This window comes from Sarcophilus harrisii, chromosome 5 (genome assembly GCF_902635505.1).
Source record: "Sarcophilus harrisii chromosome 5, mSarHar1.11, whole genome shotgun sequence".
Classification (NCBI taxonomy): Eukaryota; Metazoa; Chordata; class Mammalia; order Dasyuromorphia; family Dasyuridae; genus Sarcophilus; species Sarcophilus harrisii.
In genome coordinates, this window is record NC_045430.1 from 243,885,795 (window position 1) to 244,135,310 (window position 249,516).

General features: G+C 36.3%; 2 protein-coding genes across 4 annotated transcripts; one reads left to right on the forward strand and one right to left on the reverse strand.

Annotated features, from left to right (window-relative positions):
- Positions 1–53,742: 53,742 nt before the first annotated feature.
- On the forward strand, positions 53,743–224,506 carry AKAP9 (A-kinase anchoring protein 9). Of its 3 annotated transcripts, XM_031939998.1 has the most exons (51): positions 53,743–53,951; positions 88,214–88,465; positions 99,964–100,008; positions 104,162–104,212; positions 104,573–104,743; positions 108,798–108,953; positions 111,462–111,659; positions 114,702–116,847; positions 116,959–117,128; positions 119,060–119,273; positions 120,410–120,489; positions 122,451–122,598; positions 127,420–127,517; positions 130,397–130,514; positions 130,887–131,085; positions 134,690–134,783; positions 136,669–136,761; positions 140,257–140,610; positions 142,091–142,315; positions 143,443–143,583; positions 143,959–144,056; positions 146,290–146,495; positions 154,418–154,644; positions 165,221–165,383; positions 169,958–170,170; positions 171,221–171,259; positions 172,393–172,625; positions 173,985–174,104; positions 181,398–181,574; positions 184,952–185,053; positions 187,806–187,958; positions 188,492–188,671; positions 192,285–193,022; positions 197,152–197,655; positions 198,261–198,324; positions 199,237–199,358; positions 200,273–200,464; positions 200,704–200,892; positions 201,221–201,365; positions 203,952–204,171; positions 206,041–206,191; positions 207,807–208,475; positions 208,759–208,973; positions 209,359–209,467; positions 210,311–210,493; positions 213,869–214,069; positions 218,653–218,885; positions 220,838–220,923; positions 221,802–221,952; positions 222,619–222,758; positions 223,973–224,506. In XM_031939998.1, the coding sequence occupies exons 1-51, from the start codon at positions 53,904–53,906 to the stop codon at positions 224,014–224,016; spliced, it is 11,268 nt and encodes a 3,755-aa protein (XP_031795858.1). In that variant the 5' UTR covers positions 53,743–53,903; the 3' UTR covers positions 224,017–224,506. The 3 variants fall into 3 exon arrangements, with proteins under 3 accessions (XP_031795858.1, XP_031795857.1, XP_031795859.1); XM_031939997.1 differs by lacking the exon at positions 171,221–171,259 and having other exon boundaries at positions 114,702–117,128; XM_031939999.1 differs by lacking the exons at positions 104,162–104,212; positions 171,221–171,259 and having other exon boundaries at positions 114,702–117,128.
- A 447-nt stretch (positions 224,507–224,953) lies between these two features.
- LOC100916047 (lanosterol 14-alpha demethylase) lies at positions 224,954–242,561 on the reverse strand. The gene is made up of 10 exons (XM_031940000.1): positions 242,158–242,561; positions 240,871–240,969; positions 239,658–239,834; positions 238,984–239,110; positions 237,361–237,535; positions 234,276–234,395; positions 233,685–233,880; positions 232,629–232,724; positions 231,103–231,271; positions 224,954–226,539 (listed from the first exon to the last, which is right to left on the reverse strand). Exons 1-10 carry the CDS (start codon positions 242,398–242,400, stop codon positions 226,361–226,363), a joined length of 1,581 nt encoding a protein of 526 aa, XP_031795860.1. The 5' UTR covers positions 242,401–242,561; the 3' UTR covers positions 224,954–226,360.
- Positions 242,562–249,516: the final 6,955 nt, after the last annotated feature.

Consider the following 249,516-nt stretch of genomic DNA (forward strand, 5'->3'; position numbering starts at 1 on the left):
TAACATCCTCAGATATAAAATGAGTTTTAGACTAGAAGGTCTCTAAGACCTTCAAGCTCCAGTTCTATGATCCTACAAATGTTTTTTATTTTTGTTTTAGTATCCCAAAACCTGGGGCCATACCTGTCATGAAGAAAATATTTCAGTCTGATACTTAATTCCCTCATCTATAAAATGGGTATAATATTTGTATATCATAATATTTCATAGGGTACTTATAAAGCACAGTGGATTTGGACTCTAAGAATCTGGCTTCAACTCTCAGCTCACTCAGTTGCTAGATGTGTGACAGTGGTGAATGACTTAAACTCTCTGGACCTCGGTTTCCTTCTCTGTAAAATGAGGACAATGATCTAAGGATCTTTCAGCTCACAAATTTCCAGCTCTAAAAAAATATAATCCTAATTGAATTATCATCATCTAGTCCCTTATATATAATTGATCCACCAGATGGCAGTATAAGCTAACTTTTCTAGGTCAACCCTTGGCAAAGCACAATTTCAAATCTATTTCCTTCCAGATACATCAAAAAGATTTAATTAAATTATATCAGATGTATAGTAGGCACTGGATAAGTGCTCCTTCGATTGACCAATCAATCAATAGATCAATTAATAAGAATCATGAAGCATCTACTTTGTTCCAGGCATTAGAGCTTGATATTGGAGATAGAGGATAATGAATGAAAAGATCCCTACTTGATATGATCTTTCCTTCTAAAGACAGGAAAAAGATTGGAGAAACACGTATAAAAATATTACAGTATAAATAAAAAGTATATACACATATGGATGGATGTACATATGTGTGTGTGTGTATATATATATATATATATATGTATATATATATATATATATATATATATATATATATATATATATATACATACACAAAAGTTAGATGGAGGATACTAACAATCAGGGATCTCTGGGAGGGTTTTTGGAAAAAGAAGGAGCCCGAGTCACATTTTAAGGAAGGAGAGGGATTCCTTGAGATAGAGGTAAGAGACAAATGTATTCTAGATATGAGATTAAGCCAGCACAAGGATCCAGAAATAAGAGATAATTTGATGAACAAAGAAAGCCAGTTAGAATAATTCACAGAGCTTTAAAGGGAGAGAAATTTCCAAAAAGGCTGGAAAGGTGGTTTGGAGCCAGGTTATGTAGGCTAGCTTTCGAAAACACAACTATCCTTGACTGTGTTGTTTAAATAACAGCTTTGAATCCTATCCAATAAAAGTGTAAAATGTGGGATACCTTGTATTAATCAAAGAATATGAAATTTAAAACCCAAGGTGATGAAAAAAATTCGATTTTTTTTCTTCAAGGAATCACTACCCTAATGCAATCAATTCTGTCTAATCTGAACATCATCAAGTGACAGCTGTATTCCAGTAGAAAACAGTGAAGACATAAATCCTTCTTTGGGGGCAGGTAGCTGATAATGTGCCACACATGGGGTCAGAAATATTAATCTTCCCGAGTTCAAATCTGAACTCAGAGACCTGCTAACCATGTGATCCTGGGCAAATCATTTAACCCTGTTTGTCTCTGTTTCCACGTCTGTAAAATGAACTGGTAAAAGAAATGGAAAATCACTCCAGTATCTTTGCTACAAATAGGATCATGAAGATTCCAACAGAATTGAAATAATTCAACAACAACAAAAAGTCCTTCTTTCCAGGAGAAATGCAATTTGGAAAACTACCATCATCTATCTTTCTGACTCCCAAATAGTATTACGGAAGTCAGATCATCCCATTTAAAAAAAATTTTTTTTCCAGGCAAAACAGGAAGAGAATAAGCATTTATATAGCACCCGCTATATGCTAGGCACAGGGTTATATGTTTTACATATGTTATCTCATTTGATCCTTTCAACAACTTTGGAGGTAGGTGATGTTATTATCTCCATTTCACAATTGAGGAAACTGAGGCAAATCAGGTAAAGTGACCCAGTGCTAAATATACTGAACCACCTAGCTACCTGATATGAAAAAGGCATAAAGATGCATTTCTCATAAATTACTTTCTGGGAATACACCAGCAATCTTCTTGACGGGCAAGCAGGTCACTGTGGATAAAGAGTACACTTGTCACAACATGCTATGAGAAGTCTTGTGGATCAAGAGTCAGCGGTTCAAATCTGGCACATACTGACTCTAGTCCCTCTCCTCTGGATTGATGCATCACATTGCAGGAACCCCTTCATCCTGCAAGATCATTTAAGCCTAGTACCTCATGGGACATTAGGATCCTCTGCCCATGAAGTCAAGGAGAGGAAAGGAAAAGAGAGGGGAAGGAAAGGAAAGGGAAAGGAGGGGAGAGGAGGAAAAAAGGGGGGAGGGAAAAGGAGGGGAAGGGAGGGGAGAACCTTCCACCCCTCCTTTTTCAGCTTCTTTTTCTGTGTTTTCTTCTCCTTTTTTGGATTGTAAACTGCTTGAGGATAGGGGCAGAATTTTTTTTTTCTTTGCCCTTATATTCTTAGTCTGTACTAAATCTGGCACATAAATAGGTGCTTAACAAATGTTTATTGCTCGCTCTCGGGCAAGTCCCTTTCTCTTTCTAAGCCTCGGTTTGCTCACCTGTAAAATGAAGGATTTGAAATAGTAACTCAAACACCCTTGTAGCTCTAAATCAATTATCCTATGATTCTAAGTACCAAGCTACTAGCAAATGGTTCTTGTTTGAGAACGTAAGCGCCTTACTGGAAGGAACTATTTCATTTTTTGTATTTTTATTCCCAGGGTCTGGAACCCAATAAATGTTTAAGTAAACCACTTGGGATTTTTGTTGTTGCTTTAAACCTGCTTATTATTTGATTGGGGAAACAGGAAAAGAAGGAAAGGAAAGGAGAGGGTTAAAACGTCTCAGGCCCTTATCCCTAGGCAAGGGTAGCAGAAGGCGGGGAACAGAAGGGGTTCAAACTCTTTCCCACCACCACCCAACCCGGCAAATGATGCAGGACCCAGACCCAGCCCGAGGCTGGGGAGAACGGTTTAGTTTATCCCGCCCTGGGGCAGGTTAGCAATCCAGGCTGGAGCCGGCTGGGTACTATAGGGAAAGTTGCCTCGTAGCCAAGGTCACGGCCACGGCGTCTAAGCCACTGCAATGACGTGCACTTCGGCAGTGTCCAGGCCCTTTGGAGCCCTCGCACACCTCCGCAAACGTCTTCGCAGGTGAACGTCCAAAGCAGGAAGTTTAGAAAAGACCAAGATGAACAACCGCTCTTTGCGGCTCCGGCCCCTTCCCCGGGCCTGCGGACGTATCCGGGCCAAGTCCAGCAGATGGCAGCAGGAGACCGCGGGAGGATGCGGCAGACAGCACCCCCCCCCCCCCCCCAGATGCCTCCGCCCCTACCAGTGATTTTGCGGCATGGGCCGGTAGGACCACCACCCTAACCCTCCGCCCCGCCCGCTCACCCTCAGCAGCAGCCCCGTAAGGGCAATAGTGACCAGGATAATAGCTGGCGTTAGAGTCCCTTAAGCGTCTCAAAGCGCTTGGAGACCACCGGCTCTGCGCTTCGCGATTTATCCGACGCTGCGCCTATGCATAGGACCGGCTGCGGTGCCCACAATTGTTCTACACCCCAGAGGGGGCTGGGGAGAGATGGAGAGGGAGGGAAAGACTGACGCGGACATAAACAAAGAAAATGCTCCTCCCTTGGTTGTCCTAAGCGCACGCACGCACGCAAGCAAGGATGTATATAGAGGATAATAACCCCACGTGGTATCGATGTCTATTTGGTACCGTAATTTTTTTTTGTAATACCTTTTCTTTTTTATTATTATTATTATAGTTTTTATTATATTACTATAGCATATATATATATATATATATATATATATATATATATATATATGCATGGGGAGTTTAACAGCACTGACAATTGCAAAACCTTTTGTTCCCACTACCTTAATATTATTTTGTTTGCATTCAACAGCCCCCACAGTACAATTTTGTGTACGCATGAAAACCCCCAAACAGATCAACTCAGAGGTTAACACCGGAGAACGTGGGAATGATCAGAGCCCACTGGCTGGTACTTTGCAATTCTGTAAAATCAGCTCGATAAACAATAGGTAAGCAACTGGTAGAGGGAGCGTTCCATTTGCCAAAAAAACTGATGTATCCTGCAACCTTTAATCACGTGAGGCTTTTGGATTGGGATACTCTGAGTCTTTGTAGATGTTTCCTGATTTCAGAAATTAATTTGTTTCTGAGGCGTATTATACGTTTGTTTGTTTGTTTGTTTTGACGTGTTGGTGGATTAGGATGTTTAAATAATAATAATAACAACAACAGCAACTTGGAAGTAATCAAAGGAAACAAGCCTCAGTATGGCAGTCTGTGGACCTGCTGGCAGCGTTCATTGTGTCGACTGCTGTTGTCTCCAACTCTTTTCTCCAACAAAAGGCTTCTCAGGCTTTGGGAGTGGTGAAACAGTGAGCTCTGACTGCCACTGGATGGTGTCTGGTCTCACTCACTATGCTGCATTCAAATCGCTGGAGGAGTTCAGAACAGCCATCTCTTCCTTTGTGTGGAGAAAGACAATGACCTTAAAAATGTGATTAACACCTGGATTAAAGATGAAGAAAAAAAGAAAATGGGGGGGGGGGGGACGGTATGGAGAGAGGATGTTTAGAGCCAGCACTGAGAATAAAGTCTCGGAATTCAGGGCTGGATTAGTTCAATCACTCATTGAACATTAAGTAAATGCCTACGAAGTGCCAGGAACTGTGTTAAGTGACAGGAATTAATTGCCAGTAAAGAATCATTATCCCTGTTATCCTCCCCAATGTGGATGTCTTAAAAAAAGAATTTTTAAAAAATATTTTTGTTCCTCATCACCTTCATTTCCAAGTCACCTTCATTTTACCATTTCCCCAAATCTCAAGATCCTAGCAAGTCCTCCCCAACCTAGAGAGTCAGCCTTTGTTAATAAAGAAAGGGAGAATAAAGCAGCTCAGTAAAAACGACCAAATGTATCAGTCTGACAGTATATGCAATGTTCCATACTAGTAGACCCCTCTTCTGCAAAGAAGGGAAAGAGGTACATTTCCTCTTCTCTTCTTTGGGGACAAAACTTAATTGTTATCATTAAATAGAATTCTGTTTCAATTTTATTATTGTTTTTCCACTTATCTTATCATAGTGTCTTCATAGACACTATTTTCCTCCTTTTTCATTTTGTTCCAGTTCATTTATTTGTAATGCTGTTTCTGCTCTATTCCATTCAATTTTCATTCCATGGAACTGCGTTGCCAGAAGACAGCTACTAGCTCAGATTCTAAGGTACTCTTCACCAAATTGCCTCCTCTACCATTGCCTCTCACTTATTAATCTGTAATATAATAAAACACCTATAAGAAGGTTTCCAGAAGATCAGATAAAGGCTCCATGAAGGATTTATGGAAGGACATGGACAACAGTCATGAAAGCTGAGAAGACATGGTAGATTACAAGCTGCTCTAGTGGAGGAACTTATTACTCACACTACTGAAATCCTAAGATCCCGGGTTTTGAAATATTATCATCTAGAAAGAGTAAACCAGAGTGAGAGGACAACATGAGACACTGAATACTAGGGAGGGAGGAGAGGAGGACATGAAAAACAAATTTTAGTTTTTAGTTCATAATTTTACCCTTTCCCAGAAGACCCAAAGATCTATGCTTGAAAATTGAAAATTGTCATCTGAAGCCAGAAAACAAAAGAAAAAAATTCAAAATCATTTTGAAAGACTTCATATACATACTTATCAAGTATCTTTTCAAGATTTAAAATTAAATTTTATTGAAGCATTTATACACTTCAACAACAATACTATATGAGGATATATTCTGATGGAAGTGGCTATCTTCGACAATGAGAAGATTCAATTCAGTTCCAATTGCTCAATGATAAACAGAATCAGCTACACCCAGAGAAAGAACACTGGGAAATGAATGTGAACTACTTGCATTTTTGTTTTTCTTCCCAGGGTTATTTTTACCTTCTGAATCCGATTTTCCTTGTGCAACAAGAGAATGTATGGATCTGTACACATATATTGTATTTAAGATATACTTTAACATGTTTAACATGTATGAGACTGCCTGCCATCGAGAGGAGGGGATGGAGGGAGGGAAGGGAAAAGTTGGAGTAGAAGTGAGTGCAAGGGACAATGTTGAAAAATTACCCATGCATATGTTCTGTCAATAAAAAGTTATAATAAAAAAATTTTTATTGAAGCATAAATACTCACTTGGGATACAGAAAAATTCATGCAAGAGAAATCCCTGAAAAAGTACTCTCTTATTAATTTCTTAGAGCTCAACAAAATCCAGAGAGGTTTGAGATTCTTCCTGCTATTGCTTTTTTTTTTTTTTTTTTTGACCAGTATTACTGAAGCAAAGTATTCTTCAAAATATCCTGTTGCTTCTTTTTTTTTTTCTTTTCTGGATGCAAATGGGTTCCCCCCCCCCTTATTTTTTTTAAATATTTATTTAATTGATATTTTTCCCAGTTACATTCAAAACATTTTTTTTATATATTTGTTTTTAAGATTTTTTAGTTCCAGTTTCCCTCCCTTATCCCCACCTACAATTAAGAAACCACATGTGAAGTCAGGCAAAACATTTCCACAAAAGTCAAGTTGTGAAAGAAAACATAGCTCTCCCACACTAATGAAAATAAACTCTCAAGAAAAATTAAGTTAAAAATAAAGAGATATAGAGAGGGAAACAGAGAATGCTTCCATCTGTATTCCATCTCTATCAGTTCCTTCTCTGGATATGGATAGAATTTTTCATCATAAGTCTTTCAGAGTAGTTGTGGATGATTGAACTACTGAGAATAACAAAGTCATTTACAGCTGGTTATCCCAGAACATTGCTATTCTTTTGTATACAGTCTATATCATTTAGCATTAATAATCAGATTGAGTAAGAATGAGAATCTATGACCTGAAAGCTAGTTTTATTTATGTATATATGTACATATGTGTGTATATATGTACATATATATACATATATACACATAGATAGATATAGAATGATATAGATTTACTAAGTAAGTGCTTGTTGGGTGCCAGGCACTATCCAAAGCCCTGGAAATACAGGTAAAAACAGAAATAAAAACTGTTCTTGTACTCAAGAAGCTTGCATTCTAATAGGGGAAGGAAACACACACACAAAAAAAAAGAGAGCTGAAAAAGAATGGGAGGAAGGAAAGGAATGAAGATACCCTGGATCAAAAGCACAGTTAGAAATAGAATTCCATCATGATCATATTCTACATATTGTTCAGCCATCCCCAGTACTGAGCAGTACCTTCTCAAGGATTTCTCTTGCATTAATTTTTCTGTGTCCCAAGTAAGTATTTATGCTTCAATAAAATTAAGTTTTAAATCTTGAAAAAATACTTAATGAGTATGTATATGAAGTCTTTCAAAATAATTTTCCTCAGAATTGAATTCATCATTTTTTTTGAAAGACAGTATTTAATAATAGGAAGAGCTAACATTTATATAGAATCTACGTACCATGAATTTGTGCTAAGTGCTTTGTAATTATTATCTCATTTAATTCTCAAGACAATTATAAGAAATAGTTCCAATTATTGTTCCTACTTTACAGGTGAGGAATCTGAGGCAAACAGGTCACATAGCTAGCAAGTATATAACTATATTAATATATGACAAGATTTAAATTCTGGTCTTCCTGATTCCAGATCTAATATTCTTTTCACCAGGTCTTGGTTACTTCTAAATGGGAATTATAAAGAGTACAGATATTCCTTAGCAGCTTTCACTAAAATCATGCTTTAGGTTGCAAAGGAATCTAAAAGAAATGGAAAAAAGAAAACTATAATAGTAAAAACATCTTTTGTAGACCATAATGCAATGAGATAGTAGAGTTCATTATTTCTTGTAGCACAGTAGTCTTCCATCATGATCACATTCCACATACTGTTCAGCCATCCCTCAGTTGATGGATATCCTCTCAACTTCCAGTTCTTTTCTTTTCCTTTTTCCCTATCATCTTTTGAAACAGACCTAGTGGTGGTATTGCTGAGTCAAAGAATATGGGCAATTATTAACTGGGGATAATTTCCAATTCATCTCCAAAATAGTTGGATCGAGCAGCAACCCTGAAGTCAGGAGCACCTGAGTTCAAATTTGGCTTTAGACACAACTTCCTAGCTGTGTGACCCTGGACAAGTTACTTAACCCAATTGCCTCAGCAAAAAAAAAAAAAAAAAAAAAAAAAAAAAAAAAAAATTGTTGGATCAATTCACAGTTCCGCCAACCATGAATTAGTGTCTCAATTTTCCCACATCCCCTTCAACATTTTTTTCGGATAAAGAAATCAAAACAATTTAGAGTCCTATGAAAAATGCTCCAAATGCCTATTTATTTAAAAATGCAAATTAAATTAAATGTCTTTTTAAAGACATACAGAAAATAGGAAGTGAAGGCAGGTAACAGGAAATAACAGGAGCACAAATCTGAAACATTAGTATCAGAAATGTTAAAGCTCAGAATGATCTGAGTTTGACGAGGAAAGCTAAGGATTAGATAAGGTATTTTTCTTTAGTTAGATTAGAGTTAAGAGAAGTATCAAAATGGCAAGTCCACTGCTAAAGATGGAGAGGAGAAGGGTGATAAAAGACAAGTTATGAAATAAAGAACTTCTCAGTTTTTATTTTGTTTCAATTTCTTCTGCCAAGGAAGAGTGGGCATTGACATGGAAAGGACAGCACAATATCCAAGATATGTTGGGAAATTGATGCTTTTGATGAGGTCATCACAGTCCAGCTGAACTGCATTTTAATGGAAGTAAAAGACATAGCACATGTGACTGGTGAACTTTGAAAGATCACGTAGAATAAATGAGAGAAATAGCACAGAATTGCAGAGGAACCAATGTCTCATCTTCAAAAAAAGGAAAAAGAGAAGATTGTGCATTTTAGACACCTGAGATTTTTTACTATAATTCTTGGCAAAATTCAAGAAAGAATTATTCAAATGATGAACACCTAGAAATTGAAATGCTTATCCCAGAGACAGCATGCCCCCATCAAGAATAGATTGTGCCAGACTAAATTAATTTCTTTTTTAATGGGATGACTACATTTTTCCTAGAAATTTGGGGCATGATGTAACAAAGTAAAGAGGATGAGGGGAAAGAGGGAAAAGAATTCACTTCTTAAAATTAAACCTGGAACAGAGGAAGTTCATAAGAACAGAAAAGCAAATGGACTCGGTGTCTCAGCCTTCTAGAACCAGGAATGATTCCACAATGTTAAAGATAACAACATCCCTATCTCTATTAGGAGCATCCCCTTTCATTGAGGGAAAGACATTGTTACAGAATATCACAGACAACAGGCTCTCAACTCACACAGACAACAGTGTTCTTTCAGTTCTGATTATTCCTCATCTGGTCTTTTGGAATAGTCTGCTAATTTTCTCCTTGCCTCTGGCCTACTCACTCCAGTCCATCCTCCACACAGCTGCCAAAATTCTATTTCTATGACATTTGACCATGTCACAGGCTTCCCAGAGGTTCCTTAATACCATGGACTAAAATATACCCCTTCCCCATTTGACATTTCCTACCCTCCATTCTCTGGCTCCATTCCCCCTTCTCAGTTTTATTACGTATTGCTTCCTTTCATTCTCTCTATGTTCTAGCCAAACCCGCCTAGTAACTATTCCAGAAAGTTAATATTCCATCTCCGGTCCCTGGTTTTATACAGGATACTCAATGGCCTGAAATATATACCCTTCTCACCTGTGACTCCTGGAACCACTAACTTCCTTGTAGGCTTAGCTCAAGAGCCACCTCTTAGCCAGAGCCAATCCTGACCCTTCAGTTATGGATTCTCTTCCCTCACCCCCTTCCAGATTTATTTTTCTTTAAATGTTATATATTCAATATATTTTATTTATTTACTTATTTTTGTACATATTGTTTCCAAAAGAATGTAGGTCCAAGAAATGCTTATTCAATCAAGGGCTTACTATGTAATGAGCATTCTGTTTTCAGGCCCCAAAGAGCTCCATTTTCCTGCTTCCCCCAGGTTTTTTGTTTTTGTTTTACCTACATCTAGTAGCCTTGTGCTGGCCACCATGTTTCAATCTTGGTCCCTCAATGAAGTGGGAAGATTCTGCTACAGACAGGGGTGGAATGGAAGAAACCCTACTCAAATAGTCCAGCATGACCCTAATTATGTCCCAGTCCTCACTCCAATCTGACAGAGTAGGTATGCCTGGTAACTAGGAAAAGTGATTTCTTAAACACCCTAGCCATGAAACCCTAGTTCTGAAATTAGAGGACTTGGTTTCAAATCCTACTTCTGGTGCTTATGGAACACTTAACTTCCCTAGGATTCAGTTTCCCCCCTTATAAAATGAAGGCATTGGAGTAAATAGCTCTTGAGGTCTCTTCCAGATTTAGACCAATAATTCTTTGACCCTAATTGTTGAGCCACAGTTCTCTTTTATTATCCTGACTTAGTTTCCCTAATTATCTTGACTCAGTTTCCCTAATTGTCCTGACTCAGTTTCCCTAAATTGTCCCTGAATTGTTCTGCTTCCATTGTTCTGCTCGATTCTGCAAAACCACCCCCTCCCTCTTAATCATCAGAATATTTGATAAGGATAAAAGATCTTATATGTTAGAATATCAGAATGCCTCTCCCCATCCCAATCTATCAGAATATCAGATACCGTCTTATCAAGATGCCTCTCCAGTGCCTCCCCCCATTATGTCATCTCTGGTGCCTTCCCCCCCACCCTGTCAGAGTCCCATTCCCATTCTTAGCACCCTGACTCCACTCCTGCTTCAATCTACCCCCTGTATCTGAGTATATATATATATATATATATATATATATATATGTCATTGAGAACTCACATTGTTCGCTGGATTCTCATCTATTGTCTCATTCAGCCCTGGGACCAAACCATGGATCCATTTGGTCCCAGTAAATCTCTCCCTTTCAAATAAAATATTAAATATTCTCTAATCTCCATCCTGCCTCAGTTTCTCCAGCATTACACTAATTAGGATGTTATAGATTCCAGAAATCTTCATAGGAATACATTCTATTTAGTTTCATCATCTCATTCCAATTCATTCTATAAATCCTAGTTCCTAAACCCTTTCTGCTGTGGCCATGGTCCCAGTTTTTTGTTCCCTCATGGGGATACTTTGGCTTCACATCTCTGCTGAGGCAGGTTACTATCCAGGTAAAGCCCAGACTGAGAAAAATATCCTCAAAAAGCCATGACTAGCCCCTATCCCTCCCATGAAAAGACAGCACTAGACCAAAGATTTCTCTCTTGAAAATTGAAGTGAGACTAGAGAACCTAGTGATCGACATGGCTGAAAGCCACAGTTAAACTGTGTTCATTAATGCTTAATGTCCTCATCATTCCACCTTCTGCTAGGTTGTCAAAAGATTCACATGCTGAGTGAAAAAGGCAATAAAAAGCTTGTCCCCTAGTAAGAATTATTCACAGGAAAGGGAGTGTTTTGTACACATCAAACTGACTAGAATAATTAAATGTGGCTCAATGTGGGCTGAGAACAATTATAGAAAGACTATTTACATTATTCATTGCAGGTAAAATTGTAAACAGAATTTTTTGGAAAATCTGTCACAGCAAAAGTTACAAAAACAACCATACTTTTTGATTCAATAATTCCATTTTTGGTAAAGAGGGATCAAAAAGAAGCAAGTATGAAAAAGCAAGCAGGAAAATTTTATTAACAGTTTCTCCAATAAAGTATCATATCTGAAATATATAGAGTAATGGTTCTCAAAGTGTAGTCCAGAGAATTCTGGGGCTGTCTGGAACCTTTTCAGAAGGTCCCCAAATTCAAAATTACTATTTCTACTATAGTAAATATCTATAAACATAACCCACATAAACAAAAACACTTTGGACAGATCTTCAACAATTTTTAATAGTCTATAGATACTGAAAACAAAAGTTTGAGAGCCACTGATATGGAGAACTTGATCAAATTTAGAAAAAATGAGTCATTACCCCATTGATAAATGATCAACAAATAGGAATAGGTAGTTTTTCAATGAAGAATTCAAAACTGTATGCAATTATGTGAAAAAATGCTTTAAACCATTATTGATTAGAGAAATGCAAATCAAAACAATTTTTTGCTATAATCTCACATCTATCAGATTGGCTAAAATGTGAAAAGAGAAAAATGACAAATGTGGGATGTGGCATGTGGAAAAATTGGGATCTAATGCTGGAGCTATAAACTGATCTATTTTGTAGAGCAATCTGGAATTACGCCCAAAGAGTTATTAAACTGTCTCTATTTTTTGACCCAGCAAAACTACCATTAGGTCTGTTTCCCAAGATGATCAGGGGAAAAGGAAAGGAAATATATTTTCTAAAATATTTAGTAGCAGCTGTCTTTGTGGTGGCCAAAATCTTGAAATTAAGAGGATGCCCATTAGTTGGGGATAGGATCCAACATCCCCAAAAGAATCCTCATCAGTTGAGGAATGACCAAACAAGCTGTGGTAAAATGATTGTGATGGAATATTACCAAAATGATGAACAGGTTGATTTTAGAAAAACATGGAAAGATTTGCATGAAATAAAGAGTTAAATGAGCAGAACCAAGAGAATACTGTGTACAGTAATAGTAATATTGTTCAAACAAAGACTAAACTATTCTGAGTATTATAAATATTCCAATGAACTGCAAAGGACTGATGAAGGAAGATTCTATCCACCTCCAGAGTAACAACTGGTAAATAGAAATAGGAAATAGAAATGTGCATAGTATGATTTTACATATATATGTATGTATAGTTTGTGTAGGGATATAGATATAGATAGATATATGCACACATACATGTGTATATTTGTGTTAAATTATGGCCTTTAATACAAGGTGGAGAGGAAAGGAAATGGTTTGGAATTTTAAATGTAACCAAAAAAAATTTAAATTTTTAAAAGGAGAAGCAAGCAAAGATAAAGTTAATTGTTCAAAATTGCTCATGGTTACAATATATGCAGCTCTAAAAAGCTGAAAACATCCTAAATGACAAATAATAGGTGATAAAATAATGTAATGAGAGGCAGGACATTACAGTGATACACCACTGCCCTCAGAGGCAAGAAAAACAGGAGTCAAGTCTAATCCCTGGGCAATTCACAACCTCTCAGTTCTGTCAATAATGCTCAGAGACTAAGTTGCTAATTTTCTTTGTTAGCAGAAATTCCTTTACAGAGGTTCCATGTGCAGACTGAATGACGGGTGAGATAAAATCAAAAATGACTGTGTCAGAATGCTATAATGCACAGTTAAGACCAACAAGCATAAAGAATCCAAAGAAATAAAGAAGTTTGTAAAATTATGTAAACTGAAGAGTACAACAGTGCATACTAATTATGACGAGATGAGGAAATGAATGGGAATGAATAGACCAAGAATCCTAATGAGAATTTGGAAGGACTAAAAAAAACTGCTATACTTTATTCATTGAAATCAATTCATTTAAATGTAAAGATTTACTATGCAACTTTAGTTGGTTGAATTGATGTTCAATGTGAATTTTTAATAAAATTGCTTATATTTTTAAGGCAGGAAAGGCAAATTTAGAGTAAAAACAATTCAGATAAAGTCCACAAAGAAATCCACTGAAATGGGGGCCCAGATTAACAAAAGGATGCAGATTCAAAAGCATCTTTGAGGTCAGTACACAGGGAGTTCATCAGGCTGGGGTTAACAGAGCTCATAATCATTGAGGTTTTCTTGCTTGAATAGTAATCTTCAGCCTACTCTGGCTTTTAACTCTATCTGCCTATGCTTTCTGATTTCTACTGCAGCCTTGAAAAGAAAGACTCACACTTTAGGATTAGGTTTTGTTCTGTTTTGTTTTTAGCACATTTGCATGCTCCTGGAAAAGAACCCTCTGCTCACATATTTGAAATATTACAAGGGATGTTGTCAGCCATACTGAGTGTCTATAAAAGCCTATTAAAATGGGTAGTTGAATTGACTTTTCTCCTGCCCCTTTTTTCCAAATGAAAGCCGGTTTATTGCCCCTCTCTGCGCTCTCTCTCTTCCTCTCTATCAGTCTCTCTCATACAAACATTCTCAGTTGGCTTTGAACAACAGATGAGTTGTCCTTGATCATTGTTGTTACTTAGAAGCTGGAGTGAATAAATGAATGACCCAACATCTCTTCCTCACCATCTCTTTTCTTTCCCTTCATAGAATAATGCACACCCCATGGTCTCTCTTTGTTCTCTTTCTGCCACAACTCACAGTTCAGTTATTTTTAACTCAAGCCAAATCTTTCTCACACATATCCTCCTTAATCCTTTTTCTTTGTTATTTGCATATGATATTTAATAAATGTTTATCTGAATTATTTTTACTCTAAACTGAATCAAATATAATCCAGATGTCTAGAACATAAAATGTTTATAGAGAAACACTGTGAAATAAGGTTAGAAAGGTAATCTGGAACCCCTTTGCAGGGGACTTTGAATTCTGTACTAGGGAATATATATTTTATCTTATAGGCAAAAGGATTTGTGATTTTTGAGCCAGAGAATGATGATAACTTTGTGCTTTAGAAAAATTATTTTATGTTTTCCATAACTTCACATGTGCTTTCTTAATGGGGGCTGGCACTGGGGTAAAGAAAAAATCAGCAACTCAAAAGTTTCAAAAACGAATATAAAAATGTTTTAAATGTTAACTGGAGAAAATATTAAATAAATATATATTTGAAAAGCAAAAAAAAATATTTTAGTGTTTTTAATATAGGTTGAAATAGGGAATGTCTGGAGGCCGATTAGGAGGCTTAGCCCAAATAAGAAGAAACCCTGACCCTGGTAGTGTTTATATGATTGTTTTTTAAAAAGGAGACATAAGTGAATTGTTGATGCATAACAACTAATTGAATGAAAGAGATGAGGGAAAAGGAAGAGTCCAAGATTGCTAAGGTTCTAGTGAAAAAAATTCTAAAGAAGTATGACAGAAGCTAGCTATATAAACCAATATTTCATACCCTGTAGTAAAATAAATTCAAAATAGGTACATGATTTATGCCTAAAAGGTGATAGTACAAGTAAATTAGAAATTATCTATTGATGTATAAGTAGGAGAAGAAGAGTTCATAACTAAACTAAAAATAGAAAGGTTCATAATAGGTCATATGGATAATTTTGATTACATAAAATTTAAGTTTCTGTACAAACAAAACCAATGCTGCAAAAATTAAAAGAAAAATAGGAAACAGAAAAAAAAAATCTTTGTAGCAAATTTCTCTGATAAAGGTCTCATTTCTCAAATACATAGGAAACTTAGTCAAATATATAAAAATAAGAGCCATTACCCAGCTGATAAATGTTCAAATGAATATAAACAAAAAATTTTCAGAAGAATCAAAGCCATCAATAGCCATATGAAAAAAAAATGCTCTAAAACAGTGATAGGGGTCACTAAACCATACCTAAGAATTCCTGCAGGCTACCTATTTTCTCAGAAAAACAACATATTAACATATATTTTATGGTATTTTTATTTACTTTGCTAAATATTTCCCAATTATATTTTAATCTAACTAAAATTACATCTTATCTGTAGGCCATGTATTTGACACCCCTGCTTTAACTATTAATCATTAGCAAAACACAAATTTTAAAACTCTGAGGTTCCACCTCACATCCATCAAATTGTATAAGATAACAAAAAAAGAAAAATGAGAAATGCTGGAGAGTCTGTGGAAAAAGAGATATACTAAGACACTATTGGTGGAGCTGTCGACTAGTCCAACCATTCTACAAAGGAATTTGGAACTATACTCAAAAAGGTATTAACCTGTGCATGTCCTTTTACCTAGCAATATTGCTATTAAGTCAATACTTCATAAAGATCAAAGAAAGAGGAAAATGAATCATATACAGAAAATATTTATAGCAGCTCTTTTTTAGGAGTAAGGAAATGGAAAATGAGGAGATACTTATCAGTTGGGGAACAGTTGAATGAGTAACAGTATATAAATATGATGGAATATTATTGTGCTTTAAGAAATGATGAAGGCGGGGCAGCTAGGTGATGCAGTGGATGGAGCACCAACCCTGAAGTCAGGAGGATCTGAGTTCAAATTTGATCTCAGACACTTAATACTTCCTAACTGTGTGACCCTAGGCAATTCATTTAACCCCAATTGCCTTAGCAAAAAAAGAAAAAGAAAAAGAAAAAGAAAAAAAAAATTATGACAGGGATGATTTCAGAAAAACCTAGGAAGACCTGTATGAACTGATGCAAAGTAAAGTGAGCAGAACCAAGAGAACAATTTATACAACAGTATTGTAAAGATCATCAACTTTGAAAAATTTAATAGGTGATCAAGACAATGACCAACCACACTTTCAAATGATTTGTGATGAAATATGACGTACACATCTAGATAAAGAGCTGATGGTCTCAGAGTAAAAATCAAAGCATATTTTCTTCTCTGTTCTTTCTTCATTCCTTCCTCCCTTCCTTTTTTTCTTTGTTTTTTGACATAGCTAGCTTGGGAATTTGTTTTCTATGACTACAGGTATTTATAATGAGTTTCATTTTTCATGCCTTATCAATGGATGGCAAAAGGGAAAGGAAAGGGAAAGAAATAAGAAATGAATAGAAAATACAATATTTTAAAGCAAAAAAAAAAAATTCCAACCACTATACATCTAACTTTTTAGAGCAGAGGCTGCAAATTGGAAATAATATGTACCATATTGATCAATGATAGTCTATCTCAAAATAAAGACGACACCCTTTAAAATCTCTTTAAGTGAAATCTCTTTGGATAAAAACAAAACAAAAATAAACAGAAAAATATCAGTTGTAGCTTGGACATGGATGTTTTATAAATCAGATTAAGTAGAAATCATAAGCTATGTTTGGACCAGTATTCTGTGAAGCAATCCTGGGCAGACATGAAACTGAAAATGTACCCCACCCTCCAGTGTCAGAGGAGACAATTTCTTTGCTTTTTCAGCACAATCAAAGAGCAAAGACCCCTCAAGTTGTTTACTGCCCCATCCAAAAGAATAAAAGACTTTTAACCTGAGGAGAATATATTGTTTATGAATTCCCCAGAGGATAAGGGTTCAATAAACTATGGCTGTCTCTGTACACACAATGTAGCAGAACAAAGAAGTCATAATTATTGTTCATCTGAATGAACAATGATTTCACTGCCAGGATCCACCCTCAGAAAAATACTTTAAAGCTCTAATACTTATAACATCAAGGATCAGCTCTTTAATATTTGAAAGATACAGTTAATAATAGTGGTTAGCATTTACATAGTGCTTTTAAGTTTGCAAAACTTGATGTGTTTAATACACATAATGTATTTATAGTGAGAATTTATATACATTATCTTGTTTGATCCTTCCTCACAAAAAATACTGGGAGGTTCCATTATTATCCCCTTTTTATAAATAAAGGAACTGAGGCACACAAGATTGAGCTATTTGCCCAAGGTCATATAACTAGCACATGTATGAAAGAAGATTTAAAGTCAGTCGTCCTTACTCCAAGTCCAGTGCACTAACCACTAGACCACCTCAATGTCCAATAGGAAAAAAGAATAGATTTGGAAGGAAGGAGGCAGCAGGACATATCAAAGGACAGAAAAATATAGATCCAAGATAGATGGTGATCTCCAATGAGACAGATCTTATTAACTGTGATATCATTTACAATGATATATGTATATTTACAAAAGTTAATTAATAGCAAAACTGTTTAGTCTTTTCAGGGGATGTTCCAAATAGGAATGGGGCCTCTGACCTCTAATTTGAGTACATATGAACTCAAATTAAATTAAAGATCTGGAAGCAGCTAGAAGTTATTCTATTTAAATGTCTTAAGGAAAAATTAAAACAATCATCAATTTTTCCATGCTACAGTTCTCTGCATGCTCTGCAATGCATCAGAGAAAATGATTATTAATATGAGAGCTCATATATTTCTTGTATGTGTGCTCTGCAATGCACCAGAGAAAATGATTATTAATGTGACCTCATGCATTTCTTGTATTTAAGTTAACCATCATGAGGGCACTAAATTATCTGCATTATTTAAACCCTTACTTAAATTTCTTCTCTCCACATATCACTCCTTCAGACTAAATTATTCACTTCATCAAACTCCCTAACCCGTGGAAACAGATCTGTTTTCCAGCTAAAGTCCTGTTGTGAAAGAGACTACCAGGGCAACCAGCAAAGCTACGGTCCTTTTCCTGTTAATTAAAAGATAAAGAAGAAGATTCATCATGTCAAAAAATAGATATGTGAAGCTCAAAATCTGTCAGACTATTTGTTATACAGCTCCAGGATCCAGAAAACAAAGACACTCTGATTCTTCAGAGGGTATGTATGCATTATTGCAATCTGGTGAGGTGATGGGGTTTCAGTACATTTGTATGACAGTCACCATTTTAATACCTCTGGGGGACAAAAGGAGCTGAATTCCAGGACACAGTGGAGGGAAAACACTAGCAAAGGAGGATTGTACACATGTGTGACTGTGCCCACGTTGTGAGAATGCACAAAAGCTTTAAACAGGGCTGATTTTTTTTTCTCCCACATAGTATTCATCAGAATTTTCCCAAGGAAATTCAGAACTATATTTTTTAATAAACTGGGTGGCTAGTAAATTATTTTAGATTACCAGATTCATAGTGGCCTATTTAATATGTTCTGAAAGTACATACATAATAGATTGGTCATGATATAGGGCCTTCTGCACAACTATCTATATAAAAACGTGATATTTGACTCATTTACAGGATTTAAGAAAGATCTTAGTTTATATTGAAGTTAATGAATTTAATATTTCCTTTTTATTTTATTTCTTTATTTGATAGTAATGACTCAGTTATTAATAAACCCCAACACACATCAGAAACATTAAGTATTTTTATATTGTAATGAAAATTCAGCACCCCAGTTAACCAAGTATGACAATTCTCTCCAAGACAGTACAAAATACATTAGCTACCATATGTGACTAGTGGAGACAATTAGGGGAAGAAGTACTATTTTAATTTAAATCCTAAAGAGAAGTTCACTCTCTACATTGTTCTAATGCTTTGGACTATGTAGACACAGCCTCTGCACCATCTTGACAAGACCATGGAGCTTTGACATTTTAAAGCTTAGGAGATGTCAAAGTCTTTAACAGCTTGTCAAGGACGGGGCAGATTAGTTGCCAAGGCTGAAAATGTTTTGTGCTTCTATTATTGATTGATTATCAACAAAGAAAAGGCCATTCAGTGCTTTGCAACAACTAAAAGGAAGAAAAAGAATGAATCATGGATAGGAAAGGCAGGAGCAATCTTCGTCAATAAACATTTATTAAGCCCTGCCATGTACCAGACCTGCCATGTAGACATGGGTACAGCTGTTAACTAGAAGGGTCTTTATCTTCTAAAACAAAGTTTTAAAATATAGTACAGAAAAAGATACAGAGCAGGACCACAGGATCCAGGTTATTACCAGGTTATTTCTAAGTTTATTGACAAACAATATGGTTCAGTAGAAAGAATGATACACTTGGCGAGTTACAAGATCTGAATTGGAACCCCAAGTCTACATTTGTTGTGTGTGTCTGTAGGCAAATCACTTCCCAGTTTTCTTACCTATAAATGCAAGAGATGAACTGGATAGCCTATAAGGGATCTTCCAATCTGAAATTCTATGAACCTATGAAAATTACTGATTGCTAGTTTCTGTTTCAAGGCCAAGAAAAGCAGTTGAATCCTTCTCAAATGCTACAAAGAATGATCAGATTTTCACTTCTACTGTTATTAAAGTTATTTTCCTAATAATGCTAATCACAACTTTATAATTTATTTTTATTTTTTATTGAATCTGAAATTTATCCAAGTGGGAATTTGCTCTTTGATGAATATTGGGCATTTGTTTTGGAGCTTATAGTCTTATAAAGATGGCAGAGGTATAGAGATAAGTGACTTGCTCAGCATGGTAAACACCATTATGTGGCAGAGATGGAACTTGACCCAGGTCTTCTTGACTCTGAGACCAGCTCTCTAGCCATTATACCCATTGCTGCTTCTCAAATAATCATAAAATAGAAGAATACTCTCAGGATAATAAGTACAGGAAATTTGTAATGACTGTCCAAACAACCAAATTCCTAATTAGTCTATTTTTGCCTAACCTTAATGATACCAGGAAAATATTGCAAAGCAATTAGCTCTTACACATGAATTGATAAAAATTAATAACAGCTTCTATTACAACCTAAATGATATTTAGAAATTTGCCACCACAAGATATACATAGTAGATTAACAATAATAATAATAATAATAATAGCTAACATTTATATAGTACTTTGAGTTTTGTAAAGAGTTTTACATGTTATTTTATCATCACAAGTCTGAGAAGTAGATATCATTATCTCCATTTTACAGATGAAGAAATTGAGGCTGAGTAGAGATAAGAAATTTGCCCAAGTTCATAATTAGTAGTATATGAGGCTGAATTGGAACTCATATCTTTCTCAGTCTTATTGCAGAATTCTATCCATTATGCCAATTAAGTGCCTCAGACAAGTTTGGGGAAGAGTGCTGGATTTGGAGTTCCAGTCATTCAGTCAATCAATAGCATTTTTTATTGTGTGACAGTCACCTTGCTAACAGTTGATGATACAAAGAAAGACAAAAACACAGAGTTTTCCTAAGGACCTCATAGTCTAATGGAAGTGACAATGTGCAAAAAAACTACATATCAATGATATACACATGTGATTATGACTGTATATAATATATGTATGTATGTGCATATATATGTATTATAAATAAAAAGTAATTGTTCAAGGAACTAGGGTAGGGATAAACTAGGAATGGTCTCATTCAGAAGATAGGATTTGAACATAATCTTGAAGGAAGAAAGTGAAATTTTGAGTTGGAGGTAAAGAAAGAAAGCATTCTGGGTATGGTGGACAGCCAGGATAAATGCACAGAGGTGAGGGAGAGGTAAGGTGAAATGTCATGTGAGAAGCAGCAAGAAAGCTGGTATACTTAGATCATAGAAGGAATACTTCAAAGGTGGTCAAAGGTAAGGAGACTAGAAAGACTAGAAAGGTAGGAAGAGATCAGTTTAGGAAAGATTTTAAAAGCCCCAAAGAAGAATTTCTATTCGATTCTTCACAATCTAATCTTGGAGCCACTGGAATTCATCAAATAAAGAGATAACATGGTAAGACCTAAATCTGTAGGGCAATCACATTAACTGCTGAGTGGAATGGAGAGAGACTTGAAACAGGAAGACCAGGTAGGGGCAACTGGAGTTGTCCTGGTATAAGGAAATAAGGACCTGAACCACGGTGTTCTTGTTGTGAGCAGAGAGGAGATAAATTAGAGAGATGTAAAAGTAGACACTCCAAAACTTGGCAACAAATTGAATTTGGAGGTTGAGAACAAATGAAGAGTTGAGGATAATCCTGAATTTGTGAGCCTGGATGAATGAGAAGATGATGGTTCCTTTTAGCAATAGAGAAGTCAGAAAGACAAAATGGTTGGGAAAGAAGGAGCAGAGATTATGACTTCTGTTTTGGACAACTTGAGTTAAAAATGTCTATGGATGTCTATCCAATTTGAGTTTCCCAAATTGATGGTTGGTAAGATAGGACTAGAGCTCAGTAGTGAGATTAACACTAGAGATACACTATACCCATGGCTATATATTCTCACAATACACTATGAGTGTATGGGGAATGTGGGATCTACCTCAAAGGGATAGTGAAGCACATGAATAGAAAACAATGTGGCAAAGGGATAGTTTCCAATTTCTGGTCCTGGAAATCTTTTTCTTCCTTTGTAGAGTACCCCATGGAGTTTGCTGGAAAATATGGAGTTAGTAATGGGCAAGATATACCACTGCTCAGCCAAGTCAAACAGGTTGCTCACCTAAAAAGCTAGTTCCTCACTAGAATTGGCTATTGCTAGACTGGTTTGAACATGTTGCTTTGCCAGTAGGCACAGCTGCTGCTAGATGGGGCCAAGTTGTCTACTTAGCCACTGTTGCTGAGCCAGCTCTAGTTGTTGCTACTACTCCTGCTATTCAGCTTAGATCTCTAATGTGGTTCCTGCTAGGACTTCCAGTTCTTCAAAAATTCACAGGATCAGCTGGCACTTCTGTCTTGATATACTCCTTTACCTCTCCCATTCTCAGGACAAGCTCAAAAATAGCCCTTTCTTGATGAAATTCAATTATTTCAATTTCATTGAATTTCAGTTATTATGAAATTCAATCTTCATGTCAAGAATCTGAATTATATATATAAATAAATATATGTATATATTCAGAATTATGAAATTCAATCTTCATATCAAGAATCTTGAATTTCATAATAAAAAGACTTGAGTTCAAATCTCATCTTTCACATCCAGTAGCTGAGTGACTCTGGGCAAGCCACTTAGCTTTTCTGTGACCTTTTCTTCCTCTTTATAATAGCCATTATGATACTTGAAATACAATCATATTGGACAACCCCTTTAAGGATCTAATACATGCATTGCCCTGTGCTAAAATCCACAATTTGATTCTTCTCTTTCAAAACTTATCATCTACTATTTCTGAGGTGCCTGTCATGTGCTTCCAATGCATGCAAGAACCTCAAACTCCCATAGCTTAATACTATTTCTTTCTTCCTTTTCATTTCTTCTGGCTTCACATTTACTCAGTACTGACCATCTTTAAGACATGCCAGGTTTTAATATACCGATCCCCTTTTCCCAAGGATGATGGCATTGCACATAATAATTCAGGGATTTAAAGAGAATTGATTTTACATCCCCCAGACAACCCAGCCTCCCAGTACAAATTCAGAAATCAATCTTCTCAGCTCTGGAATAATGCATTTTGCGTGTTCTCCAGATGCCGCTGCCATGGTGACAGAGTTGCCAGCAGCATTCTCTCCTGCCTCATTGTAAGGAACTGCTTGGCTTCTCTTTCAAGCAGAAGAACTGAAAGAAAAAGCTGGGGCAAAGATAAAAATGAAGTGCTCTTGAGTCACTCCCTCTCCTGTGTATCCATGGTGCCGGCCCTGCTAAAAATCCAGCCATATCTGTCCTGATATCCAGTCATTTCTCTCATGCTGAAATTATGTGCCTTTTCCTAGTCTTAAAAAACAATTGCTGAATTCATTTGCACTTTGTGGTTAGATAGAATCAGGGAAATGATCATTCTGGGGATATTTTATTAGCTATTTTAACAACTATTTGCTATGCAATCAATTATATCATACAAGATGATTAGATTCAGTTAATATGGCCAAAGACTCAAGATCCATTAATATTTTATCTAAGTCAATTACTTTTAATATAATTATTATCAATGGGAAATACTTCATAGTAATTTACCTGTCAGCCACATCTTGTAAATAATTCTGACACCAGACTGTAGTGAAATATCTCAATAACCTGGTTCTCTCAACTTCCCTATTTCTATTTAGGTCACCATCATTGTTCCAGTTACAAAAACTAGAAATCTCAGAGTCATTATCCACTGTTCCCTTTTCTTTTTCTCTTCCCCCTACTTTATCTCCCAACTCTAAGCATTTTCTGTAACTTCCCTCTTCTCCCCCCACCACCCACTATAACTGAAACTCTCTTCCTCCTTATCTCTGCCTGTTGGCATCCTAGACTTCTTCCAGCTCTCAACTAAAACCTATCTTTGCAAGAAGTCCTTCCTAGTCCTCTTTAATCATAACACCTTTCCTCTGAGACTATCTCTTAATTTTCCTTTATATATACTTGTCTGTAGATAACTATTTCCTATTTATATTCCCACTGCTTAATACAGTACTTTGTAAACAGTAAGATCTTAATAAATGCTTTATTCATACATCTGTTAGACTGTGTACTTCCTGAAGATGGGGACTACTGTTTTTTTAGTCAAGTGTCTGGGACATAGTAAGTGCTCAATGATTGCTTGTTGACCATCTCACCATCTCTCAGCCTGTCCCTATATCTATTTATTTAGCAATTTCTATGAATTCTGTCTCGATGAAACAATGAACATGTTTACTTCCTTAAGAGTTCTTGCATAATCACTCACATAATTCCAGTCACTTCCTGTCTGGCTATTGTTATAGCTTCTGGACTCCACTGCCTATTCTTTCCTTTCTCCAGGTCATCCTTCAAAATGTTGCCAAAAATAATCCTTAGTCAGTTAATGGTTTCTGAAGTAATATTCATGTTGGATGAATGAAGCTACAATTTGGGAAAGACACCAATAACTTGGAGCTTATACAGAGTTGGTCAAACAAATATTGAGGGGCTTTAAGCCTGTCATATAAGTGCTTAAGGCACAGAGATACCATATATACTGTAGAATGTAGATAGAGAGCTGTCACAGAGACACTTTATATACTGTAACGTACAGAAAGAGAGCTGGCACAGAGACATTGTATACACTGTAGTATAGAAATAGAGAACTGGCATAGAGACATTGCATATACTGTAATATATAGAGAGATGGAGAGACACCATGTAGTATATAAAGAGCTGTCACAGAGACATTGGGTACATTTTAATATATAGAAAGCTGTCCCAGAGACACTATATGCACTGTAGAATATATAGAAAGCTGTCACAGAGACACTGTATATACTGTAGTATATAAATAGAGAACTGGAATAGAGACATTGTATACACTATAGTATATAGAGAGCTGTCCCAGAGACACTATATGCACTATAGTATATAGAGAGCTGTCACAAAGATACTTCTATACTGTAATATAGAGAGGGCTGTCACAGAGACACTGTATACACTGTAGTATATAAATAGGGAACTGGAATAGAGACATTGTATACACTATAGTATATAGAGAGCTGTCACAAAGATACTTCTATACTGTAATATAGAGAGAGCTGTCACAGAGACACTGTATACACTGTAGTATATAAATAGAGAACTGGAATAGAGACATTGTATACACTGTAATATATAGAGAGCTGTCACAGAGACACTATATGCACTATAGTATATAGAGAGCTGTCACAAAGATACTGTCTATACTGTAATATAGAGAGAGCTGTCACAGAGACACTGTATACACTGTAGTATATAAATAGAGAACTGGAATAGAGACATTGTATACACTATAATATATAGAGAGCTGGAGAGACACCATCTAGTATATAAAGAACTGTCACAGAGACACTATATGCACTATAGTATATAGAGAGCTGTCACAAAGATACTTCTATACTGTAATATAGAGAGGGCTGTCACAGAGACACTGTATACACTGTAGTATATAAATAGGGAACTGGAATAGAGACATTGTATACACTATACTATATAGAGAGCTGTCACAAAGATACTGTCTATACTGTAATATAGAGAGAGCTGTCACAGAGACACTGTATACACTGTAGTATATAAATAGAGAACTGGAATAGAGACATTGTATACACTATAATATATAGAGAGCTGGAGAGACACCATCTAGTATATAAAGAACTGTCACAGAGACACTATATGCACTATAGTATATAGAGAGCTGTCACAAAGATACTTCTATACTGTAATATAGAGAGAGCTGGCACAGAGATACTGCATACACTGTAGTATATAAATAGGGAACTGGAATAGAGACATTGTATACACTATAGTATATAGAGAGCTGTCACAAAGATACTTCTATACTGTAATAGAGAGAGAGCTGGCACAGAGATACTGTATACACTGTAGTATATAAATAGGGAATTGGAATAGAGACATTGTATACACTATAGTATATAGAGAGCTGTCACAAACATACTTCTATACTGTAATATAGAGAGAGCTGTCACAGAGACACTGTATATACTGTAGTATATAAATAGAAAACTGGAATAAAGACATTGTATATACACTATAATATAAAGAGAGCTGGCACAGAGACACCACGTAGTGTATAAAGAGCTGTCACAGAGACACTGTATACACTGTAGTATATAAATAGAGAACTGGAATAGAGACATTGTATATACATTATAATATATAGAGAGCTGGCACAGAGACACTATATATACTGTAATATATAGAGAACTGTCACAGAGACACTGTATGCACTGTAGTATACAAATAGAAAACTGGCATAGAGATATTATTTATACTGTAGTATATAGAAAGCTGTCAGGATGATTTCAAGTCTTGACTGACCAACACTGTTTATGTGACCTTAGATAAATCACTTAATTTCTCTATGTAGAGAAGTTGATACTTTACATGTGTGGAGTGAATTTCTCCACTAGCTCTTAACTCGTAGGAAATCACAGTTCTGGAACAAAATTTTTTAAATATGCCTGATATTATGCTAGGCATGAGTGATATAAAGAGAAAAATTATATACCTTCCCTGGTCTCCAAGCATTTATATTCTATCAGAACTAACAATATGTACACATACTATTGCTACATATTAAAAATATATCCAAAGTAAATATAATTACCCTTTACTCATACCAACAGACATTTTCTTAACAGAGTGTATCCTTATCCCTCAAGGTTCATTAATATTTTATCAAGGTCAATTACTTTAAAATACAATCAGTTACAATGGGAGACACTGCAGATAATTTCAGCAAATTCCCTGTCAGCCATACCTTGCAAATTAATTCTGAGACCAGACCATAGTGAAACATCTCCATCTAAAAACTAATATGATGATTTTGATAGGAGAAATGTTGATAGAGGATACATAATAATAGATTAAAACTTCACTTACATCATATCTTAGTTACAGGACATTGGGCTTGAGTTAGGAAATGCTGAGTTCAAATCCTACCTTGGACATTTGTCAGCTGAATGACTCTAAATAAGTTACTCTGCCTCAGTTTCCTCATCTATAAAATAAGAGAGTTGGAATAAATGGCTTTTAAGATTCCTTCTAGCTCTGCAGTTATGATTGTATGAAATGGAATGTTCTAGAGCAGTGGTCTCAGGATCAAAGTTCATATTTGTTGCAAGTTAATGCCATTTGTCAATTTTCACTGCTACTAGTTCAATATTTGTTTTTCTTTGTAATGATTTGTTAAACTGATATATTCCTCTGAACAAAAGGACAAAGGACTGGAAACAGCCCTGAGGCTCAGGGAAGTTTAAGGTCCAGTTTTTTGGTTTTGTGTTTTTTTTATTTTAGAGAGGCAACTGGGGTTAAATGACTTGCCCAACATTATGAAGCTAGTAAACGTCTGAGGTCCAATATGAATTCAGGTCCTCTTGACTCCAGAGCCAGTGTCCTAATCACTGTACCAACTAGTTGCCCCTGAATTCTACATTATTAAAAACAAAATCTTCATGTGCTGATTTTTTGTTGTTGTTGGTTAGTCTAAGAGAGAATGTGCTTACAAACGTCCCTAACTAGATAAACAGAATAAAGCTGATTCACAGCATTCATGCATGGCCTTCCTTCTAGAAGTTCCATAAATACATGGTAGTTAAACTAGAGGAGTGGATCTAATGTCAAAAGAATTGGGTGTGAATACTGCCTGGGACAGTAAATAGTAGTATAATCATAAAAAAGAGGAGCAGAATCTTTTAATGCACTATTTTCTTTACTTCTCAAATGAGATAATGAATGAATTAATGAAAGAAAAAAGTTTTTACAAAGCACTTACCATATGCAAAAACTGTGTTCAGGACATAAGCATTAGAGATAAAAAAGAAAAAGCAAAATAGAATCTGCTTTCAATACTTTATCATAAACCTTGAATGCCTTCCTCAGAAAGTGGTTATGGTGAAAACATTTTGTGCTTTAACTGACATATAAATATGAGTGTATATACATGTTATATTTGTATGTATATGTATGCATATATATGTTGTATATTTTATATTATATATCTTAATTATAATAATAGTACATATATACTGTCATTGTAATTATAACATATAATTATATTTAATATCTTTATAAATGCTACTTTATTCTGGTCCGAAAGTAGAAAAAAAAGAGAGGAATGATCCATTGTCAAAATATTTATAGCATATCAAGATGCCAAAAACAATGGATTTGTCATCAGAAGACATGAATTGAAATTCTATCTTTGGCAATTAGTACTTTTGTGGCCTTCAGTAAATCACCTAATCTCTCCAGGCCTTAATTTATTAAATTATAAAATGAGAATTGGAGTAATCCTAATCCTACAATCTCCTCCTTTTTCTCTTCCCCTTTTCTAATATTCCCAGTGAGAAAGCAAGGAAGATTGTATAGAAAAGATCATAATTTGAGGAGTATTAGTCTTTCTAAGAGGCAGTTTAGGTAGTACCATAGTGCAGAGAGTGCTGGCCCTGGAGTCAAGCAGACACTTCTTCCTGAATTCAAATCCAGCCTCAGACACTTCCTAACTGCATGATCCTGGGAAAGTCACTTAACCCTGTTGCTTCAATTACCTCGTCTGGAAAAACAAGCTAGAGAAACAAATGGCAAATTGCTTCAGTAACTTTGCCAAGAAAAATCCCAAATGGGGTCACAAAGAGTCATAGATGACTGAACAGTTGATCTATAATCTATTAGATTCCTTGAGAGCAGGTATGTGTCACATTTTTGTAATACAAATACAGAGTTTTACACATAGAATAAATTTTTCATGAAATGAAAATTAATTGAGATATAAATCAGACTGATTTAGTAAGGTAACACTAGACTAGTTCACTGCCTTGGAAAACCAGAGCAGAATTAGAGAAAACTGACATTTGTCACCTTACATGTTAGTCCTAAAATAATGGCACACTTGCGATCTCTGATGCCTACTGGCTGGTGACCTATCTTCTCTATAACTCCACTTTCTAATTTGTAAAATGAGAATAAATAATACTTGTGATATTCATATCAATCGGTTTTTTGAGGGAAATTGTATAAACCATCTAATGATAGAAAAAGGGATACAATAAAAACAGCATAACTTAAAATCACAATATCTGAGTAAGATTCTCAATTCTGTTGTCTACCAACTGTGTGACCTTGAGCAAGCAATTAACTTCATTGACACTCAGCTTTCTCATCTACCAAATGAGGAAATTAGATTCATGGTTTCTAAGGTCTCTTTATTCTAGATCTCTGATCTTATACTTGATTTGTAATTTTGAAACTATTTATGAATATGAATATGAATAATATGAATGGAACCCAGCACAACTTATTCTGCTGAACTATCTTTGGTTTATAGTTATATTCCTACATACTTTCCTGAGAGCAGAGTTTAATTTCAAATTCAAAGACTGAGATAGCCATCTCCTATATTGTTTTTCTTTCCTCAATAAAATAATCAATTTAAATAAGAGCAGGGGCTCCAAATTATTTTTGCATCATGGATTATCTTGGTCAGTCTGGTGAAACTTATGGACCCTGTTTCTTAGTGATATTAAATGTATAACATATAATACATAGGATTAAAAAATGAATTCTGCCACATAGTTATTTTTAAAACATTTCTTTAAAAACATTCTATTAAAAATAGAATAAAAACTTTAAAAACTCATTATCCCCAGGTTAAGAACCTCAGATTCAGAGATATCCTTCTTTGTCAGTTTACTCAAAACATTCTTCTATTTCTGCAGCAATGACCACTTCAAATCTCTTCTCAACTTCAATACATTTTCTAATTTTTTTGCATTAACTTCATAGGGAAAAATCTTCACTTTCTTCACTTTTAGAAAGATCATTAAAGTATTACAGCTAAATCTGGATGACTTTCATTAAGAGTTCACATTACCTGAATTTTCATGGCATATTTTCATTGGGCTAGAATAAATTACCATATTTTGTGTATAATTAACCTCAAATAATGCAAATTCAAAGAATGCTACTACATTTGAGAATTCATTATTCATAGTGACATAGTAGTTTTGCAACTTTTTGCAAATTCAGACTCTGTCTTCAATTTTTTCACTTATTCATTTTGATGTTGTTCACTCATGTCCAATTCTTCATGATTCCACCTGGGACTTTCTTGGCAAAGATACTAGAGAGTTTTGCAATTTTTCTTCTCTACCTCAATTTACAGATGAGAAAATTGAGGCAACTAGGGTTCAGTGACAGAGTGAAGCAATTATTTAAGTGTCTGAGGCCAGATTTGAACTCAGGAAAATAAAGCTTCCTGATTGGCGCTCTCTCCACTATAGAGTACCTTGTGCTACTTCTAAGTTGTAACAGGCTTAATACTTCAGGGTACCAGATACAAGAATCTAATATGCTACCAGTCAACAGTAAATCAAGAAATATTTACTTATTTATTACAAACTTATTATGTAACAGGCATAATACTAAACCCTAGAGATATAAAGAAAGGCAAGAAGCAGTACAATTAGCTTATAGTTCAAAGGTTTTTAAATATAGTAGCAAATGTTACAAAAGAAACTCAAATATTTCATGAAAAAATAGAATCAATCTTGATTATGTAATATAACCTGCAATCAAAACGTGACCTAAAAATGCTACTTTACTGCTTCACCTGCTGTTTAGAATAATGTGTATCCCTAGACAAGCAGATAGAAGTGCCAAAGCCTTATGACCCAAGCAGGATACCATAATTATTTCTTGTCTTTCTGTTTTTTAAATCCTCAAAACACTACTCACTCTTTTATTTATATAACTTAGAAAACATATTACTTAAATTCTTTGTAGTCTATGAATTCTTTGACTAAGTTTACTTGTCATAGAGATTATTGAGCATTTTATGACTAGTTTCCAATTAGCTTCCTATAATTGATATACACACACACACACACACACACACACACACACATATATAGTACTTACTATGTTATTGTACATTAAGGATTATAAAGATGAGATTGCACACAACAAAAATAGGATGATTAAATTTTTTTATAGAGTTGTCACTGGGATGACAAATATCTTTTTGTTATTGTTGTTAATTCATTTTTCAATCATGTCGTACTCTTTATGATCCCATTTGGAGTCTCTTACTAGAGATACTGGAATGGATTGCCATTTTCTTCTCCAGTTCCTTTTACAAATAAGGAAATTGAGAAAGTGTTCCTGGCTCTAGGCCCAAAATTCTACCCACTGCATCATCTTTAGTCTCTTACTAAGGAGACTTGGTGAGTACTTGCTTGCTTTAGTAATCTCTTTAGCTAAACCTTCAGTGTGGTAGTCACTCTAATATCTCTTCTCTCCCCCGCTTTCCTTGAGAGCCTCCTAAACACTGAGCTAGTTCTAATGCATGTGTCAACCTGGTCTACAGAGCCATTATGCTGATCTTATTGTTGTATGCCTGTAAAACCTAGAGAGTATTCCAGTGCCGTTCCAGGAAACTGAATCGCTTCCATTTGAATTGTCTTAGGAAGATCCTATCACCTGGCAGGATAAAATACCAGACACCGAGGTTCTTTCTCAGACTAAACTGCCAAGCTTTCCAACTCTCCTGCAGAGAGCACAACTCCGCTGGGCTGGCCACATTGTTCAAATACCAAAAGTACACTTGTTAAAAAGACTATTTTATGGAGAATTCACACAGGGTAAGCACTCACAGAGTTATCAGAAAAAGCAATACAAAGACACCCTCAAGGAATCTCTTAAGAACTTTAGAATTAATTATATGACATGGGAGACACTGGCATAGGACCACCAACATGGTGCGCCCCCATCAGAGAAGGTGTTGTGCTCTATGAGCAAAAGAGAATTAAATTAGCTCAGAAGAAACATAAAATGCACAAAGTTAGAGAAGCCACCCCAGATGTTCATAGAAACTATTTGTGTCCTACCTGTGGCAGAACATTGTCTGATCAGCCACAGTCGGACACATTAACTTGACTCTAATATAGTGATATCATTTTGGTCCTTTTCGAAAACAAAGAGCCACAACCATCAACTAACCAATCAATCTCCTTAGCAAATGATATCATCAATATGTCAGTTGTGCTGTCATCTCATCTCTGAGAGCATTTACTACTTCAGTATAAGTTCCAATTCTTCCACTTCTCATCCTATGTAATTTTTGTCTTTTACAAGATTTATCTAAAATGCCAGAAGCTTTCCACTAGTTGTTGTAGTATTTCAGAAATAACAAGATAACATTCTGGCTGTCCATCTGCCGTTCCAATTCTCACTCTACATTGCACATATGTTATAACTAGTTGCTACCAATAACTTCACTCAGTTCACTATGGAGAATTCTTCTTTGTACTTTTATAATGAGATCAGGGTGTGAAGTAATAGTGGCAAGAGCAGGTAATATCTGCTGGTTTGCTTGGCTTCATTCAAGTGTTCACTAACATCTCACCTTTTGGAAAAAGCCTTTCCCAATCGTTTTTAATACTACTGCCTTCCTGCTGTTGATTATCTCCAATAGACTCTGTTTGCACATATTTGTTTGCATATTGTCTCTCCCATTTTGATAGCGAACTCCTTGAAATCAGGGACTACTTTTTGCCTTTCTTTGTATCCCCAGCACTTAGCACAATACTTAGCGTATAGTCGGTGCTTAATAAATGCTCCCTGACAAAATCTGAGATCCAAATAATCAAGGCCAATATAAAAATCTAAATAAGATGTTGAGGATCCTTTTCTGAGACTCTATGCATAATTTATGGATGTTGGGATGGGGTAGAGTCTGTCTTAAACCCCACTGAAGTATAGTGCATTGTCCCAGACAAGAAAATTCTCTTTGGTGAATAATTTGAATCTTTCTAGGCTACACAATTTCTTCCCTTTGTCAAAAAGGAAAAGTAGAATTTCTTCTCTTTACCTATTTTTGGAATTTTTAAATTGAAATAAAGCAGTATCTTATAATTGACTGTGTTCTTTTTTCCTTGTTGCTTTTCCATATTTTTAACAGTACTCAAGCAGATATCCCAGTCCTTTTTTTTTTTTTTTTTTTTTTTTTTTGGTTGCTGGCAGCTAATTATATGGAAGTTATGTAATGGAGTTACATTTGCTAATTTTCTGTGCCAATGCTGCTTTCATAGATCAACTGATAAGGGATCATGTGTAAATTATATTCCTCAGCAAATATCCTTGGTGAGGGATCCTTTTCTATTTGAAGAACATACCCCTTTGGAAGACTTTAGCCTTCCTTGTGAATAAGTGAATTATAATATGAATAAGTAATTTTTAAAATGTCCATTTTAAGTCTTAGGTCTCTTAGAGTTAATTGTTCCTACTGGAAATGTATAGTATATTTATATCTATATCTATATATGAAGATACATATGTATATTTAGAGTTTATAAGGAAAATTAGAGAAAAATTAGGAGAATTGTAATAATGTAGTTTGAGAAAATTTAGAATTCATCTGGGAGAAGCCAAAAGCATATCTTGTTGTAATTCTCTACTCTTAAGTAGAGAATAGAAAGAAATTATTTGAAATCATAACAATGAGACCTTAATTGGCTTTAGGAAATATTACCAGATAAAGGTAGCCTAATCCCAGAAGAATTGGTCAGTGGTTTGGTGATGATGAAAGAAGAGAAATGAATCACTGACTGCAAGTCATTGAAATATGAGAAATGATGATATTGGAGATGATGATGGAGAAATAAGAGGAGGCAATAAAGAAGAGGCTTTGAATTATAAGACAGGTGAGAAGTTCACCTGAATTAGAGGTTGTGTCTACACACAAAAACTAAAGTGATGAGCTGTTACAATTAGTTGAATATTTCAGCTATAGAGATTATTTTATTTTTGAGATGAGTTATCCAGATAATTGCCTAAATTCTCCGTCTAATGTTGCATGGATAAATTCAACCTATATGACATATCAAAAGGGGAAAAAATCCAAAATGGAAAAGAGGTAAAATTGGAATAAGCTCCATGAATTTATTATTTGGATTCCTTATTCCTCTAGCATTTATGCTGCAAATGTATATGAAAGTTTAATTAGATCTAGACACGTAGAAGAAAGATTATCCCAAGAAATTAAATAGGAAAGCATTTAGTATTTCTATCAGTTGAACTCTCAGTTGAGGAAAAATCACCCCAAACCCAATAATATTGGTAATGGAATACATTATCAGAGTTTTGTGTTTGATGCAATCAGCCTAAAGGTTTCTAAAAGCTATTTTTAAAAGATTCTTTTAGTTGATGCAAACCATTGAATTTCATTAACATGTACCTTGACATGCCTTATTCCTTAATTATTCAGAGACAGGATACAAAACCTAAAAAAGATGTTCCTACCCCAGGCAAGGATAAGTTTTGTGAAGTGGTTATTCATACTTTATGTATCTGAAGGAAATGTACAGGACATTTTTTGATAACACATTTATACAAATCTGTTGTATTATTTAATATTGCTTGAGTTTTTTCTTTTTTTTGAGACCTGTCAAGGCCAAGACCTTTTTACAGAGAAAATGGAAATCAAGCATAGCCTGGGAACATGATGATATGAAAATTTTTACAGTGGTGTTTATTATTCTAAAGAATAGGACTGAGGTAAAAGAGGCAGGGAGTGGAAAAACTTGAACCATTTTCTCCTTTATCTACAAAATAAGTGAATGTTCCTTATGGAATAAAATCTCCTTGATCAATGAAGTTTTTTAAAATTATATTAAAATGTTCTGCTTTATTATTATTATTCATTAAATGTTAATTAAACAGAATTGATGTTCTGAACAAAACTTTAAGGTGGTCAGAAAGAAGAAAAATTTCACAGTTGCATTGGTATCTAATTAACTGAGCATGCCATGAAGAAATCAACAAAATGTCTATATTCAATATAAAGACTAGAGACATTTTGGGCAACATAATGTTGAAGCTGATATTATTAATGTCAATGCAGCCAAATCTAACAAATACATTCTTAATTTCATGCTGTTCTCTGATTTTATATTCTGCATTAGTAATCTTTGCTGTACTTTCTATCAGGGAAATGGCACTGGACCCTGTGTTATTTATTTTTAGAGAAAAATTTATTCTTTTGCTACTAAGAAGGTACATTGAACACCAGAGTACCACTTACTATGTTCCTGAAGATTTCAATATCCTTCTTCATTCTGGGTTTCAAGTAAAGAATTGTACTAACCCAATAAGTTCCAAAGGAAGTTCAAGAAGTTTATTGTTGTCACTAATATTCTAAAATGAAATTTTCAGCTAATAACTATAAATGCTCTTGTGAATGGTGTTTTTATTTCAACAGGTTCCCTTGTGGTTCCTAAGTTATATCTGTCTATAAGTAACTATAACTACTATTATTATTACCACCATCATTATTAATACCACACACACACACACACACACACACAAAATATTTTTGCATGTTTTCATATTGTTGTATTCTTCCTGTTCTTTGTGATAAAATCTAATTCAGATTTTTATTTTTTGAGAAGACTTTGAATGGTTTGCAACTATGTTGTCCATATCTTATATCCAGTTATAGAAGAGATCATTTGAAGACAGCCACATATAACCTTTAAAATTTAATAAGTAAATATATATCAAATAGATATCTTAACTAAGATTATCACATAGGTTACCACAAGTCTTTTTTCTTCACCATACATTAATTTTCTTTTCTTTTCAAACTTCCAACAGTAGCCAGATCAAATAAATATATATCCACATCTATCCATATATCCATAACTGCTTGGTAATTATTCCCTTTCCTCTTTTGTTCTCCATTTGATCATTCATTTATGCATTTGCATATATGTTTTCCCTTTCAAACCTAGCCTTACTTAGCAGGTATACTGTCTCCAATTCTGTTTTCTTTGCTTTACATTATTGTTTCATGTATCTCTATATTTCTTTAAATTCCTCATCTTTGTAATTTTAAGAGCATTATGATATTCCATTACAACAGTTAATTCAGATATCCAGATATCCATCCACTGTTGGAGAGTTTGGTCATCTGTATTCTTTACAATGACTAATAATGCTTATATACATATATATATATATGTATATATATATATATACACACATAAAGATATACATAATACATGCATGTCTATTTGACAAATTACCAATTAAATTAGACTCGGGAGGTTTGAACTCCAGGCTGATAGACATGCAGTACTGATGTTGTTTATAAAACTGCTTCCTTATTTATGCTAAGGATCCAGAGCTATATCTGCTTAATTGCAAAATAGTTTTTATTCCAAACATTCCTTAGTGTGTTCTGGCTTTTTATAATGCGTTCCTTAGTATTTTATCTTCCTTGCTTTAGTGTATTAACTTACTCATATATCATGGAAGAACAGACACATGTGTGCCAATATTTACAGATGCACATTTGCATTTTATGTTTCCCTTAATATTGTAAAATTTTGCATTTATGAACATTCATAGACATATGAACAAACATAAATTTGCTTGTTGACACAGCATATTATACAGCTTCTATTAAAAGCTCACAGCACTTAATTCCCCTTTCCCCTGATATCCAACCCAGGAATATCAAGTTACAAAGGACATCCTTCACATTTTAAAAATTAGCTCTGTTGACTATCCTGTGTATCCCTGAAGATCACAATATGCTGATCTGGAATATTGTTCAAAATGTGTTTTTGGACAATCTCTCTTTTTTAAAATGTATCTTTTTGCCTTTATTATTTTACTTTTCATTATTTGTATTTATCTGAATTTAATTTTCATTCATGAGGTAGTTTTTGATTTTTTTCATTCTTTGAGCTTATTTGAATATAATTTTGTTTCATAGCTTCCATTCTTACAGAAAGTTTTTATTTCAGATTGTTTTATTTTTAGCCTAATTGGAATTTTAAATTACAATGGTTAATTAAAATGCCACTGATATTGAATATGATATCTTGAGGTTGTAGTTGTCAGGAGTCACATTCAAATCTGACTCCATTCTCTCCAACCCAATCCAGGTTGCCAATTTATCATGTCTTTAAACTGACTCTCTTGCTTTCACATGTATATAGGTTCTGGGCTACCTATGTAATGGAATGGCTTCTGCTCCAGAAAGAAATACAAAAAAAATCTTTCTCATTTCTGCTACTCTGGTTGCTTGTCGAACTTATGCTTTTGCCCATACTTAGATCACCAAACCCTGTACTAATCTTAAGCCTTTCTTAAATTGCTGTCTTCCATATGTTCTTTGGTTCATCTAGTTCCAACTTGAACAACTTTGAACAATTCCTTTGTTCTAAGAGGCTGTTAATACAGGAACAATTTGGTTCTTTTTAGTGAATCACTTGACAAGTATCCACTAAGCTTACAACTAGTACTATACAGAATAAAATGAGGTACCAGAAATTATCCTAGTCCCTGATATTGTTTATTTCCAGTTGAGAAAATGACCTTTAAAAGAAATTGTAAGAAATGACAGCTAATGAAGGTTAAGAATTTATCACAGGGGATTCTTAACTTTGAGTTCATGAACTTTTTGCAAAAATATTTTGATAATTGTATTTCAATATAAATTTTCCTTTGTAATCTTACATAGTTTATTTTATGGCATTTAAAAGCATTCTATTAAGGGGTCCACAGGCTTCACAAACTGCCAAAGGGCACCATCTCTCTCTCTCTCTCTCTCTCTCTCTCTCTCTCTCTCTCTCTCTCTCTGCTTCTCTCTCTGTCTCTGTCTCTCTTTGTCTCTGCCTCTATCTCTCTTTGTCTTTCTGGTTCAATCTCTCTCTCTGGCTCTCTCTTTGTCTCTATGTCTCTGACTCTCTCTGTCTCTCTCTCTGTCTCTCTCTCTGTCTCTCTGTCTCTCTCTGTCTCTCTCCCTCTCTCCCTCTCTCTGGCTCTCTGGCTCTCTCTCTTTCTGGGTCTCTTTGTCTCTCTGTCTGGCTCTCTGGCTCTTTCTCTCTCTTTGTCTCTCTGTCTCTATCTCTCTGTTGCTATCTCTTTCTCTCTCTCTCTCTCTGTCTCTGTCTCTCTCTGTGTCTCTCTTAAACACACACACACACACACACACACACACACACACACACAAATTTAAAACACCTGATGTAAAAAAGGAGGAGAGAGAGATTATGTGAGCTAGGCCATCATAAGTGAAGTATTTAGAGAAAAGATAGATAGAGAATAGAATAGAAATAAGTGTATGCTAGAAGAGAAAAAAGCAAGAAATAAAGGCCAAAAAATGCCATAGTCTTTTGAGGGATTAGAATGCAGAATTCCTTTTGAGGAATGATGAGAAATAAGTTTCCACGATAGAGCTGGTTTCAGAGATTGCAGAAAGCTTTAGAAAGAAAAGGCAAGGCCTTTTCACCTAAAATGTAAGAACAGGAAACAAAGCTGAATTACTTATGTATTTTCCCCAGCATCCAACAGAGTGTGTTGCATAGAATACAAGCAACAAATAATTGCTGACTGAATATATGCCAAATGTTCAGATGAGGGAGGAGGTGGCTTTTTTATAGGTGTGACATAGTGAAAGTGGAGTTGATGAAGGACTAGAGGTGGAAAGATTAGCTAATAGGTTACTACAGTAATTCACATATGAGATAATAAGGCAGAAGTGGTATGGGCTTGTCAAAAGAATACTGAACATGGAATAAAGAAGCAAATCATAAATATGCATTTATTAAGTTACTCTTGTGTACCAGGCACTGTGCTAAGCATTCAAAATGTAAAGATATTAATGAAGTCACCCTTGCCCTATAAGTGGTAAGAGATGGAATGTCATGTTCTGGAAAGAACAAGCGGACCAGTTTGGTTGTAATATGGGGTACATGAAGATGAGTCATGTGTCATTAAGTATTATATAGTAAAGTAGTCTCAAGCTAGGCTATGGAGGGCTCTAAATGCCAAGGAGAGGAAAGAAGAAGACAGTGGAACTTTTTGAGCAGGGGAATGATGTGATAAGAATAAAGCTTTGTCAGTTTTATGGGAGATGGGGACAAAAAGCAGGGAGGTCACTCCCAAGTCTGTTGTAAAGATCAAAGTAAAATATAATAAGAATTGAACTAAGGTGATACTGAGTAAATAGAGAGAAAGGATTGGATAGATACACAAGATATTGTGGGAGGCAGAATCAACTGGGTTCAAAGCTAGTACCTGACATTTATAGTCCATGTGACTACAAGTAAGTCACTTGACTTATAACTTATGTCCTCATCTATAATTTGGGAATAGTAACTTGAGCCCTTAACTTTACAATGTCATTTTGAGCCTCAAGAGAATAATACATGCAAAGCCCTTTGCAAGCATGAAAGCACTATAGAAATGTTATCATAAGGTGCTAGATTAGCATGATAGCTGTGGAATGAATTTGTTTTCTGGAAGGAGGAAACAATAAAACTTAGTGAGTTGATTCTGAGAGGTAGAAGGTTTTGTCTCCAGTATAATGGGCTAGGCTGAGTCAGTGGCTGGGGCCAAGACTCAGAATTAAGTTTGGCTAAATTTAGAGGGAAATGCACTTGGAAAGATGGGGGAAGGATCAATATCATTCATCATACACAATGGCAGAACTTATATCCTTAACCTTATATTCTTAGTCTGGAGTCTGTGAACTTATTCTTAAGACTATTTGGATAACTCTATTTCAATATAGTTCAATGCAGTAATTCTGTGTGTTTCATTTTATGCAAACATCATTCTGAGAATAGATTCATAGATTTCTTCAGGGATCTATGATTTAAAAAAAAGGGCTAAGAATTCCCGGTTTCACTCTTCTACCTGAAGGTAATATATCTTGGGGTTGGTAGACAAGAGTCTGAGGCCTCACTTGTAGATTCAACAGGCTTAGGAAGCAGGGAAGAATTTATCAAGAAAGGCAAACCTGGGAGGAGGGGGAGAAATCTTGGTCAGAAGTCAGCACCATGGATGGCTCCAAAGGAAGCTTGTTGTTCTAACACCTTTTATAAGTGAGGCAAACTGGATCCTTTTCTCTGGAGGCAGGCTGCAAGTTCTTGGCTGGTTGTCTGCTGTGTTTTAACAGACTAGGTCTGTCATATAGAGTCTGTTTTAGTCTATTATATACAGCCTACACTTTTGGATTTTCTTCCCTCTTCTGTTTGAACAGCATTTTAGAGATTCCATTTAGAAATAAAATCATATTCCTCACAACAGCTTGTGAAGTAAGTTGTGAAGATAGTTCACTTCCCATTTGCCTCATCTACCATGTCACACCCTCCTTTGCCTAGGAGAGTAAGAATTTGGTGGCTATGAATTGGGCCGGAAGAACTATAAGACTTCTACCCTTCCAATATTAAAATTGCCAAAATTCCAACACCAATTGTTGTTATCACTTTGATAAATTCATATGTCTTATTTTACTGAAGTTACTTCATTACTTCATTAATCAAGATTGTTTATGAACCTGATCATATGTAATAGGATCATATTACACAAAATATGTTGTCCCTGAAGTTCAAAGTGATTCACTCTTCTTCTTTGCCCTTCTGTCCCAAGCAATAGCTATTCTACAACCATTAGTTGAGAAGAAAATTTTCTCATTATCTGGATTTCTGGAAGAGAAAAGTCTAATTATATAGACCCTTATGAATCTCCACTTTCTTTGATGGTTGGAGATCTTTGTGGAATAATCCTGCATGATGTTGCCAGTAGGCTAGAAATCTATGATGAGTTTTGGTCCCTCCTCCCTTCCCCACTGCCATAGAGATATTTGTATGAAACACAGTCAGCTAAAGCCTTAATATAGCATCACATAACATCTTACCAAAATGCTCAATGGAATTTTCTGGCTGATTAATCTCCAAAACTTCTTCAGGCCTATACCCCTCTCTGTGTGGTCAATAGTTCGCTTTTCCTATGACTAATATATTTTTCCACCTTCCTATTATCCTATTATCCTAATCCCAGACTGTGGGTTTACAGTATGAAAAAACTTGGACATTAATACTATCCCTCACACATACTAGTTTCATGACCATGGACAAATTCCATGAGCTCTCTGTACTGCAGTTTCTGAGGTATGAATAAAAAAGCACTGAGTAAAGGACACATAGTGTGCTAGACACTATTCTATGTACTGAGAAAGAAACACAAAAAGAAATCTAAATTCTACCTTCAAGAAGTGCCCAAATTTAAGGGAATAGTGTCTAAGGAAAAGTCCATTTAGAAAGCCATTTGGAATTTAAGTGAAGTCACAGGAGAGTTGTTTGAATGTTCTTACTCAAAAGAATCTCTAATATCATCAATCCTTCCAATGAAACAGATGATAATTCATCTATGCTTGACCATCTAATATGGTTCTTATTTCTCAATATACTAGAGGTCTTCCTTGCTTGCTCCTAACATCAAGAGGATATGAGTGAAGTATTCTGTCATCTCTCACTCTTGTAATGTGTGACCAGACCATTTTAAATTCTTATCACATAATTTCTTGATGGTGTCTTTTACTTCTGTTCTTCTTTAAGCTCCTTGTTGGTCATATGTTGTAATCTGCTCACACCAACCAAAAGCTCTCTCCATTACCCTCTTCCTGAGATGCATTTCTAATTCTTCAGAAACTGTTGGATTCCATGCTTCTCTGTCATATGACAATACCAGTAAAATGCTGGTATTGAAAAAGATGGTATTTGCCTTCAAGTTAAGCCTAGAATCATTAAAGGGAATTTGCAATTTCTTGAAGGCAATCCATTCTGCTTTCCTTTTATCGTTCAACTCTAGGCTCAACTTACTGATCATTTATTACAAAAGTGTAAAGTTCATGGCTCATGGACCCTCAAAACTCTCAGTACTGCCCAAATCAGATGAAAATGTAGTTGGGGAAAGTCTAAGAAAATAGATAAAAATACAGTATAACATAAATAATGTTAATTTGTGATTTTCTAAGTCAATATAAGATGATTTGTTCCTTGCTTTCAAGGGGCTAGTTATTGAAAAAAGCTACATGCAAATAAGGAGCCACTAGGTGGTGCCATGGTGCATTAAGCACTGGGCCCAGAGTTCAAATGCAGATTCAGATACTTACTATCTGTGTGACCCTGTGAAAGTCACTTCATCCTTTGCCTCAGTTTCTCCATCTGTAAAATGAATTGGAAAAAGAAAATGGCAAAATACTCTGGTATCTCTGTCAAAAAAAATCCAAATTGGGGTACAAGAGTGGGACATAACTGAAAAATGACATAACAACAGGAAAACAACTATGTTTAAACAAGATAAAGATAGAATCAATTGGAGATAATCAACAAAAAGAAGGAATTAGGAGAAGGGACTGGCATTAAAGGGGGCAGTATAGGCTTCTTGTTTAAGGCAGGGTTTTATCTGGGAAGACAGAGATTTAGAGGAAGATTATTCCAGGAATGAGGGTGAGGGAAGGGGAGGACAGCCAGCGAAAATGTCCAGAGGAGGGAGCTGGGCTGTCATGTGTGAGAAACACCAAGGTAGCCAGGGCCACCGGGATACAGAGAGTGAGGAGGTAGGAGGGAAAAGTAAAGTGGAAGAAGACAGGAAATGTATTCAAATTATGGAGAACTTTGATAACCAAAAAAGATTTATATGTGATTCTGAAGGTGATAGGGTTATTGAATAGGAGGTGACATGGTTCCTGCACTTTAGGAAGATCATTTTGATAAATGAGTAAGGTCAGACTTGAGGGAGACTAACCAAAAAGCTGTTGCAATAGTCCAGTCATGAAATAATGAAAGTACAGGTACAGGGAATAGTCCAACTGAAGGTGCAACTGTTGCAGGAAAGAGTTCATCCCCTTAAGAATACCACTCATACTCTGGAAAAAATAGAGGAAAGGTGGGCCCTGGGAGAGGGGCACCATGGTGATGGCATTGGGGTTGCCCTAACCAGAAGACGATTGTGAGCAAGAGCAAAGCATTCCAAGGCATTTACAGTTTCTGAATCACTATGAGGAGGAAGCACAAACTCCTTCCCCAACCTGGCTTCGGCAAAGTCCTGGATGTTCTGCCCTAGTAATATGACTCATGATAAGAGGATTTGATAAGTTCAGGAATATGGGATGACAGTTTCTTAGAAATTCTGTCATCATAAGGGCCTTGAAGTATTCAAAAAGAGTGACTGAGGAATAGGAGGAGAGAGATGATAGACCAAATGCCAAAGACAATGAGATAGATAAGAGAGTATTGTAGATGAAAGTGACAAGAACCTTGGACCCTGAAATTTCTCTCTCTGAGAAGTCCTCTGTCCTACCTCTCCCACTACTTTCCTCCTTTCATACCTATTCTTTGCTTCCAAAAGTCAGGAATGGAACATGGTGGATAAAGCACTGAACTTGCTTTCTCTGATGCACTTCAATCTCTATCTCTCTTATGTTCTATTTCAAAGAAATCACTGTTTGGGTCTGTTATCTCAGAATATATCATACTATCTATCTCCTTACCTTTAATGTCAAGATTTCTAGAGAGAGAAGTTTATTCTTGCTGCCTTCTCTTTTTCATTGTGCATTCACTCTTCCTTCCTTCACTTTGACTATTGACCTTACTGGCTCCCTTTCATGTCAAAACTAATATCTCCCCTTCTACCATGAATCTTTCCTATCTCTTATTAATTCCATTGCCTTCCTTTAGTTAATTAATTTATATTTATCCTATATTTAACTTGCTTTGTATATATTTCTTTGCAGGTTGCCTCTCTCATTAGCTGCTTTGGGGCAGAAAATTTCTTTTGCCTCTTTTTGTATCCCCAGTGCTTAGCATAGTGCCTGGTACAGAGTAGACACTTAATATTAAATTTACTGGTTGAATATTTTTTACATCTAACATTACTGAATCTGCTGTTTCCAAAGTCACTAATGATTTCTTTACTGTCAAATTTGATGGCTTTTTTTTTTCATTCTAATCTTCCTCAACTTTTTCTTTAACACTTGAAACTCTTGATTGCCTCTTCCTTTTGGATAATTCCTTCTCCCTTCAATTCACTTCAATAAACATTAAATGCCTACTATGTACAAGATCTTGGAGATATTAAAAATGTCCATTTCCTCGAGGAATTTATATTCTAGTGAGTGATAAAAACAGGCAAATAGATAAGGAAATACAAGATAATTTGAGAAAGATGTGTTTAGGTAAACATAGAAGATAGCATCTAGTGGAGATCCTCATTGGAACCTAAGGATTCTAAGAGGCAACAGTGTGGAGGAAGTCCATTCTAGGAATGAGACAATGCAAATGAAAGGTCACTGGACAAGCAGATGGAATATCAGGTTTGGGGAACAAGTGGGTCAACTTAGCTAGAATTTAGAGTACATGCAGGGATTAATGTGAAATAAATCTGGAAAAGAAGACTGGAGTCAGATTCTTTTTTTTTTTTTTTTCTTTCTTTTGGAGTCAGATTCTAAAGGGTTTTAAAATGATGAACTGAAAAGTTTTCAAATATTTGGGGAGCTGTCATTTGGAAGGAGCATTAGATTTATTCTGTTTGTCCCCAAAGAACAAACCCAGGTACAATGAGACTGCAAAGAAGCAAATTTAGGCTTGATTTCAGGAAGATTTTTCTAACTATTAAAACTGTCCCAACATGCTATGGGTTGCATCAGGAAGTGATGAATTTTCCTCCCTGAAGGTCACAAGCAAAGGCTAACTGACCAATTGTTAACAAGTCAAGTCAACAAACATTTATTGAACACTTATTATAGAGCACACTTTGCTAAATTGGATATACTGGTTGGGCATGTTACATGGGGGATTCCTTATGAGTGCAGATTAGCCAGAGTGCTCTTCTAATCCTGTCATTCTAAATTTGTATTAATATAGTACTACTAAAGCTTCTTAATCAAAGTAATGCTATAGGAAGATCATTTTGGTTACTATATAAGAAATGGCTTGAAAAGGGGAGAGCCTAGGAACAGGAAGACAAATTGCCAAACTATTACAATGGAGACGATGAGGGCCTAAACAAGGGCCATGTAAGTCAAGAAAAAGAGACAAAAAAGAGATTTTGAAGTAGAACTGGCCAAACTTGGTAACTTAATTAATATGGGGGGGAAAGAAAGGAATGAATCAGGGATAGACTCTGGTTTTGAAAATGTGGATTACTGGTAGATTGGTAGTATCCTAAATAGAAATAGGAAAGTATGGAGAATGGCCTCATTTAGGGGAAAGGTCATGAATTCTGTTTTAGAGCTGCTGAGTTTGGGATGCCAATAGGACATCCCATTGGAAATGTTGAAGAGGCAGCTGGTGACGCAGGGCTCGAACTCTGGAGAATCATTAGGGGTAGATTTGGGAATCATCTTCATAGAGATGATAATTGGACCCATGGGAGCTGATGAGATCACCCAGAGAGCATAGGAAAAAAAAAAAAGAAAATGCTCCTAAAGGGAACCTCATGACCTTTTTTGTACTTGATGCTATTTTATTTTCTTTGAATTGTATTAAAATTTTCAACATCCACTATTATAAGATTTTGAGTTCCAAGTTTTTCTCTTTTCCTCCCTCCTCTCTCTCTTCCCCAAGACAGCAAACAATCTGATATAGGTTATTCATGGACAATCATATTAAACACATTCCCACATTGGTTATATTGTGAAAGAAGAATCAAAACTAAAGGAAAAAATCATGAGAGAGAAAAAAGAAAAACAAGTGAAAATAATGTGCTTTGATCTGCATTCAGGCTTCATAGTTCTTTTTTTGGATGTGGATAGTGTTTTCTATCATGAATCTTTTGAAATTATCTTGGATCACTGTACTGCTAAAAAAAAAATAAGTCTATCATAATTTATCACTGTACAATGTTGTTAATATGTACAGTGTTCTTCTAGTTCTGCTCACTTCACTTAGCATCAGTTCATATAAGTCTTTCCAGTTTTTTCTGAACTCTGCCTGTTCATTATTTCTTATAGTACAATAGTATTCCATTACATTCATATATCAAAATTTGTTCAGCCACCCCCCAATTGAGAGGCATCCTCTTAATTTCAAATTCTTTGCCACCACAAAAAGGACTGCTACAAATATTTTTGTACATGTGGGATCCATGATTAAGATACAGATCACTTGGTTCTCCTCCTACCACTCTGCCTGATTCTTTTTTGGAATCTTTGCTATCTTCTCATGTGTGTACCAAGGTTTTGTCTCTGTCTCTCTTCACTTCTTTCTCTCTGTCCCTTGGTGTTCTCAAACAATTTCTGTAGCTTCAATGATCACATTAGAGAGGTAACAAAAAAAATTGCTACCATCTGGTTGGTGCCTTTTGCATCTTAAATACTGAATATAAATATTTGTTGAAGAATATGTGGGAGGAGAATAGTGAAACCAGCTGTCTAGGGCAATGATAGTAAGTTTTCTAGACTGAGAGATTGGTAGAATAGTGACACCATTAAAATAAAAAAAGATAGTCAAATTAGGAAGTAGAGTCATTCAAGGGGACAAGTTCAGAACTTAGAAATGGGCCATTTTCTTTTTTTAGTTTATCACATCATTTAAATTTTTTTATTTTCTTTTTTTAAGCTTTTTATTTTAAAATATGTATATAGTCTTCAATATTAACCTTTGCAAAACCTTATTTTCCAAATTTTTTTCTCCCTCCCTTCCCTTCCACTTCTCTCTTAAACTGCAAGTAATCCAGTATATATTAAACATATGCAATTCTTCTATACATATTTCTACAATTATCATGCTGAGCAAGAAAAAAATCAGATCAAAAAGGGAAAAAAATGAGAAAGAAAACACAAAGCAAGTGAACAACAACAAAAAGAATGAAAATACTATATTGTGATTCACGCTCAGTCCCCACAGTCTCTCTCTGGGTGCAGATGGCTCTTTCCATCATAGGACTATTAACGGGCCTATATTATCTCATTGTTGCAAAGAACCAAATCCATCCAAATTATTATATAATATTCTTATTATTGTGTACCATGTTCTCTTAGTTCTACTCACTTCACTTAGCATCAGTTCATGTAAGTCTCTCCAGGCCTCTCTGAAATCCTCCTGCTGGTCGTTTCTTACAGAACAATAATATTCCATAACATTCATATACCAGAACTTATTCAGCCATTCTCCAACTGATGGGCAGTCACTCCGTTTCCAGTTCCTTGCCACTACAAAAAGGGCTGCCACAAATATTTTTGCACTTGTGGATCCTTTTCTCTTTTTTATGATCTTTTTGTGATATAGGCCCAGTAGTAACTCCTTCATTTTCAAATGAGAAAAGTGAAGATCAGAGTTTTTCTTTTTCTCTAAGGTAACTGGGGTTAAGTGACTTGCTCAGATACACACAGCTAGGAAAGAAGTATTAACTATCTTAGGTCAGATTTGAATTCAGTTCCTCCTGACTTCAGGGTTTGTGTTCTATCCACCACACCATCTAGCTAATCCAAGTTCAAAGTTTTTCAATGATTTTCCCAGTATCACATAAATAATAAGGGGGTTGAAATAGTATTTGAATCCAAATCCAGTAACTTTTCTGTTTTGTGGATAGTTGCAGGACGATAAAAAGGAAGAAATGTTTGCAGTAGGTTGGAAATAATCCATGAGAGGTTGCAATGGCATAAAGTCAAGCAGAAAAGTACAAATCTGGGCTACTACTTTTTATACTTGGAAATCATTAGAAACTATCAGATCTAAACCACTCTACTCTAACAAGAACTTAATTAAGCATCTGTTATATTTTGGATAGAAAGACAAATAAAAAAGAATTTATATTCTACTGAGGGAAATAGCAAAGAGCAGAAGACTCAAGTCGGGGAGAGTCAAATACAATTTTATGTACTTGTCCATTTTATAAACTGAATAACATGTTCAGAGGCACAAGATTTTCAATGTTGTACACCTTGCTCTTTATTATGCTAATCAACATGTTGACAAGCATTAAGAATAATGCAATTCAACTCTATGATTATTTTGTTCCATCGTACATATTTATCAAGAAATGAGGAAAATAGGTGTATTCTTTGTTGGGTGCATAATTAGATGTTATTTAGTCGTGTCCAACTCTCTATTACCCCATTTGGAGTTTTCTTGGCAAAGATAAACTCTAGTTTGCCATTTCTCTCTCCAGCTCATTTTATACATGAGGAAACTAAAGCAAGCAGGGGAGGTTACTTACCTGGGTCACATAGCTAATAAGTATCTGAGTCCAGATTTGAACTCAGAAAAATAAGACTTCCTGAAACTCTATCCACTTCTCCATCTAGTTGCCCCAATTAATTAGATAGCATTTTCAACCAGTATTCAGACTGTATTATTTAGCATTTTTATCACTCACTTCTATAATGGAATAACGAGGTTGCTGGGTTTTTTCTTTTGTTTTTTGGTGTGCCAATGGGCCCACCCACAGAATGGCTGGTACCTTGTAATCCTGGATTAACAGTTTAAAAAATTCAATAAATTTTAGAAGTACTTATGATGACGTTGCATTAAGCTAATTCATTCACTCCAGCAAGAACAATTTACAACATGGACTTGTGAAGTTCATAGGAAGAAGTTTTCAGTGCAAACAATCTGGATGTTTAAAGAAATTACTAGATAAATGATCCAACAAAAGAGGGCTGTGGCTTAAAATAAAATCAACTAGGATATGTAAACTGAATTTAGAAGGTAGGAACCTCAAGATAATCTTGTTAAACATTCCTTTGGCCTTTAGTTGAAAGCTGTCAAATCTAATGGTCTGCAAACTTGAATGAAATATGGAGAACTTGGGATGGATCCAGGGAGAAGGTTCTATTTGGCTCCAAGAGACAAATTCTAAAGGGGCAGAAGTTACACCGAGGCAGCATTGCAATATATTATTATATTATTTTTGAGGGGAGAAGGCAATCTGGATTAGGTGACTTGCCCAGGGTCACATAGTTAATAAGTATCTGAGGCCAGGTTTCTGACTCCAAAGTCAGTGCTTTATCCACCTACTTGTCCCAGAATTACACTATTATAAAAGAAAGCAATTCAAATTATATGAAAGCTTAATGGGCTACCATAAAGGGGAGTGGGGCCTGCTTTCTTCCTCCTCTCCACACCCACCCCAATATCTCCCATCAGTAGTCATTAACTAGATGATTACTTGAGGAATCAATAAGAATTTTTCAACTGTTTACTCTATGCCATGCACTGTGCTAAGTGTAGAAGTTTCCAAAAAAAGGCAAAAAACAGAATCTGTTCACAGTATGTTTAGAGGGAATTTCTTGGATGATTTGTTGCCAGTTCTATCAACTAAATGATATAGTTTGGAATATAGGTATAGGTTGGTCTAAAAGATCTTGGAAGTGTCTTTCAGTTCTAAGAGACTATAATTCTAGGACTTGAAGTTGTGATAACTGAATAACATAGAGATGGTGATCATAAAGACTCTGAAGAAAAATAGCATATAGTTCTATATTTAACAGGATGTGTAATTTTATTGATAAGAGAGTTCCATCAATGTAAGTTGATCTATATCAAAACCCTCCCTACCTTAATAGCTAATTTCATGAATTGTGACAAAATAATTTACTTGTTGACCCACCTTTGGGTAATAAACCTCTCCAGACTCACCTAAAATGCAGGTAGTTAATTGTAAAGTCATGCTCTAATGTCTTTATTAAGATATTGAAGTGATCTTGGAGACATTTGTATGTAATTTATTTTATATACCATAACTTGACATTATCCAACTAAAAAATACAACATACAACTAGGAGGTTCCTTTTTAAAGTCACTTTAAAAATTTTATTGTCCAAACAAAAAATAATAGCTAATATGTATATAGCACTGGAAAGATGCAGAACACTTTATATGTACTGTCTCATTTGATTCTCATAACAATTCCTCCCTTGCAAGGTAAGCACTATTATTACCCCATTGCCTCAGTTCCTTCTCTGTAAAATGAGCTAAAGAAGGAAATAGCAAACCATTCCTGCATCTTTGCCAAGAAAACCCCAAATGGGATCATGAAGAGTCAGACATGACTGAAAAACAGCTGATTAAAAAAATTAAATTTAAAAAATTTTAAATAAAAAGAAAAAAATCCAAGGTTTAAAGTGGTTAAGGGACTTGCCTAGAGTCACACAGCCAACATGAGGTTAAACAGTACTTGAACTTAGATCTTTCTCCCTCCAGGCCCAGATCTCTATGTACTATGTCACAGGACTTCAAACAAAACACTAACTTTGCTGAGAATAAAATAGAGGACTCCCCATCTTCAGTGATGTACGATCAGGTTGATATGGAAGAAAACATAAATCTATTAAGATATTAAGTTAATTTTTTTAAAAAGATTTTTACAATTTGAACAGAGAATTATGGAAAAGTATTGTCTTATAGTTGGAATCTACAACACAAGTAAATTTCACTAGAAAAACATTTTCAGAGTGAGGGAGCAGAAAGAGATGGAGAGAACTCAATTGAAAGTCAGGAGATCTGGATTCTAGGCTTGGCTCTGCACCAACTAGCAATGTGACTATAATCTTTCTGGGTCAGTTTTCTCATCTGTAAAAAGAGAAGGTTGGGTTAGATGATCTTTAAGGGCCCTTTCAATTATAAACATCTACCATTCTACTATTTGAATGTCACATGTCCCTGAACTGGTGTTTCAATGATGGAACAAAAAAAATTGAATAATTTAAAACTGAAGATCAAAAAACTCCTCCCAGGCTAGGCTTGTTTTTCCTGTGTGGAGAGATTTAGCTGGTTTACTCCCCTAATAAAAAAGAATTTAAAAAAACAACAACATAAAACCACCTTATCCCTGTTCAAATTAAGAGCAACTGACACACTCACATACTGGATTCTGAAAGTTGCAAAAACACAGAAACACATATCAAATCAGGGGTGTTGTTCATTCTTTCCTTTGATGTCATCTTGATTTCCTCAGCACACACACCCCTTTTCCAGATTGCTAACCTTTCAATCCTTCTCCTTAGATGCCTTAGACTACACTTATCCTAAGTTCAGGGCAAGAAAGGACCCTTTAAGGTAACCCTTGGGATCCTTGTCATTTTTTAACGACATTTCTCCAAGATTGAGTTATTGTTCAACTCCAGAATTTGAGAGACAGAGAGAGAGAGACAGAGAGACAGAGAGAGACAGAGCTAGAGAGAGAGAGAGAGACAGAGAGAGAGAGAGAGAGAGAGAGAGAGAGAGAGAGAGAGAGAGAGAGAGAGAGAGAGAGAGAGAGAGAGAGAGAGAGAGAGAGAGAGAGAGAGAGAGAAGTAGGGAGGAAAAGAGGGAGAAAGGGAGAGAGGGAGAGACAGACACAAAGAGACAGACACAGAGTCAGAGAAAGACACAGAGACAGAGAGACAGAGAGACAGAGACAGAAAAGAGAGAGTGTATGAATGTGAGTGGTGTGGATGAAAGGGAAAAGAAGAATAGTAATGGGAGGGAATTGGAAGATGGGGAGAATGAAATTAGAGGAGGGATGAGGTGAGGTGAAGGTCCAGTTAATTCAATCTTAACTAACCTTTATAGATAATTGATTATTTTCATGGTAGCGTCTTAAGGATCCTAGAGAATAAACACAGATGAGTAATTCCATCTCTGTCCTTAAAAAGCTTACAATTCTATTAGAAACTGGATAGGTTGGTTCCTGTCTCACTCAGAAGACCTCAGGGCTTAACCCAGTTAGTAAACTGAAGCTTGGGGTACAGGGAACTTCCTCAAATCTCAGCATTAAGGTGAGGCATAGGGGTGTGCCCACAGGGGACCAAGTCACTTTCATTCACCCAGTTTCTTCAAGAGTAAAATGAAAAAAATTTTAAGGTCTTTTCCAGTCTTTTCTCATGACCTTTGGGTCATCCCCTTCACTAATCAAATCTCCACAAACACTCTTCCCTCCCAAGGTCATGGGCAAAGAGCTGATTGGAATCCCTTTCTTCCCCAGGGAGATTTAGAATCAAAGAATTATATCATTTAGCAACCTCATACTATGTACAAGGCACTGTTCAGAATTTTGGGAATAAAAAGATAAAATCAAGACGTTCCTATCTTTCAGGAATTCAAATTCTACTGGGGCAATTCAACAGGCACATAAAGAAAAATAATACAAAGTAGGGAGTCAAGAAATTAGCACAACCAGATAAAGTGGTATAGGATAATGTGGGGTGATTAACTGGGGAGAATTAAGGAGGAGATGGCACAGAGAAAAAAGTTGAGAAGTTAATGTATCCCAGACATAGGAGACAGACTGTGCTGAGAGTTTTCCAGAACAAATTCAATCTTTTTGAAATTTCGCCCATTCTTCTGACCCTCAGGTGAGCCCTCTTACTTCAAATTAGCTTCAAATCTCCCCCTCACCCAGGTCCCCTAGTATCCCCTTTCCCTCTACCTTGCATTAGTTATTTAATGATATACGGAATAGGAATTCCAGCTGCAATGGAAAGATTTTGAGCCAGGGAACAGGGATCTCAATTCTGCCATAACTACCCGTGTAACCTGGGATAGACCAGCTAACTACCTTAAGCTTGTTTCTTTATCTATTAAAAAAAAAAAAAATCCAGCTCTTAATTAATAATCTAATATTGCACTGCCTGCTCTTAATAATAACAAAGCAGCTAACATGTATATAGCACTTACTATGTGTCAGGCACTATCCTAAGTGCTTTATAAATATTATTTCATTTGATCCTCACAACAATTCCTGGGGGGCAGATGCTATTACTATTAATCCCATTTTACAACTGAGGAAACTGAGGAAGGCAGAGGCTAAGTAAAGATACTAATGATAATGGCTAACATTTACATAATGCTTATTATGAGCCAGGCACTGTGCTAAGTGCTAACACTCATTATCTCATTTTATCCTCTGGACAACGCTGAGAGGGAAGTGCTATTATTAACCTCATAGAAGATAAGCTGTTTTGAAAACTGAAGTAGAACTTAGAGATCAAGTCTTTTAGGGGTTCTTAACCTGGGATCCACGAATTTTTTTTTAAAAACGATTTCAGTATATATACAATTGGTAATTCAATATAAGGATTTCAAGTCAATTGGTTTTCTGTTTAATGCTACGTATTTTATTTTGTGTATTTAAAAATTCTGGGGAGTTCACAGGCTTCACCAGCCAGCCAAAGGATTCCGGGACACAAAAACGTTTAAGAAACCCTGCTTTATCCAATCCCCTTCATTTTACAAGTGAGGAAACTGAGGTCCTGAAAGTTAAAGCATTCGATAGGATCTCAGATTAGGAGCTAGAAGGCACCTTAGAAAGACCTAGAGGGTCATTCCTTTTACAGGTGAAACAAGCCCCCTTTGTCACAGTGAGTACCGGAGACTGAATTTGAATCCGGCCCCTCCCTTCCCTAAGCCCAGCACTTGTATCCAGTCCTCCACACTGGCTCTCAGGGCTCTACGTCCAAATCCAGTCCATTCTTGGTCCCTTGTTTGAACAAAGCCAAAGAACAAGTGTGCAACAGGGCCAGGACAGAACCTTGCTCTCCAGGCAGTGAGTGCCCTTTAAACTATTAGACAGTATTCTTGGTTTCGAATCTTAATCCTCCCTGCTCCTCATGTGCTAAAGAACTTCTGAGAATCAATGCACGTCTCTGGCCTCAGTTTCCCCGTCTGTGAAATTGGGGGCGCGGTCGCAGCGACAGGACCCCCTCCAAGCTGTAGATTACGACCCATCTCTACTACCTCTCGCTGGACCATAAGTCCCATAGGAACACCTGGCCTGACTTGCCCAGTCCGTACCCCTGGGGTTTAGCCCCCGGCCAGGCACCACGTGGTTTCTTAACCTGGGCTGCCAGCCTTGACTGAACTGGCAGGTGGGCGAGCGGCAGGAGGCGGGGCCTGAAGCGCGGCGGGGGGCAGGGGGCGGGGTCTTAAACGTGGCGGGGGGCTCAGGGGGCGGGGCTCCCGGCGCACCTGCAGGAGTCCGGGTCAGCGGCGGCTGCGCCGACGTCCCCTTCTCTCTCCACCCCCCGCCCCCCCCACCCCGCCCGCGGCCTGTCTGTTTACGTGGAGACGAAGATGGCGGCTGCGCCGGGAGCAGTCCTCCTGTGAGCCGGCTACGGGAGCTAGCGCGGGGCCCGTGGGGAGCGCGGCCGGGACCTCCGCCTCAATCGGGCCCTTCCCCTTCCTCTTTCCCCCCCTCCCTTGCTCCCCAGCGCGAGCCATGGAGGACGAGGAGCGACAGAAGAAGCTGGAGGCCGGCAGAGCCAAGGTAAGCCCGGCCCGGCCCAGCCCGGCCTGGGGAGGGCGGGGAAGGGAAAGCCCAAAGCGAGGCCGGGGCCCGGCCGGGGCCCGGCCCCTCCGGTGGGGTGGGGAGAGGCGCGAGGAGGCGCTGCCTTCGCCGCGGGGGTCCCTGCCCCGCCCCTTCTCGGGCTGCCGACCCCGCCCGGGATTCCTCCGGCGGCGGACCCCGGCCGGGGTGCTCTCCCCAAGACTGGCTTTTGTCTCCTCCGCGGCAATCAGCCTTTGCGGACTTCTCCCCATTTCCCACCTTGGGGAAGGGCTGTCTTTTGTCTCCTCCCTCGCCCCCCTCCAGGTTGGTGTCTTTTGTCTTTTCCCTCTTTCTCTCCTACACGCCCCCCAGCACACACACACGCACGCACGCACACGTAGCTAATGTTCAGGTTTTGACAGGTGGACTCTCTTTCACCGCTCCGCAGTCGCAGGAAGAGCCCCCACCCCGGGTTTGAGAGGAGCCCGTTGGCGCCTCTGCACCAGCGGGGTCGGCTTGTGACAGCTGTCCTGGGACAGCCCTGCACAGCTATGTCCTGAATGTGCCACAAGTGCCAGCTGTGAAGTGCTGCGAGGGAAGGGGTGTGTTTGGGAGAGAGGGGTGAAGTCTCCGCTCTCTGGGCGTTTGAAGTTCTTTGTGGTGGGAAGGGGGCTTGGTCTTTTGTGGAGCTTACAGATTTGACAGGAATGGAGGCATCTGTGAGAATCACTAAGCATGTTCCACACTTCCAGGATGGACTTGGCCCAACAATAATATATCTGGGGCAAAACTTAGGAATTTTATTTATTTTTTTAGCATCATTTCAAATTGCTTTTCAAAATGGTTGGATTAGATCACAATTTCACCTTACAAGATTGATTATTTTTATCTTTTATGCTTGTGATACTTTAGGTATATATTGTATCTACTGTCTTAAGAAGAATCTTTGACTTAGTATTTTAAGTTTGCAAAGCATTTTTTATTTTCACTTTCCTACGGGGTGGGTGCTATTGTTGTTGCAATTTTACATAAAAGGAAACCCCACTCAGAACTTGTGACCTGTTAATGTTCCTACAATTAGTATTTGAAACAAAATTTCCAGTGAGTTATTAATATAAGATTTACAGTAAACATTATTTGGAGAGGTGGCTTGTAGTGTAGAATATGAGACCTAGGTAGGTATGAATCCTGCCTTTGTAGTAGGAGTTAGCAGCAATTCATTAGGGATGATAATGCCTTCCTTATGAGGTTGTAATCAAATTATTCTATGTAATGTTTTTAAAAGTACTACATAAATATCAGCTATTGTAGATAAGATGCAAATTATAATAATGAATCTCTTTTTTAAAATTTCTGCGTGAATTTATTGCTCTAAAATGCCCTTGGGTTTTTTGGATCATGTTCAAGCTGTTTTTATAACTATATATAATTTTAGTACTTTAATATTTAAAGGATTTAAACTCTCACACTAAAGATAATTACTACTACTTCGGTACTTGAAGGATTCATGATATGGGTATACCAACCAATGATTCAGATTAAAACCTTTCTTCATCTTAGTCTGCTGTGGCCTACCAAAATAGTCAGCACTTGGCAGTCCAATCTGCTGAGGCTGTTGTGTTTTCAAACTTGGCTAGGCTGGTCCTCAGATAAGGAACCACGTCCATACTTTTTAGTCTTTTCTGGGTCTTGCCAAATCTGGTGGCATAGTTTTCAAGATTACAGTGTGGGCTGCGAATAAGATTTCTCTCAAATTTTGCCCCCTCCCAAGTGATTTCAATAAAGGAGTCAAATTTGATCTGTAGACAAATTTGTGTTAACTGTTAAAGTTTTAGTGAGCACAGTTTTAATTGAATCTTTACATTAGTACAGCAGGACTTACTTTTCTTAGTCAAGTCTTGAGTGACTGAATTTACTGAGCTAGATCAGTTACAGCTTTTTGTAAGTGATGGGAGAGAAGGGAGCATGCTTTGAAACCTCTTGATTGCTTCTTGAATCTATGTGTCCTGAGAACCTAAACTTACTTTCTGAGGCTTATATACAAGTAAAGAGAGCAAAGAGGCTACATCTTCACAAAAGCCAATAAAAGAGGAAGTGGCTTAGTGAAAGATTTGATTGAGAGCCAGGGACACAGTCAAGGACATCCTTAATATCTTTGTGACCTTGGAGATAGTTTTTTTATCCTCTTTTATTTGAAGTTCCCTTATCTGTAAAATTAGGAAGGGTGTTGAATTCTTTGACCTAGGACCATTTATAGTTCTAAATCTTTGATCATATGATCTGACTTTATGAAAAAGCTGGTTTGACTTTTATCTAGAATTTTGTCTACCTTCGATCCAGATGTCATTCTTTAATTGAAAATTAAAATCATTCTAAAAGAACATAGCTTATTGTTTGGGTAATGATGCAATGTTTTATTTTTCTCACAAGGAGCAGAGGCTTACAGCACTATAAAGATCATCTAGTCCACCCCTTAAGCCCCCAAAGTAAAGAAACAGAGGTGAGAGAGAAGTTAAGGCCCAGGATCACCCTGGAGCAGGGAGGAAACTTAAACCCAGGATTCTCACAAAACTAAAGTTCTAAATCTTTAGGCTTTTAAAAAAAAAATCATCTTTGAAAATTCTCCTTGAGAAAGAGGGACAGAACCCTGATTCTTCCTATCTGATCCTATTTAAAGAAGCAACAGGTATGATGTGGCAGAAATACTATGGCTTTCCATGGGGTTGAAAGGGACTAGTATTTATAGTAGCAGATCTCTTAGGTATCTTGCTAACTATAGATGACTGCCTGTGGGAAAATTTAGTCACTTTAAGCTTTAGGTTTCTTTTCTATAAAATGCAGATAATAATATTTCTGCTGTCCTCCTACCATCAACGCCCCTATTATTAGGATTTCACCTTTAACCTTTAAATATTGACTTAATGTGGAATTGAGTCCTTTTTTAAAAAAAAAAAATTGTGAACTACATTTGAGAAAGATTTTTGAAAAGTAATTTTCTGATATTAATGGAACTTAGGTTGAAAAGAGCAAAAAATGTACCTTATTTCCTAAAATCAGTTATTATAATTGGGCTTTGTGACTAAAGCCCTAGTAATAAAACAATTGTCATTACCCTCCAGGGGCATACAATTAGAATCACATTTTATTTCTTAAAATATATTTATCTTATTTTTATTGATATCTTTTGATTTTATGTTCATTTCTAAATATATTTTTATAGTGTTAAATAATCATTTGAAATAATTATTTTAAAAGAAAGAAAAAAAAGACAGTTCTGCAAAACCAATAATCCCTCTTAATTCTAATGCATTCCCTCTGTTGATTATTTCCCATTTTGCTTCTAACTAGCTTATTTGTAAATATTTTTGCATGTTACATGTTATTTCCCCCATTAGATTGTGACTCCCCGAGGGCCTGTCTTTTGGCTTTCTTTGTATCTCCAGTGCTTGGCACAGTGCCTGGAACAGAGTGGCCATTTAATAAATGTTTATTGACTGACATACAGTATATGCAATATTCCATACCAAGAGTTCTCTATCTCTGCAATGAAGGAATAGTATATTTTCTCAATTATTATCTTTTCCTTCCCCTCCATTATGTTGTCTTTATATTGTACATTTATATGCAAGTGTCTTCTCTCCCTTTACTGTCTTGAAGAATGTAAGTTCCTTAAGGTCAGGAATGGTTTCATTTTCTTTTAATATCTCTTGCATAGTGCTCTAGTAAGTATTTAATAATGGTTTATTGATTGATTTTCCAAGGACTTGTTTGGTCCTTATATTACATAATATTCAGTTTCTTGGGTTTTTTTCCCATTTATGTTATTTATTACTTTTTGGTTCTGCTTTCTTATGTTTGTTCATATTAATCTTCAAATTCTTCTCTGAATTCTTTGTATTCATCCTTTATTAAAATAATATCCATTACTTTCATGTGTTTAGACATTCTTGAAATAATGGGCATCTACTTTGAATCTAGGTCTTTGACAGCAAAAAGAGGGTATTTGACCTCCCTGGGAAATATGCCAAGCTATAGGATCCTTGGTCAAAGAGTATGGACATTTTAGTCACTTAATTTTATCGCAGAATGCTTTCTAAAATAGTTGGATTAGTTCAGGTTACAGCAATAGTGTCTGATATTAACTTCTCTGTTATCTTTGCCAATTTGCTGGTTGTGAGGTAAAACTGATATGAAGTAATTTTTCATATGGTGGTTGTAGTTCCTTTGAGAACTACTCATATCTTTTGACTACTTATTTATTGGGGAATAGCTCTTGATTTTATATATATATGTTTTAATTCTATATACAAGATGTTCCAAAAGTCTTTGGCAGTTTTAAACTATTAAAGCTTAAATATATGTTTCCTTATCAGAGATTTTTGATGCACAAAAATTTTTTTCCTAGTCAGTGCTTTTCTTTCTCATTGGATGATTTCATTCATATAAAAGCTTTCTGATTTCATGTAATCAAAATTATCCATTTTATCTTTTGTGGTTTCCTCATTATTTTTTGTTGTTGTTAAGCATTTTCCCATGTCATATTTATGAAAAGTAACTTGGCTCATTATCTTCTACTTTTTAGTGATGTGACATCTCATGTTCAGATCAAGTATACATTTTGAGGTTATTATGATATATAATGTCCATGTCTGATTCTTGCTTAATAAATATCTTCTACTGATCTGCTTACCTTAAAAAATAATAATAATAATAAAAATTAAAAAAAAGTTGATACCAAATAGTTTGTGATTTTTGCTTTATAATAGAATTTGAGATTTGGAAGTAGTATTTCCATTTTCATCTCTCTCTCTCTCTTTCTCTCTCTCTCTCTCTCTCTCTCTCTCTCAACTTTTTCCCTCACTGTGCAATGTCAACATTAGCCATGCTTTTGGGATGTTTTTAATAGGAAACCAAGTAGTTAGATTTTACTAAAATTATTAGGTATTGAATTAGAATCAGCCTCTGAATCAACAAAGCCATTCCTATGAAACAAAACATGAATTTTAGTGTGTGGCTTTGTGAGCACTCATTATAACAGCACAAAGGCTTTTTCACCTGCTTTGTTCCAAATGGTCAAGATTACTAGGAGGATTTGTACTAGAGAGGAACCCTGTAAGTGTAATGAATATTTAGCATTAAAGAATTTACATAGCAAAGTTTTTTTGTATGTAACAAAAACATTAAATCCTTTCATACACCCTTTCATACACATCTATATCTTATTAACATCAAATAACTCATACAAGGGAAAAGCTATGTTTGGGGATTATATCTCCATTGACTTCTAGAGATGTAAAACATTATTATATTATACATACTTATGACTTGTGATACCATTGCTAGGTGGAAACTCCTTTCACTAGTGCAGATCATCCCGTCTATAATAAATAGTCATAGATAGTTGACTGTGGTACAGAGTTTAACTGATTTGCCCATAATCACTCAGCTAGTATGTCAGATGCTAAACTTAAATCCAGATCTTCCTTACTTCAAGTATGTACTATACACTACATGGACTTTTCTGTTATTAACAGAATTAAATTTTTTTCTAGAACTATGCTAGCAATATTCTTGATGATATGATACATGTTGGTGAGAAAGGTAAAACAAAACTGCCCTTGTAGAATTAAATGGTTAATTCCATTGCCCTTCAAAACTGTTGCATCTTTTTCCTAGTAAAAATATTTATAACTTTTTATATAAAGAAAACATAGTATTTGTGAGCATAAGAAAGTAAATGTCAGTTATGTTAAGATTAGTAGTAAACTATTGCTGATGCATTCATCTCTGTACTTAATAAAGTTTTGTTAATTCTCCAGTGGAATCCCACAAACCACAGCAGTGCACTAATGTATAATTTTTTTTTATAACTGACAGTACCTTTTTTAAAGAAAAAAAAAAACAGTACAGTAATATTAAAACTAAACCAACATTTTTTTGGTAGCCTTATGCTTTTTCACTTGAATAGTAAAACTGTTAGTCTTTTTTCACTATATTCAGCAATAAACAACATAGTTTTGCCTGTAAATGTTGTGTTACATTAGTACTGCGTGGAAAGCAGTGGAAAAAGTTATTGTTAATTAAACCATAGTCCCACAAATTCTCAACTATTGAATCGATGAGTATAGAAAAAATTGTAACTATCCAAAATTACTGTACCTTGGAAATTAAAACTACATTATTTTCTTGTAAAGAAACTAGCTTTTTTTTTTTAAACTATTCTATTTTTTCAGCATTGTTTTCTGCTTCTTTACAAGTAATGAATCTTACTTGGTTCTTGAATTAGAATCAATTCAATATCTTCACAAGATAAAAATGTGTACAATTTAAAACTATTCTTCATGGCTTTGGGGCTTTGTTGGAAAATTATGTAAATCTCAATGAAACTAAATATAGGAACAAAATCAAAGGAAAGGCTGAAAGATGGAATGTTTAAAACTTGTCATAAGTTATGTAAAATATGTTACAATTAAATTTACAATTACAATTTACAATACATTTACAATTTACAATTACAGTTACAATTTAATCTTTTCTGAGACTTCATTTATTTCTCTGCACAATGAGGGAATTAAATCAGATGATCTTCCAACTGTAGATCTGTCATCCCATATTCCAATAAGGATAGAATTATTAATAAGGAAGGTGCCTGTATATATTAACAATCCAAGTGAAAGTGAAAGTTGAATGATAGAGCATTCAAAATAGGAAGTGAAAAGAGAATTTGGTAATATATTCAAATAATTTGAAGATGAAAGAATCACAGGTTTAAAAAAATACATTATTCCATGAAGTAAAACCTCACTTTTTTTAAAAGTTAAAGAGCTAGAACTTAATTCTACAAAATGTTTTATATGTTAAAACATTCTTTTTTTGTTAGCCTTTATCTGAATGTCAATAGAAATAAATGTAATTACATTAAAAAAGGTTGTTTCTTTTTGTTTTTGTTTTTTTGTTTTTTTTGGTAAGGCAAATTAGAATTAAGTGATTTGCCTAGGGTCACACAGCTAGGAAATGTTAAGTGTCTGAGGTCAAATTTGAACTCAGGTGCTCCTCACTTCAGGGCCATAGCTCTATCCAGTGCACCATTTAGCTGCCCTCATCTAGTTATATTTTATCTCAAAATGGGCAATCTGTGAAAAACTCAATTATTCTTGTCATAAAACAACTGTAAGAAATTTCCTTGTTCATTTACTTGACTTACATAAGACAGTTCTACTGAAATTCAATTTAAATTTTCATATCATTAAAATACCTTATGAGAAGTTAATTTTATTTAAACTTTATTTAGTTTCTGTTAACAGTGAAATTTTCATTTTAGTGTAGTGGAATAAACACTGAACTTAAGGTAGGATAGTAGACCTCAATTTTGAGTTTTGCATTTGCTACTTATTAACTGCATAACTGTGAGCAAATCCGTTATCTTTCTAAGTCTCAGCTTTCTTATTTAGAATATGGAGATAATTGTACTACATATTTCACAGTCACTGTGAGGAGAGTGCTTCATAAACTGTGGAGTGTTATAGCATTAAGCCATCATTATTAACAAACTTTGTAGAATCGTGCAGATCCTTTCATTTTTCTGCGTATCAGGTTCTACATTTATAAAATAAGTTAAAGATTGGATTGAAATTCTCTTCCAGCTCTGAAAGTCTGTAATTATAAAATGCTACATTAATTGTCAAATACAGAGAACCCTAAAATGGGTTTTAGGATTTGAATTCTACTGGAGGAATTTTATTTGGTTTTATGATCATAGACTAGGAACCCTTCAGTAGGACCAGTGGCTTTTGGTCCTACCCATACTAGGAAAAAAAAAATCTCCAATGTGACACATCTGATAAGTGATTTTCTTTAGCCTTAACAAGTATGTTAGAGCATATGAGAATTCTTAAGTATTAAAAAAAACTTATGATTATAGATAATCTTAACATTCCTTGATCATTGGAGGTTCCCCCCTTTGGTTACTACCACAAATTTCAGAATCTTTTAGAGAAATCAAATCAATAAACATTCATTAAGCGCCTTTGCCAGGCACTGTGCTAAGTTCTGTAAATAGAAAGAAAGACAAAACAGCCCTTACTCTTAAGGAATTAACATTCTAATGAGAGACTACGTGCAATTAATTACTTATGTACAAATAAGATATATTCAGAATAATAATCTCAGAGGGAAGGCACATCATTAAGGGGGACCAGGAAGCAACTGTTGCAGAAGGAAACCAGGGAAACAAAGGAGGTGGTGATGAGGGAAAACCTTCTAGTATCATGGTCAGCCAGTTCAAATGAACAAAATCCAGATTATTTTGTCTGAGAAATGGCAAGAAAACTAGTGTCTTTAGATAATAGAGTATATTGAGAGGAATAAAGTGTAAAAAGATTGTAAGGTAGGAAGGACCAGGTTATGAAGGTCTTTAAAACTGAAATAGGATTTGATATTTGATCCTAGAAATAATTAGAAGACACTGAAAGTTTTGCTCAGATCTGCACCCAAGAAAGATTCCTTTGATAGTTGAGTGGAGTATAGATGGAAGACAAGCAAAACACTTACACTAAACCAGGTATATCAGCAGAAAGAAGAGAGTTTATAGAGAGATGCTGTGAAGGTATAATTGTCAGGACTTGCCAACAGATTGGACATGATAAGGTGAAAGAGGATAAGGTGAAAGAGTGAGAAGTCAAGGATAGATTATGAGCCTGAGTAATATAGAATAATGGAATCCTCAGTCGTAATAGAAAAATTAAGAAAAAGAGAGCATTTGGCAAGAAAGATATGGATTTCAATTTGGAAATGTTGATTTTAAGATGTCTCCAAGATAAACAGTTTGAGATATCAAATTGTCAGTTGGACATGTAAAACTAGAGATTAGGAGAGAGGTTATGTTAGATAAATAAATTTGAGTATCAAATGAATAGAGATGATAATTGATTTCATGGAAGCTGATTATATTAACAAGGGAAATAGCATAGAAGGAGAAGAGAAGAGGACCTAGAACAGAACCTTGGGGCTCTACTGGATGAGGATCCAGCAAAGGAGGCTGAGAAGGAGCTGTGAGACAGGTAGGAGGCCCAAGAGAGAGGAGTGTTCTAAAAATCTGGAGAGAAGAGAATATGAAGGAAAAGAGGATAATCAGCAGTTGGCACAGGCAGCAGAGAGGTCAAAAAGAATGATTGAGAAAAGGCCATTAGATTGGGCAGATGTGAGATTACTGACTACTTTTTGAGAAAGCAGTTTCAGTTGAATGATATGGTCAGAAGCAAGAAGTCAGAGAGTTAAAAAGCAATAGATATATTAATTAATGTAGCTTTTGGTAGCTTATTAGATTCTTGACAAAACAATTTCTGTGTTACAGATTTTGCTGAGGTATTTTAATATCACAAACAATAACAGGTAATGAATGGGACAATAGATTCTGCATGAGTAGTATTATTTGATAAGTGATATCCCACCTTGTCAAGAACTTTAATCTGCATTGTGAACTCATTAGTGTGTTCATTAGATAGATCAGCATAATTTTTTTTTTCACAGTTTAATAGCTAAAAAGGTTACTTTTTAAAATTTTAATAGGTTTTTATTTACAAGTTATATGCATGGATAATTTTACAGCATTGACAATTGCCAAACCTTTTGTTCCAATTTTTCCCCTCCTACTCCCCCCTCCCCCTAGATGGCAGGATGACCAATACATGTTAAATATATTAAAGTATAAATTAAATACAAAATAAGTATACATATCCGAACCGTCATTTTGCTGTATAAAAAGAATCAGACTCCGAAATATTGTATAATTAGCCTGTGAAGGAAATTAAAAATGCAGGTGGGCATAAATAGAGGAATTGGGAATTCCATGTAATGGTTCTTAGCCATCTCCCAGAGTTCTTTTGCTGGGTGTAGCTGGTTCAGTTCATTACTGCTCCATTAGAACTGATTTGGTTGATCTCATTGCTGAGGATGGCCAGGTCCATCAGAATTGATCATCATATAGTATTGTTGTTGAAGTATATAATGATCTCCTGGTCCTACTCATTTCACTCAGCATCAGGTCCTATAAGTCTCTCCAGGCCTTTCTGAAAGCCTCCTGTTGGTCTAGATCAGCATTATTACTGATTCATATAAAGGCAAAAAAGGTTCAGTTGGTTAGTTACATTTCACTATATCAAGCTTCTAAATGGTTATTTCTTTTTATCATTTAATCTAACTTGCTTGGTACAGTATGTTAATGAATCACAGTTTGTAGAATTTGAGCCTACCTCACCTTGTCACTTAAAATATTGTAGTTAACTGCTTTACACAAATGTTGCTATCAAGTATCTGTCCAACATGTATTAATTATTTAATATAAATGAGCACTGTTAGAAAACAATTTGTGAACAAATACAAACAACAGTGCATCTGTGCTCAATTTTGATCGGTTTACTACTTTTTATTGTTTTAGTTTTAGCTAAAATTTCCTCCTTTTCCAAGTTACCTTCTCTGATTCCCCCTCAATGCTTGTACCTTCTCTCTGAGATTACTTCCAATTTACCCAGTATATATCTTAAATGTACATAACTTTTGCATTAAATTATAAACTCCTTAATGACAGGGACCATTTTTGTCCTCTTGGTACCCCAGAGCTTAGTAGAGTGCCTGGAACATAAGAAACTTAATAAATTATTGTTGGTTGTTGATTTATGGTATGCCTCTCCAACTTTGGTGTTTTAGTGATTGAGGTATCCAATGTAAGAAGAGCAAAAAGTTCAGGATTCAAAATCTTGCTCAAGAGAAATGTCTGTATTAATGTTCCTGCAGATGAGTTTGGTTTTGTAGATAGACTTGTCATTGTACAATTTAGGAGTGTTCTAGCAATAGCTTTACTTAGATTTACAGTGATAGCTTTAAGTGCATTGGGAAAATCCTTTGTTTATCCACGAATTTTGCAGATTTCCTTGTAATAAATAGCATAGTGCACAAATAGATCTTTTAAACTAAAATATTTTGGTGTTTGCTAAATTAAATTTCTGCATTTGATTTATCTAAAAATGGATTTGGCAACAAATTTTAAATGAATCTCTAATTTTTGACTTCATAACCTTAAGAGAACATTCACTTTCCATTTGAAACAGTAGATAGAGATTTTTATAATATAGTTTTAAAAACCTGGAAGTAAAGTAATTTAAAATGTATGAGCCTTCGTTAAGGTAAAACATCTGGAATTAATTGAATGACATTTGAAAAGGAATAGGTCAGGAGGAATACCTGTTAATATTCATGGTTTGGTAGGAAAATGCAATGTGACTGTTAATGAATATAATAGCCTATGTTCAGATAAAGAAACTTTTGCTATCCATAGTTAATATGTTCTGCTCAAATTTTGGCTAATATATAAACTCATTAAAACAAATCTATGTTTTGTTAAGTACTCCAAAACTGCAGAAGACCATGAAGCAGGAGATAAGGGTGTGCAGTACTTTTTGAAGATTATTGAAGTTTGGTCAGATTAGGCCTCTTCCACCAAATAACAGAGGAGGCACATAGAAACTGTTAAAAATGGCTCATGAGTTTCTAAGTAACTTAAAGAAATTCTGCTGATACCTGTGTTCATCTTTCTCTAGCTCATTCTGTTGCCTTATTCGAGATGTGTCTGGAGTTATCTTTGATTTGATGCAATTGTTTTTTATTCCAGAACATTTATTATTCCAGAACATTAAATAAAATGAGCATTTACATATACAGAGGAGAACAGAAAAAGAAAATTATAAATGAAAAAAGCAAAAATTTTTGGTGTACTGTTCCCCCACCCTCCCAAATTTAAAAAAAAAAAAGGAGAAAAATAAAAATTCTATAACATCTGTCAAACAAAACATATCCCTATATTAGTTCTGTCTCGATAAGGTTTTTTCATTTTGTACCCTGAATTCAGGGCTTCTGTCAGTAAATGGTACTTTTCATCAGTCCTTTGTAATCATTTCATTGAACACAGTTCTTAAGTCTTTTTAAATTGTTGGGTTTTTTTTTCCCTTTTGAAATGTTACTATAAAAATTATTCTTGCAGTTTTACTCACTTTATTCCATTACTTCATACAAGTCTTCCCAGGTTTCTCTGAAAACATACCTTTCATCATTTCTTGTGTAGTTATATTCCAGTGAATATACCACAAATTGTTTAGGCATTTCCTATTTGAGAGTCATTAGTCAGCAAATATTTGTGACATATCTACATTGTGCAAAGAACTGAGGATACAAAGAAAGGCAAGACAGCCTCTGCTTTCTAGAAGCTTATAGTTTCATGGGGAAGACATAGGCAAACATCTATATACAGGATAAACTCAAAATAATCAACAAAAGAGAAAACACAAGAATTAAGGGAAATCAGGAAAAACTTCTTGTAGAAAGTAAGATTTTACCTGAGACAAAGAAAAGCCAGAGAAGCCAGGAAGCAGTGATGAGAAAGGAGAGTATTTCAGACATAAGGGACAGCTAGCCAGTAAAAATTGTTAGTTTTTAGTTTTTTATTCTAACAGAGCTTCTCTTTGATCTCGTGTGACTTAGTCTTAGTAGTAGTAGTGTTACTGAATCAAAGGGAGAAAACACACAGCACAGAGTTTAGTAACTTTTGGAACATTGTTTCAAATTGCTTTCTGGAAAAGCTGGTATAATTCACAGCTATTTCAATAGAGTATTAGTGTTCCTGTTTTCCCTAAACCACTTCAACAATTGTAACTTTCCATTTTAATTATCTTTGCCTGTCTACTCATTGTGAAATGAAATTTCAGACCTGTTTTAATTTGCTTTTTTTTTCTTTTTAATCTGTTAGTGATTTGGGACCTTTTTTCATCAGGATTTTGATTGCTTGGATTTCTTCCTTTGAGAATAACCTGTAAATATCATTTGATCATTTATCTATTGAGGAATGGCTCTTGTTCTTATATATTTTGATCAATTATTTATTTATCTTGGATAGCAAATCTCTATCAGAGAAAAATCAATTTACTTATGTTCTTATTTAACTTTCAAAATAATTCTATAAATGGAAAATGAATGGATGCCCAGCAATTGGAGAATGGTTGAGTAAATTGTGGCATATGAATGTTATGGAATATTATTGTTCTGTAAGAAATGACCAGCAGGTGAATACAGAGAGGCTTGGAGAGACTTACATGAACGGATGCTGAGTGAAATGAGCACAACAAGGAGATCATTATATACCTCAACAACGATACTGTATGAGGATGTATTCTGATGGAAGTAGATTTCTTCGACAAAGAGAAGATCTAACTTAATTTCAATTGATCAAAGATGGACAGAAGCAGCTACACTCAAAGAAAGAACACTGGGAAATGAATGTAAACTGCTTGCATTTTTATTGTTCTTCCCGGGTTATTTATACCTTCTAAATCCTATTCTCCCTGAGCAACAAGAGAAGTGTTCAGTTCTGCACACATATATTGTATCCAAGATCTACTGTAACCTATTTAACATGTATAGGACTGCTTGACATCTGGGGGAGAGGGTAGAGGGAGGGAGGGGAAAAATCGGAACAGAAGTGAGTGCAAGTTGTAAGTGAGTGCAATGTTGTAAAAAATTACCCTGGCATGGGTTCTGTCAATAAAAAGTTATTTTAAAAAAAATTAATTAATTAAAAAATAAATAAAATAATCCTATAAAATAGGTGCTAATATTATCTGTACTTTACAGATGAAATTAGAGATTGTGTCAAAAGCTAGCATCTGAGGCAGTATTTGAACTCTGTTCTTCCTAAATTCAAAACCAGTATTCTTTCCAGAATGCCATGTAGCTTGCCTTAACTGTTCAACCTTCTAATTTAACTACATTGTTTAACTACAAAAACTTTTTAAGTTTTACTTATATAATCACAATTATCCCATTTTATTTTCTGTGATCCTCTGTCATTTGTTTGCTCATGAATTCTTTATCTATAGTTGGGAAAAAATATTTTTTTCCTAACACTTCAAATTTGTCAATGACATTTTTATATTGCAGTTGATTTGGAACTTGTGTATGTGATATGAAGTATTAGTCTAAATCTAATATCTGTTAGATCACTTTTGAATTATCCCAGAGGTTTCTGTCAAATAGTGACTCACTACTTTAGTGTAGGATACTAAATTCTTTTTTTTTTCTTTCTTTTTTTTTTTTTTTTTTTTGAGTCGGAATTAAGTGACTCTTGCCCAGAGTCAGACAGTTAAGTGTCTCATACTGGATTTGAACTTAGGTCCTCCCTACTCCAGGGTTGGTGCTCTATGGCTACTAAATTCTTGTCATTCTCTTATTATGTATCCACTCTGTTCCAATGTTGGCAGTCCCATTTCTTAATTCTTACCAAATAGTTTTGATGATTATTGCTTTGTAATATAGTTTGACATCTGAGATCACTTGGTATATCTGAAAAAAGGTTACAGTTCACTTTTGCCTTCCTGTGTATAAATGAGTCCTATTGTTTAGTGCTCAGATCACATGGTGGGATTGGTTTCATACATTGCTGCTCATCTCTTAAAATCTAATGTAACTGAGACTTTATGTGTGACTAGCAAAGTGAATTCTTTGTCTTGAGTGTGTCCATCTACAATCCTAGTAGTTTGTAGTATGGATTAGATTGTTTATTGTTCCTGGAGATCTCAAACCAATTTTCTTCAAAGGCTTGTATTGTGTGTGTGAACTTGAAAAAGGTAAAAGGAAAAGGATCTGTGTTTACAAAAATTCTTTATAACAGCTCTTATTATGATGGCAGAGGAATGCCCATCAGTTGGGGAATAACTGAACAAGTTGTGATATATGATTGTGATGAAAAACTATTATGCTATAAGAAATAATGAGCAACATGGTTTCAGAGAAACTTGGTTAGACTTAGATGAGCTGTTGCAAAGAGAAATAAGCAGAACCAGGAGAGCATTGTACACTGTACAATGTTAGTAGTTTTTAGTTTTGTGCAATGATCAACAATGATAGATTTATCTCTTCACAGCAGTACAATGATCATTGACAGTTCCAATGGACTCATGATGAAAAAAGCTATCCATCTCCATAGAGAGAAAATTGATAAACTGAGTGCATATTAAAGTCTTTCTTTATCTTTGTTGCTTTTTTTCCCCTTTCACAATATGATTAATGTGGAAATAAGTTTTTCTTGACTTCATATAATGGTTACTTAGATTTCTTGCCTTCTCAGTGGCAAGGGGAGGATAAAAGAGATGGGACTTGTAACTGAAAATAAAAAGGTTTTAAAATAAAATAAAATTTTACATTATTTAAAATGCTCTTTTCTGAACCCTGTTTTGACACAACACATGCTTAAACTTCTGTCATTGAAATTCTAGTCATATAATTCAATTTTCATTTTACCCTTTTTAGCCTTATTTTAAAATTTAAGTTTCTTCTCATAATTTTATAATTTCTAACCATTCCTCGCATTTAACTATAACCTTTTGGTTTTCCTTAATTCCCACTTTTTAAAAAACCTTTCTTTAAACATGGAACATCCACCTACCTGTCAAAATTATCTGAAGTCTTATTGTTATAAAGTTCTTTAGATTCCACCTTCACCTTTGAGGAAATTAGGGAATGAGGGGTTACTAAGAAGCATCTGAAAAGTACTTTGAAATTTATATTTGATCCTCACAGCAATCCTGTGAAGTAGGCAGTATAAATATTATCTCCATTTGTTACAAGTGATGAAACTGATACTTGGAACAGTTAAGTGGCATATTATAAGAATAGTAGGCAAGAGAGCTAGCACTCAAACCCTGTCCTTTATGCAACATTGCCTTCTATCCTGTCATCTCCTAGGACATTAGTCTTAAAAGCAAACATCCAAATATAAGGTCACCTATCCACCAAAAGCTTCCATAGGATGCCCGGGCGGAGAACCACCTTGAATGAGCTTCAAGACTAAGAAGCCTGCACAGTAGCCTCTGCATTTAGTTGCTGCCACTTACCTTGTCACTGTGCATGGATCAGACGTACATTTGTCATCAAACATTTCCCTCTCCCCTGTGCACACAGGCACCTTTTTTTTTTTTTTTTTTTTTTTGGAGGACAAGGGATAGTAGAAATTCAATAATTTTTTAAGATTGTTCAATTCTCTTCAAACTGCTCTGTGTCTTAGAGAACAAAAAAGTTACTGAAGGCAACTTCACCGTACAGAATCTTTAACGGTCTAAGGTCCAAGTAATTAATACACTTATAACAAGTGTCCCCTATAAAATGCTGCTTTCTTCTCCCTCTTCACTAACCATGATACAAAGGGGCTGAAAGAACTATTGCTAAGTAATGATAATGAATGTGTATATTTGTACATTTGTGACTATAAGTGAAAAAACTGTATTGCAATTACTTTTCATTGTGAGAATGTTTTCAACCAGCATCAATTATAATATAGAAGGTACAATGATAGAGTCTGAGCCTAGCAGGCCTCAAGGAGCCCACAGCTTATATGCCATTATCTGTTTCCTCCTCCTGTGTTTCTTCAGCTGCTGCCACAACCACAGCCCTTACCGTCTGTCACCTTTGCTTCTGTCTCTTCAGCAACCACATCTTCTGTCACCCATCTGAATTGAGGCGACTTTTTCTGCCTCCTTTGTTTTTCTTTAGTATCTGCTGGATCACCACCAGAGCCTCTGTTAAACCCTTTGTCACTTTCACTGCTGTATCTGATGACACTACAATTTTGAGAAGAGTAGCATTTATTTTCTTTACTGTGACCTTCAAGTCCTCTTCATGCCTGACTTCTACATAACATGAATATGTATTTATCAAAAACACATATGCAACATATTTCAGTCAAAGAGGATTCAATAAAGTGAAATATCCATAGAGTACTGATAATTATCTTTCAGAGAAATATTGTAGTACAGAAGAACTTGCCCACACAATATCTCATCTGATGGCCTATTTATGGACAAACTATACCTTAGTTTTCTACTGAACACACTTCAGGTAACTTCAAGATAATGACTGGAAGTATGAATTCATTGGTGTAGGGAATTCCTGGGTGAGGAACTCCTTCCACCAGTGCCGTTGGCACCACTTAATAGTCTCACCTGCGTTGACACTGAGAGGTTAAGGGAACTGTCCAGGGTTACATCCGCTAACATGTGACAGGCGGAATTTGAACTCAACAGCTTTTTGTAAAATCTTATGGAGAAGGATGGTCAAAGATTATGGTGGATATTGTCTCATAAGGCATTAAGAAACAGTGGAAAAAACAGATGTTTACAAAAATCCTGGTGAGAAATTCAACTAAAGAAGGTAAATCAGAAATTTAAAGATAGTCTTATAATAAGAGAACACTTAAATAGAATAAAATGGAAAAGATCTGTAAAAAAAAATTGATAAAATCTTTTTCTTCATCAATGATGGTGACATATTTGTACTCTTGGTATCACATTCTCTTTATTTTTTACATAAGGAAATAGAGGCAGTCTATCTGAAAGAGGGAAAGTTAATTGTTGAAGGAAAATGTTTGTATCTTAATAAGACAAGATGAATTGGATAAGATTGAATTGAATAGAATTTTCTGTAACCCCCTAGTGATAGAGAAGTGCATGTCAATGATCCTACTGCAACACATTACAAATGAGTAATTATGCATGAAAAGCATTATTAAAAATGTCACTCATATGATTGTTGGAGGGGATGCGGGAAAACTGGGACATTGATGCATTGTTGGTGGACTTGTGAACGAATCCAACCATTCTGGAGAGCAGTTTGGAACTATGCTCAAAAAGTTATCAAACTGTGCATACCCTTTGATCCAGCAGTGTTACTACTGGGCTTATATTCCAAAGAGATATTAAAGAAGGGAAAGGGACCTGTATGTGCACGAATGTTTGTGGCAGCCCTCTTTGTAGCGGCTAGAAACTGGAAACTGAGTGGATGCCCATCAGTTGGAGAATGGCTGAATAAATTGTGGTATATGAATATTATGGAATATTATTGTTCTGTAAGAAATGACCAACAGGATGATTTCAGAAAGGCCTGGAGAGACTTACACGAACTGATGCTGAGTGAAATGAGCAGGACCAGGAGATCATTATATACTTCAACAACAATACTATATGATGACCAGTTCTGATGGACCTGGCCATCCTCAGCAATGAGATCAACCAAATCATTTCCAATGGAGCAGTAATGAACTGAACCAGCTATGCCCAGAGAAAGAACTCTGGGAGATGACTAAAAACCATTACATTGAATTCCCAATCCCTATATTTATGCCCACCTGCATTTTTGATTTCCTTCACAAGCTAATTGTACAATATTTCAGAGTCTGATTCTTTTTGTACAGCAAAATAACGGTTTGGTCATGTATACTTATTGTGTATCTAATTTATATTTTAATATATTTAACATCTACTGCTCATCCTGCCATCTGGGGGAGGGGGTAAGGGGTGAAAAATTGGAACAAGAGGTTTGGCAATTGTTAATGCTGTAAAGTTACCCATACATATAACCTGTAAATAAAAGGCAATTAAATTTAAAAAAAAATGTCACTCATAGAGCAACAGTCTTAGAATTAGGAGGACCTGAATTCAAATTCAGCCTCAGATATGTAACACTACCTGTGTGATCCTGGGCAAGTCATTTAACCCTACTTGCCTTGCTGCCAAAAAAAAAAAAAAAAAAAAAGACTGTCACCCAGCAGTAAACAAAACATCTATTAAGCACCTACTGTGTGCCAGGCTCTGTGCCATCCTCTAATGAAGTAAAAGAAATGGCTCAGCTCTCAGGGAGTGTGCATTCCCACAGGGGAGATTTGACTAGGAAAAGGGCCAGTCAGCCAGGGTCCTCCAGTGTTTGTTATCTCTCAGCAGTGTATTGGGGCTGCCTGAGGCATGTTCAAGATAGGCAGTCATCAAACACTTATTAGCTGCTTCCTCTATGCTTTGCCCTGGGCAAATATGAATTAGTGATCAGCTTGAATGGAAGGCTTGTACTATTGGGATATTGGACTAAGAGATTCTCTGGCTTTAGGACTGGGGGATAAGGACACTACAACTTAATTGTAGTCTTGTGCTAAAACACCCTTTCCCGTCTCCTTAATTCAGTTTAATTCATCTTGGTTCAACATGCATTTATTAATTAATCAGGGAATATTTATTAAATTCTTACTGTGTACCAGGCACTCTGCTAGGTGCTGATAATCTAAAGCCAGAAACAGAACAGTCCATGCATTTAAAGATGCATTAAAGATGTACTTACATTTGACCAGAGGGAAAAACTGTTTACAGAGTCATTAATGCAAACTATATAAAATATAAGTACAAGGTAATTTTTGGAAGGAAGGATAAAACCTAACAACGGGGAGGATTAGGAAAGGCTTCTTTCAGGCAGGGGCACTTGAGCCTCCCTAGAGTTAGAGTTCGTTCCTAAGAAGGAGAATTGAGTAAGAGAGTTTTCTAGGCACAGGCAAAGCCACAGAGAAACTACATTGTCATTTAAGTGAAAAGCTCTAAGATGATTAGATTGTCTGGAACATAGAGAGTATGAGGAGGAGTATTGTGGAAGGGACCTTACAAGGTTGTTAGGAGAAAAAAAAACTTGACCCAACCTGAAAACATTCTGTTCATGTTCAACACTCTGATTATTATTTAACTTAAAAAGATGTAGAAAATGACTACTTTATAAATGTGAGTTTTGAATTGAGCAAAATAAATGGATAAGATTACTAAAAATTTCCATTATTTAGATTATCTTAATTTTTCTGCTCCACTTAGAAGCAGAAACTGTGAGTAAACTTTGATAGACAGGTGGGTATGGATGCAGTATCTTCCAACTGCAAATCTTGTAACTATTTCTGGGATTGCATATGTTAGTATTTTTATAATTGGCTTCTACATGAGAAACACAGATGTCAGTAATCTGGAATATTATTACGTTTTTGAACAAGGGAAAATGTTTTTATATGGACACAATTATTTCAAGAATCTTGTTTTAGTATTAAATATTTACCAATTTAATTTAATTTCTGTTTTTATTTAGTTCTGCTAGCTTATAATTTTTCAAGTAAAAGGCAGTAAGTGAATAAAATGATAGAATTTCATATATTTGTATGTGTGTTATATTTTCCTTGTAAGCTTCAAGAAGGAACCTAAATTTTATCAACTCTTTGAATCTCCACTATTAGAACATTGTTCTGTGCATAATAGGCTCTTATCAATGAAATAAAATTGCTGCCATTTTTTCAAATCTATGGGAATTCTGGTTTTTATTTTAGCCAGCCATCATTTGTGGTTTCCTATTAGGATTCTTCTTCCTTCTTCTTCCTTCTTCCTTCTTCTTTCTTCTTCTTCTTTCTTCTTCTTTCTTCTTCCTTAACTCATTTAATAGGCTAATCAAAATTTACTTTTAACACTCACCAGTGCTTTTCATATTTTTTTAGGATTGTCCACTTTTTCAGCATTGTATAATTTAACATAATTTATTTTAGGATACTTTTCAGGGGCAGCTGTACTATTAGTGGAACAAATACTAGTTTTTTAATCAGAGGACCTAAAATTATCTGTATGATCTTAAGCAGATTACTTAATCTTTCTAAGTTCAGAAAGGTGGACTAAATGACCTCTAAAATTATTTCCCATTAAAATTAAATCCCATGATTTATTTTTTTTTTCCTTTGGAAGGCTTTAGGAACTTTTGATTTGTTTTGTTTTGTTTCTTGCAGAAGCAATTGGGCAGTTGTGGTTAAGTGACTTGCCCAGAGCTACACAGCTAGTTGAGTGTCTGAGGCCACATTTGAACCCAGATCCTCCTGATTTTAGGGCTGGTGCTCTGTCCATTGTGCCACCTAGCTGCCCCAACTATTGCTCACTTTTGACTGATTTTCTGTGAAAGATAAATTTATATTGACTTAAAACATTTAACAATGTAAAAATAATTAGTCATCTCAGAGCAGTATATTTTGGAGCCTCCTAAACATGTTCAATAATTACTCAAAAGAGTACACAGGAAAAGCAAAGTGAGTGAAGAATACCTATTGCCCAGAGATTGACATGTATTTTAATTGACAACCGGTAGAGTTTGTTCATCGGTTCATATCTTTTAGACACTGCAAATGGAAAATGAAATTAGCCCATAATTGAACAAAAGAAATAGGTGTAGATGAATGGTGTTTGGGAAATTGAACAATATTTAATGACCCCCCCCCAGTCTTCTCCCTGAATTAAAGACCCATCTCTTTAATTGTAGTATTTTTCCAATGATGAAGAGTGACTTGTAGTAGAATACCACAGTCATTTGAGAATGAAGCCTAGGATCACCAAGTGGCAGTGGAGAAGTACGCATGGGCTTTCTTAAACATATAAATGAGGAATTACATAAAAGTGCTGAAGTTGCTATCTGAGAAAGGGGTATGAAAGGAAAAAGACTGGTCATGTAAAATAATAGAGAATAGATGGAAAAGCTGTGCATACTTACTTGATTGAGGCCCTCAGCTTATCAGATAATCCACCCCCACTGTGGAGATTTAGGGAGGACAGGCATGATAAGTTGCATTCTGCATCATTGATGGTAATATCTACATTGTTAAGATTAGAGATTTATTTAAGTATTAATCATTCAAGTATTAAAATTATTTCTTAGTTTTCCTTTGTATTAATAGACTTGATATATATTGGTTATTTTTCCTTGATACCATGAGAATACATTTATAAAACAAAGCAGAAGGCAGTCCATCTACACCTCTTCTTCCTATGTGATTCCATGTTCTCCTGACATTGTATGGATGCCTGAGGAACACATGGCATGGGTGTATTCATCAATTTTTCCCTTAGTCTTACTATATGACTGGCCTACCTCTTTATGTCTGATCTTACCGAAGGTATCCTTTTTGATTCTTCTCCAATGTATAGGTTACAGTGCCCCATACATTCTATTCATTGCTTTTAGGGTTCCCCATAACATTTTTGGAGACTGTTATATTACATAAATCAAAGCAGTATATCACCAGAATAATGTTAATAATGTTTTTTTCCTTTAATTCCCTTGAAATTCTTGCCCTTTTATTCTTCCAGATGAATTTTGTTATTACTTTTTCTAGCTCTATTAAGTAATTTCTTGGCAATTTGATTGGTATAGTACTAAGTAGGTTAATTTAGATAGAATTCTAGTTTTTATTATATTAGCTTAGCCTAAGCATAAGCACTTGATATTCTTTCAATTGATGAAATCTAACTTTATTTGTGTGAGAAGTGTTTGTAATTGTCTCCATATAGTTCCTGGCCTTGTCTTGGCAGGTAGATTCCCAAATATTATTTACAGTTATTTTAAATGGGATTTCTCTTTCTAATTGCTGTTGGACTTTGTTGATAACATATATAAATGCTGATGGTTTTTGTGAGTTTATTTTATATCCTGTAGCTTTGCTAAAGTTGTTAATTTTTTTAGTAGTTTTTTAATTGAATCTCTAGGATTCTCTAAGGATTTACCATCATATCATCTGCAAAAAATAATAATTTTGTTTCCTCATTACCTACTCTAATTTCTTCAGTTTCTTTTTTTCCCTTCTTATTGCTAAAGCTAACATTTCTAGTATGATATTAAATAGTAGTGGTGATAATGGGTAACCTTGTTTCACCCCTGATTTTATTGGGAATGCTTCTAGTTTATCCCCATTACACATGATGCTTGCTGATGGCTTTAAATAGATGCTGTTGATCATTTTAAGGAAAATTCCATCTATTACTATACTTTCTAGTGTTTTTAATAGGAATGGATATTGTATTTTGTAAAGTGCTTTTTCTGCATCTGTTGAGCTAATCACATGATTGCCATTAATTTGGTTATTGACATGATCAAGTGTAGTGTTCTCTTTAAAATGTAATGTTCTCTTTTAAGGTTTTCTTGGGGTCTCTGGAGGCAGCCTTCGTTTCAGTTCAGAGTAATCACAAGTGCAGCCAGGTGTTAAAGTCCAAATCCTTTATTGTCTCCTTCAAAGTCTTGTCTCCTTTCCTGGGGCCAGGTTTAGGTCTGAGGCCTATCTCTCTTCTTAGTTCCAAGAGCTTGAGCTCCGCCTGCCTTCTCTGGCTTCTGAATGGACCCCAATTAAAAGTAGCTAAGCCTCCTAGCTTATATGCTTTACACTGAGTATAAACCAATCATTATATCACTAGGAAACCATTATTTGTTGTAGGATTAAATCAATGCTAAATTAGATTTAACCATTGTCTCCTCAATTCCACTAAGTACCTTGTTTCGAGTTCTGGCCCATAACAATCATAACAATGCTGATAGTTTTCCTGATGTTGAATTCCTGCATTCCTAGTATAAATCCCATTTGATCATAATGTTTTATCCCAGTGATAAATTGCTGTAACCTCTTTGCAATATTTTATTTAAGAATTTTGCATCAATATTCATTAAAGAAATTGATCTGTAATTTTCTTTCTCTGATTATACCCTTCCTGGTTTAGGTATCAGCCCCATATCTGTGTCATAAAAGGAATTAGGTAGCTCTCCTTCTTCCCCTATTTTTCCATATAGTTTATGTAGTATTGGAATTAATTGTTCTTTAAATGTTTGGTAGAGTTAACTTGTAAATCCATCCGGCCCTGGAGATTTTTTTTACTAATTAAATAGTTTTCTTACTTTCAATTTTATTAATTTCTCTTTTAATTTTCAGGATTTCTAATTTGGTATTTAATTAGGGGTTTTTAATTTGTTCTTTTTGTATCTTTTTTATTTGCATGCCCAATTCATTAATCTTCTCTTTCTCTATTTTATTCATGGTAAACATTTAGAGATATATAAAATATCCCCTAAGAACTGCTTTGGCTGCATCCCATAAGTTTTGGTATGTTGTCTCATTATTATCATTCTTGGATGAAATAATCGATTATTTCTATGATTTATTATTTCAGTCACTCATTCTTTATGATTAGATTATTTCATTTCCAATGGGATGTTTGTCTGTCTTTTCCTGGTCCTTTATTGAATGTAATTTACTGCATCATGACTGAAAAGAATGCATTTATTATTTCTGTCTGCATTTGATTGTAAGGTTTTTATGCCCTAAGACATGGTCAATTTTTGTGTAAGTGCCATGTCACACTAAGAAAAAAAGTATATTCCTTTCTGTCCCCATTCTGTTTTCTCCAAAGGACTACTATAACAAATCTTTCTAAAATTCTATTCACCTCCCTAACTTTTTTCTTATTTATTTTGTGGTTAGATTTAGCTAGTTTTGATAGTGAGATTGAAATTCTCCATTAGTATAGTTTTGTTTCTTCTTCTTGATGCATATAGGTTTAGTGTTGACATTATTTATTTATTATTTAGATTTATTATCTATGGTATCCTTTACCAGGATGTAGTTTCCTTCCTTTTCTCTTAATTTGATCTATTTTTGATTTTGCTTGATCTGAGATCAGGATTACCTCTGTTTTTTTACTTCAACTGAAGCATAATAGATTTGGTTTCAGCCTTTTATCTTCACACTGTATGTTATCTCTCTGTTTCAGATGTGTTTCTTACAAACAGTATATTGTAGGATTCTGGCTTTTAATCCACTCTACTATCCACTTCCAATTTATGGGAATTCCATTCACATACATAATTAAAATTACTAACTTATTTTCCACCTTCCTATTTTTCCCCAAGTTATAATTTTCTCTCTCCTTTCCCCCTTTCCCTCTTCACCAGTGTTTTGCTTCTTAGCACCACCTCCCTCAGTCTGCCCTTTCTTTTTTCAGCCCTCCCCCCCTTTCTTGTCCCTTTCTCCTTCTACTTCTGCCCTCCCTTCTATTGGATTCCTCCTTTCCTTTCCCCTTTCCCCTCCTACTTACCCTAAATTTATAGGGTAAAACTAGTTTCTATACCAAATTAAGTATATATGATATTCCCTCTTTGAGCCAAATGCAAGGTTCATATAATGCTCATCTCACTCACTTCTTTCCCTCAATACTAATGGGTCTTTTGTGCCTCTTTATATGGCATGATTTATCTCATTTTATCTCTCCTATCCTCTTCTTCCAGTACAATTCCTTTTCCATTTCTAATTTCTTTTTTATATTATTACATTAAAGTTAATTTATACCTATACCCATTAAGTATACCCTTTCTAATTGCCATGACAAAGATACAGTTCTTATCATGTATTATCTTCCTATGTAGGGATGTAAACATTTTAACCTTTAAAAAATATAGGGTTTTTCCTTCCCTTTTTACCTTCTTAGGTTTCTCTTGAGTCTTGTATTTGGAGATCAAATTTTCTGTTCAGCTGTAGTCTTTTTATCAAAAATAATTGAAAATTTTGTATTTCATTGAATGTCCATTTTTTCACCTGAAAGATAATGCTTAGTTTTGCTGGGTAGTTGCTTCTTGTTATAGTTCAAGCTCTTTTGCTCTCTTGAGTATCATATTCTCTCAGCCCTTCCATCCTTTAAAGTGGAAACTGTTAGGTCCTGGGTAATCTTAATTGTGGCTCCTAGATATTTGTATTTTTTTTCCTGGCTGCTTCTGCAATATTTTCTCCTTGATTTAATAATTCTGGAATTTAGTTAAATAGTTGGAGTTTTCCTTTTGGGTTTCTTTCAGGAGGTGATCGTTGGATTTCAATGACTATTTTACCCTCTGTTCTAAGGATATCAGAGCAGTTGTCTTTGAAAGCTGTTTTCCAGGCTTTTTCCCCCCCATCAAATTCATAGATTGTCTCTTCTGGATCTCTTTTCCTTTTTTCCAGGTCTATTGTTTTTCCCATGAGGTGTTTTTTCCTTCTATTCTTTTTGGGGGGAGTGCGGGGGATTGTTTGATTCTTGATGTCTCATTGAGTCTTTCCCTTCCATTTGTCCAATTCTAATTTTTAATGAATTATTTTCTTCAGTTGGCTTTTTTACTTCCTTTTGCATTTGGCCTATTGTACTTTTAAAGGAATTGTTCAATGGATTTTTTTTTCATTTTGCCTATTTTGTTTTTTAAGAAGTTGTTCTCTTTTTCCATTTCACCAATTCGATTTTTCAAGTTTTTTTTTTTCTGTTTCGCCAAATTTACTGTTTAAGAAGTTGTTTTCTTCAGTTTCTGTATTTCCTTTTCTAAGTTGTTGACTTTTTTCCTCAATCTTTTATACTATTTATGTAAAGCACTCATTTCTTTTCCCCATTTTTCTTCTCTCTCTTTTAAGATCCTTTTTGAACTGTTCCAAGAGAGTTTTTTTGATCTGGACACCAGTTCATATCCCCCTTTGAAGTTTCACTGAGGGCAATTTGCCTTTGCTGTCCTCTTCTGGGTTTGTGTTCTGTTGTTCTCTCTCTCCACGGTAGCTATCTAAGGTCAGGGCTCTTTTTACTTTTTATTAATTTTTTAAAAACTGAGCTGTGCTCCTTGGGCAGAGAGTAAATTGTCCCAAATTCTTTTGAAGGAGTACAGGGGTCTTGGCTGGGGCTGGTGGTATTGCAGATTTTACCACTGTACTGTATGGATCTAGCCACATCTCACTTGTTATGCGAGGGGGGGGGGGGGGGTTGGAGGCTCACAGTTTGCTTTTTGTAGTTTCATTGGAGGTCTCACAGCTGGTCTGCTGATCAACTGGCCTTCTAAATAAGGACACAGTAGTCAACACTGTGTTTTGGCTAAGAGCTTCCCACTCAATTACCTATGTCAGGCCTCCCCTCACTAGGCCTCCCTATGCTGTGTTCCTTCTGCCCAAGGAGACAGACCTTTCCCGAAGTCCTTACAAGGTATTTTAAGTTGAAAAAATATTACACTCCAAATGTTTGTGGGATCAGGGGAGACTGTTTCTATTTGTTAAAAAGTCTCAGGTGCCTAAGTGAATATTGTAGGTCTTTCATGACCTTTTTAACTAGTATGAAGAATTCTCCTTAAAAGGGTGGAATCCTATCTATATCTAAATTGATCTATCAGGAACTTTGTAATAGGATGACCTAATTGTAACTGATGCCTGATGAGTTCAGACAGGATTTTGAATCAGTAGGTCAAATAAGAACATAAACATTTTTATTTAGAAGGTGTTAATGCAGATCTAGAACCCAGCTAGCTATATACCCCTTTAAGTAGTCTAGGAAGTAAACAGTTATACTCCTTGTTTAAAAATAGTTGTGTCAACTAAGCTGAAGGAGTCATCCAACTTATCTTAATCTTTCTGTCTCCTCTTCACTTCCAATTCAGTTAGCTTTTTCACTAATGTATTTGCTTTAACTACTTCAGTCTGAATGGTACTCTGGGGTGGGACTGGCATTCCCTGCTCTTATGATTTTATTGGTGTCTTCTTCATTAGGAACCAGCCCCACCTCACCTCCTTTGGCTCTGAGCTCAGAAACTAAGCAGGGTAAAGCAGATTATACTGCCTAATATTTTTCCAGTATGTCAATTTGGGACTGACACTATAGATGCTTTCATTTCCATAATTGGAACTGCTTACTGCTCTTCTTTCAGGATTCCTAATCACATTTCCAATGTGTGAACAAAGGGACCCAGTCAGTGAAGTAATTGATAAGGTCTTCATGAGACTTCAAAATATAAAACAATTTTATTTTCATAATCAAAATTAGAGAAATCCCATTTTTGTCCATTAATCTACTATAAGACCTATCTGCCTAGCCCTTGTGACTTAAAATATTGCCTTAGCTAGAATTTCAGCTAAACAAAGATTTACTCCTTTGTGCTGCATTGCTCTTTCACCCACACCTTTCTTCTGGCTGCTTCCCAACAACCCCTCTCACCCAAGACCTCAACTATTTGGCTATCTCTGACTTCCCCTTCTTGACAGGTTTTTGCTTGGATTCTATTCTCTCTGCTGTTCCCCTGTCCTTTAGCAGATCTCTGGTGCAAGTTATCTCCTCCCAGGGAACTGCTGTAGGGTAGCCAGCACCTTAACTCACACTTTTAATAGCTTTCAGCCAATTTTAACCTTTTTTAAAAAAATATTCCTACCTGACTGGCCCATCTTTCATGAAAAGGTCATTTCAGTTGACTAAGGAGACAACTTTTCCTTGATCTGTTTGAATGGGCCTCTTTTCCACTCCATATATTTTTCGACAGGAATTGGTAGCCATTTGGTTCCACCTTTCTCTAACACCTGAATTTAGCATCTGTCTTTAAGACTTATAGGATTCAAAGAGGCACTTTTGCCATTTTCTCATTTATCTGAGGTGACTAGGCAGGATTATGCACTTTAATCAGGGGCTCTGCTTTAGAGATAACTAAGATGGAGGGTAGAACCTGTAACTGCTAGCAACTCATAATTCAGTGATCAGGGCAAGACCTCCAGAAACATATAATTATTTTAAAACTTGTATTCTGATTTAAATTTGGATGTATTATTGCATTGTCCTGAGAAAAAAAGATGGTCTGGATCATAGGATAGTTTTTATAAGCTGTAAACTACTAGACATTTGGGAATCATCATATTTAAATTAGTGCCATGGGGGTTCAATGGATCATCTCTTGTCCTGTAACTTTTTTTCAGACCAAAGCTCATTAGTACCTCTTTCAAATTTTCGAGCTACTATCTTTTTCCTTACTAACTGGGGTCCCCAAATCCTTAAATCTTCTACAGGGAGAAAAATAGAGGTGTGCTTCACCTTACCCACTTTTCCACAGTAAGAGTATATCAGAGCTACAGTCCTAATCTTCTTTCACTATTCCACACTCATCGGTAGAAAAAGATTAGAATTTACATTTTATAGCATTTTTCCAGAACATGGACTTACTCTTCTAAAGTCCCTTCTGCTTTAAAGTTCTTTTTTGACTTGAGCTTTCCCATTGATTCTTTTCTAGTTCTACTGCCGTAGAATGGGCTGGCCAGAGCTAGGTAAAATAAATTTATAGAATCTGCTTTACTAGTTCTTAGTATGCTAAATGGGAATGTGGTCGTAAACAAAGGCTTTTCTTTGGCTCTTAAAGCAGCTCAGAATTTATCCCTCTCACCAGTGTACTGCTTGTGTCCTGGCCATACCACCCTAAATCCTTCCCTTTCTCCCTTTAGTCTCCACATCCCCAGAGCCCACAGAATTCTTAGAAATGATCTTCTTTATCAAGGCTCCACATCTGCCTCTTCTCTTGTTTCTTTCCACTCTTATCTGGAACTTTGCATTTTCTGCTTTTTCTCAGCTTCCTCTGACAGACTCTATGGCCTTTTCCAGTGCTCCTTACCTTCTGTGGCCTCCTGAGCTTTCCCCAGCAATGACCTTTCCAGGACAAGGCTGTTTCTATCCCCACCCTGGTACTGTGGTCTCCTGACCAAATTTTGATACCTTCTCCTCTTATTTGGCATCTTCTATCCATTCTTCCCCAAAATACTATTGCTCATACTTTCTTCCTGCTTAGCTTCATTCTCTTTCCCCCAACCAGGTTTACATTTCTCCACTGTTCTCCTTTTTCTTCTTAGACCTTGAAGTTGTCCTTATTTACAAGTCTCAGCCAAGTAGACCACAGCCTTGTGTTTAACTTCGGGATCTGGGTGCCTAATATACATAGCCACTAGGGTTGCGGGCAGGGTGATGGTACCAGGATGGTGGTCCCTAAGAAACCTCTATTCCATCTTCCTGTGATTTCTTCACACATAGATTTGATACGTGTTCCATCTATGCTTTTATCCCAGATATTTGCAAAAAATAATAATAATAATAATAGCACAGAACTAATAATCAAAGATCTCTGCATATTCTACTATGAACTTCTCTTTTGTTTCAGCCATTCAGCCAGTTCTGATATCTGCCAGGGGTTCTTATATATTATTTTTTGTATTATGAGCCCTCTGATGAAAACTCAGAACATTTTGAAAATAATTTTTTTAAATGTATAAAATAAAATACAAAGGATTACAAGAAAATTGACCACATTGAAATACACTTATCAAAATATTTTTAAAAACAAGTTCTTGGACTGCATATTAAGAACCCCTGGTGTAAATGTACTATTATTTAGCTCATTTCTTTCCATCTTCTCTACAAGAAAGCATAAGGGACATCCAAGATCTCAACTCATGAGATCATTCTCAATAGACAGAAATATCTCCATTCCTTCTAATGTACCCAGAATTGATATCTCAAAAGCATAGGTTTTCTTGCTATGAGTGCCAGCGAAGTTTTGCCCAAAAGCTAGTCAGAGAAAGAAAACAAATTTGTAAGAAATTATTTTCAAGCAAAAAAGGCCTTCCATACAGGGATTTGTACAACCTCATTATTATTGTTCCTGAGCCCTAAAAGGAAATTCTTTTAGAAAAAGAAATTGTCCATAAGGCAAGCTGAAGCCAAATCTGTGCTTCCATCTGGCCCTGTAAGATGAGTAGTTCTGTTTAGGTATTTCATTTCTTTTAAAATGATGACGGGGTTCTTAGAAGAAGAATGTAACTGTTGCACATTGAATCAGATCTGTGTTCCAAATATCCCAGTATTTTGCTTCTAACAAAGGCATCATAGGCCATATTAGGGAAGTTCATGATCATCTCAACTCATTTATCAAGGGCATGTCCTAAAAATCCAATTTCATTACTTTAGGGATCTGTTATTTTGTTGGTGAGAGCACTCTTTCATGGGCACACATCAAACCCCCAGTTCCTATTCCTCCCTTCATGCCTTAGGAGAAACTGTTGGGTCAAAAAACTTCCTTCATCCCACTGGTAACTTGTGATGAACCTGTCATTCTTAAAGTATTTGCAGGTTGCTGAGCAATTCTTAAGTCTTCAAAAATCCTAGTCACTTCTTTTTTTATAAAAATTCATTTAAATTTATTTTATTTAAAGAAACAAAATAAGAAAACAGAAAAATGAAAATAATACAAAATAAAATGAAAGAGAACATTGTCATGTGCCCAGCAGAACATCAGGAAGGACTCAAAATATCTAACAACAAATTACCAGTTCAAGAAAGCAGATATATATTAATAGAGGAAATTATATTCACGAGTGTCCATCTTTTCTTTACTTCCTTGTAAATTGTTCTTTGGTTCTCTGCTGCATATCTTTTTTACTTTATTCTTTTTTCCCCCTTTCATCCCCACTCCCGCTGAGAAACAGACTAGTTAGGAAAGGATCACACACACACACACACCCTCACACACACACCCTCTCATCCCCTCCACCCTCTCCCCCCACACCCTCTCCTATCCCTGCTGATTCTTTGCTTTAATTCTGCTCCATAACGTGCCTTGCTATTACCTCTCCCCACCCATGGCTCCCTCCCTTATCTTCTTTCCATACTCTTTGCTTCCAAGTCCACCTATCTCTTCTTTCCTATTCTTTATGGACTTTGGAGGGTTCTATAGGTTTTCATAACTATGAGCCCTCCTCCCCCTTCTAATTGCTCCGTGTCTGTTCTTTCTCTGCACCTTTTATTTGTATGACATAATTACTATTTTTACTTTAACTCTGCCATAGTCTTTCTTTTGAGCTGCCCTATAGCTGATATCAATCTTAAACATATGCTATATATGTCCCATGTAGAGAAAAAAACCCATAAAGCATTTTATCCATGTTGAGTTCCTTGAAACTGCTCTTTGATATTGACTCTTATATGTTAGATTTTCTCTTAAGTTCAGGTTTGATTGATAAAAAAGTCCTGAAAATCTTCAAGTTCATTGAATGTCCTTTTTTTCACATTCTTTATAATGTTTTGTTATTTCTTGGTCTCTCATAACTTCATTGGCTTCCTCTTGTCGGATTCTAATTTTCAAATCGTTATTTTCATCTTTGATACTCTATATTGCTTTTTCTGGTTAGTTGACTTTTTCATAATCTTCATATTTTTCTTGGATTTTTTTTCCTTCAATGTCTCTCATTTGATTTTTGAATTCTTTTTTTTTTTTTGAGTTCTGTATATTCTCTCTAGGAAGGGAGTCATTTAATGTTACTCTTTGGGGTAGAAACTTTTTTGACTTAAATGTCCTTCTCTGAAGATGAACCTCTATCTTCCCTGTTCCCATAGTATGTTTCTATGTTGAGGTTCTTTCTTCTTTGCCAGTTAATTTTTTTTTTTTAACTGAGGCAATTGGGGTTAAATGACTTGCCCAGGGTCACACAGCTAGGAAGTGTTAAGTGTCTGAGGTCAAATTTGAACTCAGGTCCGGACTCCTGACTTTAGGGCTGTTGCTTTATCCACTGCGTCATCTAGCTGCCCAAGCCAACTCATTTCTTTAAAAATAAGAGCTATTAGTGTAAGCACCTCTAATCCTGGGATGGGGGATGGTGCTTCTGACTTCATGTCAGCTCTCCCCTCTGACCTGGACCCCCAAAACAAGATCTCCTCCCTCAAGCAAGTGCCTACAGCCAGCTGTGTCCCTGCATCCTACCTTTGCATTCGCTGGGTGCTGGTTCCTTCTGCCTAGGGCCGTGTCTGGGCTGTGCAGCTGGGTCCCAATCAGCAGAGGTTCCATCCTCTTCCGGGGCTCAGGGCCTTTGGATTCCACGTGCTGAGAGCTTCATTGGTTCTCCTGAGACTCCACCACTGCCAGGGAACCTCAGGCTCCCCCTTGGTGATTCTGCAAAGATAGCCCGGAGGTGTTTGCCCTCACCTGGGTTAATCCTGGGTCATTTTTCAGATTATCCGCTGGACCCTGTTCTGCCACAAGTGTTCTTGGTTTTACACCAGTCTATATCCGCCCTGAGGTACCAGTTTAATCTATTTGTGGGAAATCTGGAGAGCTTGAAATTTGCCAAACTACTGTGGCATCTTCCCATAATCCTCTCCAATCCTGGTCACTTCTGGGTCATGAAGAGGCAGCTCCACAATACTTTGGTAGAGCTCAGCATTTCTTTTAATTAAAGTATCCTCTTAAAGAGTCCTTTGCCTTGAAGGTGTTTCAATGTAAAATTTTAAAATCTTTGATTTAAACATTTTCACTTACCGTTCTTATGTAAAGTAAATTCCACCTGTAGATGCTATAGCTGTACTTCTTAGGAGAAAAAAAACCTGCAAAATATATTTTTGTAAAGGCCATTTCTGAAGTTTAAATTAAAGTTTAAATTTCAGTTGTGTTAGCTTTACTTCAGATGACAGTTTCATTGGTAATGACTCGTAACATTTTGTGCCCACTTATAGTAATTAATGATCCATAGTTGTATGTGTTTGGAAAGTATGAAAGGAACCTTGCAGCTAAATCTCTTTATGAAAAGACTTGTTTCCTAGTTATCTCTTCCATACATTTGATTTTCCTAAAGTGTGCCTGGAGCGTGAGTTATATTTAACGCTGTCTAGGTACTTATTGTCACGACCAGCACCTCCTCTTGAAACCTTGAGTTCAGTTGTTATTTTAATACTTTATTTTGACAGAATCTTTAGAGAGCTCCTCACAGGGATTAAGGTGCTAACAATTGGTACCATGACATTTATCAGTTAACTCTACCTTCTCTAGGCTTCCCTCTACCTGACCTTTCTCTTCCCCCACCCCCACCCCCCATCATATTCTGTCTTCTGTTACTCAAGCCTGGGTATACCCCAAGGCCATGTTTTGTGGATTGATTGATTGGTCTCTGTCTCTTGGGATAGCTTAGGATGTCTTTTGCATTTTCTTGTTCTTGCCAAATCTCTGTATTTAACCTATAACTAAACCTCCACCACTTTCCTCTGCATTGGCTTAGTCATATACATGGATACGTAGATCATACACTCTACTCAACTCTGGCTCTTAGAATCCTTCACTTCCCCAAGGTATACAAGGTATACTTAAGGTATAAGTGCCACCTCCTACAAAAAGGAAGATTTTTGATTCCTTGGATTCTAATATATTCTCCTTTCTCAAATTAATTTGGATAAATGTTTTATCACCTCCCTCAAGTAAAATGTAAACTTTTTAAGGACAAGGAATATTTTTCATTATTTTCCTTTGTATTTGCCATTCCCATTTTCTTACCATGTGCCTTCTACATAGTAGATACTTAAATTCTGGTAGAGCCAAATTGTATATTGAATTATTTTAAAATGTAGTGTTGATTTTATACTTTGTTTAATAGATTTCCAAAAAATGCTTTCAAAAATTTTATCCTTTAGTGGTCCTACATTAAATTACAGCATCACATTATAGCAAGTGCTTTTTAAAGCATATCACTATGCTAGTTATTGGATTTAATGTAAAATCTTTGAATGGCATATCATAAATTTATTATTCATCATTTTACTTTATCTATGATTTACTGTTTAAGCTCATGTTGAAATTCATTTGGCATATATAGTTTTAATTTTATAGTATTTTTGTATCTAGACATTATTTTGATCATTTAAGAAGTGAACTCAAGGCTTTTATATTATAAAATTTACTGGTAGTAAAATAGGAAACTTTTCAGATTGTTGGTTTTGTTTTTGTTTTTTTTAATGTAGTTTGCCCAGTTTCGGCAAAAGAAAGCTCAGTCCGATGGACAGAATCCTTCCAAGAAGCAGAAAAGGAAGAAAAAATCATCAACCAGAAAATGTGAAGATTCTTCATATACTTCCAATATTGATCATTCACAGGGTGGTGAGTTATACATGACTAACTCTCAAAAAGGAGCGGCAGTGGCTCCTGAATTCAGTATAATGAGAACTTTACATACTGGAGAAATAATCAAACATGACCAGTCCTACACCATTGAAGTAAGTATCCAGACTGAAAAAGATTTCTGAATGAAACCTTTGTAATTACAATAACATTAACATCCCTTATTTTATTTTATACCATTTAATGTCTTCTTTATTTTTTTAGTTTCATAACTAAGTGATCATACTTATGAGTGTCCCTTTTTGTAAAATAGACACACATTGAATTTTTTTTCTTTTCAATTTTTATTGATGTTTTTTGTTTCTATGTAACATTCATTTTTCAAATAAATTAATGGAATCTAAATACACAAATATTCTTTTGTTAAATAATTGCAACACAAATAATGGCAGATAACAAAATTTGTTTTAAAAGCAGTTTAGGATCATAAATAGAATAGAAAGTTGTTTGCATCATTATAGTTACTTGCACATTTTTTGGTATTTTACAATAGCATATGGGGTCAGAAATAATTATTTCCATATAATGAGTCATATATATATATTCATACACACACACATATATATATATATTTTTTTTTAAAAAGGAATAATGGTGCCTCGTTTGCTTTATTAAAAGGAAATGTGATTTTATAAGACAGTACCTGGGGAAAGGAGTTTTTGAGGGACAGAAGATTCAAAGAGCTTAGGTTCAAATTCTAGCTGGAAGGGCTTGGCCATGTCACCTAACCTGTCTGAACTTCCATTTTCTTATTTTTAAAATTAAGAGGTTAGACTTGCTCATCTCTGAGTCACTTTCACCTCTAAATTCCTTGATTTTTTGATTCAAGAATCATTTGAATTCACAGAATCTGTGGCACTTTCTGAGCTTTTTTTTTTGTTTTGTTTTGTTTTGTTTTTTGTTTTTGTACTTTGTTAATGTACTTTTCATTTAACTGTTTTGGGGAAGTGACTAGTCATCATTGAAACAGGCATAAAATAAATGGCACAATTCCAGCTGGTTTCCTTTTTATCTGTTTATTCAAAGATGGTATATACTAGGGATCAGTAAGAATGGAAAGGGAGACACATGGGTAGTTTTATACAGAATTGGCACCCTATTTTCCTATTTTTTTCTTCTGATTGTAGCATGAGGCTTGTTCTTAAGGTCATGTACCTGCCACAATTATCCAGCCTCTTTTTCAAGTTCTTTTTTTAGTTCTGAGAGCTATAAATTTATAAGTCATTTATCTCTATTGTGGAAATTAAATTTCTTAAGCTGGCATTTCATTAACTTGATAAAAATTATAACATATCTTTTTAGATTTAAATAGTACTTGAACTAATTTTGTTATAATTTGGATTGTTAAGCATCCAATTAAGATAAGTTTTTTGAAAAAGGCAAAGTTTAATGGCTAATTAATTACTCATGTTAACTGAAATAACATATTTCCTTTCACCCATTGTCTTTGGATGTGTTTATAGGTATAACTACAAAAACTTTCATGTAAGAAGAATTTTCCTTGCTCCACTTTTCAATGTCTAGTACAAACACTCTCAAACTTTGTATTGTATTTAGTGATTTTTTTTCGCAATGTTCTCTAGGTCAAAAGAAATACCCAGGACTTCTGTATATTAAATAATTAGTTCCAAACAACTTAGTAGTTATGTGAAAAAAACAATACACATAAATTTTTTTTAAGTATTTTTGTTTTATACTTAAACTACCATAATTACTTAAAAGTGGAAAGTTTATGTCTGTTAATCCCCATTTCCTAAACATTGAAAATTAGATTTAATACCACCACCCTCATTTCTTGTGATGTTTGTCTCCATGTTTCCCTCAAAATTTTAAAATATCACTGTTGCTGTTGTGTCAGCAGAATTTGAGAAGCAGCGATCTAGTCAGTTAGCTTTTTGCAAATGAAATGGAATGCTAACACTGACTCCTTCCGGAATGTGCAGTGTAAAAGGAGTTAATATTTCCCCCCCCTAATTAAGTGTAACTCATTCTTCCTAAAATAAACATTTAAGACTTTATCTTTGTTACAAAATCCTCATTTCCAGGCCAGAATTTCCCAGATTATCCTCCTGATAATGACTATGCCTTTTCTTTGAATTTTAGGTATTAGGTTAATAGTAAATGCAATAACAATATGTAGTAAACTGTACAACTGGGTGTTCTGTGGGAAGAAGCAAATTATCCTCTTTTTTGAAGTTGGAGGGTAGCTTATGAACAACATTGATACATTTGAAAGATTCATAATTTCATCGGTGTATATAGGCCCTTCAAGAATACTTCTTTAATTCCTTCAGGAGTTTAAAAATTCATTACTACATAGCCAGCTTTCTCCACATAAACCTCTCTATACTTAAGTAGCCCATTCTGCAGATGATATTACCACATGTGCTTACTGTCTTGTAAAACCAACTAAAGATTTTTCTCTGTGGACAAAACCTTTGAAAATCCTATGTTGTTTTTTTTGCCATCCCATTATTTTTGCATTACAGTGAAGACAAATACACTTTAGTCTATGGGAATATCTCAAGCATATATATACTTATTATTTGAATAGTTAAAATACAGCTTTATGCTGCACATTGCATACCACCCAAAGCCTTTTAAAAGAGTTATGTTTGGTAGGCAGCTTAAAATCATAGTCTTGTCCCTGAAAAGTAGCTTAGGAATCCTTTAGTCATAGACTCATAATCATGGTTCATTTACATTTTACCAACCCACCCAATCATTCCTGCAGAGATACATAACCTATGTTTTGATGCTTTGAGCTACTGTCAGACATTTATGTAGCACAAGAAAGAATCTTAGAGGTATCTAATCCAATGCTTTCATGGTATGAATGAGGAAAATGAGTTCCAGAGAAGCCTTGTGATGGTGAGTGCCTTTCAGCACTTGAGTAACACAGAGTATTCTAGAGAGTCTTGAACATTTTCCATGGGGGCTGGTTGGTGCGCTCTCTCTCTCTCTCTCTCTCTCTCTCTGTTTCTCTCTCTCTGTCTGATTCTGTCTCTGTCTCTGTCTCTCTCTATCTTTGTCTCTTTGCCTCTCCGTCTCTCTTCTCTTTCCTCTCTCCTCTCTTCTTCCCTACCTCCCTTTCTCTTTCTCATAATTGTGGCTGTGGTCCCCAATTAATTCAATCAAGAAAAATTTTGATAATTTCTTTTGTTAAAATAAAATTATTTTGTAGTTTGAAAAGTTTTGGCAGGTTTAAATAATTTTCTGTTCATTTGCTTTATTTTAAAATTTTACCACAGATTTATTAAGAAAGTATGATAGATTATTTTAAAATTTTACCACAGATTTATTAAGAAAATATGATAGATTATCAAAGATGCTTTTTGTTGCTATCAGTTGAAAATTTCTTAGCATAGATACACCTCGAATGTAGTTTCTCATTTATGTACACAAAACCTAATCCAGAAATACAAGAACCAATAGTAATTTGTGAGTTAAAATTGTCAAAAATATGTAGAGATTGTAAAATCTTGATTTTTCAGAATAGTGGTGGACTAAAGGCTAAAGAATCTTTTAAAAAGGAAATTGACACTTTTCCTTAAAAATTATTTAAAATATTTATTTGTAATATTTATATTGGAAAATATTGATGAAAAATAAATTAGGAGGTAGAAGAACTCAGTTACAAATCCAAATTCTATTAAATATTCACATTGTTCTTAACCTCTTTATTTTCTAAAACTAAACATTAAAAGAATATAGTAAAACCTGGCTTATCTGTCTAAAACATAAATAGAAATTTCATTTAAAATCAGATTTTTGTTGTGCAATCAATAAGAATTTATTCAATACCTATTATTAGCCAGGCTCTGTGCTAGTGCTTAAGATACAAAGGCAAAAATGAAATAGTCCCTGCCATCATGGAACCTTACATGCTATTGCTATTGGGGGAGATAGCTGCACAAATAATCATATATAACATAGAAAAAGTCATTTGAGAGTGGGAAGGCCATAAAGAAAGACCTCATTTAAAAGGTGGCATTTGGGCTATGCTTTGAAGGAAATAAGTTTTCCAGGAGGCCATGTACTGTAGGGCATGAGGGACAGATTCTCCACAGGTTCAGAGACTGAAGGTGAGTAGCAAAAAGGCCAGTTTCATTGGGCTTAGATGGATAAGTCAGTGATATATATTGAGACTCAGAAATATATTGGACCATAGCTGTTAAGGGCTTAAATAACAGATAAATTTGTATTTGATTGAAGAGGTAGAAAGGAGCCATTAGAATTTTTTTTTTAAAAGAATAGTTTAGATATGGTCAGTCCTATACTTTGGGAATATCACTTTGGTAGCTGTGTGGAAGATATATTGGAGAAGACTTATAATAGGAATTTTTTGTGTTTTGATTTTTTTTTTTCGAATTTCTTTTTGGAGTCCAGGAATCTCAAGGTTAGAACAAGGAATATTCTTGCATACTGAATTTCATCAACATTAATTTATGTAAAAAAGTATATTGTATTTATGTTCATTTAGTTTCTATATCTGCTTTTGGCAGGTATACATTCAGGTGTTTCATATTATCTAGGTGTTTAAATGGTCAGAAGCTATATTGAAATATATTGCTGAAACAATGTAGTTTCTCTGTTTTTCATTTTTAATTAAATCTATTTTAACTTTAACTTTGATAACATGATTGCTATCCATGCTTTTTTTTTTAACATAATAAATTCTACTCCTGCCTTTTTAGTTTATGTTTGTGTATATCTCTCATTTTTATGATGTTTCCTGAAAACAATATATTGTTGAATTCAGATTTTTAATCTGAATTCTGTTTTATGGATAAATTCATCCCATTCACATTCAAAGCAACTGTTTGTTCTTGTATTTTCTTTCTTCCTATGTTTCCTCACTATCCTTCTCATCCTATTTACCCTATCCTCTTCATTTTATTTCCATCTACTCAATATTGCCCTCTTATTCCTTAACCTACCTACCCTTTTAAAATTGCCTCCCTCAACTTCTCTCCCTATCCTTGCCTTCTTATTTCTTTCTGAATTTAGAAGATTTTTAAAAATATTCTTTTTGACATATATGTTGTTTCCTTTTTAACCCATTCTCAATGAGACTAAGGTTCCAACACTACCGGCCTTCCCCCCACTAGCTTCTTCTATATAAGTTTTTCTTTTTGTGTCTCATTTATATAAGATAATTAATATTTTTTATCTTTCCTTATACAGTTTTATTTTTTAAATCATCCTATCATACTTCAGCCCAAACCTTTCTTTCAAACTACCCAAGTAATGATGATAATTATAAGAGTACTGCTAATATTTTTACATATACAAAACAAACAATATGACCTTATAGCTGGTCTTTAAGGTTTATCTAATATTTCTCCTAGATGTTAAATGTTGAATTTTCCCTTAAGGTCTAGGGTTTTTGTCACAAAAACCTGAGTCTTTTAGTTCGTTACATGTTTTTATATGTATGTATGTATGTATGTATGTATGTATGTGTGTATGTATTTGGGATTATACTTGTGTGGGACAAGACCACTGGCTCAAATAAATTAAGGAGCTTTCTCAAGGCAAAAGCAGAAAGGAATTTTATTCTGATCTTATGAGAAAGGGCATCTGTCTCCCCATAAGTTCTTAAACAAAGAGAGGGAAACCCAATTAACAGACAAGAATTATATAGGGGTCTGGGATAACATTCCCTATAGGCTGAACCTTTCCCCTGATTAGTCAGGACAAATGACTTCACATTCCAAGTCAGAAATGAGGAAAAACTTTCAATCCAATTATATCTTTAGGATTACTAAATTACTAAAAAAAAAAATTTTTTTTTAAAATATTAAATTACCTTATATGGGAGTTTCAATGCCAAGGTGGCCCCAATTTAGTCTCAAAAAGGAACAGCCCACTCCTAGTAAACCATGTGATTTCTGGAGAAAGAAACCTGGCCCTGGGACACAGCCGACCTTCAATCAGTTTTTAGAACACTGTCTCCATCTTGTGAGATAGCTTTCACAGTTCACTTCATTCATACTTAACTTTGCTGGGTAAATTACCGTTGGTCAAAATCCCAGTTCTTTTGCTCTCTGGAATATATTATACCAACCCTTAGAATCCTTCAATGTAGTAGCTGCCTTGGGTAATCCTTATTGTAGCTCTGTGATAATTTTTTTTCCTTATTGCTTCCAATATTTTTTCCTAAATCTGGGAGCTTAAAGTTGCTTTGCTTCTAAAAATCTATGATTTTGTTACACTTTGAATACCTCATATTCATAGAATTTATGACATTTTTAAAAAATCAGTCTTAATACTTATTTTTAGTCGACTTGTTTTAGAATCATCTAATTTTATCGCTCACCTTATTCAGCAAGCATGATTCTGGATACTTTTGATAGTTTCCAAAAATCCAAACTAAAAATAAAAATCTCGAACTTTACATAGTGCTTTCTATCGTTTACTAAGTGTTTTTTTTACAAATCTTGTAGTACAAGTATTTATTATTCTCATTTTACAGATGAAGAAACTGAGCTTTTAAGATACATCCTAAGGCTTGAACTCTTAAGTATCCTTATTCTAAAACCAGTGATTTTTCCAATAGACTCCTTTGTCGAAGAATTGATGTCAGTTCCCAAAAAGGATTAAAAAAATATTTTTGAACAATGACATTGTAGTTGGAATAATTGTATTCCCCCAAGGTGACTCTTTAAAGGACTCATTTGTATATTTAAATTCATGCTTGTTAAAAAAAAAACAAAAAAACACCTCTAATTGTTCCTTTAAAATCCTGCTTCATATATTTTGATAGGAAAAAGTGACAATTACGTCAAACAAGGTCTTGCAATTGAACCACTCTTTTCCTTTCCTCTTCCCCTTTCTTTTTCCCTTCCTTTTCTCTTCCCTGTCCCTTCTCTTTCCTCCCCTCCCCCAGAAAAAAAAAATCCAAGTGACTTTTCAGAATCTGAGATTTTGATGAAGGAACTGTGAATTTTCTTTTGAACATCTTAGAGCTCTCAAAGAGATCCAGAGTTAGGTCCTTTTTACCCAGGCACGCTATAGAACCAATATTTCACTGCTTTGCAGTTTTGTTGCTATAAAGAAATGGAGCAACTGTTTCTCTTTAAGGTTTCTAGTATTATTTACCAGGACAATTGCTGCTTGGGGAAGAAAGACTGCCCAACCTCTTCAGGATATATATCTAGTCTTTCAATATTTATTTTTGTATTTCTCTTTGAGCCCTTCCCAGGGTAAGAAGCTGAGAGACTTTAAAAGGTTTAGTCATTTACCCAATGACCACCACCCAGCCAGGCTGACTAGGAAGCTGCCCCTGCCCTCATGGAGTTTACATTTTAATGGGGAAAGACTACCTCCAAAAGGATACTATGTGGTATGCATCCCACCCAAAAAAATCTCAGATCTCTCCAGATGTAAAGAGAAAGTTTTATTCATTTCTCCTGAGAAGTGAGTGTCACTCCTACCTTATGAAGGGTGAAAGTGAGGTAGGGAGCACAGGCACCCGGGGGCAATGTTTTTTGTTCCCTGGGCAGCATTAACCCCCCTGCTGGCTCATCCTGATTGACTGAGAATGTGATCTTACATTTTAAACCTGAAAGCTACAGCAAATGGGGAAGCATCACATAAATTCAAATTTAAAGAAAGACATGCCTTTTGCTGACCCTGAGACATGTGCTTTCAACATATGGGCTGGGTAGATTAGGGCTCGGTCAGTCTCTTCTATACCTTCCCAGAATTGTTCTATCCACCCATATCTTGGGAATTATTTGCCAGGGGAATACAGGAACCTAATCCCAAAGCTTGGTTAATTTGTAGTTTTCCTTATAAGAAATAAAGTGAGGATGGTGGGGTTCCTGCTTGGGAATGAGAAAGTCTGAAGCAGAGCCGAGAGGGATTAGAGGCTCGCTAACTTGAGCCCCTCCCCAAAATGAAGCCGCCAGGAAGAACTCACTATGGGATAAGGAAGCTGGCACAAGCATGGAATGTTTCAGGATATGAGATCCCAGGACAGGCTGGGGCCCGATGTCCGTTTAGAAGGTCAGAAGCCCAGCAGGAGGAGAGTCTGGTGATTCCCTGGTTGTAGAGCCTGAAAACCCTGAGGCAGTGTGTTTGGGCTGGGGGGAAGGATTCTTAGATGCTGAGAGAGCTTGCACTTAGGAGATGTCAGCTCTGACTCATGGTGGGTGTGTGGCCTTGGGCAGCAAGCACCTTTTCTCTCTGCGGCCTTTAAAAGAGGAATATGGGTCATTAAGAGAGCATTGGACTAGAGGGTCTCTTAAGGGTCATTTATCTCTGAATCTGTGATCCTGTGATTCTCCCACAAGTGTCTGGAGAGAAAATTTAAAGTATGTTCTAAACTTGAAAGCCCCAAGCTAGTCAAAGGAGATGTTGTAGTTGCAAATACTGAACTGAAAAACAATTACTTATTTCTGCTTTCTGGCAGCATTCTGGACAGAACAAATAATAGTATCTTATATTCTTATAACACAAGTAGTTTTTAAAACCTTTTTTACCTCTTTTAAATTCTAGAGGTCACATTATAGAATTTGCCTATTAAAAGATCAAACTGAGGACCTTGAATCTGTTCCTGGTTGGCCTTTGGATATCCATCAACACAGTAAACGCTTCCACTTCCAGACCAATTTATAACTAGTTCTCAAAGTGTATTTGTTTCAACAGTTTTGTGAAGTAGGTTGGGTTGTTCAAAATATTATTCTCCTCATCGTATTATTCTCCTCTTCCTGATGAGGAAACGGAGGCTACTAGAGCTAAAGGCCCTGGGCCAGCTAATTGATGGTAGAAGTGAGACTTTTCTTGCAAGCTACTGTACTTTGCTACAAAGTTGTTTTTAATAATAACTTCTACTGATGTGACATTTTGGGGTTTACTAAGTGCTGCACAGATAGCTCATTCAATCCTTTCTAGAATACTTTGAAGGAGGTGTAGAATTAGTGAATAACACTTTCAGAATTTAAAAATGATTTCATTCAATCTGATGGCCAAATAGATTGAGTGACAGAACTGGGATTCTGACCTAGGACTGGTGATTTGAATACCAGAGCTTCTGTCAGTCCATTTACACTCCCCCAGCTGTGGATGGTCCAGACCCTGGGCTTTTTTCTCTCCTCTCACACTCTCTGTGATCTCATCAGTTCTCATGGGGCTAGGTATCATCTCTTCAGAGATGGCTCCAGATCTATATACCCAACACTAGTTTCCTTCATCATAATCAGCTTTTTTAAGGTTATTTTGAATTGGGTGGCCTATAAGCATTTCAACTTCCATATGTCCAAAACATAGTTTGTCTTTCCTTACCCATCCTTGCCCATCCCCCTTTCTCTATAGGACACAACTCCCTTTCTAGGTACATAGATTTTCAACCTTAACTTTCCCTCAATCAATAGGCATTGACTAAACATGAACTACTTTGCTAAATGCTGGGGATATAAAAAGAAAAAGGGGAAATAAAATAGTTCCCTCCATATACTAATAATCTCACGGGTAATTAGTTGCAAAGTGTTATGAATTGTACTTTTCTAATTTCTGTCTCATTGGTCCCTTGGTGAGGGGATCAACTATAAACAAATGAGGTTATACATGATCATGGAAGGAAGGAAGGAAACCAATATGGATGCTCAGAAGACTCATCAATCAAGTTCAGTTTTACATTGAAGGTCGTTTCTTGATTATGTTCTTAATTGGAAACCAGGTATTTGAACTTTACATTGATCCTTGTCATTGCTGATCTTCACTCATGTTAGATACCATGTTTCCCCCTTGCTGGCTCAGAGATTTCCTCTGATAATAATAATAATTATAAAAATTGGAGCTAGCCTGAATACTGCACTTTAAAGTTTGCAGATTACTTTATAAATTTTGTCCTACAACAACTCTGGGAGAGAGATGCTGCTATTATTCCCATATTACAGATGAGGAAAATAAAGCTGACCCTAGGGGTCACACAAGTAAACAGTGGAGACCAGATTTGAGCCCAGGTCTGACATCACTGCTCCACTTGGTGCCCATGAAGAAAACATAGTCTAATTTCTTGAAATTAGCCCTCCCTATTCTTTCTTTTGAATAAGATGTATGCTCTCAGAAAGATTCCAGGCATAAGTTAGTCTTATCTTCCCTCTCTGGTAATTATGATGTCAAATTTGCCTTCTTAGTTTGCTAGTCTACTCTTTATGTGCTATTGTGCATTGTTTGTAGTTTTCTGAGGCTGTTTCTTTCTTATTCTTTAGTTATAGTGAATATGTAGGTGCCACTGCTGCTATTCTTCTTCCTACTTTGTATCTGCCTTCTATGGAGTCGGGCTTGGTTGGATATATATTTTAGACAGTGTTCCCTTCCCCCCCCCCCCTTTACTTTTCTGATTTAAATGTTCATCTGAAAAGCAGCTATATGGTAGGGTGGTTTAGTTGTGGATGAACTTGGGAAGACCCAAGTTCAAATTCTACCTGAGACAACTCTCTTAATCTTACTTACCCATTTTCTTCATCATTAAAAAGGAAAGGATAAAAGAGCTATCTCCCAGAATGTTGTGAGGATAAAGCTAGAAAATAATTACAAAGCAATTATATAAATGCTTATTAAACATTGTCATTATTATTATGCCCTTTGAATTACATTTGTATGACTAGTGGCAAATACATTCTCTTTAGCCATTGTTGTGTACACTCCACCTCCAGGCAGGTGCCATTTTTATAATTTAAGCTGTGACCCATAAATCTAAATCTCCTTATTGAATACCAGTTAACTCTTCACTTATCAAATCTTTACCTCCTAAAAGTCTTGGCTTTGATGAATAATAGTTAGGAAAGGACTACCACTTTTTCATTTTTTGCAGAACTTTTTAAACTTTGGAAATCTTTCTAGATTCCTTCTGAAAATATCACTTGTGTTCAGATGAATTACTGAAATGGTTGCTGTTGCTTCGTCGTATTCTTTGTGACCTCATGGCAAAGGTATTGGAGTGGTTTGCCATTTCCTTCTTCAATAGATTAAGTCGCACAGAGGTTAAATTTAAGTCTGGGATATATTTGAGGCCAGATTTGTACTTGGGTTTTCCTCGCTACAGACCTAGTGCTCTATTCACTTAAATACCTTCATAACATATATGTATTTTGTGTACTTGTATGTGTCTATGTCTATAAGTATATATATTTGTTGGTCATTTTCACTTGTATCCAATTCTTCATGACCCCATTTTGAAGTTTTCTTGGCAAAGACACTGGAAAACTTGGCCATTTCCTTCCAGCTCCTTTTACAGATGAGGAACAGAGGCAAACAGGGTGAAGTGACTCCCAGGATTACACAGCCAATAATGGTCTGAATCTGGATTTGAATTCAGGAAGATGAGTCTTCCCCACTCCAGATGTAGTATTCTAGCCATTGTGCCATCTAGCTGTCCTTCATAAAAAATACCTCCATAAATCTCAAGACATCTCAACTTGTGAAAGACATTTTTAATTTTAAGCTCAAGTTGTTAAAATTTTAAATATTTTGCTAGTTTTTTAGAGATTTTTTTAACTTTCTGTGTATTATTTAGTAAAATCTAAAAATGGTAAAAAATGGTAAAAGCATGATAACATTTTTTTGTTTGTTTTAATTTTAGCCAGAAAGTGAAATTTCTACCACTGCGGATGATTATAGTTCAGAGGTAAGATTAAATGTTCTTGTTGTTTCAGAAATCAAAAAGTTGAACTAAGAATTTCACATATTGTAGGGGATCAAGCCCTTTATCTCCACCCTTTCCTTTAAAATACAATCATAACATACTAAATTAAAAAAAAAACCACAAAATTATTTTATTATATGGCCTCTTTATTGAAAATCTTAAATCTATTTTACTAGTTTCAGTCTTATTTAGTTAAACCTTCCATTGTAGTTTCTCTGAATTTTCCATATACATGTATGTGTCTATATAAACACACGTGTACATACCTACACATAGATATAAACATCCTATTATATTGGATTCCTAGAATAAATGAATATTGGAAGATTATTACATTTACATGAAGTAGAATATGCTCTGTCATTCTTAATATTAATTGTTCTACTTGAATTCTTGTTAATTATATTAATTTTTATGTTGAAAGTAGTATTGAGATATGGTTATTCATTTTTTACATGACAAAGCTAATCTTGAAGTTATATAATTATAAGAATATCTTGTTTCTACATTGCTAATACATATAAACATGTACATTGTATTGTTATTTAATTGATATCCCTTTTTTATTTTATTATCTTCCTTGATCCAGAGATATAGGAGGTAGTATTTTTTATCTGGATGATTCAGCACTTCAGTCTATATATATTGACCTAAACCCTTAAGAGTATTAATTTCCTTTGGTGTTTAATTTAAAAAGCACCATGCTTTTACTTTGGGAAGAAAAAACCAACCACTTTAAATTAGTTGTAGGCCATAAAGGGAATGAAAAATTTACATTTTTATGAATTTTATCTGGATGGAAGGATTCATTCATCATCTTAACAGAAAGAAAAAATTAAACAAAAGCTGTCAAGACAGATGGCTTTTCCAAACCTTTTTATTCTTTCTGAAACCTCCCATGGCTCCCCTTCCCCCTCACTCTCAGTGGGAGAACTTTTTGTTATATTTCACTGCAAAAATTATGATAATTCTCCCATGACCTCTCCTGCTTATCACACAACATTAAGATGCCTTCCACTGCTTTCGCCTTCTTCACTGCTGTCTCCTGTGAAAGAATGACCCTTCTTGCCATGGCAGACCAAGTGCAAATATTCCAATTCTACCCCATCTTTTCCAGCAGATAGCCCATTCTGTCATCCCCACTCTCTCACCAATCTTCTGTCTCTTCTGTTAGCAGCTTTCCTACTGCCCCATCTTTTAAAAAAATAACAAGAACAAAAAAAAAAAACCCTGAAAACTCTGGCTTGATCCATCCCTTCTTTCTGGATTACTGCCCTAAGTTTCCTCTCCCTTTTGTGGCTAACTCCTACAAGAAGGACATCTGCAGTGGGTACCTCTACTTTCCTTCTTTATTTTCACTCTCTTCTTGGATTTCTGCATCCTGGTTTTCAGACTCATCCAACTGGCACCGCGCTCTCCAAAGTTACAAATGATTGTTGAATTGCCAAGTGTGGTGGCTTTTCTCCTGGCTCTTGTTAGCATGTAGCACCAGCAGCCCCCTTCTTCTCCTTGGGACTCGGTTCTCTTTAGGTTTTCATGGCACTTTCTCAGTCTTTGCTGTATCTTCATCCAGGGCACGCCCACTAAGAGTCCCTCATAATTCTGTCTCTGCCCTTCACCAGCTTGCAAGGACTCCCCATCTTCCGTGCTGGACATTGCCAGATGTCCTTATCCAGGCCCTCCAAGTCTCACATCTCCAGCTACCCACTGGACATCTCAGACTAGACAACTCCTGACTATCTTAGACTCATCATATGTAGAAGTGAACCTTCCCCCTAAACCTCCCTCTTTCTAACCTTCCCCGTTAGTGTTAAAGGCTCCATCGTGCTAGTCCCAACCCCTCACTCTCTCTCATCCCCCATTTGCAGAGTCATTCATCTGCCAAGATTTGTGATTTCTATATTATAATGTTTCTCAGATGATCTCCTGCTTTGAGCCTGCCATTACTCCAGTGCAGACCCTCAGCATTTCCCATCAGTTCTATTTCAGAAACCTGCTGATTTGCCTCCTCACTCTAAGCTTTTTTTCTCTCCAGTCCATCCTCCATTCATCCGTCCGAGTAATCTTCCTAAAGCACAAGTCTAACCAGGTTTCTCCTCCCTCTCTCCTCCTACTGTTCAGTCAATTCTCTCTCCCAAGTACAGCCATTTTTCACTGTCCTCCATGGTTAGAACTCTCTCCCTTCTCATCTCCATGCCCTGGCTTCCTTTAAATCTCAGCTCAAATACCACCTGCAAGAAGCTTTTCCCCATTCTCATTCATCTTGGTGCACTCCTTCTGAGAGGATCACCAGTTTGCCTTATATACTTTGTACATAGACTTTCACAAGTTGTCTCACCTCTGTGACAGCAAAGGACTGTTTTGTGAATTGTAAACTCAAAACATAAATGCTAAGCCAGTGCCTGACATCCAGAGGGTGCTTAATAAATGCTTGTTTACTGGAAAAAGAATCCAGTTATATTTTTGGGGGTGAGAGCATCATGGACAAAACTAGTAAGATCAAGAAAAGCCTCATGTCTCAGAGCTGAGTACTGCCAGTGGCCAGAACTTTCAGTAAGACAGAGGAGAGAAAAGAGCATGCTGGTCACAGAGGCACAAGGATGGAAAGTGGACATGTGAGCAAGAGTAGGGAGGCAGACTCTGTGGGGATTAAGGGTATGAGGGAGGCAAATAGGAAAGAAATCCAGCCACAGTCTGAAGAGCTTTCAGTTTTAACTAGAAATTTAATCATTCTAAAGGGAAATGCTGCAAAAATTTATTTTAGTTTTTTTTCTCAGATTTTTAAGTGACTTAAATTTCAGGCATTCAGATGTCATCCTGCTCTGTCATTGGGTATTAATTACAAGATTGTAAATGTAAGAATTTGAGCTTAGACCCTTTGATTTTAGAGTCACTGCTCTTTTCATCCTTCTAAATAACAAGGAAGACTTGCAAAGCATTTAGTCTGATATCAGTTGTCAATTAGTTTTTTGTTCAATAAAATCTTGATTTGTACCATAATGATTCAGAATATAGAGATATTTAGGACTTGGGCAAGAATGCATTTATTTTTGTACATCAATGAAGAAAGTTGATTCCCTATGAAAATTAATAATGCAAACAAAATTGCTGCCATGTTTATTAGTCCACTGTAGAAATGAAAAGTTTTAAGCACTTAAAAGTGTTTTATTAGTGTCTATTTGTATTTTACAATGAATGTGCTATTCAGATTGTTGTTATCTCTTTATTAGAATAGGACTAGAGGTATCTCACTTCTTTAAAAAATAATTTATTCAGAATTTTTATTAATTTAGGTCAGCCTTCTTCCTGCTACTGTTACTCTAAATTTTTTTGAAAGAGAGTAGTGTATAAAATAGTGTTTGAAATAAGCAATACACCTGTGGTTCTACCAGAGAACTCTTAAGGAAATACCAAAGCCTGGAGAACACAAAGTCCAAAAAAGATCTTCTAGAAGTTTGTTTCTAAGTCATTTATTAAATAACTTATATCAGTTTGATTTGGAATTCTACTTTTGGGAAGAGCTGTTGTGACTCCTGATAAAGAATACTGGAGATTAGCCTGAGCTGTTCTGTAAGAGGGCAGAAATAAGGGAAAAAACCAGTCATGTGGAGATGAATGTTCTTAACAGAATGAACAGAGATGTTGATTAGCAGGATGTTCCAAGCTTTGTCTTCAGTAATTTTATGTAAACTTCCATCTTGACATAATTTTCATCTTACAGCCAGTCTCCTGAATGCTTAGATGAATGTTATAATGTTAACCTAACCATAGTAAACTATTTTGATTACAAGTGGATCTGGCATGAACACACCTTAAACGTAACAGTTTAAGAGAAAAATTTGATGAAATGTTTCATAAGAACTGGACTAGTTTTAGTTTCTCATTATTTTGTTAAAACAGCTTAACTATTTTGGTTATAATTGATATAGCTTGTCCTTCTGAAATGAAAAGTATACTTATTTTGAATTTCAGTCATTGTCATATCTTTGTCATGCATCTATAAAAATTTAGTCTGAACTGAAGAAATTACTAGTGAAGTATTTTTGTTATACAGTTTTCTTTAGGAAAATATTTCTATTAGCTATAGATTGTTATATCTAAATTCATTACATATTAAGAAATTGTTCTTATACAGGTAAATGGTTGCAGTTTGGTGAGAGGAGATATTCCTACAAATTTGTTAATGGTACAGTATTACAAGTTATCTAATAATAATAACAGCGGTGTTTAATATTAAGTGCACTTTTCTACTAGCTTACTAATCAGTCTTTACTCCTGCATGTGGTGCCTTCTTTGTGATGTGTAGGTGGCTATAACTTTGCACACAACATTCACTTTTCATTAAAAAGCTTAACATTTAACTGAATTTGCAATTATTCTTTATCAGAGCTTTTGGGGTGCAAAATTACATTAACTACACAAGTCAAAAAGTTCCTAGATGGTGTGTTACATTTCAACGATTTTTGATATGGAAGTCAGCATTTGAATAAGTTCCTCCTGAGGAATGCTTTGCAAATTGATTTTTAAGAAACTTGGATTGATTTAGGAAGAAGAATTTGGAGTTGGTGAATCTTATTCTGAACAAGGAGCACAGTACTCTTCAACACAACTAGAGATGATGGAGAATGAATTGGCTGGGAAGCAGCAAGAGATTGAAGAGCTAAGCAGAGAACTAGAGGAAATGAGGGCTGCATATGGCACAGAAGGATTGCAACAGGTATACTTACCTCACATTGCTTTCTGTTGTCACTTGTCAAAACAGAGTCCTTACTATCAATTAATGATCAATTTAAAATAGTTTTAAACTTGTACATTGGAGTTAGAGTTGTTTTAATATAAATTGGACTCTGGACCCATTTCATTCATATTGCATGATCACAATTTTCAGTCCTTGCATGTTGTTTGAATAATATTCAGAAAAACAAAAAACTTAAGAATCAAGTTTTGTGGTTTTTTTGTTTTTTTTTTCTTTTTACATAATAGGAAAACTATTATTTATTAGGCTTTCCTGATTCCAGCCTGCCCAAAGAATGAATTCTTGCTGTGACTGACCAGTTTTGCTACATTTAGGCATGTGGGACATGTAGAATATAAGAACGTATCATTTGCTTTTGAACAAGTTGAGATAAGGATACTGTTGACATTTATATTATTGTAATAGCTGTTTTTTTCATGCCATTTAAAATTCATTGATTTCTGTTTATGGTTAATTGCTTTGTATTTCATATTTCTACATTCAAGTTTTACAAAAATTCCCTTTTTTATTTATGTACAGTAATTTTTAAAGAACCTTAGATAATTTTAAAAGTTGGATGCTTGTTATTTCTTATTATTATGTTTTAGATTGCTGTTCAAGAAATTAGGTTAATTTTTTGATAACTGAATCAAAGGGTAATTATAAAAAAAATTTGTTCTTCAGTGGTTTTTAGTTGTGTCTGACTCTTTATTACCTCAGTTGGGGTTTTATTTTTTTTAATATATTTTTAAAAATTTTTAATAGTTTTTTATCTACAAGTTATATGCATGGTTAATTTTACAGCATTGACAATTGCCAAACCTTTTGTTCCAATTTTTCCCTTCTTTCCCCCCACCCCCTCCCCTAGATGGAAGGATGACCAATACATGTTAAATATGTTAAAGTATAAATTAAATACAAAATAAGTATACATGTCCAAACCGTTATTTTGCTATACAAAAAGAATCGGACTCTGAAATAGTGTACAATTAGCCTATGAAGGAAATAAAAAATGAAAATTGAATTCGGGAAGATGAGTCTTTCTGACTCCAAGCCCAGTGCTTTATCCACTGGGCTATCTAGAGGCCAGTTATAACAACAATCATACATTTGTATAGTGTCTCATAATTTACGTTGTTCTTTTTAAGAACTTAAAGTTTTGTTGTTTTGTTTTAAAGACATTCTACACAATTCTGTTACATATGCTACTTTCAGTAACCCTGTGAAGTATGTTGAGCAAATGATGTTCTCCCCAATTAACCAATGTATAAACTGAGGTTCGGAGACCAGTGCCAGAATCACACCACTTTTGTTTTCATATCTTGTGCTATATTTCATCTGTCATCCTATAATAACAATGCAGAAAACCTTTGTTTTGTAACAATCCGCAAAAAAAAAATTGACTTAAAACACTGCTGTATGAGTTCTTATGGTATGTATCTAACTTACTGTGTGATAGCTGGTTAGAACAATTCTCCTGTAATAGTTTACAGTAAAAAAGAGAGAAAAGGTGTTGGGATGTACTACTAAGGTTAGTTTACTTGACATATCCAGAAGGAAAATGAGAGGAAGTGAAGTTTTCTTTTTCCTAATGAAGAGCTAACAGATTATATTCTGTGGAACTAGGAAATCTATATATACTTATCAGTTAAAATAATGAGTCAAAAAAAATCTAAATTACCAACTTAGAACAAGGACAGAAGAAACTGACTTGACTGATATAGCAAAAATACATCTGTCTACTACTTTATAAAAAAATAACATCTACTTTATTTGTTAATACAGTCAAGAAGGCAGCATATTCCAAAAAACTCCTGTGGCAATCAATTCCAATGTTTGAATTTCATTGCTGGACAACTGAAAAAAGATCCTGAGTATAATTAATGGTTGTATTAGTCTTATATTTTTATTTTCTTAAAAGTATGGGGATTACATGTTTATATCCTACTTGTATGATATTATTACCTTGACAATTATATTACCCCTTATTTTGAAAGAGAAATACAGGCTTTTATTGGATGATTTGCAACATGTTTTTATATTATTGAATAGTTTAAAGGTTCTTCATTTATGTAAAAAAGAATTTGGCTATGAAATTCTTTTAAATGATATTCCCATTAAATTGTATATATTTCTCCAGATTAGGAAGAAATAGTAAAATTCTATATTTTCTCTCTACAGATATTTAGGAATAATTTCTCTCTTATAAAATCTCTTGGTAGGGGATTCTTATTTTCCTCTATGACTTGTTTTTCTAACTGAACTAAAAAGCCAAGAACCCAGTGTTTCAATTAATTTTATTATAAATCTTTGAAAATCATTCATCTTTATGGTAACATTGCTATCATAAAGCTAACATTGCTGTCAGCCATCTTTTATGATTACACAACTATATATCCAGAATAAAAGATTTATTCCTTTAATAAATTTTGTGGATGAAGTAATGCTTTTCTTTGAAGGTTCCATTTGGAATTTGTGACATAAATAGAAAAGAAATTTTGCATAATATAATAGTTATTTTCTTTAGAAAGAATAGAAAGCAAAACGGGGCCAGGAACATCAGAAGGTAAAGATGAGGAGTGAGAGAATCCCTGCCAGACAGCTAGTAAAAATGCCTGGAGATGGGAGATGATGTTTTTTGTATGACGAAAAATAGATTTGTCACTGGAGAGGCAATATATAAAGTCTGCAAAGGGCCAGGTTATAGATGGCTTCAGTAACCAGTCAGAATTTTCTATTTGATCCTAGAAGCAAAAGGGAGCCACTTAAGACTATAGAGGAGTGGAAGTGGGCCTGGGGGAGTCACACAGCCAGACCTGCACTTTAGAAAGAGCTCTTTGAGAGGCAGATGGCAGAAACTTGAACAGGAAAACAAGCCCCTAGGCTGCTGCAAGAATCCAGGCGAGAGACTCTAAGAGACTGAGCCAGGTAGCAGAGAGTATCAGAGGAAATGATGGTCTGTATGAAAAATAGTGTCCTGGTTAGAAACAGTGGGCCCTGGAAAAAATGGAAATGGAGGGTGAGCACTCAGTAGTGATAGGTAAAGTGAAGAAGAGGAGAGGGCTTTAGGGAAAAGAGGAATCCAGTTTTAGACATATTGAATTCAAAATATTAATGAGACATCCATTTCAGCATTCTGGAGATATGACATGAGGCAGCTAAGAGGTGAGGGCTGCATAAAAGGCATGTGGGAAGCATCAGCATAGGGAGAAGAGGCTCCAGGGGAACTGATGTGGCCAATTAAGTAAAGTCATTTAGAACAGGAGCTGGCAAATGATGGCCCATGGACCAAACTCTGTCTGCAGCCTGTTTCTGTAGAGCCTTAGAGCCAAGGTCTTATTTACATTTATAAGTAAAATTTTATTACATATAAAAATGTGTAATTTGCCCACCTTTGGTCTAGAGCCCAGTTTCTTAAATTATGGGCCACAATGCCATATGGGGTCTCCTGACTGAATGTGGAAGTCTTGAAATTATGATTTTTTTAATCGTGTTTGATATGTGTACCTGTTATATTTACTTCATATCCAGGGTCACATAAAAATTTATTGGGCAAAAAGGCAAGTAGAAAAAGTTTAAGTCATCCTTATTTAGAGGAGAATATGAAGACCAGGGACAGAATCATGGGAGATCTCCCCCCAAATTATTGAACATGCCCTAGATTAAGATCCAGCAAAGGAGCCTGAGAAGGACTGGTTAGATAAGTAGATTCAGCACTAGGTAAGAACAGTGTCATAAAAACCTGAAGAGAAGAAAGAATCAAGAAGAGGATGGTTAACAAGGACTGCAGAGAAGTCAAGAAGAATGAATTAGGATTGAGAAAACTGAATAAATTACTAATGACTTTTTGTCACATAAACTAAGAAATTTCTGTTAGCCAAAATTAAAAAAAAAAAAAAAAGAAATGCCAATAAATAAGATTTTAGAATCTAGCATATTATTTCAACATTTAGTTAGACATCATTTTTAAAAGTAATTAGCCTATAATTTCATTTTTAAATTGGTTTTTTATTATCCTTTTTTGCTTTTTTTATAGCTTCAAGAATTTGAAGCGGCAATTAAGCAAAGAGATGGCATCATCACCCAACTTACTGCTAACCTACAGCAAGCACGAAGAGAAAAAGATGAGACTATGAGAGAATTTTTAGAGCTGACAGAACAAAGTCAAAAGTTGCAAATACAGTTCCAGCATGTAAGTCTTCTTGTTAGTTAGTGCCAATTATCAGATTAATGAAACATTAGTTTATATTCCCTTTGGTGGTTTCCCTTTTCTTGGTTTCTCTGCTTTCTCCTTTTGTTTTCCATTTCAAGAATTACAAATGATACAAACTTCAATGATTTTCATCACCATTGTTTACTAATGGTCTCTGGCTGAGATTGAACTTTCTCCTCAAAATAGTAAAATGGCCAAATAATTTTCTAGGCAATAATAATAATTCCCTAGAACAATAAAAATTTTCTGAGTAAATAATAATAAGACTAATAATTAATCTTTATCTTCCCCTCAAAATATTCCTTCACCATTCATTTAAAAATTGAAGTTTGTAACTTGGGTAGGGGAGTTGTTTGTATATGAGAGAGAGAGACAGAGGGAGAAAGAGAAAGAAAGAGATAGAGAGAGAGAGAAGAGCAGAGAAAAATGTGTGTGTAGAAATGATTTTTTTAAAAATCTGCATAACAATGGCCAGGGTTAACATTAAAGACTAGATGAGAATCTCTTTTTTTTCATGATGATGGTTTCCTTCACAGTTGATAAATTTTTTCAGCATGATTTATCTACCAAAAAAAAAAAAAATCTCTAAAAAAGCAAATTTCAGACTTGAGATTTGGTTTTCATCATGCTACATCTTTTTTCAGTGGGCCTAAACACATTTTCATAAGCAAGACCAAGGTTATTCTCTTCCAGAGCCTTCCAGAAACTTTGTGCAAGAACTGCTCTGATAAGAAATTGACTGGGTGGACTTTAATCTGCAGCAAGGATTCGTAACTTGGGGTCCATGAGCTTAATTTTTCTTAGTATTTTGATAACTGTTTCAATATAATTAGTTTCTTTTGTAATTTTTTATATACTTAATTTTTTTTTTTTTCTGAGAGGGTAAAAAGTTAAGATGGCAGAACAGCAGAAGTATCACTCATTTCTTCCAACATCAAGATTTCAAAAATGCATCAAGCCAATAAAAGGAAATAAAAATCACAAAAGTTCTCATAATAAAAAGAAAAGTTATTGTTATAAGGGCATGAAAGCTATAGAGAATTTTGTGATGAGATTTCTGTAATTGTATAATAAAAGTATATAAACCTATATAGAAAATATATGTAAAGATATATGCTTTGCATTTAAATGCCTAGAAGGAGACTAATAGTCTCCTAAACATGATATATAGGTCCAACTAATCTTGATCATGCCATTTTTCTGTGATCATGTTAGTTGTATATCTGTCACTTTTATTGATCTTTGGTGTTCATACCATTAGTTGCATTTTCCTCTACTTCTGTTCTTAGATCACTAATTGGGAAAGAGGAATTAATTTTTCTGGCAGTGTTATACTTTTAGCTTTTTAGAATTTCCTTGTTCTTTGTTCATAACAGAATGAGCTGACTCCTGCTCTCCCTATGTGTTAGTGTACTTTGTGTCTTAGAAAAAATTACTGTGTGTTTATTAGACAAAAATTACCATGTATTTATTTTGTGTATGTCTTATGTGTATGTGTGTGTATATATATGTATGTATGTGTGTATATATATATATATATGCATGTCATCTCCAATAGAAGGTAAACCCTTGAAGGCATGAATTGTTTTTATTTTTGTATCCCTAGGACCCAGCATAATGTCTGTTAATAAATGGATATTTATTGATTGAAAGGCACTCTTTTTTTCTAGCCTCGGGATAGTTATCTATCTTAATTCCAACAAACTAGTCATGCACAAATTGCTAAATTGAAGGGGTTATAAAATTACTATTTTATAAGCCTTTCCAGTTGAACATGAAACAGTACAGCTCTTATTAACATTGGTCCAAACAAAAGCTATACTTTTCCTCCAAATTCTGACTTGTGTTAAACAAGTGGGGACTATCATAATATTAGATTTCAATATATACCCATAAATTTTTTTTCCTTTCAAAAAAACTTCATTTTAGGGGTGCTACTTCTGTTATGAGGATGGTCTATGTAATTGAACCAATATATTATGGTTAGGAGACTATCAGTCTCCTTCCAGGCAAATGCAAAGCATATACCTTTTATATACTTTTTCTATTTGTGTTTATATATTATTATTATATAATTACTGAAATCTCATCATAAAACTTTTTGTACCTCTCACAAGAACTTATTTAACTAGGGAGTTGTGAAGGCTGAAGGGAGTTTAGACCTAGTTCATATCTCTTTGGTGGGAATCAGAGCAGATCTGCCTTTTACCAAAAGTTGCTCCAAGTTTCATAGTAAATTTCCATTTTCTAATTTATGATGGTAATAACTTTTGTGAAAGGGCACTTCTTTTTCTATTAAATAATTTCTATCCTATTAAGTGATTCTCATCCTGGGTCAAGATGGAGTTTTTCAGAACTGTATTGGGGAAGGAAGAAGGGGATGGGAGGCACTGATCATAGTAACAAAAAAAAAGTCTCCTTTTCTTCCTTTTTTATGCAAATGTATTCACTAACATTTTTAATGTCATTTTTTTTTTTTAATTTCAGTTACAGGCTAGTGAAACTCTAAGAAACACCAGTCATAGTAGCACAGCTGCAGATTTACTTCAAGCCAAACAACAGATTCTCACTCATCAGCAGCAGCTAGAAGAGCAAGACCATTTATTAGAAGATTATCAAAAGAAGAAAGAAGAATTCAAAATGCAAATTAATTTCTTGGAAGAGAAAATTAGAACTTATGAAATGGTATGCTCTTTTTAATGATAGTCTACCAAAAGATTTATAGCTTTGCAATTAGCTTTATGTTAATTTTTTATCTCCTTTTGAATTAATTTAAAAAGCTTTAGAAATAAACATTCATTTCATTATTATTATGCAAATGACTCACAAAAGCTTTATAATGAAGAAAAGTTCTTCTCATAGATAAAATAATAATTTATTTTGTAACTTTTTACAGCCCCATTTTAATAATGCAAGTATTGAGTTCTAAGCCACAAGTTAAACTTTTATGTGGTAATGAGGTCTGTCTGCTAGGTCTTATGATTAAGGTCTTTGGAAAAGTTCTAGCATAAATTCATGCTAATTCATTGTTATAAACAGATTACATTAGAGGGCAACCAGTTAGGAAGCAATTGAAATCATCCTAATGAGAGGCGAGGAAGGCCAGAACTGGGGTGGTTGGGGTGTGTGGAGAGAAAGAGACAAATCCAATAATTCTCTGTAGCTATAATCAAGAGGACTTGGCACATAATTGAATATGAGCAGTGAAGATGAGTGATGTATTAAGAATGATGCCATCCTTTTAAAACTAGCTAATTAGAAAAGAGAGTTTATGAAATTAAACAATGACTGTCTATAATAAGCCCTGAAATAGGGGCAGGTAGGTAGTGCAGTGAGAGCACCAGCCCTGAAGTCAGGAGGATCTGCATTTTCAAATGTAGCCTCAGACACTTAATGCTTCCTAGCTGTGTAACCCTGGGCAAGTCACTTAACCCCAACTGCCTCGGGGGGGGGGGGGGGGGGGGGGGGGGGGGGGGGGGGGCGGGGGGAGCCCTGAAGTAACTGGAAATAAATGACATATAAATGTTAAGAGAATGAAGTCAGGATAAATCTTATTTTTTATTATTCATTAATCATTAATTATGTATTTATTATTCTAATATATTTATATCATATGTGTTGTATATCCTATTCATAGGATATTTTTTATTTTAACAATATTTATTTTTACAGTTTTTTAAACAATTTTAACAATGCTTATTAATTTATTATTTAAATATAATTTATTTACTTATTTTGTTATTAGTTCATTTGTTAATTATTAGTTTACTTATTGTTATTTATTATTTAAATGTATTTAATTCATTATCATTAATTGATTTGTTATATGATTGTGTAATACAGGGGCCCTCAAGCTTTTTAAATAGGGGGCCAGTTCACTGTCCCACAGACTGTTGGAGGGCCGGACTATAGTAAAAACAAAATCTTTGTTTTGTGGGCCTTTAAATAAAGAAACTTCCTAGCCCTGAGTGAGGGGAATAAACGTCCTCATCTGCTGCATCTGGCCCACGGGCCATAGTTTGAGAACCACTGGTATAATATATAATATATGTTGTATATAATGTGTATGAAACATAATTATATAATGATTAATTGATTATTTATTATTTAAATATAGTTAAGAAAACCATGTCAAGACCAAATTGTCATATTTGGAATTGACAGATAGACATTTTACTAGTATTAATTGAAAAATATACAATACACTAGTGGGTATAAAAGCTAAAAGATGTCACAATCTTTGCTTCAAGAAGCTAAAACCAGGGCAGCTAGGTGGTGTAGTGAATAGAGCACCAGCTCTGAAGTCAGGGGACCTGAGTTCAAATCTGGTCTTTGGACACTTAACACTTCTTGGCTGTGTGACCCTGGGCAAGTCACTTAATTAACCCCAATGGCCTCAGGAAAAAAATTAATTACATAAGTAACTAGTAAGGAGAGATAACACTAACAGAAAGAATTGTAATGGTAGTGTAATAGAAAGTGATTTATGCCAGATGAGAAAAAGTGGAGAAATTGTTATCCATATTGGAAGAGCAAAGAGATAATTTTCTATGAAGAAGATCGAGTTTGACCTGACCTTGGAAGTAGAACTATTCCAATAGGTAACTATAGAAAGGGAGTGTATTCCAGGTCAAGTCAAATCAACAAGTATTAATTATGTGTTTACTGGATGCCTATCACAGGTATAGAGAACATCTTGAACAAAGAGGAGGATGCATCTGAGAAACCATTAGTAGCTCAGTTTTACTGAAGCAAAATCTTAGGAGAGGCGCAAGGGGAAATACTAGAAGGGTCAGGTGGGACCAGGTCATGTAGGGTCTTGAATGCCAGATTACAGAACGTGGACTTGATTTTATATATGGGAAATCATTGAAAGTTTTTAAGCAGGACAGGTGATGTCATTAGAAACATAAGAAACTGAAACAAACATGAAGAATCTCTTATGTGCCCAGTATATGTGATAAAATCTTTATAAATATCTAATTTAAGTAGGTCTTTTCAAAGATTTTATTGTCAGCATTGTGTGAGGCTATTCAAGTTGGGAAACCATTTAGGTAGCTTTTGAAATCAATTTGTTCAACACATTTATTAAGTATCTACATGACTAGTCAACTCAACCACAGTAATACTATATCCCAGGCATTGATCATATAAAGCTGTTTTTCTATCAAATGAGATATTACTTGGGCATGTAGTAGGTGCTATACATTTTTATTCCCTTCCCCCTTAACTACAATATAATGATTACATCAAATTTTGAACTATTCTTAATTCACTGGCATTGATTTAATGAATTTACCATATAAAATTAGTAAATGCAAAGCGATATATCAGTAAACAGTATTAACATTTTTCATACATAAAATGAATAAGTAGTAGTCTAACTCAAGAGGCTCACAGCCCATAAGGCATGGTGTCATCACTTGTTCTTGTTGGAAATAATTCTCTTTATCCATGAGTCTACATCCGAAACCTGAATGGATAAGGAAAGTTTCATCCCTATCTCCAAATTTCCATTTAAACTACAATTCTGGTCTTGGGTTGCCAAGGCAGAATATCATAGATGTCCTTGATTATGCTTGGAATTTAGCCATTTTAAGTGGTTTCTCATTCAGACATACCGTCAAGATATCAAGCATCTATAAATACTTTTTCTCTATCCTTTTTCAGTAAATCACCTCTAAGTCACCAGAAGAGTTAATTACTTTTTTTCTCTCTTATTTTCAGAAGGAACAAAATAAAAAAGTAGAAGATTCAAATAAAAAGGAATTACAAGAAAAGGAATTAGTCATTGAAGAGTTAAAAATGAAAATAATAGAAGAAGAAAGAAACTCGCTTGAGCTAAAGGATAAACTATCAGCTACTGATAAATTATTGGGGGAATTCAAAGAACAGATTATGGAAAAAAATCAAGAAATAAATAATATAAAACTAGAATTAACTAATACTAAACAAAAAGAAAGACAGTGCTCTGATGAAATAAAACAATTAATGGGGACTGTTGAAGAACTTCAAAAGAAAAATCATAAGGACAGCCAATTTGAAATTGATATGGTACAAAGAATGGAACAAGAGACTCAAAGGAAGTTGGAGCAACTCCGAGCAGAGCTGGATGAAATGTATGGGCAGCAGATTGTGCAGATGAAACAAGAATTAATAAAGCAGCATGTGTTAAAGATAGATGAACTTAATGCACGACATAAAGGAGAACTGGAAAATACTTTAAAAGCATGCCCAAATATTCCAGTAAATGAAAATCAAATACAGTTAATGAATATGGCAATTACCGAATTGAATCTAAAACTTCAGGATGCTAATTCTCAAAGAGAAAAAATAAAAGAAGAATTAGAAGTAGTTTTAGGAGAAAAGTCTACTCTACAGAGAGAAATTGAAGACCTTTTTGAAGAATTAAGCTTTTCAAGGGACCAGATTCAAAGAGCTAGACAGACAATAGTTGAGCAGGAAGGTAAACTTAATGAAGCACACAAATTGCTTGGCAGTGTGGAAGATTTGAAAGCCCAGATTGTTTCTGCATCTGAATTCAGGAAGGAGTTAGAATTAAAACATGAGGCCGAAGTTACCAATTACAAGATAAAGCTTGAAATGCTAGAGAAAGAAAAGAATGCTGTGTTAGACAGAATGGCCGAATCTCAAGAAGCGGAATTAGAAAGACTAAGAACGCAGCTGCTATTCAGCCATGAAGAAGAGCTCTCTAAACTCCGACAAGACTTAGAAATTGAACATCAAGTTAATGTAGAAAAACTTAAAGATAACTTAGGTATTCGCTATAAACAGCAGATAGAGAAGTTACACAATGAAATGAGTCAAAAGATAGAAACCATGCAATTTGAAAAGGACAGTTTAATAACTAAGCAGAATCAGTTACTTTTAGAAATTTCTAAACTAAAAGATTTACAGCAATCTCTTGTAAATTCAAAATCAGAAGAGATGACTCTTCAAATCAATGAACTTCAAAAAGAGATTGAAGTACTCAGGCAAGAAGAAAAGGAAAAGGGCACACTTGAACAAGAAGTACAGGAATTACAACTTAAAACTGAATTTTTGGAGAAGCAAATAAAAGAGAAAGAAGATGACCTACAAGAAAAATTTGAACAACTTGAAACTGAGAATACTGTTCTTAAAAATGAAAAGAAAGCTCTTGAAGATATGCTGAAAATATATTCTCCCATTAACAAAGAAGAAAACTTGATTTTCATAGATTCAATTAAGCCCAAATCTGAAGACTGTGACTGGCAAAAAAAAGTTGATATACTTCTAGAAGAAAATGAGAAGCTCACAAAGCAATGCACTCAGCTAAATGAACGGATTGAGGAACAAAGGAACACATATTCATTTGCTGAAAAAAATTTTGAGGTTAACTGTCAGGAGTTACAAGAAGAAATTGCTTGTCTTCTAAAGGTAAAAGCTGATTTAGAGGACAGTAAAAACAAACAGGAAATAGAATATCAAATGAAGCTAAAGGCTCTCACTGATGAACTTTATCACCTACAGAGAAGTCAGCCAGCTTTAGTGAAAGCCAGAAGTACAGATTCTGAAGGTTGTAAAGATGACAAGTCTTTCGTGGCAGAAGTTTCGGAAGTTGGCGAAGTTGTCGAGAAAGATACTACAGAACTTATGGAAAAACTTGAGGTGACCCAGAGAGAGAAGTTAGAACTCTCCGAGAGACTGTCAGATCTTTCTGAGCAGTTAAAGCAGAAGCATGGTGAAATTAATCACCTAAGTGAGGAAGTGAAATCTTTAAAGCAAGAGAAAGAACAAGTTTTAAACAGGTGCAAAGAGCTGGAAACCATAGTCAGCCATAGTCAAGCAGAACATGTGGATGAGTTAAAACTTACGCTGTGGGATTTGAAAGGTAACATTCAAACAGAGGGAAGTAAAGATCCTAAAAGTCCTGTATTTAAAATAAATAAAGACTTTAATGAAGGAGCAAAGATCATAGAGGACAATAAAATTTCATTTGCAGATGTGACTGTTAAAAAGGAAAGCAGGCAAGAACTGGTGGAAGTGGATCATGTGGACTCTGTGGCTGACCAGTTGGCTAATGAGTCATCATTATCATCATCATGTTTGGATAGTGCACAGAGTGAAAATGACCGGCTTCGGCAGGAGCTCGGTATTCTGAAATCTGAACAGGTTTGTTTATTGATCCATCTGTGATTAAGGTTGAAGAGAGAAAAAAAACCTTCTTACTAGGAAATATTTTTGTTGTTCACAAAAACATAAATGAACATTCTGAAAGAGAGAATGAAATTAATTCTTTTCAAGTTATTCTCATTAGGGCTTGTTTTTTTTATTTTCCAGGCAGACAAATATTTTAAATTATTCTAATTTCCTCTAAAGTGTTATATTAGATCCCTCAGAATAAAAAACTCTAAATAATTTGTGTTCAGATAAAGCTAGAGGAAACATTTGACAGTTTACATTTTGCCAGCTATAATGCTGTGAATAACATAATTAGTGGAAATTATTATGAAGTAGGAAGTTATAAGAATATCTATTATAACCAAAGTGATACATGTTGCTGCCTTACTAGGATAGATTTTTTTTTAAGTTTCTGGCTAAAAAGGCCACTTTATACTGATCTAATTATGACTCTTAAGTCTTATATTTTAATCACTCCTAAAATAATCAAGAAATATTTATCAATTGCTTTAAATCTGTTGAATACTTGACTATTTTAGAGATAGTGGTATATGATGTTTTTTCTTAAAATGTCCCAAATCACTTAAATTTGTAAAGTAAAAGTTTATTAGGAAAAAATAACTGTGTTTGAAGACCAATTGCTTAAATCAGGGATCCTCAAACTACGGACGGTGGGCCAGATGCAGCAGCTGAGGATGTTTATCCCCCTCACCCAGGGCTATGAAGTTTCTTTATTTAAAGGCCCACAAAACAAAGTTTTTGTTTTTACTATAGTCTGGCCCTCCAAGTCTGAGGGACAGTGAACTGGCCCCCTATTTAAGAAATTTGAGGACCCCTGCCTTAAATGATCAGTTTTCTGATTAATGTCAAAGTAAAATATTTTCAACTGCCATTTAGCTCTCATCTCTTTAATATGGCTTGAGGATGGATTGTTTTATTCAATAGCTTAAAAGGTGATCAAGTAGTCCAGAATGTTTTACAGCATATTATTTCACTTTTCTTCCTCAGAGTTTCCTTTTGACTGTGTGGTTATTATGTGGGCTAAGGTCAGGGTCAGACCATAGAAGTTCAGGTATGATTGTTGCCACTTATGGCCCTCAGTAAATTAGAAGTTGACTTTTCTGTTTTATTTTATTGAACCAATAGATTCTCTGCTTTTTTAAGTTTTGTACATCTATTCTGTGGTCCCAGTTTTTCCATTCATTAGCAACATGATCCTGGGCAAGACATTTCACCCTTCTCAGTCTCGGTTTCCTCATCAATAAAATAAAGGGAATTTATGAACTTTGTGGTTTTCTAGATCTGTAAATTTAGATTTCTGTGAAATACAGTAACAGAATATTTTATCCATTGAAAAGGATAATCAAGTGCTAACCATATCCATACTTAATGTTTCTACAAGGCTCCAAATCAAATAATTGTGTACATTTAGTCATTACGTTTTCATTGTTTAGCTTTCTTAAAAAGTCCTAATTTTATTCTGTTTTCCACATTTGATGCATGCTTAAAATTAAAAAATGCTAAAAATTAAAAATAGCCTTATTCAATATTTAGTCACTGTAAATATGACCTAGAAAGTATATTTTTTTAAAAATACTCAGAAAATCTGTGGTACTCATGGCCTTGGAAATTATGAGTTTATATCTCGTGCCATTATTATTTGAGTTCTGTAACAATAAAAAAAAATTAACGGTGGTAATGGAAAGAATTAAATTGGTTTTGGTTTTGGTGTTAGTGTAAAGAAATATTGTTTATGCTGCTAAGTTAATAGAAGATAGAAAATCAGTAAAGAAAAGTAAATTCTGAGATACAGCTGATTAGGACACTTTTTTGGGTAGTATAACAAAGATGAATGCAGAGAAAGGATGAATGATCTCACTCACATTGTAAAGCATTTGCCCTGTGTGTGCTTTACACTGAAGGAGGATTTGAAGCTTCAGATGGAGGCCCAGCACCTTTGCCTCTCCCTGGTTCATTCAGCTCACGTGAAGCAGGTGTGTGTCTGCATGGATGAGGAGAGAGCAAGTGCCCTGAGCAGCCTGAGGGAGAGACTTGCTTCTGCTCATGAGGAAGAGATGCGGGAGCTTCAGAAAAGGCATATTTCTGAGCTAGAGAATGTAAAGAGACGAGAAGCAGGTAAGTTCTGGGAGCTTGGTTTTGCAGGAAAGGTCTGTCCTAATTGGTGGCTGGGATGCTTTTTGTACTGTCTGTGCCCCGCTGGCCCTCAGGGTGATTCAGTCTTGAGGGGCTTGAAGGCTTGAGAGGCCGTGGGAGTCCAGCCTGGGGAAACCAAGCCCGTACTTAGGCCGTTGCATGGGTCAGTGCCCACAGGGAAGGCTCAGCCTGACCACACGTCCCTGCACTGCCCACACGTCCCTGCACTGCCCACAGACCAACCCAGCCCCTGAGAAATGCGCGCTTGGGGCTGACCGGCCCAGGATGACTCTAAATCAGACTCAGCTTCTGAGAGGAGGGAGCCAGGAGTTTTCCCCAACTCCCTTTGAGAAACCCTCATTTTCCTAATTAAATAGTTGAGCTGAGCAAATAAAATTTGAGTCATATTCATAGTTGATCTAAGTACACTCACGAGACCTACTTATTTCTTCCTAAATGCTGGCTGTGGGGAGATGGGAGGCATGTTGTGAAGGGCAGAAGGGTCAGATATGCGGCCTGGAACAAATTGAAATGTAATTGAGAGATTTTTAACAGATAAAATTACGTTTAAAACTTAGGTTATAGGTGACCCATGGGCATTCTCCTGTGTAGGTTGTTGATCCCCATTTCTGTTTGAGTTTGACCCCATGGGAGATGTGGTTGGGGACCAGAGGTTATGACATGGTCCCCTCCTGCGGTGACCTCAGTGAGTAAGAGGAGAGGGCTGACCTCCTTGCCCCTCCTGCTACACCTGCAGGTGCACATCTGTGGACCTAGGAGACTCCAACTTAGAAAATATGCCTGTCTGCACTGGTGGGACTCCCTCTATCAAGGAAGTTACAGGTTTGATCAAAGAAATGCATTAATTATACAGGCTGTATTTTCCATGCATCAGGTCTCCTGTTTCCTTTACCTTTATCATAAGGGTGAAACTAGTTTTTTAGAGAACCTGTTAATCAAAAATTAGAAGTTAACTTTGAATGTGATAAATCTGAAATAGTTTTATTTCAGTAAGGCTAGATATACCAGAAATCTAAGCTTTTATGGATAAAATAAATGCCAAATAGCTGTGTTTCACATGTAAATTGGTAGGCATAATATATTATCTATTTTAATAGATGATGAAGGAATGTCTTTAGAGATGCTTATGGGAAAACTCCACAAGGCAGTGATGGAGGAATGCTCTCGTTTTAATCAGGTAAGATACTAATTTGAAAGTGGTTTTAGGAGAAGAAACATTATATTTAGAATTGCTGTATTTGATAAATAAAATTATCCTTCCCACTTTTCCATATGAAGAAAGCTAATATAAGATGCTTTTATACAGTAGACCATTGATAAGCAGTTTTTTTCTTTTACTTTGATGCACAATTTCAGTTTCTTCTTTCTCAACAGTTTCCCTGAAACTAAGACCAGAAAATGATATCTCTTCAGTAACAGAGGGAGAATGGGGAAAGAGAATACAGATCTAGAGGTCACACTTTGTTATTTCCAAATGTGTGTGTGTGATGTGTGCCATCACAGATCACCCCTGCTCAGATCCTGCCCCTCTGGGCTAGCCATGCTTTTAACCCTGCACTGAGAGAATCAAGGAGCAGCAGAGGAAAGTCCATAGCCATAGCAGCTTCCCTTTTTTCAGTAACACAGCAACTATTTCTAATCCCATTTTCCAAACTGTCAGGTTTAGGAGGTGGATCATTTAATAAGAAGATCTGACTTAGTCACTTAGTTTTACTTGTGCAAATAATTTTACCTCTCTGTTCTCAGTTTCCATCTATGTAATAAGAATAACATTAGCTTATATTTCCAGAGGGCATTCTGGTTTAAAGGCATTTTCTCTTTCTCTGAATTAGTGTAAATTTCATCCCCATCTTACCAGTAAATCTCAGATTAAATGACATACTTAACTCTTTATGCTTAAGGGTTGCAGAGCTAGGATAACAATCCAGTCCTTCTGTATTTTTTTCACTTAGCTATAAAATGAGTATGATAATAAGTATCTTTGTAAGGCTCTTAGGAAGATCAGGTAAGATAAATTATGCCATGTGTTTTGCGGACTTGAAAGCACTCTATACATGTCATTGAGGAGGGGGACACTACCAGGAGTGTTGTTTCCTACCTCTGAGGAAAGACTAGAGCTTTGATTGATTCTACTTCTAGAATTCTTCATATTCCACTAGGAGCCATTAAGAATGTACATTTGACAATGTTGAACCCAAAAAAATTACAGAATTCTGTATATTGAATTATGAGCCATTAAGAATGTAAATTTGACAATGTTGAACCCAAAAAAATTATTTAGCAGGATTGTTTTGACTTTTAAGAAAGAGCATTCATTGATAAAAGCAATATGTAGTTAGCTATTTTTATTAGGAACATTACAACATTACAGAAATTCATTATTCATTTCAAATGTTTTAGGGATCTTTGAAAGAAATGAAAGGAAAGTTTTAAACTGTTTTTCACATATTTATCAATAAATGCTGTTTCATATAGATTTATTTAGATGTGAAAATAATACTGTCATTTGTAAATTTTCTGTTTGATTTCTCAGAGCAGTTAACCAAGTTAACATATCAAATGCTTCTGAAGTTTTTATACAAGCTACAAAAACAACTCTTAAACACAAGGGGAAAGGTGTGTAGAGTATAATGTTCCACTTGTTGGGTCTCTCATCTTTATCTTTTCAGGATTTCAGGATTGATGCAGTTTCTGTTCAGTAATAGATACTATGTTGATAATGTCAGGATAAAGTACAATCTAGGAGAAAGATTAAAATTCAAAATAAATTTCATTATTAAAAGGATGTAGAGATGATCCAAGGTATAAAGTTTAAATATTCAAACAAAAATCTCAAGAAGGAAATCCACTGTGTTCAGTTAAAAAATATATTTCTGTCTCATGGAACTTTATATTTCCTTACCTAATTTTCTATGTAAAATGTTATTGAAAAACATTTTGTTTGAATATGCTATTTGCAGTTTTACTAATAATGAATGTGTTTTGCATTACTAAATATTTTATATTTTTCTTTGTTTTCTTTTTGCTTTCCCCTATCCTTTAAAGCGTTAGCTATATCTGCTAATACAATTTTGAATGATATGTTTTAGTTGAAATAATAATTTGCTCCCTTATAATTTTATTTAATTTTGGTATCAGCAGTCTTTATGCAACACATTTGGTACATGTAACAGAGCTCCTTTCAAATATGAAGCAAAAATAGACAGAAGAGAAATTCCTGATATTTATTCCTTTGAAGTTCAAGAAGAAAGCCCAGAATTACAGAATCGTACATTTGAAGTTCAAGGTAATACTAAAAATCTTTCAAAAGGTGTCTATATTATTAGATATAATAGTCTGACTTTTCCCACTCTTTATTATAAACCTTAATTTAAAGTGGTTATCACTCAGCAAATTTAATTTTGTAATCTAAATGTGAATTTTATTTTGTTTTGTTTCCATAGTTTTTACTCACTCATGAAGAGTGGGATTTTATAACTCTTTGAAGAATAGAAATGTTTGATTCATTGATGTGAAGATGATTTTTTTTTCCATTATGGCATAGGAATATAATGTACACTACTACCTAATAATGCAAAAATTGAGTACTAGAGAGTGTGATACTGTTTTTGATTATGTATTTAGAATTGAAAAGACTCAGCATGATTTTGAAAGCCCTTAGTTGTACATCTTTTAAAAATTATGAAATAGGGACTTTGACCATAAAAGTCAATATATTTTGATTTTGTAAATGAAGTTTAAGTTCCTATTCTAGAAACCTGAAATGATTGTCACTAAAAATGAAGGATTTCAAGATTAAGGAATTTCAAATTGGGGCAGCTAGGTGACATGGTAGATAGAGCACCAGTCCTGAAGTCAGGAGGATCCGAGTTCAAATCTGGCCTAAGACACTTAACAATTCCTGGCTAAGTGCCTGGGCAAGTCACTTAACCCCAATTGCCTCAGCAAAAAAAAAAAAAAATAATAATAATTTTAAATTAAAATATTTCAAGATTACCTATTTTTCAAAATATCAGGCAAGAATCAAAAAAATATCCATAACAGATTCTGGAAGTATTTCCCCAATATCTTAATAGCATCTCTTCTTTCCTATTTTCCTCACCTCTCCCATCCCCCCAAAAAATGTTAGTAAAGAAGCAAAAAATTTGCTTCTGAGATTATATTTTCAGTACCAAAGAGAACATTGTCACTGTTGTCATATAGTATAGTTGCATAAAGCCAAATTGTAACTTTTAAAAGATAATAGGTAGCTAGAAGGGTTTTGAAAACCTACTCCCATGATACATATGCTTCATATCTGTCATCAGGGAACCACCCAAAGTAACTAGAAGGTTACTCACCAAGTATGAATTTTATCAGCCATAATAATTCATGAAAATTACTATGTCATGAAGAAGTTGTAATCATTGGTGGAAGGAATATTCCCACTGATAAAATCATGATTCCTTGAAATAAAGTAAATTGATAAAATCCAAGTGATCCCTTCATAATACTGTGAAACTATTAGAATTTCATGGGGAAATAAGCTATGATTTAAAAATAGATTTCTTTCCAAAAGTAGAAGAGTTGTTTCTTAATGGGGAAGGGGTTATCTTTAACATTGTTAAAAATTAACTAACCATAGTCATAGTGTTGACTGACAATAGACCAGGTGAACAGCAAGTTATATTGTAAAAACATTCACCACAAAAATTACTAAGTGATTATCCCTTCTTTTTCCACTCTCCTCTTTCTTCCATCTCTCATTCTTTCATTCTGTTGTGGCTGTCTGGTAAACAGAGCCACAGAGAAAAATATTGTGTCTCCATCTTTGATTTTTTAAGTCTAGTGTGCATGTACCTCTAAATCTTTCTCTATATGTTACATATGTGGTCTGGCCCTTTGTCATTTTCTGTATATGTTTCTGTGTATCAGTTTTCTTTGCTTTTGTCCATTTCTCTGTCATTGCCTCTTTCCTGTCCCTTATCTTACCATAATAGAAAATTGAGTAAGTTTTTTTTTTTTTTTTTAAATGTCTTGTATTTTTAACCTGTGGCTCAGAGCTATAGATTCTATGATGATACAGACTGGGTTCAGTTTGGAGGGAATCTCCCAAATGCCTTCACTTGGCTTTTGCCTTCATCTGAAATTTCCATGAGAAATTATTTAAACTCTTATCTCTTTCTAGGTGTCCACAGAGAAGGTAAAAGCCCCATGGGCTAGTATGTAAACTTTCAAAGTGAAAATATCTTAAATAAATATAAGGCAGACTTTATTTTACCTAGCAGTGAACACAACAGACTTACACCCAAGTCAGTAAACAGTCAAGAAGGGAAGTTGGAATGTGCTTGGCACACAGTAGGCACCATATACATGCTGGTTTTCTCTCTCCCCTGTCTGTCCTCTCTTGTCTTTGAATTCTTGTTCTTTATAGCACTCTACTCTGAGTAAACTCTCCCTTTGAAAGGTCAGCATCCTGCTGGGACTCAGATTTATGCTATGGCAGTGGACTAAATACAGAGTCAGGATGCTTATTCCTATTCCATCGAGGTCAGTGCCAAAACAAAGTTTCACATGGTACTATAAATTGTAAGTATTTATGTGAGCTAAAGGAAGACTTTTTTTTATTTTTAATAATAGCTTTGTATTTTCAAATACATGCAAAAATAGTTTCCAACATTCATCCTTGCAAAACCTTGTGTTCCAAATTTTTCTCCCTCCTTTCTCCACTTTCCTTCCCCTGGACAGCAAGTAATCCAGTATAGGTTAGACCTGTGCAGTTCTTCTAAACATATTTTCTTTTTTTTTTTAATGTTAAATCTAATGTATGCATACATATTTATACAATTATTGTGCTGCATAAGAAAAAGCAAATCAAATCAGTAAAAGAAAAAAAGAAGCAAAATAAAATGCAAGCAAGCAACAGCAGAAGGAGTGAAAATGATATGTTGTGTTCCATACTCAGCTTTTACAGTCCTCTGTTTGGGTATAGTTGGGTCTCTTCATCAGTGAACAATTAGAACTGGTTTATGAATCACTTCATTGTTAAAAAGAGCCACGTCCATCAGAATTGATCATTGTATAATCTTGTTGCTGTGTATAATGATCTCCTGGTTCTACTCACGTCACTCAACATAAGTTCCTGTAAGTCTCTCCAGGCCTCTCTGAAGTCGTCCTGCTGATTGTTTCTTATAGAACAACAATATTTCATAACATTCATATACCACAGTTTATTCAGCCATTCCCCAACTGATGGGCATCCACTCAGTTTCCAGTTTCTGCCACAAACATTTTTGCACAGGTGGGTCCCTTTCCTTCCTTTAAGATCTCTTTGGGATATGAGCCCAGGAGAGACATTGCTGGATCAAAGGGTATGCACAGTTTGATAACTTCTTCTAAACATATTTTCATATTATCATGCTGCACAAGATTTTTCAAATGTGAATGTTGAAAGCTATCTTTGCATGTATTTCGAAAATAAGAAGCTATTATTTTAAAAAAAAACATCAAAAAAGAAAAAAGAAGAAAAAAAACAAGCAAACAACAGCAAAAAAGATGAAAATATTATGTTATAATCCACATTCAATCTCCATAGTCCCCTCTCTGAGTGCAGATGGTTCTTCCCATCATAATTTTATTGAAATTGGCTTGAATCACCTCATCTTTGAAAAGAGCCACATCCATCACAATAGATCATCACATAATCTTGTTGTTGTGTGCAATGATCTCCTGGTTCTGCTCATTTCACTTAGTATCAATTCAAGCCTCTAGGCCTCTCTGAAGTCATCCTAATGATTGTTTCTTATAGAAGAATAATATTACATAACATTCATACAGCATAACTCATTCAGCCATTCTCCCACTGATGGGCATCCACTCAGTTTAGGAAGACATTTTCAGTGCCATAGAGAGAGCCCACATTCTTTAACCTCCAGCCTGACATTTAATGGATAAACTTTATATTCAATCTAAAAAGCATTTGTTAAACACTTACTATATATGTGAGATATTATTTTAAGCTTTTAAGGTACAAAGACAAAAATGATACTGTTCTTGTCCTCCAGGAGCAATATCTTTGATCAGAGAAAACAACACACACACACACACACACACACACACACACACACATGTTTTTGTGCACATAACAGTTTGTGTACTGTATCTATACATATAGCTATACATCTATGTATAAAGAATAGTAAGAAGCCCAGTTGGGGTGACATATAGACGGTATAATGGAAAGCAGTATATACAAAAAGCCTGGAAAGGTGGTTTAAAGCCAGGCTGTGAAGAGCTTTAAAGGCCAAACAGGAATTTGTATTTCATCTTGAAATCATTGAGCAGAAGAAAAATCTGGCTAGACCATGCTTTAAAAGTTTCTTATTCTTTTTTTTTAAATGTCATTAAATGAAATCTATTGTATTTCTCTGCAGGAAAATGACAAGAAAGCAAAAAGAACCTCAATACTAAATTCATTTATTTTCCCCTTGATTTGTTTAAAAATGGTTCTATGGTTTGTTGTGATATGGGAGCCACCTTCCAGTGGCTGCTGGAGATCTAACTCAGACCTGTAGAATGGATCTCTTCATATGAGCGGATGATAATGATACAAGGAGACTGACAGGCAATTGCTGTTCCCTGACCTCTCCAACTGAGAGGCAGTTGCGTTGTCTGACCTCTCTCTTCTTCCCTCTGCCTCCAAGTTATTTCATTCCCAATCCACAAAGAACATCTCTATTAGCAAAGGCTGCTTTGCAGCTCCTTCAACTGTTATGATTCACAGCTATAGAGGTTCTCAGAGAACTGGCCTGTCCCTTCAATTAGACATGGTCCTTAACAATGGTTCATAAAACAGAAATTACTTCCTTCCCCTTGCAATTGAGCTGTAGTTGCAGGAATAATGAACATGATGTTTACAGATTAAAAATGATATATAACAGTGTTGGTACCTTTCACAGGGAAAGAATTAAGATATTCATTTTTTCTTAAATATACTTGTTCATTATAAAGTTTTTATCTTAATGTGACTATCTTCAGTTAACATCTATGAGTATCATTTTCAGTTTTTCCATGGAATAATTTGATAATTGCTAAATTGATTTTTTAATGTATTTTCTTTATAATCTAGACTTGCAATCAGATCTGCAATCTCTTATTAACAAAGTAGCAGAAGAATGCAACAGACTGTTGGTACTTCAGTCACAGCTAACTAAAGATTGTGAAAAGGTAGGTATTATGAATAAACACATGAAAAAAAAAACCACTTATTTAGAATTCTTTAAATCCCTGGATTTGGAGTGTGAATTTTTTTATTGATAAGCAACTCTTAAAAAACTAAAGCTTATGTTAGATGGAATGAGAAAATATGCCAGAACAAAAATTCACAAAAGTGAAATGATTGTACAGTAGAGAACTCAATCCACCTGGCTGATTAAAATCAAATTTTAATTTGAAATATATGCTGTATAATAGCTGCTGCTCAGATTTTTGGCAGCTTTGATACAACAGGATATCAAACTTAAAGTAACCAAATTAATTTGCATGTCTTTTCACATGTATTTCTGCTTATCAGGTTTTTTTTTATATTATTCTTATAAAAGGTCTATGGCAAATTAATTCAGTTGATGAAAACCTAGACATAATATAACTAAACATGTAAGTTTTATTGCTTTGAGGGCATGCAGCATCATGAACTTCAATTAAGATCAGAATCAGGTGTGTTGGAGATATATTTAAAAAGAAATAGATGATAGGACCTATCACTAGTCCTGGAAACAAACAGTAATTCCTACCCTTTTTCATTAATGTCATTTTCACTTCATCTCTGTGAATATATATATTTGTTTTTTGTAAACAAGTTAAAAAAGACAGTGCTTAATTATTTGGATCAGATTTTGATGTTTAAAATCAGCTTAAGTGTATCCTCCATTTCTAAATTTTTCTGTGTCTGACAGTTGGAAGAAGTCTAGCTTTTCATCAAGTTTGGGGGCTGAACTTTGTAGTTCAGTTCATTCATTATTCTTCCATGTAGTTATTAAATGTGTGTTGAGTTATCTTCTGAATATCTAGCTCTTACTAAGAACTGGAGTTGAAACAAAAGAAATGTAAAGCATGGCAATTGTCTCGTATTAGTTTGCAAACTACTTTGAAATAGGAAATGGCATGTGTAAAACTTCCACACAAGATATGATTTAGTGTCAAAATGGATGGTATAGACTGTGCTGTAGGAATTAACATAAGCAGGATTGTGCTCAGCCATGATATAAAGAAAAACTTAAGACGTGGTCTCAGCTCTCCGCTCACATTCTAATGGGGGAAGAAATGTACACACAGATAAGTAAAATAGAAATGTAAAGTGATGACGTAAGGTTAGAGGAAACACATAAGGATTGCAAGATCCTGGGAAAGCCCACCTGAAGAAGGTAAAATTTGGGCTCAGTCTTGAGGAAAACCAAGAGGCAAAGGAAAAGGAGAGCTTTACACACATGAAGGACAGCCAGAGAAAAGGCACAGAGTTGAGGGATGGGGTGTCAAGTCCAGGGAACCACAAAAACAAGGTCATGTTGCTGGATCATAGAGCGCATGGAAGGGAATAGGGAATGGAGTGTGAATAAGACTGAGCCAGTAGAAAGAGACCAGGTTATGAAGAACTTTGAAAGATGAACAGAAAATTTTCTGTTTCTTCCCAATGAAATGACCCTAAGAAAGCCATACCAGGACCCAGAAGCCAAGAACCTTCATTCCTCTGATTATAAGGCATAGCTGTGATTTCCACTGGTTCAGAGGAATTGCTATTCTTCAGATGTTGGGGCAAGATCTGGAAGAATTATCTCCTTGTTCTGACAAATCTACATTGATTATCCATTGAGAATGAAGGTGAATTAGGGTAAAAGATTAGGCTTTAGGACAAAGAGAGGCAGCCAGATCTATCTTTCTGTCTGCTTTTTTTAAGCCTTTACTTAGAAGTGTTCCCTCAACTTCAAAATACAAAAAAAAACTGATGGGATATTTAAAAAGTTCAAGGGACATATAATTTTTAGATTATCAATCATTAGTAATGCTAGAATATTTTCAATAAAATGGGTCAGTAATTCTCAAATGCCAAAGATAAATCATGGTGGTAGGCTTGTAGTTACAGAAGGGATGTTCTCAAGAGAATGCCAATCAAGTATGATTGATTTACAATTAATGAGAGAATGAATAGTATAGTGAAAGATGGACTTTCCTAATGTGGTTCTAAAGGATGTGCATTTAATTCCTACTCCCCATCACCCCCAAGGAAATTCAGACCTATATCCCCACCCAAGCCTGACTGTGGATGGGGAGTTTTACCTTAGCTTCTAAAGGTTGAGTAGAGTGGCAATCTATTCCTAAATTGAGGAGAATGTTAATCCTATCTACACTCTAATCCAAGCCCTGTGGCTACAGGTGTCCCACCTCCATTCTCTTCCCTCTCTGCCATCCTTATTGTCTCTACCTCCATTCTCTTCCCTCTCTGCCATCCTTATTGTCTCTGCTCACTTAGCCCAGTCATCTATGCCATAGTAAACCTTTAGTATTTGCTAATTGGTTGAATTAATGTGAGAACTTATTTGAACCTTGACTCTGCTGTTAACATTCCTCTCTTTCAGTGGAAATTTAGACTAATATTAAGATTGTTCTCTGTACTGGTAGCTTGACAGTGGAGTTTGCACCATTTTTAGGAGCTAGGATTTGAGAAATTTGGAATAGGGTCCTAGATGGAGAGCTGAAAGAGGGACCTCAGAGACCATCAATCCAAGTGTTTCATTGCACAGATGAGGAAACAGAGACTCTTGGTGAGTGATTTGACCAGGTAGTCTGTATCGTGACAGAATGTAAGCCGAACCTATCCTCTGAGCACAGAGCTGCTGGGAGTCTGTTCTGCTGTTTCTCCTTGTCTGCAGGCAGAGATGGAAGAAGGGAGGTGGGGAGGGCTCAGGGAAGAAGGGCATCTGGGATTCTGGTTTGATTGATTGATTGTTTAATGGTTTGATTGGTGTACAGAAAATTCAAGAAGCGATAGTAAGTCTAGTATTAATGCATGAGTAGCATTGAATGGATTTTTCTCTTACCATTTTTAATAGATTCAAGAACAACAGGCAGAGAATGCAAAACTTGAAGTTACAAAAGAAGAGGAAATGACTGACCTTGAGATATCAAAAGCAAAGTGTTTAGCAGGCTCTTCTCAGACAAAAGATAGTGGTAAATTTTGAATTTTTAAAAAATTTTTTATTTTTTATAAAGCATGTAATCAATACTTGACTTGATTAAGTTAAAAGTAGAGATAAATTGCTTTAAATATAAGATCATCACAACTATAAGTTTAGATGAAATAACCTTGGTCTATTTTACTCATGTGTACTTGTTTACATCAGTCAGCAATTTTATATTTAACCCTAATATTAGTCCCTAAAAATGACTTTAACATGAGTGAAAAATGAATATTCTTTACAAAAAAATTTTGCTGATTACAATTAGAAATTTGAATTAAAATTTTGTTTTCCATGTGTATTAATTCCATACTTTGTGTATAAATGTTGAAGAATTCTTAACCCTTTCTTTTCTTGACTTCAGATATTATAGGGAGTTTGCCTCTTTTACAAGACATGGAAAAAATGAAAGATCAGCTTGAAGCACATGATGTTCGAGAACAAGAACACCTTCCATGTAATTTCCAGCCATTGTTGAAAGAAATCGGAGTAAAGGATCCTCCAGAGAGCCCTGATTTGCAAGAGGAGCTTCAGCTTGTTAAAGAATCTATTCTTCAGCCAAGGTATTTCTATTCTGATATTTCATCTAATAATATTTGTCACTCAGCAAGAACCACAAAACCAGATGACTTAAGAAAAAATATAGACCAGAAGAAAGTTCTTGAAAGGTGATGTAATGTGGCAACTGAATTTAGTGAAAAGTCTATATCTGTTTATTTGGTCAAAAGTCATTATAAATAAGAAATTTTTTTTGAAGTGTTTTTGCTCTGCAAGGATGCTGATTGTTAGTGATGTGCTGGCTGATATCAGTCAGGTGGCATGTATTCACTGTGTGTAAGTAAGCCCCTGTGCTGGGCTTATGTAAGGTTTGTAATCTAGTTGGGAAGTCTCCACTGTAGATTTGAGTTTAGCTATGTGACATGGCAGCCCATTATACACAGCCTTGTTTATTCTACTTTCATGACATCTCTGTCACTTATTCTGTCTTCCCTATTCCCATTGCCATTACCCTTCCTCTTTAATATCCATGCTAGGTTATGGTAAAAGCTGGTGCTTCTTCCTTTCTCTTCTCTCTGTCCCCCTGCAGTCAGTCGTCCGTCTACTTCAGGGCATTCATGCCATTTTTCTGCTCAGAAATCCCCAGAAGTTCCCTCTTCACCTCTGAGTACAGTTCAGAACCTTTGCTTGGCATTCAAGGCATTTTCCAATCTGGTACCACTTTCCTTTCTGTTCTTTTATACTGCTGCCCTTCCTCTTCCTCACTCCCATTCTACATTTCAGTAGAAATGTCTCTCTTCTCCTTTTCTTGCCTCTTGAATTTCTATACCTTCTTTTAAAGGTTGTGTCAAGTCCATGTCTAAAGTCCTGGCTACTTCAAAAATTCAACTCCTTTTTCCCCTTTTGGGAATGATTCTCCCTTAAGGCTCTTGCCCTTGTACTTGAAGTTACTTAGCTCTAAAACATTCTCACCATTCATTTTCTTGACTTCAGCACTTAAGATCCTCAACATTTCTGGAGGAAGCCATGTAACCACTTGGACTGGATCCTTAACTACAATTTGTTATTCTCTAATTTCAACCAGGTCTTCCCTCACAACTATGCCATAACCATAACCTTTTTTGATTGAAGGTGTTTGTCCTATCCTTTCCTAGGTTATCTAGGGACTTGCTCCTTCTGTAATTCCCAAATGTCTCTCCTTTCCAGGTCCACATATCTTAACTTCCCAACTGTTTAAATAGATCTTTGGTTGTCTCCCACTCTTAAACAATTTTAATTATCTGCAATTTCTTTTTTCATTACCATTGACTCTCTCGGCTGCTTCTTACCACCCATTCACTTTTCTGCTTCTTATAATCTGGCTTTCACCTGTACCACTGAACTGAACCTATTCTTTCAAAAGTTATTGATTTTAAATGTTAAAATGATGTTAAAATGAAGGTTTTGTCAGAATAGAGTCTGATTCATTTTGCATTCACAGCACTTACTCAGAGTAGGCATTTATAAGACTTCTTGATTAAGTTAGGAGAGATCCATGTTTCTTTAAAATAGGAGAATGTGCCTGTGGAAAGAGAAAGAGTAAAGAAAGAGAGCAAAAGAAATTACTCAAGAGTCTGGAAAAGTCAGGAAAGGAGTGAGTTCCACTTTACAAATATTACAATTATAAAAAATAATTTTTTGTATTTTTTTGAGATCTAAATTTGTCTGTGGAGACAAGAATGAAAGATGAAGGGAGGAATTTTTCAAAATGACTTGTTGAGGTGAAGAGAAGTGTGAAAGATGTGTTATGATAATAATAATTTGCTATAATACTTGTTGGTTTTTAAAGCACTTTGAGTAAAATGGAATGGGCCTAAGCTCCCTCTGCACCTGTAGAGTCTTAGATGCCTCCAACACTCAAGTTGAGTAACATGCCCAGTGTTACACAAGCTCCTATATGGCAGAAGCAATACTTGAGCCCATTTTCCTTGGTTCTGAGGTTAGCTCAGCCCCAGTGCCATGCTGTCTCTCATAGCTGAGAATGAGAAGCTTTTGAAAATGTTTAAATTTTAAGTAATGACTATATATGAAAGAAATTTCATTTGGTTTCTCAGAGAAGACATAACTTTGGGGTCTACTATTTATTTCTGCAATTCAATTTTGTTAAAAAAAAAAAAAAAAAAAAAAAAAAGCACTGTTATTACAAAGCAAGGATGGGATTTATTTGTAACATGATAATGACCTATTGGAGAGAACCCTGAACTTGTAGTTAGGAAGACCTGGATTCAAGGCCTGCCTAATACATTTATAGATCTGTGACTTCAGGCTAGCTTTTAACCTATCTGAGCTTCACTTTCTCTGTTAAATAGTGGAGTTGGAGACTGATGGCTTCTTTGATTGCTTCTAGTTCTAAATCTATGATCCTATAAATAAGAGAAGCTTAGTGGAAAGAGAAGAGGAAAAGCAGGAACAACATTCCCAAGAGCATTATGAGAGTGCATGAAAACATGATCAAAATCACTAAGAGAAATTCCAATTAAAACAATTCTGAGGTTTTACCTGACACCCTACAAATTGGCAAATGTGAAAAAAAATATTAACATGTTGAAAGAGCCATGAATTAGTGTGATTGTTTAGTGTCATGTAGTTTGTAATTTTACAAGAAAGTGACCATAACATACTCTTTAGTATGAATTACTATATTACTGGGCATATGAAGGAAAAATAAAGGCAGAAACAAAGGTCCTCAAAATATTCATAGCATCACCTTTTATGATAATAACTAGAAAAAGAGTAAGTTCCCATTAATGGATGACTGAAAAAAATGGAAATGAATCTAATTGAATATTAATGTATATGAAGAAATGATGAATATGAAGACCAGAATAATGTAGAAAGATTTTTATATGGCTTGATGAAAGTGAGATAAGCAGAACCCTATAGAAATGGTTCTTTAACAATATTAATAGAAAGTAAGATGAATCCTTAATGGCCCAAAAGAATGGGGAATGAACTCTTTTTCCTCATTGTAAGAGAACTTTGGGAACTATAGGGTCGTATACATTGTTAGAAAATCACAAGTTCATAGGGCTCTTAGAATCTATGTAGTGCAAAACCCTCTGAGCCATAGATCCAGAAAGATTGAGTGTCCAAGATCATATAGTTATCAGATATGGAACTGGAACCTAGGCCTTTGGACTCTAAAGCCTCTTCTTTTTCTGCTGTTGTACAGCACAATTGTTCTTTTTTGCAACGGATGTTCACTTAAATCTGGGAACTTGAAGGATAGAGGATTGGGCAGGAAGTAGCACAGGTATTTCCAGAAATGATTATAAAAACAAGAAATGTCAATAAAATTTAATTTTAAAAATAAAAGCCAACAAAGTGGAAGTAATAGTGAGAAATTTAAATGGCTAAAAGAAAATCAGAATTCTAATTCATCTTCTCTATTCCCTCTTTTATATTCAGTTTTATGATTCAAATAAGCATATTTTAAAAGGATTTATAAAACTGGATAGAATCCTAGCATAGCAGATTTTAAATGCTCTATTAATAACTGATATTTTATAATTTTTGCTTTTTTCACTTGTTGAATTTTCATGTATATGCTTTTCATATATTTTAAATTTTCAAATTAAATAATCTGAAAGTACCATTATTTTGATCCACTTTTTCTCATTTGTATTATAGCTTATTCACTGAATCAGTGGCCAATATTGATCAGATGGTGAAAACAAAACATATTGAAAGTTGTCTTCAAAAGACTGAAGATGGCTCAGCAAAGGTATTTTTATTTTTTTCTTCTGGTCTATGGGTTACAACAATATTTCAAGAAAATTAAATTCCCTCAGTGTGGGAACTCCAACTACTGACACAGTTTGCATCTCTCTTCTCTAACCTAGTAATTGGTCTTGAGAGTTGTTTTTGTCTGTCTAAGAATATTCACTGAAAAATGAGCATGATGGAGAATTAACTATAATAGCTTCATAATTCTTGATGCATCTATTGATGAGGGAACTGTTTTTGACACAGTTTATGCTAAAGATATAGAAGAATTTATGACTAAAGAAATTGGAAGGTATTTGGTGCAAAAAAAGGCCTAAATAAATTATGATCTTTATTTTATATATTCTCAAAATTAATCACAGCTTCTGTCAGGTATGTCAGTTTATATGCCCAAAACAAATATTGCCTTTCCAATCACTCCTCAAACCCAAAAACCAAGGCATCTCTGGCCTTCAGAAATCCCTGTGACTTTTATAATAGATTAGATCTGATTCAAGATAGTCTTAGGGTTTCCCCAAATTAAAATTGTTTTCATTAATAAATGCTCATTTCCCCAAATGGACCTCATAATAAATATGGTCCTATAATCTTAACATTTGCAGGAGGGCAATAGTCAGCCCAACTTTGTGGTGATATTAAAAGTCAAAACATACTTTCTGGGGCACTGATCAAGATTTATATTCTTAGGGATAGTCTCAAACAAGATTATTTCCCAAGGCTAGAGGAAAGAACATGTAATACTTTGTTATACCATATTATTGATAATATTACTACATTTGACACCAGAGGAAATTAAGGCATTTATTCATTCATCATGGATTTTTTTAAATACACAGTATTTTACAAAATATAGTGGATGCTCCATAAATGTAATAATATATACATATGAAACAGTTAAATAATAATTTCAAAGTGATACATTAAATACCATCAAGAGACAATAATTATTATAAAAATTTGAGAATAGGGAGACCAGTGGGGATTTTTATCAGTCAAGAAGAACTTCATTGAGAAGAAAGAAGTCTCCATTAAGGAAATGGGATTAGGTATAGATAAGATTTAAGTAACCAAGGAATAAAGGAAAGGGGAAACTGAGAAAAATTTAGGAACAGATTAAGCACAGTGTGTTCAGAGAATGGGGAAATGATCAAGCTTGAATTTAATAAATGTTAATTTGTTCAAAACACTGTCTTGGATTGGGATTGCCCTAAACTGCCCTTCTGCCTTCTGAACTACGCCTTAGTTCTTCTTTCTCTAAATTTCCATCAATACTTGTTGTTTAGTAAGCATGGATACAGATGTAGGGCTTTACATGATCCCTTAAGGAATATCCTTTACCATCCATTAGACAGCAACTAGAGGTTTTGGAGCTGAGTAGTGATATTTTGACAAACATGAGATGGATCTGGTGATATGTGGGATGGATTGTTTAGGGTAGGGATGGATTAAAGGAGCCCAGTTAGAAAGCTCTTATAAATCTGAGATCCTTAGGAATTGAAGTAGGATAATATTACTTGAGAGGGAGAAAAGGGACATATTTCAGAGAAAAACACAGCATGATAACACCACAAATACAGCCTGAATTCAGGGTGATGTCAAAAGATAACTAAACATTTGAACCTGTAGTTCAAGAGGAGTGTAGTAATACTGACAGAGAGCAGGTGATTTAGGGAAAAGCAAAACTAGTTTTTAGAGGAGGTTAGAGAGAAGATGTAACTTAGTGTTAGATCTCCTAAAATTTGAGGTGAAACTAGGGTTTACTTTATTTAAAATTATAGAATTTTTTGAGTATTCATAACAAAAGCAAGATTCTTCTTTCTCTTATGATGGGCAATATATAAATAAGATAAATATAAATGTTATATTTGTTTTCTTTCTCTTAGTTTACTAATGAAGCTGAAATGAAAGAAGAAATGGATATTGTTCAATTATTGAAAAAACAGCACCAAGAAAAATTAGAAGAAGAAGTGGCTAAGGTTAGTTTACATTTTTTTCAGTTAAAACTATTTTTTGAGTTTGAAAGTCCAGATTATGTACATTTTACTGAAATTAGTATCATTACTATCAAATTAGTATTTATTGATTGAATTTATATAAGGATTATTTCCAAATTATCAAGTTTTTCTTTTTTTAAATAAATAATATTGTTTTTAAATTTGTTTTTCTAAGTAGTCAGTGTTTTTCATTAATACTTTGATGGAGATTAATGTGGGTACTCTGTAAAAAGATACAAGTCACAATCTGTCTAACCCTTTTTACCTTATATTATAGTTCTTGCTCACATCCTCCACGCATGTGATGGGTCTTCCTCTTGACATTGATTGAATGCCAGGGGAGCCCACAGGTTATCTTTGGCTTATCCCTGCCTCTGCTTCTCCATTGCTTTTTCTGTGACCACAACTTTAATTAACCTGTCATTTATTGGGCCAAGTTAATTTGCTATTTCTCCAGTAGTAAGGATGAATTCACACAGTACTTTCCATCTGTACTTCTTTAGCACTACCTGTTTCAGAGGTTCGGGTTCCTGCCTGTGCTATTGAACATGGTGAATCCCAGGTAGAAATTGAGTACATAATTTGTGACATCATCATTATCATCAGAGATCTCATTTTTCTAGGGACTCATGTACATGTAAATATATACACACATACTTACATGATCTTGTTTGTATAGGAAGATAATTTAAATAGCAAATAGAAAGCCTCCTGTTTGGACATCAGACATAACCATTCAGGGAATCATGTGCCTCATTTGCCCTCACCAGAACCCTGAGTAACAACTTATTTTACAAATACCATATGCATCTACCATATGCAAAGTACCACATTAGATAATAGGGATATAAAAGATGCTTGCTTTCCACGAGGAGCTCACATTCTGCTGTGAGATTCAATATGTGCACACTTATTGGTAGCTTTTGCCTTCTTTTGAGCATTCCAACATTCATTTGCTATTTGCTGGCCAGCCCATAACTTGAGAGAACTCAATTCCCTAAGTTCTGGCTGTAACTTCTCTCAGTATTAGAGCATTTAGGTAATTATCAGTTATCAAAACAACCTAAGTTCAATATCTAACGTATAAAATATAATAGTGCTAAGATAGTTTGTCAGAATAAGTTTTCCTATCTTAGCTGCCTTTATTCAAAATTTTGCTATGACCTACTTGGTTAATTTCAGGGCTTTAGGATTTAGTTTGGCTCACAGCGAAGAAGCCCTTGGGATACATTGTCAAAGGTTTTCATACCAGTTCAAATTGTTTGTTAACCAACTACTCACTGCTTGTGCATTACTAGAATGCTATTTGATAACTTAGTTGCACAGTTCTCCCTCACTTCCTAAATATTTCACCCATCTGCTACACTTGCAAAAATGTAAGTTGGCAGATGGTTCTAAGTTGTTCAAGTGCTGACCTGTAATGACCAGCAGTTATAAAATGACATATGCTAGCGTATGGCATAAGCCTCTTTTCCTCAACATTTACCACTAACCTGTAAAAAATAAATTCTTTCAGACAACCTAAACCTAACATTTTATATCTTACCAATACATGTTGCTATATAGGTCAGAAAAATTTTAGATGTGCCTCTGAAGGGTTTTAATTAATCAATATTAATTAAATTAATAAATGACAGGTTATTAAGTTTTCACTGGACAAGCAAGAATTTTATTACAGAAATTTCTTTAACTACAGAACAAAGACTTAAAGTCTTGCCTTCCTTTTAAAAATGAATATATGCTCATTTAGTTCAATCTTTATGTATCTAATTACTATAAAAATAAATGGAGCTTACATTTCACCAACTTTTGTTCCATTAATTATGTTACTACCTTTTTGAAAAAGTTATTTAAATTTTCATCTTTTAATAACTTACTTTTCCCTTAACAAATAGTTTTGAAATTGCATTGCTACTTTTGTTAACCATAATACCATAATCGGAGATTAAAAGGACCTTTTTTTTTTTTTTTTGGCTAGACCTGCAAATATCAACTGTATTTGCTAAAGATAAAAAGAATAATAACTCTTAAGACCTATTTATATGTTATTTTTTTTTATTTCATTGGCTATTGACTGTTCATTTCCAAAAATGCACAGAATCTAAGATTCCATTGTTACAGAGAGAAAACATCTTTTGTCATTGCAGATCAGCACCTATTGTGTGATTTAATGTCTTAAAAAATTACCTAATACCTTGTGATGTGTGATTTGCACCAAGTCATACAGGCATTATATGCTAAAGTTGGAATTTAAACCCAGGTCTTGCTCTCTTTCCACTATACTATATTGCTTTTCAAAAAAAAAGGATAAAGAAACAGGAAGTCATTTTATAAAGATGTTCATGAAATAAAGAATGTTAAAACATACTTAAAGAAAAAAAGATAGTACTTTGTGTTCCTTTTTAATTGCCTTTTGTAAATCACTTTGTTCTTCTCCAAATTTGCCCTTTCTCAAAGGAATATTAAATTATAAAAAGTAACTGTATTGGTTTCTAGTAAGTATGCTGGTCATCAAAATATTTCCTTGGTTTTAGAATACAAAGATGTGTGCAGTTTAGAGAGTTTTAAAATGTGATCACTGTATGTAATTACACTACTAACATATCACAAAATCAACTGAATCAACTTATTTCAATGAAATGATGTAGATACAAAATTCCCATTAGTTCTATGAATTTTTATTTTTGCAGCTTCAAATTGTTACATATGATTAAGACTCAAATCAGTCTTATTCCAAAAAGATAACTTACAAAATTAAGTTAGCAAATTTATTTTTAAAATTTATTAATATTTTACAAAATGCATTCCTGTTACTTACCAATGATTTCCCCTTATCCCTTCCACCATTCCTACTATTTTCTCATCCCTCCTTCTTTCCCCCTTTCTACCCCTTTTGCCCCTTGGAAGCCTTTTGCAAAGCAAAGGTAATTAAATTAATACATTATCTTAGTTGAATGTAACAACATTTGTGCTTCACTACCTTCCTATCCTCCCACAGGAGGCAGACATACTTCACTGCTAGTTCAGAGTCACCCTCAGGATCTGCCTTGGTCAGCATTCTGATCTTTCAGTGTTGTTCTTTTTTGTTATCCTGGTCTTTGTGTTCCTTTTTTTTAATATATCTACTCTCTTCTGTCTCCATTTATATAAGACCTCCCAAGTTTCCCTGAAATATACCAAATTTCAAATGATTTTTTTAACTTGTTAGAAATTACTAGAATTAATGCAACATAAATTTCATTTAACTATATTATAGCCAATCAAGTAATTCAAATTTAATCATTTAAAAGAAGCAACAAAATTTCTGCTTTGATTTTGGATTTACTGTTGAAAGTATAAATTCTCTTTACTATTTCATTGATTTATTTTGGGACTTAATTTGAATTCAGAGTTTTCTTGAAGATTATTTCAGATTATAATATCTGAAGCTCCTGCCTTGTTTTATGTCTCTAAATGAGTCTTTTAAATTTTCTTCAGGTCATTGTGTCAATGAGCATAGCATTTGCTCAGCAGAGTGAAATAGCAAGACTTTCTAAGCAAAAAGAAGACATTGCATCAGTGACTGAAATAAATGCCTGTCAAGAAAAAGAACCCTTTGCAACTGATATGAAACATTCTAAGAATGATTTTGGTATGCAGGCTTTTGAGGCAGAAGAAATGAAATTTAAAGAATTGAAACCGCTTAGCAAAGAGTTGAGTGAAGAAGAATGCAAGGATACTCTTTTATCACATAGTAATAATCTTGAAAGCACATTTGAATTGAAGGACCGAGAACTCGATTTTTCAAAAGAAATTTTCTCCCCAAACAGAGGGTTTATTTTTACAGAACATGTGAGTACTTACCTCTTTAAATGTAAAAAAGAAATCATTGTTTGTTTTTTACTATTTCTCTTTTTGTTTGGATTCATTTCTATCAGTACAAACAGTACAAATGGATACCCTTGGAATGCTGACTTTAGAAGGTTCAGTGGCTTTTGTTTCATGTTATGATCATTTGGGTTGTTTTTTTTTTCCCTTCTCTTTAAACTTTTCATTTCACACTGCTCTTAGAGATAATAACATGAGAGTAGTTCCATGTTTCTGTGTATCTCCTTATTACTTTGCTGTAAGCCTGGACCAAGCCTGAGATAACAAACTTTATGGTGAGAAGAGATGAGAAGCTGATCTGAAATCTCTTCTTCACTTCCTGAACCCCATCTTTTTTCACCTGGCCCTACAGGTGGTTCTTGGTAATAGCATCGTTAATTACTAACATCCCCCAAACTCACCTTCTTCATAGGTCCCAGCTTGTTCTTCATCTCAGATCCCTTACCTACCCAGTTCTTAATATAAAATGTCTAGAACAGCCAAATCTCTTCTTATGAAGTGTGCGTGAATTTTGTTTTATTTCTTTAGATGTTCAAAGATTATATTAGCATCTATCTGTCTATCTTTCCCAATACTAACAAAATCTGTGAAAATACATAGTGAAATAAGACAAGATAATAGGGGGCATAAAGTAATTATACCATAAATGTGTGATCAGCTAAACAATATTATAGCAGGGTCTTGCATCTTTATGGTGCTACTTGCTCTTCACTTCTCCAAATGATTTTGTATTTGTTTATTTGCTGAGATGCTGTATCTGTCCCCATAAGTTGGAAATTCTTTGAGTACATGAACTATTCTTTGTGGTTGTGTTTTCATCCTTGGCCCTTAAAATATGATAGGACCTATTTAGTGCTTATTAAATTGAATCGAATGTCATGGGGCATATAGAGTGCTGTATTTCAAAGTGTGGCTGTCACATAAAATATCATGTTGCATAGTACAGTGTTATTCACAACATATTGTGAGTTAAAATGATGGTCCCTGGCTTATAGAAGCCCATTAAAAATAACTTCATTCATTTATTTGTTACCAAAAATATGTCAGAAGGGATAATGGAGTTGTAGAGTAACTTGCCTGAGAAGAATCTTGAGAGAAAAATTCTTTAATCAGTCACTCAGGAAACATTCATAAAACACCTACTATGTGCAAAATACTGTTCAAAGCTCTGAATATACAAAGAAAGGCAAAGACAGTCCCTGCCCTCAAGGCACTCACAATCTAATGGGAGAAACAGCAACTATGTATAAATCAGTTAAACTAATTATTTCATATTAACTTGGAGTGTTATTATGGTGTGCCTCTTTTAATATTTCTTTAGAGGAAACTTAAGATGATACAGAACTACAATGATTTTTATATTCATTAAAATATGTGAATGCCTATAAATTTTCTTTATATTCTGAAATACATTATACTTGCAAACTGCTGTTAAATTTTATAGATCCAGGATGAGATATTGGCATCAAACACAGACACTTCTAGGCAATTGATGGTACATGAAGAGCAGTTGGAAGATCTGAGGCAGGAGTTGGTGCGGCAATACCAGGAGCACCAACAGGCCACAGAGTTGTTGAAGCAAGCTCATATGCACCAGATGGAGAGACAGCGGGAAGACCAAGAGCAGCTGCAAGAAGAGATCAAGAGGCTGCACAGAGAATTAGCCCAGGTAAATGTTCCATGTGCAAGTGAAAGGAGAAGCATTTTTACATAGAACTTTATTCCTCAGTATTAATCAGGAGCTTTTGTTTTGCCAAGTTTCTAATAACCTATTCAAAGAGAAGATCTCATTGTGCCAGATCTTGTACGGAGACTTTCTGTAACTGCTCCTGGAAGTCTGCTATGATTTCCTAGCACAGGATTTAGTTCCTTCATCTTGTTTACAGGCCTTTTTCATCACTGACTTGATGGTCCAAGGATTGGTTTTGTCCCATTTGTTTTTTCTTTATTCTGCAGTGATATAATCTGCATATGACTTCATTTACTTTTGTCACATTCTCCATAGGCATAGAGGTCCACTGGGCACCAAAGAGATAGATCTCTTTCCTGCTCTAATCTGACTAATTACTAGTAAACTCTCTCAAAGGTGACATGTTTCCAGAACTCTTTCTAGGGGAAAATCTCATTTTGATTCTAGAAAAAAATTTATATCATATTTCTAATCCTTTCCTGACTGAACATGTATGTACTTTGCTTGAAATTTGGGAACTGGGTTCTTATAAATTTCTGTATGGAAAAGCATACTCACAAAATCAATGGAGAAGAATTATAGAACAAAATAGCCTTTAATTATCAGTATTTCTTAAGAGAAAAGAATTTCAAACCTCCTTGAATTTAGATTCATATGCCTTAAGGAAAAAAAAAAGAAATGACCAGAAAAATGTTTAAAATTTTTTGTCAAATGTAATGATAGAAGTATTTTTGAAGTATAGAATTTGTGTTGTACCTGATGAATTAGTTTTTCTCCATTGCATTTTGTGAATTTAAAATTTTGATTTTTCAATGCAAAATCAGTTTTAGAAATATCTGAAAGGCTTAATTGAGTCCTAAATATTAATGTGAAACTAACATTTTTTTTAAAAATTTGACAATTTTGCATTGAAAACTGTGAATATTTTTAACCCCTTGAAGTCTTCTAGTTCTTGGGGTTAAAAGATATCAATCATTCAATCAATAAACAATTTTTAAGTGTTGGGTTCTATATTCAATGCTGAGACATCTGCTTTAATATTCCTGATTTCTCTCCTTCCTTCCTATCGCAAACAATATTCTTTTACGACCTTTTCTCTTATTTAGAGTGCCTCAATAGATAATGAAAACCTGGTTACAGAAAGAGAGAGGGTGCTTTTAGAGGAGCTGGAAGCCCTAAAGCAGCGAACATTAGCTGGAAGAGAGAAGCTGTGTTGTGAGCTGCGCAGCAGCTGTACGCAAACACAGGTAGCGTGGACGTGGACTTGGGCCGGCGTGGCCATGGGAGCCCCAAAGCCTTGCATGCCGCGTCACGGGAACGTCAATGGCCACGTGGCCAGAGCCACAGTCCTCTGGGACAGGAGCCTTGTGACCATCTTTATGGGAGTGTGTGTGTGTTGCATTCATGATCTTTTTTCTTTTATGTATTCCAGTGGTTTGTCATTTCTTGATAACACTAATCTCTTGATAAACTCTAGTTAAATATTATTTTAAGTAGTATCTAATTTGTACATAAATGTTTTGGTTTCATTTTGTAATTAAGCGGAAGAATGACATGCCATTTCCAAAATGATTGGATTTCTGTCTGTCTTATCCTCCCTGCCTTTACAAAAACTAACGCAGGATGAAAGTGAGAACCAAGAAGTGGAAGAACAGATCTCTCAAGAAGAAGCAGAAGAAAAACCTCAAACTGCATCTTCTGACATTCTCTCTAAAGAAAGGTATAGGAGATGTGTGTCATTTTATAGTTTGAAGGATGATTTTTGTTCACCTTAAACTACTTAAGAGATATCACTGTTGTCTCGCTGATCTTTTATGTTTTGTCTAAGAAGCAATGTGCCCATTAGGCCACAGAACTATGAGTATATATGAAGAGGAATGACAGGTTTTCTACAGGATGCATTAGACAAACAGGCTTTATAGGATACTGTGCTTAGAGTTAGAGAACCTGCTTCTGGCACTTTGTATGACCTTGGGCAAGAGAAGTAATTGGGATTTTCTTATTTGAAAAGTTAAGGAATAGGACCAGATGCCTTAGAAGATCCTTTCTAGTTCTAAATCTGTGATCCTAAAATCATCCCTTTTTTGGCATTATGATTACTTAGAATTTCTCTTGTCTAACTTCACAGATTTATGTACCATTTCATACTACAAGAATACCATTGTAGTTATGAGTTATTTCATTATTTAATGTATATTGAAATACATCATGGAATATTTCTTTTATGGTTTATTTGTATTCAAAACATTGTGTAATTTTTGCTTGATACTTGTTGCTTTTCATTTAGTGCAAACAACAAACAAAAAATGCTTTAATTCCTGTATCAGTATATTTTTAAAAGTGGACACATGCCAAGCACTCTTAAAATTTCACCTATTTCTATAAATATTATAAGTGAATTACTGCAGACAAAATATCAGTACAAAATATAAAACACATTTGTGTGTTCTTAAGGAATTTTTAAATGACATTTAAAATCCATTGTTATTTAAATGAATAGAAATTATGCAACTTTAACAAAAATTAATGCCTACTAACTTCATTTCCTCCTTTTCCAACTCCTGTAATTGCCTACTCTCTTGTATACTCTTAATCCCTTTGCTCAGCTTTCATGGAGGCACTTGGCCCCTAAGATTTTGGCTCCCCAATTGGATCCTCAATATGGCGCACAATCAGTATGGATCTCAGACAAGAAAAACAGTGTATGAAAACTAGAGTTTCCCTAGAAATATAAAATAAAATGATTTATTTTATATTCATTCTCTAGTCAGTAGACTTGGTTACTAAATATTTAGTATTTGTAGGAATTTGGGTAGTTTTGAGGGGTTTTGTTTGTTTTTCTAATTGTATATTAGGTTATTAATTTTGTTTAATTTTAAGGAACCTTGTGAAACAGGTAATTTTTCTTATATGGAGAATTTACTTGAACACTACTCTTGTGTTGGTAGTAAAAAAAACTTAGAAAAAATTAAGAAAAGGTAAATGAGGATTCTTATTTAAATTATTTGATTTTAATTTTTTAATTTTTCAATATTCAAGTATATATCCAGTCACAGAATGTGACTTACATATGCAGATAGCATGATCACCATTCATTTTACAAACTGAAAAAAAAAATTTCCTCATTTATCACTCTGAAAATGCCATGTGTCTGATATGAAATATACTGTGACTTGATAATCAACTCATGCAGTAGGAAGTTATGGGAAAAAATTTAGTTTCTAGACAAATTGTCTTTTTAAAAATCCCATTAGTTAATCTAAATAGGTGTGCATATAGAAATATAAATAAAATGTAAGGAAAGAGAAGTATTAGAGTGTCTTTATTAAACTTAGTTATTAAAAACAATCATTTAATTATTAAAAAATTTTATCGGTTAAGTTCCAAATTATTCATTGTATTTAGAGAGGGTCTTGTAAAGAAAACGATATGCTTTGTGTTTATTGATAAGAACCTGTCTTCAGTTCATGGTAAATGTCCCATTACCATCACTGAGTTTTGAGTCCAGCATCTGCAGAGCCAGAGTTTTCAGTATTTGGAATCTGAACTCGCCTCTAGAGAAGCACAGAAAGTGTTAGAGATTTTTTTTTTGAGGGGGAACCTGTTTTTTAAGTGGATACCCTTAAAATCATCTTCTTTGTGAGCTTGCAGGTGCAATGAGATAAAGTCACTTTATTTGTTTCAGTTCAGTGAACTACACATTTTTATGCATCTTGAAATATCATGGTTTATGGATCCAAATACATGGTTAGAAGAATCAGTTAAAATTTAAGTGTCAAAAGACTTAAGTGAGAACTTTATAGATCCTTTAGGAGAAATGACTACATACTGGTTTATCCTTTAAAAATTAATGAGTATTTCCTTATGGATTTACTGCATTTTATGTATATGATGCTTAATTTATGCCAAGTATAGTAAAATAATATAATTAATTTATGTGTTTACATTTGTAGATATGCTCTCCAGAAAGCTAATAACAGACTCCTTAAGATCCTCTTAGAAGTAGTAAAGACAATAGCAGCTGTTGAAGAAACAATTGGCCGTCATGTTCTTGGTATTTTGGATCGATCTAGTAAAGGGCAGTCATCAACTAACATTGTTTGGAAGTCAGAGCCAGAAGGAACAGTGAAATCCTGCATCCATGAAGAAGACATAGAAGGTACTAGTTCTCTAGAATCTTGAAATCATTTTCATTGATTAAAATCTATTAAGTAAGTATCTGCTAGGTGAAAGACAGTGCTATATTCATTAGTAAGCTATCAAAGTGTCTGCCACCACAGCAGACCCCCAAAACCTATCTAAGGAGCTTTTCTTCTAAATGTGTTCTTCAAAGTACACAATCACAATCAAAGTGCTCTTCTGTAAAGCTGCCTCCAGCCAGACAGCTTCCGGAAATTCAGTCAGTCATCTAATGAGAAAAGTCTCTGTGTGGTTGAATCCTCAGCCAATGACAGAAAACATATGTCTCCTTGTCCAGGAACCACTCACATCATTAGTATCCTCCTGAAATGCTTCATAATTTGAGAATCTGCAAAGAGATAAAATTTTGAATAAAAAATAGAATTTATTAAAATTCCCAGAAGAAAATCACTATGTAAATCTAAGGTATTAGCTTATAAGATAAGCTTTAAGACAAGAGGAATATTTAGGAGGAAATAATCCTGTGCTGAAGCATGAGACTAAGCTTGACTAATGTCCATTTCACATTTTATCTTTGCTTTCTGGCCTGGTTCTTTCCCATCTTCTTCCCATTCCTCTTTTGTAAGGATGAGCCAAAAGAATTTAATTCTCCTGGAGGTGGAAACCTTGTCTTCTCTTTCCTTAGCATGGAGGAAGGCAGCCCCTTGTGGTGGCATGAAGAAGGCTGTGGCTTTTCAGCTACAAGTTCTTCCATTTAATTTTAAGTCATACTTCAACATTTCCTTTTTATGGGTGCTCAATATCAGTTTAACTTATGACAACCACTTGTGTTATGTGTTCTCTGCACAAATCCAGTCTAATTAAATAAATTCATATGTTTCTTATAAACATATCTTTAATTACTATCCCTCTCCGTGGAAATAACATTTTTCCTTCCCCTCCTCCCCTTTTTCATTTGTTGGAGTTCAGTTCAATTCAACAAAGAACTTCTCTTCTACTAAGGGATACAACATAGATAGGCAGACATAGGTAATCTGGGAAGGTCAAAAAACATTAACAACAAAGGAAATTAGGAAGTGTTTCTCAAGGAAATGAATGCCTGAGTGGGCATTGGAGAAAGCTCAAGATTCTCAATCAGGGAAGGATGTTGCCCATTTCAGGTGAGAGAGCTGTCACAGACCCAAGCAGAGAAGCGACTTGTGGAAGGCTGAGTGCAGGCAGTGTCAAGGAGAGCCATCTGGCTACAGGTGAAGGAGCCATTCATGAAGGAACTTAAAAGGGCAGGTGAGAGTAGGAGGGTGAACAATCTTATAAGAGCTGTAGCAAGGCTTTGATTCTAGAAGTAATAGGGGAGTGTGGCAGTTTCATGAGCAGAGGCATGACATGTGGGAGGCACTGTGTACAGCACAAAGCTGGAGGTGGAGGGCTCAAACCTGTGGGGTATTGAGTGACAGGTCTGGCAGGTCCCTCTGGACCTGAGTTTTTTTCAACTGTATAGTCATCAGCTTATCTAGAGAGCTTTAAGAAAAACTTCTCCTTTGGCCCTAGTATTTTTAAAAGAATTCCTGGGAAAGTTGAAATATATGTTCAAAATATTCATCTGATAACTTTTTTTTCATGGTTTTGATTATAAACTCTTCCCTTCTCCATAGATCTAAACTATTCCATGTTCTCCTAATTGGCTTATGGTATCACCCCTTATGTGTAAATCATGTACCCATTTTGATCTTATCTTATTATAGGTTTGTTGATCAGTGCCTAATTTCTGCTGTACTGCTCACTGATTTTTGCAGCAGTTATTGTCAGATAATGAGTTTTTTTCCTAAAATCTTTGTAAGGTTTTAGGTTTATCATGTACTAGATTACTATGGTCATTTGCTACAGTATATTTTGTATCTAATCTATTCCATTGATCTACCATTCTATTTCTTAGTACAGATTATTAATAATTGAGCTTTAACTAAGACATTTTCTTAGGTTGCAAATTGGTTCAGCAAAACATGTCTTTATACATGACCTCTATACTTGTGGATTACCAGCTTTCAAGACTGAGCTGTGCTGACCTGTTGTTGTTTAAGAAATTATTTATTAGTATTCACATCTTCACAGTAACTTGTTGGACTACATGCAAAATATAACCAAAAAAACCCATAAAAAATACAACATAAAAATTTCTTTTTTTTTTTTAAACATTTCTATAAAAGTCTTGTGAAAGAAAACAGCACCTTCCCCGAGAAAAAAATAAAACCTCAAGGAAAATCAAGGCTAAAAAAGTATGCTTTAATCTGCACTCAGAAAACATCATTTCTTTCTTTTTTGGAAGAGTAGTGGATAGCATTTTTTCATCATTAAGTTCTTCAGAGTTGCTTTGGTTCACTGAATTGCTGAGAAAAGTCAAATTATTCACAGCTAATCATCTTACAATACTTCTCTTTCTTTGTACTTAGTACATTTTACTATTTATCAGCTCATGGAAGTCTTTCCAGGTTTTTCTGAGGGCTTATCATTTCTTATAGCATAATAATATTCTATAATCACATACTACAATTTGTTTAGCCATTCTCCAATTGATGGGTATCCCTCAGTTTCCAGTTCTGATAAAAGAGCTTCTATAAACATTTTTATATATGTGGATCTTTTTCCTTTTTTTTTTTTTAATCTCTTTTGCACAATATACCTAGTAGTGGTATTGCATTATTTTATAGCCCTTTGGGCATAATTCCATATTTATCTCTAGAATAGTTGAATCAGTTCACAATTCCACCAATAGTGTATAAATGTCTTACTTTTCTCATATTCCTTCCAACATGCGTCATCTTCTTTTTCTGGCCTATTAGCCAATCTAATGGGTATGAATTAGTACTTCAGAATTGTTTTAATTTGCATTTCTTTCATCCTCAGCAACGAGATCAACCAAATCATTTCTAATGGAGCAGTAATGAACTGAACTAGCTATGCCCAGAAAAAGAACTCTGGGAGATGACTAAAAACCATTACATTGAATTCCCAATCCCTATATTTATGCACACCTGCATTTTTGATTTCCTTCACAAGCTAATTGTACAATATTTCAGAGTCTGATTCTTTTTGTACAGCAAAATAACGTTTTGGTCAGGTATACTTATTGTGTATCTAATTTATATTTTAATATATTTAACATCTACTGGTCATCCTGCCATCTGGGGGGGGGGGTAAGAGGTGAAAAATTGGAACAAGAGGTTTGGCAATTGTTAATGCTGTAAAATTACCCAGGTATATATCATGTAAATAAAAGGCTATTAAATAAAAAAAAAATTAAAAAAAAAATAAAGTTCTTGGAAAGAAAAAAAAAATAATTTGCATTTCTTTGACCAATACTGAATTAAAGTATTTTTCATATGGCTATAAATAGCTTTGATTACTTCATCTGAAAAACTTTTATATCTTTTGGACATTTATCAATTGGGGAATGGCTCTTATTTTTATAAATTTGACTCAGGTCTCTATCTGTTTGAGAAACGAGACCTTTATCAGAGAAACTTGCTTCAAAATTTTCGCAATTACTATTGCTTTTGTATTTATCCCTGCTTCTTCTATGCTCTCAATTTTTCCTTTTTAACCTGTCCCTCCTCAAAAGTATTTTGCTTCTTACTGTCTTGTCCACCCAATTTACCCTCTCTTCTATCATCCTCTTTCTTTCTCATATTCCCTTCCCCATCTCTTTTCCTATAAGGCAAGATAAATTTCTGTCTGCAATTAGAGTGTGTATATTATTCCTTTTTTGAGCCAGTTCTGATGAGAGTAAGATTCACTCATTTCTCCTCTAGTCCCCCTTTTCTCTTCCACTGTAAAAGCTCTTCTTGCTTCTTTTATGGCAGATAATTTGTCATTCTACCTCTCCCTTTTCCTTTCTCCCAGTATGTTCCTCTCTCATGACTTAATTTTTTTAATAATGTCCCTTCATATTCCACTCAAACCTGTGCCCTCTCGCTCTCTCTGTGTGTATGTGTGTGTATGTATGCATGTGTGTGTGTGTAATATATATTACACACACACACACACACACACACACACACACACACACTCCTTCTAACAGCCCTAATAATGAGAAAATTCTTATGACATATAATATCTTCCCATATAGAAATATCAACAGATAAACTTCCTTATCATTTATCAACAGATAAAGTTCCTTATCATTTCCCTTTCTTGATTACCTTTTTATGCTTCTCTTGAATCTTGTATTTGAAAGTTGAATTTTATATTCTTTTCTGTTTTTTTCATCAAGAATGCCTGAAAGTCTTCTATTTCATTGAATATCCATTTTCACCCTGAAAGATCATACTCAGTTTTGCTGAGTAGTGATTCTTGATTGTAATCCTAACTTCATTGCTGTCATATCCCAAGCTCTCTTGTCCTTTAACATAGAAGAGGCTAACTTTTGTGTTATACTGACTGTGGCTCCACTATGGTTGATTCTTTCTTTCAGGATACTTGATGTATTTTCTCCTTGACTTGAAAGTTCCAGAATTTGGCTCTAATATTCCAAGGAATTTTCATTTTGGGATCTTTGTTAGGAGGTGATCAGTGAATTCCTTCAATTTCTGTATTACTCTTTGGTTTTAGAATATTAGGATAGTTTTCTTTGATAATTTCTTGAAAGATGATATCCAGATTCTTTTTTGATTATGGCTTTCAGGTAGTTCAATAATTTTAAAATTATTTCTCCTGGATCTGTTTTCCAGGTTAATTGTTTTTCCATCAAAATATTTCACATTGTCTTCTATTTATTTATTCTTTTGGTTTTTGTAATGTCCGGGCTCGCTTTCTGGAGGTCCTCCGAATGGACCTTGGGACCAGCCTTAGTCTCAGCAGACTAATCACCACGAGAATAGTCAGGAATAAAGTCTAAAGTCTTTATTGTCTCCTTCAGTCTCCCAGTCTGCGCCAGCAGTCTCAGTCAGCCAGTCTATAGTCTGCACATCTCAGTCTGTGACTTTGGTCTGACTCTGACCTCTTAAATACTCTATTACATCAATTTATCATACTGAGTATAAGCCAATCATTACATCACTAGGGAACCATTATCTCATCAATTCCACTGAGTTAATATCTTGTTGTAAGATTACATCAATCACACTGAGTCTTAAGTATACCTTTTCAGAGTTCTTGCCCTCTAGTTTTGTTTTATTATAATTTGATTTCTCATAAACTCATTAGTTTCCATTTGCTCATTTCCAGTTTTTAAGGAATTATTTTCTTCAGTGAGATTTTGTACCTCCTTTTCCATTTTGGGCAATTTAAAGCATTCTTCTCCTCATTACCTTTTTTGTATTTCCTTTTGCATCACTCTCATTTCTCTTTCCAATTTTTCTTCTACCTCTCTTCCTTCATTTTCAGAATCCCTTCTGAGCTTTTCCGTGGCTTGAGAACAATTCTTATTTTTCTTGGAGGCTCTGGATGTAGAAGCTTTAACTTTGTTATCTTCTGAGTGTGTGTTTTGATCTTCCTTGTCAACATACTAACTTTCTGTAGTCAGAATCTTTTTCTGTTGTTTGCTCATTTTCTCAGCCTATAACTTGACTTTTAATTCTTTGTTAAAGTAGGGTTTTGGTTCCAGGGTAAAGAATTCACTGTCCCAAGCTTCAGGAGTTTTGTGCAGCTATTTTTAGAGATCTTTCTAAGGCCCTTTAAGATTTTTGTTCTTCCAAAGTGATATTATCAAAAGAGAAGTGTGTTTACTACTTTGCTGGCATGTGTTCTGGTCTGTGAGCAGCCACAAGCACTCTTTTCTACTCTGGGAACTGTGAGAAGGATGCCCTCTCTTACTGCAGGTGGAAGTTCTAATGTGCTAGTGTTCTCCTCGCCCTAGCACTGTGACTTAGGACTGTGGACTGGATCCATATGTAGGCAAAGTTGCAGAATTCTGCCTCAGTGTTTGAAAGGAGACTCCTGTAATTTCCTTCTGTCCAATCCCCTATCATCTGTGGTCTCTGACCTCTGGAAGCAGCCACTGCTGATTCAGAGGGCTCCAAGTCCTGCTCCTGATTTGCTGGGGCTATGCTGGCATGAACTGTGCTGGACTGTGTTCTCTTCTCACTCTAGTGCAACAGACCTTTCCTTCTGTGGCCTTCTAAGTCATCTTTGGCATCTGACCTGAGCATCTGGTACTGTCACTGTTTCAGAAGTTCCAAGGACTTCTGATTTGCTGGGACCTGTGTGTTGGATTGTGCTCTAGTCTCACTCTGATGCAAGAAACCTTGTCTACTGACCTTCTGAGTTGTCTTGAGCTGAAAAATTACTTCACATCATCTTTTTGTGCGATGTAACATTTTAGAATGTTATTTAAAATCATTATTTCAAGGTATTAGGAGAGATTTGGGGGACAGCAGGCAAGTCCCTGCTTCTGATACATCATCTTGGCTCCATCTCTCCCCGTGTCAACATAACTACCTTTCAAAGAGAAACTATGCTGTGGCAGAAAAAACACTGAGTTGTAGTTGGGCAAGTCTTTCTGCTTTTAAAGATACTAGAAAAGTATGGTTTTATGCCCTGGTCTGAGACCTAGTTTAGTGTAAGCTCTGGCATTCATCATCTGGACCCTTGTGAATGTAGTAATTACAATCCTTGGAAATAGGTTCTGATTCTCTCCTTTTCTGACCATCTCTAAGAAGTTGCCCCAGTCAGGCTAACACCAAAAATATTTTGACTGATCCCAGAGAGTACCTAGGAATCAACTGAGGGCTGGATTCAGACATCTGAGAGTCATGAGTTTCAAGATAATCATTAAACCAGCAGGAGTCGATGAAGTCTTGGAATGTAGAGAAAGAGAAAAGAACCCCAAGATTGTGCCTTTGGATACTCATATTTAGAACGTTTAGAAAGGCAAAGTTTTGCCTATGGTCACTCAGCCAAGAAATGGAAGGATTTGAATCCACATCTTCCTCTCTTTCCTATGCTGTGTTCTCTGTCAAGAATGTGAAGTGCTGCCATGAAGAAGAGAGATTACATAGCTATGTTTTTCTTGGTTCTTCCCACTGAACCATGACTGTTCCCATATCTCAGCTTATCATAAAGGTTATATTCCATGGCAGAAATGGGTACCTTGCACTTTAATTTATATTTATATAGAAGGCACACCCATGCTTTATTAACTTTAAATACATATAGATATAGTTGATTTATATTATCCAGAAAACAGAAATAGTATAGAAGAATTAAATTTAGTCATATTAGGAACTCATTTAGGTTACAGTTTAATACATTAATCGAACCTTTAACTTATCAAATTAAAATTGTCTACAAGTTTAAATAGTTTCTTTTTCACCTCCTACCTAAAAAACTAGGTATATTCAGTGAAACATTCAAAACCAAGAAGAGGAGAAAATCAAAGATCCTAAATAATACCTACATTCTTTTCTACAAGACTTGTATTACTCTCTTTTATGCTGTTTTTTCGAGTTTTTTTTTCTTTTTTTTTTTTTTGGCTAGCTGTTGAGCAGCAAAATAATATTGCATTTTTTATATTGTCAGATATTAATTTGATAAGTAAATTCTAATTTGTCTTATGGCATTATAATTGTGAAAGACAGACACCCATACAATTATTCTGTGGTGTTCATGTCTGGTACTTCATGATCTCATTTTGGGTTTTCCTGGCAAAAAATAGTGGAATGATTTGTCATTTCCTTCTCCAGCTCATTTTACCGATGAGGAACTTGAGGCAGATGTGTTGATGGCCTGCCCAGGATTAAGTAGCACAGCTAGTCAGGGTCCGAGGCTGAATTTGAATTTAGGAAGAGGGGTCTTTCTGGCTCTAGGCCCAGCACTCACTAGGGCACCACCCGGCTGCCCCCACCTCCGGGACAGCTGCTTTCATAAATGGACTTGCCCTGTTTCATTTTCAAAATGTGTCATAACTTCTGCATGTGAATTTCACATCCTGCGTTCTCCCTCTCACAGAGGAGCCCATGGGCCCTTACCGGGGAAGCGGCGTGCCCGACAGTGCCGCGAGTGCCTGGTCAGAAGTGGCCGAGGAGAGGCTGGAGCTGTGTCAGCGGCTGGTGCGATGTGGCTTTGCTGGCGCGGAACTGGACCCCGAGAACGAAGGGCTCGTCCTGAGCGTGAGCTCCCGCCTCCAGGCAGCAGTTGAGAAGCTCCTAGAAACCATCAGTGAGACGAGCAGCCAGGTAAGGCTTCCTCGGAGCTGGAGGCCCGGGGGCCCTGCCAGCTTCTCCCCCAGAGTCTGCCAGCCGCCAGCCTGGCTTCTGGGGGCGTCTCTGACTTTTGGCTGGGGCCCTTCTGTCAGGGCAGACCACATGGACACATTCTCACCAACTTAAAGTATTAGCGAGGTACCTGAAGCACCCCTAAACGTATCAGAAACAGCACAGAAACTCCAATTTTCCTCCATCCAGCACTGTCATCTCCTCCTCCACAGAGATTCTTCAGCTCCTCCTTAAATCAGAAGCAGCAGAGCGGACTGCAGGTGAGAGAGAGTGGCCTTGTACAAGCGAAGACTTGGCTTCAGAGCCCTCCTCCAGTATATCCTGGGTAGGGGACCCTGAGAGATTCATTGAACTTCTCAGCGGTTTAAGAAGTCTTTGAACCTTGTGCCAGCCCTCTGCTTCCCTGGGCATGTGCCCCTCTCCTGCCTCCTGCCTGTCCCCACCTCTGCAGGAAAATTCATATTATAATAAAAATTGCTTTACATAGAGGTCTGTAGAAAAGTCCACTTATGTAAAGCAAGAACTATCTGTGCTCATTTTATGAAGATAGTTCTGAAAGGTTCCTTCTACCTCCAAATTTTTCTGGCTTTCTGGGAGGTTGTACTCAGTTTGATGCAAAGATTACAAAGTAAACCATCAAGTACTCTCCTATAAAGGTCATTCATATAATATTTATGTCTTTTCACTTTTTGTCTAAGTTTTCAAGTGTCCCAGGAGATTGTCTGCTATATGCAGTGAGACTAATTGTTCAAGATAAATAGGAAATGCCATGATTGGATATGAATGTTGCATCAAAATATTATAAAAATTCTAGTTTCTTCAAATATTACTATGACTTAAACATAGTTCATTTAGTAATTGGTTTTGAGTTTTTAGGAAGATATGAAATAGTTGTGGTAGCTTTAGACTTTCTGATTTGTTCAATTGCACTTCCAAGATAATCAGTAATAAAAATGAGCTTGAAATCAATGTATATATTTAGTAGTTTAAAGTAACACAAAGCAACAGCTTAAACGAGTGAGTTTTTTAAAATCATCATCATGTATTTTAACTTGGTTTCTTTGTAATAGATTTTTTTCACTTTGACCTTGATTTTTTCAGTAATCTATCTTAACAATCAAGAATCATTCTGAGAAGCAACTTTGTTTGATGCTGAGTTCATATTCATGGGGAAACTTGGAAATGGAATTCTCATGGTCTTTTTTTCTAAGACTCAGAGTCCAAATATATCTTCTCAGAAATGTGAATATAGTTAAAAGCACTTTGCAGCAAATTTGTCTACTGTATGTATCTTGTACTTATAGCAGAATACAAAAACTGCTTTCATTCTTCTAGTTGTCACTGAGAGAAGTGCCCTTTTGTGACAGCCTCTTTGGCTGTCCTTTAACACTGGCTGCATTTTGATTTCCCCCGACTCACTGGTAGAGGTAGAAGAGCCAGGAGTACTCTGTTTCCTATTGCCATTCCAGGTTCTGTCCCTCTTGGTAATCTCTTTTTCTTTGAGGTTCCCTCAATCCATATGTACCACCCAGTCAGAATTCTAGTAGCTCTTGTCTACCAGGACCCTTCCCTTCTTCCTAAATGAGTTCAGTATCTAATTTAAAGTATTTTCTCTTCAGCCCTTGTACAAGGGGACTTGAACGTGTATAGTGATATTCCCTCGATGGCTAGATTTCATAGCTCCTCAACTTATTTCCCATAACTTACTTCTTCACCCCATCTCAGCCATACAAGAGCATCATCCTCCTTACTTTGCTGTCATCCACAAATATTCCACTTTTATGCTGAAGAACCTAATCACAATATGTTTTCAGTCCACTTCTTCCCTGGCAATCCCAAATTCTGTTTTTTAGCCATATTGTGGTTTCTAGTCTCATGACCCCCTTGGTTTGTTCCCTGGCCGTCAGTCGCCCCTGCAGGAGCATCACTCTTCTACCTTCCCCATCTTGACTCTTTAAGGAACCACTTCAGCCCTCCATTGCCCTCTTCTCATATCAGTAGACTTACGTTGCCTTCTTCTGCCACTCCTCCCCCCAGATCCACTTCCTCCTGACCACGGCGTCATCGCCTCATCTCTTCTGTGTGGGATGCTCTCCCTCCTGATCTCCCCCTGGCTCCTGACTTCCTAAGTTTTCTTTCAGCCCCCACCAAAGCCCCACCATGGACAAAAAGCCTTTCCTGGTTTCTGGCAGTTGTAGCACTTTACCTATGGAGATTATTTGCAATTTTCCTGTCTTTAGCTCATTTGTATGTAGGGTTGACATGACATCTCTCCCTTTTGGCTCCTGGAGAGAAGCAGTGATCCTCCTCGTATCCTCAGTCCTGAGCCCAGGGCCCAACCCCAGCATTAGGGACACGGAGTACTCAGCAGGATGGGTGTCTTCCCTGAGGAACTCTTCCTTCCTCTCCTCAAAGCAAAGCAGACAGTTCTCTGCCTCTCTCAGCTTAGGCAGGGAGATGGTGAATGGAGAGAAGGCACCTGCCCATCTTCTTCTTAGAGAGAATCCCTCCCTGCCCAGTGAGTCCAGGACAGAACAGACCCTTTCATAGGGGACTGGAGGCTCAGCCCCCATCCAGACACTTATTGTGGGAAAAGACCAGCAGTGCCCTCTCCCCATCCTTAGGCACTATTGACACAAATCTAATTCTGAGGAGACCAGAGCTTATCCCAACCTTCTCTCCTTTGGCTGGGCCCGTCATAATACATTCTTCTCTACCAAAGAATTGTTAAGATGCAGACCCCACTAGCATGCCACGGTTCTTTTCAGCAGACCACACGTCTAAATAAAACTTGTACTGGGAAGGAGAAGTGTATTTTAAAAAGTCTGTTAAAACAAGATCACATGTGTAAAATGTAAGGTTATTAGATACTATAGAGCAGGAAGTGGAGGGGAATGGGACAACCACAGGCGATGATGACCTGAACAGTAAGTACAACAACAACCTTTCAGTGCTGGAGTTGTATAAGTTGAGAATTTTGTGTGGCCATCTAAATGGCCTCTGGCAGGAAAAAAAAAGCTCCCTACCTCTGCTAGAGAGTAAGCATTATGTTTCTACTACAATATATTACATTATCTACTGTACAGCATATTAAAACAGCACCGGGATTTTGGGGGTACCCCATTTAAGTCTCTAGTACTGCCTCAAGGTTTGATGGGTATGTCCTGCTTTCATTGGATAAGTTAATGGATGAGCTTTTTGCTTTAAGAAGCAAAGTCGATGATGATTATATCAAGGTAGAGAATTACTATCTACCTTAAAGGCTAATGGTTCTTGTTATATGTAGTTGTTTTGTGTCCGGCTCCCTGTAATGATTAACTATTATAATATAGTCCTGCTGGATTTTACCCAGACGAGCTAATTATAGGATCAAGCCCATTTGAAAACTGAACTAAGGCTATGTCATTAGCATATACTGAAAGAGATTTCTCTCACACTGGCAGAAAAGTATCTTTAACAAGTTGTTGTTTTTGTTGTTTTATTTGTTTTTACTACATTTTTTCCTTGAAAAGTCATCTTTTTTTTGGTGGGTAAGCTTTGACCATAGTTACAGACAGCTACTTCCCTGAAGTAGTTTTCCACCCACAAATATTTTTCACCGTCTTAGGATGCAGTTTAGGACCAAAGAAGATAATTTTCCAAGTGATATCCTTAGGCCCTGAAGCAGTTAATGAATGAGCAGTTAACTCCTACAGACTATTTCTTTAACTATCTGATAAAGTCTTTAGAGTTTTCCTGATCCCACATCTGAGAAAAATGTCATGTGACCCATATGTCCTGAAAAATGGTCAACAATTTTGTTTTCTCAGAAGGGAGGCTGTTCCTGAAAATGAGTCAGCTACATAATGGTTGTCTGTTTTGTTTGTTTGCTTTTTAAAAGCATAGATGGAATAAAAGCAAACATGAAGTATATAACTTACTCCTCCCACTCTATTGAACATTAGTCAGTTTTGTCAGGATTTGGCCTGGCAATTAAATAGTTTGGAAGATTTGTTGAAGGTAATAGTCACACATGGTAGAACATCAGCCATGTAAAACTCCCAAGAATTCAGTCATATCACTACATTTTTTTACATAGTTAAGGATTTTCGCCCTTTAGGTGCCATTTAAAAAATGATTATCATTCTGAATAAAAATATTGTAACATGTTTTATACACTTCCTTTACTCTTTGAATAGACTGTACTTAACAGAATTTAGCTATTCTTGATTCAGGTTTATGAAAATCAATAAATCAGCAAGTATTTCTGAAATACCTACTATGTGCCAGGCACTACAGATATGAGTACAAAGAAAGAAATTGTGTCTATTTGCAGTTAGCTTGCACAAGACAATATGCATAAAACTACATACAGCACAAATATAAATTTGTGAAATACAAGGTAGCTTAGGATGGAGGTACTCCTGTGCTCTTTCTTAAACCTGCTTTTCATTATCTTTCAGCATTTTCTTGTGCTTTCAAAGGTTGATACTTTAAACTGTCATTAACATTGTTTCTGCCTGAAACAGAGCTTTAAATATAAATATATTCATTCCAGTTTCCTACTTCTGAAAAGTTCCTGGAGGGCAATAATGGCATTTGAAGGCCTAGCACCTAGCACAGTGCACATAGTAAGTCACCTAAGAAATAATTATTTATGAATTGATTCTATGCTTGTATGAGTTTGAAAACCAGGTAATCAAGCATATTTTGTTGTCAGTATGATGCTATTTGCATGGTCTAGATCCCTGTGGTCTAGAGATTAGTGGTTATAAGAGAGCCATTAAGAATCCCCTTTAAATTGGCCACAGGTTCTAGGAATGAAAGAATTCACTCATTCCTGATTATCAGTTGCAAAATGAAAGTTTATTGTTATATAGAAATAAGTTTAATCAGAGACTGACTTCTACAGTGGCAGATTTATGGAAAATAAGAGTTTTGGACTGAGAATGCAGTTCTCAGTAGACAGAAAGTCCTGGCAACTGAATAAGCTACCAAGGTCCATCTGCAAAGACTTTAGTTGATGGACGCTTATTATATTGGCTATCTTAGTGGGGGTTGGGAAGCCCAAGCTGGGCAAGTTGGGCGGCCCAAGCAAGTCAGAATGGGGGCTGGGACAACCGGAGCAGATCAGAACCAGTGGGGGCTGGGAGAGCCCAAGTTGGTGCAGATCCTGTGGGGGCTTGGACAAGCCCTGATCTCCTATTGGAATTCAAAGGGATGTTTTGGACCAGGATTTGTGAATCAAAAGGCCCTGGCTTCCAGGAAAGGCGAGTTTTGTCTGGGAGGATATGCCTCAGCCAGGAGGGGCTGGGAATCTGAAAGGAATCACAGATCAATAGGAAATACAGTTTCTTAAAGGGACCCCACCCCGCTTCACATATAATAAGCATAATTATGCTCTTCTGTAAGATTCTAAAGTGCATGAGCTTTAATATATATCCTTTGTAGCATCTATTTCGACTGTTTTGTGGCTTCTTTTGCTGATTTACTGATTCCTGACTGTGTTCAGGGTTGTTAAAATCTCCAAATAGCAAGTCCCAGAGGAAGTCTTAATGAATAATAAGGGGTTTGCAGTTCTACTCTATTTTCACAAAGGACAAGATAAGTAGGACTGGCTTTTGAGTAGCATAAGAAAAATCAGGTAAAACCATTCAGGCAATTTGGAAGCATGGAAGGAATATTGGACATAGTCTCAGAAGATCCAGGTTTGAATCCCAGCTCTCAGTTTGAGAGCCCTAACCACATGATCTTTGGGCATTGCCATCTATAATTGTCTCGTGAGCCTTCAGAGTGGGCTTTCCCACTTGGGACCTTGATCTGACATACCAAGAAGTAATTTCACTGATTTGGTAATATTGAGAAATTTTAAGAAGATTCATTAATAAGCATACCATCCAGATGGCATTTTATTAAAAACCATTTAACAAGTATTGGGAATGGCAAAATTAATTCTTTCCCCATGCAACAAATTTTAACCCAAACCACACTGGGTCATGTTTAGAACAATAGACTTATTTGAAGAAGTTAATTTGTCTCCCTTTAGACTCTGGGTCAGGTACCTTCCTCCAGTTAAAAATCTTTCTATGTTCTAAAAAATCCTTCTTGAGATACTTGGAAATTTTCATTGCTATTCAGCCTCTAATTAAATAATGGGCCCCATTAATGAAATTTTAAAGTTGGTATTGAATTTTTATTAGAGCCATCTGCTTGTCTAATGCTTATCATTTTTGAGAAAGAGTTGTCAAGTTCAAGATATTTGGAAGCTTGCTCAGAAAAGATACCTAAAGAATGTCTTTCATTTCATCTAAAGACGTTTCACATTGAAGATGTCATTTAATTTTTCATGTACATTTTTTAAAAATTGAAAGCAGCCTACTGGTATCAGTATTCGTTTTAGAGCTCTAATTGCACCTGTTCACTACTGTTGTGTCATTGTGTGCTTTTCAGCTACTGTTAAGGTTCATTAAGTACACAAACTGGCATAACTTCAGAGTTTAGTGCCTTGTGCACCTTCATTTTTAAAACAATGCCAAAAATATTTTCTTTTTGAAAAACAACTAGTCTCTGTGTATTGGAATATTAAAATAGTTTATAGTTGAATTATTTGCTTTTTTCAGCTAACTTATTTGAGAGGATGGATATCCTTTGTTAGAGAAATATCAGGTTAAAAAATGCTAATAAAATTTTCCAGAATTAAATAATGAACATACTACATGTTTAAAGAAGCTTTTCAGTAAAGTGGACCCATGAACTCAGTGTATGCATATTTTATAGCTTTTTTAACATTGAGAAAAGTGAGCAGATTATTTTAAAAGCACAACTTACCTAAACACCCCTTTTCAAAGTCTGACGTGGTATTTGGATCCTGTTAGACAAGCTTCTTTGTGGGCGTATTAATTCAAATTCCACCTGCCAGTGCACCTATAGGTAAAGACATAAAACCACTCCCTCTGCCTTGAACTTTTCCTGAGAGAACATTGACTAGAATCTTTTGCCTAGCCTGATGGACTGTTTGAATTCAGAAAAGCTTTTCCTTTTAAACCAAGCAGCAAGAACAAAGACAAATAATGTTGCGGCAGCTAAACTTCTCCTCTTTTGCTTCTATGGAGATTTCAAGTGTTGACTTTCCCTGCCGAATTCTACTTGCACTCCTTGATTTCTGCGGCATAGAGCATTGATGTTGAAAGAATATTTCATCGCTTTGGTTTGCTGCTTATGGTCTCATTCTTTCACTTTTCAAGGAATTTATCACTCTTCTGGAGAAGATTATTGTGAGAAGAATGGCAGAGTCTAGTTTTTGAAAAGTGACCTTTTAATAATTCAAGTGTATGCATTAATTGTCCAAGACTTATCCTTTTTTGTTGCTGCTCTGGTCTTATCATCAGAAATTGGAAAGGAGAGAAACCCTCTTTAACCAACTATAGGTAGCCAAACTGCTCATTCGGTTGAACCAGATCATCAGTGACCACTTCTAGAATGGATTCCTATAGGACTTACTGGGCATCAAACACCTTCAGTGGCTTGTGGTTGGAAGAACAGGATGAAGACATGTATGAGGTTGAATCACGAGTGCCTTTACCAAACCCTTTTCCTCTCAGTGACCAGTTGGATGAAAATAATTCAGTTGTTGTTAACACTTCTATTTTTCATTTTAGTCATAAACGAAATGGGCATATATTAAAGCTCATTTCAAAAATCTCCTTGCCTACCCCACCATACTCAGTAAGTACTAAAATTATTCCTTTGGTTGAAAACTGAATGAGAAAAGAAGTAATATTTTACATAGTTGCAATAAGACATAGAAGTGATGGACTCACCTTTTTTGCCTCAGTTTTTTGGTTTTTTATTTAAATTATATGATGCTATTCAGCTTTAGGTGAATTAGATCTTCAGTGATCTTCAGTAACCTAGTGCACAAATCTACTCTGAATTTGAGGGAGAATAGTAGGCTAATGTGACAGTTGTCCAATTCTAGTTACCTACATGAACTTTCTTAGGCTGGTTTACTGTCTTTGACTTGTGTAAAAATTTGGTGGACGTGCAAGAGAAAGCAAGTAGGGACATGTTCTCTATGAAATGATGACAGAAGTCAAGGGGTACATTTTTTTAATTAAATTTTATTTAAAGTTTGAATTAATCTTCAACAAATACAAGCATGTCGTTATACCAAAAAGAAGTAATAAGCTTGTAATAAGAAACTGTGAATGTGTACAATTGTGTTTTCTTAAGGAATAAATGTATTAAATTTAATAGTGTAGTGATAGAGCTGGTCCATTTGTTTATGCCTCAGTCATGTGCCTTTTTGTTTACTTCAGTGTAGTTCTAGTAATGTTTTTATTGAATTCAGCACAGTCATGGAATAAAGGTACCTGGGTTCTTAATCTGATTTTATGTGGAACTTAACTTTTTTTATTTTAAAAGTATTTAGTGTGCTATTCTGAGAAAATAGTATCTGATCTCTTTACAGGAATCATAATATTATAGGTGATGTAATTATTATAAAGAATACTATATATTTAGTGTTTGTGCCTTAAGTTCATTACTGCCAAGACAGATATTTTAATCAACTCTCTGTGTTCTTTAATATGATATAAACCACATTCTTGTGAAGTTCAGTGCTTAAAACTATAATATGCTTAGCTAATATTTAACAAGTGCTAACCACATAAAGCAGGTGGTTTTCAGAACTTTTATTATCCTTCCCGGAACTTATATTAAAGTGACAGTGAATTTTATCAGGGTTATTAAAAATGGTCACCTAAAGTTCAGTTATAATTCTCAAATTCACAAAATATTTTTTAAAATATTTAAGTGAAAATGTTTAAGACTTAATATTGTCATACAAAGTGATAGTAAGTCATTTTAATTAAATAATGTGCATTGTAAATATCACACAGTTCTCATAAAATAAAATGTTACTTCTTTAAGATAATATAACAAGAAAAGATTTTATGGCTTTATAGGACTAACTTATGATAGCGAGAAAGCCAGAAGGCACCTTAGAGATCACTCTGCCCAACCCCATCACTTTATATTTTAGATCAGTTGAGGGCCAGGGAAATTAAGCTTTCCCCAAATTGCATGGGTTCTAAGTGACATAGTAGGGACCTCACCTATGACTTCATGCTAAATAATGTTTGCACTGTACCATAATGCCTTCTGCTCTGTTTTTTATTTTATTAAATTAAAGTCTTATTACTATAAATTAGTTTGGTCATAAGTGAAACTTTTTATTTTAAATGGGGAAATTAATTCATTATTGGTGGTTTTATAGTGCCATATTGGACATAATAAGGCTTATTTTTTTTAACCTAAATCTGATTTAATATGAAACCTCAATGCAGTTATAATCAGAGTTATTTTAAAGCATGTGTGCACACATGCATTTGTGTGTGTGTGTGTGTGTGCACGCGCATGCATTTTTCTTCCAAATCTTGTTTCAATAATGTGGTCTGTATTGGGGATTAAGCTATATTCAGAGCAGTATAGAAAAAAATCACTTAAGCAAACTCTCTTTAAAGATATTTTTAGATATCGGTAGATTACAGAACAAAACAAAGATATTTCCTTATACCAATTAAATATGTATTTTCTTGACTAGTTTTATAAAATTGAATAGAACAATTTAAAAATCCTGTAGCTTAGCTGGCCCACTTGGTTTGAATTTTTATATATTTTCTAAACAACCACAATGTGAATTACAAACAAAAGTGACAGAAATAGGTGAGATCAATCAATATCATTTAAATATATATATTTTACTTGAGTTGTGACTGATTATTTCATACAGAATGAATAGTGGACTTGAAGTTAAGAGACCTGAGTTTAATGTGAACTTAACTTCACATTGTAACCATATGCAATTGAATTGCTCTAGCCTATCATCAGTTTCTCTGAGTTACAAATATAAAGACTCTCCTTGCTCTACCAAGCAAACCAATTATATAAATTTGGTCTCATAAAACATACATACAGAGCATTTATTTGCAATTTGCTATATGCCGGATATCATGTTAAGCAGTAGCAATAGAAATACAAGCAAGCGAATACTGTCACCAAGAGTCACACATTCTGATGAAGGAAGATAATACATTAAAAAGTCCCTGTAATTTATTCTACAGATTAATAATAGCATTCATTGAAAGTATTTAAATAGGGGCAGCTAGATGGTGCAATGGATAGAGCACTGTCTCCCCTCCCAAATCAGAAGACCTGAGTTTAAATCCAGCCTCAGATATTTAAAACTTACGAGCTATGTGACCCTGGGCAAGTCACTTAACTCCAGTTGCAAGGAAGAAAGGAAAGAAGGAAGGAAGGAAAAATGTTTAAGGACTGATTTCACGAATTAATGCAAAATTCTTAGGCTTATCTTTTTCTTAATACCTCCTTTTAATTTTATACTGGTATTTCATACAAGTTATAATATTAAAATAGAGTAAGGCTATTCTTCACTTTACTTTTAAGAGTTGATTCTTAACTTTTGACCATGATAGATACACATGCATTTTAATTTCTTCACTTTTTGTTAATCAATTGAATTTTTCTCCTAATTTAGCTTGAACACGCCAAGGTCACGCAGACAGAATTGATGCGTGAGTCATTCAGACAAAAACAGGAAGCCACAGAGTTTCTGAAATGCCAAGAAGAACTACAGGAGCGACTCAATGAAGAGTTGAAAGCCAGAGAACAGCTGGCTGTGGAGCTTAGTAAGGCAGAGGGTGAGTTCCTTGGCTGTATCTGTTAATGGCGTGTAGATGGATTTTTTTGGTGGTTGTTGTTATTGTTGCTGTTTATTTCTCGTTAGTTTTTTAGCATTGATTGGGGAATTATCTTTGTTCACATGTAGTACAATGCAAACTCACAGATATTTGTGCACACACACCTGTAAGCTTTGCTTTGACTGATGAGTCATTATTTAACTCACTTTCCAAAATGAATGAGAGATAAAATGTAAATGAAGTGACATTATGAAAAACTGTAAACAATTAGATTTTATGAAATGTTGCTGTTTTTATTGTGATTATTAAATGTTTATGACCAGAGTTGAGAAATTTTTACTAAAACATGAATCTTGAATTTGACCCCATTCAGGTTTGCAGAGGCATTTCTAAAAATATAAGACTAATGAAATATTTAATTTATACTAATAAAATATTCTCATTTCATCTGTAAGGCCTTTTTCCCAGACATGTTAACTGTACATCTAGGTGTTTTAGTGAAACAATGTTAATAAGTATTAAATATCCACATTTTACATGGTAGAAGATAGTTATAAATTTGAATTTGAATATTTATTTCAATACATCCATGATCTGTTATTTATTTATTCTGGTGCAGTGGCCAGAATATGCCTCAGTAGTTAAAAGTTGCATACATATTAATTTTACTTGGGTAGAAGATAGAAGTTTCCAAATGTTCTCAGTTCATGGTACCCTTGTTATTCCAGTAACTCATTCATGGCATCTTTTGGCCAAAGGAAGTATCTTACAAGTTCTCTTTATTAAGAAATTAGGTCCAAACAACTTAATAAGCATTTATGTCCTAATATCTTGGTGGATTTTTGAAAATGTAGTACAAATAAATTGAAAATAAAATATTTTTCATACATCCTTAAACAGCCACAATTACTAATGAGATGTGCACAACATCTGTTGTGCATTAACTTCTCAAGCCTTGGAATCAAATTGGTCACTGCCATCTTTATATCTATTCCACAGTGATTTTCTTGAGGTATTTTTTTTTTTTATCACAGTAACCAATGAAAACCCAACTTTGGAAAGATAGAAGAAAAGTTCATGAAGTTACTGTCATTGCTGACAGTACAAGTAAACAAAATCCTATCTCAGACATTTGAAAAAGGAATGTAGTACAGGCATGTAGTGTGGAAACTGTATTGCTTTGAGCTGGTAGTTTGTGTAGTTAAATTATCGAATTCAAAATAACCCATGTTTCCCCTGTGAATTTGCTTTAGTGCTCTGGAATTCCATGGCATACAATTTAGGAATTGTTCATTTAGACAATAGTTTAGTAACAGAACTATCTATTAGTGAAATGAACTGTCTCAGGAGGTAATAGATTCATTCAAAATCTTTCAGTAAAATCTGAATGACCACTTGTCTGATCTGATCTCCTCTGTAATGGAAAGAAAAGAGATCCTTTTTTAGGTGTTTCCACAACTTTTCAAAGACACTAGGGTAAACCAGTTGCTACAATGAGGAATCTAAACATCCTAAATCTGGCAAAAATGTTGATCTTGCCACATGGAGAAGTATGGTAGGCAGGGCCCAAAACACTTAAGGATAAACTTGCTTGTAAAATGTTATCTTAGTTATCTTAGGAAACATCAAGGGTGAAACCAGGAGGACTGTAGACTATAAGTGAGAGAGATTTGTCAAGGAATCTCTAACAAACTAATCACTCTATTTGTCAGAATGGAGTCACTGTCTTTGGTTCCCAGGATGCTGTGTGAAGAATAAGTAGCTAGCTGAGACCAAGTATACACAGAGAAGGTCATCAGGGCAAACCATATCCTGAAGTACTCTGTCTAGACTCTTGTATGCAGTTGGATGGACAGCTTGAAGAGGCAGTCCAAATTGAATAGTAGGATGATAGTAGACTGGATTTTCTTTGGTAAATTTTGTGGGGTTTTTAATAACTCCTGTATTTTCAGCTGATTCTATTTGGCTAATGGAGCACAGAATACCACATAGTCCCAAGAATTAAACTTGCAGGTCACTCCAAAGGGATAGAGGGGTTTGGGGTATGAAGATTCTGTGGGACATTTCCAGGATGAGGCACAGAAGCAAAATTTGCATCCGTCATTGGACAGCAATGCCCACAGTGTCAGATGGAAGGCCCTGGCATGATGGTGGCCCCTCTGGGGTTTATGTCCAATCCAGAGTATCAGGTGGATTCCAGCTTATCAGGACAAAAGCTATGAAGTATTGAAATTCGAAAATGAGTAAACTGTGGTTGCAGGACATTGAGTGACAGGAATAAGCTGGAACTAGACAGACATAGTATCTTTCTGTGGCTTGAGCTCAAGCTCTGTGACTCTCAAACCACTGATCTACCCTATCAGTCTTTATTTTTAGAGACTGATAGATGGATTTAGAAGAGTCACAGGGTAGGACCAGAGAAAGATTTGTCAGCTCCCTGGAGCATTGCATAATGAGAGAGAAATTTGCATAATTCTCTCCCTCTCTGCCCCTACTCCTTCCCTCATTCTCACATATCTCCTCAGAAAAGCAAAATAACTCTGAATCCTATAGGATAAAATATTGATTGCTCCACTTGGTAGCTAAAACCCTTTACAATCTGACTATAGCCTACTTTTCCAAATTTGTTATATATTACTCCCCATCCTGTGATCTATGATCCAGCCAAATTGGTATCAGCACACCATGGTGTATATATAAGTGTGATGGAATTATATTGTGCAATAAGAAATAAAGCATATAAGGAATTCAGACTAAAACTTGAGATGTGTATGAATGAATATAGAATGAAATAAGCAAAACCAGAAGGATATTTTGTGTGTGTGTGTGTGTGTGTGTGTGTGTGTGTGTGTGTGCTGTAACAGTGTAAATGAAAAGAAGTGAATTTTGTGCAATTTTTAAAAAAAGACTTTTGTGAGGAGAATCTTGGTAGAGAGGCAAGGGCTGACTAAAACCTACATTATCAGATGCAATATCTGTTATTAGCTATTTTTGCTTACATCTTTTCCTTCATTATAAAAATATTCAATTTCACAAAGTTGGGAAGTTCAGAAGGGAATGGTATTTCTAAAAATCACTGAATACTTGTGGCATGTAAACAAAAGACATTAAGAAAACATTAAAAAATAAAACCATATCCTTGTTAAATAAATAAATGAATGAATGACTTGGAATCAGAACTTCAGTTCAAACTTCCTTATATATAAATTGTATCCAATAATCACAGATTGATTCTGACTTGCAAGTCCCAGATTTCAGGCTGGTTCAAGTCCTTAATGTTTCAGGTGAGGAAATTGAGGTTCATAAAGGGTGAGGGAAGAGAAAGAAGTAGGAAACATGATTGTGGCACAGAGCCTTTAGCTCCAAACTCGGCAGTATTCATTATTTTATCAGAATCTTCAAAAAAAATTTATATTATTGATACTAATTGTACAAATATTTCACACTGCATCACTTCGTTTAAGTTTCTTCACTTTCAAAAATCTTCTATTTCATTATGACTTATACCTATATAATATTCATCACAGTTATATACAACTTAGCCATTCCTCAATTATGAACATGATCTTAGCTTGCAATGTTTTTGCCACCACAAAAAGAGCTGCTATAAATATTTTTGTGTATATGTGCCTTTTTCTTCTTTCTTTGATCTCTTTTAGGTGTAGATACCTAGCAATAAGTATAGCCAGGTCACAGGGTATGCATACTTCATAAACTCTTGAAGAATGAAATGGCAAAACCAAGAGAAAAGTTCAAAAAAAATAATAATGTTTGAAAGCTCTGAGAACTATAATTAGTTCAATGGCCATTCATAATTCCAGAGAACCAGTGATGAAACATGCCATCCACATCAGAGAGATACATAATGCATAATGGTTCATAATGAAACATACATCTACACAGACACGTACACACATACATAAACATTATATACACATATACACACACACATTTGTATTTATATTTAAATATAGCCCATAGGAGAATTTGTTCTGCAGCCTTGTGCCCATTTGTTACAAGAAATGTTTTTCTTCTTTCTTTTTTCCTTCATTGGGATGAAGAATGGGAGGGAGAGCAAATTGACTTCTGTTCATTTTTAGAAGTGGAGAGGTAGGACAAGTGATAGGAAGATGGCATGGATGCAGTAGATGACATCATTATAGAATTAATTTTGACAAATTGTTTCACTTTGCTACAACAGACCTCTCATAGAATGAGTGTGATCTGTAATTGTTTGTGATATGAAACAAGACACACCCATAAAAGTTTATTTTCTAAATCTGGTATATTTTCCATTGCACCTCTCTTCATTGTTCTATACATTAACCTAGTTATTTTAAGGCCCCCAAAAGCCTTATAAATGCAAACTGTTGTTCTAAGGGACATTTGTAAGTTAGAATAGTAAAAAATAGAAAAAATAGAAAAAAAATCAAATAGCATTTGAAATTCAACAGTTTGAAATGATATGCATGCAAGTTATAAATTGTCATGATATTGTATCTGTTCTTCTTTTGAAAATCCACTGATAAAACCACAGACTAAAACAAGCCCATTCTGATAATTTTGTTTCCTAGGTATCATTGATGGCTATGCAGATGAAAAAGCTCTTTTTGAAAGGCAAATTCAGGAAAAAAGTGACATAATTGACCACCTAGAGCAGGAGCTGTTATGTGTAGGTAATAGATTACAGGAATTGGAAGCAGAGAGACAACAAATCCAGGAAGAAAGAGAATTACTGTCTAGACAGAAAGATGCCATGAAAGCAGAAGCAGGACCAGTTGAACAACGTATGTATTATTTTGACTTTTTCTATTAGATATTATGATATTTATTATATGAATATTCATTTTGAATTGATTGGCTTTAGTTTTTTTTTTGTTGTTTTTTTTTTTTAGTGTCTTTGGCACACAATATATTAGTACTTTAAAATTTGCTTTAAAGATGTTGGAGCATATAAATGTATCAGTTAGTAATTGGGATATAGTTATTTTTCTTCCTCAGGTATCAGTAGAAAACAATACTTTCTCCCTCAACTTTATGCTCTTATCCCAAGTGGAAGTGGCTAATAATGCAGAATATGAAAGAATTTGTGAAAGGTATATATTCTAATGGCAGAGATCAAAAAAAAATTTAGTTGGTTGGTTAATAGCACTGACTGACAAATGATGAACAGTTTAGAGGGATGAGATAGTTAATTGTAGAGTTGAGCAGAATAAGAAAGTTAAAAGCAGGCTCCCACCTAAATTTTATCTAGTTGTTTGTAAGTAATAAGAATAATAACTTTTATACAGAAAATATTTCTTTTAATTTTTCAAATAATGTCTTAAGAGTTTAGGGGAAGGGTAAAAACTAAGAATTTTTGTGAGGATGACATCTGAAGTGTGTGTCATTAAATTCTTATTTTTGGTTTCTCTCTCTTTTTCTTTTTTTTTGGTCTCTTTCAAGCCATGTCAATTTCATATTACAGGTTACAATTAGAATTATGAATTTTGTAGCCTCACAAACTTCCATAGCAATGTTTAATAATTCTAAAATTTCTGACTTGCAATAAAGAATTATTTGTGGTGTTTGTTGAAATTAACGTATTGAAAAATTTCAGCTGTAACTGCTAACATTTTTCACATCAGAAAAACAAATCTAATGCCTTATATCTAATAGGGACTGAATAAATGTTAAGTGAATTAATCAGAAATATTTAAAATTTCCAAGAAAAACTGCTAATGTCAGTGCACTTCAATCTTGCCTTTTGCTTCATTTTCTCTTTTTATATTATCCCACTCGAAGAATAAATGGCATGTAAATTACTGTGCTTTTGTTTCCTTTTTCTTTTTTCTTAGGGCTAGTAGATGCTGCAGTCGATGCAGCACCCGGCGCAGGTGTGTTTATATACTGCATGGCCAGTCTTGGGTGATAGTTGGGTGATAGATTTACTTCCTAAAATTAAGTAAATAATGATTCTTGGACTTCAACTAACTGTTTCTCTAACTCTGACACTTTGCTGTTGTGTTTCACACTTACAGCTTTTTCCTTTAACAACAACAAAAAATTTTTCTTGTAATTAAAGAGCACATTCCATTGTTTGAAATTAACAAGAGATTCATATTCACCATCATCTTATTGCATTCAATTTTTGAACAAATTAAGACTAGTTTGTTTTCTTAAAACGTATTGCCTTGTAACTTCCAAATAGAATTAATACCAACAGTTAATTAGTTTGCCAAGTGCTGTTAACATTGATTCGTACTAATTGGCTAAATCAGGAATTAGTTAAGTGGTAGATAAGATGATGGCACCACAAGAATCTTTGATGTGTCGTGAACAAAAGTTTTCTGGTTGCTTTAAATATTGACAGTGTTTGCAAAAGTCAAAGAGAAGGTGGTTGGACCCTGGGCACCAGCCTGACTGACATCTTTCCTTGGTTGAGGAGCTTTACGTTTGATACTCATTTGCCAGGCCTCCCTAGTGGGATGTGAAGGATAGGATGGAAGGACAATCGGGAATGGGTCTCTGAAAAGGGGACAAAATAGGAAGTCTCTCTGTGATTGAGCCATTGCTCTTTCTCTGATTCTCAGCAGCCCTGCATAAAGGTTTATGATGTGGTTCCTCTACTGCGGCACGTGCATGTACATAAGAAATATGTTTTGGGTTTGAGAACAAATTAACTGCTTTGTGTGCGTCAAGTGATGGTTTTGCATTAATTAAACCTTGTCCTTTCCTTATAGTTAAAGACGTGTAACTTTGACTTTTCTGTGCTTTTTTTCCCCACAAGAATCATCATTTAGTGCTAGCACTCTTATCTGTAAATGATTTATAATGATGAGCTATGGTGGCAGGTTAATGATTCCAAGTATTTTAGAGAGAGAAAGAGAAAGCACAGCTCATCGCCTCTTGTGTGTGTTTGAATTAAAATCCGGATTCTCTGTTCTGAGAGGTTCAAATCATAGAAGTGTGGAGTTGAGCCATCATTAACTTGGTAACAAAACCTGCAGTGCTCTTTCATTTGTAACAGAATTGCTGCAAGAAACAGAAAAGCTAATGAAGGAAAAACTGGAACTCCAGTGTCAAGCCGAGAAGGTCTGTGATGACCTCCAGAAACAAGTGAAAGCTCTGGAAATGGACGTGGAGGAACAGGTCAGCCGCTTCATGGAGCTTGAGCAAGAAAAGAACGCTGAGCTGATGGACCTGAGACAGCAGAGCCAGGCCCTGGAGAAACAGCTGGAGAAGACAAGGAAATTTCTAGATGTAAGTAGCGAGAAGAATGGGGAGGAATCTGATTTCTTACTTGGAAGCATGGGGGGTCGACCGTGTCTCGGCGGGACCGTAGATTTAGAGAGGGCCTCGTTAGGGGCTTGGTGTGCATGTTACAAGGGAGAACCTTTTCAGGCTTCCCCAGAGCTGTGGCGTGAATCCCAGCTTCTGGGGCTTTCCACGCATCCAGGAGAATGACAACGGGACCTCATGACAACTCGTTCACACGGGTTTGGAAATGGCCGTTTTTAAAATCTGAGCGCAAGGGTGGTTCTCAGTGTCGATAATAGTGCGACACCCTTTGTGCCCCAGTCCGGATGGAGAGGAGCCCAGCACAGAGACTGGGGACAGACTCATTGCTCTTCTCGTTGCAGTGGAGGGGGCCCACACCAGCATCCCCTCGGGCCCTGGAAGCTCTGGTCAGGTGTGTCGTGCTTTGGGGGTCAGGGGCGTATGCATGTGCTCTTCGTGCACTACACAGGCTTTACTTTTTTTGTTTTTTCTTAGATGATAGGGGGAGGAAAAACCTAAGACATTACCAGATTAGAGTTGTTCCTTCATTTACTGCATCTTTATAAAAGAATTCTTATTACCTTGTAGACTTGTGATCCCAAATTAATATTCTAGGCCTCTTTTATGCAAGAAATTAAATAAATTTTAGAGTACACTTAGCCAGTTTTTTCACATTTTGCATTCTCTGTAGAGGCAGTTCGTGGCACAGTAGGTACAGCTCTGGGCCTGGACCCAGAAAACCAAGTTCAAATCCCAGCCTCTGATTCTGGGCAAGTCACTTAACCTGGGTTTATCTCAGTTTCCTTATCTGTAAAATGGGGATACCAGTAGCACCTACCTTTGAGGGTTGTTGTGAGGATCAAATGGGGTAATGATTGTAAAGCACTTAGCACAGTGGATAGACACCCAGCCTGGAGTCAGGAGGACCAAGTTCCAATGTAACCTCAGACACTTAGTCACTTGGTCACTCTGGACAAGTCACTTGAGGATCAAATGAAAGAATGATTGAGGAGTGCTTAAAACAGCGCCTGATACATAGTAAGCATTATATAAATGTTTGCTGCTATTCTTACAAGGTGTATTTCCTGCTTCCCCATATTTCACTGACTCAATATATATTCGATAATAGCTTCATTTTATCCCTCTTTCTGAAGTTCTAAGTCAAATGTAATCTTCATTGTTTTGAGCATACCCCCATAAGAGCTGTGGAGCTCATGAAGTCTTCCTGCTGTCATCTCTTCTGGCTCCTCACCTTCAAGTAGGACTCTAGCTATAGTGAGGCTGTGTAAGATCATGTAACAATTAAGCATTTCTTCTTTTAATCTTCTTCTCTCATTTTAGGAGCAAGCAATTGATAGAGAACATGAAAGAGATGTGTTCCAGCAAGAAATACAGAAACTAGAACAGCAGCTGAAGGCCACCCCAAAGTTTCAGCCCATCAGTGAGCACCAAACGAGAGAGGTAAGAAAGACTCTGGGCCACTGACTGCACCTTGCAGCTCTACTTGGAAAACCTGTTAGAGGCACCTGAAATCAAGTAGACTTACAACATTTATCCCAATAAATAATTCTTCAGAACAAGAAAGTAAACAGGGGAATTGATACTGTTTCTCTATAAAAAGTTCTCAATGCCCTCAAATTCCCTTAATACTCTTGCTGAAATTTGCATTGCCCTTTTTTTCTCTTTGGATCCCTTTAAGGGAATAGGGAAAACTGTAACTGCCTCATGCTGCCCAACATTTTATTTAAGATCTTGTTTTTTTAATCTTTCAAGTTGCTTCATCTTTTCAATTTATGCTCTCCCCCCCCACCCCCATTTTCAATAAACATTAGGCTGCAACACCAAAAGATTGTTCCTTCCTTACTATAGGAAAGTCAAATTTGTTTTCAGTGGTTAAAATTCCAAATATAAACATACCTCTGTATTCCACTTTTCTTGAATTATGCATTTCCAGTGCAAATAAGGGGCCATTTCTTTGACTGAACCTGTGGTTTCATAGAGAATTCCTGATCAGGAATTTCTTTCCTAACGTGCATCAGCAATTCATTTGAAATTTTTCAGTGTGAAAAGTCAGCTGTCTGGGTCACTGAGAGGCTGGGTGATTCAGCTCTCTGGGTCAGAGACAGGACTTTATCTCAGCAGACTGATTACTCACTGGACCCCAGAATCTCAAGAGGCAAAAGAACCTCAGAGACCATCTAGTCTAACTCATGTGCCAAAAAAAGTCTTCTGTAGCCCTGTTGACAATTGGTCTGGAACATCCCCTGCTTACTCATTTCTGCCCAGATGGCCCCATACCCCTTTAGGATAGCCCTCACCATTAGGAAGTTTTCCTGGCATGGAATCTCTGTCTCCCTCTCTCCTAGTCCTACACTCAGGAGCCACCCAAAGCAAAGCTATTCTCTCTTCTTCGGGACAGCCTTTCAAAGTCTTGGTTCCAAGGAGCCAGGTGAAGTGAAAAGAACAATGGATTGGGAGTTGGGGGGCCCTTCCTCACTGTCTGACCAGAGACCAGTCACCTCAACTCTTAGCTCCTGTTTCCTTATCTGCAAAATAGCAGCCCAAGGTTCTCAGGCTCCAGGGCTCACCCTCCCTCCATCCCTCTGCGCCACTCCCCTTTTTGCAGCTCCAACAGGGTTGTGGAGTCTTAGCGTAATTGTAGCCCCGGAATGCTGAGGGAGTGTCTCAGCATTGTTTTATCTTTGTTTCTCTGTTGCCTAGTCAAGTGCCTGGCACAAAGAGTAGCTGCGTGCTAAATGCTTGTTGATTGATTAGGTAAAGTAAAGTAAGAAGACACTATGATAAGGTCCTTAGTTCCTCTGTGCAAATTAGTCACTGCATCCGGAAGTGGGGCAAAAGGCATATATATGATCTAAAATAAATAAATCAGGAGTAGTTAATAATTGATTTCAAAAATCCACTAATTTGCCCCAGATTTGTCTTTATTACTCCTAAATAGACCAGCATTAACCATGTGATCACCAAGTATGTATGGCCTCCTAAATTTCAGCACTTAATTGGTAGTATGGGAGATAAGAAAATAATTAAACCCTATTATAATGTGGAAAGAAAGATAAATATACATTAGACCATATTGTACAGCACAAAATAACATATAATTAAGTGCTGAATCATATGGTAAAGACTAAGTACCATAGGAGCTTGGTCAGGAAGGACTTCATGTGAAGGTAAGAGATGGTTTCATGGAGGAGAGTGGGATTGACTAGGTGTAAAGGATTAAAGGGTAGAAATAGACCAGGAAGAAGCAAGAAGACATTCCATGCAAGGACTACAGTATGAATCAAAGTACCCAGGAAGAAATGATCTAGCATGTCTGTGGAGCCATGACAGTTATAATGAGGAAAGTCTTTTTGGATTTAACTAAAATAATAACTGCATACATTTATCTTTCTGAGTACTAAAGGAGATACAATTTATATAGGAACATGAGTCTTTGATTAAAGAATCACATAACAGGCAATGTTCACTGATGCAACAAAACCAATTACATGGTTTATAGGTTACATTTTTACACAAGTACACATGTTTTGGTACATATGATGTTAATTGAAGAATTATATGTTAATTCACTTTTGAGTTTTTTCAGTATCTCCAGTTTTGGTAAATAAACTTACTCTTCTTCGTCCTATCCTTGCAATTACAATCTGAACTCTTACCTTCCCAGCTATATCTACTACTATTGCCCTCCAGGGACCCTGCATTTGAACCAAACTGTACAACTCCCTCTTCATCCTAAAACTTCATGTACTTTCTTGCCTTTGTTCTTTGAATGTTACCTTTTCTCTTTCCCCATTTTCTTCTCTAGCTATGAAGATCCTGCCAATCCTTTTAAGGTCTAGTCATGCTCTTAAAATGCTCTTAAATTTTCCACTTTGAAGTTCCCTCTCTGTCCTTTCGCACCTACTCTGTCCTCTCCTGTAGTTCTTAAACATTTTGCTGCTTTGTCTTTGAAATGCATATGTATATAACTTATCATCAATCAGATGATAAGACTTTTCAAGAGGAAGATTGTCTCTTGTATATTGTTCATTCCCCACAGTGCCATGTTTATAATAGATACTCAGTCAATAATTCCTCTCAAGTGATTATTCACTTTCAGAGGCAGAACTCCCAAGTTAAAGTCATGTTGCCCTTCTTCCTTAGATCACTTTATTTCACTTTCATTTCTGCTCTATAAGTAACTTTCAATGCTCAATAAAAATAGATAGCACTCAAAATTAAATTAGCATATAATTCTTTAATTGGTGACTCTTTACATTACTTTTATTATCATGCACAGAAATATAAAAACTAAGGACTGAAAAGGAGCTCAGTTCCTGTGGCTAATCAGAAATCCTTTCTACAGTGTCCCTGAGGAAGGATGATTCCCTCTTTACTTGGAGACCTACTGTAATGAGGGGTGGCCCTTCTATTTTTAGACAGCTACAGTTGTTAAGAAGTTTTTCTTAAATCAGTGTGAAATCTCCCCTCTGAACATCCATCATTGTTCTCTGTTCTGCTCCCTGAGATCTAAACTTGGAGCAGAATAAATCTCTCACATGAGAGCCTTTTAAATACTGGAAGAGAACTATCATCCCATCCTTTGTAGTCCTGGCTAAACACCTTTGCCTGCTTCAAGGGATTCATCTATGATTTAGTATCTAATCTCTTTACCATTCTGCTTGCCTTCTCCTGAATTCCCTCAAGTGAATCATCCAATACTAAATGTAATCCTCCAAGAATTGGTCTTTCTTCTTTCTGGGTATGAACCCTCTCCTCATAGAGCCTAAGATTATGTGAGTTTGGGGAACTGTTGTGTCTTAATTGTTAATATCTGCTGAACTTTTGATCCACTAAAACCTTCAAATATTTTTGACACAAATTTTAATTAACCTATATTTGTGACATTGATTTTTTGGATTGTGACATATTACATATATCTCTATAAAATATTGTCAGCTCAGCCTGACAGGATCTTTCATGATCCCGACTCTCATCCGTTGGGTTAGCTAATTGTAGATTTGTGTCACATGCAGATATTGTAAAGATGCTATCACACTGATAATTATATATCCTTGTGACACTCCACAAAAGATTTTTTTCCAAGTTCATATTGATCTATTAATGGATCTGGTCATTAAACTAGTTTTAAATCTATTTATCTATAAAATTGTCCAGTCTTCATCTTTTTTTTTTTTTGTTTTTTGTTTTTTTTTTGTTGTTGTTGTTGTTGTTTTGTTGAGCAATTGGGATTAAGTGACTCTTGCCCAGGGTCACAGCTAGGAAGTGTCCTCCCGACTTCAGGGCTGGTGCTCTATCTACTACACCAACTAGCTGCCCCACTTCTTCTTTTTTAAAAGAAAGCATAAGAGAAATCCAAGAATATCTATCTCATTCCTTTGATCAATCAACAGGTAGTAACCCTATCAGAGAAAATAAGAAGTCTGGTTTTGATCAAAATATGCTGGCTCTTAACAATCTCCATTTCCTGTTTGAATGTTCATGAGACACATATATAATGATTTCCAGATCACATGACCAACAAGAAGTCATAGACATTTTTCTCCAAACTAGACTAGACATTTTTCTCCAAACTCTCCAAAATAGAAATTATATGCCAAAGACACATTCTTCTCCAAGTCTAGGATACTAAAAACCTAAATGAAACCTCCAAAATCCCAACCTCAACCCAAAACTTGATGAATGACCGAGAAAGCCAATATTCATCTGTTGTAATCTTTACTAAAGTGTTAAGACATTTCTTTACAAAGTGTTAAAGACATTGGAGTTAATTTAATCTTAGAGTTATTTTGGGCCAGAACTTGAAACAAGATACTAAGTGGAACTGATTGAACAATGCTTGTGTTCACACTTTTAGAGAGCTCATAAGTATCTAAGTACTCAGTGGAATTCAGGGCTGGCTTAGTCTGAATTCACACCTCCCTTGAAGTTCTTAGGACCAGAGAGCACTCTGGGAGATAATCCATAATCCCTGCCTCGAGAAGGAGGAGTTAACCTTTGGGAGATGATATATATGGAGGAAGCTCTTGGAGCTAGGAAGAATTTCTCCGGAACATCAACAGGGCTCTGAGACAGAACACTCTGGAAGAAAAGACTACTCACCACAGACTGGAGATTGAGAAGCCATGAGTCGGAGCTGGCTGGAGGCTGAAGAAAGCAGAGGCAGAAGCCAAGGACAAAGCTGCAAGATCTCTTGGAGCCAGACAGAGAGATAGGCCTCAGCTAACGGGGCTAAATTTGGAAGGAGAAATAAACGTTTGCACTTTTATCGGCTGGCTGCGATTTTGGAGTAATTATTTCAACTGAGACTAAGGCTGCCCTCCCAGGAAAACCCACCACATTCATCAAACCTTAAACCACACTCATTTGGCAGCCCCTTGTACACCTCTCACCATGCTCTCAACAGTAAGCTTTATATGCTGACCCATAGGCTTGCCACAGAATTCACCTCCATGCCTCAGTCCTATCCATCCCCTTCTCTTGGAGAACGAAACTCTTAAATACCAGAAATTTGCTCAAGTGGTGATGGCAGCATGGCCATGCTCTTCACCTTTGGCAGAGAGAAAGGGGCAGGACTCCAGGGAGATGGGAGCCAATGTGGCATTTCACTGAGTCTTAGGGCAAGAGCCCAATATTCAGCTGGGACCAGTTCTGTCTGTCCAAACGTAACATGGGTCAAAGATGTAGACTGAGAAACTGCAAATTGCCCAGTATGGGAGGAGGCTGAGAAGCTTTCAGATCCAGACCCTAAGGAAACTATCATCAGAGAGAATGAAAGTCAAAAAGAGAGAGAGGAAAATAAGGGGGGAAAAACTGAAAGATCTAAGGAATAAGAAAACTTAAAAAGACCTTGAGCATAAGCAGATAAACCAACAACATAGATATTAAGAACAAAAGGAAATAGAACCTCCAGAGCTAGGAAAAGAGTTTTAATGTTTTTGAACAAATGCTGCAAAATAAGGAAAAGGATTCAGAATCTGAGGAAGCACAAGATCCTAAAGACTTTGAGGAACATGGAACTACAACAATGCTGCTCCTAGTTGTTCTAAAACAGAAATAAGAATTGTGAAAGTAGAATATAAATTCATAAATGAAACCTTAAATGAGCTACAAGAATATATAGACAGCAATACAATAGTGAAAGGAGAAGCCCTTTTATTAATTTTGGGTAAGTTTGACAGAAAGATAAAAGGAAAAAAGATGGAACTGAACTAATTTCTGGAGAAACTAGATCTAAAAATACAGTATTAACCGTGAATTGGGGCACAGAGATTTTGCAAATATATTTAAAATGATAGATGTAATAAATTCACCCTTTACATACCGAAATCCAATAAAAGTAGTAATCAGTGCAGGAAATACAAGCAAACAACACAGACTCTAATGGAGACCTAACAATAAAACCAAAAATAATGAACAGGTCAAAGAATAAATCATAGAAACAACCAATAATTATGGGAGGGACAGTATGACAATGCAACAACATACCAGAATTTCTGAGATTCAGCTAAAGCAGTCCTTAGAAAAAATTCATATCCCTACAATCATACATTAACAAAATATAAAAAGATAGGATTGATGAACTGAATATTTTTTAGAATTAGAAAGCCATCCAAAAAAGCAAACCTAAAAAAAAGCACAATTAAAAAGATGTTAAAAATTAGAGGATAAATAGATATTGGAAACCCAAAAGAAACATAGAAATTATAATTAAAACTAAAAGCTAGTTCCTTGGAAAAAAACAAAGAAAATTGTCATACTTTTAGCCAATCTGATTAAAAAGAAGAGAGAAGAAAATCAGATCAATAAAATAGGAAATCAACATAGTGAAATCACAATAAAACCAGAAAAAAAATAAAAAGAATAATCAGAACCTATTATGCACAATTTTATGCTAACAAAAAAAATATGAATTCAGTAAAATATAGGAATACCTTTAAAAATATAAAACACCCAAGCTTTGAGCAGACCAAATAAAATCTTAAATAATCCAAACTCAGAAAAAGAAATAAAACCACTGTAAAGAAACTACCATAGGAGAAGGGAAGTGCCTTGTCTTGAAATGATGTACAGGATTTTGATTTAACAATTAGTATCAGAGTCCACATTATTCTCAAAAGTTGAGAATATCATCTTTTTATGCAACAAATACTGTCCTATTTTGTAGTGACAAAAATACCCTAAACCTGGGAAGGATAAAATACAGCCCAATGGGTGAGATCTATACAGAATGAATGGGAGATGATCAGCAGAGAGAAGGCATTAGCATTAAGAGGAATCAGGAAAGGTGGGACTTTAGCTGAGACTTGCAACCAGTAGAAAACTAATTCTATTTGATTACAATGTACTTATACCATCGAACCCTCTAATCTAGATTTTTTTCAGACACGGTTTCTCTCAAATATAAAAATATTTAAATTAGATACATAATAAAAAGTAAATCTTAAATTTCATCCAAAAATTCATCAGAGATTAAAATCTGTAATATAAGCAAGATAATCTGATGTTTCTCTTTTTCTTTTGCTGATTAGATTTTATCTTAGTTATTCAGGAAGTAACATTTGTTAATAGCCAGGAACATAGTTGCTTATCCTACTATCCAAAATTAACAAAATAATATGGGATCATATTTTACTAAGCACTTTTGTAATAGGAATAGATTCTTTTCTACTACTATTATTATTATACTAAAAATTAAAAACTCTAAATTTATCTTGTACATTACTTTGCTAGGTTGAACAATTAACAAATCATCTCAAAGAAAAAACAGACAAATGCAGTGAACTCCTGCTATCTAAAGAACAGCTTCAGAGAGATGTGCAAGAACGGAATGAAGAAATTGAGAAACTGGAATCCCGAATAAGGGACCTGGAACAAGCATTACTTATTAGTGCGGACAGTTTACAAAAGGTAAACTTTATGAAATTTTATTTGACAGATATTGAACAAACTTTCAATTATCCAATTTCTATTTTAAATTGTTTAGTAGGTATGTATTCCTAGAAGTTTGTTTTTGTGACCTAAAAAAACAAACACAAAAATGACTCAAAGTTGGTATCCTTTGAATGAGCAATGTCTGAATAAGTTGTGGTAAATGAAGCAGTGTTTTATGGCAAATAAAAAATATGGGCAAATTTGGAGACATGAGAATATGCAATTAAAGTAAAGAAAGGAGAACAATATAAGCAATGAAGACAAGAATTTAAATGAAAACAGTACTAAAATACATGCAACTCAGACTAGGTACAATAACTAAGTCTTGTTCCCAGATGATAAAACACATTAGGCAGGTGGGCTGATTAGGCATATGTAATGCTTCATGAGTTATCAAAAGGAGTGATTTTCTTGGTTGACTTTACTTTTCTGTTTTCCTTTGTTAAAGGATCAAATTCTATTACATTTTTATTGGTTGGATAGTAGATTAGGAACAAAAGACATAAAACTGGAAAAAATAGAATAAATAAGAAATTGATTATAAGAATAAAAGTAAGATACATTGTACAATGACAATTCCATTTTTCACTTTTTTATATATCCTTCAAAAACTCAGAAATGAACAAAATAAAGACATTGACTCTGTCATTGTTGGCAGTTTACACAGAACAAAACAGACATCACAGCAAGGAAAACAAATGAGTAGATGACCTGCTTAGCTAGAACTCTACTTTTCAGGAGAGAGATGGCCGTTAGTGGTGTCACTGATGTAGAATGCAAGCCCGCTTTCAGAACGTCACAGAAGATGATCATTAGTGCAGAATAAGGTACCATATTCAAACAGAGCCAGTGTCTTAATCTGTGGACATTTGTTAAGAGCTTACTCTGTGCTGGGCACTGTATGACTATAAAGAAAAACAAAAATACTATCCCTGCCCTTAAGGAGCTCACATTCTAATGAGGGAGACAATTTATAAACAACTATGTACATACCAAGTATAGACATGGCAAATGGTGGTTTAATCTCAGAGGAAGGAGGATCAAGGGAGTTTCTTATAGAAGGTGAGATTTAAACTGAGTCTTGGAGGAAGCTACGAGGTTGGAAATAAGGGAGAGAGAGTATTCTAGATAGGGGTGAGAGGTGGGTGATGGAGAGTGGGCAGGTAGTCACTAGATTGTAAAGTTAGAGTCCAGTCTAAGAAATTTGGAAAGGTGGGAAAAGCTTTAAAAGCTGATCTTAGAATTGGAAGGTGAGGGGAGGGTAACATACTCAGACCATACTTTAGGGAAATCACTTTGATAGCTGAGAGGAGGATGGACTGGAATGAGGAAGACCAGTCCTGGAGAAGTCAAGGCATGAGGTGATGAGGGCCTGCTGGGGACGGCCGTGTCAGAAGGCAGCAGGTGGAGTGGGAAGTGAGAAATCTGACTTGCATACAGATTGGATATTTGGAATTAGAGTAAATAAGAGCCCAAGGGTGATACTTCAACTGAAACTGGGAGGTTGGAGGGGCTCTTGGCAATAAAAGGGAAGTAGAAAAGGTGGGAGGGTAGAGGAGGAAAGAGTAATTTTGTTTTAGGTTTGTGCTATCCACCATATATCTGCTTCAAGATGTCCAGTACACAGCATGTAACCAAGATCAGAGGACAGAAGGAGGAAAGGAAACCTGTTTTTATTAAGCACATATTTATTAGGTGCCCGGCACTGTCCTAAGAGAAAATAGTCAGGGCTGGATAAATAGACCTCTAAGAATCCTCAGCATAAAAAAATGATCTTTGAACCTAGAGGGGGTAATGATATCCCCAGAGGAGATTGTATAGAGGGAGAAGATAAGAAGTCCAAGCACAGATTCTTGGAAACCATTCAAGATTGGTGGGTGTAACCTGGGCAAAAATCCAGCAAAGGAGATGGAGAAGGAGTAGGTAGAAGAGGAGGCAGTTTCACAAATGCCTAGAGAGGAGATAATGTACTGGAGAAGCAGCCAATCAGATAGTGCAGAGGAGTCCAGAAAAATGAGGATTGAAAAAAAGCCATTCGGTGTATCAGTTAAGAGTTGATTGGAGGGGCGGCCCTGACATCACGAGGTCCTGAGTTCAGATTTGGCCCTAGATACTTCCTAGCTGTGTGACCTTGGGCAAGTCAGTTTACCGAGAGAGAGAGAGAGAGAGAGAGAGAGGTGGTCATTGTGGAGATGGCAGTTAGGAAACCTCAGTCAGAAGAGATCGCTTGATTTTCCATAATCTGACTCATCCCACTTCCCACTCTCTCACCCTCTTCTCCAGCCCTTCCCTTCCATGTCCCACTCCTGCCCTGTCTGTCTCTTCTCCTGGGCTCGGTAGAATTTCCAGTCCATCTTGAGCTAATTCCTCCCCCTTGGGCCTCTTTCTCTCATTTTCATCCCACATTGAGAAGCAATTGCCCTCGACCGCATCCCCAGCTTTCCTCATCAGCACTGGCTGTGCTTTCCCTCACATACACACCCTTCAACATGGGTATCCTGGATAGAGTCAGCACCCCTTGCTTTCCTCCACCCTTGACTTTTATCTCCTTCATTCAACCTTTCCTCCTTTGAAGGTTACTGGATCAGAATCCAAAACACGGGGACTAGCAACACCAGGTATTTCCCTTTCTCAGGGATTGAAGCACCTGATCCACTGCCTTCCTCCTCCCCCCATTCCTGCTCTAATATTGGGACTTTAATATTCATGTTGATGATTTTCAGTATTTATGTGTGTACTTGATGTCTTCCCCTATCAGAGAATGAGTTCATTGTGTGTTAAGGATAAGGATGGAAGGGAGGGAGTATCCACAGTGACTGGTACACAGTAAATACTTACTGAGTATTTGTTGCCTGATTGATTTGAGTGAAGTGGGTAGTGGTAGAAATGTGGGAAAGGAAGTAAAGGTCATCAGTAAAACACTTAAAATGCAGAGAAAAGACCAGAAAGAAGTTCAGAAAGAGATGCAAAAAAGCAGGGCAGTTTTATTGCCATCATTTTAAATTTAATATATTTAAAAATTAAAACTCTGTATACAGAAGTTCTCAACTGGATATATAATCCTCTACTCTGTTCTTTGTATGTTTAAGTGCTTATATTTATTATTAAAATAAAATTGTTTCTTTTAAAAAGAATTATGCAGATGAAATTTTGACAGATTGAAGTGAATTGAAGAAATTGAGAGAGAATCAATATGCACAAAATCATAATTCTGCTAAAATAGCAACACTATATTAGAAAATCTGTATTACTAATTTATCTCTACTATGATATATAAATAATTTTTTGTTATACATATATACCCCTTAATCTAAAATTGAGGAAACACTTTTTATATCTCATTCTTTTTGCAGGTAGAGAACCGAAAACAGTTTGGAGCTGTGGAAGTCAAAGAATTGCCCTTCGAAGTACAATTACAGGCAGAACGAGAAGCTTTAGATAGAAAGGAAAAAGAGGTAAAAAAACCCTGAATTTTAAAAACTGAGATTTGAATTATTTTGTGTTATCCTAAAAGCAGCACTTGAGTGTAAGTTTCTTCTCTAAAATATTATACGCATGTTAGATTAAAAAGCTTTTAATTTGCCTTCCTAATGATACATCACTGTGCAACAGTAGATTTTGCTTAGAAATTGTCATATTTTTAAACAATTTTCCTAAACTTTCCTAAACTATTTCATGACTGAGCTTTCACAATATATTTTTTGTAAAGAAAGTACAATTTTTAAAATAATTTTTTCAGTATCTATTTGGTATATTTTTTTTAAAAGAGAAAGACCACTTGGGATTAAATAAACATGACTTTTTTTAATGCAAAATTGATAACTTATGTAAAATCAATCAAAAGATGCTAAGAATATATATATATATATATATATTTTAATAGCCTTTTATTTACAGGTTATATGCATGGGTAACTTTACAGAATTAATAATTGCCAAACCTCTTTTTCCAGTTTTTCACCTCTTACCCCCCATCCCCTCCCCTAGATGGCAGGATGACCAGTAGATGTTAAATACATTAAAATATAAATTAGATATACAATAAGTATACATGACCAAAATGTTATTTTGCTGTACAAAAAGAATCAGATTTTGAAATATTGTACAATTAGCTTGTGAAGGAAATCAAAAATGCAGGTGGGCATAAATATAGGGATTGGGAATTCAATGTAATGGTTTTTAGTCATCTCCCAGAGTTCTTTCTCTGGGCGTAGCTGGTTCAGTTCATTACTGCTCCACTGGAAATGATTTGGTTGATCTCGTTGCTGAGGATGGCCAGGTCCATCAGAACTGGTCATCATATAGTATTGTTGTTGAAGTATATAATGATCTCCTGGTCCTGCTCATTTCACTCAGCATCAGTTTGTGTAAGTCTCTCCAGGCCTTTATGAAATCATCCTGTTGGTCATTTCTTACAGAACAATAATATTCCATAATATTCATATACCACAGTTTATTCAGCCATTCTCCAACTGATGGACATCCATTCAGTTTCCAGTTTCTAGCCACTACAAAAAGGGCTGCCACAAACATTCGTGCACATACAGGTCCCTTTCCCTTCTTTATAATCTCTTTGGGATATAAGCCCAGGAGTAGCACTGCTGGATCAAAGGGTATGCACAGTTTGATAACTTTTTGAGCATAGTTCCAAACTACTCTCCAAAATGGTTGGATTTGTTCACAACTCCACCAACAATGATGCTAAGAAAATATTATCAGAACACTAAAACTTATTAGGACAGTCTGAGCCTGACTTAGGTGTTTTGTTGTTGTTGTTGTTATTGTTTTTGCACTGGGTTTTTTTTTACGTTGTATTAGAAAAAGAGGCAGATCAAAGAAATAGACTACTCCTCAGAGTGGCTGAGATAATAAGAGATGGCAAAATTTTCAACTTGTTTTCTTCTGTTTTCTCTGCCAAGAAAAATGATTGTTTTTAGGAATTGGCAGAACAGACCTGGTTAATGAGGAGCTGAAATCCAGAATTAGGAAAGTAATACTGAGAGAACACTCTCCTGTTCCCCTGGGAGCTCCTGTTGAGGCTGTTGAGAAGGAGTGAAAGTTAGATGGGGGAAGACATAGAGGAGAGGGTGGGACATCCTCTTTCGAGTGCTTGCACTCTCTAGTACTGTGCCTCCATTCATTTAAACAAATGCCAAGATGCACAAATTCCAAGGTACACAGAGCTCTGCTGCCCTAGGACAGAGGGAATTCCTAGTGTGGCAGAAAGACACCTGGATTGGGGCTGGGTGACATGGGGTGCCATCCCAGTGCTTCCACTCACCTCTGTGACTTTGGGCGTCATTTCACCTGGATGATCCTGTTTGCTCATTTGTAAAATGAGAAGTTGAACCAGATGATCTCTGAAGGCCCTTCCAGCCCTAGAATTTCTGACCTTTTAACCTCATTTGATAATTTCTGAATTTGTAAGTAGAAGTTACAATAATAACAAAGCAATAAAAATATATGCTTCTTTCCTGTTAAGAGATGTGTTAAGAGATTAAAATCTGAATTATGGTTCTTTTTCCTTTGTAATCTTACTAGTAGTTTTCTAAAATATGTTATATTTTTCTGCAGAACTTAAAATGTGTTTCAGCTTATGAGAATTTAAAAATATATGATTACATTCTTTTCCTTTAGCACAGAAAGAGCTATATTTCAATTCTAAATTGAGTCAAGCAAATATTTATTGAGTTCCTATCATTTGCAAAGCAAATTGCTAGAAATCACAGGTGCTATAGCAACAAATAAGACAGAATTGCTGTATCTAGCAAGGCACCTTAGTCAGTGTAGAAGTGCTTAATATTTTTGAATTTGTTTGTTTAATTTCAGTAAAATCTCCAAAGAGGAAAATAGCCTGGGTTTGGCTCCTGGCTCTATCAATTACTAGATGTTTAGTCTTTTCTCACCAACTTCATTTTCTCAACTGTAAAACAGATTACACAAGGTGGTTTCTAACCTCTCCAGTTTTAACTTTCAGTTAACCTTACCTGCGACTTTTAACGCTCAAGAAATGTATATAGCCTTTTAGGTAAAATGAGACAGTTATACTAACGGATATGATATACTCTAAAAAGTTTTCAATCTCATAAAAGAAAATGCCAGTGGAGGGTTAGTGGTATTAAGAAAGACTTCATAGGGAAGGTAGCATTTAAGCTTGTGACAAGAAGGATTTGTTTCATTCTTGGTATTTGTATTTTGAATAATGTAGATCACAAATTTAGAAGAACAGCTAGAGCAGTTTAGAGAAGAGCTGGAAAATAAAAATGAAGAAGTTCAGCAACTGCACATGCAATTAGAAATACAGAAGAAGGAGTCTACCACGCGCCTTGAAGAACTCGAGCAAGAGAATAGATTGTTCAAGGTAATTTTTGGAGGCAAATGATGTTTTCTTCTTGTTTTGTCTTGTTCATCTGAACTATAGCCCCAAAACACAAATACATTCTATTACAGTTAAAATGTTTTCTTTATTATACATGAAAATTATGTAAGTGCAAAGTGGTTAAGAAGGTATTTACCAGATTTGTTTTTTGTTTTTTTAAACCAAGTAATTGGAGGAATGTGGAGTGGCAGCATGGTACCTTGGAAAGAGTGCTAGATTTGGAGTTAGGTTCAGATGGCAACCATGACACTAACCAGCTGTGGGACCAAGGGGCCAAGAAGCCTACGTTTCCTCTTCTGTAAAATGGCTATAATACCAATCTCCCAGAATTATTGTTAGTAAAACACCTGGTAAAATTTAAAACATCATAGAAATGTAACCCCTTGTTATCATTGTGTTTTCCATATTCTTTGTTGTGCATTTTGACATTCTAATGTGCATAATCTTTAGTTGGAAGACTATTCAAAAAATGTCATTATAATCACAGCAGTTGTGTTTTATTGTTTGTCAACCAGGATGAAATGGAAAAACTAGGTTTTGCTGTACAAGAATTTGAAGATTTCTCCACGAAGGACCATCATCAGTTATTTGGGAAATTTACCCAGATGATACAGGAAAAAGAATTAGAAATTGGTAGACTAAATGACCAAATTACACAACTTCAGCAGCATCTTGAAATTACAACAGATAACAAGGTATGGTTATCTTATATTGGCCAATACCTGTACCTAAAATAAGTTTTTGAGCTAGAATTATAAAAAAAGCAGAAATGTTGAGCTTTGGTACACAATGATATCAAGTAGATTTCAAATATTTCTTATTTTTTTAGGCTCCTAGAATTCCTATTTATTCAGACTTTATGATTTTTATATATTAAGTAGTATTCTTTTATTTATCTATGGATCTCCCACCCACACACCCCTTGGTCATCGTAGCATTCTGACATTTTTTTAGTGTATAGTTATCTCAAATTTCTTCATGGAATTCTAACTAATCTAGGTAGATGGAAGGACACACACACACACACACACACACACACACACACACACACATACACACACCCTTATCCACATACATCGGTGTATGTCTATATGCGTGCAGACTTTATACCTAATGAAAATGCCTATCAGAGAGTTATTGATGACAGCATGCCATGGTGGATTTGGACCTGGGGAGACCTATGTTGGAGTCTGACCTCACACATTTAAGAGCTTTATGACCCTGGGCAAGCAACTTAATCTCACTGAGTCTTAGTTTTCTTATCTGTAAAATGAAGATAAATCATAGTGCTACCTTTTAGCATTGTGTAAATGTCACTATTATTATGTTCATGAATAATAAATACATAGATCATAAACTCCAGAGAGTAACTAGAGCCGTTTGGGGAAAAGTTGTAAAATATACCTACATATCACAGACTGGTATGGGCTTAGCTCTTGGTGCCATCTTCTGGATCCTGTTTTTATTTTAGCATTTAATATTTAAAATTCAATTCAGCAAACATTTTAAAAGGTATGCTATGTGATGAAGAGAAATTGGAGAAATTAGAATAGTTAGTGAGGAAACAAAGCTATCACTCTGCTTATGAGATGATGGTATAATTATTAGAGAATTGGCTAAAAAACTAGTTGAAATAATTAAGAATTTTAGCAAAGTCACAGGATATAAAATAAGCCCACATAAATCAGCATTTCTATATATTGCCACATCCTGACACAAGGGATAGAAATTACATTTAAAGTGACTGTGCCTAAGGTCACTGGCCGGAGGTCACTTCCCTAGGCCTGCAGTCTGGCCTGGTTTCCTTGCCTCCCCCCCCCCCCCCACACACACACACACACCTCCTGGTGCATCTCAAGGGGCAGCCCCAGGCGGGCAGAGGAGCCATGAGGGAGTCGGGGACAGCACATGGGCCCAAGGTGCCATGAGGAGGATTTTGAGGAAACAGAGGGGCAACTTCAACATAATGGGGAAAGAAATCCATTTGGTGAGATGGTGGCAGCCATCTTCTTATCTGAAACGTCCCTCAGGAGGATTTAACTCAATGGAATTTGCAATCAGATGTCTTCATCCCTAAAAGTAAAAACCTCCCACCTGGAAGGGAAAGTGCAGCAGGTGGTAAGCTGAAAAAGTTATTTGGCAATCCCAATAGAACAAATGATAGAACTTAACTTGTCAGAGAACACTCAGGAAAGATCACAGGGATGTTTCAGTTCTGGGGCTACCTTCATGATGAATCAGTAACTGTAGAGAATAGGGATTTCCAAAAATCTTCAACGGAAACTGGCTTTTATGTTAATAATATCCTCTAAGACTCTTTGTTCTGGGTGTTGACACACAAGCTGGTTCTTAGCCTGGAATGTAGCAGATGCTATTAAGTCTCAGCTGGCCTTATGCTGATGGAGACTTTTGTAAAGATGGAAGTGAACCTCAGAGTACCTCATATCTAACTGTAGAAATCAAACTTTATCTACTTCAAATTAGAATACAAAATATGGGAACAGCAGAATAAAAGAAATCTTGCTGATAAAAATGATTTATCAGAAAATGACAAACCCAGGAACTGTATGAACACAACTACAATACACTTCTCATACAAATAAAGTCAGATCCAAACAGTTGGAAAAATATTAATTGCTTATGTGTAGACTGAGCTAATTATGATAAAAATGAAAATTCTGCCTAAATTAATCCACTTATTCAATGCCATAACAAACAACCAAAAACTTATTTTATAGAGTTAGGGAAAAAAATAATAACAAAATTCATGTGGAAGAACAAAAGGTAATGAATTTCAAGGTAATCAATGAAAAAAGAATGTAAAGGAAAGATGACCTTGCCATACCAGATCTCAAACTGTTTTATAAAATGGTAATCATCAAAACAACCTGACACTGGTTAAAAAATAGAGTGGTGGTAGATCAGTGGACTAGATTAAGTCCACAGATTATTTTTGTAAATAGTAATTTAGATAGATAAATCCAAAAACCCAAGCTTTGGGGACAAAAATTCATTCTTTGACAACTGCTGTAAAAGTAGAAAACAGTTTGGCAGGACTAGTTACAGGCCAACGTCTCACGTTATATACTAGGATAAGGTCAAAATGGTTACATGATCTAGACATTAAGAGTGATAACCATAAGCAAATTAGGACAGCATAGAATAATTTAAAAATCTATAGATAAGGGAAGAATTTGGGACCAAACAAGATATAGAGAAGACTAAAAAATATAAAATGAATAATTTTGATCATATAAAATTTAAAAGATTTTGTACAAACAAAACCAGAATTAGAAAGAATTGGATGAGGGGATTTTACACTAAGGATCACTGATAACTCATTTCTCCAATATATAGAGAACTGAGTCAAATTTATAAAAATATAAGTCATCCCCCCAATTGATAAGTAAGTGGTCAAAGCATATGAAAAGGCAATTTTAAGACAAAAAAAAATTAAAGTTTTCTATAGTCATATACTCTAAATCACTATTGATTAGAAAAATGCAAATTAAAACAACTTTGAGTCATCACTTCACACCAATCAAGTTGGCTGATCATACCATTTGGCCCAGCAAAACCACTATTAGGTCCATATCCTCTCCCAAAAGTTTTTGTTAATTAAAAAAATAGAGAGGAAATGGACCTATTTGCACGAAAATATCTATAACTGTTCTTTTTTGTGGTGACTGGGGATTGGAAATTGAGGGGATAACGATCAATTGGGAATGACTGAACAAGTTGTGAAGTATGATTATTATCGAATGGTATTGTGCTGTCAGAAATTATGAGCAGGCCAATTTCAGAAAAACCTGGAAAGATTTACATGAACTGATGAAAAGTGAAGTGAGCAGTACCAGGAGGACATTGTACACAGTAACACCAGTTTTGAACAATGAACAATTGTGTTTGACTTAGATATTCTCAGCAATACAGTGATTTGAGACAATTCCAAAGAACTCATGATGAAAAATGCTATTTGCCTCCAGAGAAAGAATTGATGAACTCTAAATACAATAGATAGGAGTTTGTGTTCAATTTGGGAATATAATTTCTTAGCTGAGTTTATTTTGGCAATTTTAGCTATATTTAATCAAATTATGTTGGATTTGGTAATGCTTTCTATGTGATTCCAGTTTTTAATGTGATGAATAAGAAAGTAGTTTGTATCAAAATCAACAAGATATGATATAGTTAAGAAATTCAACATTTTTTGAGTGCCCAGTTTTGGTACAAAATGACATGAAATGGATAAAATGTAACTGTATCTTTTGACAGTTTGTTAAAAAAAATGTTTTCATTAACTTGTAGGTCATTGAAGAAAAAAATCAGCTGATACGGTATCTGGAATCTCAGCTAGAGTGTCTTAAGAGTGACCAAGAACGTGTAAAGAAAAATAGTGAAGAAGAAATAGAACAGCTCAATGAAGTAATTGAAAAACTTCAACAGGAATTGTCAAGTATCGAACAGAAGGCACCAGTGGACTTCCCTTTGCTCCCAGAGGAGTCCGACAGCCTGAAACAGCAGCTGGAGTCTCTGCAGGCCGAAAAGCTGGCTTTGGAGCAGCAGGTGGAGAGAGCCTGCGAAGAGCTGGCCCTTGCCCAGTCTGCCCTGGCGGAGACCCGCTCCCAAGCGGAGCAGGCCTGGGCACGGCCCAGAAGCTCCACAGGCCCCAGGGAAGGCCTGGCAGCAGCTTTGGAGCTCCGGCCCCTGGGAGGACAGAGTGAGGATGGGACCCGGAAACTGGAGCTGGCGCTGCAGGAGAAAGAGGCAGAGATCTCCCGGTGCCAGCAGCAGCTGGAGGCCATGGAAGAGCAGGCCCAGGCCCAGAGGGAAGCACTGGAGAGGGAGCTCGAAGAGAGGCTGGCCACTCTCGTGGTGAGCCAGGCCCAGCTCGGAGCGGTGCAGGAGTATGTGGCCGCCGGACTGTCTGGGCAGCAAGGCCCCGTGCCTGCAACGAGGGACGCGGAGCAGGCAGAAGCTGCCGAGAGAAATACTCTGGAAGAAGACGAGAAGGAAGAGGAAGGGAAAGACAAAGGAGTGATGGAGGTCAGTTTAGGTCAATAGTTCACCCAAAAATTACTCGTACTTTAAAATCATAGAATGAATCACAGAGTGATTTTGAGCTGAAAAAGACCTTCAAGGTTTTCCCATTCAGCTTGCTCTCACTCATTTTACAGAGGAGGAAACTGAGGCACAAAGGAGTTATTGGTAGAGGCAAAGCTCACACTGGTTTCTTGACTCCCGAGTTTCATGAACTTTCTAATATTAATTAGTAATTGTATAAAGTTTTATTAAAACTTAACTCACATAGTCTAGTGTATGTTCCACAATATGCAGTTTATGCCTTTTCTCTGAAGTGGTGAAAAGAGCACAGGTCCTAAGTTAGAAGGCCTGTGTTTGACCCTTCGTGGGTGTGTAGGCAATCTCACTTGTCTATCAAATGGGAAGAGAAATAGTTGCTAGCATGATGAAAGCATACCTTAAAGCATTTCACAAATGTACATTATTTTTTAATAATACCCTGTTGCTGAGGTTCCTTCAAGCTCTAAAATTCTATGATTTTGTTATTATAATTGGAATTAGTCAACAATTTGTGAAGTTTCCATTGTGTGGGAAAAAAATTTATTCTGTATTAATTAGGTCATTGCAACCTTACCAAAAATTGGATACAGAATTTTCATTTCTAAACTACAGATGTTCTCTAACTTTCTTTGTTTTCTTTTCTCTCTCTCTCTCTCTCTCTCTCTCTCTCTCTCTCTCTCTCTTTCTTTCTCTCTTTTTGAGAGGTATTTGGGGTTATGCAACTTGCCGAGATTCACAAAATTTATATATCTGGAGGCTGGATTTTAACTCTGTTGTCCTGACTTTAGCACTGGCACTTTATCCACTGTGCCATCCAACTGCCCCTTTTCCAACTTTCAAGTCCAAAGAATGGCATCTTATAATGAGCACAGAGCTGGATTAGGAGTCAGGAAGACTCGTGAGTCTCTGAGGATTCCAAGCAAATTAGTTAGCTTCTTGAGGCCTCAGTTTCCTCGTCTGTAATATGACAACAGTCCCAGTAATGTCTTCCTTCAGTCTTTCAATTAATTAGTCAACTAATATTTATTGTCTGTGGTGGGCCAGGCTCTCTGCTTAAGTTCCAGGATTGCAAAGAAAGGCAATAAATAGCTCTTGCTCTCCCAGAGCTCACAGGGGACAACACACGGACAAATAAGCTGAGTGAAGGACAAAGTGAAGAGCGAGCAGCTCAGATGGTGGGATTTCAGCTGATACATAAAAGGAAGCCCAAGGAGGAAATTGGGGCGGGGGGAAGGGGGAGGGCTGGTGGTGTTCCTGGAATAGGGAATAGCCAGGGAGAATGTATATTTTGGGGGGAAGATAAGGGGGGAGGGGGGATGATGAGAGCTTTGAACCTCATTCATTTAGTGTCTTGAATCCTGGAAGCACTGGAGTTTATTGAATGGAGTAGTAAAATAGTCAGATCTGAACTTCCTCAAGATCACTTTGCTCAGATAAAAACCTCTCGTAGTTGTCATTATGTAACTTGGAATGCCTTTTTCTATTGACATGTTATATACAATTATTACTCTCAGGATGGACACCTCACAAAGTTCATTCAACTCATTGATCTGAACTCTAGCTAGACTATTGTGTCCAACTGTGGCTTCTTTGGCAGAGGGAGCTCTAGGTCACTGTCCATTGTCAGTCATTCTGAGGGTTAGGGCCTGAGAGCTGCCTGATCAGTGAGAGATTCTGGGTCCCCTCCATAATGGCCACTGCCTGTTCTAAAACATATCATTGTACCTGCAGAACCATAAGATGACTTTTCCCCACAGCATCTATGTAGAATAAGAGATAGTTGCACTGGGGACAAGCTCTCCTGATAGCCAAGATGGATCCTTCAACTGCCCGGCTGCGGGATCCCTCAGGGCAGTGCTTCCTCCCTGCCAGTATAAAACCTCAGGGCCACTCTGCGGCCCCCTCACTGGTCATCTGCTGCTCCCACTTTCCACAGTTCCTCCTTTGCCAGCTCACAGTGGCTCCCCAAAGTGAGCATAGCCTTTTCTAGCTTTTTTAAAAGGGTTATTTGGGGGGTTGTTGGTGTGTTATTTTTTCTTTCTATTAGTAGTAACAATTGGAAACAGGATGTTACTTCTGTCTTTTCCCCTCCTCAACTATCTCTTGTTCTACATAGACCCTGTGGGGAAAGTCACCATTTGGTACTTATGAGTTGATTGAATTATAATGGACTGAAGTAAGATTGAGAGACTTCTTTGAGGAGTCAGTCAATAAACATTTATTAGGCCTCGATTATGGTGAGCTAAAGGCTGGAGATGCTGCGAAAGGCACGCCGGCCCCTGCCTTCCAGGAGCTCACCATCTAATGCGGGATGAGGGTACCAGCCGCAGGACCAACAATGACGCCCTGCAGCCAGGAAACATGACAAGGAGGTGAGAGGTTCAGAGGCATTTTGTGTTGAAGAATGATAAGCTTCTGGGTATGTCATGAATTCCAGGAAAGCAGACAGGTGTGGAATGAGGAGGTGAATTCCCAGAGAGCCCTCCCAGGGGTACTGAAGAGATGGGAATGTCAAGGGTCAATTCCATCTGACATAAAATTGGTGGCAGGAGGACATGAAAGGGTATGGACAGACAAAGATCTGGTTATATTCTGTTCCTATTAATAAATATGATTAACATGTATCATTTCACTTCATACTTAACTTTCCTAGTTCATAGACGCACCATTTCATCTTAATGCATTTCAAGATAGAATTTATTAGTGACCCATTTAATATATGAATGACAGGAAAAGTATCACAATTTTGAAAGATTTAGTAATTGCCAATTTATCCAAGACTTGAGATGCAGAGTTTCCCTCAGGGGAAGTAGACTCTGGAGCAAGTTTGATAGCTTCCCATCTGGCAAGTTTTCACTTAAACTAACAAGTATGATTTTATCTGAAGATGTGGAGATTTTCCGGGTAGTGTGGAAAGAACACTGCCTGAAATCAGGCTTCACATCCTATCTGGATGCTAAGCTGACTTAGGGTAAGGGCCTTTACCTCTCTGGACCTCCTCACCTGGAAAATAAGAGGGTTGGATATAAGGGCCCTTTGGGCTCCCTGCTTTCCTCTTAGTATTCTCTGATTCCAGACTGACCAGTTGTTCAAAGACTAAGATAATAAGTTTTATTCTCCATAATATAGTAACCTTTCCTAACATTGTGTTCCTTGACAAGTTATTTCAGTTTTTTTTTAATCATTCAGCTTTATTTTGCTTGTGTATAATACTATATTCATGATATCATTCATTTGAGAGCCACAAAGACAAGTGAAAGTAGAAAAGTCTTTTCTGCTAAACTTGCCATCATTAAAGGAGCCAAAGACCTGACAAATTATAGAGAAAAGGCAGAAAAATTTCAAGAAATATTTGCACAGGAATCAGTGGCATCATCCCTATTACTTGCTTGTTCTAATAGGCTTTCTCTAGTTGGATCAAGCAGGAGCCAGCTGGAAGTTACACAAACTAACTGAAAAATTGTGTGTAGTTTGACTCTCTTTACTATCACCTTTTTGGTCTACATTTCATGGAAGTCTCTTTTTGCTGGAGGAAAAAAGTCCATAATCAGTCATTTGATAGCTATATGTTCAGGTGGCTTAATAGGTCAGTGATCATAGCCCCAGGTTTGAAATTAGGACCTAGGTTTAAAACATGCTTCAAACAGTGACTCTGGGACCCTCAGTAATTTCCTCATCTATAAAGTGAGGATAATAATAATAGCATCTGCCTCAATAGAGTTGATGAAAGTTTCCAACATATGTAATGTATCTTACAAACCTTAAAGTGCTCTATAAGTAACTCATCAATATTTTCATCATTGCATATGGGCTGATATGGGTTACAGTGGTACAGGCAAAGTTAAGATATAAACATGCTTGACTAAGGAGATATTTTACAACAGGACTCAGTTTGTGATATTCGGTCCTCTAATTTGTGAACTTCTTCACGTGATTTTTTTCCTTTTACCTTAGTAAAGATCAATTTATATCATCATGATTTATTAAGATAAAATTCTTCATTATGAAAATGTTTCCAACTATCTTGTATTTGTTGCTAAAAAAAAAAAATACATTATAAAGAAGTTCCCTTACTCCATCCTTCCTATTTTAGATAAGAGACACCAGTGGAGCATTTCAGGAAGAACTAAGCCAAATTAAGCACCAGCTCATGGAAGCCGAAAAAAAACTTGAATATTATTCAAAAAAAGAAAGTGAAGTCACAGTATTAGAAAGAAAAAAGTCCTCGTGTGACTTTGGACAGTTTTTTGCTGAAAGAGATTCTCCCTTTATTGGTAAAAACTCCTCGTCCCAAACAGACCAAATCCTCCAGGTCAGTAGCGGCAATCAGACCCTGCCAGTTCTTGTTAAAAACGCAGGAATCCAAAGTGATTTACAGAGCAGTTGTTCATCAGGAGACATCACTGAAATAATCAGACAGTTCACTGAAAAGATTGACCAAATGCAGGAGCTACATGCTGCTGAGATCTTGGATATGGAAGCCCGGCATATCACAGAGGCGGAGAACTTGAAGAGGGAGCAGTTTGTGGCTGTCCAGCTATTGACCGAGGAATGTAACACCCTCAAAGCCGTGATCCAGTGCCTGCGAGCCAAGGAGGTAGGGGCCTTTTAAACTCTGGCTTAGCCCTCACTGTGCTCGGGGTCAGGTTGGAGCTTTACAGCAAACTATCCAGGTTACTTCTGTAATGGTTATTTAAAAAAGAAATTGAAGTGGATAAGAAGCTGAAAACCAACCCACACTTAGTTTATTTATCACAAAAAGGGACAGAAATGGATTCCTGATCTCGTCAGAGAAGAACCCAGAGCATTCACTGTAGAGCTGGGTGGCAGAGGGCTGGACTAGAAGGCAGGAAGAACTCAGTTTTCCTCCTGCCTCAGATCTTACTAGCAATGGGATGGACCTCAGTCAAGTCACTTAACATGTCTGCCTCATCTGTCAGATGGTGATAATATAGAGCCTGGTTAACAGAGTGATTGTGAGAGTCATATGAGAAATTAAAAAGCACTTTGTAAGCCTTACAACCATATTGAGAGAGAGAGATCAACATATATACATACACACCTATACCTGTTATTATATATTAATATATATCATATTTTTATATATTTAATAAGACATATATGTCTTATTATATATTTTTTTTTATTATATATTATAACCTAGAAGAAGGTAATACCGCTTCTTTGTTCTGTCCAATATAGGGAGTTTCAGTCCCTGGATCAACACACTCTGACTCATATCAAAGTAGAGAAATGTGTTCCAGTGGTAAGTCATGATAGAATATTTTGTTATTGTTGCATTTTCTATAACTTTTTTTTTTTTTTTTTTTACCTGGAGTTTTGGGCTTGATGTTTTTTTTTTTTTTTTTTTTTTTTTTTTATTTAATAGCCTTTAATTTACAGGATATATACATGGGTAACTTTACAGCATTAACAATTGCCAAACCTCTTGTTCCAATTTTTCACCTTCTTACCCTCTACCCTCCCTAAATGGCAGGATGACCAGTAGATGTTAAATATATTAAAATATAACTTAGATACACAATAAGTATACATGACCAAAACATTATTTTGCTGTACAAAAAGAATCAGACTCTGAATTATTGTACAATTAGCTTGTGAAGGAAATCAAAGATGCAGGTGTGCATAAATATAGGGACTGGGAATTCAATGTAATGGTTTTTAGTCATCTCCCAGAGTTCTTTTTCTGGGTATAGCTAGTTCAGTTCATTACTGCTCCATTAGAAATGATTTGGTTGATCTCGCTGCTGAGGATGGCCTGATCCATCAGGACTGGTCATCATCTAGTATTGTTGTTGAAGTATATAATGATCTCCTGGTCCTGCTCATTTCACTCTAGCATCAGTTCGTAAGTCTCTCCAGGCCTTTCTGAAATCATCCTGTTGGTCATTTCTTACAGAACAGTAATATTCCATAATTTTCATATACCACAATTTATTCAGCCATTCTCCAACTGATGGACATCCATTCAGTTTCCAGTTTCTAGCCACTACAAAAAGGGCTGCCACAAACATTCGTGCACATACAGGTCCCTTTCCTTTTCTATAACTTCTAAGTCTTTTTTTCTAATATTTGAAAATTTCCTTTCATTTTTATGATTTAGATTAAATTTACAATTATTTTATCTGTATTAAATAACTCTTTTTATTTACTTTAGATTCTGGATCAGACTGGAGTCAAGGTGTCTGTCTTACACAAAACCAGGGATTTGATACAGCATCAGATGGGCCAGGAGAAGAAGGTGAAAGTTCAACAGATTCATTTCCAAAGAAGATAAAGGTATTTTTTTTTTTTTTTTTTTTTTTTTTTGGCAAAAGGTATATTTATTTAGGGAAGAGGTTACAGACAAAGTGAAGGAGGGATACAATAGACATTGGGAATGATAAATACATGAAATAGAGGGAGAGGGCATATGAGAGACAAGTTCCTCAGTGGAACTCACAATTACCCAGTTGAAAAGGCTTACTCCATGAGGTTGGAGTATGTCCTTAGCTGGCAGGCTAAATCCTGAGAGGGAATTAGCACCCTAAAAAGAGTTAGTTAGCTATAAGGAGAAGGGTTGAAAAGCATAGTACAAATAGGGGAGATACCAGCTGGCATGGAGGAAGGGGAAAGACACCATGAAGCAGAGTGCTATGGTGGGCTGACCCAAAGGAAGGTAGCCAAAAATAAAGGTATTAATTAATTGGTATCTTTCAATCAGATTAAATCCTTTCATGAAAGATAGTGGTATGTTAGGAATACAAGTACTACAGAGAGAGCTTATAAAGCATTTTATTTCATTCCCATCTTTTATAAGTAAAGAAATTTAAACTTAGAGAGTTTGAGATTTTTCTCCACCTATCTGGTAACTGTTAAAGCAACAATAAGGATAGTTTTTACAGATGTAAAAACAATATCCTATCTACTTTAAGCCACTGAGCAGCTGCCTAGGCAGGGGCATGCTGTCGAGAAGATAGTCATCTCGCTTCTGGGGCCTTCTATGTGCTGCATTGTCCTTTTTAGAGACCTTGGTGGCTGCCATTTAGCCCCCAGCAAGGAAGATGTGCAGCCCCCTGCTTGATTTTCCCAATCTATGTGTAGAGAGAAATGTCATTTCCGCTGCCTTTTCCTCTAGTTTGACCAATATAACTTTTATTATTCAATCATCCAGTACAAGATCTCATCAGTTTGGTTTTGGGCTTGTTTTACAGGGGTTGCTGAGAGCAGTCCATAACGAGGGCATACAAGTACTCTCTCTCACTGAACCCCCCTATAGTGAAGGAGATGCCAGTTTTGCTCAGCAGGCTTCAGAATTTTGGCTGGAAGAAAGAAAAACTTACCTCAACACAATCTCATCTCTTAAAGATTTAATTACGAAAATGCAGGTGCAAAGGGAAACTGAGGTACTACAAAAAGTGTAATGCAATCATATAAATTTTCAAAATTTAAAAATTTTTTTCAATGAACCCTATTTTCTCAACTAAAATTTGTTCTTTGTGTTGATAAAAGATACTGCGAATTTGATACTTAAGTAATGCAATTTTTACAAGTCCTACTTTAAATGTTTGTTATTTCAAAATTATGAGCATATACATCATTTTTAGAACCATTTGGAAAGTGACATTATTTTACATTCCTTTAGCTTTATGAGAGTTCTCAGTCCCATGAGAATCCTCCAGATTGGCGAGGTGAATTTCTACACGCCTTTCAGCAAGTCTTATTAAAGGAACGCAACATTCTGCTAGCTATGTGTAAGACTGATCTTACAGCTCTGGGTACTCGAGATGCCCTTGGATTGCTGAACCAGTTGGAGCAGAGATTACAAGAACAGGTACTGAAAGAAAATTTCAAAAGACACTGATTTCCATAAGAATATTAAGAAACACTCATATGTGAGAGGGGAAATACACCGTAAACCCAGTCCCAAATTTTTTAGTATTATTTGTTAGTTCTTTGTGCTCTCTTACTGAATAACAAGCTTATGCACTAGTTTTGTGGTTTTTCAATTCAACATTTAAACTAATATTAAGCATACACATTATAGAAAACACTGCTAGGTAATAAGAGAAAAAACACTGGAAAAATAACATGCAGTCCCTTCCCTTATGGAATTCACTGTTTGAATGTTGCCTACGGATTTTTATATCACTTTGAAATAGGGCATTGAATACCGAGCCGCCATGGAGTACATTCAGAGTGCAGATAGGAGAAGCTTGCTGACTGAGATCCAAACGTTACAGGCTCAAATGAATAGTAAAAAAATGACCATGAAGAGAGAACAAGAGAGTGATTCTCAAAGCCAAGGTATGTTGTAGTATCATGTATGCTTACCTATATGTGTGTGTGTGTGAAAATATACTGATAGTCCTAATTTTACTCTTTTTTTGTGATTACATTTGGCTTCTCCGTAGGCTACTTAACAATCACATGAAAGAAGGATTCTGGGATCTAAATAGCTGTACTTTAAACAAATTTTTCACCCAAGGGTGACATCTAATCTAAATTATGCCATCCTATACATAGTCAGTTGTGCAAATCTTATCCAGTGTGGTTAGAGAGTGTGTGCTACCATTATTGTATAGCATTTCAATTCTTTTGAGACTCACTAAAATGTAATTTAAGTAACATAAAGATAATCCAAATATATTCAGTTAGACTCTATACCTTTCATTTCTAGAGAAAAAAATGAATTGAAGATGATTTAACAATACAATATATTTCATTAGATCAGCAAACATAGTAATGTTGTTGTGTAAATGTATTACATTGTGATTACTCAGTTAATGAAAACTTTTTTATTACTCAAACTTTACTGTTATTCTCATAAAGCTATACAAAACGAAGATCAATTTTTTTGGTAGTATAAATTTTATAGAAATGTTCTGCATAACTTCAAATGTACCTTCTCAATGGGGTAGGAGGTGCTTTCTTTTTCTTTTTTTGAAGGAAGAAAGTCTGGAACTCAAAGTTTTAAAAAAATGTTAAAAAATTGTTTTACTTGTAAGGAAAATAAAAAAATATTTTTTAAAAGACAAAATGAAGATCAAAGTAATATCTATTAGTATTAAAATATTGCATTTTTGCTTATAAAAAATTACCAGTGAATATTTCAATGAAAATGACACTAAACCTACTGAATAAAGTCAATACCTTTCTCTGTTTTGTATCTTATCCATTTTGAGATAATAAATACACAAATTGCCTTCTCCCTATGCTTCTTGATGGCCACGTGAAAGAAGGATTCTGGAATTTAAACAGCTGTTTCTTTAAACAAAGATTTCACCAAGAGGTGATATCTAATCTTAATCATATTACTCTGTACATACTCAGCTGTGCCAGTTTTATCCAGTGTTATTAGAGAGCATGTGCTATCATTGTACAGATTTTCAGATACTCCATTCTTTTTAGAATCACTAAAGATAATACAGATAGATTCATTTAGACTCTATACCCGGGGAAAAAAATTAACTGAAGATGATTTTACAGTATAATTTATTTCATTAGCTCAGTGAGCATAATATTATTTAAATGTACTGGGCTCTACATTTATTGATTTCCATATACTTCAGGTAAAATCGGTGTCTTCTCCTCTGCAGAAAAATAAACATAAAGATTAAGCAGGTGTAACATTACCAAGCTTACCTTCCTAAAGACACAGAGTTTGATAGCATCATAAAAATGGGATTCAATGTTTCAGTAGTAATTCTTGAAACAAATTAAATCATAGATGAAGTCAAGAGAGAATCTTGACTTTCAACTTGACAAGTTGAAAATAATTTGTCATCCTCCTCAGTTTTATCCAATATGATAACAATATCTATATGACTGTGATACAGAATTTATATTTATAGGATATTGAGCCACATCTGTCTGCCACTAAGAATGGACATAAAAGTGATTTTAGTAATTCAGCCAAACAAGTACCTTTTATCTAAACCTAAGTTTAACTGAATGTTGCAAATAATTATGGCTGATTTTATTTTTGAGGTTTTCATTAATGTTCATTAAAATCCCATTATAACACACCATGCCATTACTTAGATGTACATGTGTATCACAGGTCAAATTTTGCTCCCCAAAATATAGACAAACACCTGAGTTTAATATAGAATTAATAGCCTGTAAAGCTAGTGTTGCTTCTGTTTCCTAATATAATTTTTACTAAAGTATTCCACTTAAATTAGGTAGGGATTTAAAAATTTATTTTCTTTTCAGTTTTAATGTCACTCTACAAATTTTTGTGTGTGTTTTGTTTTTTGTTTTTAAAGAAAGTATCGTGAACAAAAGCGCAGATTTGGACTTAACTTCTACAGAATTATAGTAAAGTTCACAGAAACTGTCTACAAAATGGCTGCACAGAAAAGAAAGAAATAGTCGACTAAAACTGAAAATTATAGCGTTAGTTAAATGGATAACTCATGCAAGTACTTTGTATAGATGACTATTTATGGAGTATAAGGGTGAGGATTGTTAGTGTGAGCTAATAAAATTTGTAGGTGACTAGAAAAAATAAAGATTCTTTTGTTCATATTATTATTTGAAACTTTAAAGGATGATATATATTTGAAATATTATATTAAATTAATTTGTATTAATTCTAGGAATCTTTTTATAATTTGTTCTATAACTGTGTAATTTTTATGATGTTTCAGTATAGAATGGGGAACTTGCTTAATGTTTAGTGATAGATTTCACCCAATAATACCAGATCATTATCCTTTTGCATCTGTCTAATAAAGTATTGGAAATGGTACAAAATTTAAATTATAAATAAAAGTATAAAGCTAAAAAAATAAAAAGAGACCAGATCTATAAATCAAATAATACTATGACGTAATTATTCTTAAAAACAAGCAGTTGTATCACAGATATACATGTGTTCTTTTTTAGAATTGTTGGAACACAACATGCAGCAGAAGCAGGTTCAGATCCTGGAGATGCAGGTAGAGCTGAGCACACTGAAGGAGAGAGCCACTGAACTGCAGGATCAGCTCAATTCTGAGAGAGTGAGGGCCGCCGAGCTCCAGGATGAACGGACACAAGCAAAGCTGGAGCTTGAAACAACGCTCAAAGCCCAACACAAGCATCTGAAGGAATTGGAGGCATTCAGGTGTGCCAGGCTACCATGTCAGCTTCCTGTTTGGGGAAGATCTTGTGTTCTAATCCTTTCCGCTTACATTGACATGCACCAGAATTACCTCATTAATCAATAGGGAAGTCTAATGCTGTATAGTCCAAATTTCTTCTGTCTTCATAGAACTTAATTTGGAAATAACATGAAACAAGAAATTTCGAATTTCCTTCCTGAATTTTGACTGTTTCTGTAATTGCATTTGGGAAGACTTAAGAGTGCAGAGCTTTAGAATTGATGGATATCATGTACTGAGAAAGGCAGCAATGAAAAAAAAGAAAGAAGAAAAGATCACAACTGAAATAGAACTTCTATAGGCTTCTGTAAGCTAGCTAATGTAGCTCTTAAGGGTTTTCCTAATCCTGAATCCAGGAATTTTTTTTAGCCCCAGGTTCATACATTAATATGATATTAGGAAAGCTATTTAATTTTGGTCTTTATATTAACTTAAGGTAATAATTATGGGATGAATTCATTAGTACGATTGGGGATTAGTTAGTATGTGTACATTTAAAAAAGTAACATTTTATATAAAGAATAAACATTTTTGTAAATTTCACTGAAGTTTGGATCCCTAAAAAAAAAACACCTCATTTATTATTTTGAAAAATGATACAGAAAAATAATACAGATAACTATATAATGGTTTTTTACCATACTCAGGGGAAAACTATGTATTTGCAACTGTACGAAGTTGTACTTTTAATTAAAGAAATGTGTAAATTTTCATTAAATATTGTATTGTCTGCTTTAATAAAGGATAGCTTTGTTAATATTTATTAGTATTTATTAATAGTAAATATTAATATTTAATACTAGTTAACTACTATTGCTCCTGGAATAGGTTAACTTGAAACTTAATAATCATTTATTAGATGTCTTTATGCACTAGGCACTGTTCTAGGTGCTGGGGATGCATATAAAATAGTCTCTGCCCTTAAAAGAGTTCACATTCCATCAGGAGAAACCACATGTCCTCATATAGTTCAGTATACTATACTATACTATAGTGAACATATATAGAACATATGTTCACTAACATCTGAACATAGTGAAGCTACTGAGATCAAAACAATCCTCACCCTTATACTCCATAAATAGTCATCTATACAAAGTACTTGCATGAGTTATCCATTTAACTAATGCTACAATTTTCAGTTTTAGTCGACTATTTCTTACTTTTCTGTGCAGCCATTTTGTAGACAGTTTCTGTGAATTTTACTATAATTCTGTAGAAGTTAAGTCCAAATCTGCGCTTTTGTTCATGATACTTTCTTTAAAAACAAAAAACAAAACACACACAAAAATTTGTAGAGTGACATTAAAACTGAAAAGAAAATGAATTTTTAAATCCCTACCTAATCTATATATCTATATATCTATAGATATAGTTATATCTATGTATAGATAGAATTATACTATCTGATATACTATATTGATATAGTGTGTGCAAAATAGACCCTAAGAAGGAAGAGATTCTAGCAATCAAGTAGATCAGAAAAGGCCTCTTGCAAGAATTGGCTCTTAGACTGTGCTTTGAAGGCAGATTGCATTTCTGCAGAGAAGAGAAGAGGGAGTTCACTCCAATTATGGGAAATGTCCTACACAAGAGAAGAATAACATGGATATGCTTAAAATAAGGCACAAGTTATGTGTACTCAAGAATCTCTTATATGATTAGATTATTGAATTAATCATTTAATTTTAAATTAATAAATATGATTAGGTTGTTAAATGGGGCATATTTAGCTTTTATGATAAGCCCCAATCCAGCTGCAGCTTTTCAGTGGAGAATGCTTCTTGATATGAAATGCTGTTTTTAAAAGATCATTTCTGTCTCTATTTTAGGATGGAAGTCAAAGAAAAAACAGATAAAGTACATTTGTTAAATGATATGTTAGCCAATGAACAGAAAAAAACACGAGAGCTTCAGTGGGCTTTGGAGAAGGAAAAAGCCAAGTTGGAACGTAGTGAAGAAAGAGAAAGAGAAGAACTTGAGGTATGATCACCTTTTTCTTTAAATGACCCTGAACAATTTTTTTTGATGGTTGTTTTTGTTTTTGTTTTTTTGCTGAGGCAATTGGGGTTAAATGATTTACTCAGAGTCACTCAGCTAGTAAGTGTTAAGTGTCTGAGGCTAGATTTGAACTCAGGTCCTCTTGGCTTCAGGGCTGGTGTTCTATCCACTGTGCCATCTAGTTGCCCCAAAGGTATTTTTTAAAATAAGTTTTAATTGATTTAGTTTGGGATAGTCTGGTTTTTTTTCACATTAAATCCTTGGATTCCCTCAGCAACTTACTTTCTACTTGAAAAGAACCATCTTACATAGAAAATACTATTTTCAAAGAGGAAAAATCAGTATAATTGATTAATACATTGAAAAAAACTGCAAAGTTCAACACTTGAGGACCTCCCACCTCTGCAAAATAGTGGAGTAGAAGTCTTTTCTTACAGCTTGTCTTTTAAACCATGCTTTTCTTTATAATTTTGCAACATTCATTTCTGATTTTTTGTGCATGTGATCTTTCCTTTCACATTGTTGCAGATATTGTATATATTGTTTTCTTGGTTTTGTTTAAGAAGCTTTTTTTAAAAAAAAGTTTGGAATTTCCTTTTTTTGGAACATGCCATCCAAGACTATATTTGTGAGACACAATAGGTTGAGCAACATCCAGTATATTGACTTATTATTTTATCAAAACTATATACCATCAAAAAAAAAAAAAAGTAAAACATTTTAGTTTTACATCTGATAAGTTATATAATCATTCTTGAATCAAGTTAATCATGAATGATATGCTTCAGGTGGCTGAGTGGAATCTGACATTGATACTAGTTGGAAATAATCAGCCTTATCATGATCATGTCCAGGCCAAAAATAGAAATTATACTATCTGATATCCTAAGATAGTGTTAGCATATCCACATACATCCATCACTTAAAAAGAGGTATGAAAATTATCTTAGTAATACAAAATTCTATTATACTTATTTAGAAGTTTTTGAAAAACCATCATACCCAGCACTGGGAATGTAGAGCCAATGGCACTGCCATGGGACTATCTTCCAATGGTGCTGGCCCCAGTTGTGTCCACCAGGATTCTAATTAGCAGAGGACCCTGAAACCTCAGCTCTGGCACTGTGTCTAAAGATCCAGCCTGCAGCTGAACCTTCTTTATGTGTTCTCTCTCCCTATCTGAGTACAAGCTCCTGGAGAGCAAGGACTACTTCACTTTTCTGTTCTTAGTCTGTTTTTATTCCCAGCACCTCCTTACCATAGGGTTTGGCATGTGGTAAACATTTACTAAGAGCTTTTCCATTCCATTCTTAGGGGGGAAAGGTAATATATTCATTTTAACTTCATATTTCCTCCTCTTAAGAAGGATAAAAATAATGTTCTCAAAAGAATTCTATCTCACCAATTTTTTAACATATATTCTTTGACTTTGAAAAATGATTTATTAGTTCCATGGGGTGAATCATTTTTACTTTTGATTACACTGTCAGGATTAACACTGATGATCACAGTATCCTAAAAAAAATGTTACTAGTATGTATCAGAAATTAGTTAATAATAATATCATGTTCCTTCATTTTATTTTATTACTCACAAGGACCTAAAATATTCACTGGAAGGTCAGAAACAAAGAAATGTTCAATTAAACCAACTTTTGGAAGAACAGAAACAACTCCTGAGTGATTTGCAACAGAAAATAGTTTCCCAGGGCACTCTGTATGATGCCCAGATAGCAGAAGAGCGAAGTCAAAAGTCAGAGCTTCAAGGACTACTTGAATCAGAGAAAGTTCGAGTCCTGGAAATGCAAGAGACCCTTGAAAGGGAAAGAGAATTACATGCCCAGCTTCAGGCTCGTGATGACCATGAGCAGGATAAGGTGTCCATGGCAGAGGAAGAAGTGCTCAGAGAGCTACAAAAACAATTGTATGAAAAACACAACCGCATAGTAGAGCTGGTCAGTGCAATTGAAAAATATAAGCTGGACTCTTTGCAAATGAGACAGCAGGTGGAAAAAGATAGACAAATCCATAGGAAGACATTGCTCACGGAACAACAGGCCAACACTGAAAGACTGAAAAAGATACATGAGCTACAGTCAAAAATGGAAGATCTCCAATGGCAACTGGAAGAGAAAAGGCAACAAATTTATAAATTAGAACTTGAAAGGAAGAGATCTCAAGAAATTATACTGGAGCTTCAGAAACAAAAAAGAGAAAAAGAAGAAAAAATTGAAACTGGGAGAGTATCATATGAGAATTTCAGTGAGGTATAGGTTTTCATTATTTGTAACTTATTTTAAATGGAATGTTTTATGCAGTTCTGTGGTCATAAAATTTGTTTGATTGGATGACAGATAACATCTGAACATAGTGAAGCTACTGAGATCAAGCTGTTTAAATTCTTAATTAGAGCTTTATTTAAAGTAGCAGGGAATTACTTTTGTATTTATTTAAGAAGAAAACTTAAGTGATATACAGTAAATTAATTATTATCTTCTTGGTCCTTTCATTACAGTAAATTAATTTTTATCTTCTTGGTCCTTTCATCAGCCAACCACTTGGGACTCATCCAGTGATCGAACAAGAAATTGGGTTCTCCAGCAGAAAATTGAAGGCACTGAGAAAAAAGAATCCAGTTATCCCCCACTTATTGAGATGAATGGGAATGGAACAACTGAGGATATTCATGAAATAGAGACAATTAGACAGAAACTGAAGCTCATATCATCAAAACTACAGCAACTGGCTCACAAAGCCTCTAGCAGGTTTCATAAATCTTGACTTTCCAAGAAGGGATTTGTAAGCCAGATAAAGTCAGATAATGTTGCTTATTAAGGTCCAACTCATAGGAAATTCACCATTTTTACACTATCACATCTGAATAATGAAATATGTTTTACTCATCCAAAAAAGAATATTTTACAAATTATCCTTTAATAATATCTGATATTTATTTAGGCTTTTAAGGTGTAAAAAAAAAATATAGTACAGCTATAAATAAATCATGAAAAGCTTTAGCTAAGAGGGAAAGTGTGAGAAGGGTAGTATTATATGAAAAAAAGTTTTAGTTTTGGTTGTCATATTTAAAGAGTTTAACCCCCCAAATTAATAGAATTAAACTATGAGGCTTTTTTTTTTTCATTATAACAGGTTACAGTTTGAAGCAGCAGATGATGAAAATTTTATTTGGGTCCAGAAAAGTATTGATCACATTCTTTTACAATTACAAAAGTTTACTGGATCATCCCAGGAAGGGGAGGTGAGAATTTTTTAGCTTTTTACAAAGCCATATGGACTTTAGTTTTGTCAGGAAATTTTAGGAATCTTTTGAAAATAGCAGTGTAATCTGTCCCTGAAAACTTTTACCTTTTAATGTATTTTTAAATACATTACCTCTCATTGTTACTTCTAACAAACAATAGCAAAGATTTTCAGGAGAGACCACTAGTTCCAGGTGTCTTTATTGTAGCCTCCCCCTTTTCTTTCACTGTATGAAACAGAACTGTTCTGTGGCCATTTGCATAAGGCAGAGAATATTCTTTATGCATAGCTCCTTGAATCTCTGCTTCTTATCCTTTGTTTTCCTATTAAGATTGCTTTGGGGAATTTCTTAATGAGTTAATAATGAGTATGTGACGAGAATGGAAATGAAACTTAAAGCCATCTTTTTTGTCATTTGTTATTGAATCATTTAAGAAGTTTAGTTTGAGGATAAGGATGAAAGAAACTAATGTTTAAGGTTTAGAATGTTCTATATTCTATTTGTATCATCTCTCTTCATCATCATGGATAATTGAGAGCAATTCATGTTATTCCTGTATATAAATACATATATACATATATATATATATATATATATATATACACACATATATATGTATGTATAAATATATATTTACATTGCACAATTTCTTCTTTCTCACAAAATATATATCTGGTGGCAGATATATATATATATATATATATATATATATATATATATATATATATATATATATATATATATATATCTTCCCAAGACTGTGATCAAGCATTGTATTTTTGTTACTATTTTAAAATTTTAGTGATCTGATTTCATGTCACTTTTTTTTTCCCTTTCTAGCCTACACTAGTATCACCAGGCATTTCCTGTAGCTCATTGACTGAAAGATTACTCAGACAAAATGCTGAGCTGACAGGACATATCAGCCAGTTGACTGAAGAAAAAAATGATTTGAGAAATGTGATTATGAAGCTGGAAGAGGAGATCAGGTGGTTTCGACAGACAGGATCTTGTGGAGACTATGTATGTCTTTTGTTAGTGTCTTTATTTAGAAACATTCTGAGTTATGTTTCCTAATAGTGTATTAAGAGACTTAACCTTTCTCTTCCTACATCATACTGGTAAGATTTTCTTTTTCCAGATTTACACAGATTTGATCAGTGTAGAGAATTTCCATTGAAAAATTTCTTCAAATCGGTACTATCTCTATAATTTATAGTGCGAAAGACATATCTGGGTTCCTCCTAGAACCTCCATTTTAAGGGGCCCAGATCAGTTAACTAGGGCTTTCTTGTTCTTGGCTGCCTGCAGTGTAGACTTTCTCCACTGTGCTTTCTCTAACCATCCCTCTGCAAAGGATTCCTTGACCCCTCTTTTCAGCTTCCATTTATGGGCTGTTTTTCCTCATTAAAATGCATGTTCCTTGAGGGCAAGAATTAGTTTTCTTTTTGCTTGTCTTTGTATTCCCAATACTTATCATTATGCCTTGGCTGTAGTAAGCACTTAAATAAATGCTGTTTGACTTGATTTCTCTAGGCTATACAGGAGGCAGGCCTCTAACCTAAAGGAACCTAGGTCAGCACTCTATCCTTGGTGTACTTACACACACACACACTCACCATATAGACAAACTTTTATCACATATAAGAAAAAAATTAAACTCCTAAGCAAACTATCTCATAAATCCCAATGAAATTTTTTTAATTGAAAAAAATAGGAAAATAAAATAATAGTTTATACAGTAATATTTTAATCAAAGACAAAAATTGAAAAGTCAACCTGACAAATATTAGAAGCCTTTTGTCTTCGGAGGAGCACCTTTCTAGAGCATAATAGAAAGCCTCCTGAGATTTGGAGTCATTCACATGATTATGAGGTGTATATAAACAGTGAAGGATAGAACCAGTTTAAATAAATTTGACAAGAGATCCAATTAAGCAAAATAACTAAAAGCATTTTTCAGAATAAAAAAGAATATGGACAACCAACAGAAGAAAACTGGAAAAGATCTGCAAAGATTCTTAATACAAACTGCTTTCTGTTATCAAGCAAGGTATAGACATCTCACTTGAGCTTTAGCATCCTAATCCTAAAAGTGCTTGTCAGGGAGGAAGAAATGAGACTAAAAAGAACAAAGATGGAAACAGCAGCTGGATTGAACAAAGTACCTATAGAAAAAAGTACCTCATGCAAGAAGCAAGACCGCTCCACCTGAGAAGGTAGTTGATACTAGGAGAAGATATTAGAAGTTTGGAAGGAAAAGTCAAAAATTAAAAGCAGAATTTCATAATACATTTGAAGAGGGATTCTATTGGATGGTGAAGTCTTTCAGTTATACTACTCTTTACAGATGACTTTGTGCTGGCTGCATCCAGAAGCAGAACATGATAGAGTCCCCTGGAAGAGTCCACAATCATTCAAGAGTTTGGCCTAATTATCCACATCGGAAAGATCAAGTAGTTGAAAAATGTCTGTAGCCCATATTATTACATGCAATTAAATGGACAGCTTAGAGAGCTCCCTATCTCACCTTACTTTCACATGTAGATGGAGATCAGTAGAGAGTCGGATTAATAGATCAGTGGATCATCTGGTTAGTGTCCTAGACAGTACAAATGAATATCAAGTAAGGCTAGAATTACACAGAAGTAATCAAGTACCACGGAATGCCTTCAGCCAATTACAAAGCCCTGTTAATAATTCCAGACTCCTCCTGGAAACCAAATTTTGTCTTCTAATATTAATATCCTGTTAGTGTCATAGTATAACTGTGAGTCATGAAATCCTGTGGTCTCTGAAGAATTAAAACTGAGTATAACAGGGCAAGGGAAAGATGCATGGTGGCTGGGAGACAAAGCTGACATATTAGGAAAATTTATGATCAAGAAAGAAGATGCTTGGGGTCCTGTGATGAGAGTGAAGAGTAAAAGGTGGAAGATGCTGGTGTTCTCCGTGTAGCCTAACAATGTCAAGAAAGGGTGAGGAAAGCCCCCAGCTCACCGAGTTGAGTTCATAGTGGCAAACTCATGAAAGATATGTGTAAGCATTATGCAGAATGGACATTTATGGATGTACTGTGGTCTGAATCAATAGAGGGAATCTCCAAATTGTTGAGATCACAAAAGCATGTGGATATGATTTGATTACATAAAAATAACAAACAGAAAATGCAATGATTAACTACAATTATACAATAATGATACAATTATTAGAGTATGACTTTCATGAAGAATAAAAATGTATAAGAGTTACATGGCAAAGATACAAATGGATGTTTTGCCAAAGAGGAAACAAGTTGTAAACAAGCATTTGAAAAATCTTACTGTTAAGCAAAGAAAAAAAAAATGTGTCAAGAAATGACATCTCTGGGATACCTTCCTAGAAGAGAGAAAAGAGCTCTGGATTTGTAGGCAGAGACTTGGGGAGAGCCCCAGGCTTGGAGCCAGGAAGACCTGAGTTCAATCTGATTTTGGACACTTAATAGCTGTGTAATCTTAGGCAAGTCACTTAACCCTAATTGCTTCAGTTCCTCATCTGTAAAATAAAAATATACTGGAGAAGGAAATGGCAAACCACTGCAGTATCTGCCTGAAAACATCACAGACTAAAGTCCATGGGGTCACACAGAGTCAGACTCACTTGAATGACTAAATAAAGCAGCAGCAACAGGGCACCCTGGCAAGCTATTCCACTGCTTGGGACCCAGTGTCCTCCATTGGATGAGGGATTTGTAAGATAATCATTAAGGTCTCTTTCAGAAATAAGTAAAAATGATAAAATTCCATTTTTCCTGGGACATGAGCAGACTGGCACCACATTGATTAGTGTGATTTGTTCTTAGGAGTCATCATCAACATACCATAAGAGTCACAAAACTGATCACACTCTTTGGCCATGCAATCACTGTCTCGGAGATATACGCTAAGGAATTCGTGTTTTTGTAACTATATAAAATGGGTTACTTATATGCCAGAGCTGGCAGCATCATAAAGGCCTTGTAGTTTGGATATTGTTAAAGAAATTTGAATGGTCTGTGAATGGTTACCCTGAAGAATGTTGTACCCAGCTCACAGAGTCTGTGAAGATCAAATAAGATAATATTTGGGGGGCGGGGGGGAAAGTACCTTAGCACTTTGCTTAGTACATAGGAGACACTATAAATATACTTATTCACCCCCACATTAAAAATGACAGATAAGAGGGGAATACATAAAGATAATAAGAAAGAAATCACTTTGAAAAATATCTCAAGTATATTGTTCAATGTGAATAACATATTCAACAGCAATTTTTATGGAAGCCTTAGGAGATTGATCACAAAAATCATTTAATGGGAAATTACATAATATGAAGAAAAAGAGCAAAAGTAAGTTAACAAAATTTGTTCTCTTCCTGCAGTCTTCCCGACATTCATTCCATCATGGTACTAACATTGAAGCAGTCATAGCTTCTGAGAAAGAAATCTGGAACAAAGAAAAGCTGGCTCTCCAGAAGTCTTTGAGACGGGCTGAAGCTGAGGTATGCAGACTGAAAGCTGAGCTAAGGAATGAAGCTTTGTCGCAAGACTTGAACCCTAGTTCAGAAAATGCCACTTTAAAGGTAGGTCACTGTTGTTTTTGGTTTTTAATGTTCAGTGCCCTTGATCCTATTCCTTTTTTTTCCTTTGTGATTTTGCTTTAATGTAATCCTCTCTTCTTAATCTCCGATTGTTCCTTGTCTGCTCAGTCCTTTCTCTCAATACACAGACATGTTCAAGTCTCCCCAGCTTTCAAAAACAAAAAAGCCTTCCTTTGACTTTCTTAAGATATTCTCCTCTGTCAAACTCTTTAGTAATCAGAAGTCTACAAAGGGAAGTCTGTACATACTTGTTTGTATTTCTTTATCTCCTTCAAGATCAATAAGAACTTTATCATTAAATCTAGCATCTCTTGTCTGTTTTTACCATTATGGCTGCCTTTATGAAGTTTATTGGATGAAAAGGGCTTTTGTCATCTCAAAAGAGTGTAAAAACATGTGTGTGTTTTATTATCATTACAGTGATGGGCACCCTTTTTGGTGCCTTCCTTGGGTTCCTGTGACACTGCATTATTATCATTCTCTTCCTGTCTCTCAGAATCTCAAAAGGCATCTGGCATAATTCAGAGCTGAATAAGAATCCTCTAAAAACTTTTATATCTGAGAACTATTCTGATCAGTATTTTTTTTGAACACCTTTAATGAGGGGACACCCACTACTTCCCAAGGGAGTCCATTCCACTTTTATATTGTTCTGATTTTTAGGAAGTTGTCCCTTAAATCAATTCTAATTCTATTTTTATTAACTTTCATTCATTGCTTCTAATACTGACCTCTGTGACCAAGCAGAACAAATCCAATCCTTTTTCCATGACAGCTCTTCAGATCTGTAAAGACATCTACTATATCTGCCTTAAATCTTCTCTTTTTCAGGCTAAACATTCTGAGCTCTTTTAATTAATTTCATATTGATCTCAAAGTCTCTTCACCATTCTGGTCTTCCTACTCTTGACACTTTCCAATTGATTAGAATACTTACCAAAATGTAGCATAAGGGAACATAGTACTCTGGATTTGGTGTGGCCAAGGCAGAGACCAGTGGCACTATTTTCTCCCTTGTCTTGGGAATATTATGGCTCTCTGTATGTAGCCTAAAATTATATTTGCTTTTTTGGCAGCTGAATCACAAGGTTGACTCTGAGTAGACTTTGAGGCAGCTAGAACTCCCAATGTGTTCTTCAGACCAACATATCTTCTCCATCTTGAACTAAATGCAGTTGTTTTTTGAATTCTCATGTAGGATTTTACATTTGTTTGTTAAATTCAATTATATTATGACTAGCCCAACATTTTAGCTTGGTGAGATATTTTTGGATCCTGTCCAGGGGAGAGGACTGTATAATCTAATTTTAGCTATCCCTCCTTTTTTTGCCATCTGCAAATTTGATAAGTGTGTCATTTATCAATGACTTAATCCTAGTCATTGGTAAAAATGTCATCAAGAATAGAACCAAACATAAATCCCCAAGATATTATACTAGAGACCTTCTAAGTTAATGTCAAACCTGTTAGTACTTTGGGGACCTCACTACTCTTTTCAGCTAGTTTTCAGTCTAACTGTCTAACTTTTATCTCTTCATCTCTTCTCTAAGAATAATGTAAAAGACTTTGTCCAGTGCTTTGCTAAAAATCTAGATACATTGTTGCCTCAGCTTTCCAATCTAGGAACCATGTCAAAAAAAAAAGGAAGTTAGCTTAGTGGAGCATTCCCTGATCTGGATGGAGCCAGGCTGAATTTTTTGTGATCACAGATTTCTTTTCTATATGTCCACTAAGTATCCTTTCAATAATCCATTCTAGAATTTTGCCAAGAATTACTATCAGCCTTAACTGGTCAGTAGAGTTTACAGATCCTATTCTTTTTCCCTTTGTGAAAATTGGTTCATTTGCTTTCATCTAGTCATTCACTGAACCAATTAGTATTTGTTAAGAGTTTTTCATATATCAGGCACTGTGGTACCAGACAGATAGATAGAAATATCTCTGCTGTGACTCCATTCTTTCATACATCCACAGCAATAGCTCAGGAATCACACCCATCAGGTACTTTAGTTACACTGTGTTCTAGTTTGTTCCAGGACTAGAGATTTGAACTCTTCAAGAGGTTGAAAGGGTTCTCTTATTAGTATCTGTTCTCTTACTAGCATCCTCACTTTACTTGGGTTTCAGCTGGCAAACAACTGCTTTTGTTCTTTTCCTGTCCAGTCCAAAGACTATTATTGGCAGAAAAAATAAATGCACAATATGAGTTGAGCAGGTCTACCTTCTATTCCTTATCCATTATCATCATTCTTCTCCAAGTAGTTGTCCTATTCTTTGAATATCTTCTTTTCTTTCATTATAGCTTTAAAAAAAAAAAAAATCAAAGTTTTTCCAATAAGCTTTAACAATTCTGACACTGTAGGTAATAATTGTTGTGATACCAGTGGCTGCTGGAGATCTAACTCAGACCTGTAGAATGGATCTCTTCATGTGAGCAGATGATGACGATACAAGGCAACCAAGAGGTCCTTGCTGTTCTCTGACCTCTCCACTGAGAGGCATTGCATTATCTGACCCCTCTCATCATTCCTCTGCCTCCAATTTATTTCATTCCCATTTCACAAGGAACATCTGCGTCAGCAAAGGCTGCCCTGCAACTCCCTGCCACAGATGATTCACAGCTGTGGAGGTTCTAGGAGAATTGATCTGCCCCTTCACCTAAGCATGGTCCTTAACAAATAATGATTTGTTTTTGTTCTCCGTTGAATACCTTTGCTTCCATTTTCCGTTTCTGCCTTTTTAAAAATTTATTTTGGTGAATAAATTCTTAGCAAAACACTTAATAATCTCTTTAGGAACTTTCCTTTTTCTTCCTTTTCAGAATTATTTCTCTTCATCTTAAGAATTTCATTCTTGGAAATTTCTCATCCTTCCTGTGACTTATAATATATTAAGCTAATGGCAACCTACCTGTCCTTTCTCAGAACCCTTTGAAGTCTATTCCAATAGATTCTGAAATGTCTGGTTTTTTCTCTCCTTTGCCACAAATTCTAAGACAGAATTCTCCCTTCTCCCCCAAGGTTCCCATGCTTTTCACAATAAGAATCACTTCTTCCTGTTGAGAATCAGGGCCAGAATGGAATTTGTCTTTATTCCTTTACCTTTTGAAGGTTGAATTTGTCATTAAAGTAAGTAAAGAAATGAGTAGCTCTTCTGTTTTTGATGGAGAATTTTAGCAGATATCCAAATAATTGAAGTCTTCTGTCACTTCTTTCTTCTGCCTCTGGACCAAGCATGAGATCCATCTTCAGACTCCTCATCTGTGTCTTCTTTCTGTCCAGGTGGTCTATAGCATAGTCCCATGACAATATCACTTCTGTTTTTGTTTCCATATGCTTCCCCCATTCCTAGTGCCTAGATTTCCTCACAAAAAAAATCTTTTTATTCCATCCCTCATCCTTTCTTCTATCTTTATATTCTTTTTTTTAGTAAGTTAGATATTATTCAGAGTCTTAGACATGCATCCACATTTCAGTAATAGCTTTGAAATCAAATTGCATCTTTGCATCAGAATTTCTAGTTCATCTTTCTGGTTTCTAGTAATTTGTGAATTAGTGATAGACATCTGAAGCCATAGATTCTACTACTGGCTTGTTTCTTGGATTTTATTTCCTGTGAATCACCGGCTTCTTATCTATTCTTTTTCCTTCCCTGTGATTCTTTTTGGTCTAGCTTAATACAAGTATCTGAATGATTTTCTCATTCCCCCTCTCCTTTTCAGTTTAAAGCCCTTTTGATTATATTTGCATGATTCCTTGCAGATATATTTTTACCAATCCTTTTTATGGTACTCAATGCAGTTATTCAACAACCATCATTTCTGTATTTTGAGGAGTGGTCCCAGAATCCAAATTGTATTCTCAGAAATCTAATCAGCTTTAAATTATCTTCCTTCTCTGTCTCTTTTACCAAAGCCCCATCCACTTTCTATTTCTTAAGCCAGGACGATCCATTGGCCCTTTTTTTCTTCTCTCTGTACATTGTCTTCCTTATTCTACATCCTCTCCAGTCCACTCCTCATACTGTTGCCAGAACACTGATCTAATCATGGCCCTCACCTACTCAAAAACCTACAGTGATTCCCTCTTGCTGACAAATAAAGTGTACACTCTTAACTTGGTCTTCAGGACCCTCATCCACCTATCCAGCTTGCTTTCCCTTTGGTATTCTGTGTGATCTCCATCCCATGTTCTCCTCCTTCACTTGCAAAGTCCAGCCTTTCCTTCCAGTTCGGGATCAAACCCAGAGGAGCCTCTTCTGAGGAGTTTGCCCATAAAAGTGATTAAGTCTCCTTAAATTTGTCATTGAATATTTACACTGTCTCATTTGATTCTTATGACAACCTCGTAATTTAGTACTGTAGGTAGTACTCTTTCTATTTTACAGCTCAGTTAACTCAGGCCTAGGGAAAGGGTAGTTGTTACACTGCTTTCAAGATCAGCCCTCTCTCCCCACCATTCGATTGTAAGCCACTTTCTCCAGTTGGCTGGGGAGTTAACTACAATTTACAAGAACACTTTGCATGATTTATTAATGCTTCCTCCCTCTTCCTTCTTTAAATTTAGAGAATTTATGGTAAATATTTAAGAGCAGAAAGTTTCCGGAAAGCTCTCATCTATCAGAAGAACTACCTGTTGCTACTGCTAGGTGGATTTCAAGAATGTGAAGATGCTACTCTGGCCCTGATTGCACGAATGGGTGGGCAGCCATCCTGTACTGACCTGGCGGTCATCACAAACCAGTCCAAAGGCTTCACCAGGTTTCGGTCTGCTGTTAGAGTGTCGATTGCAATTTCAAGGTAAAGTACCTCTAAAGAAAAAAAACTGCATCAGCTCTCTGAAGTTGGGGGATTTAATAGTCTCTCTTTGTCTTTGCTATCCATATTCATTCACCTTTGTAACATTCGCCACCCCCTAATATTGAGATCATTTAATTCTTCCAGGGTTTTCTGTCTTTGTCTAGTTGTTGCCTCCCTTTGGTTCTTGTGGTTCTTCACAATCCAGTGTATCTTGCCTTTTTTTCCAGAAATAGTCTCCTTGTTAAATAACATTATGAACCAGACTTTTTTTTTTTGCCAGTCGATCCTGACCTTAGTTTTCAGAGCCCCCAGTAATCCAGCCATAGCTCCCCAGCACTCCATGTGATCTCCATCCCACATTCTCCTCCTGTCCCTACCTGTAACGCTCATGCTGTTACTAAGCCGAAGGTGGCGTGGGCACCTCCCTGTCCTGGGGCAGATCAGCCCCTTCTCTGAAACCTGGCCTGCCCGCCCCAAGAGGTCCAAGACGTTGGTATGTCTCAGAGGCAGGGCTTGAAGCCAGGCTTCCAGACCCAAGATCTCTCTGACCCCCATTTCTGAAGAGCTCCATGTAAAAGCCACCTGTGCAGAGAGCTGCCAGCCCCAGACATCCCCATCGCTAACCCTAGCTCCCCATTGGTCCAGGGAAGGAACGGAGACCTGGGACTTGGGACTGAAAGGCTGAAGCCCTGGAGCTCTTGGAAGTTCACCTCCTCTTAGCTAAGAGCTTCCCGCATTGGGCAGGACTCCTTGTGAATAACCCTGCAGCCTCTCCTTCCTCTCTCCCTGTTTGTGGACCAGTTGGCTTCCCCTCTTGCAGGAGCTTTACTCCCTTTAAACTTGCTTTTATTGCCCTGCCCAGACCGCTTCTAAGGCTTTGTCATTTCCCCTTTATTCCGAGCTGTAATAGAAAGAACATCAGAAGGAAATTGAGGTTACTCTGACTCGGGCCCAGCTGAGCCTTTGGCAGCCTCAACGTCCTGCTCTGTATAAGATGGGAGCTTTTTCTTTAAAATGACTGGTTTCTATTTGCTCCGGCTTGATAGCCTAATAAGGAGGACAGGATCTTTTCCTAGCCTGGCCCTTTTGTTTTTTAGTTGATGAAAATGAAATCCAGAGATTTGCCCCTGCACTGGTGCCCAAAGCGGGCCCAGAGCCAGCCCTAGTAACTAACTCTTGAGCTTGTTTTTTCCAATAGCATAAACACAAATTGCTTCAATTGTAGTATTTTATGCCTCTTATTTGTCTGTGTGTGTGTCCTGACTCATTCATTTCTAGACTCAGAGCAGGGGCAGGTCATGGCCCTCAGGCAGGTTAATGTGCAGCTTGGGGAATGACTCACTGCTACAGAAATAAGAGTGAGAATAGTTACCCTGAAAGGTAAATGAGCAGCGCCCTCACTGCCCGCCCCTCAGCTTCAGCTTCTTCATGCCCAGTTACTGTCCTGGGTTCCTAAAGGAGGCCTGTGCCTCCCAGTGGGGATGGGTCACCTTCTCTTTTCTTTGCCCTTTGGATTCCTTCTTTGTGTCAATTTTTTTCTATGATTTTTATTTTCTTTGTTTCTTTCGGTGCTTCTTTTTCCTTTGCATTTCCTCCAACCTCAACTCCTATTTCCTGTTTTTCTATTCTTTCCCTGAGCTCCTTGTTCACTCTTATCTATATTCCACCATTTTTTCTGCTCAGGGAGAAGGGTTGGCAAGGTAGTGGGAGGTCAAGATGCTAGCTGGGGAGGAAAGGGGCCAATGATCGGGCCCTTCTTTTGTTCCTTTGTGAAGACTTCCTTAAGCCAGGGAACAGTATGAAAATAAAGGCGATATTCCTGTATGATTATATGAAACTTATTTTGTATATGGTTTTATGTTTCTGTGTAGCAAGTTGACTTTTAAGCTCTTTTCTCCGCTTTTTGACTTTATAATGACATTTTATATTTAACTTTTTTCTAACTTTTTTAGAATGAAGTTCCTAGTTCGCAGATGGCATCGGGTAACAGGCTCTTGTTCCATTAATATCAATAGAGATGGCTTTGGACAGAATCCAGGTAAAAATAAAACAAGCTTCCTTGCGGTTCTTTCAAATTACTCTGTTTTGTAAGACCAAAAAAAAAAAAAAAAAAAAAGGCAGCACAGATCTAATGTCTGTGATAGTTTTTGAAACTTGCCTCAGAGGGATCTCAGGGACTCAGCGGATGCAACCAGGAGCCATGGCCAGCAGTCACCGAAAGCCAGTCAGCCCAGTGTGCAGAAATGGGGATGGCCCAGCCCGGAAGGTCTCAGTCAGACACAGGTCGTGCCCACTCCCTTTGTCGCTGGCGCCTCTTGGCAGCCTCCCTGGGTTGTGCGCTTTTGTGTAGGAGTCACTTGTTGGCACCAGGCCATATTCTTGCTTAGTCATTGTGATGACCTGCACCCCAGTCCTTACACCCAGAAGGAAGCCTTGTAACCCAGAATCTTGAAATGCTGAATAAGGAGGAGTGAAAAGGCAGCAGACTTTACAGGGACAGCCTCCCTTAGTGTAGGCAATGATTACAGTCTCCAGCATTGCAGTGCTGGGAAGCCATGGGCGAGGTGAAAAAACTTGGGCTTGGGAGTCGGGAGCCTGGGGATGTCCCCAGCCTCCACCTACTCTGCTCCTCCAGGGAAATGCCTTTCCCTGCACAAAGAGCAGGTGGATCAGATGGATCCCAAAGTTGCAACCCTCTGGTCTCTAAGTGAGCAACCAAGACAGATTCTCAGTTGGGAGGATCCCAAGGAAATGTTAACAACGCATTTGAAGGTCAGATGCTTCTGACCACTGCTGTCCTCCATTCGTAATTGAAAATGGAAGAGATTTTTCAGTAATAATTAAGTAGAGTGTTAACTGTGGCAGCCTTATCTTAGAGAATTTTTTTAAAGCAATGGTATTTCTTTTCTATTCGAGGTACGTTTTGGGTCACTTTAGGCACAGAAAAGAGCGATCCATTGTATTCTTCTCCTGGTGGACTAGAGTTGTGTGGAGAACAAAGACATTCCTCTTACCGGTCAAGGTCCGATTTGGACTGCCCTCGGTCTCCTTTACACTTCCAGCACAGGTAAGTCGATGATACAAAGCTGCCTCAATCACTAGGTTTATTCGTCCCGAACAGAAAAGGCTGACATCAAGATTTGGCAAAAACAGTGCTTTTCAGACAAGAACATATATACCATTTTCTTTAAAATCCATAGTTCCCTATATTTCTCCCCACTTGTTTCCTTCTCTGTGCTGAAAGGCAAATTCAGTTTCATGGTAATTTGTGATTCTTAAAAGCCCCTTAGCTACCCCATCTGCCAGCTTCAGAAGCAGTGGTTTGTCTTAAGAACATGCGCACATAAAACTCAGGAGACTTATTGCTGTGTTTTGCCTCTGGCAGCTTTTACTTCCCAAAAAAACAGTGAGCCAGCAGGTGCTCATGTATTGCTTCCTCCATGCCCAACAAGTGCAGTACTGTTTGTAGACTTGATAGTTGCTTAACTCATCAAAAACTTAGGGTCTACCACACTCAGGAAAACACAGGGAAGCATGAACTTAAAATGTTCATTTTTAAAATCAGCTTTTTAAATGAAAGCGTGCCGAGTGCCTCGTTTCCGTTGTGCACCTTTGGAAGGAAGAGACGCGGAGAGGCGGCAGGACCCCTCGCTGGCCTCTGGGCGTCTCTGATTACCCGCCAGAATATTTTTTTCTGTCTTCCATATTACTGTTTATATATCATATCCCACAGGTACCAAGGCTCCACTGCCGACCTGAATCCTGGATCCCTTGCATGTTCTCAGCTTCAGAATTATGACCCCGACCGAGCACTGACAGATTATATCAGTCGGTTAGAAGCTCTGCAGAGGAGACTTGGAAATGTCCAGTCAGGTATACTCAGCTGACTATTCTGACAGCGAGCTGTGTCCATAATTTGCAAGTGTTTTTAACCAAAACCTAGCAAAGTCTAGTTAGGAGGATCCCAAGTTTAGCTTCAGAAGAGAGTCCCGAGGTCCCAGAGTCCAACCCTCTCGCCTAGAGATGAGGAAATGGAGGCACAGGAAGGTTGGGTGGCTGGTCCAGGGCCAGTCATGGCTGAGGTGAGAAAGGAGCCCCCATCTCCTGCTGTGTGTTGCTTTAACTTAAAGAACTGAGTACCTTCTTGGCCATGGGACTCCAATCCATGAAGGATACCAACCCATCACTTCTACGGAGTATTCTACAGGGCCTGAACTTCACTTATAAAATACTAATATGCACCCAGGGCTTGAATATGGTGTACTTGTACCTTATGCGGGGCAGCTTATCTCACTGAAAAAAGGAACCCTGCCCATAGCGGGCCCACCTTGGCCTCCAGCAAGTCCTCCTGCTTTGGGAGTTGGCCCGGTGAGAACTTCTAGATGAAGCAGAGTCCAGACTCCTGTCTATTCCATCTCTCTTGGGCAAGACTGGCCAAGCCCCTGCAGGTCTGCTCCCAGAGGAGCCCTGCCCTCCATCCCCTTGTCTTTGCCTCCCCTCTGGCCCATCAGTGGCCACAGCAGAGGCCGATCATGTCATCCCTGCTTATCCCCAGCCCTCTCCGTGTGCAGAGGGGTCAGGTAGGGGCAGGAAGATGGCCCTGTGACCTCAGTGGCATGTCAGGGTCACTTATCTGGGCTTCTTCAGATTTTCCCACTCATGATCCCTTTTCACCCAAAAAAATTTTATATGACCCCAGTCTATAAAAGATGCACAAACCAAACGTTTTCTAATAATCAGTTTCATGACCTCCCATGTTGAGTTACACAACCCCATAGAAGCCTGGTCCCAGAGCATCACTTGAGAGGTTAAGTGATAGGTGTTTGTGTAAATCACTCTGGCTTCCTAAGGTTGCAAGGATATATTTGTAGAAAGCTTTGCAACCATTAAAGCGATATGTAAGGCTCTTCCATTTTCATTTAAAGTAACAGCATCTGATCCTCTCAGCTAAGTGTTTTAACTTGTTCTCAGTTACCTCAGTGACCCTATGAGTGACCCAGAAGCGGGAAGGGGGAAGAATCTGAGAGTTCATTTTGAACTTCAGCTTCTAGTAATAATATTATTGGACTTTTTTTTTCCTTCCTCAGGATCAACTTCATACACCCAGTTCCATGCTGGCATGAGAAGATAATCCCTTGGATGGCATCATCAGTTGTAGTGACTTTAAATAATTGCCTTTTGTAAATCGATACATCTTTTGTGCTTTTGTATTGTGTATATTTAATGGGACCAACATGAACACAGCTCTACGATTGTATACGATTCCCTTGCCAACATCTCAGCAAACTGGAATTTATGTATATAAGCATTGTGTGTTCATGCACAACAATCACTAAATTACATGTATATTTGTGGAATGCTAATTTAAATGATTAACTTATGAAAGACTTGTGTATTTATCAAAGGGATGAAACTTGCATATTATTACTGATGAATGTGTAGCTTGAAGTGTCCTGTGATTTTATTGCAGGACTACTGAAGTTACATGATTCTCTAATATATTTGCTACTGGCAGCACAGACAGAAAATATCACTCGTAGAGACCTATTTTTGTAATGGTAGATGTTTTGAATTTTATGGGGGTATTTTGTCAAAGTACTGAAATAAAAAAAACAAACCAACCTTCATTTTAATCACTGGCGTATTTTTTAAGCTATTCAAATTGTTGAAAGATACCTTCATTTATTTACTTTTAAGTTGTTTGCAAAGGATTTTGATAGGACAAACTAGAAAGAAAAGCCTTTCTTAGGACAAACTAGAAAGAAAAGTCTTTGTTAATCTTATGAACTAGGTGGTATCAAGATATAATAAGTTGTGCTGAAAGCTACAGGCCTCCATAGAAGTCAATCCTCTTAAGTTCTTTGAGGAGTAAACTTCAGTCAGGATAGCCTATAAAAACAAGAGCTTTTTTATTATGGCTATTTTATACATGACTTTTATACATTTGTACATTAAACACAAATGCATTCGTCCTACCCCAAATATTTAATAAGATGATCTGATTAAAATCTATACATATTTCTCTGCTTCCCACCTAATATAAATAAAATACTTTGTGAATAAACTCATTGTTTTATCCAAAATTATTTTAATGTGAAAACTTTTATTACATTTAATGAGTTCAACATGAATCCTGAAAACTATTTTAACTAAGAACATTACTGGAACATACATGATATTTCAAGGAGGGAATATTTCATCCTTACCTAGTAAGAACAAATTGTGCACTCAAATACACAGTATCAGTATAGTCTGTCTCTCACACACACACACACACATACATACACACACACATTTCACATTAGAACATATACATGAATCTGTCAATTCCATTTTACAGTGAGATATTTAGTTACGTCTCACCTTCAATCAATCAAAACAGATTTCTACATTTTTTTTAATTTTAGGTAATTTGATTAAATGACGTAAGAATAATGATCAGGCTTAATCCCAATGATTGGGTACTTGGACTGCTCTCTAATCTTTATCTATCTTCAGAACTAGGCTCTGGGGAGTGAGAGTTCCTGTCTAATACGAAACGAGTCCTATTCAAAATATTGACTCCTTTGCTACCATCCAAAGTTCTGGCACCCTTTCCCCCCCCCAGAAATGCTGAGATGTTTTTGGACAAGAACAGGAGCTTCCCAAAATTCTGCTGAAGCAGCTAAGTATATAGAGGTTCCTGACAATATATTTGTCTTCTTCTTAGACTGTCAATCTAAGAGAGGAATCCTATCCATCATCCAATGCAACAATACATGAGTAATTGGTAAGTATAAAAATTAATGTTAAAAAAATTTTAGGTATTAATGAGAGTAAAAAGATTTTAGTTTCCTTATAGTATTTATATGTTCAGATAGCCCTTTAAAAAAAAAGACAACAAAAAATTTCTCAAACCTTGGTTGGAATTGTCTAATTTTCTAGTGACACAATTTGTAGGAAAGTGGTTATTTTGAAGGAACCCTATTCCCACATGTAACTTGAGTCTTGACTACAGCAGGAAGACATTTATACAGCTACTCAAATTTGTAAAAATTAAATGCTGCATTAAAATTTATCAATTAGTCATTAAAGTGACTAAATCTAAACCTATCCCTGAAATGTGAACGGATTTCATATTCATTATATGATATCCAAGGCAGACTCCCTCCTTTCCAGTCGAAATATATATCCATTTTTCAAAATTTATATTAAAAAACTGCCCCTAAAAATAATTCTATTGAGAGGGACAAATCTTTCTCAGCCTAATTTTAGAATGCTTCAAAGAGCTTGACTCCAGTAATGTACACATGACAAGTAAACTATGAGATGAGCATTATAATCATGTAAACAATTTTAGCATAAGGATTCATAAATTAGTTCTAAAACTGCACACCCAAAAAACCCAGTACATTTTAGTTATTTTGTAAACTTCATTTGGTGCAAATGCTGTGTAGCTCACAATACCACAAGCATGTTTTTCCCGTTTCATTTTTTCATGTTGTTCTTCGTTTGTATCTGATTATTGGGTTGTGTGGGGTGTGGATCATGGTTGTATAATTCACTGCAGGAAAATATCCATTCACCAGATCAAATTCATATAAACGAAGCAGAGTGGACCAAATTGTCTTAATTTGAATGTATGCAAAGTTTTCGCCAATGCAACGATGCCGACCTATGAAGAGGAAAGCAACAAGATGAGAATTTGAATATATTTACTACTTTAGAGAAAAAATGTTATTTATTAAAACTACTATTCTAGTCAGTTTTTGTTAAGTTACTTCAATCAAACAGACTGTCTTCAAGGACTTTATAATTCTACTGAAAAAATATAGTATGTACACAAGCCAATACAAGCTATGCTGAGAAAGAAAAGAAGACAACAATAATAAATATGAATTGAGTTAGAAAATCCCTTGGGCCAGTCACATGGCCTTGATTCTACTTCCTCTTGAGTAAAAAGAACAGGGTGGGGCTGGACCACACAATCGCTTTCATGATATGAGCTAAAGGGAGAAACCTCACAGAAGTGACACTTGATGCTTAGATGACTGAGGCTATGATACTTAGTGGTTAGGAGTAACAACAGTGGAATACACTTGAAGCAGGGACTTTGGAGAATAACTTACAAAAACACTCTTTGAAGGAGGCAAGTATTCATTTACCTATTTTTACAAAGTAGTAAGCAGAGGCTTGGAGAAGCTGCCTGCCCATGATCAACATGACATCTAGGGAAACTAGGTCTTTCCATGAGTGCTTGCTACAAGTTAGAGTGAGCATAAGAGAAAGAGGTTCAAACTTGAAAGTTACCTTTTAGCCATGTAATGAAATTTCCAGAGTATACTGGAAAATGCAAGCAGAGCTGAAGTTGGGTCATGGAGGATTAAGAATGATAGAGATTGGAGAGAGGGGTGGACAACTATCACAGGGTCACAAATAGTGAGAATTTAACAGTCACAGCCTAGAGGACCCTTTGAGAAGGAGCTCCACTGAAGCTGCAATCAGTAACAATCAATATTGGCCAGGCTTAGGAACAAAGGGAGTCTAGAGAACCTAGGATGGAGCCTCGGAAGATACCCTTGATTAGGGAGCACGTGAAGAATAATGTGCAAAGAACAGTCAGGAGAAAAGAGTTGGAACATAAGTGTCCCATCAGCCAACAGAAGGCAAATAGCATGGAAAGCTAGTGGTGGTTGAGGAAGGATGGGGGAAAAAAGCCCATCCAATTTGCCAGGTAATGTCTCTCTGCTTCCACAAAGATTGCACCTTTTGCAGGTGGGCTGCTAACCCTAAAGTGACTAGACAGTACATGAATGAGTTGGACTGGCAGAAAGAGGGAGAGACACACGTGGCACCTTTTCTCTTAAGGAGCTCTGGCTCTCGGAACAGCCATGGAAGGCTACAAGAGGCTGCTCCCTTTCTTGTGCCTTATCTTTTCTAAAGTTTCTTGATATTATTAAGAGTCTATTTTTAACTGTGACAAAGTAAATTTTTTGCATCCATGGTGGACTTGAAGACAGGAAGACCTAAGGCCATGTTGTCCTATGGGAGCCACCAGCCGGTGGCTGCTGGAAGTGTAACTCAGACCTATAGAAAGGATCTCTTCATCTGAGAGGATGATGATGATACAAGGAGACCGAGGGACAGTTGCTGTTCTCTGACCTCTCTCCTCCTCCCTCTACTTCCAATTTATTTCATTTCCAATTTACAAGCAACACCTGAGTCAGCAAAGGCTGCCCTGAAGCTCCTTCAGATGTTATGATTCACAGCTATGGAGGCTTTTGGAGAACTAACCTGCCTCTTCACCTAAGCGTGGTCCTTAATGAGGCCATATTAGGCCTCAGACACTCACTAGCTAAGCTGTATGGCCCTACATAAATCAATTAATTAGCCTGTGTTTACTTCAGCTTCTCCATCGTAATATAATGGACATGCAATACCTACTCTCCTAGGGCTGTTGTAGAGATCAAATGAAATAACAAAGTGCTGCATAAATGTTATGATCTTTGCAACACAAAATCCGATTTAAAAAGAAACACTGGGCAAAGAAAATAAATACAAAGTCTTGACCTCACATAATATTATTACTCTCAAACTGCTTTGGTGGGAACAAAATTTAGAAATCAAAATTTTTAAAAATTATTGTTAAAAATTTTTTATACTTAATTGGGAAATATTTAACAAAAATATTTTCCCTCCCCACCCAAATGTGAACTTGACCAACTGTCTTTTCTCTAGTTGTTCTCCCCATTGCTGAGCAGAGCTTGGTGATTTAGTAGGAATGAGTTCAATAAATGCCTTTTCATTTTAAAATCAATAATATTTTTAAAACGCCTCATGGAAACCACTTTTTAATACAGAAAGTCAACAGAGCAAGATCAGAAAAAACAATTGATAATGTTCAACTAACTGAATTTGATTGAACACAGATAAGAGATTATGTTTAAGTAGAAATATTAATTACATCAGGTTGTAAAATGTAAATGACATACAAAATTCCTACCAAAAAAGAGCACTCTAGAAATTTCTGATAGATGATAAAACCAAACTTAACAGGTCCAGTAGGATAGAACTGTCCAAGACAACTCAGAATTCATAATTCAAGTTATGATGCTTCATGATGACAGAATTTGGCCCATTTAGGGTAAACCGTCACCAAAGAATGTTTGAAAATTTTCAGAATCCCAGTCAATAAGTGCGAAACAGTAATACCACTCAAAGTAGATAAGGGGTATTTCAGAAACAAAATTTGGACTAGCCTTGAAATTAAAAACAGCAGAGTCATTCGAAGGAGCTACAATTTTTAAAGTATGTGCAAAAAAGATGAAAAAGGCAACACATAACCAAGAAAAAATTTATTTGGAAAAACAAGTTCTAAAATTATTAAGTGCCTCAGCCAGTGAAGCAGAGTGTGTGGACCCTGGAAGAAAAGAGATAAGGATCAATCTGATCAAGCCTCATTTTAATGGGTGCAATAGTACAGATATACATAGCAGTAGAAAAGAAGGCAGGGTTGTTCAAACACAGTACAGGGTGGGGGTCCATGACAAAGGATTGGTATCCCGCCCAAGAATTAGCTGCTCAGATGTTTCTGGTGGCAGGAAGCTCTATGATGTGATTAGGGGATGCCTAGATATCTGCCTATTCAAAGTTAGGATGTGATTAGGAGATTCCTATTCAGAAGTCTTTGGTATGATGTGCTTAGGAGATTCCTATTCAGGAAGTCTTTGGTATGATGTGCTTAGGAGATTCCTATTCAGGAAGTCTTTGGTATGATGTGATTAGGAGATTCAACCTATTCAAGGTTGGCCTTATGTGGCTGTAGATTAGTGCCGGCTCCCCACAATTAAGGGAAATGATGAAAGATTAAAGAGCACTTCTTAGCCTCAAACTATATTATAAAGCAGAAATGTCAGCATAACCATCTGGTATTGGTTCAAGAATACAAAGCTAGATTCGTAGAAAAGAGCAGACAAGACAGATTCACAAATGAGAACTTAAGTGGAAAATATTAATTACCTATGAAAAATCTGCTTATGTTAAGAAATGAGGAAAGCAATCTGGCAGAAATTAGGTTTAGACCAATACCTTAACACATTTCACAATGTATTCTACATGGATGTTACCTTAATATTAAAGATCATATAGAAAAACACATATCAGGCATCTCTCAGAGGTGTAAGATATAGTATGTAAGCAAACAGAGAGGCAGTTACCAAAGAAAAAACTTTGATTACTTAAAACTGAAAAACTGCACAGACAACATCAATTTTAGCATCTAAATTAAGAGAGGAAGTAATTGAATGGGGAAAAGATCTTTGTATCAAAGATAATTATCAGATAATTTGATACAAAGATCTTTTTCCCATTCAATTATCTGAGAAGGGGTTGGTATCCAAGCCACATGAACAATTAGTAAATCTAAGAATAAATGGTCAAAGGATTCACAACTACACGAAAACAATGCTCCAAGTCACTAATAGAGAAATAAGAGTTAAACCACTATGAGATTTCACCTTCACTCTCTGCAAATTGGAAAAAATGACAACAGTTTATGCTAGAGAAGTTATTGAAGAATAGTCACACTAATATGTTGCTGGTGGAGTTACAAAATGGTACAATCATTATAGAAAGCACTTGAAATTATGCAAATGAACTGACTAAACTGTCTGTATACCCTTTGGATCAGGGAATCCAATGCTGAGCTTCTTATACCCTAAGGAAGCCACCAGCATGAAAAAGTCCTCATATACTCTAAAATACTCATAGCAGAACTGAAAACAAAGTAAATGACCCTCCACTGAGGAATGGCTAAATAAATGAGTGCATGAATGTAATGGAATAATAGTTTACCCACAATGAATGCAGCAAGGAAAGATCTCTATGAACTGATGTGAAAACAGTCTGTCCGATATAAAACGGCAACATAAATGGCAAAAGTGACAGCAGACAATACAACAAAATTAAGATGAAATCAGGTCTTGAAGAGATGGGGTGACACCACAACCCACCCTTTTGTATGAGTTAAGAGGTTTCACGTTTTCAGACTCTTTCAATGTATCGATAACTTGTGCTCATTTCCTCTCTAAAAAACGCTATTTGTAACATTGGATGGCTCTCTGGGAAGAGAAGGGAAAGGGATACTAGGGTAATGGGGATATGAGGCACAGTTTCAATAAACTAAAGGAAGTGTTTAACAAAATAGAAATACAGCAATACGCACAAATAAATGACTTACCAGCTCCAAATGGCACATATGCAAACTTCTCACCCGATGCAGGGTTATCCTGTAAGTATCGATCAGGATTGAAGTCCAAGCGTTCTATCCAAAAGTCTTTAAGTCTATGATTAACAGTAGGAGAGACACACACCTGATGACCTGGAGGAATTGTATAGCCTGCTACAATCTACAAGTTAAGGGAACACAATAAATTTTTCTTTAGGCAACTCAAAATATATTGCAGATTAATTGAATTTAAATGAACCAACCCCATAAAATAAGTGAGCAATAGTATATACAATATGTCATAAAAATCTAGGTTGCAGGTTGTTGAGGCAAAAACATTATTTTATCATAAACATACAATTACTAAGCACTGTTAGATTTTCATCTTGGGCTCATGTTTTCAACAATAGCAGTGTCCCTGCCTACAGGAAGAAGGCAGTGCAGTCTGGCGAATGAATTTAACTCTTGAGTGCAATGTTCTTGCCAAAACGTAATGTTCTCTTGCTGGGTTTCTTGGTGTCTCTGGGAGAAGCCTTTGTTTCAGTTCAATAATCGCCACAAGTGCAGCCAGAGGTTAAAGTCCAAATCCTTTATTATCTCTTTCAAAGTCTTGCCTCCTCCTTTCCTGGGACCCAGTTAGCTTTCTTATAGTCCAGATCCTTTATTATATCCTTCCTGGGGCTGGGCAACTTTCTGGAGAGCCTTGCAGTCTGGCCTTGGTCTTAGTGTGTGTGTGTGTGTGGGGGGGGGGGGGGGGGGGGGGGGGGGGGGGGGGGGGGGGGGGGGGGGGGGGGGGGGGGGGGGGGGGGGGGGAGTGCAGGAGTCCAGACCAGCCACCAGGAAGATTGAATTGAATTGAATTTCTCCCCTTGGTTCTGAGAGCTTAAGCTCCTGCCACCAGTCCAGTCCTTTGCCTTCTCTCCAAATGTCAATCCAGGCTAAGGCTCCTAGCTTATATGCTCCACACTGAGTATAAACCAATCATTATATCACTAGTAAACCATTATTTGTTATAGAATTAAATCATTGCTAAACTAGGTTTAACCATTGTCTCCACTGTCTCCTTAATTCCACCCTTAGTACCTTGTTTCAAATTCTGGCCCATAACACTTGAGGACCTGAATTCAAATCTCAGGTCGCGTCTCAGTGAGAGCACTCCCTTCTGCAGAAAGCCCTTTCTAGTCCTCCTTAAGCTCAGTGCCTTCCCTCTGTTGATAAATTCATTGTCTGTGTAAATGTTTGTATGTCATCTTCTCCATCAGATTGTGAGCTCCAAGGAGCGGATTTTACCTTTTACATGCTCAGCACTTAGCACAGTGCCTGGCCCACAGCAGGCCCTTCATAAATGCTTGCTAATAACTGAAGCTGACTCTCCCTGTGTAACATGAGGTCAAGTTCCTTCACCTTTCTGGACCTCAGATTTTTCATCTGTAAAATGAGGGGGTTGGACTAGAAGGACTGAAGTCCCCGCCAACCCTACACTGAAAATCCTATCCAAGGGCTTGTTTTAAAATCTGCAGTGCACCAGAAACACTTACCTGGGGGGTTTTGGCCATTCTCATCATGGTCATTATAGGAGGTCGAAGTCTTAAAGTTTCTTTCAAACAGCGATCCAGCACTTGGAGATCTTTGAGCTAAAGAGAGAAAAATCTGTGAGCGGCTTTAGGAAGAACAGTACACACAAGTCACACTCCACAAATCAAACAGTATAAAACGCTGACTTGTACTACTTGACTAGTACATTGTACAATCTTCATTATCCTCAGTGGCGTTTCAACCACCAAAACTCACAAACCCCTCCTGCTGCCCAAGAGGAAGAAGAGAAAAAGGGTGGCAGCTCTTATGTGGATACGCCCAGTCAGGTCACACCGTGCAGAAAACCACTGGCTGGCCAATGAGCTCTGGGGACAGGAGAATGGGAGCCCAGTGCTAGAAGCCTGCTTCTGTCACCTCCTTCGTAACCTGAGCAAATCACCCAATTCACTGCTCTTGTCCGAGTCAGAGCAGCTCTGGGGTCTGTCCTGCCCCTTCCTTTCAGCTCCCATGGTCGGCACCTGCTCCCAACAAAGGACCAGAGAGCTCTGAGGATCCTAGGAACGCAGAGGCTCCCACACATACACAAACCACACCAACAGCAAGGGGACTCGACTTCACAAGTTGAAGCAGAGGCAAAGGGAAGTAGATAGACGCGGTCATTCGGAGGAAGGCTAATCACTGAACATAGACCATGGCATCTCAAGACACGGGACCTCAAAAGGCATCTACATGATGGTGTTCTTCACAACAGCTTGGCAACACTGCAGATTTCCTTTACTTTCATACTCAGTTCTCAGGTAAAAATGGACACTAAGAAGCAAAAGAAGGTCTATAGCCAACTTCAAAAGGTGGCATTTCAATGGTACAAAACTCCCTCTGTGTGACTTAATTTTAAGAGAGGTAGAAAGCCCACTAGAAATAAGGCAGTTAAGTAGGTTTAGTCAATATAAATGCCACAACAAGAAAAGTCTCAAATCTAATACCTAACCATACACCTCCAAAATCACCCTTTGGGACCCTACTTAGAATTCTTATTTGAAACCAAAAGCCAAGCAAACCTGATCATAATTTAAAGGAGGCAAATCTTCTCCACAGACACTCTGCTGTTCTAAGAAACACTTTTCCTGTAGTGCTTTGTCTCTGGCCAAAAAGAAGCCCATCCAAGCACTTGTGGTTGAGGACGTGTGCTGCCCTGCTAACAGAAGGCCAATCAGCATCCCTGCAATTTCATCATCTGTCAGAGGCCGCCCATCCCTAAAGAAGTCAACCAGACAAACAACTTTAGCACTTAAACAGTCACACATACACCTCACAATGTCAATGAAATGTAAAAGTAAATGGAGTATTCAAGAAATTTAAATTCTTTAATATCACAAATTAAAGTTCACATTTTCTCGAAGAAAACAGTAGAAAGGTTAAGGACAGACAAACTTATTTAACCATTGGAAGTGTACTGGGGGAAAAAAAAACTTCCCTCATTTTTTCAACTATTCAGTTCCTTATTTTTCACAATGATCTGTAGACATTTTAGAGAAAATGCCCACAAATCAGTGCTAAAAACAAACTATCGTCAGTCAGAGGACAAAGATAAAACATTAAGCAAAATTAAGTAATTTTATTATGTTTGCTCCTAAACAGTTTTTACTTACTTATAAGTAGACTCTAATAAAGTTTGGAGAATATCATCACTTTTTTCTTTTGACTGCCTCCGTTTTTGGATCGCCTTATAGAAAATGTTTTTGATTGCTTGATGTGCTTGGTCCCGGCGCCTATAATTCAGAAATTATAAATTATGCAAAAATGTAGAAAGAATTGCAAATTAAGTAGTTTCAAAGCTATTCAATTCTTGCATATTGACAAAATTCCAGCTAAGAGGGGAAACTCATTCTATCCTCTAACGTAAATGAAAGCAGAATAGCCTTTTTAAAAACAGAACTTTAAAATTTTTAAGTTAATTGCTTATTTAATAAGGAAGCATGTGATTCCACTTCTAACAGATTTGTTTCTGCTTTCCCATGTATCCTCCTCATTCCAATCCCTTCTCTTCTCCACTATTTTCCTACCTACAGAATCAGAATTGTTCTCTTCCACCTCCCCCCCAAAGGAATTGCTTAAGTAGGACAAAGCCCATTCTTTCTCCACAGCTCAGCACTCACTCCACTCCAAACATAGTATATAACCAAGTACAGTTTCTACCCTCAAAGAATTGATGAAACTATGTCTGGGATATAAAGTTTAGAAGCTAAAGATGAAGAAACGTCAAAGTTTATTACTGCTAAACAAATGGAACAAAACAAGTACAAACAAACTAGCTACAGTAGTAAAGGAAGGCTTCATGAAAGTAGGTGGAATTGGAGCTGGGCTTTTTTTCAAAAAGTTAGGATTTAAATAAGTTAGGCATTAAAAGGAAAGATACTTCAGAGCAGGAAGAACTGAAATCAAAACAAATAAGATGATGTTCAAGGAGCAGGAGGGTTCATGTAGGGTAATGAGACATGACTATAAGCAATGTATTGGGATCAAATTAGAGATGGTTTTGAATAAAAGAATAATAAAGCTTCAAAACAATAACACAGAGAACATCACTGGAGATTTCTGACACTGTGTCAACTGACATTCAAATGCCCATTTTGCCATAGGGTACTCAGGTAGCCTTAGGCCTGTGCCTCAGTTTCCTCACCCAAAAATTCATGGTCTCAACTAAAAGGACCTTTAAAATACCTTCTAAATCTAAATCAATGGTCTTACACAATCCAAAAAATTTATTTGGTGGAAACTTACAGGATGAAGAACCAATTAATTAAGATTAATTAATTAAATCTTGGTATAAAGCAATAGGAGCACAGTAGGGTGAAAGCAATGGGATTACAAAGAGATATATCAAAGGAAAAACAAATCACTATCAGTCACAAAAAGCCATTACCAGTATTTTGGGGAAATGTTACTTTTCTATCAATCTTGAAGCACTTAATAAGAAACTACTGTTTTTCAGACACAAGGGATACACCACCAGAAAGCAAAGAGTCCAGAGCTCACAGTCCATCCAATGCGGAAGCACAATGGTTCAAACGGAGCTGGACTAGCTGGGTGGTCCCAACAGCCCCTTCACCTGTCTGCCTCAGTATCCTCATCTGTAAAATGGGAATAACAACTCCCACCCCTCACAGGGTGGTTGAGTCACATGAGATATGTAAACATTAAAGTACTACGTACATGCACATTGGCTATTTACCTTATTTTATTGTCACTACTTTTACACATAAATGAGAAAGGTACAGAATGATCAAGAAGCAATTTTAGCAGGGAGGACAAACAGGAAAAGCATCCTGGAGAATAGCGCTTGAGACAAATCTGGAAGGAAACAAGGAATTTAGGGAAGGGGAGAAGGTGAGGAGGGAGTCCCTTCTGGGCCCAGAGACAAGGACCATAGAGCACATTCAGGGATCGGCACCCGGCCAGCCTGGCCAAGCCACAGAGTACTCCCTCAAGAAGAGCAGAGGTAGGCTGGCTGGAACCAAACGGGGAAGGGCATTTTTAAACTTTATTTCAGAGACAATAGGAAGCACTAAAGTTTGGGAGAGAGGGGGAGGTAGGAGAGGACAAAATAACTCTCAGTGTTTGGTGGGCGTGTATAAGTACTGGAAAGGGGAGAATAAGGGGGTGGCTACAGAAGCAGTCCAGGTAAGAGGTGACAGGAGCTAACAGGAAGATAGTGACTGGATGGGTAGAGGATAAACATCCAAATATGTTTTAAAATAAGAAATATCAGATTTGGTCACTGAAAAGATGTATGAGAAGAAGAATGAAAAAAAGCAAGGATAATGCCAAGGTTACAAACTTGGGTGACCACAAAGTAAGAAGGCTACACAACAAAAAATGGCAATTTAGGAAAGTAATTTTTAAAATGAGCTTGAAATGTCTAAGGGACACACCCAATTTGAACTAATAGGTGATTGGTAAGGTATGAGAACTCAAGGGAGAGACCAGAACTGGATGTGCAGATTCCAGGAGTTACATGCAGAGCGATAATTAAACCCATAGCAGCTGAAGTCATCAACTAAGAACACACAAAAAAAGAAAAGAGACGCAGACAGTCCTAAGAGACAGTCACAAGGCAATTGCAATAGAGAGCCAAAATAAAAAGAGCATTTATATAACACTCTTAAGTTTGCAAAGCCCTTTATAAATCTCATTTTAGCTTCACAACAATCCTGGAAGGTAGGGTTTATTTTTATCCCCATTTCTAGATGAGGCCACTGAGGAAACAGTTAATTGAACTGAATCACATATTGAATGTCTAAAGTCAGTTCTGAATTCAGATCTTCCTGAGTCCAAGTCCAGCACTAAGCTGCCTAATTAAACACTCCTTTAAATGAACTCACTATTTAAAGGAGCTCTGTGATAATAGTTTCATATTGGAAGTATCCCCTAATTGTTTTTTAAATCTTTCATTTGTCAGTTTTTCTTAAAAATTTCCAATATTACAGTAAATGGCATCAGAGAAAAGGCAGTGTGGCCTGGGAGTCAGGAATGCCCCACATATCCTATCTGTCACCCTAGGAAGTCCCTACTCGGTGTCCCAGGGACTTTAAAACTGAAAGCTAGAGATGTTCCTCTCCATCACTCAAGAAAATAGCTCAGTGGGAGAGTTTCCTCTGCCAATGATCACCAGTCCCGACACAAAGCACCACACACAGATTCCAAGTCAGATGTCTCAAGGAGAGTACTAAGTACCTGAAACTGGGCAAAGGCAGCCACCCCGGTAAGAGCCAGGCAGCATGGCTAAAGCCTCCATCCAGGTCTGCGTACAGCTGGGCCACTTTTTCGTTCAGCTGGCTTCTGATTTCTTTTCCATGTAAACAGTGGCTAGCCGTGAGTATAATAAGCTCAGAAAGGGCTTCAAACAAATCTGAGGAAGAGACAAAAAGTCCATTTTGAGGCACTCTCAGGGCTTCTCCCACCCTTGGAGGCTACTGAGATATCCCCCGCCAGGCTCTGAACCTGAACCTGCCCTTTCCATTACAAAAGAGATTCAGAAATGAAGGTGATCATTGTTAGGTTTTTGTGAATAAGGCTGGGACCCTCACTGATGCGGAGGACGCCTAGCTTCTCAAGGCTGGGCCAGCAGGGAATAAGCCCCAGAAGGTTCTATGAAGACTCCAGTGGTCCCCATTAGTGGGCAGGGGCCACTGACTAAAGCTGGGCCTTGCTGAGGAGGTCAGGACTTATCAGTGGCCACTGAGTGATGGATGACACACACAGGAAATGAAAAATCACTCCTCTAAAACATCAACAACTCCCTTATCTGACATCCACAACTATCTATAGGCACAACTGAGCACCAGGAAAATAAAGCTTGTAACAAAAGGCTTCTCAGCGATATAGAGCAAGTTAACTAAGGGCTACATGCATTATTGTCTTAATACATATCCTATCATTTGAGAGATGGCTACTTAAAAGTTGATTATCTAGTCTTCCCACCCCAAAGCTAACTGGGATCAAATGGAAATGTTCTGGCATTTTAATTGTTGGAGGACAAAAAAGAGAAATACACATCTGACATGCAAGGGGGAAGAAAAAAGACTATTAAAAACTTTTTTTACATAAAAACAAGCAAAGGGTTATTTACCCTAAGTGCAAGAAGACCCAATGGTCCCCAATAGTTCTGAAGACATGGACGTATTATGTTGCAATCCAGTAAAAATGCTAGTGACACAGCATCATCTTGCAATGAAATTCATGATAACTGACAGTAATGCATTTTGAAAATACTTCCTTCATCAAAGGTAAAGTAATTTTTCTGGTTAATAGATAAAAAATCCATTTATGTGGATTCCATTTTCCTCGATGTTATTACAGCATATAATTATATTCTGAAGCTCAATTTGAATGTTCAGAGTTTAAAATTGTCCTCGTATGAAAACTAAAATTAGTTTCCTCTTTTGAAAAGACCTCTTCTAAATGAATTTTATATTCAAATTTTCTCAGGTTTTAAATCATAAACTTTACATTTATCCTTAGTTATATATCCGAGATAAACAAATTGTAAACATGTTACTTTAATTTTTAAGTTACATTAACCATATCCAAAGTAGATGTTTAAATGTATACTAATTGTTTCCATTCCATTCAAGTTCTTTTTAAAAAATACTGAAAATAAATTCTAAAATTTTAAAAATAAAATTTAAAAATGCCCAATAAAAATTCTATTTTAAAGAATTGGTGGGAGGAAAGAAGCTAGGAGGAGGAAAAGAAATTAAGATATCAATATGAAAATGTTACCCTCACCTAAAAAAGCAAAATTTCCATTTTAGAATATTCGAAAAGCAGTAAATGAAATATTAAAATCTTGCTTACTTTTTTCTCCACTTTCTCCCCAGTTTTCAAAATATTCCTTTGTTTCTTTTTCGATTATTGAAACATGTTGTTTAAAATGGGCAATATTAAGGCCAGTTTTTAACATTTTCTTTTGTTCCAAGAATACCTTCAAAAAACGAATTAAATATTATAAGACCAAAGAAAATAAAGTTTTTTACTATAGAAAATCTACTAAACACCTCTCACAGAAAACTATCTTCTGAATAAGAATAAGATTTAAAAGAAACCTATAGAAAAACTGGCAACCCAGAACCCTAAAAATGAAAAAAAAAAAAAAAAAGGTACCCTCCCTAATCACTTTGTACCCAATGCCTTCAAGCTGTCCTGTCTTAGAGTACTAGATGCTTCAACACATCCCTTGGACCCAGCACCCAGTTACCAACCCCCAAATCCTCCAGATTTGTACTGATTTATATGGTTATCCCTGCGCCCTTCCCCTTTTCTTTGTTCCCTTACACTATTTTCATCCTCTCCCTGAACTCTACTAACTCAAGGCTATCAGTAGCAACTGTTAAAAGATAGTTCTCTACTAGAGAACCAGGATAGATTCCTAAATGACAACAAACTGTTTGACAATGATTAGTTGCATCATGATTTTAACTGGCATGATAGGTTAAAACATTTAATATTAATCCCGAGAAAGTAACACATACTGGATTTGGCACATCATAAGCAACACCTTTCCCAAAGACTGGTGTGGTGAGACGACTGTACACGTCTTCTGCATTCAGGTCTTCATTCTTGCTGTTGAAGAGCAGGGCAGCAGCCTCGCTGCCCAGGAGGTACGTAAACTTCTTGCCCACCATTGTAAAACTAAATACAGGTCCATACTGGGAAAGAAGAAGGTATAAATGTGATTAAGGAAACAGAAATAAAATGCTCATTAACTTTTCTACATTATAGGATCAAAAAGTCAGAAATCATCTACTCTAATCATTACTTGAAATACAAATTCTTCTACAGCAACTAATGTCAATACTCAGCTTCCAATGCAGATCCCCCAGTAATAGTAAGCTCACTATTTCTTAAGGCAACTTAGTCCAAAAGATGGGTCTAATAATCAAGAAAATTTACTTTAGAATGTGCCACAAGTTCTACAACTTACACCTTTTGGAACTGTGGCCTAACTAGAAAGAATGGAATCTAAAGCCTTCCCATGACTCTTTAGCCCTAAAAACCCTTCCTTCTTTAAAGGGAGTGGTCAGCGGAAACTGCAGAGTTCCTTCCTGACCTTCCATTTGAGAAGGCTTAGTGCAGCCACTCTCATCATTTATTAATCAGCTGGCAGTAGGTTTTCATCATTTCAGCACCCCCATTTTTCAGCTTCTTTTTCGTGGTTTTTTTCCCCCTCCATTAGACCATGAGGCCTTTAAGGTCAGGAACTACCTTTTGCCTTTCTCTGTATTTTCAGCTTTTAGTAGAGTAGGAGCTTAATGCTTATTGACTGACTGACTGGTTTTAAAGAACAGTGTCATCAAGAATCAGGATTTGAAAAGGAAATCTGCCCAACTGCCATTCCAGGCCTCCTCCATGACCCCATTCCCTTAATCCATCCATTTGGGCACTTAAAATAATCAATCTGAGACTGTCCCTCCTCCCTACATTAGCTTGAGAAGCCCAGCCCCCAGCATGACTTCCAGAGGGAGGGGTTTCCAAATGACCAACATCAGTCAGGTCAGTGGAGGTCACTATAGTTTCAATGGTTAGGTGTACACAGGGAGGCTCTGAAGAAAATACTATCTCTGGAGAGAAAAAGGATGTGAAAGACTGGAGAACTGAAAATGGGGATATCATAGGTTATCAAAAATCCTGGGATGAATGAATAAGGGGAAACCTAAATTAATCTAATCAAGTTGCTTGACTCACCTTCTCATATGCATTTTCGAGAAACTCAATAGGACTTTTTCCAAATGCTATTGCATGTCCAAGGAATGGAATAGGAGAGAAAATGTAAGGTGGACATTTCTGAAAGAGGGAAAAAAAAGATTAAATCTTATTTTTGGATACATTTACAACAAATACAGCTTCAAAAAATTGAAATAAAAGTAGCTGCTAAAACTTAAAAAACAAAAACCCACAAAGGGTGGACTCCAAATGAAAGTAATTTAAGATTAGCAAAGCACCAAACACTGCAGAAAAGCCTTTAAGAACACAAGAACCCAGAATGGAAGAGCACTGCATTTCAGATGCTACAGTTGAGGACATTGCAAAAATTACCATTATAAATCTAGGACAAATTTTCAGTCAGGAAGCAAGAAAAAAAAAGTTAGTGAGGATCACTTGCTCCAGTTTCTTCTAAAACCTTTGATTTCAGTTTCTAAGAATACCAGTAAATGAAGGGTGGATAAAGAAAGACCTAAGAATTACAACTAGAGGGTTAGGAAGGATCGAAATAAAAGCGGCACCTGTATCAGAGAACAAAGGCATTCCAGAACATGAAAAGCCAAGGAAGCAAAAAAGGAAGGAGGCAGGATTCACGTAAACTTTAATATGAATTTCCCTTTAACACGATACCATAGATAATCCTTCTGAGAGGACCAAGTGAGAGTGATTGTTAACGTCAAAACAAAGTTCCCTAGAAAGCAAGCTTGGAATGATCAATGGGGGAAAAAAGCCTGCCCCCCCCTTCCCTATGCCCTAGAGCACGTGACCCTTTCTCCACCCCACCCCACGCCATCGGAAATTCTCCTCTGCCCTCCCGCAGCTGGGCTGCCCAGTGTCGTCCTCCTCCAAAGCTGCCTCTCGCACAGGTAGTCAGTCACCTGCCGTCCCCGTCCCCGTCCCCGTCCCGTGCCCCTCCATTCTAGAAACCTGACTTGCAGAATCAGAGAAGTTTCCCAGACCCCCGGTCCTGCCCAGACCCCCGTCTCTCTCCCCCTCCGGGCAGCTCTGCGGCTCGGTCTCTCTCCTCTCCCTCCCCGCAGGCGCAGGGGCCCGTAAGCGTGAACGGGCCGAGTCCGCGGACCTCGGGCGCAGCACCAAGCGCCCAGAAAGGAGCTCTCCATCTCTGCTTTTACGAGGATTGGTGGCAAGCAGTGCCTGAAGCCCGCTGCCCCCGCCCCACGTCCGTTCCGTTCCTCGCTGGCCAGCGCCTCGGTCAAGGCCGAGGGGCTGAAGGCGGGAGGAGACCCTCTCCCGGGCGCGCGTCCTTACCCCTTCTCCGGCCGCGGGCTCCGGGCGCTGCAGGCGGCCCAGCCCGCGGCGCAGCAGGTAGGCCAGGCCGAGCGTGCACACGCAGGCGGCCAGCACGGCCGACAGCCGCCCGCCGAACGGGAATGCCCCGGCGGCGCCCTCCAGCATCCCTAGCAGCGCCATGCCCGCTGCCGCCGCCGCCGCCGAGCCCGCCGTAGCCGCCGCCACAGCCCAGGAGAGAGACCTGCAGGCCGGGGTCGCCATGCCCGTCGCCGCCGCAGCTGGAGCAACTGCAGCCGCCCACCACGGAAGGACCGATAGATGGGCCGATGCACCGGAGGCAGCCGGGGTGGGGGGGTGGTGACTCGCAACTCGGCGGCGGCGGGGACTTGTCACCTACCTAGAGGTCCCCGGCCCCGCCCCCGGTCCCTCCTCGCGCCATGGGTACGTCACATAGGGAGGGGAGGGGCTCCGCCTAGGCCCGCCCCCGCACCGCCTCCGAGACTCAGCACTCCCTCCGAGCGCGTCTCCTTGCGCCGCCGGTGGCGGAGGTCGGGGTGCGCGGAGGGTAGGGGAAAGCGGAGGCCCCCAAGCTCTGGAGTCGGAGGGCCCGGGGCCCACTTGGGGTTGTTTCCGGAGGGGCGAGGGGTGGTCCCCGGGAGGCTGCCCCGAGGCACTACTTTTTGCGGGGGAGGGGAATTGGTCGGTTAAAGACATCTCTCGAGGCCGCCGTGGAGTCGCCCACCTGACGGGCGGCCGCGACGCTGATTGCACGGGCTCCACCTGAGGTGATGTCGGCTTATGTCACGTCACGGTCACCATGTGGTGGGGGCGTGTCCTTTATCTAGACCTACTTGCGGTATGGGTGTTGTCTCGGAACGCGGAAAAACTTCTTAGTGACAGATTCGCGGCTCGGAGGCCCGGCCGAGGGGCGCCCCCTGCTGCTGGGCGGGGAAAGGGCGCGAGCGGAGCCCAGGAGGTCTCTCCGCCCCCCTCAGCGGGAGCGAGTCAGAGCCATCCATCTTTCCCCAAGCTTGCAATCCCCCCCCGCGGGAGAGGCCGGGCCGGGAGCCCCGCTTTTCGCCGGTCTCGCGATCTTGCGGAGACTTAGGGGCACTTCTTACTGAAGCGGAGCCGGGCTGAGGGTGCCATAGAGACCCGCCCCCGGGCCCAGTTGTCCATCGCCTCCAATCCGGGGCTCCTTGTCGGGGTCGCTGCAGCGGCTTGTTCCGGAGCTCCCCGCTGGGACGTGTCCGAGGGCGCGCTGACCTCCGGGGCTTCCCGGGCCTCCCCGCACCGCGGCCCCTGCGGGTGTTGCCCCTCCATGTTTACTGGCACCTTGTCCCCCACCTCCCGTTAGCTTGTGACCTCCTCGAGGGCAGGGCCCGTCTTCCCTCTTTTTTCTATCTCCATTTTTTTTAACATCTTAGCACGTAAGAGATGCTCCCTGCGTGTGACTGAATTGGACTGAGAATGGGGAGCCCAGGAAAGACAGAAGCTAGCGAGATGGAGGACGGGTTCAGAAATACTTCCAACACTGGGCTTATCTGTGATCCTGAGGATGGGGTCCAGCTTCCGAGGAAAATGTGACCGTAATCCGAGGCCCCCTGACCGCAGGACCGCTATTATTCTAACAATCTGTCCTAAAGTCTCCCGGCCTTAAGAATATAATAGTAGTTATTTCTTCCCCTAGATTTTAGGAAAGATAAAGCGGTAATCCTGACTTTGGAGTGCTATTGTTCTAACAGTATGCCTTAGGAATACAATAGTAAAGTACTACAAACATTGCTGACCGTCGGTGGTCAGTGATAATCAAGTTCCTGAGACAATCCCATTAAACCATAAAATTAGCAAATAACATGAAGCGCTGATCTCTCTTTGTCCTATAAATTTATTTTCTTGCTCCTTGACCTCTGCTAAAACCTTTTGGAACTTAGTCTACTTCAATTGGGGTTACAATTATAATAAATTTTGCCCCTTGACTTGGAAATAGATTCAAGTCCGCAAATTCTTTTGAGATAGTTCTGACACCAGTCTGCAACGCCAACCTTTTGAGATCTCCCTTGAACTTCAAGGAGTCCCTGGGAAGGGTTGAGTTGGGGCAGAGAGTTTGGCTGCAAGTAGAGCATGCATTGCAGTGAGGAGAGGCTTGGGATAGGAAGACCTTAGAAGATCCAAGTGAAAGGTAATGGACACCTACCTCTCTTATGGTGGTACCTGTCGGACAGATGTGTAGCCGGAAGACTTGACAATCGATTGACTCTGTTGTGCAGATGATTTCCAGTTAAGAATTGAAGAAAATACCCAAGTTGGAAATCTGGGTGAAAGGGAAGGATGGTGGTACCCTCAATAGCATCAGGGAACTGCAGAAGAGGGAAGGGATGGAGTATGATAAGGATGAAGAACAAAAGAGAGAAGGAACAGTTTAGGAAAAAGAAAACAGAAAGGAGATAATATCTTGGGGTTAACTGTGTCAAAGGCTGACAGCAGAATTGGGAAAAGGCCTTTTGATTTGGCAGGAGGTCAACAGAGGTGATGACAGGAAACCTGTTCCTGGAAGAGATTGAGTTGAGTTTGTCCAGTTATGTCTGTGCTTTGAAGAAAATATTTGCTGAGTGGAGGTGGATTGGAGTAGAGAAAGGCTTGGGGCAAAAAGACCACAGAAGGCTATTGCAGTAAAGAGCTGAATGCCAGACTGCTGAAGGCCTTGGCCCTTTCTATCCTCCCTCTCCCTCATCTCTGCCTTTGGATCTCTAGCTTCCTTCAAAGCATGAATGCTGTATCCTATGGGGCTTCCCCTATTACTACTGTCCCTCTTAAAATAAATTCTATTTATCTTCAATAATTGGCAAGTGTGTTCCCAAAGCAAGGTCTGCTACTCTAGTTTTGGGGGTGTCTCTTCTCCCTCCAGTTGTGTCCTACCACCACTCCACTGTTAGCCACCAGAGAGAATGATAAGTACTCTAATTCCATTTAAACACCTAACATCAATTTCCTTTTTGAATGGGATATTTCAAAGATATAGCAATAACAAATGTCCTCCCCAGTGCCTTGGGGCACAGTATCTCCCATACTCTATTGCTATTGTTCTCTCCCTCTCTTGCTTTTGAAAATATATCATACTCTTTGTCACCTAGACTCTTGCCCTAGGGAAAAGAGTCACATTTAGCATAATTTCTGCAAAGCAGCAGTGTCACTAAAGTCAATTCCTAGTATAACATTGCTGCTAGAGCGATAAGTCCTCAACTCAGTTACCTTTGGGCTGGATCTTGTACCTTAATGTCTAATTACCTAGATGGCTCAAATATTTTGAATCTTCCAAAGCTTCACCTAAAGGGAATGTAAAGGCAACAATCCAAAGCCTCTTCCCATATTGCAGCTGTGTTTCTTATCAGTCACAATCATTGAAGGCGCCAGAACCAACAGAAGGAAACCAGCAATTTAAGTGTGTCTTGGGATGGTTGAGAGGAGACTTCACAGGAAGGGATGTGGGCTCCAAAAGGAAATGGAGAGCCAAACCAGATATTGTCAGTGGGTTTCCTCTGGGCTAAAGAGTCTTATACCTTACCCAGAGTTCTATCTGCGGCCCTCTACAATCTTGTTTGTTTTTCTCATGGTTTTTCCCTTTTTTCTCAATTTTTCTTTCCCAACATGACTAGTATGGGAATATGTTTAAAATAATTGTGCATGTTTAATCTATATCAGATTGTTGTCTTGGGGAGGGAAGAAATAAAGGGGAAAGGAGAAAAAAACTTGGAACTCAAAAATCTTACAAAAATGAATGTCAAATAGTATCTTTACATGTAATGGGAAAAATAAAATAGTATTAAGGAAAATGAAGGACAAACAAGAAGAAGCTCCTTGAGAGCAAAAAGAAAAGAAATATCACTCTGGCAGCTGTGTGGAGGCTGGATCAGAGAGGAGAGAGATCTATCTTGCCCAGAGTTTTAGACCTGCAGCACCTTTTCACACTCACTGTCTCCATTGACCCCAGGTGTATCAAACTCAACCTGGCCAAAACAGAGCTCATTTTTATTTTTATTGTTGTTGTCATAAAGTTTTTTTCAATCTTGTCTGAAGCTGCCTGACTCCTTGGGAGTTTTCTTGGCAAAGATCTGGAGTGATTTGCAATTTCCTTCTCCAGAAGTACAAGAAGTATCAGAGCCAGATTTGAACTCAGGAAAATGAGTTTTCCTAATTTCAGACTGGCACTCTATCCACTGTGCCACCTAACTACCCCAAAGATCGTTCTAGGTGTGGAAATTGAATTCCAAATTTTTCCTAAGAAATCTTTCCCTCTGAAACTTACCCCCCTTGGTGACTCCTCCATTTCTATTGATGGCACCATCTTTCTTCCAATCACCCAGGCTGCATCCTAGATTCAACCTTCCTTCATCACTTGTATCCAAATCTTGTTGGTTCTCCCCAGCACTCTTATGATTTCACCTCCTCAGTATTTCACGTCTGGCTGCTCATACAACAATCCCTGGAGTCCAGTCCTCCATTGCTAGCCTTGCCAATTGTAATAGCCTCTATATGCTATGCCCTTTCAGGCCTCTACAATCCAGCCTCCACACCACTCCCAAATCTGTATGCCTAAAACACAGGTATAGTTGTGTCGTCCTGATCTGGAAACTGAAGCTCTGCTTTGGCTTTAGGATAAAGTACAAAAGACTCCTTTTATCATTAAACGACTTCACAATCCAATTTACCATTTTAGGTGAAGACATTCCAATTCAAAGAGCTATTTGGTGCTCTTGGTAACATTTCATCTTTTGTTTTTGTACTTTTGAATACATAGTAGTCACTTTGTAGATGTTTATGGAATATCTTCTCCCCTCACTTTTGCCTTTTGGCAGTCTTCACTTCCTTCAGATTTCAGAGATTGAAGTGCTATCTCCTATATCAGGACCCAACTTGTACTACCAAACCATTTATTTTAAAAAATATATCCTGTATTTACTTGTCTGGAATTATGTTGTATTTCCCTCCCCCACCAGTAAGATATAAGTAAAGCCAAGGTCGTTCTCACTTTCATATTTTTATCCTTAATACCTATTGTCATATATAATACAGTAGTGGAATTTAAAAAAAAACCCACTCATGCTATGTATTACTTAGTGTAGCAAGGTAGAACAGTGGACAAAGCACTAGACTCTTGAATTCAAAGCTGGCCTCTGATGCTTAACTAGCTGTGTGTCCCTCCACAAGTCATTTAATCCTATTTGCCTCAGTTTCTTCCTCTGAAAAATAAACAGAAGAAAATGGAAAACTACTCCAGCATCTTTGCCAAGGAAACCTCCAAATGGGGTCATGAAGAGTCAGACAAAACTGAAACTGAATACCAATAAATGTGCTACTTGTACTGGGGATTCAAAGAGAAAAGTGAGATAATCCCTACTCTCTAAATGAAAGAGACACACATGGGAGAATGTAGCAGCAGAGCAGAAGGAAAGGTTCTGGGGACCACAGGATCAGGGCAGCAGGGCAGACAGGCCTTGTTTTCCTAAGGAGGATACCTTATGGACAGGTATTTTTCTACTTTTGTGTCTATTAATAAAATTATAGATCAAAGAGGCTAAATGTCTTTCCCCTAGTGACATGGCCACTACGAATGCCAGAAGCAGAATTTAAAATTGGTTCTCCACTAACTAGAAATTCAGTCTATCAGTCAATTGACAAGCATTTATTAATGCACCTGCTGTGTAACAGGCACCATGCTAAGAACTAGGGATGCAAAGAAAAGCAAAAAAAAAAAAAATTCCCACTCTCAATAGTATTTTATTTTTCCAAATACACTGTTAAAGATAATTTTCAGCATTCATTTTTTCCCCTAAGGCAATTGGGGTTAAGTGACTTGCCCAGGGTCATGCACTTTCTAGCTGTGTGAATTTGTGAAACACAAACTTTTGTGTTCCAAACTTTTTCCCTCCCTCACCTCCCCTCTCCCCAAGACACAAGCAATAAAGTCCCCACTCTCAAGGAGATACAGCTGAAGGATGGAGAAAATTTGCAAAAAAACTATATGCAACTACAATATATTCAAGATAAATTGGAGATAATAATCAAGAGGAGGCTCTAAGATTAAGAATCTGCATAAAGCTTCTTTCAGAACATGGAATGTTAGTTAGTTGAGACCTGAAGGAAGCCAAGGAAGTGGGAGGCAGAGGTGAGGGAGAATGTTCCAGGCTTCAAGAATAATCAGGGAAAATGCTTGGAGTTAGGAAATGGATCTTAGACTTACATGGATGAGAGTAAAGTCTAAGAAGTTTAAGATAGTAAGGGACCAAGTTTGAAGGACTTGAAGAGTCAAACAGAATTTGATATTCATCTGGGAGGTAACAGAACCACTGGAGTCCACTGAATACTTTAGTCAGATGTGCACTTAAGAATGATTGATTGACAGATCCCAGCATAGATCATCAAAGGTGTTTGCTCAGTAGATCCAGCTGATCTACTTTGGGCAGGATGGCTCCAAGTCTCTCAGTTTGGTGACTCTCACTTCATCTCTAGCTTATACCCTGAGAAAATGTTCTTTTCACATCTTCCCTCTCTAGCCCACTTTCCCCACTTTGTGTCTTCTCTTTACCTTTTCTCTCCCTTTCTAACCTCCTCATTCTAGCTACCAACCAGACTTGAAGGCTTCTGACAGTCATGTTCAACATCACAGAATCATTGTTTCAGATCCAGGAAGGGCCCTTAAAAAACACTGAATTCAACTGTGAAATTTTCGGGATAAGAAAAATGAAACTCCCAGGAGGATAATTAACTTGTTCAAGATTTGAGAGTGAACATGCATAGGATTTGAACCCAGCTTCTCTGAAGCATTCCTTGATTCTTACAGTTTCCTATACTCTCAATAGGCTAATTATCTGGTAGTTGTTCATCTCTGCAGTTTTATTTCTGCCAAATGTTTTTGGAGTTGCATTTAATTAGTTCTTGGGTATTTTAGTCGATTATCAAATATTTCATATTATTTTTAATTTTTTAAAATTTCAAATATTCATAGTTACATAGATTTTTATCTCCATAGCTCTTTAAACCTTGAGTTTTATTGGTAATGTACAGGAATTCTAATGATCTATTTTATATTCCAAAACTTTACTGAATTTGTTATTTTAATTAATTTTAGTGGCTTCTTTAGGGTTCTCCAGATTGACCATTATATATCATCTGCCAAAAAAAAAAATTAGTTTTGCTTTCTCTTTGCCTAAGCTTATTCAATTTCTTTTTATCACTCTTACTATTGTTTCTAGGGCTGTATGAAATAATTGTAGTGAAAATAGACATCTTTGCTTTACTCTTAACCTTTTGGAAAGTCTTCTAACTTATTTATGAGGAATGTTTGTTCTCGGGTTTTAGAAAGATACAATTTACTTT

Excerpts from the sequence above, each read along its gene's own strand:
- AKAP9 (XM_031939997.1), top strand. The coding sequence starts at position 53,904 with ATGGAGGACGAGGAGCGACAGAAGAAGCTGGAGGCCGGCAGAGCCAAG. Across the intron at positions 53,952-88,213 it reads TGGAGGCCGGCAGAGCCAAG|TTTGCCCAGTTTCGGCAAAA; the intron begins GTAAGCCCGGCC and ends TTTTTAATGTAG. Across the intron at positions 131,086-134,689 it reads GAATCTATTCTTCAGCCAAG|CTTATTCACTGAATCAGTGG; the intron begins GTATTTCTATTC and ends TTTGTATTATAG.
- LOC100916047 (XM_031940000.1), bottom strand. The coding sequence starts at position 242,400 with ATGGCGACCCCGGCCTGCAGGTCTCTCTCCTGGGCTGTGGCGGCGGCT. Across the intron at positions 237,536-238,983 it reads GGGAGAAAGTGGAGAAAAAA|ATTTGTTTGAAGCCCTTTCT; the intron begins GTAAGCAAGATT and ends TCTCTTCCTCAG. Across the intron at positions 226,540-231,102 it reads ATATGTGCCATTTGGAGCTG|GTCGGCATCGTTGCATTGGC; the intron begins GTAAGTCATTTA and ends TCCTCTTCATAG.